The 262,881-nt window shown below is 34.2% G+C and overlaps 9 protein-coding genes across 16 annotated transcripts; 6 read left to right on the top strand and 3 right to left on the bottom strand.

Annotated features, from left to right (window-relative positions):
* Window positions 1-76,990: 76,990 nt before the first annotated feature.
* LOC123533724 (uncharacterized) lies at window positions 76,991-81,919 on the bottom strand. The gene is made up of 2 exons (XM_045315527.2): window positions 81,809-81,919; window positions 76,991-81,350 (listed from the first exon to the last, which is right to left on the bottom strand). Exon 2 carries the CDS (start codon window positions 80,998-81,000, stop codon window positions 78,118-78,120), a length of 2,883 nt encoding a protein of 960 aa, XP_045171462.2. The 5' UTR covers window positions 81,001-81,350; window positions 81,809-81,919; the 3' UTR covers window positions 76,991-78,117.
* A 26,690-nt stretch (window positions 81,920-108,609) lies between these two features.
* On the top strand, window positions 108,610-135,578 carry LOC123533616 (uncharacterized). 4 transcript variants are annotated; one of them, XM_045315332.2, is made up of 4 exons: window positions 108,610-108,752; window positions 112,666-112,772; window positions 113,307-114,950; window positions 135,034-135,578. In XM_045315332.2, the coding sequence occupies exons 3-4, from the start codon at window positions 113,453-113,455 to the stop codon at window positions 135,378-135,380; spliced, it is 1,845 nt and encodes a 614-aa protein (XP_045171267.2). In that variant the 5' UTR covers window positions 108,610-108,752; window positions 112,666-112,772; window positions 113,307-113,452; the 3' UTR covers window positions 135,381-135,578. The 4 variants fall into 4 exon arrangements, with proteins under 4 accessions (XP_045171267.2, XP_045171266.2, XP_045171268.2 ...); XM_045315331.2 differs by having other exon boundaries at window positions 108,620-108,768; XM_045315333.2 differs by lacking the exon at window positions 108,610-108,752 and adding an exon at window positions 108,850-108,945.
* Window positions 135,579-142,873: 7,295 nt separating this feature from the next.
* Window positions 142,874-156,594, bottom strand: LOC123534006 (ubiquitin recognition factor in ER-associated degradation protein 1-like). Its single transcript, XM_045316029.2, has 12 exons — window positions 156,463-156,594; window positions 155,307-155,424; window positions 154,367-154,399; window positions 153,424-153,545; window positions 152,515-152,645; window positions 151,804-151,876; window positions 150,895-150,963; window positions 146,794-146,868; window positions 146,143-146,178; window positions 145,122-145,210; window positions 144,732-144,816; window positions 142,874-143,253 (listed from the first exon to the last, which is right to left on the bottom strand). The coding sequence occupies exons 1-12, from the start codon at window positions 156,463-156,465 to the stop codon at window positions 143,176-143,178; spliced, it is 912 nt and encodes a 303-aa protein (XP_045171964.2). The 5' UTR covers window positions 156,466-156,594; the 3' UTR covers window positions 142,874-143,175.
* Window positions 156,595-156,629: 35 nt separating this feature from the next.
* LOC123534005 (cell division control protein 45 homolog) lies at window positions 156,630-184,995 on the top strand. The gene is made up of 17 exons (XM_045316028.2): window positions 156,630-156,768; window positions 158,331-158,390; window positions 160,335-160,427; window positions 161,240-161,334; window positions 162,188-162,305; window positions 162,839-162,960; window positions 163,230-163,278; window positions 165,669-165,841; window positions 170,644-170,829; window positions 171,666-171,764; window positions 172,647-172,758; window positions 173,412-173,467; window positions 176,174-176,312; window positions 178,477-178,560; window positions 179,006-179,124; window positions 179,514-179,590; window positions 182,500-184,995. The coding sequence occupies exons 1-17, from the start codon at window positions 156,718-156,720 to the stop codon at window positions 182,562-182,564; spliced, it is 1,698 nt and encodes a 565-aa protein (XP_045171963.2). The 5' UTR covers window positions 156,630-156,717; the 3' UTR covers window positions 182,565-184,995.
* Window positions 184,996-186,589: 1,594 nt separating this feature from the next.
* LOC123533973 (uncharacterized) lies at window positions 186,590-195,737 on the top strand. Its single transcript, XM_045315983.2, has 8 exons — window positions 186,590-186,735; window positions 188,479-188,622; window positions 188,995-189,123; window positions 189,402-189,741; window positions 191,336-191,368; window positions 192,841-192,912; window positions 193,077-193,145; window positions 193,721-195,737. Exons 2-8 carry the CDS (start codon window positions 188,485-188,487, stop codon window positions 194,065-194,067), a joined length of 1,128 nt encoding a protein of 375 aa, XP_045171918.2. The 5' UTR covers window positions 186,590-186,735; window positions 188,479-188,484; the 3' UTR covers window positions 194,068-195,737.
* Window positions 195,738-196,050: 313 nt separating this feature from the next.
* Window positions 196,051-206,045, bottom strand: LOC123535357 (uncharacterized). The gene is made up of 6 exons (XM_045317988.2): window positions 205,688-206,045; window positions 204,812-205,019; window positions 201,312-201,448; window positions 200,750-200,909; window positions 199,807-199,949; window positions 196,051-196,544 (listed from the first exon to the last, which is right to left on the bottom strand). Exons 1-6 carry the CDS (start codon window positions 205,689-205,691, stop codon window positions 196,267-196,269), a joined length of 930 nt encoding a protein of 309 aa, XP_045173923.2. The 5' UTR covers window positions 205,692-206,045; the 3' UTR covers window positions 196,051-196,266.
* A 3,164-nt stretch (window positions 206,046-209,209) lies between these two features.
* LOC128547601 (uncharacterized) lies at window positions 209,210-217,656 on the top strand. Its single transcript, XM_053520637.1, has 4 exons — window positions 209,210-209,337; window positions 214,524-214,657; window positions 216,431-216,501; window positions 217,592-217,656. The coding sequence occupies exons 1-4, from the start codon at window positions 209,284-209,286 to the stop codon at window positions 217,654-217,656; spliced, it is 324 nt and encodes a 107-aa protein (XP_053376612.1). The 5' UTR covers window positions 209,210-209,283.
* Window positions 217,657-218,416: 760 nt separating this feature from the next.
* LOC123534010 (kinesin-related protein 4-like) lies at window positions 218,417-262,257 on the top strand. 5 transcript variants are annotated; one of them, XM_053520297.1, is made up of 8 exons: window positions 218,417-218,522; window positions 219,303-219,585; window positions 220,027-220,126; window positions 222,710-222,938; window positions 223,609-225,346; window positions 228,270-228,362; window positions 235,061-235,198; window positions 261,758-262,257. In XM_053520297.1, exons 2-8 carry the CDS (start codon window positions 219,505-219,507, stop codon window positions 262,106-262,108), a joined length of 2,730 nt encoding a protein of 909 aa, XP_053376272.1. In that variant the 5' UTR covers window positions 218,417-218,522; window positions 219,303-219,504; the 3' UTR covers window positions 262,109-262,257. The 5 variants fall into 5 exon arrangements, with proteins under 5 accessions (XP_053376272.1, XP_053376269.1, XP_053376268.1 ...); XM_053520294.1 differs by having other exon boundaries at window positions 218,423-218,522; window positions 219,064-219,585; window positions 228,273-228,362; XM_053520293.1 differs by having other exon boundaries at window positions 218,423-218,522; window positions 219,064-219,585.
* On the top strand, window positions 247,633-255,903 carry LOC123534011 (uncharacterized). Its single transcript, XM_045316042.2, has 2 exons — window positions 247,633-248,655; window positions 249,429-255,903. The coding sequence occupies exon 2, from the start codon at window positions 249,430-249,432 to the stop codon at window positions 251,533-251,535; it is 2,106 nt and encodes a 701-aa protein (XP_045171977.2). The 5' UTR covers window positions 247,633-248,655; window position 249,429; the 3' UTR covers window positions 251,536-255,903.
* Window positions 262,258-262,881: the final 624 nt, after the last annotated feature.

Genomic DNA, 262,881 nt, shown 5'->3' with positions numbered 1-262,881 from the left:
ATTTCCTTATCAATGGTTGGCCGCCTTTTCGGCAAAAGATTAATCTTTCAGAAAAACCTTACTTCAAAACCCAGTTCCAAACCGTTTACGCATCACGAGCGAGCAACGGCATACGAAACGATAGTGATTTCTCCACCCGAATAAATCCCACACATTTTAGTTTTGGACTTAATGATAGTCGCACAACAAAACTGAAAGACTGATAAAAAGTCCTACTCTTATTAAACAAACACTATGAGTTTCAATGTAGAGGCTACAATTATGTTTTTAATCATCTAAAGCGTACCACAACAAAAACGTGGATATTGACGGTAACAGTCGTCAAGCTACCACAAGATTTCCACAAACTGTCAGTTTCCCAGGATCAACATGCAAGCTGATAATTTATCAATACATATATAAATATTAAAATATGTTCAAAGACAGCATTGCATTTCTGACAAGAATGCCATGCGCAACTCCAAATGTTCCTTAGCTGCTTGGCGACTGTTCACCGTGTTAACAAACATGGCACAACAGATATAATCTATGAACAATCATTCAAATACAGTGTTATACATTAAAAAGTATTCCAGTTACTCAGCAAATTTACATTAAGACGTCACTACACCATATTAATTTGAATCTAACAGCAGGAAATTGAAATGAAGGAATAAAGAATTGCCGACACAAAAATCAGATATACATACAACCTTTGACAAAGTTCTATCATGGAAAACGGCTTCAAATGTGAAGGATGAATCAAAATGTAGGCAAAATACGTAATGTTTGGTTGTTGCATTGTAAAGACAACAGCCAATTACTTCTAGTAAAAGTTGTAAAATTAAACTAAGAAACACGAGTGACTGAACGAATGCGTTGTCAACAGTAAAAGCTGTAAAACTAAAGTATGTAACACATATGATTGATTGAAGTAAAAATTCAAGAGCATTCCATAATTGGTATTCTAGTGCCACGTTAGGTTATACGATTAAAATTTCTACAGTTTGAACCCTCGGACCATTATTGTAATACAAGTGAACAACAAACAAGTGACCTACATGTCCGCGTTTACACATATGTAAAAGCAGGTTTAGATGTAACCTTTCGCGTAAGAAAATAACCCGATTTCATTATCAGTAACCCTTAAGCTATGACACAGAATAATTACATAAATACAAATCCATGTTGTGATGTACCGTAAATGTGATGCTTTGCTAAAACAACAACGTACAATGTTAAAAATTTCCAAAGTTAAATGGTAAAAAGGCACCCCCCAAAATTTTTAAAAATAAAACTTTTTGTGTTAAGGAGGAGTAAAACCTTAACATCCCGACCAAAGCAAAATTTGACGTTTTACGAAAAACTTTAAACAAAAAACAAAATTCGTTTACTGGTATATTTTTTTTTTTCTGAAAAGTCTCTTAACCCTGAATTGGGCCTAATGGGAAAGGGTTTTTGTGTAAAGTGTTTGGTTTCTGCTGGGAAATTTTAACCTAATTTTTTCCCTGTTGGCAATTAACATTATCTTCCCATATTTTTTTTAAAAATGGGAAAAATTTTTGCTTTTACCAGGGGAAACCCGTCCCCCGCGACATAAACATTTTAAGTTATATTAGAAAGCTAACGCTCAACTATTAAATTACCCGCATGCAAATTAAAACCCGACATACATTGAAAGTTTTAAAATTTTTCTCCTTTCAATAAAAAAACCCCTTTTGGGGGCCCTTTTTATTTAAAGGGGGACAAAGAAAAACGAACCCGATTTTTGTTCAGCTAAAATTTTAAAATTTTAACATGAAAAACAAAAAATTTGGCTACGTTTAAAAAATTTTAAATTTTAACCCTGGAAAACAAGGTATACTACCCCCCCTTACCCCTATGCTTTATATTTAAGGTTTGGGCCCGGACAAACCCTGACATTTTAAAGCAAACTGGGGCCCTTGTGATTTTTTCGTTAAAGCCCCCGGGCCGCAATATTGCTAAATATACTTTTGACGGGTTTGCTAAAAAACTAAAACGAAAACTTTCCCACATTACCAAACTAACCCCATATGGCCATTTTTTTTTTGGAAAAAAGAAGGTATAGGAAATACTTTTGGAAAGGCAAAAACCATTCAACCCTTTACGTTTTAAAAGATACAGCTCAATACAAGGCGGTCATAAAACAAAAAAGAAACAGTTATCACCCCCAAATTATTTGACTCCTAATTGGTTAATTCTATAAAAAAAAACGATTGAAAAATTCCATTGCTTTCAAAAAAGAAAATAAAAAAAAAATATAGAAAAATATTTTGCAACCCGATTAATATTTAAAAGAAGGGCCCATTTCTTTTTTGCTTTATGATTAATCATTTTAAAAACCCCCTGTCTAAAATTTAAACTTTGTTTTTGTATTGTTTCATTTTTGGGTTTTTTATGTCTTTTGGGCCCCAAATAAACAAAATTTAGGTTTTAATTTAAATTTTTTGGGCTTTCAGGGTATTTTTTATTTTCAAAGGGGATAAAACAAAATAATCCTAAGAAAGTAGTCAGCAAAAAAGGGGGGGGAGTGTCTTTCCCTTTTTTTATGACAATTTCGATTTTAAAAGCACGAAATTTTTTCCTCAAAATAGAAAAAAAAAAACAATTCTTCTCTCTTAAAACTGTTTAATCATTTTATTCTCTTTTTTTTTTAAAAAAAATTCGGTAAATATTTTTTAGCCTTTTTTTTTCAGCTTGGAAAATTACCGAGTTTTTCAGCTCAGTAGGAGCAGATTCCAGGGGGTTTTAAACCTTTTCTTTGTTTGCTGTCTGCGTTCTCAACAAAAAATTAAAATGTTCTTATTTAAAAATTTTTTTTTGGTTTCGTAGAAGTGCCCAAATTTTTTTTAAAAAACCCCTTTGTTCATTTCTTTTTTCCATTTGTTTTTTCTGTTGCATCGAAAAAAGGTTTTTCTGCCGGGTTTTTGATTTGGCTTCTGCACGGGTTTTTGATTTTTGCTTCTTCATTTTTTGGGATTTGGGCTTTTTCACGGGTTTTTGATTTGCTTTTTTAATTTTCCCCAGGGTTTGGGGGATTTGTTTTTACTGAGGTTTGACTTCCCGTTTTTTTTTGGGCCCCACAGGTCTGACTTGCTTCTCATGTCCAAAAATCTTTTGTGTGCCAACTTTGATTAATTTCTTCAAACCAAAAACCCATACATTTTATTTCAATGTCCCACCCCCCTCTGAGTACATCTGACGGCATTTCAACATATACGCCACTGTGATCCGTGCTGTCTACATCTGGGGGTCATGAGAAGGGAAAGAGGAATCTCCCGCAAAAAAAAGGAAAAAGCCCGTTCCCTTTAAGGGAAAGAATTGTTTGCCCTCCAGGGGGAAACATCTTGTACTTGCCCAAAAGGGAAAATTGACAAAACACAAATACCAAGAATCCCTTTTTAATCAAAAAAAAGTCTTTGTTTTTGCCTGGGGGAAAAGCAAATAAAAGGGCCCCAAGCGAAAAAAATGTGGTAGTTTTGCTTTCTAAATAGAAACGATTTTGGAATGCCCCCCAAATGTCGTTTTTTCCCGGGAAAAAAAAAACAAGATTTTTAGCCCCCCTTTTTAAAAAATCCTCAAACCGTTAAATTACCCTTTCCTTTTCTTTTGAATTTGGAAATCTTTTCTTTTCCCCTTAAATTTTTTGAAAGGGGGAAATTTATTGTTTTGTCTTCCTTTTTTTTTGGCATTTTCGTTTAAAAAGGGGGAAATTTCCTTTCCTTCCTGAATGATTTTTTTTTGGTAGGTACTCTAAAAACTTTTATTTCCTTTTTCCCTCCTCAACGCGATGTTTCCCCCTTTTTTATTTTTTTTACAAACCCCCCCCTACAATTTGGGGAGTTAATACCATTTTTAATAGGCTAAAATCCCGTTATGAAAACCACAAAAGCTCATCCCCATATAAAAGTGATCGGGAACTATCAGGGAAGCTTCCCTCAACGACACGCGGGGAAAAAAGGGTATAAACCCAAATAAGAACATATATGAACCATTCAAACAAAAAAATTGAAAAAACCCCATTTTCAGAACAAAAAGAAAAAAACCTTGCCCAAAATTTCCCAAACCCCCGGGAAGAGGGCCCATGAAAATTCTTAAACTTGTTCATTTTAAAATTCGCCCCTTTTGGCACGGGTTTTTTTTTAAAAAGACGTCCAATAAATTTTTTCAAACGGGAAAAAAACCTTAAATAAAAAAAAGGTCCCACCAAAAAAAGGAAATAAAAGTAAATATGGGAATGCCAAAATACCACATTTTTTGCAATGGTCTTATTAAAGCCCCCCAAATAGCAGCTACAAAAGTTCACTTTTTTTGGGTTTAATGGGCATGTCCCGAACGTTTTTTGCGAAATGTGACTTCATTTTTCCCGCTTCAAATCTATGGAAAACGCAGTTTGAAAATTTAAAGTTCAGTTGGTTAAAAGAGAAAAACTATTATAGAAATACAAATATTTAAAGGGGAAACAGAAAGTTAGTAAAGGGTATTCTGTAATTTCAGATTTATCTATTATAGACTGAGATTGCTTTCCTTTTATTCTATTTGATCCCAAAGGGAACCCGGCCGCTATAAGGGCTAGTTATTAGCCTTATCAAAAATGGACCAAAAAAAGGAAAAAAAGCTACCAAAACTATTTCCCTTTTGGATATTTTAAAATTTACCAAGTACTTTTCCCTTTTTTTGGGCAAGGGTTTCCATTCTTAAACTTTTTGAATTTTTTTTGCATTCAAAAGCTTTCATTTCCTAAGGAATCACGTGAGAAATTTACCCCTAACGAAAAAACTGTTCAAGAATTTAAAACACTTAGGGGGTTTTTCCTTCCTTTGCAATAATTTTATTTATTTCTTTCTTCCCCCCCCCGAATACCCCTTTTAAATGACTTTTAAAATTTTAGTATCCAATTTTTTTTAAAACTTGCTTTCGATGGGTTTTTTAAAAAATGTGTCTATGGTATATGATTGCAGCTTAGCCTTTTTAAAAACTTTTAGAATCCGTTTCCAGACAATTTAGATACTTACGCATGGTTAAATTTCCTTACATCATTTGTTCGTTTCAAATATTTTACGAAATCATTTCTAGCTTTATAACGGAATATGGAATAAATAAGGAACGCTTGGCAGCTCCTTTTTTAAGAACCGTAAAAAATTTTTGAAAAAAAAAAACCTTCTTTTGGTTTGCTGTTATTTACTTCCAAAAACACTAAAGTTTTTCCAGTTTTTCTTGGAAAACTTATGTAAAAAAAGGGGGACCTTTTTCTATTATTTTTTTGCAGGGCCGTTGCTTTTTTGGGGCCCCTTTTAAAGGCGAAATGTTCCTCGGATAAAAGTTTTTAAAAAATAAACGTCGTATAGTATTTTCTTTCTCTTCCTGCGTTTTTTTTTCGACAATCGCTTGGGTTTAAACCCAACGTCAGTCCGTTTTTAACCACACCTTTCCGAATGTTTAAATTTTGAAAATTTTAAACAAAGTATTTTTTTAAAACATTACCCTGCTTTTGCTTTAAGCTAAAACTATAACCCGTTATACGGGCGAAATATTTGTCCTGCGTAATCCCCCTAATGGCCCTTTTGTCGCCATCGTTCTCTTTTTTGAAATTTTAAACGTGTGGTTTCCGTCATTTCTATTTTAGCTTTTTCCCCTTTCCTTCTTTAAAATTTTGGAAAAAAACGTAAAATTTTTGAAACATTTTCAACATTTCTTTCCCTATTTCTTTATGTTTTTGAAATTTTCCCATTGAAAAGGGGACTTGAGCCTTTTTATAACGGGTAAAGAAGCACCACTGCCAACAAACAAAGGGTTTTAAAATTGTTCCCCCGCCATTTAAGGAAAATAAACAAATAAAGTCCCCTCATTTTTTGTTTGGTTTTTAGAATGATCTTATTTCCGTTTTTTTTCGTTTTTCTTAATAGGGGGGCTTTCCCTTTGGGTTTTCTATTTCAGGTTCCCTGGGGTTTTTTTTGATAAAGAACGGTGAAAAATTTATGTTTAAATTTCCCAAACCAATTATATTTTGTCATTTTCTTTATTTAAGATTGTTGAAGATTTAAATAAAAAATAGTCGGTGAAACAGAAAAGTATGTCTCCCATAAAGTGATTTTTATGGTTTTTTTTCATTTTGGGGAACTAAAATTTGTAATTACGGAAACAAAAAGACCATGAAATAATACCGTTTAAAAACCGCAAAATCTAAATGCAAATTGCTACCGAAACAGGATGAAAAAGAGTTTCCTTTTCAGCTCAATTTACACACTTAAACACTTACATCTAAAAGAACTAGATGTACGCTGAACAACTATAATGTATAATCCTATAATATGGCATGACTCAAGATTAAATATTTTTAAGATTTGTCGACAAAAAAGCCAAAAGGGGGTTTTTAAAGGGCCATTTTTTTGGGGACTTTCGCCACTTCCCTTCCCGACTTTAAAACCCATCGTGGTTTGGACTATCGCCCATCGTTTTTTTCGACTTGTTACGCATGGAAATTTGTCAAAAACCAAATATCTTTTGTTACTTTAAACCATTAAACCATGATTTCTTTTTTAAAGTTGCCACTTTAAAAATTTTTTGAAATACTCTACCCCTAAATCACTTGTTTTGAGTTTTCCCATTGCATATAACCCAAAGGAAAGAAAATTTAACGACAGAAAGGGCATTTACGATGTAAAAATCAAAATTTCAAATGGTGAAAGGCCGGAAACCCCACGAGGTTAAAAATCGAACTCACGTGGGCATATAAAAACTTGATCCCAAAGGTCGAAAACTCGACGATCGAATTTAAAAATTTCCCGATGAAAATTTTCTTTTTCCCGATATCTGAAATTATAAATTCCTATATACACCAATTTTTTTACTTTCCTTCTTACGGTGCATTAAGAGAATGTTGTTTTTAAAAAAATTAAATGATGGCCGGTATCAATATTTACTTTAAAAGTATTGCTAACACTCATGTTTTTGTTTTAAATTTTTAAAGTTTTTAAAATAAATTAAACCCAGATCGGGGGTTATATATAAAGATTTTAACAGTAAAAGTTTTTGCCCCGGCTATACGGGAAAAACTGTTTTCCCATAAAAGTTTCCCCAAATTTTTTCCCGATTTTTCTTTCTTTAAAATTGTCCCTTTTACGCTTTTAATCAGTATTGTTAAATTTTTTTAGAGTTTTGAAATCAGGGGAGCCCTTTCCCAAATGTATTTGTAAACAGAAACCCGCTTACCCCCTTTTGACAGCTTGAAGATTTTGGGCCTTTCCCTTTAAATTTTCCAAACGACCCGACTAAATCAAACCCAAGTCGGGTTATTTTTTGTTGGTTGCCTCTAGGGTGCAAAACAAATCTTTTAAAAGCATACTTTAAACCTGTATTTGGGCAATCTTTGTTTAAAAAACTATTAACTTGGTCCTTGTTTTATTAGATTTCCCTTTCTGAAAATGAAATAAAGTTTCAAAATTTTTAGGTTTAAAGCTTTCAATTTAAAACCAGAAAAATTTTTGTGTTACCATGCCCTCGGGGTTTGGGGGATTTATTTTACGTCCCAAACTTTCCACCCATTCTGTTTTCTTGATTTGAATTGCTCATGTCTTTTGAAAAACTCTTAAAAAGGTCGGGATTTTTATTTTTCAAACACCTATTTTTTGCAGGGACTTTCAGTCCTTTTTCTGTAATATTAGTGCCCTTTCTTAGAGGCTTTCCTTCCGGGGTTTTCTGTCTCTTCAATTGGGCCTAGAAGCAAACCCTCGGGAATTTCCCAAATTAAAAGTCCTGGTATTTTTGGGTATGGTTTTTTATTTTAAACCTGGTAATACTTTTTCAAGTGAAAAAAACTAAAAAAAAAATTTTCCTATTCTGTTAAAAAGTTTTTGCAAAAACCCTTTTTCCCCTTCATTAATTTTTTAAAGGCCCCAAAATTAGAGCGGGGGACGGGAAAACCACTTCCATTCTAAAAATTTAAATTTTTACTTGTCCTCTTTTGACTGCTAAACCCAAAAGAACACAGTCAAGTTTATTTCGGCCAATTTCCCTTAAATTTTTGTTTCTACTGACGTTTTTAACATAATATTATGAGGGGACTGTACCCTTATCTTTGGACTGTTTAATTCAAAGGTTTCCCAATATATATGAAACAATTTTTGAGCATTTCACATTCTGCAAATCATTTCACCTTTTTTAATTTATTTATTTATTTATTTTTTTTTTATTTATTTCTTTTTCTTTCCACTCAATAAAATCAGTTTCTTTTTCACGGGAAAAAATGATTTTTGCAATTTTGATTGTAAATTCAGTTTGAAAAAAAAAAAAACTATATTTAATTTATGAAATCAGAATTTTCTTTAAACTAGTTTTATAATTTCTGAATATTTTTATTTTTTAAAAAAAAATATAATACATTTTTATGGAATTGACAGTTACATATCTTTTTAAAAACAAAATATTTCCCCTTTATCCCCAAATTTTTTTTCGACTTTTTAAAAAAATATTATTTTTTAAATTTAAAACTCAATGGTAAAACATTATATTATTTTTTTTCTTTACTATACTTTAAATCGCTTTTTTTTTCGTAAAAAATTAGAAATTTTTTACAACCGTTAAAATTATGCCCAAGCTCTTTCTTTTTATAACCCCCACCTTTTTTTATAACCTTTTGACACTTCAAATAAAAATAAAAAAAAATTTCACATTTTTTATATTTCTTTTTTTTTCTTTAAAAATTTTTTGGGGAAATTTACTTTTGGGAAAACGTAAACACATACCTAAAAAATTTTCCCTTTTTAAAAACCAGAAAAAATATAAATTTTTTATTCCGTCTTTTTACTTGAATTTGTTTGTAGAAACCCCCTTTTATGGCTTACGGGTGGGCCAGTGGGGTATTTCTAGAAATTTTTAAATGGTAAACGTATAAAGTGGCTGAAAGGGGAAAAAAACCCCCGACTGCCAATAAAATGCTTTTTAATCTAAACTTTGTTTTACTTTCTTAGTTTTCCGGGTTTTTGTTTGCCTTTCGTGAAAATTAATACCCTCTTGAGCTTTTTCCCTTTATATATGAATATATGCCTATTTGTGGAAAGTGATCAGGGGTTTCCCTAGGGGCACAAAAATTCTGGCAAATGCTCCCTGCCCGCTTTCCCCTTTGGGGTTTGGGGGTTTTTTTAAAGGGGTTTAAATGACCCAAATTTTTTTGAGACACCCAGCTTTTTGGTCCCTAGCCCTTTTCCCGTTGGACCTAGGGCTTTCCCCCTTTGTGCTGACGGACAGGTGGGGAAACTCTATGAAATGGTTTTTAAAATCCCCCCCAAAGCTGAGCTTTTTTGATTCCCGTCTTTTGGCCATTTCGTCGGGTTTTCCTTAATGGTTTTTTCCTTTGGTTCCCTTGTTTTCTGAAAAGGGCTGAGTACATGCGTTTTGGTTTTTAAAGGATTGCATATATTATATTTTAAAAGAGAAATTTTTTTTATTTACTTTACAAAATTTTGGGCATGCCTTTAGTTGCCTTTGTGTATGTTAGTGTTTCACCCGGGGGGGATAACTTTTATTTAAAAATGTTCTGTGACTTTGAGCTTAGGGGGGTAAAATGGGTTTTAGGGTGCCCATTAACCGGTTTTAGCTCCCCAGTGGGGTTGCCACTGCCCCTTCCCAAAGGGCGGTGTAAACTGTTTTTCCTTTTTTTTGTTTTTTTTTCCCTTTGTCTGAGTGTGATGGACATCTGCCCCCGTTAATGTAAACGGGTTCCCCTTGAAAATTTGGGCTCAACGTGGATAACCCACTAGACTTCTCAACGTGACAGGAACACTGCAGACTGCTCAACGTGACAGGACCACTACAGACTGCTCAACGTAACAGGACCACTGCACACTGCTAAACGTGACTGAACCACTGCAGAATGCTTAACGTGACAGGACCACTGCATTTTTTTTTAACGGTTTGGGACATGTTTTGTTTTGTTATGTGACGGGAAACCCAATTGAAAATGCTCTACTTTACTTCATTTGCGACTGGCCAAACGGGGGTCCCTTGTTTTAAAGTACAGGCGACAAAGGAAAGGGGTCAAGGGATACTCTGGGAAACATTTAAATTTTTTTCCCACAAAAAAACACAAAAGGGTGAAAAAAAGTTTTCCATTTTTAAATATAATTTGATTTCCCCAATGTAGCGGCTATTTTAACCTCAAAAAAAATATAAATTTGAGGGTAACGTCGTCAAGTTTCCCCAAAGTTTTCCCCCCAAAAAATGTCGTTTCCCAAGATAAACATGAGGTTTGAAAATTTTACATTGAATATATAAAAAAAATTTATGTTCAAAGATTTGAAAAACTTTTTTGACAAGAAGGGCCCCCTGCGAAAGGGGCCATAGGGTTCCTTAGTGCTTTACGACTGTTCCCCTTTTTTAAAAACGTGGTAGTCAATTTAGGCAACAGATAAACTCAAATGAAAAATCTTTTAAAATACAGCATTACAAAATTAAAGGTATTCCGTTACTCAGCGGGTTTTATATTAAAAACGTTTTTGGAATTTAAACGTCGGGAAATTTTAAGGTTGGGGCCGCAAATTTTGGGGATCGGGGGTTCGACCCCCAAATTTTGGGTCACGGACATGACTTTTTATATTACAAAGTACTTTTTTTTTCCGGGGAAAACGAACCCGGGATTTATTCAAATACGTTTTAAAAAATTTTCTCGAAATCGAGCAAAAATTTAATAAGTATAATCAAAAATGTAGGAATAAAAAAACCCGGACAAAAGCCCTTGAAAGTCAGATCCCCCTAAAATCTTTACCAAATTTTCTGTCATGGGGGGAAAGGGCTTCAAAGGTGGGGGGTTTAATTTAAAAATTTTTTAAAAATACGCATGTGGGGCCCCACTGTGTTTTTTTTTTTTTTTTTATTTTCATTTGTTCTTTTTTGGGTTCTTAAATTTGTTTTTTTTTGTATGTGAGTGTGTGTATTTGGGGGTTGAACGTCTGCGTGCTGTGAGTTTCGTTTTGGGAGGCGGGGTTTTTGGGAAATTTACATTCCCCGTTTGATATTTATCTTTTTTGTAACAACATTCCCAAATATATAAAGCGCTGGGCCCAGCAAAACAAAACCCGTAAAAAATTTTTTTAAATAAACCCCATTGATTGAATGAATGGATGGGAAAGAAAGGGAAAGAATGAATAAAAGCGTTCTCGCCCGTAAAAGCTGTAAACATGGAATGAATAAACCCCAGCTAAAGAACCCAAAGTGTTTGGCCCCCAGTAAAAAAACCCGGAATTCAATGCAGTAACTCCCAATAATGGGTGAATGAAATGAAGGGAAAAATGAATGAAAAAAATTAATGTGGTTTTCGCTATTTAAAAACTTAAAACTATAGTTGTAAAACCCGGGGGGAGTGAATAAAGAATGCTTGGGCCCCCAATAAAAAACTTAAAAAAAGGGAAATAAAAACCCCGTGGATGAAGGAAAGCGTTTTTCGCCAGTAAAAGTGTAAAAATAAAATAAGGGAAACCCCAGTGGTGAATGAATGCTTTTTGCCTGTAAAAAACTGTAAAAAATAAAGTAAATTTTCCCTTTGAATAAAACAATGCGTTGCCGCTAGTTAAAAAATGTAGAAAAGAAGTAAGTAATCCGAGGGAAAAAATGAATCAATGTTTGCTGTAAAAGCTGCAAAAAAAAAAATAAGTTTAATTTCCCTTGAAGCAAGGAAAAGCTGTTAAAAAAAAAAAGCACCCGAGTGAATTAATGATGCGTTGTCGCCCGTAAAACTGAAAAACCCAAAATTGTAACCCGAAGAATTTATTGAAGAACGAATGGAATTTGGGAAAGGGTTTAAAAAATTTAAAAACAAATTTCAAATTGTAAACTTTGTCCCCGCGATTTTGAAATAAAAGTGAAATTTTTAAAAATAGGTTTTAAACCAAATCCCCCCCGGGGTTTTTGGGAAAAATATGGCGAGTTGTGGGATGTAACCCCTTTTGCGTGAGGAAAAAGGGCCAGAGTACAAGAAAGAATTTTTTAAAAATAGGGTCGAAAAATTTTAAAAAATCAAACCAATCTTTGTGTTACTGTAATGTGATACTAAAACAACAACTATAAGTTTCAAAAAGGGTTTGGGACAAAGCACACCAAAAATTTTAATTTAACAAAAAAAAACATTTGTGTTTTTGTTTGTACAAAAATATTCTTAATATAAAAAAAAAATAAGGCCCCAACAAAATAGTGGCATATTTTTAAAACCAAACTGGGCCCTTGGGGACCTTTTTTTGGTTTTCAGAAAACAACCCCAGGCCGGTATCTTGTAACAGGTTTCCCAAAAAAACCCGAAAAAATTTTTTATAATAAATCCCCAAAATGCACAAACCCAGCACTCTTTTTCCCCTACCAAAATAACACACATTGCCGAAATTTCAAATTTTAAATGCGGTATCAAAATTTAAAAAGAAAAAAACACAACCTTCAACATAACAAAAATAAAATTTTAAAAGTTTAACATAAAAAAAATTGTTTTTTAATATGGAAAAACTTTCCCTTCAAATTGGTTTCCTTTAGGTTTATTTTTAAACTTTTTTGTATTATTTCAGTCTCGAATTTTATCATTTTGGCACAAAAATCGATTTTAAATTTTGCATTTCACGATTGGGTTTTTTTTTTAAAAACACCCGAATTCTTTTTACCTCTTTAAACACTAGTCAGCAGAAATGGCGAATGGGCCTTTTTTTGTAGCCCTGGAAACCAAAATCGATATAACATCACGTTTAAACCCTTTTTCCCCAAAACGTAAAACAAAACCCAATTTATTCTTTTTTTTTGGGCTAAACTTTTTCAGCTTCTTTTTTTTTTATCTTAAAAAAAAAAGCGGTAAATATTTAGCACTTTGTTTCATCTCGGCCCCTCGGTTCATCACTGTCCCAAGGGAAATTTGGATCTCCGGGACATACCATTTCATTTACTTTCATGTTCCCGTTTTTGAGTTGTTTTTCCCAAAAATAATTAAATGTAACCCGGGGTTTTCCAAATTTTTGGTTTGGGAACATTATCCCTTTTTGTTTAACATCTAAATTTTTCAGATTGAATTTTTCCCCTTTGTAATTTTCCCTTTTTCAAAACCCTCAAAAGGGTTCTGCAAATAACGGGGCTTTCCCTTTAGAATTTTTCCAAAGTATTTTTTTTTTGCAAATTTTGGCTTGTGTTCTTTAAAACAGAAACAAACATTCTTCTTTTTTCCACCCCTTTTTGAGTAACCTTCCTGAACGGGATTTTTCCCAAAAAATAAAAGCCCTGTAAATCCGAGCTGCTAAAATCTGGAGAAACATGGAAAAAAAAAAGGAATCTACGCCAAAAAAAACGGCAAAAGACCCCGTCCCAAGGGAGCATTTGGGTTTTCCCTCCGTTGAAATTTCTTGTACTTGACCCAAAAGCCCAAAAATGGGCAAAAAACACAAATTTCCAAGAATATTAAACAAAAAAGTCTCTGACAAACCTTTAAAGGTAAAGCAAAAAAAACAACCCAGGAAAAGAAAAATGTGGTAGTTTTGCCCTTTTTTAAAAAGAAAAAAATTTTTGGGAAATTTCACCATTTTTCCCGATTTATCCAAAAAAAAAAAACAAGACGTGGGGCCCTCCATTTTAAAAAAATCGGGGAAACCCCCTTTTAAATTCCCTTTCCTTTTTTTTTTGAAATTGGGGTTTTTTTTTCCCTTTAATTTAAATTTTTTAAGGGGAATAGTGTTTTGTCTTTCTCTTTTTCGTTCTTTTTTGAAGGGAAAAATTTTCCCTTTTTTTGGGATGATTTTGTTTGAGTAGGTCCTTCCCAAAAAAAGTAAATTTTCTTTTTCCTCCTCAGCAGCGATCCTACCCCTTTTAAATTTTTTCCCAAAATTCCCCCACAACTTCTTTGGGGTTTTGCATTGTTTAAAAGGCTACATCCCCATTATGTAACACCACTGAAGCATTTATGCCCATTTACGTGATCAAACTATTATGGAAACATACCTCAACGACAAAGCGGGGGATTAATATTAAAAAACCCAATTTAAAAAAAAAAAAAAAAAAAAAAAAAAAAATCAAAGAAACATTCTAAATAAAAAGAAATAGATTTCCCTTTTTTAACCAAGAAACAAAAAAAAATTGTTTTCCCCAAATAAACCCAAAAACCGAGTGATTTCATGAATTTTTTTGGGTTCACCTTGTTCATTTTTTTTTCGTCCCTTTTCCCTAAAATTTTTAAAAGACCCAAATTTAATTAAAAAAAAATGGAATAACTTCAATAGTAAAAGGACACACAGTAAAAGGAAATTAAAAAAGAAAATGGGAAAGCCAATTTTAACCCCACTTTTGCAAAGGTTTTTATTTAAACGCCCCATTTGCACTACCAAAAAGTTTTTCCCTTTTTTTGGGTTTAATTTGCATGTCGCGAACGCTTTTCGAAAAATAAACTTAAAAATCTTCGGCTTATTTTTGTAAAAAAAAAGGTTTTTAAATTAAAAAACCAAATTTTGGGACAAAGAGTAAACTATCATATGACATCCGTCGTAAATGTACGAAAATAAGTCAAAGGGGATTTTTGTAATTTTTTAGATGTTTTATATATAGGGTGAATTTTCTCTTTCCATTTAAATTTTATTTTATCCCAAATGAATGGCCGCTCATATAGGGATAGTAAAATTTTTGTTAAAAATAAAGGGAAAAAAAAAAAAAACTACCAAAAATTGTTCCCTTGGAGACTTTTTAAAAAGTTGTTCCAAGTTTCATTTGGGAGTTGGGACAAATAAAAAAATTGCTTTTTGTGCAAAAGGATTCTTTTAAACATGTGAATATTTCTGCCATAAAAAAACATTTCTTTTCCCAAAGGGGAAACCGGGCGTAATTTTTCACCCGACGAAGAAACTGGAAAAACTAAAAATTTGGGGGGCTCTTCCTTTCGCAAATAATATTTATTTTTTTTACGTTCAGCAAAAACTCCTTTAACGTACATTTATATTATATCCAATTTCTTCACTTTCTCTATGATGGTTTTTTTTTAAAAAATTTCATATAGGGAAATGTTTCATGAGCGTCTTCAAAAAGTTTTTTTAACCTTTTCAGATATCTTACTATGTTTTAAAATTCCAAAAAATTTTTTCGGTTCAGTTTCAAAATATAAAATTTTGGGAAAACATTTCTACTTTTTAAACGGAAATGGAATTAAAAAATTTAAAAGGGTTTAGGCAAACGAGCCATTTTAGAAACCCTGATAAATTGAAAAACCCTTCATTTAGGTACTTTTAAGTTTCTTCCGAACCCCACAAGAACCTTCTCAGCATTTTTTGGCAAAATATAAAACAACCCCGCCCTTCACCCATCCATTTCTTGAACTGTCGTTGGGTATTTTGGGGGTCCTTCAAGCAGTAATGTTCCTTCGGGGTTTAAATTGTAAGAATTAAAATTTGACCCGGATTTTCAAACTCTTTTTTTCGTATTGTTTTTCGACAATCGCTTGGGGCTTAACCAATTTCCAATCCGCTTTTAAACCCCCCCCCTTGTCCCAATGTTTTTAATTGACATTTTCCCAAAAGTATTTCCTTTCCAACTTTAGCTGCCTTTGCCAGTTAAGCTTGTAAAATTAATCCAAAATAGGGGGAAAATGTGTCCCGCGTTTCCCTCACTAAATGGGCCCTTGTCGCCATCGATCTTAAATGAAAAAATTTAAAAATGTGTGTTTTTCCCCCACAAAAGTTTAGCTATATGCTCCTTTCCTTCGTCGAAATTTTGGGAAAACGTACAATTTTTTCAAACACTTTCCCAAAATTTTTTTTACTTGTTTTTTTTTTGAATTTTGTAAATTTTCCCTTGTAAATTTTACCCTTAGCCCCTTTTAACAGGGGGGGGAAAGAGCACCATTGTCAACCCAACAACAACCGGTTAAAATTGTTTACCGCCCTGGAATATTTTAAAAAAAAAAATTAAGTCCCCCCATTTTTGGGGTTTTTAAAATGATCTTATTCCGTTGTTTTCGTTTTCTTTAAAAATTTTGCTGTACATTGTATCATAAATTTTAGCAGTCTAGTCAAATTTGATTTGATCAAGAAAGAACGGTGCACATTAAAGCTTAAATTTAAACCCAAATTTTTTTGTCAGTAAACTATTGAACAATCACTTTTGCAATAAATTTTAGAATAAACAAAAACTAAAAGCCATGCGTGTTAAGTTTTTCCCTTATATTAACATTTTCTGAAAAATATATAAGAAAAAAATCGGTGCAAAAGTAAATATGTCTCCACCTAAAATTTATTTACGGGATTTTTTTTTTATTTTTTGTACTACATTTGTAAAAATTTCGGGGAAAAAAAGACTTTTAAAAAAATTTTTGAGATATGTGCGACACAAAGCCACAAGGCCATTAATGCACAGATTTGACAAAGCCAAAGGCCATACCTGTTCTCTTACAAGGAGAAATTCCGAGTAAAACCCAGCTGAATAATATTCAAATACTTTTTTTAGATAAATGCGAAACCATATTTCAACCCAATTGTGCATTTTTTCTCTGTTAAAGACAATACCTCTGGTCTACTGAGTGAAATCCAAAAAATCTAAAGTCTATGTTAAATTATTTTTGAAGCACTTGCAACAGAAACTGTAAGGCTCTTCATACATATTTATTACTAAGTCAAAGGCCATAACTAAACCGTGCTAATTGAAAAATTTAAAAAAAAATTTCGGGGGGTCTAACTCACTTTTTTGAATAAAAACCTATATGTTCGGTTATTTTTACGTCAAATTTTCTGAGAATGCACGGGTTAATTTCGAAAGTTTTGGGCGGATTTTTAAAAGGGCATAATGGTCTTCAACCCAAAACCCCCTGTGGCATAAAATTTACTGCCGAATAGCAATTTAAATATTGGTTTTTAAAGCTTGGGCAAATACTTTTTAAAAATTAAGCCCTATAATTTATTTGTTTGAAAGTCAAAGTCCATTAAAAGTTTGGTCTTACTGAGTAAAATTCCAAAAAAATAACGGTCCCCCAATTTTTTTAAAGCTAAAAAAAATTTTTTAAACGAGTATCTAAGAACGGGAAAAATTTGTTTTTTTTTTGGGTTTTGGGGCCCTCGTTATATCGTCTTTTGGGCCCTCGGGGGTATTTGCTTCGCCATTGTGATCCCGCACTCGTACGACGTGATAACCCCTGGGCGATAATTTCAGGCGAAAGCTTAAAAAACACAATTTTCGCTTCGCCACGTGATCCCGCACTTTTGCCTTCTTTGGGGTTGTGCTTTCGGGGCTTTGCCTTTAATTTCGGTGGCGATAAACCAAGTGCGAGATTTAGAAGGGAATGCCCAAATTAAAATATTCTCCGCCATCGAGATCCCAAAATCCCAAAGTTTGTTTGTGCGGAAAGACCGTTTTAACCCCCTTGACCTATGCCTTGGGCAGGGGTTTGGGCAAAAGCCGGACAATTTTAAAAACCCCCAGGTTTTAAAAAACCCCTAAAAAACCCCGGGTTTAACTAAAGATGATTTAAAAAAAAGGAAAAAAAATTTTTGTCTTTTTTTTAAAAATTTTCCCCCTTTTTAAAAATTTTAAAAAACTACCCGGAGCAAAATTTTAGAATAAATTTTGGCCAATATAACATACAGGAAGTAAAAAATAATTTTGGTTGAAATTTGACCACATTTATTTTCTGTTTAAATCACTTTTTTTTATTCCTTTTTTTTGTAATTCTTCTACATAGATAAAAAAAACCGTTTTAAGGGGCATCCGAAATGACACAAAAAGTAACCAAAACCCCAAAAAATACAAATTTAAAAATTTCCATGAACAAAAAAAATTTAAAAATATAAATAAAAAGACCCCCCAAAAACCAAATGCTAAAAATAAAAAAATATAACCCGGTCCGGTTATTTAAAAATCTATCCCTCTTTAATAAATTTAAATTAAAAAAAAAAAAAGTATTTTCTCCCCTTTTATAACTAAATTCAAACAAATTATTTTTTTTAATATGGAAGAATAAAAAATTTCTTTAGGAGTTGTTTTTATTTAAAAAAACAAAAGTAATTGAATAAAATTTTAAAAAAATTTAAAATAAAAATTTTGATAATTTTAAAAAAACCTAACCTATTTTAATAAAGAAAATACATATATAAAACCGGTTTCAACTTTTTATCATTGAGTCGATTTTTGTTACGCTTTGTTCCCAAATTGATCTGACGTTTCCCCTTTTCTGTTTAAAGGTAGCTTGCAGTTGGTTTGGGGTCCCGGGGCGCCTTGTCTGTTAACGGTTTTCGCCCGCTGTTATACATTGAAAGGTTTTGCACATAAAGAATTTTTTTCCCTCAAAGTTGTAATGCACTGTGGGCCCTTTCCCTTTGTTTTGTCTCTATTTTTGAAGGTTTCGGGAGGGAAAGAAATGGGGTTGAAGGGGATTCTGGCTGCAAAAACCGGGGGTTTTGATGATTTTGAAAAACCGCTGGGAAAGGTGAGCCTTCAGATGAGGTTTCTTAGGGAAAAAACTAATGGTTTACCCCCGGCCCCCCCGGGGGTGCACGTTTAAAAAATTCTCCGGCGCCCCCCGGGGGGAAAATAAATTTTCACAAAACGGCTTTTTCATTTTTTTTTTAAAAAACTATTTTAAAAAAGTATTACAAGATTTAATACAAATTATATTAATTATTCCAGTTAAAAAAAAACAAAAGTAATTTTAAAACAAATTTTAAATTAAATTGTAAACCAAAAATTTTCTTTCTTTATAATTTTTTATTCCCCCAAAAATTGCTTTCTTTAAAAATTTTATTTCCCCCCCCAATTTTGGGAGAATTTGCATAAATACCCACATAAAACAAATGGTATTTTTGTGATGAGGAAACGGGCCCTAAGGGGAAAGTCAAAAATTGTCCTTTTTTGTTAAATAATTTTTTTTTTTTTTGATACATACATACCTGCCCCCTTTGGGCCCACTTTCTTTGATCTTGGATGTTTTATTTACACTCCCCCCAGGGAAAAGTACCTGTTAAAAAAACCCCCTTTTCCACCACCTTTTAAAAAAAAATTTTATAATTTTTTCATTTTGTCGACTGGTGGGGCGCCACTATTTAAAAAAACCCCGATTTCTTTTATATAAATTCCCCCGGGTTTTTTTTTCTGAGGACCTTTTTTAATGTTACTTTAACCCCGGTTGGGGTTTAAATTTTTTGGGGGTGTTTTATAAACAAAAATCCTTTCGGAATATTTCCCCGGTCCCCTTAAAGAAAAAAGGGGCCCGGGCCCCCCCATTAAAAATAAATGCCCTAATAAAATTCCGCCCAAAACCCAACAAAAAAAAAATTTTTTCATTTTTTAAAAGAATTTGGTCCTTTTTTAAATTTTGGATTTTTTAAATTTATAACCAACCGCCTTTAATTCCCAAAAAACCCCCCACTTTTATTTCTGTTTTCTAATTCCTTCCCAAATTTTTCCTTCCCTTTTTACCCCCCCTTCCCTTTTAATTTAAATTACACAAATCCCCAAACCTTTTTTTTAAAAAAACCCCCCCCAATAAACCAAAAAAAAAAAAAATTCACAAAAAACCCTTTGTTTCCCCCACAAAATTTTTTTTTTTTTTAGAAAAAAATTTTAAAATTTTTTTTCTGGGGGTTTTGGGAAAAAAAATTTTTTAATAAACAAAAAAAAAATTTTCTTTTTAAAAAAATTAAAAAAATTTTAACCCCACAAAAAAAAACCCCAAAAAACCCCAAATTAATTAAAAACCCAAAAAACCTTTTTTAAACCCCTTTCTAAATTTTTTAATTTTCCCCAAAAACATTTCCTTTCCCCCCCAAAAACCCAAACCCCCCAAAATTTTCCCAAAAATTTTCAATCAAAATTAAATTTTTTAAATTTCCCCCAACAACCCCCGTTTCCCCCCCCTTTTAACCCCAAAACTTTTTCCCCCAAAACCAAAGTTCCCAACCCCCCCTTTTTATTTTTCCCCAACCCCCCCCCAATTAAACCCCCCAAAACCTTTTTAAATTTTTAAAACCCCCCTTTAATCTCAAACCTTTTAAATTTTTTTTCAACCCCCCCTAACCACCCCCCAAAAAAAATTTTTTTAATTCCCCTATTTAATCTTTTTTTTTAAATTCCCTTCTTTCCAAGGGGCATCACCCCTTGGAACGCCTTTTTCCTTCAATTTTTAAAACTGCCCCAATTTATTTGAAAATGTATCGAGTAAAACCCTTTATTCCCTTTTTGGGGCATTTCAGTATTTAGTTTATTTAAATTTTTGTTTTTATTTCTAACTGATACATATTTTGTAACTTTTTTTTAAACTTCAAAATCTTGTTTTTTAGTTTTTCATGTTTAATATATGTCCTTTAGTTCTTTTTTTTTGCCATGACTAAAAAAATTTTTCCAAAAACTTCATTAAAATTTTTCCTCCATAAAACTCCTAAAAATTAAAACCCCAAAAAATTTTTTTTATAAAAAACCTTTTTTCAAAAAAACCAAAACAAACCCCCCTTTTATCTTTTAAAACCAAAAATACAATCCAACACCTTTAAAAATACCCTAAAAAAAACCTCTAAACCCAAAAAATTTTTAAAAAATTTCCTAGTTTAAAAAGGTTTTAAAAAACCCCCTCCCATAAATAAAAAGCCTTTCCCTTTTTTACTTCCGGGGAAATATTTCCCCTTTCCTTTTAAAAATTTTTTTAATTTTTTTTTTGTACAAATCATTAAATTTAATAAAAAATTTAACTTTAAAAAAAACTGGGCGGTTTTATTATTTTTTAATTTTTTAAAAACCCCCCTTATATAATTATTAAAATTTTTACCAGTAAAGTTTTTTTAAAAAAATTCCTTTGGTTTGTCATATATAAAAATAAAATTTTTTATTTGTTGCATTTGCAAGGGGAGTTTGGGTTAATATTTTGTTCATTACAAAAATTTTTTTTTTCCCGTTTCCCGGGGCTTTTAAAAAATTAATTGAAAAAGTTAAATTCGGATATCTTTTGGTGGGTTTTTTAAGGGCCCGACTTAAAAAAATAACAACCCCCTTTTTGTACGCCTTTAATAAGTATTTTGGTTTTTTTTCATTTTGAACCCTTTTAAAAATTAAATCAAAAAATCAAAATTTACTTTTTTGTTTTTTTTTAAATTAAGAAAATTTTCCCAAAGGGGGTTTTTATTTGGGGTTTGGGAAACACCCGAAATTTTTCAAGTTTTTCCCTTTTGGGTCTCTTTATTTTTTTTGCAAATTTTACTTAATTTTGGGTTTAAATTAAAACTTGATATTTGAATTTTTTTAGGTTTTTAAACATATAAAATTAAACTTATCATAATATTTAAGAGGTTTTTGAAATTTGCATTAAAGTATTTGTTTTTTTTTCCCAAACCAAAGATCCACATATTAAAATTTTAAAAAATGAATCTTCAAATTTCAAAATTTTTAAAAATTTTTAAAATTTTTTCAAATTTTAACCAAAAATAAAAAAATCAACAAAACAAACCCCCAAAACAAACCCAAACAAAAAAAACCAACAAAATTTAAAAATAAAATAAGAAAAAACCCCAACCCCAAATAAAATTAAACCCCCCCCAAACAAAATAATTTTAAAAAATTTTAAAACTACCCCAAATTCCCATTTTTACCCTAAATTTTTAAAACCCAAATTTAAATAAAATAAAATCCAAAAAAAATTTTAATTCATTTAAAAAAATTAACCCAAAAAAAACCCCAAAAATTAAAATTTTATATAAAAAACCCCCCAACCCCAAAAAAAATTTTCCCACCTTAAAAAAATAACCCTTCCACCCTTTTTCCTACCACAACTTTACAAAACTTTAAAAAAAAATTTCAATATAAAAAAAATTAAAAAAAAACCCCCCCAACTTTAAAATTTTCATAATAATTTTTCTAACCTTTATTTTCCCTTCCCCCCAAAAAAAATTTAACAAAATTTAAATATTTAATTTAAAAAAAAAAAAATAACCCCCCAAAAAAACTAATTAAACCCCCCCCCCCAAAAACCAAATGAAAATTTTGAAAAAAAAAATTTTTGACCCCCCCCCCCAAAAAATTTAAAGTTTAAATTTTTAAAATTTTAAAACCCTTGACCCCCTTTTAATCCTTTTTGGGGGGAAAAAAATAAAAGAAAGGAAGGGTTTTTTTTTTTAAAGATTAAACTGGAAAAAAAAAAATTTAAAGGGAAGAAAAAAAGAAAAGGGGGTTTTCATAGGAAAAAGGGATCAAAGAAAAAAAAAAAATTGGGGAATGAACTGGGCAATAACCAGAATGAAAAATCCCCCAATCTTGATTTAAAAGCAACAAAGGGAAAACCAATTTTTAACCCCCAAGTCGGAAATTTTTAAAAAAAAAAAATAGAGACGTAATCATTTATATTTTTAAACAAAGGAAAAAAGTATATGGGAAAGAATAAGATATCATACCCATATAAAGTTTCAACAAATGGACAATATTGTATTTAATTATTAACTTAAATAAACTTTATGTCAAAACAATTAATTCTTAGTATCAAGAACCGAAAAAGAGTAATTAATACTGAAGTAGATATGATTTGATTGATTTGATTAATAAAGATATAACAATAATAAAAAACATTCAATTCATTTCTAGAAAAATATTCAAAAAATTAACCGAAAAGTCGGATGCCTCTCAATAAAGATCTATTAATTTAAAAAAGTAATTAGATGGCAAGGTTATGATGTTTGTCCATGTAATCCGAATGAATTGGTTAAGGAGTTTGAGTTAATTTGTGGTCTTAATGCCTGGAATTAATAATGAAGGAACATAAAAAATGAAGGTATAAGCATAAATCGATGAACTATTAAAAATGGAATTCACTCTTCCAAAAGAACATGGGAAATGTTAATATAAAAATTATTTTTCTTTCTTGAATTTAGATTTTAATTATATATAAATGGTACAAAAATAGTATTAAGTTTTCGAAACAGTTTTAAAGATAATAACAAAAATACTCCGAGTGATTTTACAATCAGAGTTAGGTCGTTCTTTAATTTGTAGATAAAAATAAACGTATGCTGTTGGTTTGGATAGTTATTAACCCTATGACCACTCTTGGCATACTATTAGTGATGAATATGAATAATAAAGAATTCGTTTATAAATATGGTAAGGAATGGAAAATATCATATTACACATGTTCTTCCTACAGTTTACCAATATTAATAATTATCTCGGGAACTTATAAGTAATTGGTGATTATAATTTGATAAATCATACCTTGCTGCCCGCAGGCGACAGGGGACCAAGTGTCCACTCCATAAGTTATGAACTTGATTTAAGTAGTTTTAAGATTTTATTCAATTAAAGATAATTTATGTTGGATTTGATAAATATCAAATTTTCATCATTGCTTGGATTTGAGAAAAAAACTTTAAACAACGGAATGGGGGAACTACACCCCAAATATAACTAACTCTGTGGATACAATTTACATTCATTGTATTTACTGTGATAATTCACTTGTTGATGGTATTCAGTGATATTATCTATGTTCTTTAAGTACTGCATTATTTTACAAGATCTTATCCATTAATTACAAAAGAACCCAAAAGTTTGGATATCTGAAATAATACATCTATTATAAATTCAATTAGAATATATATTTACAGATGTGTATTTGGTAGAATAATTATTTACTGAGGGTGAAACAAGTTTACACTAATTTTAAAAGAAATTACTTAAAACTAAAGTTTTTCAAACTTAATTGTGAAATTTTAAATTTTAGTTTTTATATAAATGTACAAACAAGTTTAATGATAAAAATAAAGGAATATTTATTTATGGTGCTGCTCCCCAGCAGGAAAAGAAATTATACGTGGAACAGGTATCCTTTGACCCTATAACGAAATTGCTTTCAAGTTCATCCGCATCTTCAATTACAACAGCCTGGAAAAAAGTCCTGGAAACAGCAGTCGAAAGCAACACTTTGAAAGTGGAACAAAAAAGTAAGGTTGGAACAGAAGTTGGAAATTTAGCTGCTAATTACGCAATTGTTGAAAATTTAAAAAGAAACCTCTCCGGCAATTGGTAATTGAATTGCTAAGATTACAAGAAAGAAAACAGTAAAATAATAAGGAGGGAGATGATATTCATATGAGATTAAAATAGAATATTGGCAGGATCTGGACACGTAAATCCGAATTAACAGATTAATTTATTAAAAATAAAAATATATAATATATACATGTTTAGAACAAACAATATTGTGAAGATATGAATTAACTCCTATTCAATATATGATACAGCCTTAATATCTGGTCTTGGAAATATTAAGCCACAAAAGACGGATCTCACTTTACAATAATGATAGAAGCTCATATTTTGGATTGGTTTAATAAATGCTTATTTTGAAGTAAGTTTAAAGTAATAAGCTTGCTAACGGTAATATTATGCTGATGGAATACCAATTGCTCTACTTAATAATGCAACGCTTCATTAATTGGATCAGTTAGTGTTTAAACATATGGAAAAAAAATGTATATGATGTAAATTATACAAAGGAATAAATGTAAAGGATTTAGTTTGAATTGTGTGAAGATGATGCAAAAAACCTTAACAAATGAATATATTTATTTAAACTAATGGAATACTGCTGAGAGCAGGCTGGTCCAGTTGGGATATAATAGTTTGTTTTGCTTCTAGGAAGTTATCATCCAGGGTGTAAAGAGGTAATCTAGAAAATCCCCATTAAATAATTTATCATTTTTTTCAGGGTTTAGAAACTATATTATACTCCAAGTCCAATTCAAATAACACGAACTGCAGCTGAAAGGATAGTGATTAATTTTTAGAGCTAATGCTGCTGACCTGCTGGTAAGGGTAATTGTACAAAATTAATTCTATGGGTTCCACGTTTAATTTCAATGAATTTGGACTTAATCTATTTCTGAAAGATTTACAAAAGCAAGATGGTCATCCTAACGGACATGGAGACGCAATCACCTGATACACAACAAACTAATTTAAAACCTTATAATAACGGCTGGTGTAACAAACCACAACATTATTTGTTTATTTACAGCGACAGAATAAAGTATTCACAAGAACATAATCCACATTTATTAGATACAGTTATATTAATGAATCACTGAAAATTGCACTTTGAGCTCTTGTCGTCTTTGACGTTTGTAATGGTTTTTTTTATATCCGACACAGGATACACAATATATCAAGAATATACTATGATGTAATTAATTATTATTAATGAAACAAAATAAGAAGACTACTGGAAGTCTTTTAAATATATCCAAAGATGTTTATCTTTATTTGGGGATTTTCTCATTTTCAACTTAGAATAAAAAGGAAGTAACTACATAATATCCTCAGCATATTACATTAACAGCTAAATAAATATTCCCCGGCAAACCAATATTCGTGTTACCAATTGTATTGTATGAAAACAATTGACAATAAATACTGTTGTGAAATGAACTTGTTTATTGTTTTTATAATAACAAAATATAAATTATATATAATGACATCAAATTATATTGAATATAAATTAACCTACGATTGACAAAAGAAAAATTTAAGCACAAGCTTCTAATAATAAAGTCACATAATTTAGACTAAACATGAACAATTACAGGGAAACTTCCCTTTACTAGTAACAAAACACAAATTAATCAAATTAACAAGCTTTGTGCAAATAAGAATGATTTGAAATTAAACATTACAAAAAAAACAACTGTCAGCAATGTCATAATGGTGGAGTTTTTAGGAGCTTTGGCTGGTTGTTAGGAAAAACAGTCTTCCAATGGCAGCGAAATAGTGTCCAACATACTAGCCCCTCTAGGCATGGCGCTTTGTCGGCTGGCCAGTACTGGTGTTATTAAATACTTGGAATGGATATTTTCTAGCTAATTCTAAGAGAAATATATATCACCATATCTTATACACAATCAAGAAAGCAACTCGTCTGCTCTGGATTGATTAAATTAACACAAAACAAAAGATCGGCGGTTTTTTAGGCATGTGGCTGCTAGTCTAGACTCCTTTGATTCATCTTTTGTTACGTGGTAGGGACTGGTCAGGGTTAACAGATTTGATTCTCACAACGAGACCGCACAGACGAATTCCCCATAGTAAAAAAAAAAAACTAAAATTTATAAACAAACCTATTTCTAACCTTGAATAGACCGGGTAAACAACTGAAAATTAAAAACTTAGGGGTTTATTTAGTAGAAATAATTTATTAAATTTATAAAAGCAAAGTAAAGGACGATGGTGGGAATAATCAATTTAGATGCACTCGGTTGGGTCCTGGAACAACATTGGTTTTTTACTTAAATAATAGTGGGGGTTTTAAACTTTGATTCCTTTGGACGTCCTCCTCCACAAGAGGGGGGGGAGTAAAATTATATACCAAATGTAAAACACCATGTTCAATACAAGACAAACCAAGTACACTTGTGGTTATTATTGTTATTTTTCATAAAAATGCTTTACAATAAATAAAATACCGTTTTTGTATGATTTTTGTATAAAATACTAAAAGTAAACAATCAAAGATTAAATGAACAAATAATTAATAACTTATTTTAATAAAAGGTTAAACCTATGTTTTTATTTAACTGGAATATTAATATAATGGAATATTCATAATATAAACGAAAACGTAAATAAATAGAAAAACAAAGAGAAAAACAAATAGAAGGCAATTAATAAGAAAACCTCGCACTGTTTCTAACATTTCTACTCAAGTACCCGTGTGGAGTAGTTCAATGGAAACTGTAAATGCTAGTCCTGGTTTAGTTCAAATGGTAATAATGTAAGAATTAATATTAATTGCATTTAATTATTCTTGTTGATGCCGAATTAAATTAGATAAGCGAAGCTAATTACAACTAAAAAATAAAGAAAATGTAATTCTGCAATTTATAATGTAAAAAATAACAGAAAAAATATCTATTTCTATAATTATGCTAAGAAATTTAAAATAAATGATGTTATTTATTATTAATGTTTTTTAAACGTTATTACTATTCAATTAAAACAATTTATGGTTCTACCAATTTAAGAGTTATTTAAGAGTTAAATTTAAGACTTATTTAAAAAGTTATTTAAAAGAATACGCTATGTAGAATACCCATTTATCAAAATAATATCTTTTTCGTCCCATAACATGATAAAGATGTTTTATTTATAACATAACTGGGAAAGATTATGCTTATCAGAAACGAAGAACTTAATAACTTTTAAAGTGTGATTAGTCGGGTTGAATTCACAAAGTATCTTGGTAATTTTATGAACTATTGTTTTCTTTAACACCAGTTTTTTAATTCCTTTAACATTTTTTAACATTACTAACGTCATTTTCTAATAAATATGAATACATTTTGACTTCTTAATCCGACAATCAACAATGGGAATGCGGCAGCTTCATCTTTAAATTTTCATTACTTTTTTATTATTATCAAAATAAATTTTGAGTTGTTACGTCATCACAATTCCAAATAAATATTTGTCCTTAGAAAATCATCATTATGGCATCTTTGGTTTTTATTTCATAACATAATCATCTGTGTCCAGTGAATAGTTAATTTTAACATTAAAATACCCTCGTACTTTTATTTTCCATAATTCTTATAATTAAATCTACATTAAATATTTTGATAATCTAGAATGCACATTCAACATACAGTCTGTTTAATAACAAACTTTCTTTTGCTATGAAAAACCAAACAAATTCTGTTTAAACAGCGTTAACTAACCAATAAGGTTTGGCTATGGATTTTAATAAATATTTTTCATCATGGTTAATGTTATATTACCCTCTTGCGTAAATTCTCCATCGTCTTAACCGAATACAGAGTTGTTTTCTTCATTAACAAATTCCTTTTCAAAATGAATTTTTTGCTTAGATCTTTTTTTTGAGTATTAAAATTCAATATATTTTGTTAACCAAGGAGATGAATCAAAAGTTAATATTTATGTATTTTGTGGTATTTTAACCCTAATTGTGTATATTGTGAATTGTGCAAGATTTTATAATACACACATATTTTTGTTTTTTTCACATTAAATTGAACTAATTTTGTACATTACTTTTTTCCTATTTCAAATTTGTTTAATATTTTACAATAATGGAAAGCCATTCCTTCTGGTATTTTGAATTTTTTCAGGAGCCAAAGTATAATCGTTGTGGGTTTTATGGGAATTATTCTTTGATATTCAGATCACACATTCACTATCAAGTTAGTTTTAACCTTTGCATTAATTTCTTGAATTGTTTTGCAGATATAAATTTAAGTTCAGAGGGTAACGGTTGACCACATGGCCCAACCGTAAGGTTATTACGCCTAGGTACATAAATGTATTTGCTTCAAGTGTTTAGATCATAATCTTCATATATTTATTGTTTGCTTCACTTACGGTTGAAATCTAACTATTTCTCCTCTCATTCCTTTTCAATAAAAAATACATATCAATATCATTATTAATCTAACTAATTCCAGTCCATTTTAAACATTGCTCCCTAACTAACCAGGCTACAAAATATGACAAGGATCTAATTTGTATACTCTATACAAATGTTCCTAAAATTTTCGAATACATCGCTAAGTAATACGTATTTTTAATATAGATCATGATATTCGCCCCATTGTTTTAATTTAAATTTATTCCAAAGAAGCTTTGCTCTTCATATTCGTTGTGTCAGATAGGTGTTTCATTTAAAATTGAATAAAATCTTCTTTAGAAGGTAATTTATTTCTTTGAATTTTTTAAATTATCCATGTAATCATTGATAACCGCCTTTTGTCTTATAATTCAATATTTTTTTTTCAATTCAGTTGATGTGTATTTAAATTCTGGAATATTTTTTACTAGGTTATCCAATGAATTGATACATAAATTGGAATGAATCAATAAAACCCAAGTCGGAAATCATAAATGCATATACTTTCCATATTGTTAGGAATACACATTAATTGCTTTTTGAATTTTCCTATTGTGCATAATAAAATGCCTTCATAACCGTCTAATTATGAAAAACAACCGGAATTTTGTGTGTTAGTCCTAAATGAATATTACATCTGAGTGAGCACTTCTCTGAATTTTTCCTGTTATCTGACAAATGATCGCGTACTGGCATTTTTTCTTCACCCTTCTATATATTCTTGTTCCAGATTGACAACACTTTTGTTTTTTTAAATTCCTTTTCAATCGTTTTTAGACATTCTTAGTTTCTGGTTAAAATGTTCTTTTAAAATATTTCCTTTACAATATTCTTCCTCTTCCTCAAGCATTTTTCAATAAACGTATAACTCACTTTAGGACTCTATAAATCTGGGTTGTTTTTTTAGTATAGGCCTGTTATCATAACACAAACCAACTTTATAGCCGTACCACAAGCTATATGATTTTGATATGGTTCCTTAAATGAAATTGGCAGTGATGGTAAAGCAGTTTAAAACTTTTTTAGTTATTGATTCCAAATCAGCAATCAATTTACAAATAGGTACTGCTAAACCTTTATAATCATTTTAAATTGTACTTTACTTCGCCGCTTTTGCATTTACAACCTGGATACCATTATAGCTAAACATTTGGGTATGTGTTTTTATTTATAATATTCTTTCTTGGGTAAAGTTTTTTGTTGCAGGCACGATCTACAAAAATGTTTCTTGTTTGGATTTTTGTTTTGTTATTCATTAATCTATTAAAGTCTTTTACCAAACCTTAAGTTTTGACTACAGCGGCTTTACCCTCTCTACGTCATCATCGTTATTTTATCATTATACTTAGCACATGTCACAGTGTCTTCGTATTGATATTTTGATATGTACAAGGATAAATTTCCCGTAGGTTCTTCATCACCAATATATGAAATGATATGCATTTACAACTTCAATTTTAGGTATTTGATTTAATGTAACGGAACGTATTCCAGTATAATCTTTCGTTTATATGTTTTAATATTTGAAAACTTTTTCAGCATTTTTGTTACAGGAAATTTATAAGCTAATGGCATCCACTTAAAACTTCATTATCATCGATCTTATATTTAATATCCTTTCATTGAATTTTGTAAAGGGGGGGCTTGGTAATTCTAATAACTTGAAGGAAGCGCCAATGGACTATACTTATATCTATTTAGATAGGAGCAATCAAGCTACTCTCTTCTCCCAGCCACTTCCTTCAAAATCCAAAGACCAATTCCTATGATTATTTCATCAAAGGCGTATGTAAAGGTGGTTTTTAGTCGTTTGTATTAATATTTCAAAGCCTTTTTTGATTGAAATAAGCTGATTTAAATATTGTATCAGTTTAATCCATTTTTGCAAAGTTTGTTTTAAAACAACGTTTATTTTTTCTCCTTTCAAGTTTTAAGTTCAGATTTAAGATTTCATAAGAGTCGTTTATAGTTGAATATATTATTCTTTGGATCTGTCTATATGTACTTTTTAATTTCAATTCTATAATATGTTTTGTAGATTCTCTCAATTTCGCATCTATATATTATATTAAAAAAAAATCACTAGGAAAAAAGGATTAAAAAAATAATAAAACAAATAAAGTTTAAGATGATTAAAATATTTAAATTTAATCTTTTTCCGCTGGTTTTGATATTCCAATTTTAAACATTGGTTTTTTTTCCGTTGCAGCACATGGTTTATTCACTCTACTTAATATTAAGGTCTTTGGATGCTGCGGTAAGTGCTTCTATATATTTTTTCTTTATTAGTATCCAATTGGTTGCCATACCTTTTTAGGTTGTTCGAATATTATTTGGTCTGGGACAGTCAATAATCTTCAGCATTTTTCTTCTTCCAGTTAATAGACAACACAGTCCCAGTCAAAGAAATTATTTTTTAAAAGATAAGATCCATAACATTTTGTAATTTCTCAATAACGTGATTTTTATATTCATCGCTAACTATTTGATTAAGTTTTGTTTTAATAACATTTCTTTTTTAAAAACTTTTTTATAAAATTTTTTTTGGGTTTCATTATTTCTCCTAAAGGCTAGAAAATTTGGCAAAAATCATTTATCACCTTCTTTTAAACCATTATATAAATATACTTATAGAAAAAAATCTTTAAAAAGCACCTAAAGAAATTAATTGTTTGAGAAATTTTTTTTTATTGTCTATATCTTTTGAAAAAGTTTTTTAAAAGTCATTTTTTCTAATTGTTATCAACTGAAAAAATTTTAAATCCCTTTCTAAACTTCTTTTTAACCATTTTTTCATGAATTTGTGTATTTTTTTCTAAAAAAACTAACCCAACTCTGTTTTCTTCCGTTCTGTTTTTTTTTTTAAAGTCTTTTAAAAATTTTTTCGGACGGTTTTTAACTAAAAAAATCCTCAATTGGGTTTTTTCCGTAGGGTTTTTAAAATATGATCTTAAAAAAGTTTGTATACGCCCACCGAGTCATTTTAACACCGTTGTCGTGATGTTTTTTTGGGAAAAAAATTTTTCTGTTATTTTAAAAACTTCAGGACAGAAACACCTCAAACTGTTTACGAAGTAACGTTTTTATTGACTTTTAAAGTTTTAGTAAAAAAAAATATTTGGAAGGTTCTTGAGGAAAATTTAAAAAAGGTTATTAATTATAATCAAGCCCTAACTTTTTGCCTTTCGTGAATTGGTTCGGGAATTTATATTAAATTTGGTTTTTCTTTAATAATATCAAAAAACGTCCTTTTCCTGAGCAATTTTACCTTCAACGTTAATTTTTCTCATTTTAAAATATTATAGAAAAAATTTTTAAAATTAAAGTTAAAGTTAATACAACTCTTCTTCTTTTTTTCGGCACCCCGTCAAATTCTTTTGGTTCCCTATCCCACGGGGCTTCTTTTTGCGAATCAAACTATTGATAAGCTTTATAGATAATTTATCAAAGGGAAGATTTTGCAACCTCTGCCTGTTGAGAGGGGTTCAATTTCTTTACTCTGTTGAATGTGCTACGCTGAGTAAAATGTAACAAAGCTTTTTATCCTAAACGACGCTGTTCCAGTTTTAAAGCTAACTTTGGTCAGTATTTTAGCAAAAAATATGATTTTCAAAATAAAGTAAGTTTAATAAATATGATAAAACCTTTTAAAAATACCAACAAATCAAATTAAAAAAAGAGCTGAAACGTCTCTATCACAGAATAAGGGTTGAGAGATCTTTTTTGGTATGCAAAAATTGAACTCTTTGAAATCTGTTTTATTATAATTGCTATTAATGACTGAATCTCATTTCCTAAAAATGAAGGTCCCCGGCATACAGTTTATCTTTGATAGATACGAAAAAACTTTACTTATGAAACAAATATTGAAATAATTAAATGTATTTTTTGCTTGACCTTCCTTTTTTTTGGGTGTGATCTTTGCCCAAAATTTATAAATAGCGAATATGCTTTTTGCAAAAAGCGGGATCAGTTGGCCTTTTTTAGAAATAAAAAAAAATTAAAAAAAAAAAAATCCTTTAATTGATTTTTTCCATGTTTCAATCAAACTTGTTTTGTAGCATTTTATTAGGCCCGCACCAACTTTTTTCAGCGGGGACATTTGCCCTTTTTTTGGGGCTGCTAGAGCTAAAACTAAATGCCTTTATACAGCGTCTCATGAACAGCTTGGTGGATCTTTTTTCTACTTGGTCTGGACATCATTAAAGGTCCTCTCCAAATTTATTTATATAAAATTTGGGGGGCCCTATTAGGGACCACAATAGTAAAAGCAGAAGCCTTTTTCGCATTAACCACTAAAATGTAATTTTAGGGATTTTTATCAAACTCGTGTGTAAAATATCGAAAGGTTCCGATTTTTTTACAAAAGGGGATGGGGCCCAAATTTAGCAAAAATTTTAAAACACTTTTAATCCCCCTTTTCTCATCCCCCTTTCATGAATCTTCATCAAACATTTTGAAATTTATTCGTAAAAGGAAAACAAACAAAATTGCAACCCTACGAACCTTTTTGCAAAAAAAAATAAAAAGAACCATTTAAATTTGTTAAATGCGGTGTTTAGTTTTAAATTTAAAAAAGTTAGAAAAGGAATGTTAGATGAAAAATTCATAAACTTTTTCCTTATTACAATTCGCGCTACATTTTTAAAGATTTCTTTTACTTTATATCCGTTAATTTTTAAATTTCGTTCATTGATTTAAGGGGTGTTAATATTTTTTTTTTTACTTTTCATTTATTTTTTAAAAATATCCTGAAAAAAATTTTTTCTCTTTTTCTTTATTTTTTTTCCCCAGGTCATTGGGTCTTGAACAGCTAAAGCGCGATCCGTGTTTTTTTTTTAAGTTGTTTTTTTTTGTGGAGTGTTTTTAAAAAAAATTTTTGTCTTCAAGTTTTAGTCTATGTAAATTTTGGTATTTATTGTTGGGACAGCGCCCGCAACTGTACAAATATAGGGAAAATGGGAAAAAGTGTAATAGCTGAGCAAAAAAGACCTGCTGTAATATAAACCCAGTACTTACTCTCCCCCCAAAAATTTTTAACTTTTCTGTAAGCACAGCTAGTTTTTTTAAATGAAAATTAAATTTACTATTGTTTCTGTTCCATTATTTTAGAAATTGATTTTTATTACTATTTTTACAATTAATATTAATATTTTTTATTTTAAATTTTTTTCCCAATTCACTAAAAAGGAACCCATATTAAATTTTTATTGTCCCTTCCCCTTTTACTAAAATTGTTTTTTCTTAAGTCCGTCTAAAAACTTTTTCTATTCAAAAAAACCTCTTGTGTATAGGGAAAATTCTTGTTCTAAAATGAAACCTTTTTTATTTCATCATTTTTTAAACTTTAAAAGTGTTGTTCTGGTTTTTTTTTATTAATTCCATAAATTTTTTAAAAAAATTTCCTCGTCCATTTTTGGGGTATTCCTTTTTCAAAATGTCTTTTAAATTTGCTTAAACGAACACGTCACCAATTTTAAAATTTTGCTTTATTTTGGAAACTTTAAAAACCAATAAAATTAAAATAAACAGTACCTTTATTAAGTTTTTACTAGCTTTGGGTTTTGGGGTCATTTTTTTACTGAAATTTTTTTTTTTTAATTTATAAAAAATCCTGCAAATTTTTTTTAAAAAAGTTAAAAAATTTTTTTGCGTAAAATATTTCCAATTTTTTCTTTTTAAACTCTATTAAATCTTCAAAAATAAAAACCTTTCCTTTATTAATGTATGGTACTGTTAATTTTTTTTTTTTTTAAAAAAAAGATTCAAACTTTTTTTTTATAAAATTCTTTTCCTTTTTAACCATAAAATTTTTTGGAATCCTTGCATCTTTGAGGGCTTTCGTCCCGAATTCTTCTTCAGAAATTTTTTTTCAATGCTTCTTAACAATTCTCCGTTTATTCTTTAAAGGGAAAAAACCCCAAACATATTTACTAAATTCATAACGGTTAACAAGTACTTTACTCCTTTATTGTATTTTGAAAAACTTCATGTCAAAAAAACAGCTGCCCCCTATATCAAAGCCCTTAACTATACCTTCGTTTCCTAAATTTCTTTAAATTGGGTTTTTGTAATTCTTGCTAATTTATCGCTCCAGCGGGAGCTTTGGGACAGTTTCCGGGGGATACTCTCCCCCCCTTTTCCCCTTTTTTTTACTTTGTCCCCAGCCCCAAATTTGTATTTCGTTTTAATTTAGGGTTTACAACAAAAGTTTTGCAATCTTTTTCCCCCAAATTTTTTGATTTAGTTTTATTTAAGTTTGGGGAAACATTTTTTTTTTCGCAGTACCCTTTTTTACACCGCTGTCATGCAAAATCTGGTCCCTACATAAATGATCCAGTTTGTTGAAGGGGTCCTTATCTAAAGGTTTTCCCGGGCCATAATAATTATATCCTGGAGTGTTTTTTCCCTTTCTTTGGTAAAAAAGGTAAAATTGCTTTATGAATATCTAAATTGCCCGCTGTGATGTACTTTTAACAAAAATTTTTTTTCATTTTTCACAAAAACGAACAGGTAGCCATTATCATTCTTTTCCCCCTTTTTTGCTGTAACATAGTGAGGATTTATTTTGTAAATTTTCTTTCTTTCAAAAAAATATTTTTTTTTGAAAAACCATTTTTTAATGTGTTTTTAAAAATTTAGTTGGTTAAAACCTGTGGATTTTAAAAGTCCGGCATTGCCCCTCCGACCAAGGGGCTAGGGCAAGTGGGGTTAACTTTTCGCACAAACATTAAATTTACTACTCTTCATCTATAAAAATACCTTTTGGAATGTAAAAATTGTGTCGTGCACTTTTATTTTTCCCTTTCATTCATCCACAAAAATTCTTCAATAAAACAGAATTTAGAACTTTTGTCATTTTAAATGCTCGAAATGTTACTGTTAGACTACTATCTCATTAAGACTTTTAGTCCATTTCAAAACCTTTATTACAAGCAAATTTGGTTTTGTATCAAAAACCCGTTAAGGCAGAAACTAAATTTCTTTTTTTTATTTACAGTTAATCTACCCAAAACACAAGTGTGCCTTCTTTTTGATAAGGTAAAAAGGTGCAGCAGGAAAAGCCAAATGCAAAGAAGAAAAAATTCCGCATAGAATTTATACAATACGCTAAATAAATGTGTACATGTTCCACAAATACAGTTGAAAGAATGATAAAAACTTGGGTTTTTAAACAGTTTTAACCCTGCTGCAACACCCGACATCAAAATGCGAAAATGTGGGATGTGCAAAAAACCCTCATTTCGGACTTTAAATCGATTTACTGGCGTCAGACATCGCTCTTCATATATTCCTGAATTTTAAGACTGTAAATGATGTAAGAACCTCTTATGTACGTGACGTTAACTAAGCACAAGATACTCATGTAATGATATTAAATCAAAACCTACTGAAGCGCAATGCCTTCTAAGTTTCCGATCTTCCTCGTCATTGGAGGAAATCTTAGTGGCAAACTTTAAAAGGGATGAACACTAAAAATACAGAAACAAAGTGCATAACAGTGTATTCAATTATGGCCGAAAAGTACTATGCCCAAGAATCTGAAGACGTTTCCAAATTAATAAGGTTCTGGTATTCCAGATACAAAACCTTTTGCAGAATAACGATGAAAAAAGATAGCGAAACTCGTACAAAGTTTTTTTTATAATGAAGCATATTGCTTATTGTTACGTGACGAAGGGTAACAAAAAGGAAAAGAAATGGATACTCGTAAATATATATATATACACGTTTTTACTAGCTGCGTACATGTATATATAAACACAAATGAATTGAATGCAATGAGAAAAAGCATAGACATAGCTAAAAGACACAATTAAACATGAAGAATGTACGATTGGAACGGACAGCGGCAAAAAAGGCAAGTGGTTAAGGTTCTCAACATGACTACATGCTCCAGCAAGTCTTACAAGCTATGCTATCCATATGGAGTTGAGGCATAGTGAAAAAGCGCTATTAACAGAAAAGATGCAGTGGTTTATGCCATATCTTAAAATTTTAATTTTAAAACAAGGACAAATGGCCAGTGTGAAAAGCCACATATAAAGAACACATCCGTCCATACAGCTGCCTACAATATGTTTTAACAACTTTCGGAGAAAATACGGTTATGCGTATTTGATAAATTGTCAAAACATATCTTTAACATGTTTTAAAGACGGCTAATCTGTATTGTTTTCGTCCCTGGTTTGTCGCGTGGAACTTTTGTTCCTATTTTGTAAATTGCATTGCAAAATAAATATTTTATAGTTATAAAACTGAAAAAAAAACCAATCTATTCATTACAAATGAGACATGACAGCCACGGCAATATGACAGCACTGTTTACACGTCATTAGGCATGGTAAAAATTAAGGAGATGTCAAAACAGATTGTGACCAGTCTCAAAACATTTTTTATTTTGTATTTTGCTAAGCTAGCAACATAGAATATTTCATTACACAAACAGTTTTCTTATCTTAAACATAATCCATTAAAAATAGCATCACTGTAGATTTATTGAGAAGCCATTACTAAACCTGTAATTACAAGTATGTGTATTCAGACAAGACATACAGCATCAGTTTTTATCTCTGACAAATTGTGTTGAATAGAGCTTTAGAAACTTGCATTGGCATGTGGATTTAAGTGATTTTCTTATTTGTGTATACGTATTCCTTAAAGCATTATTGAGATGTTGACGTTAGAGTAAAAGGAATCCGAAAAATGAAAACAGACAGCCACCTCTTTGTCTGTTGATTCATATCACTTTTGCAACCTATCATCTGTTTTCACTGCATGTATGTATCGTTGACCTTTATTTTCCAGAGTGGTTATGTTGAAAGAAAAAAGAACCATACGGTATAATCACCTACGGTATAACAAACGAAACAGTGTTTCCAAAAGCCCCTTAGGCCTCACCAAGTTAAAAAGTTGTTCATCGGATTTGCCGCTCGTATTTTTTCAGAAACACAATTTTTTTTTTATTTTGGCTTGCGCTCGCCCCATTGAAAAAACATCAAGCCACATGTTTTGGTGCGCTATGTTCTACGGACGTAACAGTGTACAAATGCATATAATTCCAGTCCTAGATTGTTCTAAAATGGACTTTAATCACAATAAATGCAAACTACGTACACATCGTCTATAATATATCATAATGTTTATATTTAGTTGCATTAAAGTTATTTTCCTTTGATGCAATTACGCCATTTTCTTCAAATGTTTACCAAATTGTGTTGCTACAAAATAACGGATTTATTTCATTGAAAATCGGATGAAAAAAAAAACATACTAATTTATTTGATAACATCAATCTACATTATATTGGTAAGAGTAACTACGTATTGATGCATGCCACTTTTCTGTTTTCTGTTTTTCCTGTCCAATTGATCAGCATTTGTATACGAAAGTGGATGGGGTAAGGAATTTACATTATGAGTTGTGTTCAGACCAGTTTAAATTTTCAAATTTTCCAATTATCGAGTGGAATAATGTTAATCCACGTTAATATCCATTTCAACCTTTAACTGAGACTTTGTTTCAATAAATTTAATGACAAATCTGTTAAGAAAGTTTAAAGTTAGAACAAGAGCTGTCTGTAAGACAGCACACTCAACTTTTCTAAGTGTTTTTACCTTTGTTTGTCGGGAAATAGCTTTAAGCTAATGTTTTTTAGTTAGGTAATATCCGACATTAAATAAAGTTTCTTGTATCTTGTTTGACTCTGAATTAGAGCTTGGCCAGTAAAAGGGGCATAATAGTCAAAAGCTTTGAAAGTAGCAGAGCTATTGGACGTTATATAAAACTTAAACAAAACTATTCTTAAGTAAAAAGGGGCACAACTCTGTCAAAATTCAGAGTTATGAGGATTGTTTCTCCTGGTGTAGGCTTTGATAGTAAATAACTATTTTAACTTTCAAGTCAAAAGCTTTAATAGTTATAGATATATTTGATATAAAAACTGCGAAAGGTCGAGCTAAAATGCTACATTTTCACAGCAGTAAATATTCAAGTCACATATCTATGTCATGATTATGGTTTTATGTTATGCATTGTTGTATATTACATAATTTCTAACAGCATTTTCAGAAGCATGCATTATTTGATTACACTGTACTGTATGCCAATGTTATTATATGTATACCTTTTGAGTTTGCTTTGTTATGCATCTGCAGGTCAAATTTTCTCAATCCCAGGTGAATTATGTTTTAATGTACATTCTATTTTAAGGTTTTTGTTAGTCAATCGAGAGCCAAATCAAGACAAATATATTTCTTCGCTCTTCGCTCGCTCCAGATATTCTTCTGCATATTCCTACAGCACCGACTATATTCCAGGTGCGCCGTCTATTACCCACTGCGTCGTCTATATTTCCAGAGCGCCGTTTATATTGAATTTCCCAGAGCGCCGTCTTTGCTCCTACGGCGCAGTCTATAACCCCACAGCGGCGTCTATGATTTAACAGCATACAGCGAATTCTATTTAGTATGTTAGTATGGGCATCCGACCAGTCACTGGTATTAAAGCATGATACACAAGGGTCCCGTACCCAGTTTGTGGAGTCTGAGCGATTTCGTTATCACGCCAGATCTTTTTGATTGGGTCATGGTTTTAAATATTTTATCTACATATATATCTGTGAGGTATTTACTATGTCAATAAATTGTGTTTTTATGAAACCCGCGCTTATAGCTTCGGTTATTTTCCTATATAAGTGTAGAAAAAACATCTTAAGAATATTTTATAAAAAATCCTATCTCAATTTCTGACGACCGTTTAGTTCTGTAGTTCTTACCGTTTGGCTATGTAAAACACTATTTATTGAATAATATTTATTTGACAAAATCAAAAAAATTCTTTCTTGTATTATGTTGTATATATGTATATCTAAGTTTCTCTAATAGATAAACTTTTAATTCAATGGTTATATGTTTCAGTTAAGTTTATTTATTACGTGCATTTTGTAAATTGTCGCACTGATTTAATTTCTCTTCCGCAAAAAGCGGTTACTGAAAGAGCAACGTTGACCTTTAAATATATGGTATTATATAAATATTGCATTCCTGAGAATGGCGCCTCGGTCAATATTCATATATCTCGCGGTGAACATTTTTCATATCACCCTCTCAGGAATGCAATATTTATTTTATTATACCGAACGATTATAAGGGTCAAAGCATTTACTGGAAAATCAACATAGTAATTTATTTAACATTAAAAAGTAATTACTAACCTAATAATGAAGACAGAATTAACTTGTTGGCACTTATAATTTGTGGCGACTTTGCCGTGTGATAAAACTTTTTTGATAGATTTAATCGAGACGTTTATAGCTGACCCCTATATTTATTCTAATATTTTAATATTACGTCAATCAGTAGCGTTCGAAAAACGGCGATAACTTTCTTTTTTTTCTAAACGAAACATATAAGTGTGAGCACTCATTTTCTTAGTTAGATCATTTCCAAACTTATTGTGGTAGTTTCGATTCAATATTTGATGAAAAATTGTTTTCGAAATATTTTGCACGTAGCATAAGAAAGAAAATTCGGCCGTGTTCGCACATGCAAGAGCAGCAGAAAAGGTAATTTAATCCTAAAGTATAATTATATAAGCGCATCGTCTGAAAATTATTCGACTCACTCTTTTAATCAATGCAAGAGTATCAATCTCTCAACGGGTGATATGAAAAAATAATATCACATGCGCAGAAAAACAAAATAACGCTGTTGCGCATGTGATATGGCATTATGGATCATATCACCTGCGCAGAAATTGAAAATAACGATTTTGCGCATTTGATATAAAATCACTGGGGAATATGATATATTATTCAAATTAAACTAATGGGAAATTTGCATTGGACATTTATGTGAGGTATAATAAAAAGGAATATGGTGCTTTATTTCAATAACTTTATAAAGTTTAACATATCAAAGAATGTCCCTGGTGTATTGTTCTTCAACAAAGGTAAGTGCTTGTTCTGTTAAAATTTGTCAAAATCTGCATTTCTCTCGAGGATTCTTTTCGGTTAACGGTAAAGAATACCTTGCACAAGTCCAGCTAATCTAAACAGGCTCCATTTCAACCGTTTTGCTATAAAATATGTTTTTAACTAAATTTTGAATACAGACGCTTATTAAACTGCTAATCGCGACAATCAGCTTGTCGAAGGAAAATAGCGGATGCGTGTGTGTTAAAAATCGATATCTGATTGTATCATAGATAAGATTGCTTGACAGGTGGCAACTTGTCAATTGTCTCTAAATTACTATTAAAATAATTAAAATCAAATCTGAATTACGATTATCAAAATTAAATTTAGCAAAAATATTTACGTAGTTTACTATAACCCTGTTGAAGACGTTTATATGTAATATATAGAAAATTTACCTAGGAAATATCTGACTTAAATGAATATTCAATAGTCTAAAATAAAGAAATTCTTTCTGGTGCTGAAGTACTTTTCAGTGAAAATGAGTTGTTTAGAATTTTATATAAATTAATTTCAATGTTGTGTAACATTTTTCGATACAGACTGTTTTACAATGTTACATGCCATAATATTGTAAACGCATGTACTGATAATACATGTGGTTCTTCCTCTAAGACGATTTCATTTCTTGTTACCACACCTACTAAATACATTATTACGATGACAAAGTGCTATATAACTATTCTGATTTAATTTTCTTGATGCGGAATATGCTAGTGTTAGCGGTGTTTGTATTGATACATTATTTAAAAAGTTTGGATGTTTAGTGTGCAGATTGACAGTAACTATAAACAAACTCTCAACTTATCGGCAAATTAAGTTATTAAACCTGGATAAATTAATACGACGTCTAGCAATTCAATGTCAAATGACCAAATGTCCGTAACCCTCAGAAATAAAACTGACCATTTACCTATCCATGTAAATACAAGAAATAGTTTTCATGTAGAGAAAGGCACAATTGTCCTCCTCAGTGTTTTTATATGCCCTTAATAAAACAGTAAAAAGTTACATGGCATTTTTCGCATTTCAGTAGCAGATACAAATTAATAAGTCGACGTTGTTCGGACAACGCTTGAAACATGCAAAAGAAATCTCGAAAAAGGAACACCAGGCATGTAAGCCAACCTTGACTTTGGTCTGAGAGGTGATACCTCATTAGGTTGACAAATCATTATATGTGTAATTAAAAATGTAAGTATTTGTCAGTGTAGTTAATTCTTACACAGCGGTATTTCAAAATTCTACTGACTGCGGTATCACCAGAAAAGGTAGAAAGGCTGTACTTTTTACAGCACCGATATGAGATGGATATTAGCAGCAAAACTATTAACGTTGAATGGAAATAAATCATACATTATCCCCATTCGTCATTACAATGCTTGTTGGTTTGTTGCCATATATACTGGTTTTATGATTAAATATTATCAAGTGGGGTAAAATGAACTACATACGTTTTCTTTTATCTTCAATAAATGGGCCGGATTCTACATACTATCTGCCGTACATGTATCATATAAATGTAAATACCAAATATTTCCCGCCCTGAGAACATCGATTCGTAGTCAATATTCATAGTCAATCTAAACTATGTTTTCATATATCCCGAGAGAAATAATATGCCGTGCGGGATTCGATACGTCGCATAATCACACATCCTGGAACTAACATCATGAGTAATTCTGAGCATTTCATAGAATTGGAAATAATGGAATAACGTTGTTTTATTACAAAATGTTCGTAAGATAGTATTTTATGAAAGCACTGTTCATTGTATTGTGTCATTATCTGTCAAATGCAATAAGATATATCTTCAGTGTTGTCTGTATTTGTACAGCTGTATTCGCAGATACAAACCACAGTTGACAACTTTGTCTGATTTGAACCAGATGACGTGAAATGCTCCTCACGCTAATGTATGGTTTATTTTATTCTTACAGATAAAAATTTATTTCAACTTGAAAAAAGTTTACTCCTATGAATAATATATTTCTTGTATGTTGATAATACAAGTAATTGTATTGTTCAGTGTAATTCGTGTACGTTAAATCTAAACGCGTCATTTTCAAATTTTGCGCCTTCTCTGTTGATTTTGATACTGATATGGTAACATGAAAGTATTGGGAAAATATTCCACAAACTTAAATAATCTTCAGCCAAAACGTGGTTCGTTATATACCAGTATAAGTATAAACAATTTAAAAAAGTTCCATACGTATAGAAGAACATACAGTGTATAACAAGCCTTAGACGAGCTAGGTCCGTGCTTGTGTTGTTTGTTCAGCATGTTACCAGTCGCAAATTTCTGCTGATAACGATATGTTTCTTGACTAGACTATAGTTCTTTTCTGTGTTTTCTGAAAAACTAAGAAAGAAAACTGTTAGACAGAGTAATCTAGAAGTATTCGCATGCATTAGCAAATAATTGGTATCTTATTTGCTGTGTCTATCGGAGACTTTAAGGCAGACATCACAAAGATAAGTCAATTCAATAGGTGCCATCTGCTGTCTACATATTTATTGTAAATCATAGACTTTATTATGTTCCTTAACTGTAACAAGATAACATAACACCACTTTTAATGCTGCAACGACTAATAAGAAAATGCATTTGAGGAAATGAATTAATTTTCTTAATAGTACATGAATTTTCAAACTGAAGACATAATCTTATATATTTGAAGAAACAGGTTCAAATTTCAGAATAACATTGTATAACGTACATTCAACATTACTGTATCTTGTGCAATAAGATATTTGATATCTGATGACAAAATCTACAACTGAATCTTAGGTAGGAACTATGTTAGTTTTCTTTTGTTCCAATTCCTTTCGTATTTGTGTAATATATAAAATATATGTGTAAAATTCTGATTGGTGTAGATTTCGAAATAAATATGTTTTGACTAACTGCATCTGACGTAAATCAAGAGCGGTAGATGAAAGGGTCAGGTGTTGGGGGAAAGTGGAAAAAGCAAGGATGAATGTTCCACAGGCAAAGTCACATTCCTAAAACGCAGTTTTCCTACGCCATAAACCAAAACAACGCATATACGCACGAACACAAGACAAACAAACGCACACATTACTCACATACACAGATAAACAAACTGACAAGTAAGAAGACACAACACAGTGGGGCACGAAATCTCACCCACGAATATAAAAATGTAATATTTTACAAAAAAGAATGCGACTCGTAAGCTGAAAGACAGACATGGAAGTAGCATTGTGTGTTTCCATCCCATTTAGTAAGCTCGATCAATTTATTCTTTTCCGCGCCATTGAACGCTTCTTGTTCATTGCTATTATGGATAAAAATGTATGCTTTAAAAGCTCAGTTTTACATCACAAAGTTGTACTTACGACGCTTGGCATTGAGTACTCAAAGTCGGCCGAGCAAAGGTAGAGACTACTACGGATTCCTGTTAGGGGCATCGCGTTCTCGACCCTCGCCTTTCAAAGATGCACTAGAAATAAAAGAGATTTGCTTGTTACATTATCGCACCTTTTTCCCCAAAAAATGAATGGATATACTACTAAATTTCTATTAGAAAAACTTAAAAAGAAATGCGTGATTCAACTTTTTTATTTCGAGCACTTTTTTCACAAACGTTGGTGGTGGAAAAATACACTACATTTTATAGTAGAATCTTGCGTGTTTTTTTTTTTCAACCGACTCAATGATTCCGGTCTAACAAAAGTGTTTAGAAATAAGTCCGGGAACGCGAGATTCTAACATAAAATGTCGTGATTTATTTCAACCACCAAGGTTTATGAAACAAAAGGTTAAACCTCGCGTTTTCTTTAACGATTTTCCAATAGAAATTTAGTAGTATATCCATTCATTTTTGAAAAAGAAAAGATGCGAGAATGTAACGAGCAAAACCTATTGTTTTTCTAGTGCATCTGTGAAAGGCGATGGGCGAGAATGCGATGTCCCTAACAGGAATCCGTAGACTACCAATATAATTGGACGCAACGTGTTCTAGAATGCGTTACATCAGTACACACATAACGTCTTACGGTATTACTGACAAGCTGATGCTTATATAAAACTCAACTAGATTACCTGAACACCCAATGTTTGTCGTGAGCAATGCGACCATTCACTTTTCCTCCATACGTTATATTGTTCTTTAAAATGCATCCTCGGGTAAAACTCCTTTCTACACAGGTTTTTATTCACATGACCGAAACTGTTAAAAAACAGGAGTTGTTCACAAAGCTTTCAGTCGAATTTCTTCAATAGCTGTTATATCCATTACATGTTTATCATCATTTGGGTTTTGGTTGGCGGATTGACAGGATGCGAAGAAGACAAAACATTTAGAGAACAAAATACGACGGAATATCTTGTTGTGTGTACACGGACTTAAATTTGTAGTGTTGGTGCCTTCTGTTGCCCGTGCTTTTAAAGTTTAGTTACCAACATTGCAATATTACAAAGCAATTTCAAAATCCACATTGTAAGCGCAAATATTGCCTATGTTAAGAAATTATCTTCGTCGAGAACTGGTATTTATAACAAAAATTACAATAATCTCTGGGGAAATTTAAATTTTCATCATTAGTTGTATTTGTTTGTTCCACATTTTTCCGGCTGTAAGGGAAAATACAAAGTTAAAAAAAGGGTTAATCGTAGTTTTGAACTACGATAAACCCTTTTGTTAACTTTGTATTTTCCCTTTTGGAATATAGAAAAAATCCAAACAATGTCAAATTTAAGGTTACACATCATCATTGAGCAACCTACAATAAAAATGTTCATGAAATAGTTGTGTTTGTGCTAGCTAGCTTTGTGTTTTTTCGAATAAATCAAACATAATCTATAAATGGAAAAAGTAAATTTCCTGATCGTGAATATGCACTATGAGTAAAGCTAAGACAAGAATAAGTAAAAATGGAAATAAATTTTCGTTCACACCGAAAATAAATGGATCTGATACGACAAAACTTTCTCTGTTAAAAATCGCAACATCTTTATTTAAAAGCATATCTAGTGGCCAATAATATAGGAAATCCGAATAAAAGATCTATATCGCGGATACACGGTAAAAAGTAGTTTTTCTTCCAAAATGAGCACCAATATTTATCACTATTCTAATAGATTTTTAAAAGATTAGAATGTTTTGAATCAAGGAATTTATTTAAATATAATTTTAATGTGAAATTGGTGCATTTTCACTATAGAATTGCACGAATTATTTTCACCTTATTGTTTGATCCTCTAAATGTTTCAAATTCTTGTCAAATCTGCTTTAGTACTGAAATAAATTCTTTTAGCAACTTACGGAAAGTTGAAATAAATCAAAACAAAATTGAATTCTAATGGTACTTTATACTGTACTTTATTATATATATCATACTTTATATATTTGTGGTTTGGCGTTTGTAAAATAATTTGAGAATGCAATAAATTTAAAACGAACACTGTATTCGTCGAAGTCAAGAAATGTGTAAAATTTCAGAAAAGTCAGTCTTTGTGTCAGGCGTGCATTTAATTGTTACCCTCATAGCGTAAGGGTCAGGTTTCACTCAATGGATAGTAAATGCAATTTCTAAAAATAAGCTCATGCGTTATACTAAACATTCTGAAGCGCTGAAATGATTGCATGTTGCCGACAAGTGTTTCTCGAACTAATATTAAGGCTTTGATTACATTATATCACTTTCTGTCATTTATAGCGAATTAATAATCATTATTTACTTAGTCTATACGTCAGTTACGCCATTATTCTCGCGGTGTCATTCTCAGATATCAAATATTATAATTTAAGCCATAAAGAGATTGTAAGAAAAAACGTGGAGACTGAAGTTGACGAGTAAAGCCAATGTTCTAAAATGTATACTAAAGGTAAATTAGATTTATGACTTGTTCAAGATATTTTCAGTTTCAATTTCTTTCATTTGGAATCCCTAACAAATATAACAGAACATAAATAAAACTGGTAGGGGAAAAACATCAAACAATTCTTTCGTAGTTTTTCACCTAATTTTATGTTGATGTATTGGAGTAATGAGTATAATGTTATATTTACATTCATTATTTGCGCTTAAAAGGAATGTTTGAAAAGTGAAGTATTATTGGCAGAAAATCTTAAATTTTTCAGTTATATTAAGCAACAGCACCGTATATCAAAGGTCCATTTGTTTTCAATTTGTGTAAGATATTATCAGCCCAATTCCTGTGAATATAGCAGCCCACCATGTGTCTACAGTGTCATATATTACGGTTTTGTTTTCTTTCAAACAATTCTTACCAATGATTTAATAACTACATAATAAGAAAAAAGAAGGACGGGTTCTATTCTCCACCAAAGCAATGATCTCTTTATATGTCATTATATATATGACAAAAATCATCCAATGTTGGTGTCCACACCATCAAAATCGATGAACAAAGTATACATCTAGCTTATCTTCAGAGAACATTCGACAACATTTCTTGTTATTATTTATTTTAACTTTTTTTCCTAGCACTGATGTAGCGGTTTATTCTCACGGCTTAAGAAACGGTCATTTACCGCTATAGTATTTCAACAGAAATAATTGTAAATATTTGCAATTTAAAGATTTTTAACAGTTTGTTTTCACAAGTAAGTTTAAATGAAGGTCTAAAACATATGCAATATTACACTAGTGCTTTTATCTGGGCATTCTTCCGAGGTGGTGGGACGAGGATGATAAGAAATCGTGCTAGAAAAGAGGCGTGATACGACATGTCCCGATTTACACCCTATTAATGTCAGAGACCTTCGGCAAATGTCGTTTTTAGGGAACTTGCGAGGCTATTACGTGTTTTACCTGCAGTTTGGTTAATTAATTGAATAGTAAAATCATTTTAAATAATAAATAAGATAGATAATCAGAGAATTTAAGACACATGGTGAAAAACAGCCGGCTTTAACAATTCATGAAATAACAGATGGTTAAATATGATGGCTGTTTTACAGAATTCACAGGTATATCACACAGAGCAAACGGTAAAGCCATTTAACCACCAAACGGGTGACAGAGCAAACGGTAAAGCCATTTAACCACCAAACGGGTGACAGAGCAAACGGTGACAGAGCAAACGGTAAAGCCATTTAACCACCAAACGGGTGACAGAGCAAACGGTAAAGCCATTTAACCACCAAATGGGTGACAGACAACACATAGACTTGATTTAGATTGTTCATGACTTTAAGTGTATCTTTTCTGTTCTGCAAAATGAATTAAGACAATCACACTGAAATTAAGTACATGTAAATATGTAAAAAGGTCTGTAACCACAAGAGTAATTTATCTACCTACAAAAAGAAGTCCGTCAACACGAACGACTAGGAAAAACAGAGTCAGAAATTACTGAGAGTACGAGTGTTTGTATCAACTTCTGTGTCGTTGCGGTGGAAATTCCGCGAAACGAAAAAAGAGCAAAAAAGTACATCAAACCTAGTAGGGTGATATAGGTTTATTGAAATATGTTTTATCAATTTGTTTGAAAAAGCCTGTATTTTGACCAGGAATTTGGTATGTAGATAATAACTAGATTTACTTCGTTTGCAATAAGTTTCTTTTCTTATCCGAATTTTGGCACTGACCCCGATAATGCTCAAAACATTAACTATTCAACCGCTCATATATTTCAGAGAAATTATCTGTTTGTTTGAAATCTCTCCGTTTGAAACTTTTCTGAACACGTCTGCTTCATTTGACAAATACTTTCACATATTCTGAAACAATCAGGAATCCAAATGTCGTCAAATTGATTGCTGGTGCCTTTAAATTATAACCAAACCGGAGGAAATGCAATTTGGATTTCCCAATATAAAATGTTGTGCTGGTGTTTCGCAATTTAACTGTTGAATATTTCACTTTCTTGTCATTTATTTCTGACAGAAGAAATTGTTTACTTCCTGCAATTTTACATTACTATTTTGTTCTTTTGATCTTTGTCAAGTTTCAGAGTAAAGTTAAATTATCAGTCAATTAGGATGGTCATTCATTTGATGATAGCCGTATTTGCTGACTAAGAAATGTTCACAGTGGCGACCTCATTCGCTAGGAAAATACTAATTTCAGTGTACGTACAATGAAAAAGATTATATGTTGTGTTAATATCTGTCTAGTCCATGCCTTAATAAGAACACAGTAGATTGTTATAATGCATTATTGTGCAGGATATGTAGTATATTCGGCAACCTGATTTCTTATTCACTGACCATCTACCTTACACTGTAACTACTGCAGCTCTACCTGTTTTGCTCGTCTTTTGAGATTACCATTATTTGCATAAGCCAGGTCAAATAAAACGCACTTTAGGTATAATAAATCACCAAAAGACACTTAAGTGTGGTAATACTTTAGTCGTAAAATGCCACACCTTTAATACATTGAGAATCAAATGGTATCGATGATTGAAAGCAATTAGTTATTCACAAAAACTGTAATTGTCTTTTTTGTATTACATTACTAAACTGTTATATAATCGTTCTCTGTTTTGAATCAGTTATATGAGTTGTACTTACCAAATTGAAAAGGTCGTTAATTGTGTTATAGCATTTTATATTTTCGTTTTTTAACATTCTTTTTCAAGAAGTACTAAAATGTCTTAGTCACTTTATTAATCCAGGTTGCAACCAACAAATTAAATCAGTACAACACTTCAGACAAAATGATTGGGCACTTTAAAAAAATATTTTTGAGCCGAAGTAAACTGTTTTCTTCGTTTAACATAAATATAAAGATTCAGGAAATCCGTTCCATAGCTGCCAAAACGGGTGGAATCAACTTTATTCATAAGGCCCTGTACTTTAAAAAGAAACTTCTATAGACAATAATTATATTTTCTTTATTTGTAATACCTATATTTCTTTTATTTAATTTTCAACATTTTATAGCAATGAACACGGTAAAATTCAAAGAAAAAATTACTCTTTTTAACCGCTCATATATTTTAGGGAAATTTTCTTTTGGATTGTTTGAATTGTATTTCGTTTGAAAAATTTCTGAAAACTTCTGCTGCATTTGACAAATGCTATCACACATTCTCTAACAAACAAGATAACAAAAGTCATTAAACTGATTTCTGGTGCCTTCAGTTATATCCAAAGAGGCAGAAATGCTATCAGGATTTCCCAATAATAAAATGTTGTGATAGCGTTTCGCAGTTTAATTGAAGAATATTTCACTTTCTTGCCATTTATATCAGACAGACGATGTTGTTTTTTTTTCTTCTTCAGTTTTACATTGGAAGAGAACTGAATCCAAAACGCGTATGTACATTTCTGTTTTATCTTTTATCTTTGTAATAATACCGTAGAGAAAACGATAACGCAAATTACAAGATCTTGGAATTGTCCATAAATATTACGCTATGAATCTCACAAATTCTTCCAACTGCAGTATCAGTTTATCAGTGGTTACTGTCTTATCATGCTAAATCAATTTCTATTTTATTGCCCTGAATGTGTTTCTGTCTTATATTATTCAAAGTATTTCTATCTTATATCGGGGTCAATGTGTCTCTATCTTATTAAATACTCCTTGTGTTTCTATCTTATTGCACTCAGTGTTACCATCTTTTTCATTTGTCAGTGTATTTCTATCTTATTAAGTGATCAAAGTGTTTCTTTCTTATTTACTGCCACTGTACTTCTATTTTATTGAATGTTGAATGTGTTTCTGTCTAAAATTATTTGTTCAGTGTGTTTTTCTGTCTTTTTAATTGTTAAATATGTTTCTGTCTTATTATTTGTAATGATCGATTTTTCCATGGAAACAATATCATCTAAGATTTCTTTGCAGTAGAAAGTAATACTATACATCGAAATTAAACAGCTTAGAAAATAGCAACTCGATCTGAGAAACAAAATAAACAACTATATGTATGCATGTGCACTCGACGCAATATCGGGAGCTGGTGATGTCTATTCTGAACACTGGCACCAGACCAGAAAGAAAATGCCTCTGTACATGTTATACCCTACCCCTAGGTATTCTATAAGAACCATGATCATGAACGGGAAACTATACTTACCCATTTCAATCGCGCATTACGTATCTAAAACGCGCAGTTCGGTAAATGTGTACTGTAGATATTGAACAAGCGGTAACTTGTCTTCCAATGTGAACAGGTCACTTTTCTTCAATATTTCCTATATGAGAGAAACAACGCGTTGTTCATAGCTTTTTTTTTTCAATATACACAAAAAACTTCGTTGAACTTCCCTAGTGAAATTCCGGTCTAGATTACAGACACACCCTGATTGGCTGATGTGAAAATGTATGTCAGTCGTGGTTTAACTACACGTGCTCGCTAATATGTGTATTTGCAGCATAAATGTGCAATATGAATTTATTCAACAGTACAGATGTAGACCAATGTATGACTTCAAATTCAAAATCATATATAAGATGAATTTCATTCATCATTTCGAGTTTTATTGTTAAACTGTGAATATTTTGCATTCTGTTTTTGTTTGTTTACATTTCGCCTAACATGTGCACACTGCTGTGACCTCTAGACCGGATGTTCATTAGGGGAGTTCACGCAAGTTTTACTGTAACGTTAACGAAAGCATAAAATATGTGGTGTATCTCTGCAATATAAAATATTGAGACAATGTTACTGGTGCACGATAGAAGATAAATGATCCCTTGTTCAATATGCTGGGTACCCATTCACCGAACTGCACGTTTTAGGTGAGAAATTTACGGTTGAAATGGATAAGTGCACTTTCCTGTTCACGACCATGGTTCTTATAGAATATCTAGGTGTTGGGTATAACATGTAGAGAGGCATTTTCTTTCTGGTCTGGTGCCAGTGTACATGAATAATTATAACAGTCCGTAATTCAAGAACTACTCCATTACGAGGATTGTTCAAATATGAATGCATCTAGAACGTTATCTGGCTCAATAATGCGAAAATCACGAGGAAATTAAGATTATTTGGTAGATAAACATGTTAGCTTTACATTGATACCAACTCATTCAAATCCGTTCACTTTAGCTGTGTCTATCGCTCGCTAAACATTGCATACTTGTGTATACTAATACAAAAATGGTTGGAAGAAGGTCAGCGTACGCCGTTGAAATACGGTCCGATATTAAGAATCGTTGTATTCTTGGCATAGGGTGTAAAGACATTTTTGATGAAATATGTTCTGTTAATGGGCACAATGAAATGTCTTTTTCGAAAGTTGTTCGTTGGTTTAAGAAATTCAAATGTGGGTTAGTTTCAACAAAAGATGCACCACATGGCCGTCGGCCGAAAACAGCAACGTCTGCCAAGATGATTGCTAGTGTGAAAGAAATAGTTGCTACTGATGCAAGATACACCGCTAGGTAAATAGCTAGTATGGTTGGCATCTCATTAGGAGCAGCTAATACAATTCTGAAACGTAATTTGAAAATGAGAAAGATCTGTGCTAGATGGATTCCCCATATGTTGACAGATAAGCAGAAAAAGGCACGCGTGCAATGCGCAAAATTGTAGCTTAAACAGTTTCCAAATTACAATCCACGGTCCTTCGCAAATGTCGTCACTGGTGACGAGACATGGGTTCACTTTTTTGAGCCCAAACGAAAGATTCAGAACAAAATATGGGCAACAAAGTCTGGCAAAAGACCATGCATTGCAAAGCGGACCATGAGTGTCAAGAAGGGAATGTATGCCATATTCTTCACAACTCAGGGTCCTGCCATTCAGGTTGCAGTACCTAAAGGCAAATCCGTAAATGCGAAGTTTTACAAGACTAAAGTTCTTCGAAAACTGAAGAAATATTCCAAAAATCGAAGACCCGCAACTGGTTTGGCCAGTGTCAAATTGCTACATGACAATGCGTCATCTCGAAAGGCGTCTATTGTACAAGACTTCCTAAAGCAGGAAAATGTTGTTGTGCTCCCTCACCCTCCTTATTCGCCTGACCTTGCCCCGTGTGACTTCTTATTGTTCCCAAGGCTCAAAAAATACCTTTCTGGTCGAAAATTTGTGCAGCGCAAACACCTCGGTTCTGCAATATTCCAGTGTCTTCATAGTATACCTAGAAAAGACTATGAAAATGCTTTCAAGGATTGGATTAGAAGACTGAAACTTTGCATATCTGTTGGAGGTGAATACTTCGAGCGGACCATTTTACTTAATTACTTTTTGAACAATATCCTTTTTGTTATTGCAATATGCAATTTGTTGTAAAATCTGGTATATGCTAATCGATTGAATATTATCAGACACAATTTTATCATTTGTTTTCCAGAAAAAATATCAGAATCATTCGCTCATATGATTTAGCCAATATGTTATAAAACAGTAACAATGTATTGTATATTAATGTAATGCTGTTTATAGAACATTCAAATATTACACAAAAGATAACAAATTAGTAGAATATAAAAAAGCGGGCCTACATAGCGATAAAAGTGTACATGTAAAAATAATGACGATGAACATATTAATAGTGAATGTTGAAAGTGCTTAAAATTTAAAAATATTTTGTGTCCGGAATATCTAACCATACAAACATTGTTAGTGTAGTGGACAAATTACATAAGCATGGACAAAATGTGTCTCTTAGAAAATAACTTTATGGGACTGTTATCGGGTTTTAACATGTAATTCTTGTGTAATGCTATATCTTGCTAGAGCTTATATCCGATCTGTCTTGCCACCGATTGGGTAACATTTCTTCGCAGACAGCACACGCGAGAATTAACTGATAGTCCTCTTCGATACATTACCCTCTCAGGTCGACAACAGAATACTACTACGTTGCCGATAAGAACTTGAATTTCAGCCTACTGACCCATTTTGTTTCTTGTAAATGCACACGAAGAAGAAAAAATGAATTTATGAAACATTTCTTTTCTTCGTGTAATGCGTAATCAATAAAAAGTGAGTAATAATGACTTGTGGTATGAACTTATTGACAAGATTTATTCAAGATATACTTATAAATAAACAAAAATATTATGCAGAAGTTAGTAAACCTTGGCAAACGATTTTGAAATATACAGACAATTTACATTCTTCTTGTATTTGACAAATATTTAAGTTTTATATTCAATAAATTTATCAATGTTCAATATCATATATATATATTCTATGCCAAACTTGGTGGAAATGAACATATTGAAAAATTACAACAAACCTGTGTGCAAGTAGCTATAATGCTCTAAGCTGTTACAGTATTGTATGTCTTGGACTGTCATTATGAAACATCTGGCGGATTGGAAAGTAAATTTGCACACACGTGCGACATGAAGATTTTCTCACAAAATAATTGACATAAATAAATGTTTTTGAATATTTCATGAGTTAAATTCTGCGAAATTTTATTTAGGAAAGACTCACTGGTGCTGACGTTATTTCCACTGAAAGACGGAAGGGTCATCGTGAAAAAGGTGTTGTTTTACTTTCAGAATAATGGAGTCCATTCAATTTTAAAGCCCCGATCTAACATTCCCGGTGACGGCCCCGGTTCCTCCCGGTAAACATTAACCGGTATACCTGGATAAACCTTGACATTCTTTTTTGCAAAAGTATTAGTCTCATATTCCCGAAGGTGTCCCGGTAAACCCCCGATAATGAAGCAGAATCTACACTTTGACCCCGGTTTAGTCCCTGTCTAACCGGATATCCACGGTGATTGTCCGGCATGATCCAGATTGATCCCGGTGTAACCTCGAGTGATCCGGGTCGAAGCCGGTAGTGCACCGATGACCGCCTGTAGCACCCCGTCATAGCACGGCTGTGATCCGGTGACACACCGGCGCCTACCGGTTCTTACTCGCTGGCATATAAAACATACCGTGCTTCGCCTGCGCTATGCCGTCACAGGACCGGAGTTCGCCGCAGCTCTACCGTGTATAAAGTGATTGCCAGTGAACCCGGAATACTACGGAATATCACGGTAGACATACGGTGGATATCCGGTGTTTACACCGGAAATTGCCGGCATTGCACCAATATTGCACGGAATATGCCGGTTTTAGCCATCGTTTCTCGGTGATTCCCGGTTGTATTAAACATTTTAAAACAACCGGGGCCATTTGCCGGTTCGACAAGGCTCATCAAGGATCTTCCCGGACGTTCACGGAATCGTCAAGGTTATACGCAGGTTCAACAAGGTTGAACAAGGTTTATCCCGGATCACTGAACCGGGATAAACCGGGAGATCAAACCGTGACAGTGAGATTGGGGCTTAATTACTTTATTTGAATTCAATTTGTGCCGGTGGAGCTACGGCACGTGGGGAATGCCGCAAATTTCATTGTCTCCCATTAACTGGCTCAGTCAATTTATATAAATCAAAACATAACTAATATCAAATCATGTAATCCAATAATTACTTTTAATTATTTTTTTAACCATACCCATTAAAATCCACCAGATTTCTTCGAGAATGCAGCAGGTTAAGTCAGACGTTTTATTTCTTTTTTTATTACGTTTTGGCTTGATGTAACGTTAGAGAGTGTTGTAGAATTACCTAAATTGGCGACTTATCGACGAATAATTGGCGAATTATCTTGTAAATAGATTCACAGGCCATTGGTGGATGACCAATACAAATTTTCTTATAAGACAAACGTTATCTGTCAGACTATATTAAGAGTCAGAAAAAATATTGCTTATTAATAAAATGACATACGTTTTTATATTTTCTTGCTTTGCAGAGTGCTATATAGCACGTGATTCCACTTTACGTTTTGATTTTCCTTTTTTCGCTACAATCTCCAAAATAAGATTATGAGACTAAAACAGCAAAATATTTGATTGACACGATTCACAAATGTCCGTGTCTTCTTAAAGATGACTTAAATGTACTATTTTCTTGCTTTGCAAATTACAATATAGAACGTGATTCCATTTTACGTATATGAAATAGCTAAATGTTTGTTTGACATTTTTCACAAATGTCCATGTCCTTTTAAAGATTTAATTTTAACATACTGTCAGATTGAGGAGACTTTTATAATGATATAATGACTAAAGCACCAGTCTTCGATAATGAATAACAGGAAGTCAGATTTCAACTGCAGGCCAACTGTTGCAAAACATTTAAAATTATCCTAGAATGCACTTTACTGGTACGCACTTCTTGCTAGGATTGTAATAGGCAGGGTGTACTCGTTACAATCATTCAAATAAATTGTAAGAATAATTTATTCATAAAGAAAAAAGAAAAAACGGGAATAAATGTGGAGTATTTATTGAATGTGCGTACCGGTAAAGTGCAGGTGTCCCTAAAATTATTCTATCTGTATAACATCATTTAGTGACCGGTGTATTTGTGTCTAATACAATACATATATTTTATTTCGTATTTATGAATTTAACATAAAATGACTCAAACGATAGCGACCTCTGCAAAATTTCCTCACTTTCAAACAAATGATATATCTTTGAATCAAAAAATAGCTTTTCAGCAACAGTTGTTGTACAAAGTATTATTTTTTACTGAAATAATGATGAATATTGAGTACAGATGTATGTCTTAAAGAGCATATAGTATATCATGATTATGTCAAATGTCTTAAAATTTCAGGCCAGAACAATATTGTATTGTAGGAAGCGCCTAGAAATATAAGAAATGCATTGCTATCGGTTTACCTTTAACTTTTATCCTAGTAATACCGCGATATATGATCATTTTGTGTCGATTCGCCGTAAAACCCAACTCACTCACATACCGCAAACCGTTCACACAGTCATTCAAAATGCTAACTTAGCTTTGTAAAAAAAACTAGTATGCTGCCCGTTGTCGATTTAATTTCGTGAAAGTAGTACTTTAATATGTTTCAAACATTTAGAAAATTCGTTCAGATGTAATTTTATGACATGAGGATTTGCCTGATTTTACCAGAAATATATATCGACGCATATCAGACGGTTGCTCCACTTCACATGTACTTCCAGCACAAAAATAACTATATCGGATCCTATATCCGGTATTTTTACACTAATTAATTTAGGTGAATCATCAAAACAATTCAACCATTCTACATCTCATTCATGCGAGATTACGAGTTGAGAGAAGAGTTTGTTCTATCGGCATAATGCTGAGCAAATGACGGTATCATTTGCTTCATATCCTTGGTAAACGACTGGCGATCAAAGTCGCGACCTTCCGGACAAGAGAGACAGAAACGGATAGACAAAGAGACTGAGACAGTGATGGCAGAGACGCTAGTCCAGCGGAGAGACTTTATTCCTGAAAGATAGATCTTCAGACGACGTTAAAGTATTGCAGCTGGTCAGACAACTCACTCACATACCGCAAACCGTTCACACAGTCATTCAAAATGCTAACTTAGCTTTGTAAAAAAAACTAGAATGCTGCCCGTTGTCGATTTAATTTCGTGAAAGTAGTACTTTAATATGTTTTCAAACATTTAGAAAATTCGTTCAGATGTAATTTTATGACATGAGGATTTGCCTGATTTTACCAGAAATATATATCGACGCATATCAGACGGTTGCTCCACTTCACATGTACTTCCAGCACAAAAATAACTATATCGGATCCTATATCCGGTATTTTTACACTAATTAATTTAGGTGAATCATCAAAACAATTCAACCATTCTACATCTCATTCATGCGAGATTACGAGTTGAGAGAAGAGTTTGTTCTATCGGCATAATGCTGAGCAAATGACGGTATCATTTGCTTCATATCCTTGGTAAACGACTGGCGATCAAAGTCGCGACCTTCCGGACAAGAGAGACAGAAACGGATAGACAAAGAGACTGAGACAGTGATGGCAGAGACGCTAGTCCAGCGGAGAGACTTTATTCCTGAAAGATAGATCTTCAGACGACGTTAAAGTATTGCAGCTGGTCAGACGCACAGGATTTGTTCTTGAGACAATGTCTTTTTATAACAATTAAGCACAGCTGCAGGTCCGATGTAAAGAATTTATTTCTTGGCAGGAACCTTATAATCAAGCGCAGTAACAAACTCTTAATAAAATAGTAAATACTTGAAAATATGTTATAAAACCTTCACCTTCACCAGTTGCAGCTTTCAGATTTACGGAGTACGGAAATTTAGTAAAAATCAAATCTGTTTCTCCGGATGCCCTGGATGCTGAAATTGTAGTTTCGTGTTCACATTCTGAACACTTAAATTCAACCAATGAACACAGTCCAAAAGTTTTTCTTTCGATAATATCCTTAGATACGAAATATCGTTTTCATGATTACACTCCCTTTATCAAATATCTCACCAAGATATTTCACTTTTTCTTCGACACTTTCTTAGAAAATTCCCCTTATGTCACTTAATACTTTCACGTCGATTCATTTCATATTTTCATTCCCGATTTACCATTAATACATGCAGCTCCGCATATGACTAAGATTATTTTGTTGAATAAAACACGATTTAGCGTGTCATTTCTTAATGGGGTAGGGCTAAAATATCGTCAAATGTTGAAAAATAAAAGTCGGTGACCACTAAATATATATGTGTCTACTTCACGTACGCATACTGTGAAACAACATACCAAAGTTATACGTTTTTTTATCGAGCCGATTTTTTATAAACTGGATTTTAAGGCAAAACTTGTAGCAAAAGTTGATGTGGAATTTTCCGTTCTGACGTCACAATATCGTCTCTGACGTCTTTAGCGTCAATGTTATTTCACTGAATTTTGTACCATTGAGTAGCATTTTCTGAATGTAAAGTGACAATTATTTTGTATTTTTCATTGATATGACATTCAGAGCGCAGGAAAGGAAAAATGCCTAGAGCACTCGGAACTGGGCGTTGCACGAAAAGTGACGTCAGGGGTCATGTTTCTAACACAATAACAAAAATCTCGAACAATTTGGCGACAAAGTAAAATCGGAACTCAATCGCATATATCCTGAATTTTGTACAGTATAAATTTCAGGACGTAATTCAGCAAAAATGCCCTGAAGAAGACGAGATCAAAGTGATATTAAATAGAACCATTGCGCCAGTAATATTTCTGTCACCTACATGTTTAAAAGAATCCTGACACCTGTATTTTATTCAGCAAACAACGCCAGTGCTCAAGTGGAAGATAATTTTGAATATCGAACAGGTAAAGTCACGTCCAAAAAACGTAATCGAGCGCATAATTATTTTAGTTTCATACCGGCACATTTCAAGTCATCATTTTTACAGCTTTAAACACTAGAAGATATCAGATGCCAGTCCAGTTATTGACAGTCATAAGCGGTCACGAGAAAACCATCCACTATCCTTAATCCAGCTGAATGACTTTCTTCAATGAAGACATCTTTACCCTAAGCGAGGCTTCGAGTCCACATTGATAATAGGCAAGTGATTCGAAGTCAGCAACCTTAACCACTCAGTCAAAAAGGCCCATATTATTGAAGTTTAATACAACGAGCAATGAAAACAACTAAAGAGAACTTTTACTGATAAGCATATTATATAATTTATTTTTATTGCGGACATTAATTAAAATGAGACTTCATGTTTTCTGTACGTGGCAAGTTGTTGTAAACTTTTTTTTTTGCAGCTAGAATATTCCTTATAAATCACAGTTATAAGGAAATAACGGATCTAAAAATACTTGTTCTGTGTAAATCAGCTGTTTCAGTCACGTAACCATGGCTTTCTTGAATTACGAATGACATGTCATTTTCGCATGTTTTCCTTGCGGATAGATAGATCTTTAAAACAAGCGTAGTCTCATCAGACGTGAAAAACATTGCGGCATAGACATTTCACCTTGCCATTCAAACACTTACCACATTTTCTAATTTCGGACAAAACATTTTCATTTCCTTTTGGATTCCCTTCATAATAACAGATCTACAGTCAAGATTTTCAAGCGTTAACTCTTACAAAATTAATACATAACTTATTCTCCAACAACACTGCGCCAATCATCTTCTTGCTTCTCTAATGATCAGAAAGAAAATGTACGTGATACAACAAACATCTGTAATTAGACTGCGATACCTTCATTCAACCGTTAATCTTGAAAATATCTCTAGGTTAAAACATGTTTCACATTACTCCTTCTTCGCTCATTACAACTCTTGAGGTGTTTCTCCACGCGTAAATTGGACCATTTTATAGAACTGACGACATTTGATATAGCTATTCTTAAAGATGGTTTTCGAAGTAATGTTGATAAATACGACATTGATTGTATTTTGCTATTATCAGTCAAACAAAGTGAATTAGGACCATTATTTTCTTTGACAACGCCGTAACGCCGCCGAAAATCCCGCAGCGATATTCTCAGAAACAAATAAATAATCTTGTATCCATTTAGGGTTTAGACATAAAGAGATTTCGTCTGTTCCTTATAAGACAAAATTTCGGAGACATCAACACACGAAAGCTATTAGAGATAGTATTTTAGCAACATGTCACATTATGCTTGGGGGTTTATACACTTTATTAGATGCAATGTATTTACCTTTCCTTTAAGAATTATGCAACTATTACAAAGAATTTTATCATTAAAATTGAAACAATATACGTTAGAACCAAAACAAAAGTGATATAATGTAGTAAGAGCGAGTAAAAGGCAAACAAATATTTAGAAAAAGTACACATTTTATAGCAGCTTAATGAAGACCTTAGACTTGTTTATTCACGTTTTAATAAGTATTCGTCCACTTATATATTGACTAAATTTAATCAATGCTCTATTACAATAACAGTTTCCTTATTGTGGGTGATAGGGGGCGTGAGGTGTGCTGCACACTTCAATACATCTCATGAACAGACTCTAGTATTATTTTGCTTTTTGCTTGCCGGCTAAAATCGACAGCTTTGCTCTAAACATTTCATAACGTAAACCGAACGCAGAACCCTTGGAATATACATGTATGTTTAGAAAAATAGAGTTAGTAAGTAAAACGTTCATACGGAAAATTAGATTTGGAAGAAAAATTCATTATTTCTTCTCTACATTTATCGTTTATAAAGAAATATCAAAGTTTCTTAGCGTCAAACCATGTGTAATGTTCGTTGATTTTAGGTAAAGGAAGAGACACAGACTTCCTGGTGGCAATTTATGCTTGTTTTTTAGATTTCTTCTAAGTTATTAAGATGCATAGAAAGTCGGTATTACATTCGTTTACGGCAATGGGGTGAATAGTCTGAAGAAGGACTTATATACGACCAGGACACATTTAAATTGCTTCGTATTGAGATCGAAGGCATCTTGTGTTCATCCTATTCAGTAAACCGGTTGACCTTACTAGGGTTCAGTTGCTTGACGAGTGACATGAATAATACATTCTTGACCACAATGAATGACACTCGCGTGTATTTTACATTAATTTCTATATTAGTGTTTACTATTCTGTTGGGGATCACTTGCAGATACGTTTGAGATGAAGTAAACCTAACTATAGCGACTGGTTTCTGTATTTCTGTACCATAATTATACCAACTGATTTCTTTAAAAAGGCAACAATATAGGGCGTACTTATATTTTATTTTCAGTCGTTAATTTCATTGCATCTTGATTTGCTGGCAAATTAGCTGTATCTTGAACTTACAGACCCATTGATGTTTGCAAAATTCCTGTTGTAAGATCATTAGCATTCTACAAGTGTACATGTTGATTTCCTATTGAGATATTTATTGCGACATGACGCTATAATGTCGTGGTGTCACGATATCTATCCTGAAAAACTATTTAAAAGTTGTTGTGTGATTTCTTTTACATTTTGATATATTATAGAGTATATTTGTATGTTCTTGATTATAATGTATTTCGCAAACAAATTTCCGATTATATATACAAGTCATATTCTTTTGCATCCAAGTATAGTTCCGCAGCAGTAAAAAATAAAAATGATATTTTCACTGCTTTGAGACAGTGAAAATAGATCTTACCATTTTGTTTCACTGAGGTATTCCAGTATTTCGCCGAGAAATATAAAATGAAAGTATCAAACCAGGTTGTTACATTTTTATATTTCTCAAAACTAAGTTTCATATAAATTAGGGATTCCAATCGTTCGGTTTAACTCAGGCATATGTCGTAGTACAGCCGATAAAATGAATTTGGTATTCAGATTTATGTGAAAACAATGGAAACTGATCAAGATAAATTGCTTGGACGGTGAATGTGATATAGTCCCTACAAAGTATAATTGGTCAATTGATACTAGACTTAAAGCAATTGAAAGAGCGTGGTTCTTGTAAATCAATTTGATTTGACAAGACAGAATGATCGACAGCTGTTTTACAAACGGATAAAATGATCATTTGGTAATTTTATGGGGATGATAGGTAATAAATCAAAACAAAAATGTTACTAGAATGAGTAAATGCTTTCTAAATGATGTTTTATTATTTAGACTATACATTATATAAAGAAAGAAACAATGCCTACGAAACGTATATAAAGATATGAAAGTTTAGTCCGTAATATTTCGAATGAAAAGCAGAACGCTATTTTCTTGCATACCAGACGGGGGTTTCCGATATTTTAACATGACTCTCGTGCTGAAAATGACGTATTACGAACTACATATATATTTAATATTTATGTAGTAATTTACATTTTATTTCATAAAACGGAATAAAAATCCGATACCTTGACAGTTCCTCTTTGTTCCCGATAGTATATTCAAAAAACGTTATTTTATCAGAAAAAAATCACAACGTTACGCTGCAACTGATAAAATCGGAACTAAACATTGTTATTTGTCTTTCAAACCTCATGACGTCTTTCCTGTTTACGGACGTTGATTTCCCGCGCTTTGTTTAAATACGCTGCTATAAGAAAAAGCTCTAAAAAAGCCCTTCGATTGATTTTTATTTTTATTTTTATTTCTTGAATATGGTATGCAAGAAAAAAGATTCTGTCACTGGTTTTATGTGCAGATGGGAATATCCGGCTCTCGGGTAACTTTTTCGGCAGGAGCCTCGTTACCACCTAAACAGTTAACCTCGAGGCAGGAAATTCCCATCTGCACCTGCAACCAGTTAAAGAATCTTATACTCTTACATTGGATTCCTTTATAATAGTAAAAGTACAATTAAATAACTATAGATTCATTTCAGTAACCGTGCTTTCGGAAATTCTGAATATATCTGTTAATAGGAAATACTTGCTAAACTAGTAACAAAGAAAACAAATTTGAAATTTATAGGCGACATCGCAGAATTGATTTACGGCACTGTAAATATTCAAGTCAATGTTTTTATGAAGAAGCAGGGATTCCCCCCCCCCCCCCCCCCCCAACAAAAAATAAATAAATAAATAAATAAAAATAAGGAAGTAAAATATGCAGCTACGATTAAATTTTTTTTTTTGCTTTTGTGGAAGTAGCAAAATACTCAAAAGATGTAAGTATTTCCATTTCATGAGTAAATTAAAAATTTGAATTAAGCCTAATCAGTATTCGTAGATGCAATCAGCGTAATAAATATACAAAATTCAACAGAAGAAACAACTACATGTAGCAAAGTAACAACAATAAAATGGATATGTAAATACAACCGACATTGTATTAAGAGACCGCTCAAAGGACGGCTAAAAAGTTGTCTCTTAATGGAATGGTCTCTGAATGAATTTCAGTCAGGTGAAGAAAAAAGTTATTTTACTGTTAATGTAACTGTATCTATTATGAACATAAATGTAATTATATTTCAAAATGTATACATGTACGTTGTGTATTGTCTCTGTTCTATACAACCAAATCATCACCATCATCATCATCAATCATCATCAATCATCATCAGCATCTAAACGTACTCGCTTATTACACAGGTGATCAATGCTTGGCAGGAATTTGGTACCCGGTTGCTTCATAGATACTTTTGTCGAATATTTTACCTGTCGGGACTACATTAATGTTGTCGCTAGTCCGTTTAATAAAAATGCCGTTTAATGGAATGAATTTATGTACTGAAAACGTTCGGGAGGGATTTTGACCGGTAGTTTAATAAAAGATAATCGCTTAATAGAGGTGTCCGCATTGAGGTACATTCTCTGAGACAATTGCTGAAGAAGATTAAGAGTAGTGTCTTTATTATAGCCTGTAGTAATAAAAAAAATTTATTTTGACGGCAAAAGGTTATAATGTTTAATCTTTCTTATCCAGATGACAATAAATATCCCTTAAAATTGCCATGAAGATGAGTTTGCCAGAGAGCTTTGCAGCATGTGTGTTTAGAACACTCCCTGTAGACACAATTAGCAGTAATTTTTCTTGTACGTTTTTGACGAATAACTAAACTTGAAGCAGCCATGGACTATACTTATATCTATTTATATAATGAGCATCAACTGACTCTATTCTCTAGCCGCTTCCTTCTAAAATCCAATTACCAATTCTATTTATAATTTCATCAAAGGCTTGTGTAAAGAGTTTTTTATTTCGTTTGTATTAAATTTTTTTCTAAAGCCTTGATTGAAAATAAGCTGATTTATATTGTATCAGTTTTATCCTTTTTTGCAAAAGTTGTTTTTAAAACAACGTTATTTTTATCCCTTTTAAAGTTTTAAGTTCAGATTTAAGTATTCATAAGAGTCGTTTATAGTTAAACTATAATTGATTCTTTGGGGATCTTGTCTATATAGAAATTTTAATTTCAAATTTCTTATAATATCTTTTTGTAGATCTCTCAATTTTCCATCTATATATTATATTAGAAAAAAAATCACAAAGGGAAAAAAAGGGAAATAAAAAAAATAATAGAATAAATAAGTTTAAGATGAATTAAAATATCTTAAATTTTATATCTTTTTCGCTGGTTTTTGATATTCCACTTTTAATTTGGGTTTTTTCCTTTGCAGCACATTTTTATTAACCCTGAATTAATTTTAAGGTCTTTGGATGCTGCATAAGTGCTTTATATGTTTTTTCTTCATTAGTATCATAATTGGTTGCAATAACTTTTTTAGGATTTTTTTCGAATATTATTTGGTCTGGGACAATCACATAATTTTCAGCATTTTCTTCTTCATTTAATAGAAAACCGCAGTTCCATTCAAATAAATTATTTTTTAAAAGATAAGGATCTATAACATTTTGTAATTTATCAATGACAGGGATTTTTATATCATCGCTAACTATTTGATTAAGTTTTAATTAAATAACATTTCTTTTTTTTAAGAACTTTTTTTTTATGAATTTTTGTCTGGATTATTATTTCTCCTAAAGTGCTAGATAATTTTGCCATAATCATTCTATCTATCTTTCTATTTAAACCCTCTATATATAATATACTTATAGAAAAAAATCTTTAAAAACGCAACCTAATGAAATTATATTGATTTGAGAAATTTGTTTATATTATCTATATCTTTTGAATAAGATTTTAAAGTCATTTTTTCTAAATTGTTATCAACTGTTAAAATTTTAATACCTTCTTGAGACATTCTGTTTAACCATTCTTCGTGTAATTTTGTGTAGTTTTTCTAAATAATCTTAACCAACTTTGTTTCTGCCGTTCGTTCTTTTTTGAAGTCTTTTAAAACATTAGTTCTGGGGTCGGTTTAACATAATCAAATCCATAAATTGGGGTTTTTTCCGTATTGTTTTATAATATGTCAGTTAAGAAAAAGATTGTATACTGCCATCGGGAGTCATTTATATAACAACCGTTGTCGTGATGTTGTTTTGTAAAAAAACGGTTACTGTTAGTTAAATGAACAACGTTCAGGACAGAAACACATCAACATGTTTAGCAGAAGATAACGTTTTTTGGACCTGTTTTAAGTTGTTTAGCTGAAAAGGAAATATAATTTTTGGAAGGTTCTTGAGCAGCATGTTCAATTTAAAGGTTTATTTGAATTTTAACTTGCGAAGCTGGACCTTCGGTGGCACGTGGATCCATAATATTTTGCCATTCGTGAATTGGTTCTGGAATTATATTAAAATTTGGATTTTATTCTGTTAATAATAGCTAAAAACGTACTTTTTCCTGATGCAATATTACCTTCAGCTGAAAATTTTTCTCTTTATAAAAAAAACTTATAGAAAAAATCTTTATAAATTTTTAAATAATCTTTTTTAACCTTTAATACATTTCTTTTTTTTTTTATTTTATATCGTTAATTTTAAAATTTTTTCATGTGCATTTCAAGGGGGTTTTAAAAAAAAAATTTTTCTTCCTGAAATTTCAATAGTATTGAAAAAAAATATCCGAAAAACCTTTTTTCTCTTCTTTATTTACTTTTCCAGGATCATTAGGGTAGAACAGCAAAAGCGCGATCGTGCTTTTGTTAAAGTTTTTTATTTTGTGATGAGTGTTTTTAAAATAAATTTTTGCGTAAAATTTTTTAGTCTATTAGTAAATTGGTATTATTGTTGAACAGCGCCGCAATGCACAAATATAGGAAATTAGTTCCCCTGCTCTAATATAAAACCAGTACTTATTTCCCCCCACAAAATTTATAATTTTTCTGTAAGCAGCAGCTAGTTTTTTAAATGAAAAATTAATTGTCTTTGTTTCTTTTCCATTATTTTTAAAAATTTAATTTTTATTACTCATTTATATAATTAATTTAATATTTTTCAACTTAAATTTTTCCCAATTCACAAAAAGGGACCCAACTATTAAATTTTTCATTGAAACCCCTTTCCTTTTTACTAAAGCTTGTTTTTTTTTATAGTCCGTCTAAAAAACTTTTTCTTTCAAAAAACCCTCTTGTGTAGTGGTTTTAAAATTTCTTGTCAAAAAATGACCCTTGAATTTATTTCATCTTTTAAATTTTTTTAAATGGTTGTTCTGGGATTTGTATTTTTAAAATTTTTTAAATTAAAATATTTCCTCTGTCCATTTTGGGTGATTTTTTTTTCAAAATTTTTTTAAAGTTTGCTTAAACAAACAGGGTCCCCAATTTTTTAAATTTTGTTTTACTCTTTGGTATCTTTAAACGACCATATAAATTAAAAAACAGTCCTTTTTTTAATTTTTTACTGCTTGGGTGGTTCATTTTTATACTAGAATGTTTTTTTTTGTTTTTTTTATCACCATATCCTGCAAATTACAAAATAATTTAAGTATTATTTGCTGTAAAATATTTCCACATTTTTTTTTTAAAAATTCTATTAAATTTTTCAATAACACACCTTTCCTTCTTAAAGGTATGGAAATTTTAATTTTTATTTTTTTTCAAAATGATTTCAAACTTTTTATTTTAAAATTCTTTTCCTTCATCTACCCAAAATTTTTGTTGGAACCCTTGAGTCTTGGGGGATTTTCGTCCCGAATTTATCTTCTAAAAACTTTTTTTAAACCGTAACAGATTCCTTTTTTTCTTTAATGGAAAAACCCCAAGCTATTTTATAAATAATCAAAAACGGTTAACAAGTACTTTACTCCTTATTGTTTTTGAAAAAGCTTGCAGTAAACTAAATCGGGCTGACCAAGATCACAATATCTTTAACTATCACTTGTTTCCTAAATTTTCTTTTAATTGGTTGTGTAATTTTCGCTAATTCATCGTCCATGAAATTTCCCGGGGGATACTCTACCCCTTTTTCCCGTTTTTTGACTTTTTTTGGGGGTTTTAAACCCATAGGGAACTGTTGTTCCTGTCCAACCCCAAGTTTTTTATTCGTTTTAATTATAGGTTTTAAACTAATTTTTGCAATCTTTTCCCCAAAATGTTTTTTTTTAGTTTTTTTTAAGTTGGAAAGCATTTTTTTTGCGCATGTCCCCTTTTTTACCCCGTTTGTCATGAAAAAAGTTGGTCCATACATACTGCATCCAGTTCGTTGACAGGGGTCCGTTATTAAAATTTCCTGGCCACAAAAATTATATCTGGGGTGTACACCCTTAGGGAATAAAAGGGAACATTGTTTTGAATATCTAAATTTTCCTGCTGTGATGTATTTTTAACAACCCTTTATTTATTTTCCACAAGACAAAAAGGTAGCCCTTATCATTTTCTCCCGTTTTTTTTTGAAAAATAATGAGGATTTTATTATCAGTAAAATTTTTTTTCTTTCAAACAATATATTTTTTTTTGAAACTCATTATATTTAGTGTTTTTAAAATTTTTAGTTGGTTTTTTCTGGGTTTTTAACCCGTGGTTTTTGAATTTTCCGGCATTGACCCGTCCCGACCCAAAGGGGCAGGTCAAATGGGTATACTGTCTTTTCCAAACAATTACTTTTCTACTTCCAAAATTTGCGTGTTGCTAGAGCAAGCATTTGGGGCGCGAGATCATAATAGCAAAGCGCCCGAGAACGTGTAAATTTTCTTCACACACACCCCCAACCCCCCCCCACACCACCCGACCCATACACCGCACAACACACCTTCATAAAATCGTTACCCTAGGATGAAACGACTCATTAGACCCATCTAAATTGCTGCCGTCGTTTAGAAAGAAAGGAACACTTTCAAAAGCTGTTGTCGTGAATTTTCAAATATGTGTCCTTTTAATTCGGTGATAGAGTTGTCGCTAGAATAAATCGAGATAAAGGGAAATGGCATTTTTTTCCCTCCGAACAATAAAATGAATGTTCCCCGGGTTTGCCAAAAGTTACCTTTTTTTTTATTTTGCGAGCTGTAACGGAAGTTGCTGAAAGTGTTTTTTCATTGCAAGATATCCAGTAGTTTTCTAACCTTCGAAGATGTTAGAAACAGTCTGTCAATAGTCAAAGTGTATTAATTTCACCATATTTCTAACTTACGGCGCTCTGGTTCAATTGAAATTGATAAATAACTATGGTATGCCAATAATATTTATGTGAAAAATGATTGAATTTGGACAAACTGGATTTGTTTCCAATGTATGAAACAGAAAAATCCCCTTTAAAACAGCAAAGAAAAGTTCCTTTTAGGTTTTTTTCAAAAGGTTTTAAAAATTACACGGCAAAAAGTTAAAGGGGAAAAATTATTTTTTCGTTTTAAATTTCGGAAAAAGGTGCGTTTTTAATGTATTTTTTTTTTAAATTATCACAAATTTTTTTGACAAAGTTTCAGTTTGGGTTTTACAAAACAAAATTAGGACAAACAAACAGCAATATCTAATGAAAATCACACATATTTCGGGAAACATTTAAGGGATGAAAACCCTGTAGGAAATTTTAAAATCATATTGTAAAAAATTATTTAATAAATTCAAAGTTTTTCGGGCAAAATCAGAATTTTCCCCAAAGACATATTTCGTTTTTGGAAATTGTAAAATGTCACACAACCTGAAAGTTTTTAAAAAAGAAAAGATTTACGTAATAGTCCTGTGATGAAGATCTGTTTCTTCTTTTTTTCAAATCTACTAAATATCAAAATAAACGATGGTTTGTATCAATAAATTCATGCAGTAATATCCGTGTAAAACCCGGAAGAAAATACCCTGATAATATACACTGGTATGAAAGAATTATTTTCAAGAGCAGTGAAAGCAAAGGAAACTCCTGTCCGTTGTTAAAGAGACAGAATCATTATTTTGCAACCCCGTTTATTCAGTTGCAAAGACTCTACGCCCATGCAAAAAGTTATTCCATTTTATAAAAAAAAAAAGTAAACTTATCAATAAGTACAAAACCAGTAAAAATCTTTACCTTTCAAACGATACCGGAAAGAACACACTTAACGTACTTAAATTGCACGTGATATTAGAAACTGAAACTGCTGCAGACGACATAGTGTGTGCGCGACAGGTTCCGGTGATTTTTAATTCAGTTATAGCCGGACTGCGATGCATTTCACCGACATACTGGTTTATCATTTCATGTTTTTACCCATTGTGATATAATTTCACACCGGGTTTCTCGAGATAAAAATCTATTTGTATTACGTGATGATCATTTGAGCCGTGCCATGAGAAAACCAACATAGTGGCTTTGCGACCAGCATGGATCCAGACAAGCCTGCGCATCCGCGCAGTCTGGTCAGGATCCATGCTGTTCGCTAACAGTTTCTCCAGTTCCAATAGGCTTTAAAAGCGAACAGCATGGAACCTGACCAGACTGCGCGGATGCGCAGGCTGGTCTGGATCCATGCTGGTCGCAAACCCACAATGTTGGTTTTCTCATGGCACGGCTCATTTATTACCTGGTATTATACTGCATTTGCATTACATTTTATGGAGAAGGAGTGTTGCTCAAAACCAAAATAAAATATTTACAAGATTTGTGAAAATGTTCGGCAGAGAATTATCAAAATTGATAAAAAAAAAATAGTAGAAACCTGTATTGTTTATGTATTTCGTATTAATTGCTCAGATTATATTATAATGTTATTAATCAAGCAATTTCATATTGGCCTTGTTATTTGTCCAAGGGTAGTCGTATTGGCCCGAGGCCGTAGGCCGAGGGCCAATACGACTGCCCGAGGACAAATAACTAGGCCAATATGAAATCGCTTGATTAATGATAATATTATTATTCAACTTTCAACTGTTGGCGGTAACAGTATAAGAACTCTGTGAGTTACCTTATGACAGCTATGCACGTTCAGGTGAAAAATCGTGTCATTCTTTGACAAGTTGTTTACAGTTTAGACGTATTTTAGAAATCATGATCATTTTCGCCAGTAAAACAGAATGAGTTGTATGTAGGTACTTGAGAATAATTTTGAAAGATACTTTTAATGCGACAAAATCAAGAGTAACTAGAACATACCTTATTTTTTTGGAAGGAAGTGTCTAGGGGTACGGATCCGTACCTCTAGAATCTGATTCTAGAGGTACGGATCCGTACCTCTAGACAAGCCTGTGAGGGGTTTTCTAGGGGTACGGACCTCCGTTTTTCTAGAGATTAAGGGTCATTTACATTTCAAATTTTGTTGAAAATGAAATAACAAATAACATTTCATCAGAATTCACCTTAAACTTGGATCTAAATGGTTTACAGATAGCAACATTCATCCGATTTGTTACATTTTCTTTCGGAACGTAGGCCCTAAATAACCGAGGAACACCAAATAAATCACGAGGATTCGAACTGGCAGAAAAAAAGATATAAAGATTAAACAAAATGATATTAAATATGTTGGGGAAAACTATTTTTAATTGATAATTAACCCTTAGTGTATCTATGTTTTCACACATTTGGAAGCCGTTACGAGATACATGGGACGTTTTCACAAACAGTTTCTTTTACTTAATGTCGCTAAATTGATTATTAAACAATCAGTTCCGTGCCAGTTATCATTATACCTTGTTAAATAACAAAATAAACTGGTGCATATTATTATGCCTAATTTATTTATTTGCTGATCGAATTTCAAATAGAATTCATTTAAGGGATAGATTCATTCATTAATCTAGCTGTTATTAACAGTTTATTTGACAACAAACTAATCGGCATGGAACAGTGTATTCATTTGGAGTTCCTCGGTTATGTAGGTTTTGAAAGAGAAGGTAAACAATCGGGTGAACGTTGGTATCTGTAAACCAATTAGATCCAAGTTTAAAGTGAAGACTGGTTAAGACTTATTTGTTATTTCATTTTCAACACAATTTAAGATATACATAACCCTAAATCTCTAGAAAAAGGAGGTCCGTACCCCTAGAAAACCCCTAACAGGCTTGTCTAGAGGTACGGATCCGTACCTCTAGAATCAGATTCTAGAGGTACGGATCCGTACCCCTAGACACTTCCTTTTTGGAATTCCTATTTATTTTCTTTAGCGAGTACCATACCATTTGAACTGTGATAAAAACTGCTTTAAAAGTCGTTTCCTTTTAGGCTGCAAGCAACGAGACACAAAATTATACACATATGTGTTGATCAAGATAATACAACCAATCAAGCACATATTATATAGTCCCATGCCTCGTTTAATTCTTATCCGAAATTGTTTGCAGTTCACAACTGACACTCTTGTTCGCCAATTTATTCATCCACTTTCCAGCACTTGAATCGCTATTTATCATTGCACAAATAGTCCACACTATCAAAATGTCTGTTAAAGATAAGTCTCATCCTTTTAATTAATCTGAGTTTCCATATTTTCTTATTATTTTCCTTGACAACTGCTAGAATTTCTGACAGGAAACACTTGCATTTTACACAATACCGAATAAGCGAAAGTACCGTTGTAATCTCCGAAGACGTACATCCCGCTCAGTCATACTTGGTTATTAAATTCAAACATGTTGGATGACTTTTTTTTATCAAAATGTGAAAAAAAAATGTAATCTATAACTCTGATGTAAAACAAAATGGCGTCATTTAAAAATCAAACGGAAGTGGCTTCTCCGTATTGCAAACACTGAAATAGAACTGCAGAGTATGCTTAACATCGTTGATTTTCAAACTAAGAGAGATTGTGTCATAATAAACCCGGAAAAGTCTGAAATTATTAAATATGGATTAACAGACTCAATTAATGTTACTTTGAACTCCAGTGCAATTAATGAAGTAGATACAGCAAAACATTTAGGAATAATGCGTAATAATAAAAACAGTGTAGACATAGATAAACGCGTGCAAACTGGAATACAGACAATGTACGCACTGTTAGGACCTAGCCTTAGCGCTAGAAAGAATTTCTCACCACTTGTCTCCCTACATATATGGAAAACATATGCAATCCCAAGATGTCTTTACGGTATAGAGGTCCTTCACACAACAAACAAAGACCTACAGAAATTAGAATTAATGCAAAAAAGGATTTTAAAGCATATTCAAGCTCTACCGGATAGAACAGCAAATATTGCGGTATATGCATTAATTGGAGCGGAACCAATAGAGACTGTTATAGACAAAAACATAATCTCTCTCTTCACAAACCTCATAAGACTGCCAGGATCCTGTGAATACAATATTATAGAGCGACAACTTACATTTGGGGACCAACCAAAACAAAGTCTTCTGAACAAGGTGAGACAGTCACTAAGTAAACTAGACTTACCAACACCGGAAGAACTTTTTATAAATCTACCCAAAAAGAATACATGGTCAAACATGGTCAAACAAGCAGTTAACATATATTGGAAAACTCTATGGGAAACAGAAAAAACAGAGAAATCAACTCTTAAATATTTGTATCTGCAAGAAAACCCAACTGGATCACCGCATAATATATGGAGAGCAGTAGAGTCTAAACACCATGAAATTCGTAAAGCAGAGATAAAGGCAAGACTCCTTACTGGGACATATATTCTGCAGACTAATGCAGCACGTTATAATAGTGTAAAAACATCTCCAATTTGTCTTTTGTGCAAACAAGAAAATGAAAATTTAGAACATTTTATATTAAGATGCACCGAGTTACACTCATACCGATCAGAACCTTTAAATACTATTGAAGTGATATGTAATAACATTAAGTCAGGAAGCTACAATGAAATCTTGAAAGAAGGACTACTACTACAACTTATATTAGACTGTACCTACAGTAAAGTACAAAATGTCATAGTTCCAAAGACAGCAGATCTTATAAACATAGAGAGACTCTCCCAAAATATGGTATATAAATTGCATCTTAAAAGGACTGCAATTATTAAAGAAAGGCACTTAAAAGCAGACAGTATAAAATAAGGGAATTATTAATAGCACTGTTAAAAATAAATACCAGTGCTAAAAATAGAACAGTTTAAGCATGAACCATAAAAAGTTATTTATAGCGAGCATCTAAGCGTGTAGATATTGATTTAACATAGTGTGTGTGTATATAGAGTGACCTGCTATTCATGAATATATTGGATTTTAAAGTGTACTGGATTTATACAAATATCCTTTGTTGGAGTGCCTCGATACGGACGGGGGAATTTACAAGAACAGAACAGAACATTGGCCCTCTCTTTTGAACCAATCAAAATGCTTGAATTCCGTATTGGCCCTGTTTTTTCGTATTGGCCCTGTTTTTCTCATATTGGCTCAGTTATGTTTTGTATTAGCTCTGTCTGTTTCATATGATGTTTGCAATTGATCTAATACAGTGTGTAATATTGTAAAGTTGAATAATAATTCCTGTTATAATGCCATGTTTCACTTGTTTTGCTTCCTTCTTTCCTGCACTAATCTGTTTCATGATCACTTCAGCTAAATCTACGATACTGTCCCTTGGATAGCAGGTGCAGAATGTCTTTACCAATTATTTATAATTTTTTCATTTAGATTCTCTTTTATGTGAACGGACATGGAAAACATTATTTTGTAATTTAATTTACTGATGCGCACCCTGTTGCAAAATTGAAAGCTTTTGTTTTCCAGTTTTAAAACCCTTTGTGATAAAATAAAAATCTAGATATTAAATAAAGCTAGGCTTTATTTTGGATGGTATTCATGCAAAACATAAAAAGTTGAACGGAAGTGATTACTTTTATCCATTTCAAAATTTTTAACTTCCATATAATTATATTGATACCGCTCGTGAAATGGCGCAGTATGGTGTGTACAATATATGTATAAAAATACAACTTTTTTCATATTCACAAAATTTCTAATGGAATATAAATCAATTTAAAAACTATAGATTAGATAATATAGTCAATTTGCAAAAGTTTATAGAAAACAGTCAGTTTTCCAGTTTTAAACTTCTTCGAAATTAATATGCGAAATTGTGCGACATAAATACATTATCAAGTACTATTTTGCATAAATATTTAAAGTTTAAAAGGAGATATTGAACAGATTTAAATTAAGCCGGTGAAGGCCAATATCAGGTAAGAATTTAGCCTTGACAAAGCCATAAAAAGTGGGTAATAGTACACACAATATTAAAGGGATTTTAAAATTAAGTGCATAATTATACAGTCGTTATTTGATTTCAATTAAATCGAATGTATGATTTACAGATTATTACACGTGATTCTACCTTATTCACGACATACTTTCGGGCGTACAAAGGGATGTGTATGTAAATGTGTTAAAACTTGTTTACGAATTTTTCCGAAGTCCATGTTTGAATGACAATTCCTTATTAAAATCTCGTATATGGAATCGTGGTATCTTATTCATGGAGTGGGATGAAGTTTTAAAGACAAAGTACCACTAATGATCACACCGTATACTATGGTGTTCTATTTTGACCATCGCCTTTTTTGAACCCAATACAGCGAAAGGCGAAATCATAAACTACGATGATGAATCGAAACCACGATGGCAAAAGTCGAAATTACGATGGTAAAAACTTGAAAGTTCGACGATGAAAGTCGAAATCACGAAATTACGACAATGAAAACGCGGTATAATGTCACGTTTTCGCTATCGTAGTTCCGTCTTTTCATCAGAGTGGTTCCGTCTTCCGACTTTTATAACCATAGTGTCAAATTTCATCATCATAGTTTCTGGTTTCGACTTTCGCCATCTTACCTTCGACTTTCACCATCGTGGTTTCGACTATCGTCATCGTGGTTTCGACTTGTTACGCATGGCATTTATCTAAAACCACTACATGTACTTGTTGTTATATTAACCATCACCATGATTTCTTTGTAGAAGTTGCCACTTTCAAAATATCTTGAAATACTCTACTCTCATCACTTGTATTGAGATTGCATTGCATATAAGCAGCAGGAAAGCAAAATAACGACATGTAAGCATAATACGATAGTGAAAGTCGAAATCAAGATGGTGCAAGTCGAAACCACGATGATGAAAATCGAAATCACGATGGGCAAAGTCATGGTGCTAAAGGTCGAAAACTCGACGATCGAAGTTTAAATCACGATGAAAATTTTCTCTCGATATCTGAAATATGATAAAGTCCCTATATACAGCACAATTTTATGACTTTCCTTCGTACGGTGCATGTAAGAGATATGATATGTTTTATAAAAAGTTAAATGATGGACGGTATCAATATTTTACATAGAGCTATTGCTAACACTCATGCTTTGCTTACATTTTTCAAGTTATTTTAACCACAGATCTGGTTATATTTGAAGATGTTAACAGTGAGAATATTTGCTCGGCTATACAGGATAAACATGCTTTCATAAACAGCTTCCCAAAGTTTTTCCACGATTATACGTTCATTAAATGTCCCATTTACGCATTTTAATCAGTATTGATAAATGTTTTAGAGCTTTGTAATCATGGAGTCCTTTCAATGTATTTGTAGAACAGAAATCCGCTTACGCCCATGTTGACAGCTTGAGAGATATTGCACATTTCCTTACTTCCCACGATCAGACTCAATCAAACCCAAGTCTGTTATTGTTTTGTTTGGTTGCCTTCTATGCTGCAGAACGATCTTTTTCATAGCATACATTAACTGAATGACTTGCCAGTCATTAGTCAAAACTATTAACTTAGGTCCGTGTTTTATTACATGAAAACTAATATGAAATAAATTTTCATAATTATATTTTTCAAGCTTTTTAGACTGGCAAAATTTAATTTAGACCGGTCAGTAGCAAAAACTATGGACCGCTGATTGATATAAGTATGTATGAGGAAAGCCTATAAATTTACGCATTCGGTAGAATAGTTCTCTATCTGTAAATGAACGAAAACAACAGACAGAAAATGCATTTTTCTTTATTTTTTCATCATGAAAGGTAAATACACTGCAAATGTGATAAAATACGAAAGCAATAGAAAACGCAAAATCTTGTATTAAACTCTATTCACTTACAGAGCTGAAGAATCAATAAGAAATTATTTTTTAGTAAAGTATTATGCAACGTGTCCCAAATGTACCTAAAATGTCATAATTTTAACAGTATGAAACGCCTTAGTAAAAATCTTATCGAATATTTTATTGGGATATTTGTTGTCTATTAAATCACATTTCGTTATCTTAGCTTCTAGAGTTTTTACTATTGTTCAAACAAATACTTATTCCTCTAGTCTGTCACTTTGCGTTTCAAGGAGAGTCGACTAGTGAAAAAGGAGTAGCCCCTACAGAAAACGTAGACAGCTGAAGACAGGTAATCGCTGCTTTCTAGCAAACTACAGCATCGTGCATTATCACCGTGAAATACCAAAATATTGATTTTAAAGAAATAATTACATTTAATACTCACAAAAACATGTAAATCGCCATTTTCATAAACATTATGAGAGACTATATTAAAACACAAAGTACTACAACTATACATATCAGTTTCTTATCTATCATCACATCTGGAAGTATAGTGTGTATGTGTGGGGGTTTTATGGGGTTTTGTTCAGCATTTTTTCATATAAACGACGGTGTGTGTTTGTAGCAGTGAACACAACGCCCAACCTTATAGTGTTGCCTCATTGGAATATCACACCACAGCCACGTGACATGATGCCCCACCCAGTCATATTATACTGACACCGGGCTGACCAGTCCTAGAACTATCATCTCGGTGCTGAGCGGCAGGCGAAAAAGCTACTTGAACCATTTTTATTTTTCACTTTTTTATATGAGCCGCCCAAGGAGTGAACCCAAGACCTTCTGCACTCGAAGCGGAAACTCTACCACTAGGTTACCGATACAGTGTTGTGGAAGTGTAATACGTAGTGGCGTACATGTACTGCTGTATGGCTGCTAGTTTTTCAGTACCATGTAGTAGTTAGTAATGTATGTTCCGGCAAAGCATGTGTTCGTGAAAGTGTATTGCAAGATATATACAAACGAAAATACTCTATTAGCTAAAATGTCTACCGATTAAAAACACTTTCGTTATTGCCATATCGATGCAACTTGAAAAGATGACACCTTGAACAGTAAAATTAACAAATAGCAAAATTACATCAATTACTGTGTGATACTTAGACATTATGGAAAAAAAATGTTTTATTATTTACACAAGTCTCTGCTTGGCTTAATATTGAATAATTGATGATTGTCTTATATGGCAGAATATTACATGTTTTAACGGCGACGTCAAGCCTACCTACTTTAAGAGGCTACCATATTTTATCTACAATTGTAGATAAAAACATATCAGACATATCAAAATCGAAATAATATATAGCAGTGTTTTTTATCAACTTAAGGGTATACACCGCACGTAAGTATTCCCTCTCGCTAGACCCTCTTTTAAATAATTCCGCGTGATATATAACCCCTTCGTTATGGTTCTGCCATAAAATATTCAAACATGTTAAGAGTAAAACATTGCACTACTGCATACTGGTATGATTTATTTGAGCTGTTACAAGGATCGGTGCACACTTTGTTTACCAAACGTTTTATTGGTAGTCTTTCAAATATAAAAAAAAAACAAAAAAAAAGCTTCTTTTTATCTTTTCCCCACATCTTGATATGCAAGTGCATTCAAGATATTGATTCAGGGTTATGCGCTGTGCACACTGGTAGTCTTTCACAAACAGAACAAAGAAGCACCGCTCATTCAGAACCTAATCAAAACACGAAACAGGTTTAAATTCTGATCTCAGTGAGCAGATAAAAAAGAACTTTCTTTATAAAATATCTTGGTACAACAAAAACAACATAGCTACGACATAACAGAACAAATATAAACATATTTTCATGCGTGTTTCTAGGGGCTTTTTTAGAAAATAAATAACACTATTTCGTTCTTAGTTTCTTTTCAATACTGGAAGCTTAAAATACATGAAATAGTTACACTTATATTAAATAAAAGCGGTCGAAGAAACGTTTTAAATTTTCATATCATATTGATAAAGTTTTTCATTTTACCGCTTTACCTATGTTATATTCAAAAGGGTTTTTTTCACATTTGTAAATGTTCTTTTTTTTTCTTCTCTCTTAATCTTAATGCTTTACACTAAAATGAGATTACAAGCTACACTATCATGACCGAAACTGCAATTTTAAAATCATTCCTGGCTAAAATTAACTGAATGATGTAGATAAGCCTCATTTGCAATTAGTTAATTAATAGTTAAGTATAAAGCCGCTTGAAATTCCAAAATCTGTCAGAAATTCTTACCACTCTTAAGAATATCAAATTAAGAATGTAAACAGAAATATACGACACACGACAGATTAACAATGTAACAATCATATAATTGATTCATCGACTGGAGCAGTTTCGTTAACAGTTATGGTGACATCGGTTATTGCATCGTCCACTGAATTGCCAGGTACATAAAATGTCATAATTTCTTTTCCTTCGTTATCCATCGTGCTTTTCACAATAAGATCTAAACTGCCTCGAATGTTTTCATCAGTAATGGCATGCGTTTTCTCAATTAATTTTACTGTCGTTTCATTTCCACTAATACCTTCTGTTACAGTAGCAATATCAAATTGTTTTCCAGTATTATCTGCGTTAGAAGCATCAGCTGCGAGTTTGAGATCAGTTTCTTCCATATGAGTTACATGAATGTCAGTGAAATTCCATCTGGTCGAAAACGTTTGAACGGCATTTACAAACATATACTTCCATTTCAGATTTGACTTATCAACACCAGTACCAGCATGTGTTTGGAAAAGGAATTTCCGAAGGACTAATGGCAAAAAGCCGCTTCCCAAAGCGGCAATAGTTTGGCCACCTGAAGATATATCTTGGGCTTGACCAAAAGCAAATATGACAATGAAAACAAACATGAGAAACCCAAGAATTAGTGAAAAGTCAAGGAGAGCCTTAAGGTATAGTAAATGAATTACACCTGGACAAAAATGATGGTTCAAAGTTCCCATTTCGAACAAAAATATCTTCGGTATGTAAGGAATATCAGACTTATCCAAAAACAGGACAAGACGCCGGGCCCGCCACTTAAGATAACCTTCTGAACCTGCCTCCAAATTCATTCTTTCAGCAACAATATCTGAATTAGGAATTCTAAAAGCAACGTTCTCTTGTTCGCTCTCCGATTTTGATGCCTCTTCAGCAATCTTTTCACCTATCATTGACTGCACTTCGGTATTGATTGCTTTGCTGTAAGCAGCATATTTACTATGAACGCCACTGAAACACTCGTTCCCATAAACCGCAATGAGCAATATCAGAGAGACGTATTTCATTGTATCACGAGGGTTAAGTATAAACCCAACTAAGGCGTAGATTGCACATTCGACATAAAAAGCAATGCAGTCGATAACTATAAACAGAAATACCCACATCGTTGCAAAGCTAAGTATGAGAGACACTGCTTGGATAATTTGGTTTCGCCTCTTATTTGTTTCTTTATAATTAACTACCAAAATAGAATCTAGCCTTTTTCGGACCCAATTTTTTAATTTTCCTTCAGCTGGTTTGGCACACATATTGAACATATCGGGCTTTACAGTCCTTACAGAATAGTAAAGTGCGTTTACAAGTAGTCTGACTGAGAGATTTGCAATGGGTAAAACTTCAAGGGAAAGAAGCAATAAACAAAGAGGTAGCACTAAAAGCCAAAGAGGAAGAACAACACAACCGAACACTCCAAACTTTTCCAAAGGCCAAAGCATGTGTGCAGCGAAAAAAGCACAAGCCTCCAATTTTGGTGTGTTATGCATATCACGTATGCATGTGCGAACTGTCCATTTCAACTTCCGCTTAACCGAATCAGGCATAATCATATAAAGTGCAAATTCTATTAAAATGAATAGATACATAACAAGGTACAATGTGTGAGAAGGGGACAGGTAAGATAGCATGTTACCTGTATAAGGAAAAGTCAGATTTCTACTCTGTAAAACATGCATTTGATGCTGAATAGCTTCTTCTTCGTATGCATAATAAAACCAAACTCTGAGTATCCAAGGGGAAGTAATAACAGTGCCCATTACAATCATCATTACGAAACCTAAACACCGATACCATGGAAATACAAACTTACAAGGCAAAAGTACACACATATTTTGGTTACAACAACCAGCCACTGACGACACATCATATCTAAGATTACATCGAACGAAAAAGTTCCTGATGAAGCTCATGACACTCACTGGAGCTTTTCCTTCGGCAATGATTTTACTACTACGAACGGCCATATCAACACCTTTAACATAGATTGTATATGCTTTCCCAGGTACCATATTTTTGAGATGCATTTTGAAATTGCTGAGGTGTGAAAAAGAATGTTGTATTGTTTTTACAAATCCGCTACTAATACTGTCTGTTTCCGCTATTTTCTTTACATTTAGTTTAAGTACTTTCCCCGTTTCAGTCTCGAATAAAAATTTCTGGAACACATTTTTAGCTGTAGATACAGAAGCTGGCACAAAATACGGACTGTATAAAACAATAAGAACTTGCAGGACAGAGATCAATACAAAAAGTAACTTGAACCAGGTGCTCTCTTTCAGAACTGAGCACTGGAGCATATTATTTAAAGTTCGGCTGCAGCAGACGTAAACTATTTTTCCATCTGTCTCTTTTACTCGTTGGACATGCGCATTACATATTATTGCATTCTCCGGTAAATCGTTCTCGTTTGCGTCAAAATTGGTTAAAAAATGAAGTCTTAAACTGTTTTCAATTTCTTCTACGTGTGCATCTTTTAAACAATGATCTGGTTTCTGAATCAGTGTCAAAGGAGCGCTTGCAACACCATGGCCCAATGTCATAAGCGACATGGCGTCAAAATACTCTTTGAGCATGAGCATCGAGTTTCCAGTCAGACTGGTTGATATAACCCACTGGTGCGGTTTATACACAGACCCCGGATATGTGTCGTTCAAAGGTCCATTTTCACCAATAATAACCACTTTGATCTTGACAAGTTTATTCTCAGATGCTAATGTTGAAATTAAGTGTCTGACATCTGGGAATTTTGGTACGAGCGAACAGTTTTTCAGTGTTCTTATTCCTGGTGTTTGAACTGCAGAAACAGTCGGCTGGTACAGTGCAGGGTCGACCTCCTGTGTGTTGTTCACTATTACGGGTATTTCCGTCTCACAAAGAGAGTTGAAAATGCAAAAGGTCAGAAGGAAATATCCAAGTTTGTGCATCATATTGAACTGATTATTCCATTTATATTTTATCTTGTTTCTTAATATCCTCAACACACACAGAATTCAATCTTTATAAAAATATTTGAAATGTAATCCTTCCTTGTATCAGCGCTTATATCATAATGCGTGTTGTTTTCAAAAAGGAAACTATATGCACGATAGCGTTATTTGTGTGATAACAAAATTACACCTATTCAGTTTAAAATAAGTTTTGTAATTGTGCATGTACAGCTAACATGATCTTAACATTGATCGTAATGCGTTTCATTGTTTAATGTTACAAAGCCATATAATAGGTTCGTCTACCTTAAGTTTCGGCACTGCTGCATTCTTATACATAAATTTGTGTTCTGAAATATGATACAATGCAAACTTTCTTAAATTGAACTTGAATGATCTGTGTCATATCTATTGTGCATAAGGTCGGGTTAAATTTTATAAATTGGCATTACTTTGCGTAAATAAAGTAAATTATGAATACCGTTTTTAAATCTCGGACAGATTAATGGTGTATTTGGAGCTTATGGTTTTAATTTAATTAACATTAACAAAAGCTTGCTTTTTTTCTTCTAACCCAACAGATAAATACCGTATGGTCGAAAAGTACTTGACGGTGAATAAATCCGTCTCTTGCTAGTTAAACAGTCAAATCTTCACATTACCATCTTCCTTGTAAGTATTACTACAATTTACTACACCTTAATAGTTGCAGCAATAAAAGTTGTGTTTTAAAAACGATTTTTACACTACCGTAAAACAAATAATTAATAGTAGTAATTTTATTTCTAAATAAATGAAAGTTACTTACCATGCTCATATCATAAGATAAATACACGACAATCAGGAGGCTGAACAAAATAAATATTTAACTCGAAATTACGACATGAATAGATGATATGTTTTTTATACAAACGCTTTCGTCGTTAAGATACAAAGAGATTATATAAAATGCCTCTGTGTAATAAATCGTGAAGATTAAAGAAATTTATAAAGTGTATTAAAAGGAAGTACAATCCCTAAATTCTGTTGATATAGTCTAAATCCTGTAAAAAGGGAGATAACCGAGATTAAGTTTGAATACTGAAGTATTTTTCAGTTATTTACCTTATGTCACGTCCCTTTGTTGAAGGTATGCATCCTTTTACTAAATAATTCCATTCGCTATTTTTAATAAGTTTCTTACTAAAGTTAAATCTTCACATTTAAGATTTACAAGTACAGTTCTTGAATGTTTAAGACATCTCATACGCTTATCGCAATAAAGAACGGAGGCTTACTTTTCAAGTAATGTAAACACAATCAGAGACGCGCATTGGTACGCCTATATGGCACGTGAACTGCACAATTGATCCAAGAACCTATGCTCTCAAGTGAGAACCTAGGTTCTCGGCCAAGTACTTTAAAAATGTGTATTTTTCACTAAGCCAACGACCATAACTCCAGTCTGACTGAATGAAACTACAAGCAGAACGACAGATGTGCAAATTCACATTCTGTACAATAATCCTTTTAAGTGTTATTAAGTCAAATACTTTTTAAGATACATGCGACGCAAAATTGTATGCCCTTTATGCATTATTTTTGACGACCAAGAGTCATATAAAGTCTGACACAGGTGCACAACTTCACATGCTAAATAATATTCCTGTAATGTTTTAAAATACTTTTTGAGATACATGCAATACAAACTTTTAGGCCTTTTTACGCATTCTTGTCAAGGGCCATAACTCTTGTCTGACTCTGAATAGGGGTATAGGCCTTTTATTCCAACCGACATTCAGGTTACTGCTTTTTAAAGTTAATTTATGCTTATTTTAAACCCTTTTTCGGCGATGCCGTCTAAATTCGTTTTCGTTACCTATGCCACGTGACTTCAGTTTGCAAATCAAACTACTTGATAACGCATTAGAGATAATTTATCAAAATGGAAGATTTATGCAGCGCTCTGTCTGATTGGACGAGAGTGTCAATTTCTTTCACTCTGTTGATTGTGCTACGCTGAGTGAAATGTAGCCGAAGCGTTTATCCTAAACGACGCTGTTCACAGTTTTAAAGCTATCTTTGGCTCAGTATATTTAGCAAGAATATAGATATATCTCAAAATGATAAGTAAGTTTAATAAATATGATAAAAACCTGTTCAAATACCAACATATATCAAATTAAAGAAAGAGCTGAATACGGTCTGCGTATCACATGAATAAGGGTGTGATAAGAGTCTTTTATGTAGAGAAGTGCTTTTTAAAAGATTTTCCTTGTTACAATTGTCGTCTGTATATGAAAAGGTTTCTTGCTTTTGTGACTTATTCAGATTGCATATTAAAATGAGTACTTGTTTGCTTTGATATATTTGTTATAAATTATTTAACTGATTAATTATATACGAATATTTTTCTTTAGTATGGTATGCAAATATTGAACTCAGTTGAAATCTGTTTTATTATATATATGCTATATAATGACTGAATCTCATTACATTGAAATGAAGGTACGCTGCATACAGTTTATCTATGTGATATGACTACGGTCAAACTTTGCTTATGAAACAGAAATATTGAAATAATAACAATTGTATGTTTTGCTTGACCTTCACATTTTTATAGGTGTGACGTCATTGTCCAAAGATTCATGAATAGCGGATATGCATTTGTTAAAGCGGGATCAGTTGGCCTATTTTAGAAATAAATAAAAATAATAAATAAAAAAATCCTTTAATTGATTTTTTCTCATGTATTCTAATCAAACTTGATTTGTAGCATTTTTATTAGGCCCGCAGCCAACTTTGTTCAGCTAGGACATTTAACCCCTTTTAGGGGCTGCTAGAGCTAAAACAAGAAATGCCTTTATACAGCGTCTCATGAACAGCTTGGTGGATCTTTGTCATACTTGGTCTGGAGCATCATTATAAGGTCCTCTTCCAAATTTATTTATATAGGAACTTGGGCCCTATTAGGGACCACTATAGCTAAAAGTAGATATGCCTTTCTTCGCATTAACCACTAAAATGTAATGGATTTTTATCAAACTCGATGTGTAACAATATCGTAAGGTCTCCTGCTATTTTGTTACAAATTGGGATAGGGACCAATTTAGCTAAAAATATAAACACGTTTAATGACCTCTTCTCATGAACCGCTTCATGAATCTTCATCAAACTACTGCTGTAATTATTCGTCTAAGGATAAACGAAACAAAATTGCAACCCTACGAAACCTTTGCGAAAAATTAAAAGAGAACCATTTAAATAGTTAAAGTGCGATGTTTAGTTTTGCAATTTGAAAAATGTTTGATGAAAGATGAATGTTAGATGAAAAATTCATAAACTTCTTTCCTTATTACAATTCGCCGACCATCATTTTTAAAGATATTTCTTGTATTGCGTTACTTTTATTACAGTATATAAGTAAGTTTTTATACAATTACTTCTGTATAAGCATTTGTTAAGGATTGTTGTGCATCTGTTAAGGATTGCTGTATGTTGTGTATCGAGTTGTTTCTATGCTGTTGTTTCTATGTATTAAGTTTGTAACTCACTCTGCAACTCTTTAAATGTACAAGGTACATAGCTATGTCCATTCCTCTTTCGGTATTCAACAGTAAACTTATTACACAGTACGTACGTCTGGAACAAACATCCCTAAACTGTGTCTTATATTTTTAGTTTTATACTTTGATTTTTTATTTATTTATTTTTTTTTTTAGTTAAGTATTTATGTGTTTATTGTTTGATATGTATAATCATAGTCAAACTTTTTACTGTCACCTAACAATAAGGCAAAAATTGGCCTTTGAACCAAGATGACTTGCATTTTGCTCTATTATCTCAATGTAGGTTTCTTACAGGCTGACCTTTAGCAATATCAGAACAATGGTCTTTCTTCAGAGGTGGCTGATTGCACAACATTGATCGTCTGTCCTTCCAAAATACCAGTTGATCAGTATATGACAGTATATAGTGGTAAAGGTGTTTATAGTAGTGAACTGTTTAGTCAATATTCATTGCTGCGTATTAAGAGCTGTTCTTCTAAGGAGGAGGTGAAGAAAACAACAACAACAACAACAATACCCCCTCTAAGTAAATACAACAACGTAATCGTCAACATATAACGCTTTGGTTATAATTTTCTTGTTCATTTTAAACTGTGAGTTTCACGCTGGATAAAATGATGTTTGTTGTGTTTCATTCATTGTACATCTTAGCCCACCTTGAACCTACATTCCTGATTAGACATTTATCAGAATAATGGTCTTGATAACATTTAAGTTTAAAACTCGATCATTTCGGATGAATAACTACGTAAGTCTGAATTTAAGCAAAACCTTGTGTATACAATACATTTCATTCCATATACCGAAACTTAGAGGTCAATTTCGCATATGATTCATGATCAGTCAATAATTAGGTCACTAAATACAACAATTAAAATCCTGCTCACACTACAAAGGCAATGTTTTTTCTCCAACATTCATGAAACCATATCACACTGCTTGTTTGCCTAGAGTCTGTATACAACAAAGACACCAGTATCGTTATATCATCTCCTGTTCTATCAGTACTACGTTCACTGCTTTGTTTGGCGCGTTGTTTCCTTTTGCTGCATCTTGCAGCCACTTTCGTACTTGTAAGATAAAAAGACGACAACGAGGTTTTAAACGAGCAGAGGCTGAACCAAATAAACATTTAACTCCGATATTTTTTGTAAAAATGTTTACGTCGTCAAGATAAAGAGAGATAATATAAAATGCATGTTAAATAAATCATGAAGATTAAATAAAGATTTGTAAAAATTCTGTTGATATAGTCAAGCCCAAATCTTGCAAAGCCAGCGTTTGAAGAAGGACGGCTCGCTACATTTTTTGCACTAAAGGGAAATGACACGGATTAAGTTTGAATATCGCAGTGCTTTTCAGTTGTTTACCTTCTGTCGCGTCACATTAACAATCATGATGGTGAAGGCACGTAAAGTAATGATAACATCTACTAAAATTATCTGATAATGTAATGAATTTCCTGCTAAGGTTAAATCTTCAGAATTAAAATTTACAAGCACAATTTTATCTAAATAAAGAATGGAGGTTTACTCGTACACATCCAGAGGCCTACACTTAGAACACATCTGTACGTTTAAGATCAACGTGTAATTCAGCACCATCTAGTGGAATTGACAAAGTCGCGCATTTCTTGACGCACTTTGTTCAAGAAGAGCTTATTTCAAAATATTCCATTTTCGGCACATTTTAACGTAAATTTATTAATTGTCCCCCGCCATAGATTGGGCAGCGTCCTTCTGTTCGTCCGTCCAAACTTATATTTGCACACTTAGGTGGCTATAGGAACAATAGGTAACACTGTACTTTTTCTGTGATGTCACCCAGACCATGGTTTAGCGTTGACTTACTTCAACTTGCTTAAACATAGCATAATAATTACAGTTTGAATCAAAATTCAATCAGACATCACTAAAACCTAAGCTATCTAACAAAGAGTTAATTTTATGTGACCATGATTCACCATTTAGGCTATTGCATTGCTCATTTAAAATTCTATACATTGGCATTTCCTGTTCTTTCATGATTTTTATCCAATATTTTAAGGCTCTCTTTTTCATAATAACTAAAATAATGGAAAGCGACCAAGCTTGCCGAAGACAACTAAGGTAGGAGTTTGATTTCGTACCCCCTATGATATGTTTACAAAATCTTAAATGTAATTTGTCGATTTCTTTAAATTCATATATTCCCCAAATTTCAGCAGCAAACAGACGAATAGGCGCAACCATTGAATCAAAAAGTGATAATTTTGTTCTAATATCCATATTTACCCTACTGAAAGTAGATACTAAATTATCATACGCCCTTAAGGCTTGATCAGCGAGGGTCTTTACAGCAAGTTTCATATTTCCGGTATAAGTGGATAAGTGAAGTTAACACCAAGATAACAAAAAATGATCAACAATATCCAACTTCTCGCCATTAGAATACCATTCAAAAGTACGGTTTTGTTTTCTTTTTTCAAAGATACAAATTTTGGTCTTACTGACATTTATCTTAAGACCCCGATTAGCAAAATATTGATAAATACAATCAAGTTGTGCTTGTAAGCTTTCAGCATTTGTAGTGAATTAACTCCTCATAATTATAAAAAAGACTTCTAATATTATAGATTTTAATGATGGCAGCACGTCTCACAAAAACGAATTAAATTACACAATGATTATAAGCGTAAACGCATTTCAAACACAGCAATAAGTCAATACTATGAGTGATTTCGGTCAAAGTCAACTTAAAATTTCAACACCCGCCAATCAACAGCCCAATAAAGCAAAATAACAGCGAGTTAAGCAATATTAAACAAAAAGGCAAATAAATAGCGGTATAAACAAAGTGAACAGAAGAATACATTAAACTGAACTAGCTAAGGCAACACAATCTTATTGCATAAACTCACTGAGGTATGGATATAGTTTTTTGAAATGTAAGGCCTAAATGTCAACATTACAAGCATTCTATTGAACTGAGAACCTAACAAAGAGTTTATACAAAGTCTTGCTAAGCATTATTAACAATTACAAGCATTGCCTTACCTTAAACTTTTTCGATAATTTAACAGTTGCTGTAAAATATGATAAGGCTAATAAACAAGTAAACGAGACTGCTGCTATGGTTATGATATTGAGATATAAATGGCTGCTGAACTTAGCAAATTACAATTAGAACTACTTTAAAAAAGGGTTGAAATGACTCTCAAAAAATGTCGAAGACGATTTGAATCTTTTGTATTTAAGTGCAAACCGCCGTCCAATTGGCAAACAGGTAGCGTTTTACTTATCCTTTGTAACTAAATGGGCGATATGACCGTATGAATTTGATGTTCAGATCAGCCGCCAAAATATCTTCAAGATAATGATTAATTTCTTTAACAACTTTTTCAGTGCAAGAATGATCCACCGGCCGAGGGAGAATTGAAGACACAACAATTTTGATGAAAGCAAGGGTTACATACCTCTCCTGAAGGAATGCGTTGATTTCTAAACCCATATCTCTCATAACTGCAGGTAACTTTGAAAGATATATTTGTTACGTCACTACTGATTTGCCTGAGTTTAATACAAATAACGGAGACTATTCTGGAGCCGGAGTATGTTTAACCATATGTTTGAAAGCTCTGGCCGTACATAACTTTGAACCCTTTATGTTAGTTAAAGGAGTGTAAAGCATTCTTTCTCCTGCTTGTATGGTTTTTGTCTATTTCATCGAAACTCATAGATCAACTCCCGAAACACTTATATCTTTCTGTAACAAGAATTTTGAGTCTAACAAATCTTTTTTCGAAGTAGGCACAAAATTTGATTTTCTTGACATGAGAAAAAAAGGCAAAAAGAAAAAAGCACCAAGAGGTATAACTGTCCGATACTGAAAAATCTAAATTATCGTGGAACTAAATAAACCTAAGCTTTTGAATTCTTTTTCTGCTCTTGTTTTAAGAGTCTTTGATTTTCTCAGATCTTCTATCGTGATTTAAGGGGAAGCTATTTCTGTAAGAATGTCAGATTTAACTGATTATGAATTTGATTTTGAAATTATTTTTTTACCTTTTAGAGCACTGACCTTCGCCCGTTTCTCCTTCAGTTGCTTCGCAATTCTTCCTTTTCTCGAAGTTTGAGTAGCCTGGCTTCCTCGTGGTCTAATTGTTCAATTTCTACCTTCATCGCCTTTAAATCATCTTTGCTTTCTGTCGGAATTTCTTCTGTTAAGGACACGTCACGGCTGAGATAGTTTAGCATTATTGCAATACACAATCGGTATAAAAATTGTGTTTCCAATAAATGTGCTCATTAGGTAAATCCTCAATATCTATGTGAAGATAAGGGATGTGTTTTGTATGATTGCAACACTGTGAGTTGCTCTAATAAATAACAAATGATTGAAACAATAGGAATTCTTACGTGATTTGGAAAAATAAAACGACAGTAAGCTAACAATGTATTTTTATTGTTTTAATTTATGAGTTGTAAACTACAATATAGAAGACCCGTTTTTAAGAAAATCAAACTTGAAGTTAGAAATAACAGAAAATTTTTTATTAGGGCAGGAGTCATCATACACCTGTCAAAATTAGTTTTCACGAGCTGTCAAAATTATTTTACCTCTCCATTCTGCAAACGCATTGTTTTTTTTGTTGTTTTCTTTTTAGGGGGGGCCGGGGTTGTAAGTATCTTGGTAGGACATTGCTGTGTGTAACTTACTTTACATTCCACATTAATATTTGTGCTTGAAATTGCTTTGTTAAGCTCACCGAAGTCACGTAAGAATTTCTATTGTTTTAGTTTTTGTCTGTAATAAAGGTACCAAACCTCAATATTAAGATATAAGAATTGTTCCTTTCTAGTAGACAAAGGAAACTATTTGGTTGAATCATAACATAACGGTTTTTGGAAAGAACTGAATATTCTTTGTTTTTTATCATTCACCGGGAAGTCAAAACGTGATACCACCTTAAACTCAACGACCTTTTGCGGTGGTGCGATGCCTGTTGTACTCGACGAATCCCCCTCAGATTTCTCCTCCTTCGTGCATTTTTCTGTAGTCTTTCTTGGTGCCTCGTCGTAACTTCGGCATAACAAATTGTTATATTACACAACAATTTTGATGAAAGGAATTTCTTTATAATTTCTTAATTTGGCTATAGTCTCGGAAAAATACATCAACTGTTTAGTCTCAGATGGGTAAAACGTATCTGTTCCTGTGCCCTGTAAATATCTCTTCACTTCAGCTCTCACTGAATAGCATGCGAAAGATTGTTTTTCGCTTCAAAAATAGTTTAATGTTCAACATTTTAGAAACGGGCACACTAAAACACTGTTATTTACTTCAAACAAAGTTTAATGTTCAAAATTTTAGAAGCAAGCCCGATGGGCCTGCCTAAAAGAATTTACCTTCTGCTCTCTCTACATCTATGTCACTGAATTACAATTCCAATCCAAATAAAAATTTTCCTTTGTACTTTTCAAACTACTACTATTAACTTTTGTCTTGTAGACTTGTGACACGTATCTACCAAATTCAACAAGTGGCGCCAAAATTGTATGAGCGTCGTTATATAAACAACTCAACCAATAATAATTTTATAACCAACAACCAATCAGCGTTCGAGATTCATGATGTTCGATAAAAACTTAATGACTTAAAAGAAGAGACGCGATCGTCGTTAACTAATTATTTTAAGTAGAATTAAAATACACCAATAAAACAATGTCGTCTGCAAAAATCAGCATATGCATTGACAATTGAGTTAAGTCATTTTCAGTTAGGTTATTAAAATCGATACAATTTTTAATATCGTTTAGAAATAGTATAAACAATAGGGGCGCGAGTGGTTCCCTTTGTTTTAATCCGATAGTGACATCAAAACGTCTGACAGTTTTATATTTGGAGTTAATTTTACACATGACTTGACATTTGAGTATATATACTCAGTTCCAAAAGAAAGTGTGCACTTTTTTAAGTTTAAATATTTCAAAAAATTCCCCGACGTTTTTGTTTCATTTTTTCATACACTAACTCTCAGGTATAACTCAAAATCTAAAATGCACACCAATTTGTTTACGAACTGATATAAATTCTGGTACCAAACATTATAAGTTTTCATGAAAATAACCGAGAAAAAATAACAGAAAACTAAGTGCACACTTTCTTTTGGAACTGAGTGTAGACTTCAACATGGTTATCACTTTACAACTAATGCCTGAATTACAGTATTTGAGCGATAAGGCTGCACGTATTACCGTGCCGAATGCCTTTTCATAGTCTATACTGAAAGCACAAAATAATTTAGATTTATTAAACAAGGTATTCTGAATAATTGTGTGCAATAAATATAGACAGTCACTAGTACAATGATTATCTCTGAAACGAAATTGAGAATCATTAAAGATATCATTACATTCACGCCGCTTATTGATTCTGTTTCTAAGAGTTAACGAAAATATATTTGCAATTATATTGACAAGAGTTATTCCCCTGTAATTACAAAGGTTTGATTCATCCCTTTTTTTAAAATATGTATTATAACACCTTTACACCATGACTCAGGGTATCTCCCCGAGTCATAAATTTTGTTGAATATAGAAACAAGATAAGGGGTCATAAAATGATTAGAGTCTATCAAAATGTCGGCCACATTATTTTCATAGCCACAGCTTTTATGTCTATTTAAAAAAGAATTCATCCAAAGTAAATGGACAATATAGTTCATCTATACGTAAAGTTTCAGTTCGACTACTCTCCTCTTCCGCTGATACAAAGTCAGTTTTATTTGAGCTAGATAATGTACTAAAATACTCGGCAAATTCACTTACGCTAATATCAGCAGATTTCGGCATGCTTTTATTTTTAAAATTTTTAATATATTTCCAAAATTGTCTTGGATTCCGTTTACTTAAATCAGATAATTTGGACTTTTCAATGTAATAATATTCCTTCTCAACTTTGCTTTTAATCTGGGTAAATCTCGTCCTACTTGACAAAAACTTAAGTCGATTTGTATCTGACGGATTAGTTTTCAATGCCGTTTTGTCCCTCCAAAAAGCCTTTTTTTTAACAAGAACTGCGCTTATTTCAACGTAATATAATTCTGATCACCCATTCATGTTTGTCATTATTTATGCAATTCATTTGCAAGGAAAGTAACTATTTTAGTTAATTCTTACGTTCCTGTCCTATTCCTTTTGTATCTTTGTTTGTCAATAATTTCCTAAAAATGTATGTTACGTAATAAATAATGTTTAAACTAAGACCGACACAAGATATCCCGCCAATAGAAGCAATTTGAGTTGTTGGTTTAAACAGTATTTTACTGACATAATTACATCTGTTACACTTAATTGTTAAATGTACAAACATATAGGATTGAGTAGGAAGCTATAAGCTTTTTTTAAAACTCTCTCCCTATAACTAATACAATTTCAATGGTAACAATATAAACAATCCATCATAAATGTTCTGCTTGCAGTTTCTTCGTTTATGTATGGTATCTGACAAAATGTGTCAACTGTATTTTTAAAATAGATTGACAAAAAGGATTTTTGGATAAGAAAATTAAAATGTTTATATGAAATTAACTCTAAATTATAAATGCTTTATCCTACAATAATATCTAAGGAGATAGGGATAGGAAGGAAGAAAGAAAAATAGAGGGAATGGGGTCAATAGGTCAGAAATGTCACTTAAGACACATGGAGTTTTAGGACTTTCGTCAAGGCTATAAAGAAGGGCTAAACTGACAAAGAACCTGGAATACAAAGCTATTATTACAGCTATTAGTGTTCAAGAAAAAAGGTAATAAAGGAATTACATATCGAATCTCTTTGTCTTCTGTATATATTTATGTACATGAAGAAATATGGAGTTGTTAAGTCTGCTTGTAATTGAGGAATCGCCATGTAACAGTGTTTTTAGTTTAACAGTGGTAATTGGCCTAATACAGTTAAGTAGTTCTGTGCGCTCCCTCTGATAATTAGGACAGCTGCAAAAGAATTGGTGTGTACTTTCCACCTCGCCACATACACACAGTGGACTGTCTACGATATTTTTAGAGAATAGATGTTCATTAAGAGAACTACAATGTGTCCTAAGTCTGCCATGAAGAATTTGGAATTTACGTTCACCTATAATAATAAGTTGGAACTTTCGTTACATCAGAATAAAGTCGTCTTGTGAAGATGCCCAATGTTGGAGAATCTCTGTGGTCTAGCGGAAGTTGGTTCCAGTCACTAACAGTTGATGGAAGAAAGGAGTATGCAAAGAGCTGTGTGTGACAAAGCAGGTTTCTGGAATCACCGGCATTTCTAAGATTGTATACGGATGTTTGTGAAACAGTGTCAGGTACCAATGAAGAAAGATACTGTGGAGTTAAATGATTTTTCATTTTGTAGAAAAGAGTGAGTTTATGTTTTTGCCTTCTAACTTTAAGGGGTTGGAAGCCAGTCTCTTTATAAAGATTGGCAAAAGAAACAAGTTTGGTGGCTCCTGTAATAATTCTGCATGCTTCAAGTTGGATTTTCTCACGTTCAAATTCATCGTGCTGGGTTATATTATCCCAGACGACATCAGAATACTCCAGGAGAGGCCGAATAAAAGACAAATAGATAGTTTCAAGAGACTTGAATTGTTGTCAGCATAATATTGAAAGGAAGGTAACATCGGCTGCTGATAAGCAAAGATAATGAAAGTTCTACTCAGAGACAGTAGGCACGAAATAGATCTAAGCCAGACAAAGATAAAACAGTAAAAGCGACAGTTGGAAAGTACATTTCCTTGCATCCTTGCATGCCGATCGGGCATTTCTTCTGTTTTCACCAGTACTAGAAAAGCTCGTCTTACATCAGGGATGTAAAATGTTTCGTACTGATAAGCGTTTGTTTTTCATTTCATCTTTTATTTGAAGAATACAGCAAGAGAAAAATGTCTATCATGTGTTGTATGTGTTGAAGGAAATATCCGGCTCTTAGGTAACTGCTTATGTGGTAACTCGGCAAAACCATTTTATGGCCTACATATTTCGAGTAGGATATTCTCATCTGCACCAGTGAAATATTCTTATATATAGTCTTCTAGCTGAAGTTAAGAGATCAGGCACTTGGAACTTATCAGTAAACTCATAAGGACCGTTTCCAATTGTATTGTATACAATTGGACGTATGTTTATTTTTGAATGGAATGACTGAAATTTTCAGTTCATTAAAACTTTTACAGGCAAATATTTAATAATAAAGATTATACATTTGTAATAAAGATGTTCAAAGAATGGACACGGAAGTGGTTGGCATACAAAAGATCCAAGACGAAAATACTGAACTGGCATAAAGTATAAAAAAAAGTACTCCCGGGGTAGAACCGGCTTCGATTTCATGCAAAGCACATATGCTTTTAGATATATAAGATTAAAAACTGAGGTATTATTACTTTAAAGGTTCTCGATTCTACATAAAGTTACGTTTTTTGGCCCGACAGTGACGAAGCTCATCATAAATAATTAAACACGTACGTGTTCAATCTCTACCAAAACAAACAAATACTTTCTTTTACATTTCCAAAATCAACTAAACGTGAAAATTTAAAAACTCTTTTGCCAATGAAATATCAACGTAGTTGAGGGAGATAATTGGAAAAGGCCGAAAATATAGGTGTGCATGAGTGACCTACCTTTCATAATGAGTTTTAAAAGAAATAAAAACATCTATTATATATCATTATATATAGTATTATAAAAGAAGTCAATTGACATCATTCAGGTATGAACTTTTGCAGACACCCATTCAACAATATGAAAAAATGGATGTTCGCGGTGGTATTACAATGTCCAAAGCTACATTTTCGATGCAAATTATTAAGTAACTTATATGATAAAAAGGGAACATTCGAATGACTAGATAACTTAATTTATACATTTTGATAGTAATACAAAAGTGTTGGGTTAAAAATGCGCTCACCTTAAATATTGATGTATTCGGAATGGATTTGATAATATAGCTGCCTAAATGATTAAAGAAATAGTTTGGAACCTTTCGGACGAACAAAGCCCTGAAGTATTTTTAAACACGATGAGATAATTTCGCCCTGTTTCTCCAGTTACTTGAAATACTATTGTCCTGCTAAATGCACCATTTAACGTTAAGCTCAATGTTTTGCGTCGAAACACGAGAAACTGTCTCAAAAATGGGAATTAAGACAAAATATCGACGGTAATTTCAATGTCAATTGGCTACCACGAATTGCTCACGGATGAGTTATTGACAGCGTCCTTCATTCATCTTCGTTCGTCGGTCGACACCAACAACTGAAGCACTACACTACCACTAGACTTATAATTAAGAATTTGTCTTGAAATTTAAAGATTTTTCTGATAATTTTTATGTAATAGTGACAAATACTAGTCTTTCTTACCTTGACAGACTGGCTATACTCACAGCTTTAAATGTAAGAATTAAAAAAAAAATCATAGTATAGGGCCTACTCAAGCACCAGTTTAAGTGTCCGGTGATACAGGGCAGTGTTAGCTACTTATTACTTTTATCTTTCATTACACCAGATTTTTCCCTCGACGATTCTAGGAAAACGTCCATACAATCATTTATATTTATCTTCTCAATTATGGAGAATTGTATAAAACTTCAAATTATATATTGACATAAGAAATTATAGATTGTCAATATATTATCTACACACAATTAAACTAATGATTTTATTATGCAAGAAAACGCATACTTTGATGACAACACCGATTGCTTTTAACCTGCTAAAGCATAAAAAATATGATATCTTTTCATATGGCAGTATAACAAAAGCTTATCAAATCCTTCTTGTCTTAATAAATAAAGCATCGATTGGACTCCATGTTTGATCGATTAATTCGCCTTTAAAGCTATCGTCTCGGACAAAACATTCTGTAGATTGTAAAGACGAAATTCATTTCAGCTTTTTCAAAAAAAAAACTAAAGCTTTTCAGCATTTTCATATACTGTACTACAACATGGTATAAATGGAAGCTTTTTTATCAAGTTCTAATTAGACATTTTCGGCGTAATTGAGAATGTACACGACTACATAAATCAATACATATTTCGATCAGTTTCGAGAGGTTTTCTCAAAATACAGGACAGAACGTATTTTGAATAGCAATAACTTTAACGAATAATTCAGCCAGTTTACATACAATGTCAAAACGGGAACGCACGTAATTTGTAAGAAATCTGGCACAAATCAACCATGTCATAAGCAAGATCAGTTCTTCCTTGGGTTGTCTAACTCAGCTGTGCCACGACTCTGAGACTTGGTATTAATACTAACTAATATAATAATATGTTATTCGTCGTTGTCTAGAGAAAGAAGGCAAGCCCCCTTGATGTTGGTCACTTATATTAAGATTCATTTGAATTGAATTAGAACTGTATAAAAAAGCTAAAAACGAAAGTTATTGCGAAGGACGGATGGACGAATGGGCGACGGATATCGTATGCCTCTCGGGTCTTCGACACCTAGGAATAAACCTGCTGGCTGTAGATCTATTCAACAACAAGGAACGACCATCACAAAGTTGGAGGAGTTTGGGCTGGCAGATTTTGCTTACACTCGTTTCGCCTTAATTTATGTACATACAAAAGCATAGTCCCAATCATCCATTAACACAGAATAAAGTTTATAACTTTATTCCTTCTGTAAACAGTCTCATAAAAAATAAACAAATATAAATGAATGAAAGGCATATATGAAACAACAGTTTAATGCAGAATAAGAACCTATCTGTAGATGGTTAGGCACAAAGGTAACATTTTGAGACACCATTTTAAATACATTTGTACAGTTTTAATGGTCAGCGTTTTTAGACTACATTACATCATGCAAGTCCGCTATTTTACCTAACATCATATGAATTCATAAGACTCCATTACATCATGCAAGTCCGCTACTCTACCTAACATCGTATGAATTCATAAGACTCCATTACATCATGCGAGTCCGCACACTACCTAACATCACATGAATTCATTAGACTCCATTACGTCATATGCGAGTCCGCTACTCTACCTAACATTATATGAATTCATAAGACTCCATTACATCATGTGAGTTCGCTACTCTACCTAACATCATATGAATTCGTAAGACTCCATTACATCATGCGAGTCCGCTACTCTACCTAACATCATATGAATTCATTAGACTCCATTACATCATATCCGAGTCCGATACTCTATCTAACATTATATGAATTCATTAGACTCCATTACATCATGCGAGTCCGCTACTCTGTCTAACATCACATGAATTCATTAGACTCCATTACACCATGCGATTCCGCTACTCTATCTAAATCATATGAATTCATTAGACTCCATTACCGCATATGCGAGTCCGCTACTCTATCTAACGCTACTGTATGATGATATCATTACTTGATTAAAATATTATGGTCATTCCATTACATACTCCATTATATGAGTACATTATTTGACAGTTCTGTAATGACCAGATGCCAGGGGTAGACTCGTATTGCCTTGTACATGACATGTATTGATTCTATTACAAGGCCAGCCATCGAAAACAATTGTTTAAAAGCATGTCACATATTAGTGAAACAATAAGAATTTGATGCCACCTGATAGAAATTATTTTTCTGTCCGTTTGTTTCCTAACCATGTAATGGAGTGCTTGCTAATTGAACATGTTTCAGCAGACATAATTACAAATTGCTTATTGATGATCATCGTTTATGGTCTGTCGTCGTTAAAACAGAAATTCATGGATTTTCTAGTGTGTAGCAAAACAATATAGAGCCACAATTTAACTTTAAAGGAAAAGCTACACTTCCGCAGGATGTATGATTGTATAACATTAACAGCAACGGTAAACATTTAATTTCGATGCTGATTCACTTTGAAAAAAAAATATAGCATTTGGTCCAAACAATAATTTGTTATTTTATTCTCAACTATGAAGAATCATAAAAAAAATCAACCTATATATTGACAGAAAATTATTTATTATCGATAGTCTATCATCCCTTTACAAAATGTATGTTATTATGCAAGGATACGCATAATCATAATGTAAACGTAAACTATATTTCATGATTTACATACTGAAGGATAAATATATGATGGCAGTATAATAAAAGCCTATCGATTTCACCATGTCTTTATAGGATTCAGTGTTTTATCATCTCGGACATAATATTGTAAACTGTATTGATGAAATTAGCTTAGACAAGATTCAAGGTTTTAATAAAAATTCGGTTGGATAGTACAGTAAAAAATTAAAAACGTAAAAACGCCTGATCAAAATTGATTTCACTTCAGCTATACTGGTATATACGGAAGTGTAATGTGAACTTGAAATTTGTTCATCAAAGTGGACCCTTACGAGACTTCAAAAACTACTGTACAGTTCCGATTATGAAACTATACTCCATAACTGCAATGGGCTTTAGCGTTGTTCACTTTTGTTATAGTACTTTTTAGCGTTTCAAATCTCATAAAACCATTACAAAGCTAGCTATAAAGCGAAAAGAGCCTTGTGCTAAATACGAGTGTGTAGATTTTTCAACCTTCACGATAAGAAACAATTCAGTTGTATATGACGCATGAGACTTGAGCTTTATAAAAGGAGATTTTCTCTAGAGTTCATTTAAGGTCAATGATTTTGCAATAAAATAGATTGAAGAAATTACTGATATAATGACTTGTTAATTGATTAATATTTCGAAATACTTAAAGAAAGACAACGTTTGAAATTGAGTGACCATTTTCCGTGTCTTAAGTCTAAAAATGGAACCTTCCGGGAAACATCCAGGAAGGAAATTAGTTTACATTACGTGATGACAACCATACCTGAACAATTTGTTTTCTGGCAAAAAAAATCTTATTTCAAAATACTGATGTCGACTGTGCCAAAACACAGACATACTACAATTTGAAACCAGGTCTAATAGATGTAACCCGTATACAATGAAGCAGTTTCTTTTCTATTTAACATACATGTATTGAGCAAAGAAACAGACCGCCTCGGTAGCCTAGTAGTAGGGTGCCCGCTTCGAGTGCTGGAGGTCATGAGTTCCATCCCTGGTTGCGTCATGCTTAGAAAAATATGGTACTAGTAGCTTTCTCGCTTGACGCTCAGCATTAAGAGGATAGTGCTACGACTGGTCAGCCCGGTGTCAGTATGAAGTGACAATGTGCTCACTGCTACTAAGTAGACTGAAAAGACGATAAACCCGAGCACTCACACACACACACGCATAGTACATCCAAGACAAAATTGTCCGAAAACCATGCATTCAAAAGAGAGATAGAAATGAAAAAATGAAATTTCATTCGTTGTAATAGTTTTCTCATTTTCTTCTCTGCCAGTATCTACAGTCATTTTACCAGAAAATAGGATTTGTGATGCAAAACAGGACAGAAAATAACGCCGTATAATTTAGCTGCAAAGTGGCTATGCACAATATTTATGACCTTCGACAGTTTTTCGATTGGGCAACATTTTATACAAACGCAACAATAAAATGCAAAATTATACAAGAAATGGAACAACTTGGAGAATCAGGAAAACGCCTATTATCATTGAGCACATATATAAACTAAATCGAATGGGCCGCTGCTAAATCCACAACTCCACCAATAAAGTAAGGTTGGTTTCAATCCTGCTTTATATACGAACTGCACTACACATTGGAACTGATTCAACATTTCCATATATACTCAAATCTGTTTCCATGTCTTACATATTAGTCTTTTTAAGTGACTAGGACAGAGCTAGTGTATTCTTAGACTGAAAATTAACTGGATAACGAATAAAGATCTGCATTATGGGAAATGTTTAAATCCATTACAGCTCGATTTCCAAAAGATCCGCGGGGATACAAGTTCGTAGGTATTACAAATAGAGAATGAATACGAACAAATCACCACCACATTACACCAGTCTAATTACGACAAAATGCTGATTAACACAGGCCAGGCGTGCATATTCCGCTACAAATCCACCAACTCAATACAGATGGTTTCAATCCTGCTAAATATACACGGTCGAAATGCACTACACAATGCAGCTGGTACATTTTTTGCACATATATTCAAAGCTCTGTTACCATGCCTTTCTACTTCGTTTAAATTACTCCAGGCAGCAGAATATCAAAAGAGACCGCTGTTCCTCACAGTAATGCATGCCTTTGGTTCTCTGCATTTAGGTGGCAGGGGAGCGTAATTTTGAAGAACATCCCGGATAACAAAGATTTCCATTTGTATTTAATCAGATAAAAAGGAGCAGCATTTGTGCTTTATTCTGTAATATGGCTATAATATTTGCTTAAAAATGATATTATTAATTTAGACGTTTGTGATCACTTCCAGATTAAGTAGGCATTTAAACCTGCCGCCATCCCCTCTTAAAATCAATTATTCCACCTGCAGCAAGCCAGCTAGATGAATTATTCATATGACCACTCAAGCGAGGTTCCATTTAAGTCAGTGACATTTAAAACTGCCCCATCACAAAGACCCCTTCAGGCATTACGTGTCTTCAAAGAAAGGCAATTTCTCACCTTGGCTTTAAGACAGAAACGTCTAACTAAGACAGTCACTACAAAGTGCGTGTCAGTTCTTTAAATTTTTCCGTCTAAGAATCTTGGTGGGTGGGTGTGCTTAGACGGAGACTGTAGTTATTTTATTTGACATAAATATAAGCCTAGAAACGAGTGAATCTGGGATTGCTCTCGGCATCCTAGGAACGGTTATAGGAACGGGTCGAATCAATATCTACTGTTTACGTCTCAGTTATGAATGGTTATAGAAAAAGTCCAATATATAAGAACTTATATATTGTCAATAGAATTTTACCTATATACATTTATAATGTCAATAGTATTTTACCTGTATACAGTTACATTATTATGCAAGAATACAAATCATCTGCTGACTTACTGAAAGCGCCGATTCAGTTTAAGCATATTTCATACTGCAGTTATGACCAAAAACAGACTATCAAATCCACTTTGTATGCGTAAAACAATGATCGGATTCAATGAATGTTTGGTTGATTAATCGCATTTAAAGCTGCCATGTCGGATATGAAATGCTGTAGATTTTCGGGATACACTTCATTAGAAAAAGACTATAGATTTTCAAAATGCTGTTAAAGAAAGTACGTATTTCTGAGTAATTTCTATAAAAACCGTTTCGTTGGATTCGGGTGGATTTTAGCGTTGTTCCGTATTGCTACGGAAACTTTTAACTTTAATAAAACTTAAGGTATTAAAAATATTATTTAAAAGATAACTGTCGATCCATTAAGGCTAATGCGTGCTCCCTCATGGGATACACTGTTAAAATCTTCGTGTTCCACCATGGTAACTCCCAAGTTTCGCACTTAACGTGTCCTTTTATAAATGTACGATGACGCAGTGCAAAGATGCAATGACGAATAAGTGAAGTTACAATAACGAAGTCAGTACCGTCGTAGGTTCGTCCTTCCGCCATCTTCGCGTTTCTAATTTAGTTTATCATGAAGTTAAAATGGTGAAGCGCAAAGCTACGAAGAAGAAAACACCATTTTCACTTTGCGATAGGTTACTGTTAGCCTTGCGATTATGCAGGGAGCACGCGCTGGCCCGTTCCACCCAGGTAGCTTTCGTTTGTATCTAAGCTCCGATCACCTTTATAAACGAATCCTTCTTAAGATCGTAAGTAATTTCAGTTGGAGGATAGTGCAAGATACTGGAGACGCTCCAATTCCAGAAACGTCCAATGTTCCTTAGCGTGCGATGTGGAAAGCATACACAAATAGGACTGTCAAACGAGTGTTGGTCATAATAGTCGGATGAGCGGATGATCTTACCCGCGACACCTATTTTCGTAGCTATCGTAACTGGAACAAACGCTGGTCTTAGTGGGAAAACTGAAAAAACGAGCTTGTACGAAATAAGAATTGTTATAACTTTTAGATCTGTTGGTAAGAAACCTTTTATTTGAGTATGACTTGCGAGACATAAGCTTTTTTACTGCAAGATGGATAATTTAATAAGAGTTCATCTAAGGTCAATGATTCTTTGTCAAATACTTACGACACAGGTAAAATAGATTTATAGTATCATAAAGTATAATTGTCTTAGACGGTGAGAATATGAAGGAATTTCGGGGATAATGACTCGATAATTGAGCAAAAATTCGAAATACTTTAAGCAAGACAATGGTTGATAAACAAATGAGATGACCATTTTCCAAATCTAAGTGCTTCACTAATATGGGACCACTTGACAAACACGCACTTGAACACAGGAAATTGCTATTGCAGCTAGTGATGGTAAACTAAAATGAACAGTTATTTCTGAAATCAAAGTTAAACGCAATTCAATATCTCAATGATATTGACAATATCAAAATTATTTCCTGGCTCAATATATCAGTTGAAGTATAGACAGGTTTACATTGGTTAAGTGGTTAATGCCGCAATATTACTGGCTCCTCACCGCTGTGGGTTCGATTCCTCGCTTGGGGTGTAAAATTCTCACATGTTAGAAAGCGACCAACTCTGCTTGCGAAAGGTCGGCAGTTCCACCGGGGCGACTGCTCATCCCTGAAGGATCAACTGGGGAAATCCTTAACCATTAAAAGTTTGGAAGTGTCATCTTGCATATATCTGTGTCGCTAAGACGTTAAAACAAAACAATCACCACCTGAATGCACTTCTCTGCATACCGTTACATCCCATGAATCCGTTACTCTCCATAAATATCATCACCTGTCTTATTACTTTCCATATACTTATATGAGCCGTGTCATGAGAAAACCAACATAGTGACTTTGCGACCAGCATGGATCCAGACCAGCCTGCGCATCCGCGCAGTCTGGTCAGGATCCATGCTGTTCGCTATTAGTTTCTCTAATTCCATTAGGCTTTGAAAGCGAACAGCATGGATCCTGACCAGACTGCGCGGATGCGCAGGCTGGTCTGGATCCATGCTGGTCGCAAACCCACTATGTTGGTTTTCTCATGGCACGGCTCATATTATACTAATATATAGATATATATGTTCCCTCTTTATGATAAACACGTTCAAAGGTGCTTGACAAACGAAGGCAGCCACTCAGAGTGCCAAATTTATCCTAAACCAGTACGGCACATGGCAATCTGACCAAAGGGACAGAGCGAGATAAAGCCCTCGGTTTAGATACATGCATGACCAGCTTACTTAACCTATCTCATAGACAGCCTGGCTCTTTAATGTGCCTGTTAAACCCATCTTTTCCTTAGGATAACCAGCACCGCATTCTTAGTAGGGTTGGGGTCATTTAGAGGAGCATCTCAGAAATGTTTAGTGCCTGAACCGGGATTCGAATACCTAAATCTGCTACTATATATTACATCACCTGAATCCGCTATCTACATTGCATTATCTGAATGCCTTACTCTGTATTACATCACCTGACTATACTACTATACATTACATCACCTGACTATGCTACTCCACGGTGTGTATGCACATCGGATCCCTCTCTGTGGTAAATGAGAAGACGGATCCACAGGACCTTCTATGTGGTAAACAATGAACTCCAACGTCACCGCTTTGTCAGGGAACTCGAAAAATCGAAAATTTCGACCTGAACACAGGTTTGTGCATAAAAAGCATATGAACTAGGGGAAGACGTAGCTATATACCCTTGCTTTTTTATCGTTACATTTGTTTTATCAGTTGAAACAAGTCGAAACGAAGGGTACTGGCACGGATGAACATCGTGCCATGTTTATGAAATTTAAATACGACTTTCCTTGAATAAAGCAAGTATCTAGTACTTTGGATGTGAAGCTGTCGATCCCATCTGATTATGTGGTTAAATTCATCAAGTTTCCTTAAAAACGCTCTACTTTCGATTTAGTTAATGCACGGGATCCTTCTCAGTCGGCGCAATTTTGCCTCACAGGATCCCTGTTGACTCTCTGCACCGGCACGGGAACCCTCTCGGACAAGATTTTCTATCGGCACTGGCGCCCTCTCAATTTTAACTTCAGTGTTAAAATTATGTTAGGAGATGGTATTCGTATTTTATGCACAAACCTGTGTTCAGGACGAAATTTTCGATTTTTCGAGCTCCCTGACAAAGCGGCGAAGGGCCTGTGCGCGAACAGAGAGGGGTCCGTTTTCTCATTTACCGCAGAGAGGGATCTGATATGCATACACGCCGTGTACTCTATATGATATCACCTGAAACTGTTATTTTACATAGCATCAGCTGATCCGTTACTGTACATTATATCACTTGAACCTGCTACATTCACCTTATCCTGTCGTATTAAACGCAAGTAGCTAAAGTTTACAGCCTGCAAAAACGAAATCCACGTATTAGTTCAGCTGTTCAATACAGACACCTTTATTATTGAATATTCCATTTACTTACCAAGAAAATGCTAACATTTTATTATTAAACTGACAGATCTGTGTGGGAATGATAGACGTGTTCATCAATTATGAATAATAAACTTATACATATCTGCTGAACTGTCACGTTTTTCTAAATGTACTTTTTGTAATCTTTATAATTCTTTAGTTCATCTAGTAAAAACCGGGAGTTACAAATTAAACATGCACAATTATATAATCTTGACAACATTATTGCCACAATAATTGGCAGAAAGATTCGCTTTGAAATGGGTTGGTCCTTAAATATCAGGTGACAATACTACATAAGGGACAAAGATACAAATTGTCCCTGCACGGATAAAAAAAGAACCGCGTCCAAACAATAATCTATTATTTTGTTCTTAAGTACGAAAAAAAAATAAGTATCGACATAAGAAATTATAATATTGTCAATAATCTTTTACAGATATACAATTACATTTTTATGCTAGGATACACATGCTCTGATGACTTTAATTAAATTGCCGCTTACCATAACGGATAAATATAATCATAAATATAATATATCTTTTCATTTGGCGGTATGCAGTTCACCTTGTCTTTATGATAAATAAAGCATTGATATGATTCAATGTTTGGTTGATTAATCACAATTAAAGCAGCCGTTTCAGGTGTATGATATGTTGTAGATTTTACGTATGAAATTCTGACACAAGATTGAAGAAGTTCTAAAAATGGGTTTAACCATTGGATAAAATTCAAAAATCATAGCATAAATACAAAAATCCGTGATCAGCAGTCTTAACTAGAACCAGAATGATAAAAATGTAAGTGTAATATGAAACTGAAACTTATGAAAGGAAAAAATGTTGTTGTTTTTTCTGAGTAATATCTGTAAAACCGTTGTATTGTTTCGATAAAAAGTCTTTCCCATCGTACCATCATGTTCGCCATTGTACCTTCGCGGTACGAACAAGTTAAATTAGAAGTGCGGGGTGCGAAGATAATCTTCGCGTTTATATAGGTAGATCGTGTCGACACCTACTATGGAGAAAGGCAGTAAGAGAAGCATGCGCTTAGAACTGACACGAAGATTCGCTTTGAAATGGGTTGATCCTTAAATATCAGGTGACAATACTACATATGGGAACAAGATATAAATTGTACCTATTTGGATAATGAAGAACCACGCCCAAAAATAGTTTATTATTTTGTTCTCAAGTACGAAAAAAATGTTTTAAAAATGTAGTTCATGTATTGACGTAGGAAATCATATACTGCCAATAATCCTTTATCGTTATACAATTACATTATTATACAAGGATACACATAATCTGATGACTTTAATGAAACTGCCGCTTATATAATTATAATCTTTTCATTTGACAGATCGATCGTATTCAATGTTTGGTCGATTAACCGAATTTAAAGCATTCGTCTCAGGTATATAATATGTTGTAGATTTTACATACCAAATTCATTTACACAAGATTGAATATTTTTTCAAACAACATTTTATAAAACTGTTAAAGAAAAAAACGAATGCAAAAAGCCGTGATCAGCATCTTTAACAACAATCATGTGTAACTGTAAAAAAAAAGTTTAAAGTTAAGAAAGGAAATGCGTTTTTCTGTGTACTTACATATGCTGTAAAACTGTTGCATTCTTATATAGGAAAACTATCCGGTCGTTGCAATGTGTCTTATGTTAAAGAAACTTTAAACAACGGAATCTCCATGCGGCTTTAAATTTTATATACTGAACCTCATAAAACGAATATCAAGAGACCTGAAGAGCACAAAGTCCGGAGTTTCATTAGGAACGGTGCGTACTCCTGTATATATACCAAGCGCGAAGCTATGACGCTTCGCCACCTTCGCGTTTCCCCTTGCATCCATGTATATATATGATAGAGAAACGCGAAGTCTTTATCACCGTTCCTTCTCGTTCGTCATTGTACCTTCCCGCCTTGAACATAGGTCAATGCTAAGGCACAATGTTGAAACGCGAAGATACTATAATAGAAACTTCATTCCTTTGCATTTATATAGACAGCACGTGCTGATCCTAACGAAACTTGCTGATTTTTCAAGCTTCACAATAAATACATTTGAAATGAGAATAATTATTGAGATATACTAGTAAGTTTTTATATAAGATGTGGATTTAATAATGAGTTCATCTACAGTCAGCGATTCTTTGCCAAATAGTACTGGTCCAATTTACAGTACCATAGAGTGTAAGTGTCTTTTGAAATGAAAATGGTTTCGATGGCTTGATAATTAATAGAAAGTTCAAAATAATAGTTCATGCTTAAGTGTTTGAATAAAATGGAACCTTTTGACTAAACTGTACAAAAACTCATGAAATGAAAGCTGTTAATGAATATAGTGTCACAGTGATTGACACCTTAAAACACCTATTGACTGCAACTTAACATTACTAGATGTATCATTAAGATTACTAAATGTTAACAGGTCTGTAAACCAGTGCCCATGTTCCCCTTTTAAGCATCTGCGTTTTTAATTCAAAACATTGAGCAAACAGACAACATACTAATAGTACACCCACAACAAATTGTCTGACGATGAAAAGGAGAAATTTTCACTTCCATATTACTACATTTTTCTCGCTATGTCAACATGCAGTTCCATAATGCTGGGAAAAATCAGGATTTTGTATGGTACTGAAGACAGACAATAAACAGGCATTATTTAGCTGCAAAGTGGCCATGCACAATTTATAACTTTGACAGATTTTCAATAGTGCAATTATTTTATGCAAAAGAGTTAATAGCGCGCGAGAATGGACCAACATTCGAGAAACATAACGCATTTTACCAATGATCATAAATATCAGCAATACGTCAGCCTTTCGTCAGAACAGTACTAAAGACGGCACGTGACACAGGCATAACATCACATGTGTCCGCAGTCCTACATAGCATCACATGAAAACTCTTTCTATTATGTTAATCCATTATTCTACATAATATCGCCTGAATAGTCAACATCTGCTACTCTATATAATGTCCTCCGAATACTCAACGTAGAATTATACATTTGTATTATGCTTATCGGCTACTCTATATAATGTCGCCCAAATACTCCACGTAGAATTATACATTTGTATTATGCTTATCGGCTACTCTGCATAATGTCGCCCGAATACTCCACGCAGAATTATACATTTGTATTATGTTTATCGGCTACTCTGCATAATGTCGCCCGAATACTCTACGCAGAATTATACATTTGTATTATGTTTATCGGCTACTCTGCATAATGTCGCCCGAATACTCCACGCAGAATTATACATTTGTATTATGCTTATCGGCTACTCTACATAATGTCGCCCGAATACTCCACGCAGAATTATACATTTGTATTATGTTTATCGGCAACTCTACATAATGTGGCCTGAATAATCCACGCAGTATTATGTTAATCTGCTACTCTACGTGAAATCTATCGAGTTCGGTACTATACATGGTATCATTTGAATTCTTCTATTCTACAAAGCAACGGCTGAGACCAATGGTCTACATAATATTACTTGAGTCACGTTAGGCCATTCAATAATATCACGTAAGCCCGTTCTTATCAGTAAGTTTCTCGTGCGTCTGTTGAACATCACGTTGAGTCCGCTAAGCAACTTTACATAAAATCATGTGAGTCCGCTACTTTGCAACACATTACGTGAGTCCGCTATTGTACATAACACCTGTGAGGCTAAAACTCGACTAGCTAATGAAAAGTCCAGTGTCATTTGTCCTTCTCAAGGGGTTATCAGGTACGTTTTTGCACTGGTGGAAACTAGATATATTGACTGTCTGCAGTATGTCTAAACATTAGTACATGCTGAATAATGATATACATTTGAAGACATTTTAAATGTGTGTCAAATAAATAAAGTATCTGACATATAAGATACATTCCAGCAATCAAATAGCAAGTCTACCAATTCAAATTAGTACGACGTTTGTAAGATCATGTCATTTCATCTTACAATTTCAGAAATTTTAGCTGTTTGTTTATTTCGTTTGATTTTAAAGCAGATCGGTAATGTTTACGTCATACGGCAAGTTTCCAACTTTTAATTGTGGAGAGAACTACGGGTGTCTCTCTATAGGCAGTTTTCAGACACCTGGGTACCACCGACTTTCCGCTCGCAATCATTGGGCTATGGAGGTCCCGTCCGCAGTTAAATGTTTCAGAGAGAATTGACTTTTTGACAAACAACTTAAAGTGATTTTAAAACGTGCTCGTATATACATTTTACGATCTCTTAATTTGTAAACAGTATTAACTTCAAAAGAATATTTTGCGATGATGAAAATGTTTTCATCCGTTAAAAACAATTTAGATCACTTTAACATAATGTTTACCCCACGCCTTTTATGAGGTTTGTTCTTTGCCGCAATATTATCCTATTAGCTCGGTTGCAGATCCATCAGGTCATCAAACGCTTACGTCGAAATCCTGTTAACTCGTAATTTTACGTTCGCCCGAATTACATTAGTGCTTTTCAAATGTATACTGTCGGGTGTTGACAGGGTAAATAGCCATTTCGACCATTTCCACTACGTAAAACTTATACAAATAACTGCGATTGGTAAATATTGAACGAAAATTTTAAATTCATGAAGCTTTATCTATATGCTGTATTGATTAGCTGAACTTTTTGAAATTCATTCAGTGTTCTGTACGGGAAACGCTGGAATGAGATCGAGTCAATATGATCACAGAGAGAAAAAACAATTAACTTTAAAATAAATGCCAGCGTACAAAACTTAGTGAAACGGTAAATTAACAGGGATAGTAGTTAGCTTCGTTGGAAAGGTACGGATTTTAGCAGGTAGCTATATACGTAGATAGTGCTTCTTTCTTATTTTGTGAGAACTAAATGGAATATATTGATTTAACAGGATGTGGTTTAACAGCAGTTAAAATTTCAGGTTACCAAATATATCATTGAATAAAATATATCTATTATAAATAATGAAACGCTTTAGATGTCAGTTTCATGTTTACGGTATGGAATTTATATAATTAAAGAAAATTACCATATTATATATTTAATAGAAGCCTTGTGAAAGTGTTTACATCAAAAGGAAAATACTTACGAAAAGTAGGACCAGGAATTCAATAATGGGCAAATTGTGAATCATCGCTTAAGTTAAATATAATATATGTGTGAGAGAAAAAGGGATGTTTATGAAGAATAAATTATGTTTAGTAGATTTATGACTTTATGGCTGTCTTTACAGATTGTATTTACATTTCACCGTTAACAACGGATATAAAGACATATCAATCTTATTTACGTAAAATTAACAAACACACAAGGACAGATCATATATCTGTCAAACAAAATGTATATTATTTCATTGGACTCGTGCAGGGTAAAACAAACTCTCTTCCTGACAATTCCCTGCTCACATAAGCACAGACAGCTCCAACCCCTTACTCCCAGCTCATCTCCACACATAGACAACACCAAGCCTTAACTCCCAGCTCATCTCCACACATAGACAACACCAAGCCTTAACTCCTTAACTCCCAGCTCATCTCCACACATAGACAACACCAAGCCTTAACTCCCAGCTCATCTCAATACATAGACAACGCGAAGCCCTAACTCCCAGCTCATCTCGACACATAGACAACACCAAGCCCTAACTCCCAGCTCATCTCGACACATAGACAACACCAAGCCTTAACTCCCAGCTCATCTCCATACATAGACAACACCAAGCCTTAACTCCCAGCTCATCTCGACACATAGACAACACCAAGCCTTAACTCCCAGCTCATCTCCACACATAGACAACACCAAGCCTTAACTGCCAGCTCATCTCCACACATAGACAACACCAAGCCTGAACTCCCAGCTCATCTCGACACATTGATAAGTCCAACCCCTTACTCCCTGCTTTTCCCGACACATAGACAACTCTAACACCTTGCCTCTTGATCATCTCGACACATAAACAGCTCCAACCCTGTACTACCCGCTAATTACAACAAATAGACGAACGACTCACTTCATCATCACGAACGGTCATCTCCAACCTCCTTACGCCCCCGCTCATCTCAACATAGAGATACAGACCATTCCCTAACCCTCTTCCGCTCATTACAACATTTAGGGGTAACCTCATCGTAACTCACTCGCTAGACCCAAAATTGAGAGACAGACACACCTCTTTCCCAACCTAGTCCGTTTAAACATTGACAGACAACCACGTCTTCAATCCGCACTCATCTGAACATGGACAGACAGCCATACCCCTTACTCGGCCATCTCAATGAATATTGATGGACAACCCCATTTTTACTTTCATTTCAACATTGACGGACAAAACTACCACTTACCCATCCCCTTAATCCTCCAGTCAACACAACACATTTACGGACAGCTCCACTTTTACTCCCTGCTCCTTTCAACAATTCTGTATAACCCCACCCCTTCCTTTCCACTCATCTCAACACATAGACAGACAACCCCGCCTTCTCACCCTCCGCATCTCAACACATAGAAAGACAACCCCACCTTCTTACTCTTCGAACCTCAACACATAGAAAGACAACCCCACATTCTTACTCTCCGCATCTCAACACATAGAAAGACAACCCCACATTCTTACTCTCCGCATCTCAACACATAGAAAGACAACCCCACATTCTTACTCTCCGAACCTCAACACATAGAAAGACAACCCCACATTCTTACTCTTCGAACCTCAACACATAGAAAGACAACCCCACATTCTTACTCTTCGAACCTCAACACATAGAAAGACAACCCCACATTCTTACTCTTCGAACCTCAACACATAGAAAGACAACCCCACATTCTTACTCTCCGAACCTCAACACATAGAAAGACAACCCCACATTCTTACTCTCCGCATCTCAACACATAGAAAGACAACCCCACCTTCATACTCTCCGCATCTCAACACATAGAAAGACAACCCCACATTCTTACTCTTCGCATCTCAACACATAGAAAGACAACCCCACATTCTTACTCTTCGCATCTCAACACATAGAAAGACAACCCCACATTCTTACTCTTCGCATCTCAACACATAGAAAGACAACTCCACCTTCGTATTCTCCGCACCTCAACACATAGGAAGACAATCCTACCTTTTTACTTCCCGCATCTCTTATTTTCCTCATCTCAACATAGATGGACAACTTCCTTAATCTCCGCGTCTCAACACATAGTCAGACAACCCCACCTCTTTACCCTCCGCATCTCAACATAAAGACAGACAACCCCACCTCCTTACTATAGATACGTACCTCATCATAGACTTACAACTGCTCCCAACTACTTTCCACGACAGACAATCCCATCTCCTGCACACAGACAGACAACCCAACCTCCTTACTCTCCGCGTCTCAACACATAGACAGACAACACCACCTCCTTACTCCCTGCATCTCAACATAGAAGGACAACAACACGCCATAACTTTCCGCATCTCAACATATAGACAGACAACCCCACCATCTCAACACCCAGGTAGAGAACCCCATCCCTTTACTTTCCATATCTCAACATAGACGGACAATAGCACTCAATTACTCTCCAAAACATAGACGGACAACCGCTTCCCTTTATTTTCCCTCCCGTTTCAACATAGACATACAGCCAAACGCAATCCACCGCTCAGCTCAACCCGCTAACTACGTACTTCCTATCTCAGCAAAGAGGAACATTATTCCTGTGCACATTTTGAAAATATTCTCTACGAATTACGTGTTCGATTAGTGCGCTCAATTGCCTAATATTTAGCTTAAGTTGGAAACAGTGACGACTGAAATCGGAAATAATCATCTACTTTTTTAATATCAATTGAAAGAGAATAATAACTCCCCGTCCCAGGGTCGCGAGAACGACCCCTCCCCAGCCTTGATGTTTGCTCAAGATTGAATATTATTTCAACTAAATTTACTTCTATTAAAACCAGACTAGGGCTTTTAAAACCTTAAATATTTTAAAATGGGAGACACTAAACACGTTTATATGCAAATGAGGTATCATGAAATAAAACTCTCGACAAACTGCGTTTTAAATATATTTGATGGCAAAATTGCTTCCAATTTCAAAATGTTAACCGCGCATGAACGCTTTTCAATTTAAAGGAACATTAAATTTTTGGCCAGTTAGCAAAAAAATCTTATATTTTTAAATCCGTATCAATAAATATATCGGAAGTTATTGATGTATTTTGATCGCAAATACAAAACCAATAAATGTTTTTTTGAAAACTCGGGTAGTCAAAATTATTTGACACGGTGCCAAACCGCTGGTTGTAATTCATGCCCAAAAGATTACAATATGATGTGGCGTTAAATATTAATAATTTAAACTTATTAGGACATTCAAAGCTAGTTTGTAATATTGCAGTTCATACATTGTCATATTTTGGCCTTTAGACTTATTTTGGCGAGGGTAGCTGATTTTTAAATGATTAGTCTCGATTTAATCCCATATTCATTTTATTGGCCGCAACTTAACAGTTGTAAATCTTCATAGAAGTTTTAATGTTAAAGATTTTAAATTGTTAAGCATTTACAGTGTAGTGTTAGCCGCATGATAGTTCGGATAGATAATGAAAACAATATGGATACAAATATATTTAAATAAATTATGAAGTTTCTCTTCATGTGTAACTAATTGCTTTTTAATTAAAGCAAGTGATAAGTTTCTTAATAATTACCTTTATCACTTAAGGATTCATCACCTTTGAACGATTGTGTAACAGGGAGATACCCAGCAGGTTAAGAGAAACTCGCAAAATGAAATAGAGATCATTTCACTGGATAATTCGGGCAAACAAGGTTGGTTGATATTTATAGTAACTATTGAATTTAAAAAGTCCCCCAAGGAAAACTATAATAAGATAAAATTTGGCAATACCAGATGTATGAATCAATATAGATCTAATTACGCTTACGAGGAAAAAGCAGTATTCATATAATTTCAATAATTTGCACTTTCAAGGGTATAGAAGCTGTAAAGAGGTATATAAAAGTTTTTTTCTCTCTGATTTATACATTCTTAAATTGCATACCAATTGATAATATTATATATCATTTAAATGTTTACCATAACCCCTTTGGCAGATTTCAATTTGAACAGAAACCGATTTGACTGAACAGTGTGGATCGATTTACCTTAATGTCACTTAATATGCTGTTATTACATTTTACGCTGTAATCAATTATTTACAAGTAGTTTCAAACAATTTTCTATGGTTAAATTAATTTTTCATTCAGCTATATTGAAGAAAATGGTGGTTTCATGTCGGCTGTATGCCATAAACGCTGCGTGTACTGCGCAATTTAATTCAGCTTATTTTCTTTTCACTGTAGAAACTATCGGTGCTTTTATGTGTGATGGAAGTTTTCAAGACGGCCTAAATAATATAAATAACGTCGGCTGGATCATGACATATAATTTATAATCTTCACATAACATTTCACAAATTATCGTGACCTTCTTTTTGAAGAGCTCGATCATGGGTGATAGCCCTATGTCAACATCCGCTTCGCCACAACGCAAGCTTCCGATACCTGCAAGCGGTGCCAATACAAACTCCACATTGAAAGGAATACTGATAAAGCCAAAAAGAATACTCCCGGCTCAACCCGATAACCAAAAATTGAAAAGAAACGTTCAGCAGACGACAAGTTGTGAATATAAAGCAGACGACACTACCAATGAAACCTCACGGGCGGATTTTAATCCATCTTGTAAAAGTGAAAATGCAAATAAGAATTCTTTAAACAAAGTTACAATACCAAAACTTCTAATCGACGTAGATAAGTTAAAGACGCACTTTCAGTTACAGGGTAAAGCGACAGGACGAGCGGAAAGCCGTAAAAAGGATTTAAACGAAAACGAAATAGAGAAAAATCTTGAAAACGACATATGTACTCCGGTACGATCACAAAGTGAGTGTGGCAATGTGACGCGTGAATTTATTTCAAAAGAAAATAAATTTTATGATTCTGATGGATTAACCAAAGTTAAGGAATGGTGCTCAGTTAGTGAAATTGGTAATATGACAACAAAAATGTCAACAGATTCGCCAGCTACCAAGTCAATAGAAAGAAGCATTCGTTCTCCATCCCCAAAAAGCAACACGACTTGGGATCGGTCTAGCTCCGGATACAGCAGTGACGAACGAGCCGATCCTAGGTCTCCCCCGCCAAGTCTTAGTGCTAGTGTAAGTGTCAGTTCTAAAACAGAAACTGAAATTACAAATGACGATGACGCGTTAGCATCTAATACAGAAGAAGCCAGTGAAAATCAGACAGATATTGAAAATGAAAATGAAACTGACGAGTTGCCATCACACGACAAAGACAACAGTGACGACCAAACTATAAAAGCAGAAAACAGCGCAAGTTCAGATTCTTTAGGTACCACTCAATCAAGTGACAACGAAATACCAGTAACTGAAAATGATAACACAGTTGCACAATGTAATTCTTGTGAAGCAAACAACAATGGTGCCGATAAAAATGATACAACGAACTCTTGTCTTAGTTTACCGTTTGATAATTCAGTCGGTTCTAAACAAACTTCTAAACGATCGGCTTGGACTGCACATTCACCTTTACCAGGAAATGGCAGAATTCAGTACCGGAAGTCCGGAAGTGAATCTGTGATAAGTTTACGACACACAAGTCGGCAGGGTATTGTTGAAAATCACTTTGATGGACTAGAAGTATGTGGTAAATCTTTCCCGCAATCAGCAAGTAATAGTTCCGCCAAAAATGACTCTCTGCCATCTGATGGCGCTACCTATGACGCCAGTGGTCGGCAAGACATTCTAAGTCCGACGTCAGCGTTTGTTCAAATTCCAAAACTAGCTACTTCAATTGCAAACGAATCACAACAAAATGACAGCAGTGGTCAGGAGATGACACCTAGGTCGAGGTTTTTACGACAGTCTCTACCACAATTTCGGACTCCAAAGGATATAAAAAGTCTTGGATTTGGATCAAATGGTAAGTTAATCATAGTTGAACATTTGGTTAGGAGAAATGTACATTGTATATGATAAATAATTACACACAGAGGTCTGAATAAGCATACAGTTTATATCTTAGAAAAATATTTCTTAAGCATTTCCAAAAAGTTGTAAGACTTAGGTTAGGTAGATCCGCCAAAAGTTAAATTACACCACCATGCCAGTGAATGAACGAAACTTGACTTCGCTGTGGCAATCCAAATATAAACACTAATTGATTGAGACCAATAGAAAAGACTTTGGATTTTAATTCTTTATATCAACAATGCTCTATCCTAACAAAACAAATCATTTGGAAACCAAGGTCACATTTGGAGTTTAATATTAACCTATATTTCATTATGTACATACTTCGTCCAATATAAAAACACTGTGAAAGTACAAATGGTGGGGTTTGGTCAAAGTTTTAGCCTTAATTCAAACATCATGATGATCAGGGTTACCAACTTGGGAGTGAATGTTTATTTTGAAGGACAGATTAATTGTGAAAGGAAGACACTTATCAAGAGCAGAATTTAACAGTTTAGTTATTCCACATAGTTTATTCATCAATTAGTTAATTAAGGTTTGTCATTTAATACTAGATGCGTTTACATAGTTTTAATATAACAAAAATAAATCGCTCAATGAAAAAAAATAAGATGAAATTCTGCAAATCTTCAACTTCTTTTATATTTGATTCTGTTTATTAAGAATATCTTAAAATTAGAACCGTGTAAGTTCGTTGTGCACTTAACTCTGGTTTCTGTTGAAAACTGAAGTTGTAACGTTGAACTAAAGGTTGTGTGCATTGCTTGTCTTATTCTATTTGGGAGAGATAAGCAAATGCTGGTTCAGCCCAACTGTTCACAACCGTTGAACTGTTCTCCATATATAACGGTAAGGAAATTTAAACCTATTTAGGCAGAATGATAAAGGCATTACTGAGAAGAATTCAAAAATAGTTTTTGTTTGCCCCTATAGTGGTTAACATCACTTGTCCCTCGCCGACGTGGCTTGGAGCCTCGCACAGGGCGTCGATTTCTTCGTCTGAGGAAGCCATCCAGCTCGCTTACGAAAGGCCGATGACAGGAAATTAGCCATATCACATATAATTGTGTGGGAGTGACGTTAAACGGTACAACAACGAAAGAAAAAAATCCCCAAACAAACCAAGCTGTTCCTTCACTGTTGGTTATACTGTCAAATGGGTGTATGCAAAAAAAAATTGTAAATGAATTAATTTCTGACCGGTATGCTGAAAAATAACACTGGACTTGTACTGTTTAGGAAAAGCATATTATGGGGCAAATTGACGCCTATTTTTTAGCGGTCATTTATACAGTAACACACCGTTTAATGAGTCTGTAATCTCTTCCAAAGTACAGAACAAAGATTTTCTTATATACAAAATATTCCTACTGTTGATTTTTCGCTCAGTAAGAACATGTCATTGTGATATCAGATGGTAGAAGAATAAAAACGGCAAATGTCTCAGTTACAATAGGACTTCACAGGAACAAAATTGTTTAAATGTACCTGCAGTATGAACCTACTTAAACGTTATTTCTTTTTTTATTTAAAATGCGCAAAAAAAAGGTTTTATACTAGTATTTTTCATATTTTTTTATCTCAAAGGGGAGTATTAAATGCCTTTTATTTATTTGTTGATCACATATTTTCATGAAGTTTGAAGGTCTTTTTTGTTTGTATATGAACTATAATTTAAAGAATGTATAGGTTAGTACATAGAGTATAGATTAAAATCATTATCACGTGGATCTATATATCTATTGATTTAACCTGGTTCGATTTTACCTCAAAGCAAACTATCCGCGGCATTTTATCCAAGCTTATTGAAAAGCATTATAAATTACAAACTCTGTGATTTATTACAACGGGGTATTAGCAAGGTCATTTTAAGCATTGTTTTTCATTACTAAGCTAAAATATTTATCACTGGTTTGGCATTTATTGGTACAAAACACTATTTTACAATACTTCGACAAGATAAGTGTTTCAAGTGGTTTTAACTTTGTAAAAACGACAATAAATCGGGTGTGCTGTAATCATTTTCAGGGTTAGATTTTTCAATAGGAATAAGTAAATTATATATAATTTGACTATTTAATATTAAATGTCATTCCTTTCTTATTTACTTAAAATTATGTGGATTTTTCTAACACGTCATAATCATAAAACCATGCAGTGACAGATTTAGTCTATAAGTTAGTCATAACATTTCGTCATTTTTTAGAACCATAGTTTACAAATGGCGTTAAATTACAGATAAAACAAAAAGTCAAAACTACAGAAAAAAAAACTATACTGGAACATCTTCCATTCATTAAATGACATGTAACTCACGGTTACCTCGGCTTCAAAACACATAACCTTGATGGCAGTTACTTGCGGAGAACAGGTTTGTACTGGTACAGAATCCAGGAACACTGGTTAGGTTAAACTGCCCGCCGTTACATGACTGAAATACTGTTGAAAAACGGCGTTAAACCCAAAACAAACCCAACAAACATAACCTTGATCTCAAAATGCATGTGCTGTAGCCAAAACCATAAATGACATAGGTCCCAAGTTATCTCGAAGATCCTCTTACATCATTCGTTTCTGATGTGCATTTTTTCAGCATTAAGGGTATCCTCTAATCTCAAACTTAATTAGTGAAATTCTTAGAACCTCGGTTTAAGAATTTAGTATAACTTTCCTCGGTACAGAATATATGTTTTAAATTAATATTATATTCATCTACCCGCTTATGCTTTTGGTTATATATCTATTTGTAAAAGTATGTGACTTGTCAAGAGCCCAAAAGAAGATCGACTTGCCAACATGTATTCCCTCAGTAAAATGATTATTATTATTATTATTATTATTATTATTATTATTATTATTGTTATTATTATTCTGAAGCATATATTTAGAACACTTAATGTGCTTTTTGAACTAGAGCTGGCAATATGTACAATGAAAATTGCTTCTGTTTGTGTCGAGTTTAACGTTCCATGCAGACACAGGTCATATGACGACTGTCTAGCTTGTCATGGTGGAGGAAGAGTCCAAGTGATGTTCCGGGCATTATTTAGGGCACTTTAGGGCACTTGGGTAGAACCTCCGACCACCCCCGTAAGCCAGCTTTAGGGCTTGTACAAGAAGAAGTAGTATAAAACTACATAAGTCTGGTCAGTATTTCAAATGTGTTCGAAGTTGTATAATGCATTCCCTATAACCTTACGAACTTTGGTTTAAATTGTTTAAAATAATATTTGTATAAAACATACTCGTTTTGTCCCCGTGTTGTAAATAAAACACTTTCCAGTTTGAATTTGTGAGATATGCGTTTCTTTGAAAATTATAAAGTCAAAAATAGATTTAAGTTGTATTATGATTTTAAGAAGAGGGTGTTGTAACATAGAGGAACTTTTCTGAAGTTCAATTTCAGCTGTGAACGCCTTTCTTTAATCCTGTTGACAAAAATAATTATGTTCTCAAAAGCGTTTACAAAAGAGATTTTCTGTTTGTTCTGTAAAGTATACACGTGACACAGTTAAAATCTCTTGCAATATGAAATTGCAAATAAGAAACAAAATGACCATTAGAACTTGATACTCTTGTTTTGGTTCTTTAAAAAAAGACAGTCATTGAATTTCTTTTATAAGTAGCTTTGTAACTTATAGATCAACGACTTTTATAAATTAAACAATTTATATCAACACCGGAGTTATTTCATGCACAACCGGGGTTCTTCCAGTAAGCAATTCCTCGTGAAGAATTGAAAAATAAAGACGCTCCGTTCCAACCACCCAGTGTCATTAAGACACTAATAATAATCAATCAATCGATCGATCGATTAATCAATTAATCAATCAACGTATAAAGCTATATCAGCTTGACTGTAGTTGCTATCAGTTACTAAACAATAGGAGGGGTATGATGATAATAACTATAATTAAAGAGGATAACATATTTTGCCAGTCTGATATGTGATTCTCAAAACTTAGACGTACGAATTTACAAGATTATAGTTAATTTCCTTGATGACATGTAGATTTTGTTAAAGTTTTACAGGCAAACTGGCCATATTTATGTTATGAATTTGCTGTAAAAAACAAACAAACAAAAACAACAAGAAAAACATTGTCTTAATAAGAAAAATCATATCAGTGGTTACTTTTTGGTCAGTAAATGAATTTCAAGAACATACCCGGTTCTTTTCTATAGCGGCAGGCTACAGGCTAGGTCATTGCGTCAACGTCATTGTAATAGCTGATCACACACATTACTGATGGGAAAGCATTGCATTTGGCACAAAATTCAGTTCATGGTTTGCAGTTTTGCATAAAACATTGATGACAATTAGTCTGTCTGTTTGTTCCAAGTTAAATGCTTATCAATATAGGTTCCCAGAAACACATGCATATCATTTCTGGTGTGGCATTACAATAAAATGAAATACTATAGTGTCTGCCTTCATTGTTATTTTTGTAAAGAATGTTAAATATTCTGCATTAACAACCATATTATTTTCGATCTAAAATTTATGGAATTCATTTGCAAAATATTGAAGATTTGTTCCGCCAGTTATTATGAACGCATATTGCTAAGGTATCAGCAACGGTAAGTGATTGGTAAAATAATACGAAAAGTACGGGTCCTAAAACAGAGCCTTAATCATTTGCACCGTTCTTCGAAAACGGTGATCTAAAAAACGTTTTAAGACTTAATTGGTAATATTTTTTTTATCAACTAGCTCAAACGCAGTTCTTGATATTACATTTAAAGATAGTCATCTAGGAGTTTAATTAAAGCATTTTTATGACACGTGCATCTGCCTGTAAAATATATTTGAAATTGCAGGCAGCGTAGAAATAGGTCTTTAATAATGGTATGCGCTTAGTTCCAGGCACAAAATAGCCAAAGAGGCATTTCATAAGCATTGTAGTACCGATTACGTATGTTTTGACCTGGCTGTGCCGTTTAACACTATCAAGGTATTGAATCAAGAAAAAAATAGTATATCAAGATTAAAAACTTCATCTAAAGTTTGACGTTAGAAAACACTTTATCTTTTTACAAATTGAGAAAGTTTTGTTTGTATTATTAAAGACTTCATTCAATGTGTTGGATAGTACTTTGAAGATCTCCCAATGTCAAGTTATTTTGCCCCTTTTACCACTGATTCATTCCATACATATGGATATTCGGTTTCGTTATCTATGGCACTTGAAAAGATTTCATTTTCTTATTTTTCCTAAGTAGTGCTGTTTTCTCATCTTTTCACGGTACGCAGGAGTGTCGTAGTTTCGGTTTTGTTTTATTTTTACTCTTTTATGTTTAAAGGGTGCATGTGTATCAATATTTAGTAACAGTTACTGTTTACTGTTAGATAATTCAGTATATAAATCATTAAAAAAGTAAAATTCAAGAGACAAGAAATTACATGGTATATATATCTTTTTGATGTGTTGATTTCTCTTTGTGTTCGTTTTGTATAGCATAACAAAAGACGCTCTTGTATGACTTGTGTGTTAGTACGAATAGTGTCAATCAATGAAACTGTGTGCGCTGTTGCTCTTATGAAATTCTTATGCAGCTAATGAGTGTCAGTCCATATTTTTTTTATTATTGGAATGCATCGTGTCTGTTGCAAAATGTATGTTCATGACACCAAAAATGTAAAATCCATCGACTGTTATCAGAGCTTTATCAGTCTGTATATACTGAAAAGGTCGGTCACTTTATTTAAGCTGAGGAATTTCACATGACATTCCGTTATTTTAAAAGCGCCCTTGATTGTATTTTCGTTTAAAAGCAATATTTTAGACTGCGTCTTTGAAAAAAGAACACAGTCATACTGAAACTTTCTCAGTGATTTGTTTCAATGATTAGCCACCAGCTGACCTTTGGATCTCTGGGTGTTTACTGACATACTTTTTGAATACCAGACCGAAGCGCATGACATAAATAAGTACGGACTTCTTATCCCTGTGTTTAAACAGCATTAACTTTTGAGATATTTAATGTTTATCAACCAGACTGACTTTTGATACCCCGAGTGCTCTATATAAAACTATAATAAATTATACATATCACGTTCGAAACCTACTGGGTATTTGTAGGTCTAAGAATTTAGTCAATCTAATTGAAGAAGAGAGTATTTATTTTGAGTAATACAACACGAAATGTTGACGTTCTAGACGCAAATTAAGCACACAAAAAAGATTTGGCATAAACCGGGACAATAGAGTAACTTATGCACAGATAGATGTATATTTGTTTGTTGGGAGTGTCGGGAATAAGAATACACCTAAAATATCGACAGTTTATATAATTACAAGGGCCATATATATATAGTGGTAAATACAAACCAACTAAGCAAACATTACGAAAGGGTGTACATGTTGCCGCATGTGTAATAAGATCATTTATTAAAAAACGCTGTAGAAATTCATCTACGATTTACCTAACTTGGTTTTTATTATCTACTAAATAATCGGAAGGATTAACTGACTTAATTTCCGAAATGATTTTGTTAGGCTTTATGTGATGTCGTTATGAGTAATAATCATCGGACAATAATAGTGCAGACGATTAAAACGTTCTTTATAGCCACTTAAAATTTCATACAATTATAATCTCTTAAATAAACCCTTTGAACAAATGTGTTTTGCAATTCATCCCAACAGCAGTTTCTGGCATAGAATATTCCGGACACAACCTACGTAAAATGTCTGTTTGAAAAGATTTTTCTTGTATAAGTTAAATAGTCGGAAGTAAAATCTTTTATTTCTTGCAAAGAAGCTCGTTTTTAACACGTTTTAGGTCTTATATAGAACAAGAACTTTTTTCAACTTTGCCAAACTAATCACTTCTTTTCACCTACGACCTTTTAATTATACACCAATGATATGTCATACTTCAGTCAGGCTAGACCGTTTTTATTTTGACTTTAAAAATAATTTATTCATCAGATTTAAGTAAATATTTGAAACACTAACAAATATCCTGGAAACATGTTTGGCGCTAAACAAACTTCTGTGTAGGGAACCATCTCAATGACTACTGTCGAATACCTTAAAGTCTTGTATAAACTGGATGTCGAGAAGAGGAAGAAAATGGCCAATACTTTGGATCGCAGTCATAGATAAATGCCAGTTTAGACTTCAAAGAAAACAAAATATTTCCTAGAGTGTTGACTTTGGAATTTGTTAAAATAGTTCTTTGTTGAAAAATAAAAAGTACGAATTTTTCTTGTCCATAACTGAATCTAGTTCTAACTTTTTTTCGAAATCTCAAAAGTGTGTCCCATACAATACGAAAATGTGTTCTTATTAATAGCTCGTCATGAGGAGACAGCAGTTTATTTAACATTCATATATATGTACACCTAACACAATACGCTTGGTGCAATTAAATTTATCGGTATGGCGCGGGGAGCATCGTCGGATTTAAGCTAAAATTAAGACTTTTGCATCTTGCTTTTGTTTTTGTTTTGAGATGTATTTGCGACGAAACAAAATGTTACTTTGAGGTTTCCTTATGAAGTGATGGGGGATAACGGGACGCCAATTTCTGCTTTCTATGTAACGACAATTTAGCCTTTTTAAACAGATATTTTAGGTAAGAACTTTTCTACAGAATGTATTGGTGAAAAAGCCTTATAAAAAGTAATACCATAAATATTTTTGAATATTTTAGAAGACAAATGATGAATTCTATTGTGTTTTAAGTTAAAATTGTTAGCATTGTCTCAACAATAACAGATATTTGAATAATTGTCTTTAAAAGAGGGAATGGATGTACCGCCGGCTCCCTCTCCGAAGGGCTGCTCCTACTGCTTTCCTTGCTCCTACTGCTTATGCGGCACGTTTATCAAAAGTATGAGAATGTGAAGGAAAAAAATAAACTTCTCCCAAACTTAATACTGAAGAATGAAAAGGCAGGTCCAGATATAACATTGTAACTACAAATAATATGAACGTGTTCTTTCAAAAAGTAAAACAAAAAAGACTAAATAAAGGTTAACAACTTGAAAACAAGACAAACAACTTGAAATCAGAATATAGTAATGAACTAACATTGTGAAATAACTCGTTCACTGTGGTCTTCGCGCGTACAGTGTTTGATATGAAATGTACACCTGACAATGAGAAGTAGCAAAGGAAATGGAATATTTGAGAGAGAGAGGAAACATGATGTTGACTGCGTTCATCATTAAATGATTAAAAAAAATTGAAAAAAAAAGATTTAAACACATTGTGAGAGGACCTTTTGTATTAACCGTTAGCCTGCTAAATTTCTAAAATGGACTGGTTCATCTTTCAATTTCAGCAATACCATTTATTATTAGAGGGAATGTTCACTGAAAATTAACTGACTGAATAGCGAACAGTGCAGACCATGATCATCCTGTGCTGGTCTTGGTTTGCACTGGTCGCAAAGGCAGAATAACTTGCCGCAGCAGACTAAAGGTTCATGGATCAATCCAGACTTACGGTTAAAGCGAAAAAAAAAAGACTCTCTATGTACGCGTGGGAGTTTTCTGTATCTATTTCGCTAGCTTTCAAAAGTAAAACGATTTTATTCGAACAAATAAGGACAAGGTTTGCGCTATTTCAGAATACTTCATGAATAACGTGTCCTTAAAAAACTTTCTACGACATGTAACTGAAATCGGTTCCCGCCCACCAACTGTTAGCTATGTACATGGTTTTCAGTTTAAGACACTTAATATATTTTATATATTAATTATTTGATTAGAATTTTAAGCACTATTTCATATTTAAAATTGTTCATAGTAAATAGTGTACATGTGATATATCTGAGCGATAAATTACTTCAAATGATAGACCGGTTTGGAGATTAACTATAGATCTTTATTTACAGAATTTTAAAATTTACTTCTTAAAAATACACTTTTGTATTTGTAAAACGGCAAACAAACATATCTATATAGCTGAGCCTAGATACGTCTTTATCGTTTCATTCGTTGAAATGCTGTTATCAAATATTTAAAATGCCTTGAATTGAAAATAAGGTGTGTTTATTTATGGACTAAATATACATGTATAACAACGTTCATTGAAGCAACTAGATTTCCTCAAACGGTTTTATACGTCCGTTTATATCAATTTGAAATGTTAAAAAAGTTTGTTTTTTAAATTAATGAGTCATATTTAAGCAGCGGTATGGTGACCATTCTTTACGACAGTCACATGTCCCATATTCGACCATTACCTCTGAAAAGGGCTGATATGTTGCCTAGTTTTAAGATACTGGGCTACGAAACCGGATGGAACACAAGTTCAATCTCCCTGTGCTCCAAATAAAGGAACATACAACCGAGGTCTCAGATAGAAGCTTATGCTCATTGCATGGAAGATTCTGAATGGAGCGTGTTTAATATATCGTATGACCCCCCAGAGACCATAAATGACTAACAAATTTAGTCTAGAATCGGCTATATGTGTAAACGATGACTATCAAAAATGGATTTAGATTAACACACACCGCACGTTTGAAAGTAGAAAATCATTTCATTTTCTCTGTTGAATGGTTCTTACCGATAGTTTTGTTTAAGTGATACTTGACCTTCACCTATATCTTTGCGTTTTACACTCAAAATTGGTCCATATTTTATGGATGTCAACACATTCTTTCATACTGCTTAAAATGCTATGCTTTTCATAAGATTCACAGAACTTTTTATGTACGTTTTGACAGCTTTTTATCACGAAACTCTTGGTGTTTAACACTTAAAATTAATCTTCTAAAGCCAGCAGGCGATGGTTATAAGGGCCCTTAGATTAGTCCCTTCTTACATTAAGGGTGTACGCGAGCATTTTTGTCACAAATCGTGCGACAAGATTTCATCTCTGCGAAATTCAATTCATATACATTTGTATCTTAAGGTCAAATGAGTGTAAATTATCAAACTGCACTCAGAAGACTGCTTGTTTACCTCTTAAGATGTTTTCAAAATGAGTAAATACATGTATGAATGGAAGATAAATTGATATGAATACCGTCGATTAGTGGCAAAACAATGTAGTAGCTGAGACTAATTGTAATTTAGGTGGTCCGTAAACAGTTGTTGAATCAGTTGTCTGAAATACCAAACAAACTTTGTCACGAAACAAGTTTCAAGTGCTGATTAAGAAACGTACCTTTTGTAAGTCAGAATAGTAGAAACAACAAAAATCAAGAATAAACTATACATATAAACAAGGGGGGTATTCGATCTACTCCTTACCACCAAAACAAAATGGCGGCCAAGACTGAAAATGTGAGTTTTTCTGACTTTTTACCTTTTTTAAGGATTTCTAGACCATGGCACATGCCTATCAACCTGCTCCACTGTTTTTTCTATCTATCGGTACCTTTAACATTGGAAACAGTGCTGTAGTTTGTCTGGAATGCTGGTCATGGGATTTGAATCGATGGAAAATCCTCCGGAAAACACGGGATAAGGAATAGTGCGATTAGCAAAAATGGTCTTTTGTCCTTATAATTCAAATAATTGTGAGCTGTTTTTCTGATTAGAAGAAAAGAATCAATATATATTTCCATCATGGTTAGTCTTGAGCCGATTAAAAGTCGTTATCTTAAATTACACAGTTTTTTGTCTGATGGTAAGGAACAGTGTACGATAATAAGAGGATAAGGTGCAGTTCACTTCTTCAAACAACTTTTTACTTCGGTCTTTTCAGAGACAATCAAGTAAAATTCTGTTACAATAATATTTTGGTGATCATTTATAACTATCTCTTGCTAAATGTAATAAGATTTAAAAGGTGTCCGCCTGTCTATCAGACACGTGATGTACTGAAAGCCAAAAGTTTAGCAAGTATTTAATATAGTATCCCTCGCCAACATTTAACTTAAAGTATTTATAACTTTCTATTTGGTATAGCGCCCAGTCATTAATAACAAGCAATTGCCTTACAAAAATGTTGAAATATTATTTTTTTTGTCTTAAAAAACATTGAAAGTTAAACCTACTTAACATACAATTTGTTTTACGAATTTAAGAACATTTAATTATCAAGCCTTTCTTGGAAACATTTATGTCAATCATCAATAACACATATTAAACTTGTCAAAACATAAAACATGCAACTTTACAATAATACTTTTTAACAACAAATACTGTGGTTATACTTTTGTAGTAAAACCGTTGACATATAATCAGCCTAATCTTATGCATAATATGACTATACAATCTTGGTTACAATCTGATTCGAAATATGCTGATGGTAACGTATGTATCCCAAATTAACGAATAAATTCATTTTCGGGCATCAAAATTTGTGTTCAAGATTGCCATCAAATTGAAGCCGGACATTGTAAATCAAAAGCACAAATACTTATTTATTCAAATTAATTATTTCTTACGATTGTCAAATTAATTATTCGTATTTTCAAAGGCGGCTTTGATAATCTCGTTCTCTTGTATATTTGTAAGGTGGCAGTCCTTATAACAAGTGCTTTTGTCATTGAATCCATGAATCACACAACATTAAGCTGTATATAATGACATGCACAAAGAAAAAGTACTTATTCTAATATTAAAAATTAAATGTAACCACAAGTCACCGTGTCAGAACTTTTCCAAATAATGAAGAAAAGATAATTTTATTTGAGTACAACCACATTCATGAACCAAGCACCAACAAAAACCAACAATTCTACATATAAAATTTCGTTCAGGGTTAACAGTTCTATTAAGTCTGTCTTTACTGTAAAGACTTTTTCAAATATATTAACAGTCTTGTAAAAATACTTCAAGATATATCACGGTTGGAACAAAACTTTATGCCCTTTTACTTGCAGATTTTTACCTTAACAGTAATTAAAGCTAGCTCTTTTACCATTTAGCTATAGAAACGAAAATAAAGTAATATAAGGTGGCATACGTTCTTAGTAAAAACAGTTAAGCCTGCGCCCGAACAACCAAAGCCTATTCAACAAACCAAGAAACAGACTCTCGATACTCCGAAAGAAACATGGTACATTTTCACAGGGAATGTATAATGTCATATTATACATTTCTTGTGAAAAAGTACTTTATTTTCGAAGTCTCGAAGTCCGTTTCTCGTTTTGTTTTTCTTATTTTCTCTCCCCACTTTTCTGTTTGCCCAAGGATTTAATTAGCAGGGAGGTAATAGTTTCACTGTCTGATTCTCTCTTTGTAAAGTAGCGCACTGTCTTTAGCCTTCTCACATTCTCGATACACCTTTCAGATTTTAGCCCTTGATGTTACAATAATGTTAACCTGATGTGCAACCCACCACAAGTCAACAGTGAGTTATTATTACTGATATACGCACACATACACCAATAACCTATGTATTGATACATATGTTACCGATCACTGTTCTATGGGTACCACGGGGTATGCTGTTTCGATTCATTTTGTATTCAAAAAAATGTTAAACATGTATCTTTATGATAAAAACACAATGACATACGACCAATTCTGTAAACAAAACCTTTTTAACAAGAAATTAATATTAAAGCATATATTATCAGATTTTAAAAATAGAATTTGCATGACGTGTTTTAAACAAAAATAGTGATAAAAACAATTTTTTTTAGCAAATTAAAACGCCTGAGCGTATTATCTTGGAACCTTGACTTCAAAAAATAAAAGAAGCCTCATGTTGTATAAAAAGGACTGTCAGTAATATATCAGGCATGAAAGGATACATACGTTACCATACGTAACGTATGTATCAATAATTTGTACTGTGTTTATGGCGTACTCAATATGTACACAACATAAATTTAATTGAAACAAAAAAAGATATAATTGTCATAATCCCAAATAGGTTTTACTTTAAGCTTCCTATTTAAACCGAACATTACCAGCGGAGCCCATTGAACAGAAAAGAAAAACACATCTTCAAGGACAAATGTGCGACTTTACCTGTGTGAAATCTGCATCTAACGACGTAGACGATACAAACTGGTGACACTGTCAATTAAAACTGAGTGACACTTTCTTGTTTATGTTATTTTAAATAAGATTGGTAACGTTTGTATCGATCATGTATCATTTTGCCATTTCTTATACTATTAAATTAAGAAGGACCTCTGCTTCATAATAGACAAAAGATAGATGTATTGAAAATGCATACACTGTTTTAGCATAAAAAACTACTCTTAGTTCAACATGAACTGCTGTGATTTTCAGTGTCTTAGAATAAAGGTAACGTTTGTATCATAGAAAGTGGAATTTTTACATAAGGAAAGTTTAAGAGAAAAATATATCACTACTAAGTATATCTTGTATCAAATGTTATAACATGTAGTTGAAACAAAACTAGAAATAACCTTTAAAGACATAAAAACGCTTCTTTATATGTCAAGCTCATATATTCATAGTAGGATAGATCCATAACCTAAGTATTCCTTCATCGGCGTCATATCTGTTTTATTGTTTAGGAATCGTAATAACACAAACATACATATTATGTTGCAGTTATTAATAATTAGGGAACATGTATTCTTTGCATTTACTAAAAAATCCGTCATTAACTATAAAAGCGGTCAAGCGTTGTGAATTTTTGTATAAAACTTGCGCATGGCGTCAGTAACGTATGTATCATTTTAAATTGTCTTTTGTACATTTTTTGGATTATGGATATGATAAATCCAATCGACATTAGGTAACAAGTATAAACACATATTCATTGGAATTATAGTATGTTTAATTTGCTTCTGGAGCCTATTTTTAAACAACCACGATAAGGAACACTTGATTGTTCGTCATTTACGATTTTTAATGATAGGAGGGTTTACACTATGGTTCATCTACAATATTAGTGTAGTTTAACAGCCTGGGTCACGATTCAGACCTTTTTAATTATTACATGGTAGAGAAATGTCAATTGGTTATCTCAGAAACGATGAATGAAAACTGTAAAATCCGTTTGAAAAAAATGCACTGCACCTTATCTTCTAATTTTCGCACACTGTTCCTTACCATCGGACAAAAATTGTGTTTCCTTGAAAATCCGAACTGTGATCTGCTCAAAACCAACAGTATTAGATAAGTATGTGGAAATATTCCTTCAAATCAGAAAAATAGCTAACAACCTGCGGTATATTAGGTAAAAAGACCATTTTTGCAAGTCGCACTATTCCTTATCCCGTGTTTACCTGAGAATTTTCCATCGATTCGAATTTCATGACCAGCATTCCAGACAAATTAAAGTGCTGTTTCCAAAGTGAAAGGTACCGGTAGATGGAGAAAACAGTGGAGCAGGTTGATAAACATGTGGTATTGTCTAGACATCCTTGAAAAAGCAAAAAAGTAAGAAAAACTCACATTTTCAGTTTTGGCCGCCATTTTTTTTCCATGGTAAGGAGTAGATCGAATAACCCCCTTGTATAAAGGAATGCAGTAGAATATAAGACACTTATATATGTTCACAAAAAGTAATATTGGATATGCCTGCTAGCAAGGAGTAACAAATTATAGTCCCTAGCCACTAGAGAAATAATTTATACAAAAACCGCATACAACATGTAGGTTAGTGCCTCTCTGTATAGCATACACAGTTACAACAAGTCAGATTATAGTGAACTATTCAAATAACTAATACAGAGTTGTCAGTCTTCCTTTTCTGCTATGTAAGGAATGACAACACAGTGACAGTCCGGTTATTCCATGTTGTTTTCGTTGGTTCGTTGGCTTTAGTTTAAAAATGGTAATCTCACGAACAGCTTAAAATCTTTCGATATTGTTAATACAGAAAGCCTCACCAGGGAGGTCAGTGGTGAGTGCGAATGTTCTTCTTGATGCTTTATGACAGACAACATAACAGAAGTCTCTTATATTCTCCGCCTATAGTTCGTGTTGGAAATAAGGGAAGTCTTCACTGACTTACACAACCAGTTTTGTACTGAAGAAACGTTTTACACTTTATATAATGTTTTTCATCGTATTAAATTTTTTGTGCGCACTTCGATGTTGAGGACAGACACAGATAAAATATGGCAAGTGATCAAATTTACAAAAAAAGGAGGTTATAAGATGTTTAAGAATTTGTGCCAAGTTTTCCCAATCTTTTAACGATCGAGACCTGTACAGGTGAAACAGCATTCAATCCATGCGTGGTTCAAGTTTAATTGTGTGGATTAAATCCTAGTATTTGATATTCTATAATTTTACGATTGACTTAAAGTTTGTTGACTCACGTGATATTTTCGTGAAGCTTTAACCAGGTCTAAATTAGATCATGATAGGTAAATGAACATTGACTTTATTATAGAAAGGATCGGTAAATTGTGATTCAGACTAATATGTAATAAGGCAGTGTCTCACACACCATTAGCTTGCCCAGAAATATGCGTTTGTTTCAATTTAAAGGTAGATTACAATACTGCATATATTTTACTGATGTGTAAGACGTTGCGGTTCGGACAAGTTATGTGGACGCTTACTATGCACAAGGAAAATGCGTATTCTTAAAAAAATCCGAGGTCAGACGCTCTGTGCACGTGACAGAAACCACATTTTTTTTTAATTTGATAGTATATCTCATTCGGTATATATCGCATAATATCGTTAGAGGGATCGATCCCGATCCCGATTCCCTATAAAATATTGAACTTGTTACTGCATCTACAAGAGTACCCGCTGGTAGGAAGTCGTCAATCATCGCCGACAACCATCTCTGAATTCTGTTGGAAAGTTATGAGTTACCTGCGCAGACCATGTCAGTAATAATATAAACTCTACAAATACTAGTTGGGTAAATTAACTGCAAATGAAATATTAAGAACGGATAAGACCTTTGCTGAGCCGTAATTTTCACAGAAACGAAGTCCTCTCAGAGCTCGTACGCATTCGGGTTACAAACCGTCATTAGGACTTGTCATTTAAACGTTTTTCAAGGCTGTTTGTTGCTGTAAGCCCTGTATTCAAAATGGGTTTCCATTTAATGTGAGGTCTAAAACTTAAATATCCAGTACATTTTGCTACAAATTTAGAGTAAGAAAAGCTCAGAAATTGGCGAAATTAAATTTCCGCATAGGAATAAAACACTTTTTGAAGAGTTCCAAACATGCTTCTTTAATATTTCTTAATTCAGATTTATTGACATATAGGCATATAAAACATACCTTTGGCCATTTACAGATATAAAAAGGATGTCCAAGAGTGTATGCGTTAATCTACAATTTGCAACTTTGTGCTCCAAAGTTTAAAGGGTATCTCTGAAGATCATTAAGTTTAAGAAGTTTTGGATTTTTATGAATATTAAACCAGCAAGTAAAGTTGTTGAGGGAGAAGGGAAGGGGTCAAGGGGATGTAGAATATGAATTTGTCAGATTTGTTACTGAACTATAGTTTGAGTCCATTTTTTATTAATAACTGAATACGGTAATTGTCATTTAAAAACGGGAAAAGTTGAGTCTATAAAATGCTATATGAAATGCTATACTTATATATTAAAAGCGACCCAATTTTTCCTCTTCATCGTACAGCTATCGACAACATTGTTCTGAAAGGTGTGTTGTCACCGTGACAATCGCGATTAGAATATGAGCCGCGCCATGAGAAAACTAACATAGTGCGTTTGCGACCATCATGGATCCAGACCAGCCTGCGCATCCACGCAGTCTGTTCAGGATCCATGCTGTTCGCTTTCAACGCCTATGCAATTAGAGAAACCATTAGTGAACAGCATGAATCCTGACCAGACTGTGCGGATGCGTAGGCTGAACTGGATCCATGCTGGTCGCAAACGCATTATATTGGGTTTCTCATTGTGCGGCTCATATGTGAATGTTTTAGAATTGATAAGTATGCAATAAGTATTTTGACACCATTTTCACTTGATGAAACTACAATAATATTGCAAAATAAAACTTTCACAATTATCTGTGTAAAACATTAAACCTTCACATTAAAACGGAATCTGTGCTAGAATCCAGAAATTAAAAAGAAAAGCAAGAACTTCTTTAAACCAGTGAAACTAAACTAGACAATCTAAAAGATCAACAGGGAAGCTCACACTTAGTATCACGTTATCATTGAGACACTGAAATAGAAAGAAATTCTTAAAAAGCAAAAAAAAAGTACATTTTAGCTATATTTACAGACCTATAAATGGTACACTGAAATTTGGACAGTTTAGTAATTTGAACGGACCGTGAAAGCTCACGGATTATCGTGGTCTATTTTAAATATACACAGCTGTATACTGGCATGTGTTGTATCCTAAAGTTCAATCTATTCAAAGTTCTTCTTTATTAATATTTAACTTTAGAACTTCAAAAAGTTCAACCGCGGACGTAGCCTATATTAGACCTTACAGCCGGTAATCACAATATCGTTAATCTCAAGGATTGTATATTGGCGGAGATTATTGAATCAGGATACATGTGGTTAGATTAGCGCCGTTTGTTATATCGATCAGTCGGGGATTAAATATTGGGCATCCCAAAAAAGGAACTGGGGTGGGGTATAACAACCAAAAGAGTCTTATGAAATTATCTACTTGTGTATTTAGATAGAAAGTGAAAGTGAGATAAATATTGTTCAGAAATCTGGCACTCATCAATTTGCCGAGAAGTACGGACAGCTACAACTTTATTACTTCTTTATTTATTTCTTGAGTTGAACGTCACACAGACATGTTTATGGGTCAAACGGCGACTTTCCTTACGGTGGTGGAAGACCCTTAGTGCTGTATGAGCATCTCTCAAACACAGATAGACACCTGAGTAGAACAATCGGCTTTCCGGAGGCCACCTGGATGGATTCCTCACATAAAGATAATTCTTAACTTCGAGCGAGACTTCGAACACAGCGGTGAAGGTCAAGTGATTCGGCGACCCTAACCACTCGTTCACAGACGTCCTTTGGGGTAACTTTAAGGTCTTGCTTAGTCCCACTACAATCGAACACTTGAACAATTACTTCATTCATTGTTCATAAAAGATACATTTAATATCAGATTCTTAAAAATATACGTGAACTATAAACGGAAGTACTAAAATTTTAACTAAACTACTTTTGTGCGTTTCCTACCCCAATGGAATCTTGTAAACATTTCATTGAATGTCAGACATGATCCTGTATTGTAAAAACAAACACCCATAACATAACTAAAGGTAGTATTTCGGTGAATAATACGGACCTTTTTAATACTCACTAAAAATATACATGTGCATGCGTGTACATACGAAAGGACTGAACTTTCTTCATATACATTTACCCAGTCCAGGAACTACAAATGTCAATTTCATCAATAAATATTAAACATAAAGAAGGCAGTGTTGGATCATATTTTTCGTAAATCATTTTCTTCACTGTTCATCCCTTGATGGAATACGATCCTATTCTCTACGTATTGGACATGGGAGGAATATGAATGGCCAAAATAGTGGCTTACACCAAACCACATTAAAACATCTGCGGTAATAACTCCTATTATTTCCTGTCGACATTCAAACGTAGCTGAGGTGACTGAACAAGAATTGTGCACACAGTTTGAAAAAGCTTCTTGTAAAGTTCGGGCGCTATAAAATCCACTCTTATTGGTCACAAAGTACACTGAACATAGGAAGAGTTTGTTCGGTCTGTGTGAAAAATTAAAATCGTTAAGTGAAGAATAGGATAGTGAGATGTGAAGAATTTGATTTATGAATAATATGGCCAAATATAGTGTGTCACATTGAAGTGAAAAATATCACAGATAAATGAGGAAAGCACTGTAACGCAGCATACTAAGTATCAGATAAGACACGGGCAAGTAAGAATAGAAGATGTATTTTCAATTTTCAATTTGTCTAAGTTCTAAGTTGTCAGATAGTGATATAGGTTAGTTTCAACTTTGCAATCACCCGTCTATGTCTGATGACGTGGAAATGATAGCCCCTTTGGCCTCGGGAACACTCGCTTTTTCTTTTAATTCTTTCATCAATTTCACAATATTTAAATGATTGTGCATATTTTATTGAAATTACCAAAATACAGTATACACCTGTTGGAATACAATTTACAATTAAAATGCTGTGTCAAAATCAATTTTCATCTGTATTGGTTCAATATCCCTGCATTACGTCAGTGATTTTTACTTATTCAGTCAAAAAATGGGAATGAATCCAAAATACTGATCAGAATATATTAAAGGTAGATTATACCGAAACGGTTTACGCAATCAGACATTATTTATTTTAATGTTGATATCTAAAGCATTTATTTGCCAACTTTTTGGCCACTGATATTTGTGATTTGGCAAGGAACCATGTATTTGCTGTTTACGTAGTACCGGTATTCTGTCACGTTTATGATGTACTAGATCTAGTATTACTTTTATATCTTACAAGTGATTTATTAGTAATAAATGAAACTGAAAATATTAACAGTCACCTTATAAAAAATATTTGGGCAAGACTATGTGGTTTTTGTTTAGGTTTTATTCCTTACAAAGTTTGTTGCAGTCAAATTTTTAAGTATAACTCGGGATAAAAAAATTTTGTCCGTACATTTACCTCGAATGATTCCTAACTCGAAGTAACTTACCCAAACGAATTGCAATTCCTTTCGATGAAGGGTTTGGGAACTTGCGTAAGGAGTTTGACAATGACTGACTTAAAAGTTTCACATGTACTTTTAGTACGCGCTAAAACATACAATAATATCTTGACCTAGGCACGCGAATGATTCATCGACAGTTACAAATCTATTTTATGAGCACTTATACCAAAGGCGTATATAGTTTGTAGATGTTAAATTGCACGTTAAGAGAGCAGTTAAACATAAAACTAAATGTTTAAGCCAGGTGACGGCGGCCCGTATTCATCGATTCAATGGGCCAGAAAAAAATGGGCATTCCAGTTGATGATCCTTTATCTATTTATGCAAGTAGGCTAAGAACAAGACTAAATAATTTAAAAGACCGTGGATCCCATCAACATAATATTAATATTTCCTACTTTATCCTACGCTGGGACAATTGTTATGTTTTCCTGAAAAAATGGTCTATATTCGTACAGTAGCTTCAGTGTAATTAATTTCAAGATAACTATATGTCTTTCTGTATTTTCAGTAAAACTCACGCCTCCAAAGGATGACAAAGATATCAGGAAAACACTCCAGGACCTAAATTCACCAAGGAAACAACCTTTTGGCGGGAAGTCGCTACCAATTAGGGCGCGGCATCCGATTCAACCAATCCATAATTTTGACACTAAAACAAACCAACCAAATGACCAGCGCGGTGCGGTTTCGGATTCAGGAAAGTTTGGAATACATTTCAGTAAGAAAATGTGGCGAGCCCCGTCTGGCCAACCTGAAAATGCACAAACAAGACCCTTTTCGCCGTTTGGGGGAACTTTACCTCCAGCTAAAATAAAAGAGCATGAGAAAAAGAGACATGATGTTGAGGGTGATTAGATTAGTGGATTGAGCGGTCAGAATAAGTGCTAAAATGTTATCTACATGGTGTCCAAACAGGAAGTGATGTCAGATAGCAACTGACTGACCATGTATGTACTTCCGGGTCAGTATTTTCAAGTAAAGAAAGACCATAGCAAATCGTTTGTTGATGAGGGGTGTTTATGTTTCAATGTTTGGAGCTAAAAGCCACCAGTTCATTAACGAAATTCTCCAAACAAAACGCGTTTTAATCTGCGTCACGGAAGTGAACGTTATTAGATTTTACGGCTATTTGGAATTCAAAAACCAAAAGCCAGCATTACGTGCGTTTGTAACCTGCCATTTTCGAACTTTAATCGGCTGTTAACTACCGCTGTAATTTATCAAATATTAGCTGATTATTTTGATTTTACTGTAAAGACTTTTAGTGATGATGATTCAAAATATATACTTAAACAGCTCTAAAAGTCGTATGTACCAAATCATCGACGTAGCTTACGTCTGTTAAAGTTTCGAACAACTGCCTGATGTTGTTGATATATGCTACACCAGTCAGCAGTGAATCTTTGTTGTCATATATACCAGGTTACAAATATTGCACACTGTGGGAAATATGTCGTTTTTGGCCATATGTGATTTGATTAAAAGTACAATTGTTAGCTTTTCATCAAATATGTATCTCATTGTAGATCTACCACAATGTCGTATTTGAAGAAGTGAAAATATCAGGATTTTTTTTTTACATAGATGTATGGATTATTTCAACTCCCTTCATTGAAATATGTATCTGGAGTATAACTTAAGTAGTAGAGCATTTTAGAATTTAGAATTAGTACATTTTATAAAGCACTTTTACGCACCAACCAGAGATACAGATGTTTACCCTGCTAAATTTCTACATCATTCAATTTGTGAATATTATTCAAAGGGGTGCTCATTGAAAAATTTCTGACTGAAAAATGATCCGTCTGACTCACGTGCAGAATAGTCTTGGTCTGCACTGGTCACATAGGCAGAATCAAATGCCGCTAGCAGGCTAAAGATAACAACCATCTATAAATAGTCTAGCATTCTGTTGAAACGTTTGATTTTACTTATGTTAATGTTTTTTCGAAATTACTTTCAGAAACAAATTTGCAAAAGACTGCTCAATTACGTTTTCTTTCTTCATAAAACATTGTCCTGTTGTTGTCGTAATTTGGTGAACTGCAAAGTTTTTGTTTTCTAATCGTCATTTCAACTGGTTTTTTTTTCATTTAACTTACTTTGAGTTTACAAAAGGAATTTCTTATTGTTAAAATTCTGAAACATTTCAATACGCAAAATTGAGCCTCGGAATAGCAGAAAGGATCTTACAGTTCTAGAAATCCAGTCTTTTTAGTGAGATTTTTAATAAATGTAAACTCAACATGTGTGACTGCAAAAGCCGTACATCACAAGAAAGTCAGGTATTACTGCCTATGGAAAAAGATGTGATGTCACATGATAGGAGATCAATTTACTGCAAGATCCCTTTTGTTGTGGCGGTTTTCATGTTTTATTGAAAGTATAAATCATACCAGTTCCATTCAATGCATACTTGTCAAACCAGCATTAGAAATCAATTCATTCTTTCATTATAAATTCATGATGGATATAAAATATAATTTACTGTTTTCTCCCAACTAGTTTCAACAAGTGATGCAAATTTATGTTTATAGATTTCATAAACCAACTTTTTTCCATTGTCAGAAGTTTTAGGTCGTGTAAAATTATAAAATTGGTTCAGAAAAAAGTTAAATAATATTGTATGTGGATCTAAATTTTTCTAGTAAATTAAGCATATTAATTTTTCTAGTAAAAATTTAGACAACTTCATTTTTAAAATTAAATATTTGGAAATATAAACAGTTATTTCACACTATCTGTGCTAACATAAAATGATCATGATCGTGTATAAATACAGTACTTTGTGTTAGTTTTGGAGCAGTGCACATATAATACATGTACAGCTAAATGCAGTATAAAAAACTGGAAGTTTTTTTAACAAGTTTCTGTTTCACATTACATTTAATAGTGAATGTAAAACAACAAACACAGTTAACTTATATATTCAGTCCAGATATCTAAATTTAAAATAAGTTTTTAAGTATAAACTAATTTAGTGAAAGATATACATTGGATATCTTTAATGAATCATGCAAACACTGTACTTGATTGTATTTATACTATAGTAATTTGATATAACTACATAACATATTTCACAATCTACTGTAGTAGATTTTCTATATATGACATAAAATGTGTCATAATTCATGTAATATTATGTTATCTCCATTACATAGTGATATTTCTCTGTGAAGTGATATTTTGTAATTTATTAGTTGCCAACTATGATATATACTTGTAAATAAGAAATAATTTATTATGTTTTCACATTTTTCTCTACTGTAAATTATATGTTTGACTGTTATTCCGTCCTTATTTGTTACATTCCTATCTAAAGTGCCAAATACAGAACTTCAATCGTTTTGTGTGATAAATATATTATATGTACACTCAATGAAGTGTCTACACAAAAAATCTTATGTGTACTGGGAGTTCTGCTGACTCAGATTTTTAAGAATTTATTGAAAGTTTTCATGTTAAGTCAGATCTATAAGGATTTTTTGCCATTTGAATTTTGTTCATGTGAGTTTGTTTAAACAACTTCGTACTAGTGAAGATCTTAGGAACTTGACAATTATGATATAATTGGAATACTGGTGTAAAATGGCCATAAAAACAGGGAAGTACCACTTTCTATGGTTTTGTCGGCCATAGTCCAGGCTTTGCAACACTAAATTATGATTTAATATACCGACTAAAGGTTAACCTTAGGTGTTAAACCTATAGTGGTTTTATACCTTACCTATGGCCACAGTGACTATGTAGCCTATGGTAAAAAGTTGCTCCCAAAAACTTATTAGACCTTTTCTAGTGTATCTTGGCTCCTATACTTAAATGTAGGTAATTATGTGTTTTCACAATGATCCAGAACTGGACCGGAGGTCTACAGTATTGGCCCGAGACAGCAGGACCCATTATCATGCCATTGTGAAAAAAATCTTGAAAAAATTATGAACATGATCACTTTTAAATGAAATACATGTCAATTGAATTATCTCACTTGCTTAGCAAAAAATTTCAGCCTTACTATTCTTAATGAAATTAAGCGATGTTGTAAAAGTCACGTCATGAAAAATAAAAAAGTTTGTGACAACCGCAGAAAAAAAATCTTGTTTTGCTTAGCTACTACAGACATGTCAAATAATGTTACATTTTGGTACACAAATGCACATATTGGAAATGACCATAATTGGGCATATCTAATTTAGCATGTAAAAAACATCTGTATGACATGGACTTTCTGCAATAAAATGATTTTCAAATTGTAGAATAAAGGGAAAACAGGTGTGATGTCACACTCTCAGCTGTATGATTAAAACATTAAAGATATCTTAAAAATTTAAATAATTTCTATAACCAACCCTTGAGACCTTTTAGATGATTTAGCAAATCTCCAAACAATATATAACAGAAATAAGAGAGAAAGAAAATGTTTGTTTTAAAACATGTCAATCATGTTATCAAAATTGGCCATTTTATGTCAGTTTTACCAAAACACATAAAATATTATCAACACAATTTATGTAACAATATTCCGCACCGTTCAAAAGGTCATTGGTGTGAATGTTGTAATATCTAAATGTTTTAATATACTATTTTTTATAACAGGTTCTGATTAAAACCAAGTTGTGCTTTAATAATGGTAAAATGTTAAGTGGCAGTAGGCAAAAAAAATGTCCAAAACATTTTAATATACAGTTACTTGAAGTTTTGAAAGTTTTTTAAATTTCATTTAAACAGCAATTGAGAGTTTATGTCTACGTTGGTAGATTCATGCGGTTCAAGCCTTCTCTAATTATAATAATTCAAAATGACTCACATTTTATTTCTCGAGAAGTAATTGTTTTTCATGGACTAAAAAATAACTTCTTGACAAAAAATTTCATGTTGAACACAATTAATTTTCAATGCGACTTTAGTTTCATTTCAGGAATTTTTGCCACCTGTATGCCATGCATTCTGTTTGTATTCAAATTATTCATTAAATGTCTAAGCAATTTTATCATTAAACATATATGGTTGCAGCCATACAACTCAGTACATTTATCTTAATTTCTGAATGTCATTGATAATCCTTTCAGCTTTATATAGACTTTATCTGTGTATTTTTGAATTTACAAACAATGACCCCCTTGGAGTTTAGCACTGTTTTCATGTTAGAATTTATATAACATTGCTATTCAGAATATGTACATGTACATCGGATTTTCCAAAGAACAAGTAAATAGTAGCCCTTTACCTTAACAGAAGCATCCAAAGTCCTCTTCTTTTCTCTTTACTTGTGGTGAACTTAATTTAAAACATTTGAAATTATGTGTAAAACACTTTATATTTAAAAAAAATTAAAACCAGCTTTTAAGAGGTTATATTACATGAATCCACAATTATCTCTATTAAAGAATGAGTTATACAAAGTCTTTCCAAGTTTAAATGAAGTGCCAAAATTATTTTCTAGCATTTTTAAAATATCATATGCACACGAGTATGTACTTATTTGTCTGTCGAGATCTCTGCTATATAAGTTAGGCCCGCCTGCTTAGCTCAATAGGGAGAGCGCAGATCTACGGATCACAGTATCTTGAGTTTGATCCAGTGAGCAAAGGGTATGTTTTCCATGACGATTTGATAAAAGATATTGTGTCTAAAATCATTTGTCCTCCAGCTTTGATTCATATGAAATTTTCAGTTACTTACAGAGAACAGGTTAGTAGTGATACAGAATCTAGGAGCACTAGTTAACTGCCTGCCAGTACATAACTGAAATACTGTTGAAAAATGGCATTAAACCTAAAACAAACGAAACCTGTTATAAATTGAGAGGCTACCTATGTATACACTCCATAGAGCTCACACTTTCAGAAACAGGGACGTAACTCAGTTCAATGTCTCACTAACTGTAACAATTTCAACACCTTTAAATCAAGTTTATCATTTGGTAGCTTCATTAAGAAACATCATTCATAAGTCTTGATCACTAGTGTTTATATACCAAGTTAAAAGGTCAATTTTCAATGCATTTTTCAACATACATTTTGTATTGTCATGTTTTACTGTAAAATGTTTAAAATGTCCACCTGTTATTGTTTCTACTTCATTGTCTGTTTCTTATTACTGTTTCACCTCATGGACAAATGCATTTAGGAACAAAATGTTATCATTTTATATTAAAAGTGTAACTGTTACTGGTCATTTGTTGTCTTTTATATTCAAAAACAATGTGTTGGTGTACAGGATATGCTGTGGTCTCTTAACCTGGACATTCTGAGATCAAGCAGCAGAAAGGTCAAAGCCACGGACCTTCATTAGAAAGTAGAACAGACTTTTAGGAATTTTTAAGGTGTGTTATACACAGCAGGATTGGTATTTACCCAGGAGCCAGTCAATGTCAGAGATAATACCGGAAAGTGTATACTGAAGACTGAATGGACACGGAATCGGTAAAACTGGACGATGCTCCCTTATGTGCTTGTCCCACTATGGGAAATAACGTATTAGAAACCAAACACAAATTTGTAACAGAGTTACCAATGTCCCCCGCCTAAGGAAATTTTTCACTAAACATACTGCATGCCAATACAGCATCTTGGCATGAACAAAAAATAACAAGAGTGCCAGGATGTCACAATATACACCCGTCATGTAGATGTTACAGTAAAACATATTCTGTATAAGTTTAGTAGACAGGAAGCCAAAACAATGACATATCCAATTCCAACAACCTGATTAAAAAGCTATTTATAGCAACAAAGGGAAGTAAGTTTTGTTTTTCTAAGTCCACAAAAAACTCTTTACCAGGAAGAGATACCTTAAAATACACCTAAATTTGAAAGTAATATCCATGTTGTACCACAGAAAAGTGGTCTTGATTTTTTTCCCTATGGTCAATTATAAAAAAGTTACAATATAAGTTATTTATAGAAACAACTAGGGGAATTAAAATTTATAATCTTAAAAAAAAAAATTCAAAGTCCACACAAAAATCCTTACCAGACAGAAATAGGTCATAATACACCTAAATATTGGATGTAACATGCATGTTGTACTACAGAAAAGTGGTCTCGATTTTTCCCTACGGCCAGTAATATAAGTTACAATATAAGCTATTTATAGTTAGAACAAAGGGAAGTAATTCTAACTTAGGGATCTGGTTCTTGCACATGACACTCCGTCTCATGATGGTGAACATTTGTGCCAAGTTACATCAAAACTCCTCCATGCAAGAAGAAAAAATGCTCCGGAAAAAGTCATTCTTGTATCTGACCTTTGGCCTCTAAGCGTGATATTGAACTTAGAGCTAGGAGCCTGGATCTTGCATAGGACATCATCTCATTATGAGAAACATTTGTACCAAGTTATTTCACAATCCCTTGATGAATGACAGATTTAGGAACCTGACACAATACAGATCCTGTTAAGCTTTGACCTCTAAGTGTTAACTTGACCTTGGAGCTAGGGGTCTGAGTGTTGCACAAGACAAATCGTCTCAATATGGTGAACATTTATGCCAAGTTATTTCAAAATCCCTTCATTGATGGCAGAGTTATGGACCGGACACGAAACAGACCCTATTAACCTTTGACCTCTATATCTGACCCTGACCTTGGAGGTAGGGGTTTAAGTGTCGTCTTATCATGGGGAACATATATAAATCAAATGCCATTAATACTTTTCAAGTTATACTCCGGACAAAAGTGTGATGGACAGACAGACGGATGGATGAATTGGCAACTATATGCTCGCCCTTCGGGGAGCATAAAAATTACTATAAAACTTCTAGTTGTTTTCAAATAAGTGCTTGATACAGTCTACCTGGAAAAGCTCCATATGACACAGTGCTGTACTGTAATATTATACAACCCGAAGAGAAAAAATGTTAAGTGATTCAGTGCATGTACCCCCCTCACAATTGCAGCTTATCTCTCTTATCAAACAAAGAATATAATGGCAAAAAAACAAAATAATATATTACACACATGGCAATAGAGTATTACACACAGGGCAATAGAGAAGTTTTGGAGTAATGTTTTCAAGATCTTTCATAATGCAACAGAATTAATATAACATAAGCTGGATGTAACAATATCTTAATCATTGGAAGAATTAGTTGAAAAATTAGCCCGAAAATAAAAGCTCTTTTGCATTTACAAAATTCTGACAGCACATTATGTATATTTTATGTAAATGAGATAAAGTTCAACACTGACAATGCTTGGACCAAAATAAGAGAGTTGTAGTGTTAGGGAGTGACAAGCTAAAACCATTACTACTTGGCAATGTGGGAGAACAAAACAAATTCACCTGTATAAAAAAAATCCCGTTACTTAAAACAATTATCACTTGAAAGGCATAAAACTAAATCAATACAAATTTCCAATATGTTTACTGGTCAAACATAACAAATGAAAAACATTTTTAATTCTTTTAAAACACTTTTAATCTTTTGTCAATGTCCGACACACAAAATACCAATTGCACTATACAGACCATAATAAATTCATAAACATTTAACTGAACATTCTCTCACTAGACTTGCAAACCAAAATATCTGTCTTCCTTTCTCCTCTTTGTAACAGTTTGGAATAAACTTCACAGCTTATTTAAAGTTTAAGGTGTGATTTTATAATAAATAACTTGGTGGCAATAATATATAAATCTGCTGAGTCTATCACCTTCGACCTTTACTTTTTCCTTTGTTTCGCAAACTTTGACCTGATCCAGAGAATGCTTCAAATGCATCTTTGTCCTAGAAAGAAGAAATTATTCTATGAAGATATGCAGTTGAAACTCGATATCTCAAATTACAAGGGACTGGGCATTTTACTTTAAGCTAATCGAAATTCGACTTTAAATGATATTTTGTGCGTGTGTTTTCCGGATGGAACTTGAAAATGTCAGTGAGATAGCTGGAAGTTTGAGATATCAAGTTTCAATCGTTTAGTGTATACTATATAAATTTGGTATAATAATAATAACTATAAGATACTTATTGAAAGGCTTGACAGTCAAAATTCCTAGCTATTGCATGTGGTCCAATGGACCAAATTAAACAGTTTTCACCATAAATTTCAAATTTATTTTTTGCTGTGCTGAACTTTATTACAGTTCAATATCACAAATAATGGACCAGCTTTTTATGTAAGGGGTCATGTAAAAATATACACTTACTTAATGGCTTGCCAGCCAATAGTCAAGTAGTTTTGATTTTCTATAATCTTTAAACTTTTCAAACTATCAAAAACGTTTGTAATTATTTGGTTTAAGCAAAGTTTTACCAATACAGTTGAACTTCATTCGTTTGAAATCGACTTGACCTGCAAAATTTGTTAATTTTATTGGTAGTTCAAGCCATCAAAAAATATACAACATTGGTATTTTGGCGGGACCTCAAGAGAAGTTTAAGTGAAAGATGGTGTTCAAATTATCCGAGATGAAGTGAACAAAGTTCGACTGTAATCAAAAACGAAAGCTGTCACTATTGGTGACAAAGCCCCCGAAGTGTGCCCAAGAATGCTACAGTTGTATGCGCAAAATATGCCAGAATAGTTTAGGTATGAATCATTGTGTGACCTTGACCTTGATCTGAGAGAACCATGTTGTAAGTGCAACACACCATCTCAATCTGGTTAACATCTGTATCAAATTGTTTTCAAATCCTTTGATAAATGGCAGTGGCAGAGTTATGGACCAGACAAGAAACAGACCATGTTAACATTTGACTTCTAAGTGTGACCTTGACCTTGGAGCTAGAGGTCTGGGTCTTGTGCAAGAGACCTCATCTCATTATTGGGAACATCTATGCCAAGTAATTTTAAAATCCCTTCACTGATGGCAAAGTTATGGACCGGACAAGAAACAGACCCTGTTAACCTTTAACATCTAAGTATGACCTTGACCTCTGAGCAAGAAGTCTGGATCATGCGTAGGACACGTCTTCTCATTATGGAGAACACAGACCCTGTTAACCTTTGACCTCTAAGTGTGACCATGACCTTGGAGCTAGGGGTCTGGGTCTTGTGCATGACATGTCGTCTCATAATGGTGAACATTTATGCCAAGTTATTTCAAAATCACTTTATGGATGACAGAGTTACAGCCCGGACAAGAATTTACATGGATTTACAGGCACGGACAGTGGGATTTTAATATGCCCACCTTTGGGGGCATAATAAAAATAATGTTAGTGTAAATCAGATGGTAACAGCAATAAAACAATATTTATACCTCAGGAGATGTACCATTCTCTGCTCTTTTAGGATTTCTGATAAATGTGATTGAATGTTTCTTGTAGTTGTAGTTCGGTATTCCTCTGAAATGATCAAATAAAATACATTCCTTAATACAAGTATCAAACAAAAGCTGAAACTTCTATGAATATATCTTAAGCAATTTTCATTTGTACAGTAATGACAAACTCCCACTTTGAACACTAACACCCTAATGCATATAACTTTAACCTTAATAATAACCTAAGTATAACACCTTTTATGACCTTGACCGTGGGTATAATGGGCCCAGCCCCTGCACATACTTGGTACTAAGGGATGTAAGGGGTCTCACACATGCCTATATGTCCCATGAATTGACTCAGTCAAATTGAGTCACTGGCCTTACCTTTTTGGTGGTCCTGTGCTTGTCTGACTCTGTGAAACTTCTAAGCCTTTATTTTTGCCATCCAATCGGTTGCCTTTTCCCTGGAACACCTGCATACACAAATCATGAAAACAGGATCACACTCAGTATATATATTTCTGATTGTCTTTAATGAATTGGAGTCTTTAATTTAAAGATCTTCTGGAAATTATCAACTATTTGAACAAAACCATCTCAGCAACTTTCTGATATAAAGTGCAATTATCTTCAAACACAAAACACTGACAACACCCATTTGTAAAACTTATATGCCCCATACACCCTGCTAAAAGTAGGTGGGTATGTAATTTTGTATTCTGTGACCTTAGATCAAAAGACCTCAGAAACAACAGATACTTTTTACTGAGTACAACCATCCAAAAAAGTCTGACAAAGCAATCTTTAATTACAATGTGGAAATTATTTTCAGTCAAGGCCAATGCCACCCTGACTTCTGCCCTACTAACCCACAGAACCCTAGAGATGATCTATTGACAATGGGCAATCATCCTATGAAGTTTGAACATTGTGACACCAATCATTCTCTAGTTATTGATTGGTAACCAAACAGTTTACAAATGGATGGACCAATAGAAAGACTGGCATGAACAGAACAGCACACTGCCTCTTCGAAGTTTGAGCCATAAAAACCATAAATCTGTACAATGGATTTAATTTCCATAGACAGCTAAGCCATATCATTTGGTGCTAGTATTAATGGCTTAAGAAAACCCAGATGACCTAACGTGCATTAGTTTTGACAACGGATAGCAAATGGTTCCAGGGCAGAACTATCAACATCCAGTTAGCCAGCTAGACAGTTTCCACACACAAATGAACTAAACAAAGACTCAAAACTATCTGTCTCTGAGTGCATGTAATTCTATGTCAGTGACCTAAGCAGCCACTGAAGAACTCGATTAAAACCTGATAAACATATCATGCTTGTTATCTAGAACAATACACATAATAAAGCAGACATCAAACAAGGTGAAAAAATTACCTTAAAAGAGTTATCCTCCTCATCTATATCATCATGCTGAAATTGGAAATGGCGCTTCATTTTACTTTAATATATAGATATTGCTTGATTCTATTAGACCAATAAGTGATTTTTATTTTTTTTTTACATTAAATATTTCCACTTTTGTTTTAAGTCATATTGAGTCCAACAGTCATTCTGAAGATTTTAGTTCTAGTGCTGTAATAATATGGCATAGACCAACCCCAGATCTAGGCACAAACAGGCATCCATGTAAAACCATCAACCTTCTACTTGTACAATTGGTGGCATCCCCAAATGACAAAATTCAAACTGGCAAGACTGGAACTAGTAAACATATGTAAGGAGTCAAATCTGCCCTCTAACAATGGTGCCTTTTTCTACAAATTAAAGTCTCTCCAAACTTTTTCATGTGGCTCTTAAAATCATTCTATTTTCTTGCAGAATATATGTAAATTTTAATGCTGCTTCGTACTGAAATATGTTCAAAAAATGTTTTGAGCAAGTCAGACCCCTGGGTCTGTAAGCTAGAAATTAATAAGATTAGATTTTTTAGCTTATAGGCTCTCACAAATTTCTCTGAACGCAACATGTTTTTACTATGATATTCTTGGCAGCAATATAACATATACATTGTACTGTTTAACATACTTCCATCTTTTCTTCTGACTCCTGTGGCTTCACTCTCTCTGGTTCCTTATACCCTAATGGAGGTGCAAAATCCACCTAAAAATGAATGAAAACAGGTGAATGAAGTATGGTCATACAGTACGGAGTCCCTTCCTGGTAGGTAACTAACTGTCTCAACTTCAACATAACCTAATGATCTCAAATCTGTCAATGACATATATACAATTATAATAAGCTATATACATTTTTTTTTTGTTTTGTTTTTTATTTCTTTTTTGGTTTAGTGCCCCTTTTCAAGAGTAATTCAGTTATGTAATGGCAAACAGTTAACCTAACCAGTGTTCCTGGATTCTGTACCAGTACAAACCTGTTCTTCTTAAGTAACTGCCAACTTCCCCACATGAATCAGCGAGGGAGAACAAATGATTTCAGACAGAGTGTCTTTTATGAAATCGTCACAGAGTAAATACCCCTCACCCGGGAATCAAATTCACAACCATGCCAGATGTATTAGTACATCTTCGCCACCAATATCAATATCAAAACTTCACCATATTAAAAGGAAGTAGTCCTGAAGAAAAAAAAACACCATCAACATTTTTTAATCAGTTCCACATGACACAAAACCTTGTGATGTTGAGCGCATGGATTAAAAAGTTACAAAGTGGACAAAAAAATGACCTAAGCTATTTCACCTTCAATGTGACCTTGACCTTTCAGCTCGGAGTCTGGGTGTTACACATGACACAATTCATTACAAGGAACATTTGAGTCAAGTAATATACTGGAGTTATTTAGCAGACACAGAACAGATCCTGTTAACCTTTAACCATGAGTGACACTGACCTTTGACCCCCGGGGTCTGTTATCTGCCTATGTTACATCACCTCATTACTGGCAACATTTGTGCGAAGTAATATATGAATCCCTTAATGATTTGCATAGCTATTGAGCAGACACAAAAAAAAGAAACTGTTAAAACTTTGACAGCTAGTGATCTGGAAGTGGTTATGACTAATCATCTTCATAAAGGGAATTTTTGTGTAAAGTAATACTAAAATCCCTGGATAGATGGTAGAGTTATAAAGCAGGCCTGAAAAAGAAAGTCTGTACATATTTGGCCTCAAAGTGTGAACATGCCATTTAAGTCAGAGGTCTGGAAATTGCACTAGACACATGGGAAATATTTGTGCTAAATATTTTTAAAATCCTTTGATGGACTGTATAGTTACAGACTACACCTCCAAGTATGACCTTGACCTCTAAAGTAGGTATGGATCTGTTTATGAAGCAAGGTTGTCTCATTATGGGGAAGAGTTCTGCCTTGTAAAATCAAAATCCCTTTATAGATTAATGAGTTATTGATCAAACAGATAAAAAAAACCTGTTCACCTTTCACCTCCAGGTCTGACCTTGACCTTTGAGCTAGAATCTGGGTATTGCCCATGACATGTCATCTCAGTTAGGGGACCACTTATGCATTGGAATATCATAATCTTTAGATGGATGACAGAGTTACAAAGCAGACACAACATAGACCGTGTTAGCACCATGTTAACTTCTGAAACTTAAGTGTGATCTTGACCTACAAATCTGGGGTCTGGAAGCTGCACATGACATATCCTATGGGAAACATTTGTGCCCAGTAAGATTTAAATCTCTTGATGGACTGTTGATTTGCATACCAGTGAGTAACAAGTGAATGAAGTATTGCCATGCAATACAAAGTCCCCTACTGGAAGGCACCTAATTTTCTCTACTGCAGTATAGCATAATGAACTGATATCTGTCAATGATGTATATAGAATCTTACTTTTGTGAGTTTGAATTCCAACGGAGATAATACTTTTTTTCATTTTATATTTTGCTAAAATACATTTTAAAATGATAATAATGTTAAATATGTATTTGAATTGCATTACTTGTATCATTTTGCTATTTTCGCATATAACATAGGTTTTGTCAAATATCTTCTTGATTGTGAGGATGCTCCACTGGACGCGTGTGTTTGAAATGTATTGAATGTATTGAAATTGTATGAATGAAATTAATAATGAAACTGAAATGATGAAATAAAATGAAATAAAAATAAACATGAAAAATATAAATAAAACAAATTCAATCATAAAACAAATCGCCCTGTGTGTGATTCGAGCCTCCTAATTGCAAAAGCTAACTCACTAGCAAGACCCCTCAATTCTACCAACTAAGCTACTGAGGCAATTTCGATCTGTATATTTATAGTTTTAAATAAGTCAAATATATTTCAAACCCTTATTTAATAAATAGAACAGTCTGGAAAATCCAAATCTAAAAATAAAACCGACAGGTCACTCCTAAATGCTAATACTATATATACAGTATGTTATAAACAAAAAAAAATCCTATAGTTGTTTTCATATAGCATTTTTGGACGATTATCATAAAGGTAACGTTATTTATAGTAACCAGGTAGAGATAGGTCAAAATACACCTAAAAATTGGATGTAACATGCATGTTGTACCACAGAAAACTGTTCTCGATTTTTCCCTACGACCTGTAATAAGTAAGTTACAATATAAGCTATTTATAGTAATAACAAAGGGACATAATTCTAAAAAAACAAGAGTGCCTCATGGTGGTGAACATTTGTGCCAAGTTACATCAAAATCCCTCCATGCATAAAGAAGAAATGCTCCAGACAAAGTTATTCTTTAATTTGGCATTTGACCTCTAAGCATGACCTTGACCTTAGACCTAGGGACCTGGTTCTTGTGCACAATAATCCGTCTCATGATAGTGAACATTTATGCCAAGTTACATCAAAATCCCTCCATGCATGAAGAAGAAGTGTTCCAGACAAAGTCATTCTTGTGTCTGACCTTTGGCATCTGTGTGTGACCTTGACCTTCGACCTAGGGACCAGGTTCTTGTGCATGACACTCCCTCTCATAGTGGTGAACATGTGTGCCAAATAATATTCAAATCCTGTTTTGCATGACAAAGTTATACACCAGACAGGAAAAATGTCCCATTAACCTTTGATCTCCAAGTGTGACCTTGACCTTTAAGCTAGGGTTCTGGGTGTTGCGCATTACATGTCATTTCATCATGGGGAACATTTATGCCAAGTAATATTAAAATCCCTTGATGGATGTCAGAGTTCTGGACCAGACAGGAAAAAAACCCTATTGAGCTTTGACCTCCAATTGTGACCTTGACCTCTGAGCTAGGGGTCTGGGTTTTGCGCAAGACAAGTCATCTCATCATGGGGAACATTTGTGCCAGGTAATATTAAAATACCTTCATGGATGGCAGAGTTATGGACCGGACACGAAACAGGCCCTGTTCATGCCATGTTAAAATTTGACTGCCAAGTGTGACCTTGACCTTTGAGCTAGGGGTCTGAAAGTTAGACATAACACATCGTCTTATTATGAGGTACATTTGTGCCAAGTAATATTAAAATCCCTTCATGGATGACAGAGTTATGGACCGGACAGGAAAAAAGCTCTGTTGACCTTTGACCTCAAATTGTGACCATGACATTTTAGCTAGGGATCCGGGTTTTGCGCACGACATGTCGTCTCATCATGGGGAACATTTGTGCCAGGTAATATTAAAATCCCTTCATGGATGACAAAGTTATGGACCGGACACGAAACAGACCCTGTTCATGCCATGTTAACATATGACTGCCAAGTGTGGTCTTGACCTTTGAGGTAGGCGTCTGAAGGTTAGGCATAACACATCGTCTTATTATGAGGTACATTTGTGCCAAGTAATATTAAAATCCCTTCATGGAGTTATGGACCGGACAGGAAAAAAGCCCTGTTGACCTTTGACCTCAAATTGTGACCGTGACCTTTAAGCCAGGGGTCCGGGTTTTGCGCATGACACGTCGTCTCATCATGGGGAACATCTATGCCAAGTAATATTAAAATCCCTTCATGGATGACAGAGTTATGAACCGGACACGAAACTGCGGACGGACAGACAAACGAACGGACGGACAGGTCAATCACTATATGCCTCCCGCATCAGTAGATGCTGGGGGCATAAAAATGTTATGTGAGAAAATCTTTATATGTAATTGTAATAAAGAATAAATGTAGGTGATTTGTTGTGCATTTTATACATACATTCATATCACATTCAATGATAGACACTGCTCTGCCTGGTTTTGTTTCCAACACTCGAAGCTCATATATCTGCAAAAGGGAAGTAATTCTCATTTACAACACAAAAATATGATTATAAGATTCTATCATTGGTTAAAGGTGCAGATGCAAATATCTGAATTGAGTCTACCGGTAACTGTTTCTGTGGTAACAAGGCTTTTGCTAAGTTACCAAAAGTAGTTACACAAGAGCCAGATATTTCCATCTGCACCTTCAACTAGTGACAGATTCTTTTTCTTGCATGCCATATTATTTAATTAATAGAAGAAATAAAGTTAAAGAAATGCTTTTTTTTAAAGCACTATTTTATTACAGTAGCATACAAATTTACGCATTCATTCATAACTCACAGAACACTAGTCTGGGGTGTAAGACGAGTTTGTTCCAGCATAGGCAAAAACATGGGGAAATCCTATCTGCCATGCAAGAATATTTATTATACATTATATGACCAACAAAGTTCATGCACTCTATATTAAGATGAATAGCTTAAAAAAATTTATACAAATTAAAAAGGTTTTACAAATGGTACATAATTATAATCTTAAATCCAAGCAATTGACTTTCGGGTCAAATTTTAGAATCTTAATCGTAAAAAAAGGAATATATTTTCTGTATAAGATTTCTGTAAATACATTTAATTTTGTTGGAAAGAAATTTCACAGATTGGGCTAAAGTGATTATTTCGTGGCGATATGTTTACCTGGATTTTGACATAATATGAACATGAAACAAATGGGACCTTAACAACTTTGTTGGGATTAAACTTCATGGGCTGACTCAACCATGATCTCTATGAAAAGTCCCCAATGAATTATATAAATGATTTTACAGTATTCTTAAACTATGAACAAAAAGTTAAGTTTGTACCTTGTCATTATATTTGAATTCAACCAAGTCTTCCACTGTGAGGCACGCAAAACTTCTCAATGCATTTTCCAATCTAGTTATTCTGTCAAGGTTTTAAAACATTCAACAAACACCGCATAAATCAATCCTAATATTGGAGAGATGAACCAGCCTCAAAAATAAAAATTGCTTTTTTTTTGTCGTTGGGTTATACTGACAAAGAGCAGGAAGATAGTTTATCTGGTATTTGCTTATTTTTGAGTTACATTGCATACATCTACTTTTGACAAGCTTACTGGTAGAGGAAGACACAGGTTCCCCTTCTGACATTATATCAGGTATGGGTAAGCACCTCGGTAGAACTGCCAAACTTCTGCAAGCCAGCTTGATGCCTACCATACTCACATCAAAGAATTCTACATCCAGATTCCAGAGTGAGGTTTCAAACATACAGCAGTAAGGGTAAGTGGTTTTATGTTTGACGATGAAACAAAACGCTCCTTCTTATGTACTGCTAAAAAGATGAAGACAACTTGGTAGAACCACTCATTTTCCACAACTTAGACTGGACAAATGGCTTTATCAATGACATAATCTGACCTCTAGCAACAACAACAGAAGAGTCAAGTCTTGTCCATTGTCAAATCAGCGCATCTAAACCACAGAAACAGGGGCCTACATGAAAGAATCAAGCAAAACCAGTTCTCAAGTGGTTGAAATTTGAAAGGATACACAGCCTTAGGGTTTGAGATGTCAAGAAAGTCTGTATGCTGTGGCTGAAACTTGGCAAATGTGGCTATAGGCAGTGAGACATTGTCTATCTGTATGAGATCTCCCTCTTGCAGCAGTAAATTCTTCATCATCTGAAATAGTTTAACATTGGAATGATAATGATGACAGTGATGATGACGGTTATGATGATGACTCTGATGATGATGGTAGGGATGACACTGATGACAGTGCCTTTGATGATGATATTGATGATGTTTTTCATGATGAAATATGACAAAGCAGTCATGTATTACAGTCATACGCTCAGAGCACAAAAACTGACTTTGAGCCTCTGCTCCTCCAATTAAAATTCTGAACATTAGGGTATGAATCCTGTATATGGGAACTTTACATGTGCCATGTTTAAGAGCCAGGGAAGTTTCTGAAATTGGAGCTTCCTCTATATCTTGAATTATGCTCCAATTAAAAGGAGTCAGCCATATATGAGTTACCAGTGGCGACTATAAATAAGCTTACATACAAACAAACTAAAACTGAGTATGCTATACAGCAAACTGAGTATCGGAACAACACATTATCGTGCTCCGGGCAAAATCTGAGATCTCCAAACAATAAGGTGGTGGAGAGTCAGAGTAGCTTTCTAGTAACCACGTAATTAAGTGATTTAATACAGATATTCCTTTTATTTGTGATCCCCTGACTGCAACTGAGCCTTCATTCTTTTTCATAACAAATTTGCACATGATATAATAAAGTTTGTGATTTCCATCAAACTGTTAATCAAGGTAATACAAATGGCTGCTATATTATTAATTCGGCTGTGTCATCACTCCCAGTCTAAACCTTTAGAACTTTAAAAATCAATATTTAATGAGTGAAATGAATGTATTGTGTAAACATTACACCTACCCAGTAAGGTATGTAGATTCTGCCCTCATCAGCCACAAACTCTAAAACACCACAGTGGGTCTCTCTGCTCATTTTCTTATTGGTCAGTTTAAATAACATTGGGTACTGAATGTGCAATCGTGCTGAAACATTCAATATATTATGGAACAATGATATTTCAAAATCATAATCTGCATTATACTTTACAAATTTGGTGAATTCATCTACAAAGCAGTTTTTTGTTGAGTTTAACATCACTTGGTCATATGGCGACTTTCCAGCTTTTGATGGTGGAGGAAGACCTCAGGCGCCCCTCTGGGCATCATTTCATCACTGGCAAGCACATGGGTAGAACCACCAACCTTCCATAAGCGAGCTGGATGGCTTCCTCACATGAAGAATTCTACACCCCCAGCAAGGCCTGAACCTACATCCTTTAGGGGCAAGTGATTTGAAGTCAGCGACCTTAACCACTCAGCCACGCAGGCCCCTTACAAAGCAGTAAACAAAGCCTATCCTCTAAGGAATCAAAGTGAGGTCTGCTCTAGACTAAAACATTAAATATAAGCCTGGTATTTTGACTGAAAATATACATCCGAAGTGTTTCACAACATATGTTTTAATGTGTATACATGAAATTAGCATAGAATGCAACAAATCAGTTTTAGCAAAGTCTGTCAAAATGCATAATTAATTAAACAGTCAAGCATGATACCTGTTCTTTCCTACTGCTCAGTTTTTCTTGTAGGTGATGTAACATTGACAAAGTACCTTCGAAATCCTTGCCAACCAGACTGTGTCATTAATTTACTGAACATACATACCGGAATTTTATAAACTCCAGAGAAATTTCAGAATTATTCTTGCTGAAACAACCTTATCATTTATTTACAATAGCTTATCATGCATCAAAGTGAGGTATAACCAAAAAGAACAAAGGGAAAAATTGTTATTTTTTACTTACTTAGTTTGTCCAAAGCTGATGGTGGCATAATAACTGAAAAGAAAAATCTGCATTACTTTTAATATCAAGCAAATTAATTAAGCAAAAGTTACCATGCTATAAATTTTGGCAAGTAATTTGAAAATGTATTTGTTAAATAAGATTTTCTACAAATGGGCCCAGCTACCATTCTCCAAAACAGAACATTTAATACACCTGTCTTCAGAAGGCAACCAGAATACCAGGAAAAAGATTATTATAGCATAAACCCTACTACAGCAGCTGCTGCTGAATGACTGTCCTTCCTTATGAAATTTCGTTACTAAGCCGCTCTGTTTCAGCACAATCTTAAAATCCAGGGACAGATCCAAGGGTAGGGGGTGCACACCCATCATACAAACCCCCTAAAATATGGCAAGAAAGCATTTCTAATATCCTAAAGCTGAGATGTCGGTCATTTTTATCAAAATTTTTGGCTTGTTTCACTGACCAAACTGTTTCTCAATAGTATTTATAAATACTGAAGTGATTGGACTATTTGGAGCAGACAATAGCCAGATCAACTTTGTCAAATTGTTTTGAAAATTTACAAATTTTAAAAGATGACACTGTCTCAAATATTCATGCTCAAATAATTATGTCAAATATATGCAAGATTGTACCATTTGAGGTATACTTGCCAACTTTTTGAAAGGACTTGTCCCCAGACCTTGCTAGAAACTCTGTGCACCTCCCCCTCCGCCCCCATCCTCCTCCCCTGGTAACTAAACCTAAACTCAAATCCTGCCCTCGACCTCTGGACCTTTAGACTGCTAAATTTCAAAAATGGACAGGTCCATTATTCAATGTGGGCAATACCATTTATTAATCGAAGAAGTGTTCACTGTGAAAACTGACTGACTGAATAGCGAACAGTGCAAACCATTGAACATATTTTTATCAAATGGTATCATATATATACTTTTCCCTCCCCTCTCCACATCTTCTCTGTCCCCTAACATTGAGACTGAGTAACAGCGGTAGGTTTCGTTGAAGTTCCTGCCCCCTGGCATCTCCGGGAACATTCTTCCGAACTGAAACTGAAGTAAACAAAAAGTGAAAGGAATCTCCGGCTAAGACATATCAACTATTGAAAGCATAATAGGCTACTAGCTGACAAAAGGGACCTTATGAAGTTAAACATTGAATCAGCAATAATACTCTTAGAGTGTATAAAAAATGAAGAAAACTTGTAAGAGTTGTTTGATGGTAAATGCATTTTCCATTGTCCAAAACATATTAAATGTCTTGTAAAAATATTTTCTTAATATTGTAACAGGCTGAAAATACTTCAGCACTGACCGGGAATCGAACCCGGGACCTCTCACACCTAAGGCGGACACTCTACCATGTTGCTATAAAAGCTAGTTCAATAGCAAGGAAGTATAAGTGCACCCTTATACTCTACCCTACTACATACACCCCCTCTATTTTAGAATTTGTCCTCGAATTCCAGGAGTATGAACCTCTGTGGGATGTTTCAAGGTGTCCATTTATACTACTCGTGAGTTATGTACATTGGGCGCCAAATGTAACCGGCTGAAAATACTTCAGCACTGACCGGGAATCAAACCCGGGACCTCGAACACCTAAGGCGGACACTACCACGTTGCTATAAAAGTACCTTTTGACCATGTGTGGACACATTGGTTGAGAGGGCTAAGACACTTTCCTATGAAGGCCCAAGGTTTGATTCTTTGCTACTCACAGTCTGTCCTTGGGCAAGACATTTTATCACCACTGCCTCATGGACCCAGCTGTAAATGGGTACCAGCAAATTGCCGGTTGGAGGGATGGAGGGGGTTAACTCTTTTTAATAGGGTCACTCAAAGCTCTACAGAGCACATGTTCATTGTTTCACACAGCGACGGTATATAAAATTCACCTTTACAATACAAATTATTCAACTGGACTTAAAATCCGAAATCTGGTTTAGATGGATATTATGCTGGTTTAGACAGAACATCTATTTTGACATTTAAAGGCAAACATTTCTTCTATTTAAATGCCCCATTTCATTTTAAACTGAAAATAACAATCAAATATAATATAAAACTGATCGAAATAGTAAAATTTACCATTGTTTCATAAGAAAAATTAGTGACAAAGCAAAAACAGTCTTCTCACAGGAAGTTGACATTTGTGTTGCTATAAATAAGTTTGACGGATTCTCCCTGATTCTCAAAGTCGTGTTTTGATTGGACAATTTTCTGGAAAACCCAAAATATTACCCAATCAAAGGGTAGTTTGTATTATCTCTTTGGCAATTTGACTAATTTCCGGGTTTTCACCGCGCCATAATCAAAACAAGGAAAAAAGCCTGTGATGAAAAAATGATTATCAAAGATTTTCGCAAAGAATTCTACGATGCCATTCAACATCAGGTTAATTCTCATTGTCATTTTACACTTCACTGAGATTCTAAAGATGAATATGTGTTCAGGCCGAGATTTATGACTGGTCATGATTTCAGTCTTGGCTATATTTTGCTGTGCAACTGTGCAAATTATTCTATTGAAAAAGGACATTTCAGATTTTAAATTTTTTATACAGCAGAGGCTAGAGAATCGGAATCTGTTCCCTAGACAGCAAACTTATTCGTCCGGGACAGGTTCTCTAACCAAAATACTGGGCATTGACCATATCGACATTATTCACGATATCGACATTATGGATAAAATCCCGTTTTCCGGTATAAACCACTAATAAACGCCCGTTCCCGTTTTCACGGTGAGGGGGGTATCGGCCATTACGCTACATGGCGGTAGTGTTTAGATTATCCTTTTTTAAAGTTTTAAACAAAGAAAATGAATAAAAAAAAGTATTGCAGATTATCATTAAACATTGTTGTAATTAAAATATAGCAAAAATATCCTCAAAGCTTACTTTATTTTTGAAATTTTATCTTTTATTCTACACTGCCGCTTCCGTGGCTCGATACCGAAGGTGTGAAATTTTTTGCATTGTTCAAGATAAACAGATTATTTTTGCAAAAAACAATGTTGCCGAAGTCGTAGAATAGTATTTCCATTGTGAGAAAGTAAGATCTTTCATAAATTCTTATCTTCTGGCAAAAATAATCGCTCATAGCGTACACGGTCTTTATATCGGTTAATCTCGCCGACCCCCCTGACCCTATGTACGGAAATACCGGAAAACGGGATTTATCAATAATGTCGATATGGTCAATAGGATAAATCCCTAGACAAGCTAGATAAATCCCGTCCTCCAGTATTTCCGTTAGTAGGGTCAGGGGGGCTGGTGAGATTAACCAATATAAAGGCTGTGTACAATAATAGCTATTATTTTTGCCAGAAGATAAGGATTTAGGAAAATTCTTACTTTCTCACAATGAAAATATGACCTCATCAACAAAAAATTAGTGTTTGGCACAAGATAATGGTGAGATTTGCTCTAGACTATATGCGTTTCAAGTTGTTTTTTGTTTCAAATCTCTGGTATATACATGGCTGCCTTGTGATTCACTTTGAATAATATATATGTATTGTGGACACAGCAGCCATCCCTGCTTCATTATTCACACGGCAGCAATGTCCCTTAGAGAATATTTGTACTGCAGCAATTGTAAGGGACCACTGGAAACACCTACGGAAACAATTTTTCTGCTGAAAGTACGGATTTTGCAATCTTATTTTTATTTTTAGGTACATTTTTGATCTTTGATGTATTTTAAAGCCCAAAATTTTGAATAAGGTAAATGTGTTGTGCATTTTCCAAAGGGTGCTATATTTAATACTTTCTGAGCGGTTCAGTATGTACATGTGCCAAACAAAAGGTCAGTTTCATAATTTCTCATAATGTCCTTAGTGATACTGATAATTGAACATTTAAAGCAAAATGAGAGCGTTTTTTTTTTTTGAAAAAGGGCCATCATTCGTTTTAAGCATCAATAATAAGTTAAAATTATCATTTATTTTTATTGCAGCGAGTGCTGGTACTGGTGGCTTTTGACGTAGATGCAATATGTGCTTGCAAGATTCTACAGGTATAAAGAAATTTCCTTTTAGTTTATCCCCCCACCAAAGGTGAAGGGGATATTAGAAATGCTCTCCGTCCGTGCGTCCGTGTGTCCGCAACGATATTTGTCCGGAGCATAACTCCAAAAGTACTTGAGGGATTTTCTTCAAACTGCATACACTGATAGAACACATTGGGAGGAAGTGCAGTGTGCAAGAACAATAACTCTACCTTGCCTATTTTTTGAGTTATTCCCCTTTATCTTATTTTCTTAAAAAAAATTGTCCGGAGCATAACTCCAAAAGTACTGGAGGGATTTTCTTCAAACTTCATACACTGATAGAACACATTGGGAGGAAGTGCAGTGTGCAAGAACAATAACTCTACCTTGCCTATTTTTTGAGTTATTCCCCTTTATCATATTTTCTTAAAGAAATTTGTCCGGAGCATATCTTCTTCATGCATGGAGGGATTTTGATATATCTTGGCACAAATGTTTACCACCACGATGCGGAGTGTCATACGCAAGAACTAGGTCCCTAGGTCTAAGGTCAAGGTCACACTTAGAGGTCAAAGGATACAAGAATAAAAACCTTGTCCGGAGCATTTCTTCTTCATGCATTGAGGGATTTTGATATAACTTGGCACAAATGTTTACCACCACGAGACGGAGTGTCATGCGCATGATCCAGGTCACTAGGCCTAAGGTCAAGGTCACACTTAGAGGCCAAAGGTCAGATACAAGAATGACTTTGTCCGAAGCATTTCTTCTTCATGCATGGAGGGATTTTGATGTAACTTGGCACAATTATACACCATCATGAGACGAAGTGTCATGCGCAGTTCCCTTCTTTAGAATTACTCCCTTTGTTGTTACTTTAAATAGCTTTTATTGTAACTTTTTCATTACTAGTTGTAGGGAAAAATCGAGACCACTTTTCTGTAGTACAACAAACATGCTAAATCCAATTTTGAGGTGTATTTTGACCAGTCTCTTCCTGATAAAGATTTTTGTGTGGACTTGCAATTTTTTTTTTTTTTTTTTTTTTTTTTTTTTAAGATTAACTTCCCTTAGTTGTTACTATAAATAACTTATATTGTAACATTTTTATAATTGACCCTAGGGAAAAAACAAGACCACTTTTCTGTGGTACAGCATAGATGTTACTCTCCAGTTTTAGGTGTATTTTATTAATTTTATTATATATAAGGTATCTCTACCTAGTAAGGATTTTTTTTGTGGACTTTAAAAAACAAAAGACTTACAATGATTACTAAACAACCACAAAATTAACATTCCATTTGCAAATACAGCTGCTAGAGTAAAGAAATTTGCTTTGACGGGCATATATTGTGACATTCTGGCACTCTTGTTCCCTGTTAGCTTTCCATTCCTTCTTTTTACAGTAGCCATATAGAAAAACATCATAGTTATACTCTTCATGAAAATTAATAAAATTTAGCAGTAAACCACCTCACTACTGACTTATTCTTTCTTCCACATCTTAAAACCCCTGATGCGGACCACATCCTTCAATTATGATATGCCCGGTGGGGGGATTAGCCATGTCTGACATGGCTCTTGTTTTGATTGAAAAGAAATTTGTGAAAAGCTTAAGGTAGTTGACCTGTAATGACACTTGGCAATTTATGTGTGATTACATGTACATGTTCCTGTAAATATTCTCGTTATGCAATTAGGCATTCTTCGGGGACGTGTACAAGTTCAACACACACAGCTTTCTGTATAATCTGGAGAATGCTGACATTGCATACAAAAAAAATGAAAACATTTTGAAATTGCAGATAATAATTACAAATCCACTACCTTAATACAAAAATTGTAGTATTCACAAATCATAAAAATTGTCATAACAGGAAATTAGACTAAAGTATCATCTTATAAGTATAGTATGTTAGACAAAATAGATAAAAATTATTTAGAGTACAGTTTGTTCCCTTTTTATTTCAGGGTTTGTTTCAATGTGATCAGATATTGTACACAATTGTTCCTGTGTCAGGGAGAGAGGACTTGGAGAGAGCCTTCATTGAGAATTCGGAAGGGGTAACCATATTCATATTTTGACTACCTGTATCCATATTTGTATGCAATTATGTGACATCCCAAATGCTAAATTAAACTTTACAAAAATGCTGCACAACTTTCTACCAGATTTGATAAGTTTTATTAAACTGCAGTGCTCCTTGACATATAACCGGGGAAAAGTATAAATGGTAAAACACTTGAACTGCCAATTCCAAGGACCTTGGTTTGATTCCCAGTCTTGGCACTAGAATTTCTGAAATGTTGTTCATAGTATTTCTTGCTTGTACAGTGTTGGTTATAATTTCTCAAGGGGCCTGGAAGTTTTGTATCATTGCTCAAACATTGAGCATGTTAAAGAACATGACTGTTTAAAAAGAGCTAGGCAATGTAAGCTGGACATGTCTGTATCCAAAAACTTTACTCTTTGTTCTAGGGACTTTCTCTGGCTCTGTCCCACTGGTTTTATCACTCATTATTCATTCTTATTTGTACTTTCTTTTCCGGAGTAGCTCTGATTCCTTTGGACATGTTTATCATTAAAAGACGATGTATATAAATGTGGTACATGTATATATTTATAAGCAATATATGATCATACATCATATTTTGTAAAACTACATTTTAAATGGCATTTGCAGGTACTTTTAACAAACATGAATGTGCAAAGCTCTATTCATTGTACCGTAGTGTATATATACAGTTTAAAGAACTAAAAACAGTTCATTTTATGCAGTTTTTAATCGGGCATTATTAATGTATCGTTTTTGTGTTATTTTGTCTTTTGTCAAACACGTCCGAACTTGTCTGTGACTTACTATTCTGGTTTACAGATTAAACATGTGATAATGATCAACTGTGGTGCTAATATAGATGTTGTTGAGGAGCTACAGCCTGAAGAATACATAAAATTTTATATCTGTGATAGGTGAGTATAAAAATATAACAAAAATTCATCTTTTGTCTTTTAGTGTTTCAAGAGTAGTTAGAGCTATCCTACTGGCCCAGGTATTATCCTTCTCATTGCAGCTTGGTTAAAATTTTGCTTGAACTGTCATATCTCAGTTACCATTGCATTCATTGGAATTTGGATTGAAACTTCACACAAGACTTCCTAGTTACAGTTAAGTTAGGTAACACTTGGTTGTATTTTATTCAAATTTTGGCCCTTTTTCGGCATTAAAATTTGGTTAAAATGTAGAGTGCAACTTTCAAGCAGTATCCCATTAACAACTATATATATATTGGACTGGAAATATCACACAAGACATCCGTCACATCCAGTGTCAATTCATAACCAAGTTGAGGGAACTCTTGTTTGAAATTAATTCAGAATATGGCTCTTTTTTGACTTAGAAAATTTGGTTGAAGTTTTACCTGCCAGTTGTTATCTTTGTTTTATTAAATTCTAATTTATTATAAATTGTAATAAAATAATTCAGTCACATAAGTCATGCCAAGTTGCGGCCCTTGTTTTGTTTGTGGAATAGTAGAGCATACTGTCTTCTGGGCAGCTCTTTTATATCCTAAGAGGTACATTTTTTTCTGTGCTTTATGACAACCTTATACTTAAGTTACATTTGTTCAGTGGCAAGGTTTGAATGTTACATTGTGTTCGAGCGTGCTGTGGATCAGCCATTCAACTGACTTGGAATCTTCTTTTGCCTTAACAGTTAAATTTCTGTAACCTTGATTTTATTAATGTGATTTTAAACCAAGTGCTGAAAATTCTCAATGTCGAAAGAGATATTCTGTTTTAATTTATAGCATGTTCATTTCAGCCATCGGCCTGTTGATGTACATAATGTATTTAATGCTGTACAGATCAAATTACTGATGAAGTCTGCTGAGTTATCTGTCCCTGAATATGATGATGTCTTCAGAGATGATGAAGAGGAGGTAATTCACATCCCCGCTTTGCTTATTTCAGGGTTACCTTTCCTTTCTTATTTAATTGCAGTTGCTTTGGCATGCTGTGCAAACTTTGAAAGTGTTCTTATAGTTTATCACTAACCTGATAGTTTGTTGATTCACTTAAGTTAATTCTGCACTTTGATTAATTGGATGTCGCTGCAAAAGATTGTTTATCTTGAAAACCTAGAATATGCAAGGAAGCCCTATATGGGTAACATAAATGTTACTGGGAATTTATTATATCCAGTGTGTTAAGTGTTAAACAGTCAGTGCTACTGTCTTTTTTCAGGTTTTATGTTAAATAACTCAAAATAATAACATATAATAAGCAGCATTGTTTTTCCTGATAAATGATGTTACCTTGTCACTCAGGTTAATCAAACCTGCAGAATGACCTATAAATAGTTACTCTTCAGTTTTGAAAAAATATAAATGCGGATGAATTATTTGGTTCAAAATTGAAATCTTGAACTATTTTCTCATGTATTTTATTAAGATGTTTAAGTATTCCCATTCAGTCGGACATGGATTCTGGAAATGACAGCGATGAATCTGAAACCCAGTCATCACGAAAACGGAAAAGATTTGATGATGCTGCAATAGAACGGAGAATGGAAAAGAGAAAATGGGAAGAAAATAGGTAAATAAGAAAATTATTAGTAGACATTTGATATGCTTTAACAAGACTGTTCTGTAATCATTGCAAATAATTCTATTACTTCTGATAAGAAACATGTGTTAAAGTTAAACTATATTACATAACAACAAGCCTTTAATATTTTCAAACTGCTAACAATAGAGTCCATGATAGAGATTAACCCTTTTACAATACATATGAATATAGTATATTTACTTAATCAAGGGAGATAACTATTTGCTTTAATGGTTACATATTATGTTTATTTACAGAAATAAAGTGCTATTTGAATACATGCAGTTTTCAACATATGGAACTTCAGTAAGTATAATAAAAGTATAAAGGTAAAATCTTCTTGATGTCCATGATTGGCTCAGAGATACTACAGTGGAATTTTTCAGCTTGGGCCTCGTTATATGGTTTTTTACTTCACTTACTGCTGTTTCATGGAAAGACCTTTTCAAAATTTGATTTTTGAATGTGTGATGAAGTTGTCCTGCTTCTAACATGGTGCTGATATTTGATGGTCCTATTGTTGTGCAAGACTACTTTTTAGCTCACCTGTCACATAGTGACAAGGTGAGCTTTTGTGATCACGCAGCGTCCCTCGTCCGTCCATGCATGCGTGCGTCCGTAAACTTTTGCTTGTGACCACTCTAGAGGTCACATTTTTTGTGGGAACTTTATGAAAGTTGGTCAGAATGTTCATCTTGATGATATCTAGGTCAAGTTCGAAACTGGGTCACGTGCCTTAAAAAACTAGGTCAGTAGGTCTAAAAATAGAAAAACCTTGTGACCTCTCTAGAGGCCATATATTTCACAAGATCTTCATGAAAATTGGTCAGAATGTTTACCTTGATGATATTTAGGTCAAGTTCGAAACTGGGTTACATGCCATCAAAAACTAGGTCAGTAGGTCTAAAAATAGAAAAACCTTGTGACCTCTCTAGAGGCCATATATTTCATAAGATCTTCATGAAAATTGGTCAGAACTTTCACCTTGATGATATCTAGGTCAAGTTTGAAACTGGGTCAAGTGCCATCAAAAACTAGGTCAGTAGGTCAAATAATAGAAAAACCTTGTGACCTCTCTAAAGGCCATATTTTTCATGGGATCTGTATGAAAGTTGGTCTGAATTTTCATCTTGATGATATCTAGGTCAAGTTCGAACCTTGGTCACGTGCGGTCAAAAACTAGGTCAGTAGGTTTAAAAATAGAAAAACCTTGTGACCTCTCTAGAGGCCATATATTTTATGAGATCTTCATGAAAATTGGTCTGAATTTTCATCTTGATGATATCTAGGTCAAGTTCTAAAATGGGTCACGTGCCATCAAAAACTAGGTCAGTAGGTCAAATAATAGAAAAACCTTGTGACCTCTCTAAAGGCCATATTTTTCATGGGATTTGTATGAAAGTTGGTCTGAATGTTTATCTTGATGATATTTAGGTCAAGTTCGAAACAGGGTCATGTGCGGACAAAAACTAGGTCAGTAGGTCTAAAAATAGAAAAACCTTGTGACCTTTCTAGAGGCCATACTTGTGAATGGAATTCCATAAAAATTGGTCAGAATGTTCATCTTGATGATATCTAGGTCAAGTTTGAAAATGGGTCACGTGCCTTCAAAAAGTAGGTCAGTAGGTCAAATAATGAAAAAACCTTGTGACCTCTCTAGAGGCCATACTTTTCATGGGATCTGTATGAAAGTTGGTCTGAATGTTCATCTTGATGATATCTAGGTCAAGTTTGAAACTGGGTCAACTGCGGTCAAAAACTAGGTCAGTAGGTCTAAAAATAGAAAAATCTTTTGACCTCTCTAGAGACCATATTTTTCAATGGATCTTCATGAAAATTGATCTGAATGTTCACCTAGATGATATCTAAATCAGTTTCAAAACTGGGTCACGTGCGATCAAAAACTAGGCCAGTAGGTATAAAAATAGAAAAACCTTGTGACCTCTCTAGAGGCCATATTTTTCATGAGATCTTCATGAAAATTAGTGAGAATGTTCACCTTGATGATATCTAGATAAAATTCAAAACAGGGTCACGTACCTTCGAAAACTAGGTCAATAGGTCAAATAATAGAAAAAAAACCTTGTGACCTCTCTACAGACCATATTTTTCAATGGATCTTCATGAAAATTGGTCAGAAATTTTAACTTGATAATATCTAGGTCAAGTTCAAAACTGGGTCACATGAGCTCAAAAACTACGTCACTATGTCAGATAATAGAAAAAACGACGTCATACTCGAAACTGGGTCATGTGGGAGGAGGTGAGCGATTCAGGACCATCATGGTCCTCTTGTTAAAATAATGCTAAGTGTTAAAAACTTTCTCTACCATTAAAGCTTTAGTATTGCCTCTTAACAGATATTAAAGGGGCCTCGGTGGTTCAGTGGTTAAGGTCGTTGATACTTCAAATCACTTGTCCCTCACTGATGTGGGTTCGAGCCTCACTCAGGCTTAGGATTCTTCATTTGAGGAAGCCATCCAACTGGCTGACAGAAGGTAGGTGCTTCTACCTAGGTGCCTGCCCCTGATAAAATAATGCACAGGGAGGCATCTAGGGGTCTTCCTCCACCATCAAAGCTGGAAAGTTACCATATGGCCTATGATTGTGTCGGTACGACGTTAAACCCAACAAAAGAAATAAAACCCATAGAGTAAAATTCATTTGAATTTATATATCTTTGTCTTTCCATTCAGTCAGCATTATTGATGTTTGAGTTGGCTTGGAAGATCTCGAAAGATTCGAATGATCTGTTATGGCTGGCAATTGTTGGTGTTACAGACCAGTATATACACTATAAAACACCAAGAGAAAAATACATAGAAGATGTGATGGCACTGCAGTCACATGTTTCAAGACTAAACCACAAGTAAGTTGTCTTTTGAGAAGTGTCAAACTGAACTTAGAAAATATGATGCTGAAGTTTAATGCTAGTAAGTTTAATTTTCTTTATGGTATGGTTTTGAGTGGTAGGACTGCAGCTGTTTGGAATGACAACTTTTGAGATACAACTCTCTGTATAGAAAACACTTTTTGTACCCCCGGACAACAAAGTTGTAAAGGGGGGTATACTGGTTTCAGGTTGTCTGTCTGTCCGTCCGTCTGTCTGTAGACACAATCTTATGTGCACCATCTCTCCTCATCCCCTTGACACAATTTAATGAAACTTCACACAAGTGATCAGTAACAACAGTAGTTGTGCATGGGGCATGTTAGGTTCTTTCAGAAAAAAAACTTGCAGAGTTATGGGACTTTGTTTTTTGTTACTATACTATATACATAGACACAATCTTATGCGCACCATCTCTCCTCATCCACTTGACACAATTTAATGAAACTTCACACAAGTGATCAGTAACAACAGTAGTTGTGCATGGGGCATGTTAGGTTATTTCAGAAAAAAAAATTGCAGAGTTTTGGGACTTTGTTTTTTGTTACTATACTATATACATAGACACAATCTTGTGCGCACCATCTCTCCGCATCCACTTGACACAATTCAATGAAACTTCACACAAGTGATCAGTAACAACAGTAGTTGTGCATGGGGCATGTTAGGTTCTTTCAGAAAAAAAAATTTGCAGAGTTACGGGACTTTGTTTTTTGTTACAAAACTATAAACATAGACACAATCTTGTGCGCACCATCTCTCCTCGTCCCCTTGACACAATTTAATGAAACTTCACACAAGTGATCAGTGTGACAGGAAAGGCCGTACCGGCGACAGCAACCATCAGAACAAATCAACACCCTTTACAATATTTACAAATTTATTTACATAAGATGATTATTTACAATGAATAGATATGAAAAGAAAAAAAAACTGATTATAAGAAAGAAAAAAAAAAGAAAGTTCAGTATCTCTAGATACAAAAGTTCTTAAATTCCATTCTAATCTGACGTGACACAGTTCTTTAATTCAATTGTGAACTTTAAATAGCACAAACAAAATGTAGCTTCTAAATTCAAAATACAGTCCCTTTAAACCGTGAATACGTTGATTCCGTGTTGGCTCCCTATGGTGGTAGGTGATTGCATCCCTGAGCTGACTTCAGAGGATAACAAAAATCATCGTCTTTGCGGTTTACGGCACAACCATGGGACGAAAGCTCTGCGCTGGGAATATCACATCCAGGCGAGTGAAGACAAGTGAACCTCGGGCATTGTACTTCCGGGTTATGACATCACCAGGTAAAATCGTCTGGCGGAAGAAGCTAAAATATATAACATATGGTAAGCACCATAGCAAAACAAATAAGTCAGGGCATAAAACTGCTCCTTTGGGTACACCATACCTCCGTAGGCTCCCATAAATAATACGTGCTACTTATACAAAATATATGTGCTACTAAGTTCAGACGTCACATGATTAAAATACGTCACTTATTACTTCCATTATTACAAAAATTACTTACTTAAAAGACTAAAGTTAAAGTATGAGAAAAATATGAAAAGTATATGATGAAACATTATAGATACGGACATGATAAACTGCAGCCATTATTTACAACTACAAATTAACAAAATTCAATGTAAATCAAACGTTATATCATAGTTGGCATCCATATAATATCTAATGCCATATACTAAAACGGACATTAATTAGATGTGCTATAGACTGGCATACAATTACAAATTACAATAATATATTACAAACATGGCACTAGACTTGCCATATAGATTTATACATAACAATACAATGCAGTAATGGCGTTCCATAATAACGAAATGTTTGACATAAGTTTTTGAAACAAAGTACTTTATAAATATCATGTTACAAATTTCAGTCCAAATTTTACATCTTATATAAATGAAACATTTTAGATTCCTCTTTCGAAATAATTTACAAAAGTCTGAAAAATTTAATAAATCATCCTAACATACCGAAACTAGCAAAAATCACATGCCGAAAAGTAAATGTTACAGAATTCTGTAGAATAAACAAAAATTTACCCAAAAAAAAATCGTAATGCAAAAATCATACAAAAATTTAACAAATAAATTTCTTACCTCGATCGAGCATAAATTTCTAGCAAGAAAATAATTCAGACATAGATTCGTCTATAAAGTCGTAAGGTGGTGTGCGCAAGGCATATCTAGTCCAGTCTATTTAAAGGATAATGTCCCGCCAAATACTAAATTTCATGGGATTCACGGTTAAGCCGTGAGCTCCGACTATTGTCATTTTCACGGGATTCACGATATAGCCGGGAAATCTAACTACTTTGGCGCGAATTTAAATTGACAATTTGAGGCCCATTATAGTGGTTTTGGGGATAAAAACATAAATTACTGAAGTTTATAAAATATCAACTTTCTTATTACTGAACAGAATTTAATGAAATTTACATGGAAATTTAAGTTATGAAATACAGAAAAACATGAGAGGTATTTCATGCGTGAAATCTGACATTTACCTCAATAACTCAAAAATTTACAAAAAGATGATGCAATACCTGCATTTACACTACAGATAAAATAAGGCCCGTATGTCAATTTGTGACAATCAGTAACAACAGTAGTTGTGCATGGGGCATGCTAGGTTCTTTCAACGACAAAAATTGCAGACTTATGGGACTTTGTTTCTTGTTAACATACTATGTACATACAGTCTGCATATGCAGTCTTGTGCGCACTTAATCTTCCGAACCCTTGCACACAATTTAATGAAACTTCACACAAGTGATCAGTACTAACCCTAGTTGTGCATGGTGCATGTTACGTTCTTTTAGATAAATATTCTGTATAGTTATGGGACTTTGTTTTTTGTTACTATACTGTATACATACAGTCTATATACCACACCTGGGGTCAATTACTTTAAAATGTAATTAATTAAATTACAATTACATTGAGAGATTTACAATTAAATTACAATTACCATTACATGAAATTTAACAATGTAATTAATTAAATTACAATTACATTGGAAATTGTAATTAATTACCTTCAATTACAATACCAAATGTGGTGCTTCTTACACAAACACTGTAGCAAAGTTCTTTACTTTGTACTACACAAACATGATAATCCACATGTAAACTGATTTCAGTTATTTCAAAATTGAATTTAAGCTCAAAGTAAAATCTGTGTTTGCAGGAGAACATTACTCTGTCTTTAATATTATTGCAAAAGGAGCTACAAGTCAGCCCTAATTAATAGTTAATACATCATTTAGCAGAATTCCGTTAGAGAAGATGCATGTAAAGTCAGGTATTTCTCTGAGGTCTGAATTTCTCTAAGTTTATAGGATCATGGTTCTGCAATATGTTTCAAATTTAACTAGTCTAGTTCAGTATTTAATCATTTACATTTTAAACATATATCTTAAGTTTTTATCCTTGACACTACAAGTTATCCAAAGGACCACATCGAAAATAAGTTGTAAAACATTCATGAGTCATCCTAGAATAACTATGTCACTAAAACTGTAGAATACTCATAATGTCAACAATAATAATTAAATCTTTTATCTTGTTAGAACTGTTGTTTATATCATCTAATACAACAAATTTTATCACAGATAAAAAATGATTAAACTAAATGCTAAGCATTTCAATTTTTGCTCCGATAAAAATCTAAATAATAATTATGCAAATAACAATTTCAAATCCTAATTTGATCATTTTCTCCAAAAACATAATGACAAACATCATCAAAGATTACCAGTAGGTTCTAATGAAACAAATATCAGAACAAAGGAGCTATGTCCAAGGGGTTAACACCTACCATAATATTCTATTGTTATTTTTCACAGCTATGAAATGCATATTAGCATGTTAAAGTGAAGTGTCACTGGTAATAAACATAAAATAATAATCCAGTTTGTTGAACAAATTATATATACTCTTTGTTCAACAAACTGGATTAGCATGCCATGTAATTGGAAAGTAATTAAAATGTAATTGCCAATTACACCCTAGAATTGTTCTGTAATTAGTTAAATTACAATTACATGTAATTGATAAATGACCCAATTACAAATTACATTCAATTACTTGGAAAATGTAATTTGATTGCAATTAATTACAATTACATTTTTAATTACCCCAGGTCTGCTATATACATACAGTCCACATAATTATGCAATCTTGTGTGCGTCAAATTGCAATGTGCTCTGTCAGTGCATGTGGGGGTACATTCATCACCTTTAGTGATAGTTCTAGTTTATTTTATTTTTCGAACATATATCTTTTTCAAGATCATGATAAGTATCACACTAAGTTACATCCTAGACTAGACAGATATGGAACTGAATGGCATTTTTGCAGAACAAGATTATCAGTGTGTTTTGAATTTGTATCTACACATTTTTGTAAGCAGTTTATAAGCTTTAAAGTTTGCTACTTAAAGATATATTTTTGTTGTTGATAAATATTGTTTTTGATGGAGTCTTATTGCATTAAGTACCTGCACATTTCCCTCATAAGAAAGTAAACTATTTGCAATGCAAAATTAACGCTTGTCTTTTTCATGTTTTTGCAGTACTTATAAAAATTTTATGTGAAAAATAAAAATGAAATGTCTTGCTTTTTTGCCTAGTTTATGGACGATAAGGCAAAATGTAAAATTTCAAAGTTTTATTTGGTATTTTAAAGTATAAAGATACCATGGCATTATTACGATTTGTTATGTCTTAAAATGCAAAATGACTTCCTGTTTATATTTCAGAGATGATGAAGATATTATATCAATTAACTGCCTCAAGATTATGTATGATGATGAGTTACAATTAACGATGTACAGACATTGGTCCTTGTTTGATAGTATATGTCATTCAATTAATATGGCATGTAAATTTAAGATATGGACACTTAAAGGACAGAAGAGATTGCACGAGTTTCTTGCTGAAATGGGGTTAGTGTTAAGAAGAATTAATAGAAATTACAATTTTGTTCCTGCCCCAGTGTATAAATCTTTTAGAATCATAGAGTCCATTTAGTATGTGTAATAGAATTGTGCTAGGGGTGTGAGAGTATTTCACTTTCTGTTATCTCTCATGAACAGACTTAATAAAACAAAGTCTGGGACCTCCGTGGCCGAGTGGTTAAGGTCGCTGACTTCAAATCACTTGCCCCTCATCGATGTGGGTTCGAGTGTCACTTGGGGCGTTGAATTCTTCATGTGAGGAAGCCATCCAGCTGGCTTACGGAAGGTCGGTGGTTCTACCCAGGTGCCTGCTCAGGATGAAAAAATGCACGGATGGGCACCTGGGGTCTTCCTCCACCATTAAAGCTTGAAATTCACCATATGACCTATCGTGTCAGTGCGGCGTTGAATCCAAAAAAAACAAAAAAAACAAAGTCTGCTATTACCATGATTACTTTGCTTGGTTGCATTCTATGTTTCCAAAGGAACTTCTTATAGATTTATTATCATTTTAGTGTCTATCTTATTTACTGAACCTCAAAACCTGATAAAAAAATCAAAACCATTTCAGTCCGGGGGAATATCTTTGATCTTTTTTTGTCAGATTACATATTGATTTACAGTCAAACCTTTGTTCAAGACCACCTCTGAATAGAGACCACCTGGCTCTAAAGACCATATGTTTTGTTTCCTATTTTAACTTTTAAAGTGTATTTTTTAAGTGAATAAAGACCAACTCCCAATAAAGACCCCATTTTGACTCTCCCAAGGATGGTCTTTATAGACAGGTTTGACTGTATTGTTATATTATTTAAACATTACAGGTTGCCATTAACGCAGTGTAAACAGAAATTTGCTTCCATGGACTCCAGCCTGAAAACCAACATTAGAACTATGATACAGGAAAACATGAACAAATATGGGTAAGCTTTCATGTGAGACTTGAAAGTTCCAAAACTGTTTTACCATCTAAGTTCAAGCTGGTGTTGCATGTTAGAAATATCATAGATATGTTCAGTATTAAAGTAGTGGACCGGTAATGACACTTGGCATTGACATGTGATTATGTATTCTTAGTAGGCAGTTCAGAATCCTTAGCTCGACTATGCGTCGGCGTCTGCATCCCGGTTTGGTTAAATTTTTGTATGTAAGCTGGTATCTCAGTAACCACTTTTGGGAATGGATTGAAACTTGACACACTTGTTCACTGTGATGAATTGACTAACAAACATTGTACTTGTTCCATAACCCTGTTTTGCTTTTTCACAAAATTATGCGCCATTTTCGACATATTTATTCAGTTGACAAAGCTGTTGAATAGTCCAGCATTGCTGTCAGCTGACAGCTCTTGTTCAGTTGTAAATTATCTCAATGCATACCTGGCTTTCCTTGACAATAAAAGAAACCCCGAATATATGGAAGTCACATAGGTAAAATGTGAAGAAATGTAGATATAAAAATTAGCAAGGAAGGTTGTGTAGACAGTTGCTGATTTAGGTAGAGAGGGAAAACAGTCCTGCAGTATGGACTTATGTCTTACTATTTATGCTATAAACAGTTGGATATAAAGATGACATTCTTGATTTAATGCCAGTGTTTCTTTTGATTCTCAGTAGCAAACACTTGTATGTATCTGAATCCTAAAATACCATGGCATGTAGTGTTTGCTGCAACAGGTTTTGCTACATTATTGTTATACATTCCCATTCTAATTGATAACTTCGTCTAATTCTTCATGTGCTTACACAAGTGTAAATAAATTTGTAGGGTACAAACAAATAATGAAAACATTACTCTTGTTGCAGTTTGGTAGATGAAGATGTGATACTGCCATCATTTTTTGCCCAGTATGGTTTTAAGAACAAGTTGTGTGCCACTGACGTAGCTCATGTTACAGCAGCTATCTTAGAAAACACAGTGAGTATATGAGCCGTGCCACGGGAAAACCAACATAGTGGCTTTGCGACCAGCATGGATCCAGACCAGCCTGTGCATCCGCGCAGTCTGGTCAGGATCCATGCTGTTCGCTAACAGTTTCTCCAATTCCAATAGGCTTTAAAAGCGAACAGCATGGAGCCTGACCAGACTGCACGGACGCGCAGGCTGGTCTGGATCCATGCTGGTCGCAAACCCACTATGTTGGTTTTCTCATGGCACGGCTCATATCTATTTTAGTTCTACCCAGTCGTCGAGTTAGGAAGCCATCCAAATAATCAGTTTTAGGTCAGAGGTCATGTGGTTTTCTTGCTTCTACAATGTAATTTATACAAATTGAATGGTAACATAACCTGTATGTGACAATACTATAATGCCGAGATAGATGAATGTTAAAGTTTTCTTTAATGTGGTTAGTCGAAGCCTAGTCTAAATAAATGAAAAATACTACAATTTTATGCTTCGGGCTTACTTTGCAATACATGGCTGTCTGGCTATGTTTGGGGTGCTCTGTGCTTCTGGGAAATCTACCCTTACTTTTTATTTTTTCTAAACAATTCTGATGCCAATATTAGCACTGTAGTAACTATAATTCATTGAAAAATTCTGTTTATCAGTAAACTTTTGCTTTACAGGAAAAAGGAAAGACACCTACAGATAGTTTCCTAAAGGCGATGGATGTTTTATCAAGGTATATGCCAAGATTGATTTTCATAGATGTTTTTATAGTTTTATATCTTCCACTTTAACCTGGAGTTTCTTGCTTAAAATGTTTGTTTAGGTCACCTTTTCTTTAAAACTATAGGTTGCATTCTACCAATTAATTTCCTTCTTTATTTCATATAAACAATAAAATACTCAGACCTCATTTTCAGCACTTCAATGATATGAAAACCATATCTGGTTATTTAGTATGACATGTTTATTTATCAAAAATAGAAAAATATTTACATGTTATGTTAAATATTAGAAAAATAATTTGTTCTGAGAAACATCACCCTCAAAAAATGCTCTCATGAAAATAGCCGTTTAGCAATTACGCGTATGTAGACATTTTCTCAAAGAATAAAACTTATCCCTGGAAATTCACGATGAAAATGGTTTACATCTTTTCTCAATACAATAAGCAATAAAACTAAGTCAAAAGTATAACTGTCGCATCCTCATATGACACATTATAACAGATTTCATCAACAGCATGGAACTACATTTTGGACTACTTCACATGTAACACTGAGTGGTCACTTCCTGTTTAGTATAATCAGTCCTATAAGAGCTACAACTTTGAAACTTTGCACACTTTTTTATCATCATTGGGGAACTATTTAGGCCAAGAACCATAACTCTAACCTGCGTTTTGTGAGAATTATGGCCCGTTTTGTACTTAGAAAATCTGAACTATTACTCTTTTCTTACATATTGTCCAGCACTTGCAGACTAGAGATTGCAGGTGGTGCTCTGGTCATGAATACTTAAAGAGCTATAGCTTGGAAACTTTGTACACTAGTTTATTATCAAAAGGTTTAAATGTGGGGCAATACCATAATTCTCTACCGCTATTTGTACGAATTATGGCCTTTCTGACTTAGAAAGTTGGTACTTCTTAGTTATTTTTTTGTTTAGGTTCACATTTCTTGAATACTATAGCTTTGAAACATTTTTTCAGTCAACAATAGATTAGTAAGAAGGTCAAGAAGGTGGGCCGGTGGTCTAGTGGTAACACGCTTGACTGTCATTCCAGAGGTCCGGGGTTCGAATCCCGGTCCAGACACTGGAAATTTCTCAGATGCTCTCGAGTGTCTCCCACCTAACTTAGAGGCCTGTACTGGTTCTTCCCAGGAAAGATGGCTTCACGTGTATTGGTGCTATACACTGGGCACGTTAATGGACCTGACTGTCTATTCGCAAAGAACTAGGCTAAGTTAGCCAGACAAGACTGTATCTAAAAAGAATTTCTCTCTATCTGTCTAAGGGCTTTATCTCACTCTGTCCCTCTGGTCAGATCGCTCTGTGTCTTTACTAGTAGAGGATGAATTTCGTGCCCTGTGTGACTGCATTTGCTATATGTAAAGCGCCTTTAAATGTGTTTGTCATGAAAAGGGCGCTATATAAATCTGGTATAATAATGATAATAATAATAAGAAGAATAATACCTCTTTTCTCGTATATTACCTAACGCCAAAGCACTAACAGATGAGTGTTGGCACGTGTAGGCAGTGCTCATATTTTCTTTTTTAAGTTAAGCTCATGTAAAGTTGATGACATTCTTGTTTTTTTAGCTCACCTGAGCACAGAGTGCTCATGGTGAGGTATTGTGATCACGCTGTGTCCGTCGTCCGTCCGTGCGTCAAGTCGTCCGTTGTTAACATTTGTATTTAAACAACATCTCCTCCAAAACCACTAAATGGATTTTGATGATACTTGGCCATGATGTTCCTTGGGTGGTCCTTTATCAAAGTTTTTCAAACAGTTCCGCTTGGTTGCACATAGGGGCTGCCGGAGCTAAATATAGAAAAAACTTCAAACGACATCTCCTCCTAAACCGATGGTCTGATTTTGAAATAAATTCACACAAATGGTCCTTATGCTACCGTCTACCAACGTTTTTCAAATTCTTTTTGATTCGTCAAAAAACATGGCCACCAGAGGGCGTGGTCACTTTTCCCTATATGTATATAGTGGAAACTTTAAAAATTTCTTGTATGAAACTGATTGTACGATTTTAGAATAATTTTACATAAATGGTCCTTATGCTACCCTCTACCAAGATTGTTCAAATTATTTTGATTCGTCAAAAAACATGGCCACCAGAGGGCGTGGCCACTTTTCCCTATATGTATATAGTTGAAACTTTAAAAATCTTCTTTTGTGGATCTGCTGGCTCGATTTTAAAATAATTTTACATAAATGGTCCTTGTGTGACCCTCTACCAAGATTGTTCAAATTATTTTGATTCGTCAAAAAACATGGCCGTCAGAGGGCGTGGTCACTTTTCCCTATATGTATATACTGGAAACTTTAAAAATCTTTTTTGTGTGAAACTGCTGGCCTGATTTTAAAAGAATTTTGCACAAATGTTTCTTGTGTGACCCTCTACCAAGATTGTTCAAATTTTTTCTGATTCGTCAAAAAACATGGCTGCCAGGGGGTGTGGTCACTTTTCTTCCCTGAATCAATAATAGCTAGAGCCTTGATATTTGGCTTGTGATATCAGATTTGTAATGTCTACCATAATTGTTCAAATTATTGCCCTAGATTCAAAAGTGTGTGTGTGACATGTATATAATACAGCTAACATAGAAGAAACCTAACTCTGTACATATACAAACACATTTGAAGCCTTGTACACAGGTGAGCACTTTAGGGTCAATGACACTCTTGTTTCTAAAACTTGCAGGTCAAATACAGCAGCAATGGAGAAAGGTCTTGAGTTAGCCAAAAGACAGTTACAGGCCATTATAACCCAGGTGCAGACATTTCTAGATATGCATCAAGTCATCTCTGCTGGTCCATTTCTCTATGCATTTATGCAAGAGGTAGGTCAATTTTCTTTTCCATAAAGATAAACAAGTGGTTTCAGCCAAGCTTTGCAGATACTAGGTCTGTGTCATTGACCTCATTTTTTTTCTCAAAATTGGTAATGGGTGCGGTACCAGAAAAATTGTGAAAATTAGCATGGTTTTTCTCAAAATTGTGATTTTTTTCCACCTTAATTGTGATTTTTTTTTAATACTTTGTGAATCAAAATGTTTAATGTTGAATGTGAATATATGGATGTAAAAACTTAAATTCATATGTTTATTCCGAACAAATGAAGACACCATTTAGATGATTTGTAACCGATTCGTACCTAAACGTACTATGACTTAACGTTTCGTACCCAAACGCACTATGAATTAATGTCAAAGGGTTGATAATATAGGGTGACAAACGTAACAAATCTTAATTTCCTCACAAAAGTTGATAACAAACTTCTTCAGCTCTTACCGTGCTATAGACAGATCAATCCGCCTTCCAGATTTTAGCCCTATCTCGCAAGCGGCAGAAAATTTCGCTCTCTTGGGTACCCCATTACATCATACTCTAATCAGTAACGGTGTTTCACAATGCACATGCGTGATACAATTACTACCAATAGGGAATGTAAACTTGGCAGCCTTCATGAAATTATGCTTTTTTAAGTCCTTCTGAATTAACTTAAAACTTGCTTTGTTTACATTTTTATGCCCCCGGCATCTACTGATGCGGGAGGCATATAGTGATCGTCCTGTCCGTCTGTCCGTCCGTACGAGCTTAACCAAATGGGACCGTTTCGTCTAGCATCAATACCCCTTACTAGAATGACTTGACACTAATGCAGATGTAACCTGTGACCATTCCTCATCTTCAGACATCACCTGACCTCAGTTTGACCTTGACCTTGACCTCATTTTGGACTTAGGTTGCTTTATATGGGCCATCTCTATGTTAACCAAATGGGACCGTTTCGTCTAGCATCAATACCCCTTACTATAATGACTTGATACTAATGCAGATATAACCTGTGACCATTCCTCATCTTCAGACATCACCTGACCTCAGTTTGACCTTGACCTCATTTTGGACTTAGGTTGCTTTATATGGGCCATCTCTTGGTTAACCAAATGGGACTGTTTCGTCTAGCATCAATACCCCTTACTAGAATGACTTGATACTAATGCAGATATAACCTGTGACCATTCCTCATCTTCAGACATCACCTGACCTCAGTTTGACCTTGACCTCATTTTGGACTTAGGTTGCTTTATATGGGCCATCTCTTGGTTAACCAAATGGGACCGTTTCGTCTAGCATCAGTACCCCTTACTAGAATGACTTGATACTAATGCAGATGTAACCTCTGACCATTCCTCATCTTCAGACATCACCAGACCTCAGTTTGACCTTGAACTTGACCTCGTTTTGGACTTAGGTTGCTTTGTACTGACAAGGATGCCACCAGGGGCATCAAGCGTTTATTGAATGCAGCTTCTTGTTCTACTATTTTTAGAGGTTTAACACCAATTATGAATGGGTCCAGCAGACCCAGTTTGAAAATTGTGAAAACCGTGAGCAGTTGTGAATGGGTCTGATATTCAGTACCACTTATATAAGGAAAAAAGTCACTGCATTGTCTCACATGGCTTGTCTCACTTCACGTCTCTTTCCACAGACCTATATTATACTACATCTATATAGTTTGACTTCCTTAGTTTCCCCTTATCATACACAGTATCAGACAGGCACAGTAGTTTACACTTGATGTTGTCATTGTTATATGACATCACTGTTACGATCTGGAATACATTTCCAATAATTAAAATGAACAGGAAGTCGGTGAAGCAGTGACAAGCAGGTTGGACTATAATGACAGCCATTCAGGTTTCAGTGCTGGGTGATTAACTTAATATGGTACTGTTTCCAGTAGTATCGGCCTATACTGGATGCTGTTGAGGTAAATATGGCACACGCTATGGGCTGGACTGGAAATAAGTTGATCCTTCAATTTCAGGTGAGGGCATTCCTTGTCTACCCATACTAAACAAGAAACCTCTACAATGGTCACTTACATAAATACAGTGCATTGAATGGTGACAAAATAAATCTCAAGACTAAAGAGTATAGTATTTTGACTTGTAGACCATTTTGATTGTCATAGTATATATGTATTTTCTGTTGCAGGGAGCGGCTGATGTTAAACTGTTTGCACACCAGCAATGTGTAATGAGACTAGCAAGATTTACACTGGAAGCACACTGTTCTGTGGTATGTGTCATTTTGTTTGGGGGTATACATTTACTTTTAATGGCTACTTTAGAACAATATTTTACAAGGGATGTCAATGTAAAATCACATCCTGAAGACTGTCATTTAAATTTACATTTAGTTAGCCAAGTAGACTAGCTACTGTACACCTGTTTTTGTTGTCAGACATCTTTGCACTGGACAACTTTGTCTGCTCTTGTCAATTTAAATGTTGTCTTTGTATAAAATTGTGTTTAAAGACCAATCTTAGAACTATAGCATCATTATCACAACCATCATTGTAGCAGATTGGTTGTTTCTGAAAAAATATACATGTATCTTTAAACTTGTGTAATAAGAATTCATTTCTGCAATTACTATGACTAATATTTCCATTTGATCCACCTAGTGTATTATTTTACTGTCATTTAATATACAATAAAAAGTTACTGTTGTTGTGTTTCAGAGTCGTAATAAGAAGGCGCGTAACTTACCTCTGGTGTTAGGTGTTCCTTTAGATAGTGAAAAGGGTACAATACTTGTGATAGGTATACCACCACTCTCTATGGATGATGAGAGAAAAAAGTAAGAATATTCATTGTGTTATAAGCAGTAACTATTATATAGTTACAACCTAAATTCAGCATAAGGAGTAATTATCCACCTACCTGATTACAACTTTTAAAAAAATGACTAGAAAACTTTATTAAATCAAACTGGCTTCTATATATTCATATATAACAGTTCTTATAGGGTTTTAGAATTTGTCATAGCCAAGTAAAAACTAACTGATAACTAAAATATCTGGAGTTTCGACCATTACAGGCATTTTGACTCCTATCTGAATCTGTGTTTAATGCCTTTAGTTGATTGAAAATTATGTTATATGACAATATTTGAAATTCATAGAAAAAAGTGTCATAGATTTTTAAATTTCAGTTTGAAGAGACATTGCTTAAGTTTTATCGTTTCAGTTTTTTCGGGAAAGCTTTTGAACAGGCAGCTGCCAGCACAAACTGTAGAACATCTCATGACACATTCGATACATTCAGTAAGTATTTGAAGAGAAAGTTAAAACACTGAATTACCAGCTTTACTACACAGAAGTCAAGATCGGTTTGGAATTTTTTCAAAAGGAAAGCTGCTTTTAAAGTGTACAGACAAGCAGAACATGGAACAAATCTGAAGTTGAAATCTTCAATATTTACCCCCTAAAAAGTTCAGGAAGTATCTTGTTTTGTGCTGAAATATATTGTTTAGTTGGACTTCCTCAGTAAATTTTTGAGTGACTTCGTTTATTAAATAAGTGCAACAATTACATTTTTTATTTATTTTTTTCCTTAGAATTAGGTTTGATAACAGTTTTTTACTGTTTATTTGTTGAAGGTTTATCTTATGGACAGAGTAGAAATTATTTTTGAATCAAGGTTTTTATTACTGTAAACCTAGAAATTGTTTCACCCTATTTAAGTTAGCGACTTTCGCGGTTGATGTGTATCCGCGAAGTTTTGTAGCCGCGAACCAACCAGCTACCATGAAAACGCGAAAGTTTGTAGTTTTCATTATACATGACAACAATGCTATGATTTGCCATTTATAGTTATTCTAAGCCGGTAATGGAAACCTGCTTGGCATCTGAAAAGTTTGACATGATAGTTTTATTAATTGAGATGTTTTATAATGTAGAAATCTTTTATTATAGTATATTTATATTATATACTTTAATAGCAGAGCTACCTGCGACGCCGACAGCGTCGCATTACGGTTAGACGTATGAAAAAGAAAATGAATAGAGAGACCTAACTGTGTATACTATGGAGTTGAAAATCCTTGGTACTTTTTGGAATCGGTGTTGTTCGGATTTTTTCATGTGCACTATACACAGAGTAATTAATCAGTAAAAACGTCAGTAGACGCTTACTGTTTACAGTTAACAAAAGCGTCTCGCTTACTGCTTTGAATATTGAATAAAAATGTAAATGAGCATTTGATAATAAGAAATTAGTGCTAAATACATTTTCTACGAAGAAAAAAAGAAATAAAATAAAATATTTTCATTTTCAAACAACTTTCGTCACGCTGCCATTACTGAACTTTATTATATACTTATGTTTGCCCTGATGACGTCATAACTCCACAGTGGTGTAGTGGTTAGCGAGTTCGCGTTGAAATCCAGAGATCGTGAGTTCGAACCTCACCTGGACCAGATCTTTTTTTTTAATTCCTTTTTTATTTCAGGATTTTTTTGTATTATTATGAGTTTTGAAAATACTGTATAACTAAAGTGATTCATGTGAAATTTAACAAGTGTTTATAGTTATAGTTTGGTGTCAGGTTCCAATGTAGTGCCTGTGCAGTAGTCAGGAGACATGACCTTTTTAAAAAAAAAAAAAAAAAAAAACTTTAGGATCAAAATATACAGGCATTGAACTGTGAAAAGCAAATAATGCTCTTCTCCCCGTTCACATATATTTCATCCGTTAGCTTTAAAATCACTGACCAGAGTTTATAAAAAGAACCTAAAACTATTGGGGATGAATTATCAATAAACAACAAAAAGGTTCTTACTGCCATTCCTATTCTCTAGTGCTAAAAGATTAACCATACAAAAGCCATAGATTGTTAACTTAGAAGTTTAGTAAATAAACGAGTTTTCGTGAATTTCGGCAAACACTGTTTTTCTCTAGGTAAAATTCTGATCATTAACTTTTAAAAATTGCTAGTCTTTTGGGTTGAAAACAAGCTTTGTACAGTCATGTAAATGATTGTAATTTACCTATACCAGGCGTCTATCATAGCAGTATTTTTGACTGAAACTTGGACACATTCTTCCTTCCAAAAAGAACCAAAATTTGACAATAATGACATTTAAGGGAATTGGAACATTAACTTTTTACATTAAGTCCTCATTGCCAAACATTCACACGCAAAGAGACAAAATTCCTTTGGCTATTGGCCTAATGAGATTCTGTTAGGTTTGAAATTTTCAAGGTTCAAGCTTTTCAATTTGAAGGAGTTATCATGTGTGACTGGTTTCCAGTATGATAATAATATATGTAAAATTTTTGATGCAGTACGTTTTAATAAGAATAACAAAAATTATTCAAATACGTTTTTTTCTTTATCTTGGTGCCGATTTTAATCTAAATCGAACTTTCTTTAGATTATATACAGAATATCTTTCGAGTTTTCACATGTCAAGAATTAATCTTGATGCAGTCTAAAACATGCATTCAGAAATCATGAATTATCATTAATACTTATAATTTTAATAGATCTAATAGAACATAAACTTCCAAAACGAATCCATAATTCCAGATAATTCCAACAACACTTCTTTAATTTTTAAAGGCACTGGTGATTTTTCAAGGGAGCTCTGCCTTTTAGGTAGCACCTAATTTCATATTACTTATATCATGGAGAAAGCAATTTAAGCAAAAATGTGATATAAACAAATACATTGAATATGAGACAATATGCAAACATTTTATTTTAGTGGAAATATATAATTACGTGAAATAATGACAATAGTAAAGTTGAGCCTATCATTTTAATCCCCATGGCTATGTTACCATATCAAACAATAAATTTTATTGTTAAAACACGGTCAGCGTGCTCAGCCATTGTCCAGTTATCACAGGGAATAATGCTTTTGTTTGTTGTGTTAAGTTTAGCGTATTTCACAACAGGCGTATTCCGCCAGTCTTTGTAGCTGCTAAATCGTCTGTCGTGAAATATAGTGTTCGCGAATGTTTCTAGGTTGACATTATCTCCCTTTATGACTTATTACAATTTCATGTGCAATATTGAAAGTGGACTGATGTTTAATTTGTTTTTAACATAAAGTTCAAAATCTGGAACTTCAAACCATTAAAATAATATAAGCAGTTAAATTTCATATTTCTTGCCAAATTATCAGTAAGAGTTTTAATAATAGTTTTGAAATATTTTTATTTGTAGTTATGGAAATGAAGAGTGAAGATAGAAGTAAATTCTTCGATGCTCTGATCAGTTTGCTGAATTAAGGTCCAGGATGTAGTATATAGAGAGGGAATGTGTTACATATGGAATCTGAAACAGTATGGAGGATGGAAGATTAGAAACATTAGGTTCTGGACATTATATATAATATATAGATATACAAGAAAGTGAAAATGATTTAATAAGATATACAATAAGTGCCTATGTAATGAACTTTTGAGCTTGGCATTTAGATTGAAAGAGGTGTGAACAAAGTGACCAAACAAAACAACAGGAATGTAATAGATGGTGCTGATGTAACAGTGGAAGAGAATATAATTCTGAGAACGTAATAGTGAGAGAGATTGTAGCAAGATGGAAATCATTATAAGATCTTTTAGACTGAAGTGCTTGGAAAGCATAAAACGTTGGAGCCAGTATAAAGCAGTTAAATCACAGTGGAAGTACAAAGCAATGTAGTTTGTGGAAAAACTGTAAGATGAAGACATATGAGCCGTGCCATGGGAAAACCAACATAGTGGGTTTGCGACCAGCATGGATCCAGACCAGCCTGCGCATCCGCGCAGTCTGGTCAGGCTCCATGCTGTTCGCCTTTAAAGCCCATTGGAATTGGAGAAACTGTTAGCGAACAGCATGGATCCTGACCAGACTGCGCGGATGCGCAGGCTGGTCTGGATCCATGCTGGTCGCATACCCACTATGTTGGTTTTCCCATGGCATGGCTCATATGACAAGGCAAGCAATTGGATAATTAAAAAAATAGCTGTTTTTAAAGCAAAGGGAAGCATTTTGTTTTGGACCAACTAGATGCTGTGTTGTTTCTTTATTAATATCAAACATTTTTGATGTACTTTTTGAAGAATGGAATTAAAATTCTATATATATTCTTAAGTTATTAGATTTGTATCAAGAAATATGTGCATGTCCTTGCAGTAGAAATATTTTATGACTAAGAAAGCTCTCCATAAGAGAGTGCACATATCTTGATGCAGAGGTAATATGCCTTTTAGTATATATGCATTTACACCTGTAAATATAATTCATTTGTTCTTTAGTTTCAGCAAATTCAAAATTTTCATATTTTTTTCATGAATGTTACAACACAAATTAAGGTAATTCTGCACATTTGATAAACAGGAAGTTTTAGTTTTATGTTATTTACCAGGAAAAGGTAGTATAAAGCCTTTACCTGGCATGCATACATGGAAATCAGTGACAACACGTGTTAATTTGTAAAAGTGGCAACTTTACAAACTTTCTAAACAAAATATAATTTAAAAAATGTTTATAGGTGATCAAATTCCAAATTATGTCATAAAATCGGTTTGAAATTTTTGTGCATCCTTTGATGTTAAGCATATATCACAGAAATAAACACAAACCTGTATGTTTTATTTGACTATATAATAGAAAATATATTTATTTACAACAGTGATAAGTTTCAGTATACCTCGAAAAAAAGGAGCTAAGGAGTGGGTATACTGGAGTCGCTATGCAGGTCCGTCCATGCACCTGAGATAACTCTTGAAAGGGTGTGTGACCATTAGACTCAATTTTTTGGTACACATGTATATAATCATAAGATACAGGTGAAGGATAATTTCTTTACAATCAACTGCTTTTGCCAGAGATATGACCCTTTTTTTTCTGACTTAAAATTCAGTAAAATATTGATACTCGTGTGATAACATATGAAAGGATAAGTGAATTGAATTCATTTTTGGTACACTTTTATGTAATTGTGATGTACAAATCTTGATCGATTTCTGTTATAGTCCACCATTTTTGGGAGGGGGTATTGCTCGTTTTTGACTAAAAATTTTGTTGTCTGTTGAATTACACCTGAATGGATGAATGGTAATATAGGTATATCATCAGAAAATACAGGCTAAGTTTAGTTCTTGTTCTTGTTACAATCCACCAGTTTTGGCAGAATTATAGTACCTTTTCTGACTAAAAATTTTGCAAAATATTGATGTCTGTTTGATAACTTTTGTAACGATGAATAGACTGATTTTATTTTTGATACAGATTATATGATTATAAAATTCAGGTTAGATTTCAGTAACAATCCACTAAGTTTTGGTGGAGCGATGGCTTCTTTTTGACTCGAACTTTTTAAATCAGGTCTTTTTTTTCATACAGGAATGTTATGTTATAGCGGTATTATTTTTGAAAACTTACACGAGGTTTCAAATTTCCATTGCAGTCTAGCAAACAAATACGCGACCCTGTCTTTTTTATTTGCTAGACTCAATTCATTTACCTTGATGTTTTGAAAGAAGTAAGATATTTAGCCAAATTCTACATTGTACAGAAAAAAATAATGCAAACACAATTTCTTTTAGTTTTATGATAAAAGTGCTACAAAAAAAAATGTAGTGCATCAAATATACTGGATTTGTATTTATAAATTGTAAATATTTTATTACTGTACCAAACTGCAGATCTATTAAATTAAATGATTTAACCATCTGCTTGTTCATTGTATTTATATAGTAGCATAAGACTGTTGTGTTGTGGATATAGCAGCGCAATAGTTTTGGTCCCTCAAGGTCTCTTCTCCCTAATCTGATGGCCCAGTGGACTAAACCCTTACCCTCCTCAATTTCTGTAATGAACTTGTCCATTTTCCAATTTGGACAGTACCATTAACTGTTAAAAGGGGTGCTTACCAAAAAGATACAACAGTGCAGATCATGATCAGACTGCACGGATGTTCGTGCTGATCATGATTTACACTGGTCGCAAAGGCAGAATAATCGTGGCCAGCATGGTGAGGGTTAAAACTAAGTTAAGATAACAAAAAATACCAATTCATATGCCATGGTTTTGTGTAAAATGCAACAGAATTTGGAGGGCATTTAAACTCATTTTGTTTGTTTTTTTTAATATCCTTGGACAGATCTGATCGAAGTAGGTTATAGTAATACTTTGAGAATGGATGATAGAAACTGAACTTTTTGCAGAAATTTTTTTTAAAACTACACAGCTCTTTTAGCACACCATGAGCAAATGGTGATCTTTTGTTATCATTCGTAACTGTCTACCAAGTCTGTTCAAGTTATTTTAGTTATTAGAATAAATGGTATTTTTCCATGTATATACAGAATTGTTAATCCAATTTTGAGGAAAAAAACAATATTCCTTATGTGACCATGTACCAAAACTATTCTGATTTGTCAAAAAAGATCATGGCTACCTGAGGGGCTGGTCTTTTCGTGGAAAATCGTTTAGTCCAAAACAGCCAATTTTTACCCAACACTCTCATGGACTCTTGACCGTTGAAAATCTCTTGAGTCTACACGACTGCTTCCAAAGTCCTAAGTAATTTGGCATGATTACACTACTAAGAATGTTGCTGTTTTAGCCATGAATCTAGAGCTACCATATACATACATACATACATACATACATACATACATACGGTGACTATCTGTGAGGCATTGTAAGCAGAGGCGATGTCCCTATAGTAAGATGGACACGTTTTACTGTCAGTGCAGAAATGAATGCATCCAGCTAGCTATAACGTTCTACCCAGGTGCAAGTCACGTGAGCCACGATATTGTGATAATGTTTGTATAGGTCAATATCTTTCCCCCAAGAGAGGGATTATGACCTATCACGAAAATATCTCAGAATCAGTTTTGACGTTAAAGTATTTGGACTACCCAGGTGCCCGCACGTACCTTAAATAATCCTTGGGTCTTCCTCAACTACCAAGTGCCCTAAAATTGTGCCGGTGCGACACTAAACTCATCTAAGTGAAGCCATGGGTGATTCAAACCAATGAATAGATGCAATGCACGCTGCTGATTAAATAGGGGTGGGGGTGAACTATTATTTATAACAACAGGCGTGAAAAAAGGTTGTCATTTTACGTTTAACAGTCAATATTTTGACATCTTTTTATTTTTACAATCAATGTAAAAACGAAAGTAAAAGGTAAAATAATTTATGTCAGATTTTATATTTAGGAGTACTTTTCATGTAGTTTTTAATATTGACTGAGGATGCCTCTGTACACTTTTCACTTAAAGTATTTAATTAACGCATTATATGTATTTCGTTAAGTCTGAAATGTTACTATATTTACTTTGCAATCCGGAAGTACATTATCTAGGGGGAAATACCCCCTCACTATTTGGATAATTGGAAAAACAGAAATGTAGGACAGTGTGAAATTTAGGTAAATTAAGTCAGCAAAAAGAACAGGTAAACATTATATTATTGATTATTGTCATTTAGGCACTGGTCAAGTATTCAAATATTAGTTAATTATATTGATATATATTTGTTTCACAAAAAAGCGGGCTACTTTCGTTTTGCATTCAATATTATGTATATTTTATATTTTCGACTTCTTTTCAAATTATATGGTCGATTTATTTATTTATTTGTGTTTTACGGCGCACCAACACAGTATAGGTTATATGGCGCCAAAAGGACTACAAATATTGGTTCCACATCTCATTTACATCGAAATAAAACATGAGGTATGGAATCAAAATTTGCATACCTGCTGGAATCACAGAGTAATTCAAATTGTATGGTCAAATATCTGGGGAAAAAATATTATATAAAATTCAGTAACATGTTACAAAATTCAATAACCACAAACGTGTCTATATTTTAAGCAAAACGTGATTTGACCTAATTTATAAATATGATCATGAATTTTCATTCTATGTAATTATAAAACTATGCTAAATTGTGCATACCATATGAAACAGATTGGATCAATACCAAACATTGAGTTTTGATTTAATCTTATTTTATTACTCTTTGATATTAAGTTATTACAATAACAATTCCAACTTACATAATCAAAGGGCAAAAGGGTCGGACAACAAGTTCTGACAACATTAGAGACTGTCCGAACTTCGAGTGTCAATAATTTAAAAACAGGACCAACATAGATCATTTGGGAGTTGACTACATGTAATAAAATTATTATTGATCAAACGATTTTATATTGACAGTTTTATTTATTGACCCTTCTTAATAAAAAGGGTGATATAATTTCAAAGTTAATAATCCAGCCAAAGTTTATAAGTAAACAAATTGATTGGTTATACTCTACCAATGTAGACCTAGACTATTAAGCGATTAGTTTACACTAATACGCCGAACAGACAATGCCGTTTTATTTTTCGTTTCGGGATCGGCTAGGGCTTCACATCAAAACCTCTTGGGTGAAAATGTGTAAATCGACAGGCGTGACCGTATGCCCATTTTCGAACCAAACTTAGGTAACCCAACTAGGGTTTCATTTCATGCATTTTTTTTTTCGTCTCGGTTTTTACCTTTCGGTAAGGTTTCGGCCTTTGTTTGATTTAATATATCAAAAAAATTCTTTCTCTTTTTTTTGTTCCGGCTTCAGTTCTGAATTTTAAACCTTTCAGCAGAAGGAAGTTTATCAAAATATCCACACCCACACCCGCCCTGGATCAACTACATTTTTCACAGCACTTTTCAGTGCAATAACAACAAAAAAGTTAAGACTGGTGATTTGGCAACAAAAATAATAAGAAAACATTTGTATTGAAAATGATTGTACACAAACAATGCCAGAAACAAAGCTTAAAACAAGCAGTACGTGTTTTAAAACTAAATTCCTTGCCTTCCATACCACTGTATTTAGATTAATGTGGTCTTTATAGCGGAAACAAGTTGCGGAGGTGGTGCTGGAGTTATTCATAAAAATCTGTTTACTTTATACTATTTTCCTGGAGAGACTCCCCTCCTTGGTCGTCTTTAACCAAAGTTTGCATAGCGCATCTGCTGAAAGTAAGTAGAGTGCTTGTTGTTGTTGTTTTTGTTACCTTTTCATGTTCCCATTTGTCCAAGATTTTCTGGAGTTACAACGCTCGAACCATCCGCCATGTAATTTCACACGTATCCACCTTTCGTAGGAAATGTTTCGGACCCTGCATTTTTACTCTTTCTATGTGTTAGGTCATAATGTCGTCTGCTCAAGTGCACGTGCTGACCTTCCTATCAAAGACTCACCTTGAGAAAGGTCGTTATGCTGTAAGTGTTGAAGTTACGCAGAAAAAGAAATCCGAAAGTGTGAAAAAGAAAAGAAAATCAGAGGAACAGGTAAGTGAAGTTTATCGTGGAAATAGAGCCCTGTCTTTGTAAAGTACTAAGGTCTCATTTCAGTCAGTTATTTGAATTTTTCATTTCATAAAACTTTGTTTTCAAATGTTTTCACATTACACATTGCTTTAGAAAAATACACTTGATAAAATTAAAGAAACAAACAACAACAGTTTGTTTAAGATCTATTTAGATTCATATATGTTTACAGTATCTTGACACTACTAGAGATCGGCAGCGTCTGTGGTTTGTACTTGTGTCGTTTAAGGAGTATTCAGTTTGATTGCAAACGGAGCAGGCTGTGTATTCCAGAATGTACAATGAGGCAACCGTTCATTGTTACTCTTATTAATACACTAGGATATTTTGTAGGGATACATGGAACTAGAATGTGTGGTTGGTAGCTGTTCTCCAGAATTTGAACTGCCTTTAAAGAATAAGAAGTGTGACATCCAGTTTACAGTTTTCGGTGCTCTAAAACCACAGTCCGAACTAGAAAAGGTAGCTGTCGTCATCTAATCCACAGATTCCTACATTTTTTGCTATGTCTTAAGTAGTTTTTTTTGTAATTCTAAGTACTTCTTATATTTTCAACATTTTCCTGTATGTTTTTGGCATTTTTTTTTATTTTTCCGGAATGTCGACAATACCGCGCTCACTTTGTTCCTAGTAAATGCTTATACGTTCCAGTATATTGATAGATATCCAACATTTCTCCGGCTATTTTTGAGGAAAAGAAAATTGGTGACCTGTTTTTATATTATTCCACAATCAAACAGGGAGAAGACATCATCGAATACAACGAGTCGCTGGGTGAATGCAGACGACTACTCACGCTGGTTCCCACGTACGACGAGGCTGCTGATGGAAATGCCACTATAAAGTTCAAGGTCGATGGTAAAGTGAAACACACAGTCACCATACACGACGTGCCGGCTACCAGGAGTTTAAGCACTAGCACGTCAAGCAGTTCTAGCTCGTTTGTAGATGTTAGGGGTGCGGAAAGGCAAACAAGTGTGAGAAGTAACGCCAGCTCGAGTTTTAGGAGTAATGCAAGCTCGCAGTCTTTTAGCAGTATGGAACAGAGCTTGCCGGGCGCAAACGACACCATAAATGAAGGTGAAATTTTAATCAGCACATTCTTGGCGGGAATTGCATAATGACTTTAAGTTTTACTGATCTCAATGGTTATATAGATACCAAAGATTTTAGAGTAGACGCAGTGGCCAAGGGGTGAGACTCTGAATACAAAACCAGGGGACATGAGCTCGAGCATTTGGTGTCTAATGCTTTACACCTTGCTCACCAAAGAATATGCCTCCGAGGTATGGTTGCCCCACACCCAAACCCAGATAGACCAAATTGAAAGCGTCCAAAGGAGAGCCGCCCGTTGGATCAAGACTGACTACGGCCGTACTTCTAGTGTAACAGATATGATACACTCCCTTAACCTTCGTCGACTGGATTTAAGGTGTATAGATTCTAGGTTATCACTCTTTTATAAGATTCATCATGATCTGGTTGCTATCCCAATCGTAGATTACCTTACCCCAATGACCCGATGTGTCCGCTTTGGCCATTCCCTAAGTTATAGGTTAATTACTGCAACCACTGACTATTACAAGTTTTCTTATTTTCCGAGAACTGTGTACCATTGGAACCAACTCCCCCCCCCCCACCCCCCAGTGTCGCCTACCTCCCTACCCTAGAGCAGTTCAATGCCGCAGTTTGCAGCCTTGAACATGTCTCGCCCTAGTTATCCTGCTAACTGAAGTTTTAACCTTTTTATTTCACCAAAGTTATTTTTTTAGTTTCTTCCACTCTAAATTTTTATCACTATATTCTTTCTCTTTATGATTTTGACGCGCAAAACGTCTACGTCCCCGCAAGGGGTTTGACGGTTACGGAAGATAGATAGATAGAAAGAATCAGTGGCGTTTTCAGTATCTTGTACTATACCCCGAGTATAAGTGGCGTTAGAATTACCAAATTCATACAACATTCAATTAAACACGACCAGAAGTATCCCATGCAGTTAATGTGGCATGCTCATGTTTTAGACACTGGTATAATAATAATAATAATAATAATAATATGTTGTGATTTTTAGAGTGACCAGCATTCCTAGCAAGTAAAAGTTTTGAATTGGCTTTACGTCCCGAAATCTTGTGTGTCAAACTCCTCCCATTTGCTTCAAACTTTCACAGATGAACAAGCTTGATGTGCAGTCACTTTTGCTGTGATTATTTTTACTGCAGTTATGTCCCTTTGACAGTTTTGCTATATAGAATATAGAGAAAAACCTTGCGTGTTCAACTACTCAAACACTATTGAAAGGATATGCCTGAAAAATTCACAGATGAAAAACCTTGATGTGATTACGGACTTTTTTCTGGGACTATTTTTCACAAAATAGGCCGTAGTGAAGAAATTTGGTGTGTGTTAAAATCATACACTTTTTGAAGGAATGGATTCAAAGTTGCTCAGATGCACAACCTTATCTGTATATAATTTCCTTCAAACTTTTAGTCAACATACTTCAGGTGAAGATGGTTTATAACTAAAACCTGGAGGACTGCGCAGTATGTGGGGGCATTCGTGTACTATTGGAACAACTCTAGTTTGTTTGTATATTTAATTTCAAATGCGAATACATACCTTTTTAGCTATTTACTTAATTGCTTCGCTCAGTATGTTTCTTTTTTTGTTTTAGGATCTGCAAGGGAACATTATGCCTCGGCATCTGGTAATTATTTTCAATTTACAACAGCAACAGTGATGCATTTAGATAATAGCGAGTTCTACAACTCGCAGGACCTTGCTACAGATTCATTATGTATATTTCCCGATATTTATATTTACATTAACAATACATTTGCAAATGTTGAAAACCAGAGAAAACACATTTGTAGGGTATAAAATGCACATTTCAATCCCTGTTGAATAAATGACCAAAAATAAAATACATGTAGTAAATATTTGTGGCCGAGTGGTAAAGATCGAATCACTAGCCGCTGTGTGTTCGGAACATCGCTTTGGATATACAGTTCTTTCACGTGGGGAAGATGTCAAGCCGGCTTAGGAAGGCTGGTAATTCTACACAGGCACCCGCACGTGCTTTAAATAATGTCCAGTGGGACATCTCGGGTTTTTCTCCACGATCAAAAGCTTAGAAGCCGCTATTTAATTGTGCCGGTCCGACAAAAACAAAAACAAAGTCTATTCACTGGTAACTACCGGTATTATGAATAAGTAATATATAACATTCAATTCTACACTGACTTTCTTGTAGAAAATCATGAGTGAATTTACTTCTGCAATGGCTTATTGAAACAAGTATAGATGCGCTAATTCAGTTCTTTTGACGTTGCCACATGACTGAAGTAAAAAACGGTATTAATCATAGGCGTAGGAGCAGGGGGGGGGGGGGCCAGCGGGGGCCAGGCCCCCCCCCCCCAAGCTAGAAGAGGGGGGGGGCAACTATAGTTTCCCCCCCCCCCCCCCCCCCCAATATTTTGGAAAAGAGATATAACTTGCAGTCTAATATAACATTTACTTACTTAGTTAGCATCATATAATTCTTTTCAACCTGATTTCTGATTTGCATTTGGCCTTCCCTTGTATTCTGACTTGTCTCTTTCCGTAGTGTGAGTACTGAAATCTGTACGCGCCATGCCTAGGATTGTTTGATTTTATTTTATAAAATATTATATCATTCAGCGCAATCACTACAGTTCCGGTTTGAGCGTCTGCAAAATCTATGTAACTATTAAGCCTGTTTACGCATGTAAACGTTATGTATTTTTTTGTTTTTCATTTTCCATTCTAGGGAAATGATATTTCCACAACTTTATATCACAATTAGACAAATGCAGCAATAATTGATTGTATGTCCAGGGCTTCAACAGAACAATGTAAAAAAATAGCACACTTAATTAGAACAATACATAATATGACTGATTAAGACAGTTCAGTGCCTAGTCGTATGTGTATCATCAGAATAACTCAATGATTGCTAAAACATAGAGGCTTGAGAGGGCCTATGGCCCATTTTGCCCTGTACAAGGCTTTGTCATGAATAATGCACCGGGGGTACCTTGCCGCCCCCCACCCCCCCCCCTCGCTGCCGGTCGAAAAGGTTTGGCCCCCCCAAAGTTAAACTCGCTCCTACGCCCATGTTAATGTAGATGTTTTTATGTTATTTTTATGTTATTTAAGGTGAAGGCCATTGGAAGGACGATAATCCGGAAGCAGTACCCATGCCACCAAGGTCACTCGATCAAAGAATTGGTAAATTCATATAGAAGTAACTTTTATTCTTACCTTTAAAACTGTATAAAGCTTTTCTTCATTACTTTGAAATACTAGTGCTTCTTTGTATAAACTAGGAAATGCCTAAATGAAGACAACACATATAGGTCTATGTGTTTCACTTATTTTAATATATTTTACAGGTGACATAGCGATTAGGGATCGTGGACCGGATGTAGTTCCTGCGAACGACCCTGACCCCAATGAAACAGGTAATTTAATATCGCTCTTTATAAATTTTACATGGAAATATGGCCTGTGGATGGTTGGTAGTTCTTCACAAATACAAACGTGTGCGCGAAGAACCGACGGGTTTTCATCCTCGAGTTAAGCCGGTAAATCGTCAGACGGTTTTCTGTCGGTAATGTACAAAATTATAAAAAATGTGTTTGCCTTTCAGCTTTATCTACAGACTTCCATAATGCAAAGAAGAAGTGACATTTCTCTGAATGAACATTTTATATACATAAACTATTTGCGTGGTGCGGAGAAAGAAGGGTTACTTTTTTGACTACGGACCTGCAAGTCATTCATTAAGTGTTTTATTACATGACATCAGAAATGAATTTTTACATTTTTAGTATTAAATTTTTCACGTATCAGCCCAGTAAAATGTGTTGAATATAGCCTGGTCATATAGCACAAACTATGGACCGGTGATTTATATAAGGTGTCACGTAATATATCATAAGTTTGTATAAATCTGTCGGCTGTCATAATTATAACTCGAGTGTTTCCTCAGCTAAGAGTCTATTTAATAATACGTTATTTTATTTTTTGTTAACAGCATACGACAAGTTGCTATGCAACGAGTCATTGAGTACATTATCCTGGGCTCTATCCCCGGCCGATGCAAACAGATTACTTATCGGACTGGGCGTTCCCAATCAGGTTCATGCACATAACCAGAAGAATCACGCTGGGGACGTCGTGTCAGGGAACTACGAATCATTCCGTTACTGGAGAAGTCAGAAAAAGTCCAGACGACAGCAACACGAAGCCAGTAATCAGCAAATGTATGAGGATCTAATTTTGGAACTTGATGACATTGGCAGAAAAGACCTTAAAATTGTTGTGAAAAGAGCACTCGAGGAGAACAAAAAACTGGAAAAGAATGATTTCAAACATCTTTGATGTGTTAATTCTTCCTGACTGACCTGCTGACGAGCGGCGACTACTGAATTAGCGTTGTACGTCTTAAAAGTCTTATTTCTCAGATATTGTTGCCGCATTTTTATTGTGGATATGTATTTACTGCAATGCTTGAATAGTTTGTTCACGTTCTTTTCAGGTATTATTTTATTATATCTACATAAATTCTGTCAAAAATACGGCGTGTATTTCACAAGTAAATATGAAAAGGAAGAAAAAAATCCGTATTGTACCTTTTGTATTGTATGTTGCCGGACTACTTTCGTTTGATATGCATGACGTGACACAGTACATAAAACTTCACATAGTAACAAAACAACAAACAAAATGGTGGAGGTACATAATAAAAGGATCATTATAACAGTAGCTTGATCTAGGATTTTGAATTCGGCTCTCGTGGATTTTGCAAGGTCGGATCACACTCGGCGCTTGCGCGTCTCATGAGGTCCGATCTGGCAAGAATACAGCATCCCCTATTGTGCTACTGTTTTAATAACCCTATTATTATCCACAATACTAGGCAACGGCTTATTTTTCTATTGTTTCTATATATTCTATAGTTTCTAACTATTCTATTACTTGACAATATCATATTAACTCGCCTATGAATTAACTTTTTTATATGTCTGAAACCAAGTTCAAATCTTTTAGTATGAAAATAATAGCTTACGACCATTATTTATTTGTTTTAGTCGAGGCTTTTTTGGGACGGCATGAAATTTAAATTAACATGCAGAAATGCAAAATTACTACATATAATTAATGAAAAAAAAATGCAAATGCTTTACATATCTACGCTCCGGTGGTAAAGTAACAAAACATTAACTGTAAAGATTTATTAAACACGAATTTTTAGTTCGATGGTGTCATTAGAATCGTGGTCATTTACCATACACATTATTTTATAGACAATGTCAGGTCAAAATAATTCTAAGTTTTGTTTTCACCATTTGTTCATGTGTACAACAACGCCTAACCCTTTGGGTATACTGCGTTGGTGGTCATCCAGATTTATGACTTTTTCATGTGAGAAAAATATTATTTTCACGCCCAACGCTCTGTTAGTATAAAAATTGTATTCCACAGAGTATATGATATGAGCCGTGCCATGGGAAAACCAACATAGTGCCATTGCGACCAGCATGGATCCAGACCAGCCTGCACATCCGCGCAGTCTGGTCAGGATCCATGCTGTTCGCTTTCAAAGCCTATTGGAATTAGAGAAACTGTTAGCGAACAGCATGGATCCTGACGGTCTGATTCCATGCTGGTCGCAAACGCACTATGTTGGTTATCTCATGGCGCGGCTCATATGTACATTTATGAATATGAAATTTATTATGTACTCTAGCTTTAATATACATTTATGCTTGTAACATTTTCAAACTAACTAGTTACAAAGTAAGCACACAAAGAAATACAGTTTTCATCAAGAAAATAAACATTTACATCATTCGGTGATATATTACCCATGTACTTGCTGGAGATATGTGTATCTGAGATTATCTTAGAACTTATACAGCACTTCCTTATATAAAGACCATAAATCAAAAAGATGTTCTTTGTAAGAACAAATTGGGATTTATATATTGTATTGTTTTCTTTATGTATGTAAAAAGATATTTGTACATGTATAATAAAATATAATCATATTTTATCTTTATTAAATTAGATTAAAATATATATACTTATTTACAAAAAAACCACAATAGTATTTTTTCTCAAACGCAAATGGTAAGCAGTGCAAACAAACTCGTCTTGGAGTTTTGGACAATAATACGATTAAGTACTTACTCTATTTCCCGAACCAAACACACAGATTCTCACCAATACAGAGCAGCCATCTACCCTCAGTGAGCAGAAAACTGGCATTTTGTGGTTACAGTTACTTAAACTGAAACTCAAGACGTTCACCGAGCTGTACCAACGTCATTGTGATAGATACAAAGCATGTAATAACTATGTTACCAATTTACAATAAAGTACATCTGTTAAACAAAAGCGAACCTTTCGTTATTTACGTGAGATACTTGACAGCGTCACATTCTTTCGAAAACGGTACAATTTCTTACATTTATACAACTATATATACACATAGCACCTCTCATGTTAGAATGCGTGAACACTTTCATTTGTTACATCCCTGCTTTATGTATAAAGTTACTGCGGATATCCCATTATCTAAGACAGTCTAATCAAAGTGAGACAAGACGCTACAAGGGCCACAGTGGAAAGTAAGTCTACAGTCCGTGACGGGGAACCATTGTCAGGATAAGAAATCTTATTTGTAGACTCCGTAACCGTTGAAGAAGAGATTCCGGACGCCACGGTTGGTTTTCTTGTTTCCATGCTAGCCATCCCTGTTCCTAGGATAGACATTTCTGAAAGCAGATTTTCTGGAGCACTAGCCACTGGTTGTGGTACCCGTGCTGTTGAAGATTTCCCGGCAACAAGGGGAGCTAAAATAGAAACATGGTGAAATGAACAAAATGGACCGGTCACAGGATCAGTTCTTTTCTTTCAAAGTATCACCGGTGCAGTTTGGCACGGAAATGTTTTCTGAAAGCCACGTGATCAGCCAAATTTCCCGCGCATTTCCATCTAGTTATTGATTTCATCTCGGCGGTGAATCGCGTTATTTCAATGCAACCATGTGAAGTGGACTAAAATCCTACGTCCGTTTCACTTTCTTACATATCATGCATATGGTGCACTCAAACGGTTTAGACTTTGCGTTTGCAACAACTTGAAAAGCCGCCGTATTGTAGTTAGCATATTACAAGTGAATTGGAATCGCATTTTTGAAAGCTGACAGAAGGCATGCGAACAAAAATCCTGGAGGTGCATTTAAGAAATATAAATGTGAAGCTTTGTTGGACATAAGACACGATTTAAAACTAGTTCTAAAGACTTTTGTTCCAAAGGACGTGCCCTTGTTATAATAGAGTAATTAGTGTACGGTTTCATCGACTCTTTTTCAGTTTGGACCTACATTGACGATGTTAATGAATCAGGATGATGGAAACTGTTTGTAAATTATGTTGTTATATGTCATATATTACTACATACACCCGTGTCATAAAAACCATTAAATATCGCATCATTTTGAGTTTTTCAGTCGTACAAGTCGAAGGGCATGGTGATATAACATCATTACAGTCAATGCTTAACCGTTAAAACAATGTCATTAAGGTCGACTTTAATATCACATAAATGTACAGATACTGTGTTGGATGTCGAACAACTTTAGCAGGCACGCAGTGAAACGGCAAGAAAAACATGTAGTTTCAAAACCCAGAGTGTAAAAAGTAAAGCTTCTGTAAAACTGAAAATATAAGTTCATTCTGACCAGCTTCAGAGCCTTTCATTTACCAAATGTCTTGTGACATATATAGTAACGTTAATTGTATATTTAGTGTATATACCTCATTAATCTGTCCGTATCTTAATTATCAACATATCTAACGTACTTGACGATATGTACGACCATATAGTATGGTAACCTGGTTTCTATGAACGAAAATGTGTCCATATCACATGGCCACGCTATGTGACTGTAAGACGCAGAAGTGTGAGAAACTTTTACAACTGATTTTAAGAACTCATTAAAGGTGACTGTATATATCTATTTCATCTTTAAATAAATATTACATTGTCTTGTTGTGATGAAAGTTTGTACCTCCTTCTACGCATATGAAAGTTACAGACCAGACAAGAAAAATGACATAAAATCCCTGACCGCAAACTTTGGCATTGAACTTTAAGACTGGGTCCAAATCTTGCAACTGACACATTGTCTTCTGATGGTGGATGTTTGAACTAAGTTATTTGAGTACAAAATTACAAAGATTATAGACGAAACAAGAAAAGAAATGGATTTAATTCTTTGACCTCCAAGACTTTTGAGCTAGGTTTCTATGTCTAACACGCGACACATCATCTTTTGTGCCAAGTTATATGAAAATTTATATATTCATACAAATGTTACAGATGTAAAATATAATCCATTTATACAAAAATGTGTAGGTGTATATTTAATTTTACTTCTGCGTGTGAGGCTAATAGATGCAACGTGTCGTATCGTCTGCTAAGATTTTTGAATATACACAAGTGCATAAAAAATAACCGAGATCGTGTGACATTGACCTTTGTGGTACATATGGTATGGTCTTGAACGCGACATTTCGTCTTGTTATGGTAAATGTTTGAATATCAATGCATGCATAAGAAGTTACAGATATTTGTACCAAACTATTTCAAAATCCGACGATATACAACAAAGTTATCGGCTGGACACGATTTTGTGCACATTTTGTAACGGTTGGGGCATAAAAATGCAGTAATAATGTTACATTGTTTGCAAAAAGCAACTTATTTGGGTTTTTTGAATTATCAGTTTAAAAATATAGTGTAGCTCGTTCCGTATTAAATATCCGATTAAAAACGAGGCTTTCTTCCAGTTATAATCCTATCAAAATTTGATGTGGAAAACTTTTGACATTAAACTGCTTATATCGAATAGCTACATCATATTTTAGTCATATGACCAACTTAAATGCTATTATCACATGATCGACGTCCTGGGAGTGAAATAAATCCATTACATAAATTTGGAGGACAGCAACGCTCGACTACATGTATTCAGCAGCCTTGTGAACTGAATGAATATAAAAGTCGAAAAAGGGGCATAATTTTGTAAAAATGCCAAACAGGGTTATGGTACATGTATAATGCATATCAGCTCAGATCGTGACGGTGAACAAGTGTGTGAAGTTTCAATCCGTTCCTGTCAATGAGTACTGAGATACTAGTTTACATACAAAACATTAACCAAAAGTTTCTAAGTCGAAAAAGGGACATAATTTTGTAACAAGAGCACCGCAATGTGGAGCAGGTTTGACTTTTGACCTCTAAGTGTGGCTTTAACCTTGAAGCGAGCCATTCGAAACATGTGCTCTGCATGTCGTCTTGATGTGGTGAACATTTGTGTAAAGTTTCTTCGAAATCCTTTAAGGGGTTCAAGAGTTACAGAGCGGACACGAAACAAAGTCATATGACCTTTGGCCTAAGTGTAACCTTGACCTTGAAGCGAGTCATCCAAAACATGCGCTCTGCACGTCGTCTCGATGTGGTGAACATTTGTATTAAGTTTCTTCGAAAGAGATTCAAGAGTTACTCAGAGACGGACACCGGCGTCATAACATAATACATCCCTTCGGGTGTATAAAAAGCAAAATAAAGGTATGGAACCTGTGCAATGTAAGTCAATTTATCACAGCGAATAAGTGTGTGAAGTTTTAATCCATTCCCACAAGTGGTTACTGAGATACCAGCTGACATACAAAAATTTAACCAAATCGGAACGTTAGCTCTACCCATTCTTTGAATAGTCGAACTAAAACGAAAGAAATTTTGATGTTTCAGCGGGAAAAGCTTACATATGATAAAAAGAATATTACATTTGTGCCTTTCCAAATTCAATTTATTTAACTTGATATATTGCTCGGCAGAGCCTCGCATTTTACAACTCGTTTAATAAAGTCGATATAAAAAGACACTCGTGTAATAACATCTACGTATAAATTCTATAATGTTTATTTCGTCTGAATGTTTGATCTGAGTGCGATGTCATAAAGTAATTTAATGTTTTTATACCGGGTATTTTCAAGGGTTGAATTACGGTTAGGAGATGCTGTATACAAAGCAAAATCAAAGACTCACATATTGAGGTTGTTTGTGGAATCCCGGCAATATCTCGGCATTTTCCTGACAACATTATGTAAAAGTCGTACATCAACTTTCTTTTAGGTTCCGAACAACTCTTCAGCTCCTTATGGAAACAGCCGGCTGTAGCCACCGAAATGCTGGAAAGAAAATGTGATAAATGACACGAGTCTTGTCGTGAAACCCGAGAAGCCTGAAGTCCAAATGTTTGCATTATTATTCATCAAAGGTTCCAAGTGCCACTTACATCTGTAGGTCTTAGTAAGGCTATAAATCTGGTTAGTCCGTCTAAACGCTTGACTGAGGCCCGATAGGGGTAACTGAATTTAGGACGTGAGGGGCATTGTAATTCGTATCGCCAGTTTGCTTGGATGCGTTCATTGATTTAAAAGGTATTTTTTATAGATTTTATTAGCTCTTTACGCGCTCTGTGGGCTGTTTACAGTCTCCCTCGTGCTTGGACTCAATGGTGCCATATTCTGTTGTCCTTTAAGCTCATGTGAGTCAATTCAATGTTGTATAATCGAGTTCCGTGTAAGCCGGTGGCAAGTGCTATTATTTTACTTGGTAGAAGTCTATGAAGTAGGTCACAAAAAGCGGTTTGCAAATAGAAAATATGGCTATTCAAGCACCTGGTGACTCTTTTTATTTACTGATCATTGTTTAGAACAGACATAGAATGTTTATTCAAATTACTGAAATTGATGTCGGACGAGAATAACGAGATGACCATAGATGCCTTTTCGGGAATTAAGTTCAGCACGGTTGGTCGTTTAAAGGTAATACAACCGACTTTGTGCTGGCCATGCAGCTTAATTTTAATGGGTTCCTCGCATGAAGATGTTTTACGTTTATTGAAAGTCAAATGATGAGTTTATTTTCCAGCCAATGTTATTGTAGTTATTTTAAGATATGTTAGGTGTCTTTAGAAGTATCTTACATGCATGCGTAAATAGCGGCCATTTTCTTCTTTTGCACCGTTAGAGGTTGACGAGGCAAAAAGTGTCCATAGAAATGATCTGTAGCCGACTTTGTGGTCCACTGCATACATTGGCCAACCGCTGACATATCTTTATCAACGCAAGTCAGGTTTGAGATATCTGAAAACCGAATTTTACAGAATAATAAAACATATACTGGCAAACTGAATTTCGTGTGTGTGTGTGTGTGTGTGTGTGTGGAGGGGGGGGGGGGGGGGTGCAACCACGCAATAGAAGTGGAGACCAGTCGCAGCTTGCGACACTGTCAATGGTCAATACACTTCGGAAGAAGAGGGTGTATTTGCACACTGGTGACAAATAATTACTGTCCACGATGTCATCGGTTGCTCTAATTTCAAATTCCCATACCCATTTAATATTTTTAATGTTTATTAAACATGTAGAAATGATGCACATGGCTAATTTCCATTTTAAAGACATATCATATATGCATAAAAGTTTATTCTTTTTCAGCAATTCCTTAACGCAGAAATCTTTTTAACCCAAGAAAAACGTTCTTACATGGAAATCTCTGGCACAGACTGTTTGACATTTTCGATGCCATTGTTTGGTTATAGATGAGTTTCAGGTACCAGTCACTGGCGCTGTTTGCTGTTGGCAATGTTCTTCCGAGACACGGGAGCACGCCCTCGTACACACTGTAATCAATTATAGAATGTGTTTACTACAATGTACAGCAAAAAAGGAAAATGTATCGTTACATAATTCTCTAGCAAAGCTCTTTAAAATGCTTCAGTTTTCATATTTAATATTCTTTCCAACATACCGGTATCCATTTCATGTATAAGCGGATTATTTTAATCGCAATACATATTCAGCAATGTATATTCAGCAATGCATATTCAGAGCCAAAAAAAAAATGTCGATGTTACATGAAAACAAGCATTTATCGAGCAAACCATCGTGATTCTAAAAAAAGTGCATATGGTGATTTGGTCTTTGATACCAACAGACATACAGATATCGCAAATGAAAACACGCTTAACACTGTATATGGGCATGCATTTATATGATGAATTAATAAATAAACAAGCATTTAAAAATAATTAAATTTTGGCTTGAACTAAAAAGTATTGTTCATGTTATGCATCTTTGACAAAACACTTGATTTCACTGTGGTATTCAGCTGTAATGGAATTAAATCAAATCTTGTCTCGGTCATTCTTGATACACTTTTGTTATGAAGGCTATGTAAAATATACCAGACCTTTATTGTCAATAATTGTCACCCAGCCGTCGTATCTAAAATATTACATCTAAAATGATGTTGATTTAAGACTGTGGACCACAGAGCACGTCGAGATTAATTTCTAAGTGACGTGTAATGGGTCGAGGCTAATTAGCGAGTAATTAAAGCAACATTACAGATGACAAGGGCATACTGGGAGACACTTCGTGATTGCCTCAGAGATTCGCAAGTACAACAAGTTGCCATGTTACTGCTTTTTGCTCACTTTATATCAAACAGTTTTATCACAAATGATTTTTTTTTCCTTTTTGCTTGTCATAATTTGATGTTATGTTTTGTCCTTTGTTCATTAAATTGACTATTTTTCAAGGTACAAATATAATCATATCGGCTGAATTAAGCAGAAGCAAATTTCTCGAAATAGTTTTAGAAAGTCTAAGATGAAACCCATACCAGATTTTTTCACGTATCATTATAATGAGAAAAGATTGAGAAGTTGTTGAGGCTTTTTGTACCTTTCCTTTAAACGACAACAAATTTCTCCAGAAAGCTAAAACAACACTTGTAGAACAGACGAGAAGAGTCATATTTTCAGGTTCTCAAAAGCCTCCGAACGGTGACCTCAGTCTTTTTATTTTTATGTATACAATTGCATTCATTTGATACAATAATTGTACCATTTAACTGCATGTCAGTGAGGTCTGGGATGTTGAAAATATCAAAATTAATGAACAATTCTAACTGAACTGTCATGAATTTGTTTTGAACTTGAAAACGTCAACACCAAATTGCATGGTGTGAGGAGTATTTGGATATGTTGCCTTATAATTTAGCTAAAGTGCATTATTTCCTTTTCAAATTTAGAGCTTTGAACGATAATTTACCACAGAAAACGTGTACACTTACTGACTCAGTAAAAGACATTAGCACGTGAACTTCATTACATGTTTGAATGGGACTATTTAAGGGACAATGGAAAAACGTTCACAGTAAGGCATTTTTTATAATGGAACGCCGGTGTGCCATGCTAATTGCCAAATGCCAAATATTTAATGCTAAATGCCAATTACTAATGCTAAATGAAAAAATATTTTTTATGCTCCATGTCAATTACGTTATACTAAATGTCAAATACTTAATGTTAACTGCCACCTACAAATGATATATGCTATTTATTTAATGCTAAGTGTCGAAATTTAATGCTAAAGTTTGAAAGCTAATGCTAATTGCCGAATGATGAACGCTAAACGTCAAATTCCATCACTTTATGAGTTAGTGATCTGTATCTTTTAAACTAATACATGTAACTTTAAAAGGGGAAATGTGGTTGCCACTTTTTTTTGTAATGAACATAAAATGTATTATTTTCTTGTTAAAATTGTTTTCTCGTGTATTTGTCACAGGTTTGACAATATGATTAACATTATAGAAAGTACTATAAAATACACTGTTTTGTTTATCTCCTTTTATGCCCATGACTATATAGTTTCATGTGTAATTTTTCTAACTTTCAATTATGTGTAGTTTCTGGACAGCAGCAGTATCTGTTTTTTAACATAACATAATATTAAAAGCCTTATGGAACTTCAATTATAATACATAATGTTTTACCAGTTCTATTAGACTTGAGTAATATGCTCTACACACAATGTCGATACGTTATTTGTTATTACCGGCGACTATATTTGATACGCTTTTGGATTTTGCAGCTGGTAGGAGAAGTTATTAAAATGTGACAATGAAAAAATGATATTTTAAATATAAAAGAAAAATAAGGCAGTTAATGAAAGGCTTACATAAAGGAATTAGGAGCTGAAAATTGCATAAGATTTTTATTATTTCAAAAGATAGCTTTTTAGGAAAATAGGAAAAATGTATATAGAACTTATCCCTATACTCCGTATCAATAGCCCTATCACGTGATCTGAAACAGGTAAACATTCTCACTACACTGCAGAGAGAATGCCTTTACAATGGGTTTACAACCATGTCAGATTAATAACCACAGTTAATCTATTTCTTATCACTTGCTAATAAATAAACAATTAGACCCTCAACCTACACAGAATCCTAATTTAAACCCAGTTTTTACATTCTACAGATAATTTCAGAAATGGCCTCTAGAAGTTCTTTGAATTGGAGTAAAAATAAAATGGAATTCTAAATTATTGCTATTACATAAAAGAATGAGGAAATAAAACAGGGTTATTTATTCAAGATAATACAAGTTAATCTTTGCAATGTGTACATGTGGTATGTATATAAACACACTGGCTGGGAAACTCTTTTGGATCACATGATAAATTTTGTCGATATGGAGTATATGTATATCATTAAATTTCGTGATTTTTTTTACCTTACTGTAAATTCAGTTTTCCGGCGATTAGATGCTCTGCATCAAAATTTTACTTGTTGTAACACTGCTGTTGTACAGAGATTCTGCGTTCTAACCATGAGATGATGTGAAATAAATTTAATTGTATCAGACAGATGAACATCGACATTTGTAGAGCTATATGCCTGGAGCTGGGGCAATTTAGAACACACAAATGAGCATCCCTAGATAAATCAGCACATGGGGAAATCATTGTATGTGGTAAAGTATATTAATCTTCATTCCCATTATCTGACTCACTAAGTACCTTGTTTCGCAACATGGTGAGGTGCTGGAACCCGTCACTAGCACAGACATTTAAAGATGTGTCGAGCATTTTGACGCTACACTTGTTTATACCAGCGAGAACGGCTATCATGAATGGCAGAATCGCCTTACTGATCAGCTAAAGTGGTACGTATTTAAAACATTACTCACGTGCACCATTTATACACTGGTTCTGCGTGCTTTCCGCTTCTAGAAATATTCAGCTGTTTGGCAACAGCTTGTCTCTGGCACATGTCGAGAGCGAGATTTGGGACGGCAGGCGAGGTTCCCGGCATAAAACCGGGGAGTCTTTTCTGCCCAAGCGACAGTGCATGGCAGTAGCATAGTAACACTGGTACCAGCAAGGCACTGTTTGGTACTGAAAAGAAATCGTCACATTTAAAGATGTTCATGCATCATAGGTAGCAATGCAAGTCTAGAAGTATATGTGCGCCCGGAACAAAATCAGAAAAGCCTCAGTCAATATGTGAAATATAAATGCTCAGTGTTTGTTTGATACGTATGTAACCATTTTGTAGACGCCCCGCATGCTGTACAGATACAAGACGTTGTAAGAACATTGAAAACAGAATCTATAGCGATGCAGATATGCCGCGCGCATTACATTGGAATTTAATAAATCTATGTAAGAATATCCACGAGCATAATATCCAGATGTAGTACTTGTTGTGAAAGTGATGAAAATTATGTAATAAATTACATTTTATTTATACTTCTTTCGATTTTAAAATAATACATGAAATGCAATCCATCTGTTCAGAAAACACTGATCCACTGATTTTTTTAAACAACGGTCCAAATCCCTCTGATGTGAGCGTAAGTTAAAGCTCAAACTTCTACATTCTGCAGTTTTATTCTAATCTGTTAGCAATACCTTAATTAATAAATAAAGTATATTTTCTTAAATAGAAAAAAGGGGTACAACGGCGAAACTTAGAGAGAAAAATTGGATTAACACGACGATTCAACAACAACAAAAAATAAATATTTGTTTTCCTTTTAAGAGAAAAGTCTTAAGGTACCTACTCATTGTAACGGCGCCTGAGTTGTTAGTATTTAAAAACGATTTCAAATTCTTTTGTAACCGTAAAATCTAATATATATATTCCTCTGTTGTAATTTAAAGTAATTTCCTAAAATATTGATCTTAAATATTTAGAATACGAAAGTACCACTGTCTCCTACTAAAATACAACATGAAAACAGTGAAGACTTGTTATTTTAGGAGAACAGTAACAATACAAGTTGCGCTGCCTTGCAGCATTTTTGACAAGCCTGTGCTCTCTGACGTAGAAAAATGGCCTCTCGAGTTTACTGGATTGACAAATTAGGATGTCAGGGGATGAACTTTGCCACGAGAGGTTACACTGTCATATATAAGCTACATATCAAAATACCATATACACCGAAGCATCAAACGAACAAAATACGGATGAGTTGTCATGTAACATTATAATAAACTTCTTCAAAGAAATAACCTTTTTTTTTTCGGATTTTGCTTAATTAACTGACTGTACTTCGCTAAGTATATTGTCTTTTTATTTAGAAATTTATTCCTTTAGTCTAGAAATAAGTAGATACAACATAAAAAAATCCTCTCAGGGGTTTGTATAGACTAGCCACGAGACTGATAATAAATATATTTCTACATTTTTCCTTTTTTGACCAATTTAATTCATAGAGACAAAAGCCAGTCTATTTTAGAGGTTTCCACAGAGGAATGATGTTGAAATTATTATGATATTGGACATAAGATACAGACTGGCTCACTTCACTACATTTAATCATAAAAGTGTAAAAAAAAATAATATCATAGTCTAGGAGCTAGTCTAGGGTTTGTACTTCTTTTTTTTCGGTCGTAATTGATATTACCTACAGATCACATGCCAATTTTCCAGTATTGGTTTAGAGCGTAAATCGTTGAAAGAGCATAAAAACACAGTCGGATTGACGTTATAAAGTGAGAACTTAAACTTTGCGTCAAGAAGCCCCGTCGTTTGTTACACTTTCCCTCACGAAGATACCACTTTACACCCCCTTTCCTTTTTTCCTTTTTTTATATTCTTTTATCTATTTCTGCATATTGCCATCCCCTGGCAGGACAAGGTGCACATCGGAAATGTTAGTATAATGAGTGAGAAAAATATATATAAAGCAGAATCTAGCAATGAATATTGAGCCTGTTTAGCTCAAAAGGGAGAGCACAGATCTATGGATCGCGGGGTCATACGTTCCATCCCCGAGCGATATTCTCCGTGACGATTTGATAAAAAAACATTGTGTCTGATATCATTCGTCATCCACCTCTGATTCAAGTGGGGAAGTTGGTAGTTACTTGCGGAGAACAGATTTGTACTGGTATAGAATCCAGGAACACTGGTTAGGTTAACTGCCCGCCCTTAAATGACTGAAATACTGCTTAAAATGACGTTAAACCCAAAACAAACAAACAAAACAGTGATACTTGAATGTAGGTATTCCTGTCAGTTGTTATAATTTGTTAAGTTATAATTAAGGAAGATCAAAGTCAAAAAAGCGGATGTATATTCTTGGTTAGACTAGTAGGTCTTTGTATGTTAGATGAAAGGCTGGTTACTACAATATCGAGACAGATTTTGAAAAACATAATGAATCTGAAGTCTATTCTCCAGTGTTTTTACATAGCTGTAACACTCGATTAATCCACCCAACGTATGGCACGCCTTTGGCCAGTTTCAGTATTGTTTGTATTTGTCTTGGTGTAAGGGCTACAGATGGTAGCAGCATAATACCTTATATAGGCTAGTGTTTTATTTTCCTTTTTTTCATAACTGGTGGTAATGTTTTTTTTTTAAAATTAAACTAGCTTTGTTGTTATTCTTGGGGTGTGGATAGGATAAGATCTAGTCCAAGATATTTTGGTATGAGGGACTCGAAGACTTGGCCATAAAGATAACAGTTTATATTTTATTACATTTGCATTTTTATTTTTAGTGAAGTGTAAGACTTGACATTTCTAAGTGCTGAATTCCATATCCCACTGCTTCTCCTATATCTGCATCTTTTCGAGCTCTTGGTGCAAGGATTGGGAATCCGTGACGATTGAAAGTACATCAGAGTTCAGCTGGGATATAGGACCTACCGATACGTCTCCCAGACCACAGTATCATCAGAGTTCATCTGGGATATAGGACCTACCGATACGTCTCCCAGACCACAGTATCATCAAGAGTTTAGCTGGGATATAGGACCTACTGATACGTCTCCCAGACCACAGTATCATCATAGTTCATCTGGGATATAGGACCTACCGATACGTCTCCCAGACCACAGTATCATCAAGAGTTTAGCTGGGATATAGGACCTACTGATACGTCTCCCAGACCACAGAATCATCAGAGTCCAGCTGGGTTATAGGACCTACCGATACGTCTCCCAGACCACAGTGTCATCAGAGTTCAGCTGGGATATAGGGCCTACCGATACGTCTCCCAGACCACAGAATCATCAGAGTTCAGCTGGGTTATAGGACCTACCGATACGTCTCCCAGACCACAGTATCATCAGAGTTCAGCTGGGATATAGGGCCTACCGATACGTCTCCCAGACCACAGTATCATCGGCAAAGATTCGAACTTTGGATTATGAAACGGGGAAGATATTCTAAAAACAGAAAATTTATTTACCGTCGTTTTGTGAAACAATAAAACAATGCGCGGATCCAGCCGAGTCTCGGGGTGGGGTTCTGACCGAACCCTTACTGTTGGATAAACGTGTCTTTATCATGTGTTTATACTTTAAATAATTTGATGTGATTTTTGTGAATGTTAACCGTTTACAAGTACAGGGTTGTCAATAAGTTTTGTTGAACAGGCTGAAATAGAAAAATTAGCGCTTTATTTTCTGCATTCTGTAGTATTTTAGGAGCATTTAAGAAACACCTTTTCCACTGCAAAAATTGCAGTGGAAAAGGTGTTTCTTAAATGCTCCTAAAATGCAACATGTACAATATACCCCATATTTTCACATTTTTATGAGCTCACCTGTTAAATTTGGGAATAATAATAAAATTAAGTTTTCTTAAAGGTAAAATTCTTTGTATCTTTGAGATAATCAACATAAATATGAATTACGTGGGGGTCGTATGTAGCAGCAGCCACAAACACTTTGAATGCAGTCCTTATGTTGCCTTTTCGAAAAAAACATTTTCTTCCCTTCTTCTCTGCTTTCCTTTTTATAGGATTTTCCAGCGGGGTCTGGATCCGCGCATGAAACCTCCATAGATAACTTTGCCATCTCGACCAATGAATATAAATGAGAAAGCAGAGGGGCCCAAGAACAGAGCCTTAGGGGCCACGAACAAGCATCACTCATAGATCTACTGTACCGATGAGGGGAAGTAACACTGTACAAGATTTCAAGATTTCAAGATTTATTCAAGAACTAGGCCCATATGGGCATCAGTCTTGTAAAGGCAACATTTACATGCAAATACATGTACATAAAACAAAACGTATACATGAATTCAGTATTTATTTCGTTCAAAATAATTCTGTAAAATACGCATGTAAAGCGTTCAGTGAATCTGATGTAAACTAATTACCGCCCAATATTTTAAAATTTAGAAATCCGTGGAAAACGCAATGAAACAACTGAATGGTTGTATCCAAAATTCCATTTCTACAACTGGATCGCAGGTATGAATTAAACGAAGTCAGAAAAATGTTTTAGTAAAATGAACGGATACCACTATCATACCAGCTCATTCGTCACACTCGCAGCACCGAGCAGCCTCATAAGTTCAGTGTTCGATCTATCCAGTTCTGGCTACCATAACTTAACAGTACTGACGCTATTTTTATTTTCTGATGGTTGCGTCCATCAGAGATCCGTAGTCTGCAGCATACAAACATCTCAACAGCTGAAATTTTTAGCTAGATGCTAGGTGTGTGTCTGCTTTGACTTGATGGAGGTGTGGGGTTGGAAGTGGCTATTCTTACGGTCCGGTAGGAATAGCCTAGCAGGCTATTCTTACGGCTCTCGCATAAGAATAGTGAAAAGCCCACAGGTGGTTATTCCTACGGCAATTTTGTATTACAATACATTGTTCCAAAGAACTACAAAAACATTTATTTTTATAACTCTTTGATTGTACTAAAGTCATTCAACTGATATATTTTCAACCGATTTTGGAAATAACATGTAATCACGTTTGGTCATTGTGTTACAAATAAAATGTCAGTTCTGAATTGATGCAAACATGTCAAGCTGATGTGTGACAAACGTCAAGTATAAAACTAAATTAAAGGGCAATAAACATGTTTAGTGGTAAGAGATTTGTACTGTTGTGAAAAATTTGCATGTATATACATGAAACATAGATCAATAATTGTCTAACTGGTTTAGTTGAAAACACCTGGTAAATATTTTTTAGTGTTTCAATTTTAAAAACGTAAACTATGTATTTACATCTTCATCAGTACAACCAACAATCGTTTTCCGATTTATTTAGAAGACAAATTTCAGTTAAATATGTATTTTACACTTACGATAAATTTGTTGTATTTAATTTGTTTGTATTTGTAACAAATGGAAGTAATACTAGGGGAAATCACTTCCTTTTTGTCTTCTCTGGATTTCCTTACCGGAAAAATAAAGAAGTTGGGTGAAATTATATCAGTCAAATAAATTAAGTACGATGTGTAACACAAAACTGTCCTAGTAGGAATAACCACCTGCAAGTTATTCATAATTCGTACCTGAGAGCCGTAGGAATAGACACCTGCTTTTCACTATTCTTACGGGAGAGCCTGCGAGGCTCAGGGTTTTCCCTCGGGTTTTTTATTTGGGAGTCCATGGACTCCCATGGCTGCTAATTTAAGGGTTCCTAATAATTTTTGGGGGTCCACAAATTGTTGATCATGAAAATGGACATTATTACTATAAAAATTTACCCTAAAACCGAATGAACTTGTATCTTTTTAATTTAGATAGCAGCTGATTCAATATTTCGGAATGGTATCTTTCAAAATGGCATGAGCTTCTCAATTCAGACCGATAACAAGAGGTGTGATAGTCTTTTTGTTATGATCAAATAGCCAGTAATTACCGGCAATTAACGTGTCACCTCGTGACAATTATGTTGTTCACAGTTTGATCTCGGTTAAAGATAATACTGGATCCTTAATTAGTATCATAATTTTTGTGATTTATTAATATTTTTTCATCAAAATACTTAAAATTTATATGAAATTAATTTTTTTTAATAGAAAAATAAACCATTCGATCTTTTATGGAACGTAGCGGCAATCTTAGATTTTAGCGGAGACAGTAAGCGCGGGGAGTAGTTTCCCTTTACCAAAATGGCGAACATGGGTAACAAAACTTGTTTTGAAGTTGGAAAACGTCTATACCTGTGTATAATGAGCACCCACGATTTGGGGATGGTTCCGGTGGTAAAAAACTGCACATTTTACATGGATATCTGCACAAAGGAGGCTTCAGTGCAAAGGAGTTTCGTGACTGATTTTGCGGGTCCAGTGGACGCAGAGGCACTAAAAAATGCGAGTTCAAAGCAGTAAAAGCGCGTCAGGGATGCAGAAAACCTGCGTCCGGGAAAACCCTGGAGGCTATTCCAACGGGACCGTAAGAATAGCCACTTCCTTCGGGGTTCCCTCCCCAGCCACGCCAAACTGAATATGTGAAAATGAAGTGTCTAGCCGTCCAGTAATTGGATGCCTAGTCTGTGTTCTAGCCGGGACATGGATGTAAACATAAAAAAATTTAACCACTGCTGTCGTGCTTTTTTTGAGCTCTGGAAATAACGCAAACTGCACAACAGGTGCTAGACACATAATAAAATATTTTACTTAATCAGGCTTATATAATTATGTATATCTTATATACACAGGGCGTTCGGTTGACCCGAGGTCCCGTGTTTTGACCCGCGAAAATTGAGAAAAACTCATATTTGACCCACACAGAATATGCCTTGTGCGTCGGTTTGACTCGCGGAAATTGTCTTTGATGTGTCTCATGTTAGAAAGTTCTGTCCGGCTTGTCAGTCAAAATCCCAGTGAATTTCAATATTGTTCGCCGGCACAAGTGGAAATATGGCAGTACGCGGAGCGTCGTATGTTAATTAGCCAATAAGCTACTGACAGATGTCAGTCACGCCACGCGCCGACTGACATGTGGTCATCTCGTGGTTTGTATTTCGTACAATAATGCTCTGTCACTATCTAAAGGTGTTTATTGATCAAAGTGTAAAAGTTAATTGACAAACATTGCAGCCTTAGATTATCGTGTTTGTACCACTAGTTAATTAGTGGTATACAGCTTATGTCTTGCTGAAATAAAAATATCTTATTATTTTATGTGCTTGATACGATTACATGAGCCGGTCAACCTTTACGGTCTATAGCAAATTTATTATCATTGCCAAGGCTTTGTTTGGTCCAAAACAAATTAAATGCTTTAAATAAGCAGAAATTATAAGTATTGAATAGGTATGGTAGAAAAAAAAAAGAAATTCAAAACAGGCATCCCTTACAGAAGCAAGCCTCTGTGGCATACATGCTGCGTATTTGCTGAGTATATGCCGCGAACACAGTAGTACACCAGAGGAGTACATTTTACATACACTGCATGCCGCCTACATGCCGCTTACTATTTTGACGAGTACACAGCATGTACGCAGGAAGTCACTAGTACACTTCAAGTACGCAGCACAGACTCTGAAAATTTAAGGAGTACACTGCATGTATGCAGGAGGGACTTGTACAAGAAAACAGTACACTGCATGTACACCGCAGATACTTTGAAATTTGTGCAGTACACTTCATATACGCGGGAAAGACTTGTACAATTTCTTTTGGCATTTATACTTAGTTTTTTTTTTATAAGTTAAAGTCTGAAGTAAACTTCATATACGAGGGAGGGACTTGTTCATTTTCTTTTGGTGTTTATACTTTGAATTTTTTTAGGTAAAAGTCTGAAGTACACTTCGTGCCGGAAGGATTGGTACATTTTTTTTTTTTTTGGAAGCAAGAACTTGATTTCCGAGTAACTTTTATCTTAATAGCATAGAATAGTTCAGATTACCGGTATTCTGAACAATGAAAATTTGCCAAACTATTTGCAATGTTCATTTGTGAAGCTTCTTAGTGATTTCTGAGCTACACCTTGCATGCAGTGTAAAAATATATTTTTTTCATTTTGAATTAATCCTGGAGCTTTCTAACTTGGATAATTGAAAAGCCTTATTTGAACTTCGTTGCATTACATTTTGTAATACATGAAATAATTACCAAGATAATGCCTCAACAGCGCCCGAATGAGAAGAATTAATAGTTCTCACTGTTATTTGAATACTCTTAAGCAAAACACCATTCTATCATGTTTTATAAAGGCTTTAATGCTCATTATGTTAACTCATTAAGGCCTCACCAAATTAAAAAGTTGTTCATCGGATTTGCCGCTCGTATATTTTCAGAACGTTTTTGGCTAATTGCACTCACCCCATTGGAAAAAATCAATCCAAAATTTTTTGGTGCGCTACTTTTTACGGACGTAAAAGTGTATAAATGCTTTTATAATATAATTCCAGTCCTAGATTGTTCTCAGGTGGATTTTAATCAAAATAAATACATACTACACACACATCGTCTATAATAAATCATAACTTATATTTAGTTGCATTAAAGTTGTTTCCCCTTGATGCAGTTATGCCATTTTCTTCAAATGTTTACCAAATTACATGCTACAAAAATTGATTTATTTCATTGAAAAGTGGATGAAGAAAAGCATACTAATTTATTTGATAACATCAATCTACATTATTTTGGTAAAGGGTAAATACTTATTGATGCATGTCACTTATCTTTTTTCTGTCCAAATGATCAGCATTTGCATACGAAAGTTGGTGGGGTAAGGAATTTTCATTATCAGTGCAGTTTCGCCACAAGAGTACACAGCATGTATGCAGCAGGAGAACACAGCATGTACGCCGCAGGACTCGGGGGGTGGGGGGTGGGGGGGCCAGGAGTACACAGCATGTACGCCACAGGGGTAGTACACCGCAGGCTCATTTGCATGTGAAAAGTGTATGTGCCGCGTACATGCTGCGGACTATTTCCCGCATACTAAATTCCTCCAGCGTACATCCTGTGTACTATGTAGTCCACAGCATGTACGCAGCAAGTAGTACGCGGCAGAGCTCATTTGCATGTCAAAAGTGTACTACAAACGTACTATCGGTGTATGTGCGGTGTATATCCTGCGTACTATTTAAAGCCCTTGATTTCAGTACAAATCATGTACGCATCATATACGCTGTATGTACACAGCAAGAGTACGCAGCAGGCCTTTTTCTTCTGGTAAGGGATTTTATCAAGAATATTAAATATTACTTTTGTTTTCCAAATTTGTCACCCGTTTTCACGACCGTGAGTTTCGGCAGTTTTTATCATTTCTTACAAGATTTTTATAGTACAGTCTAAATAAAAAGCCTGCATTTAAGAAAAATATGATCACAGTTGCAAAAGCAGCTCTTATTTTTAAGTATTTTTCGAGAATAAAATGCAAAGGAACCAAACCCCACCCACTTACAGACAACTTAAATATTAATTGATTTAAAAAATCTGTAATGACTAATGTACTTGTTTTAGATAAAGTTTGTGGAAGTTACATTAATAACAGTATAGCTTGACCCCTGAAAAGCTGATCTTGACTCTTGAAAATTTAGGCTGAAAAGTCAATTACCCTTGAGTTTCAGAACCTACCGAATGCCCTGTATAATACATTTATAGGCCTGATTAAGTAAAATACTTGATTATGTGTCTAGCACCTGTGAACTGCACTATTCTTGTTCTTTACATTATAGGTGCATGGTATCACAATAGATGTGCCAGACAAATACCCTATGATGGACAATGTCAGTATTGTGTCGTGTTCTACACAGAAAAGTGATGTTACACAAAATCTGGAGGTTCCTGATCTACGCAAAAATACTGAAATGTAATGCTTAAACACTTATATTTCCCGGTGAAAATTAGAATGGACAACACTAAAAAACATATTATAGTCAGTTTTGTGTAACTTTTAATTATTTGAAAAGATATTAGCTTTGAGATACTTTTGATTGTTCTAAAACAGGACTGGTGCATTAAGTAACTTTACTCTTGTTTTACATCAACAATTTAACAGTGTTGCAAAAAGAATATAAAGATCGGCTTGGTTGATGCAATTTTATATTGACCAATGTGTTTCCAACCGTATTTGATAGTGGCCGTTTTCCCTCTGTCATGTGTGTCATTTTAGGTGATAACTGCAAACATGTGAAAGAACTTCAAGTAAGAGTCCAAGCAGTAGAAATCCTGTTCACTGATTTAACAGTCCATGCAGGACATGTAATATACTGCATTTCATGTCTTTATGTGTGATTATTATCTAATAATAACACCTGTCTTTGTACATATAAATCATTGTTTACAGTGGTGTCTGCTGCAGGGCTGTAATCTGTCATGTCAGCCAAGTTACCAGTATGTAATTATTTACTTTATAGTAAGGTTAGAATGACAGAAAACTACAAAAATAAACAGAGTTTTCATCATAACATGGCAAAAAATATTAGAAAGAAAAACTGATGAGAGCATGTATGGAAAACTTACTCTTATATCCAGGGATACTAAATATTTATCCCACATCCTCAGCTATAATAAATGTGTAAATGTAAATAAATAGTACATTCAGGTGGTAGTTGGCTGGTAGGGAAATTAGGATTAGTGGCTGACTGAAACACTTTTTAGAAAAAGGGCCATAAACCCAGCATAATTAACAGAATTAGACATAAACATGCTAAATGTAAACACCTTATTCTTGCATTGAGCATTAGCTCAGTAACATTTTATCAAATTATCATTCTTCCACTTGAGTGGTTCTGATGAATTTATGAATTCTGACATTCTTAAAGCTTGTGCTGACATTTTAAAATAACCACTAATGTATAAGGCTCCCTTTTATGCTTGTTTTTGAAGTCATATTTGACACTTGATTTGATATTTCATGACAGAAGATAAACAAGTATAACTAAGTTGTTTATAAGGAAACAAATAAAACCTCACAAAGGAATCTGGGGAATTAGGAAGTTTTGACATATTTTGAAGACATTCACCTCAAAATTGTAAACATTCATGTTTATCGTGATAAATGAAATCATGATAAAAATCTTTGAAGGAGGACTACAACATATACTTGTCATCCATTTCAAAAACAGTCATACTAATGCCGAGTTATAACTTAAACATTACCCATAGTATATGCAATTGGCCTAAAAATCTTGTTTGTATTTCTAGAAAAAATGAATTTTTTAGTTATTTGTGATGTTGAAATAATTCAAGATTAAGTACAAGAGAATCATCTGTTAAATGATAATCTAACATTTCTAGCAGTATATCTGTCCAGCCTACTCTCTAAATATGCTTAATGGCTTTACCACCGCTATATCAGCCAGGTAGGACCCGGCATTTAACATTGATGAAAACTAATATTTACAACCATGAACTACGAAATGACTTCTCTTGTAAAGTCTCAAATGTTTATGAAAAAAGACAACCCCAGCATGTAATTGGTTGCTGTGAGGCAATTATAATGGTGCAGTCTAAGGTTGGTTTTTAAACACTGTTTGGGCCTCCTACTATCAAAATTGTTTGAACTAAATGAGGTATGCTAGTTTTCAGTAACTATTGGAGAGAATAGTCTCCAAGCCTGAATGGCTTTTTTATTTTTCAGAATGCACATTCATGAAATATACAGAATTTCATCATTGGAAACTAGTAAGGAATCTGTACCCAGGGATGCTGGTATTTGATAGTTTAAATTGATGTTAAAAGTTTTTCAGACATGAGTTTTCGAAATTGCTGATTTCGAACACAGGCACTCGGGTTGTGGCCTGGACCCCGCCCCACCCCCTAAGCCCCCACAGCTACGACCCTGGAAAAAACTGCACAAGCTTGTACCACATAATTACATTTAAATAATAAAGTTATATGAGAAAAAAATCATATCCTATATACCCAAGTACTAAAAAAATATACTTGGGGTATATAGGATATGATTTTTTGCTCATATAATTTTATTATTTTATGTAACTATGTGATACAAGCTTGTTCCGTTTTTTCCAGGGTCGTAGCTGTGGGGGCTTAGGGGGTGGGGTGGGGTTCAGGCCACACATCGAGTGCCTGTGATTTTGAATACAGCAAAAATCATAATTACTATGTATGTGTCCTAAAATGTGAAGGAGTGTTGATTTTTTTCCACAAAATCCATCTTTAGTTTATTATTGTATATTTATGTATAAAGTAATGTTCACCTACCATTTTTATTTAAAGAATTCATGGCTTAATACAATACATACATTTGAAGAATTATTTGCCAGGTAAAATGTTTGATATAAAGACATTGGATATAATGTAAAGTATTAATGAAGAATATACAGATACCTGTTTTATGAAATTCATAATATACCGACAGTTTTTCTAACTATGGAGAGGTCACCCTGATGATATAAACAGTCTGTCTGTGAAACAATCTAAATAAATCAAAGAAGCTTGATAGTTGCAAGAATATGACACGTAGAATTGATATTTTTTATTCTAGTCTATGAAACAGAAGTAATATTTTTATGCTTGACAGTTTAAGTGTAAATTTAAGTGTATGAAATTTAGAAGTAATATTTTTACATTGGAAATCTTTGTTAAAGGACATAGTGGACAGTTTTCTGTATATATATAGGCAAACATTTTCCAACAGACAGAATTTCTTTAAGCTTTGTGTATTGCTTGTAAATCAAGTTTAAAATGGAAATATACATCAAAAATCATGTCTGATATGCCTTTAAGATGAATACCAACATATTTTTGATGTAAAATGTCCAATCTATATATATTGCAGATGCGAGTGAGTTGTCCCCTCTTGTTCCTGTACAGTCAACTGCTTTCACACAGGTTCTTTTATAGTTCTTTCTTGTCATATTAAGTAGCTGCATGCCAGTTGAAATTCAAGTATAAAACATTTTAGTTTACATGAATTGATTAAAACCTGAAGCAAAACCAGTGCTCCCCTCATATTTACAAAACATTTTTCAGTGTCAGCTGAGTTTGAATTAAAATTTTGATAGCAAATTTTAGTATAACTTCAAGATTAAATTCCAAGTGTGATTGACAATCAATACTGAACAGTTATTTCAGTAGTCATTAACCTTTACCCTGCTAAACTTCTAAAATGGACTGGTCCACCATTCAGTTTGCGCAAGGCCATTTATTATTCAAAGGGATGTTCACCTAAAATTTACTGACTGAATAGCAAACAGTGCAGGCTATGACTGATACTGACACGAGGCCTAGTGGTTTGTTGTTTTATAACTCTGTGTTTCTGTAAAATCAGTGCTGGTATTTTGCTAGATGTCAGATGTACACCATTAATCTCTGTATTAAGAGACCAACACTTTTAATACTCACTATGTCCAAATAATAGGACGTTCTGGGACAGCATGATAACTTTTGACTGTCGCTGTCTCCGTCACAGTTCTGGATGACAACTATGAAATATCAGATCATAAAATAAGTCATCCTGATAATCCAAATGAGTAAGGCTAATACCCACTTAGCCCCTGCTATTAATATTACAGAAATCCCAAGAGATAATGTTAGTTGAGTAATTCAATTACGACTAAATACATAGTAACATACTATTCCCTGTTTATCTGAACATCATATTACAAAAAATCACAGACATAGAAGACTCCCCTTCAGAGATGTCAGAACCTCTCATACCTGTTATCTCAACTAAATCTGTATCAATTATCAGCAGACCTGAAATACAGGTAAAATTAAATTAACAGCATTTCGTCCAGATTTTAACTTATCTGATCATTTTGCACTTGAAGTATGGCTTCTATAAAATATTCCTATAAACTTTAAAGAAAATTCAATATACAATGTAATATTGATACAAAAAGTGTTTTTTTGCCAGGCAATAGCAGTTTCTAGAGTGTGCTTGGATAAAAAATACTTCTTTACTACAATGAAACACTAATAGCTTGCTCCAGCAATGACAGCTTGAGTACCAGCATTGATAGCTTGAGTACCAGGGCCAACTCAAGTAATTCATGTGATCCCAAGCCCTTCTCCTTACATTTTCTGTTTGGATCACTCGATACCCTGTATATCTCTACCACTTTGCTCATCGTATTTGTGACTTCTATCCTGTTAGTGTTTGGTGTTTTACTGTACTTGATAAAACTGGAACTTTTGACTGATTTCCAACTTGGAGAACTTTTTGTACTCTACAATTATATTTAAATTAAAGTAAATTTTGTTAAAATGTAGGCAGCTTGAATTTACAAAGAATGAATATTTTGTTAGGAGAGTCAGGTGACAGAGGAAAGCCAGAGCCTGCTACCACAAGTACCTGCAGTGTCAATTACAACTTATCAACACCTGGAAAGTGAAAATGATAAGTGGTTGTGTAATGCTACATCAGAAAGTAGTCACAAGGGGTTGTGTCATGAAACATCAGGTAACAAAGTCAACAAAAATGATAACTGCACTACAAGTAACAATGATTCATTAAAAAGCAGTACACCTCTTGTTTTATCATCTAGCTCCAGAGATGTCAGTCTCTCACAACCAGTGGTTTCTGCAAGTCAGAAAGAGGAGGTCACTTTATCACAACCATTGTTTTCTACAATTGGGAAAGAGTTGCTCACTCTGTCACAAGTTGATCAAGATAAGCAGAAAGCAGGTAGGATAGTGTCCTCACAAGGCTCAGTGACTCTGGCCGCATACTCACAAAGTACAGTAAGCATGACGTCACCTCTGGAAAAAGATCCAGCAGACAGACTTGACAGACTTGTGTCTTCACTTGATAAAGTGCCGAGAAGACAGGTACCTATTGAAAAGTTTACTTCTTGTAATATTCATCTTTATGTTAACCTTTAGCCTGCTAAATTTGTAAAATGAACTTGTCCATCTTCCAATTTGGACAGTACCATTAACTGTTAAAAGGGATGCTTACCAAAAAGTTACTGTCTGAATAGCGAACCGTGCAGATTATGATCAGACTGCATGGATGTGCATGCTGATCATGATCTGTACTGGTTGTAAAGGCAGAGGCAGTCGTGTCCAGCATGGTAAGGGTTAATGTCCCAGAGTATAACATTCATCAATACTTTGAAGAAATACCTGTATTCTTTTGTATCTATAAAGAGTTGTTAATGGATATTAAAATCTTATTAAAGGTTATTTCAAATAGGTGTTTTACTGGTTTAACAACACAAAAGGAAACCCTGTTACTTTCATTGATTCTGATTGTTTCAATGATTACAGAAGATGGTGATGGAGGCTACTATTCTGCAGTGTATTACCAGTCTACAGGACAGTCTGAACAGTAAACTTAGGAAACAGCCTTCTATTGCTGACACTTCAGGTAAATATCCAGTGTATTACCAGTTTACAGGACAGTCTGAACAGTAAACTAAGGAAACAGCCTTCTATTGCTGACACTACAGGTAAATACCCAGTGTATTACCAGTTTACAGGTCAGTCTGAACAGTAAACTAAGGAAACAGCCTTCTATTGCTGACACTACAGGTAAATATCCAGTGTATTACCAGTTTACAGGACAGTCTGAACAGTAAACTAAGGAAACAGCTGTCTGTTGCTGACACTACAGGTAAATATCCTGTGTATTGCCAGTTTACAGGACCGTCTGAACAGTAAACTAAGGAAACAGCCATCTACTGCTGACACTAAGGTAAATATCAAGTGTAATACCAGTTTACAGGATAATTTGAACTGTAAACTAAGGAAATGGTGATGTACTGCTGACACTACAGGTAAATATCCAGTGTAATACCAGTTTACAGGATAGTCTGAACAATAAACTAAGGAAACAGCCATCTACTGCTGATACTGCAGGTAAATATCCAGTGTATTACCAGTTTACAGGATAGTCTGAACAATAAACTAAGGAAACAGCTATCTACTGTTGACAGTACAGGTAAAAATCAAGTGTGTTATACCAGTTTACAAGATAGTCTGAACAGTAAACTAAGGAAATGGTGATGTACTGCTGACACTACAGGTAAATATCCAGTGTATTACCAGTTTACAGGATAGTCTGAACAGTAAACTAAGGAAACTGCCATCTACTGCTGATACTGCAGGTAAATATCCAGTATAATACCAGTTTACAGGACAGTCTGAACAGTAAATTAAGGAAACAGCCGTCTACTGCTGACACTACAGGTAAATATCCAGTGTAATACCAGTTTACAGGACAGTCTGAACAGTAAATTAAGGAAACAGCCATGTACTGCTGATACTCCAGGTAAATATCCAGTATAATACCAGTTTACAGGCTAGTCTGAAAAGTAAACAAAGGAAACAGCCGTCTACTGCTGACACTACAGGTAAATATCCAGTGTGTATTACCAGTTTACAAGATAGTCTGAACAGTAAACTAAGGAAATGGTGATGTACTGCTGACAATACAGGTAAATATCCAGTGTAATACCAGTTTACAGGATAGTCTTAACAGTAAACTTAGGAAACAGCCATCTACTGCTGATATTGCAGGTAAATATCCAGTGTATTACCAGTTTACAGGATAGTCTGAACAATAAACTAAGGAAACAGCCATCTACTGCTGACACTACAGGTAAATATCAAGTGTGTTATACCAGTTTACAAGATAGTGTGAACAATAAACTAAGGAAATGGTGATGTACTGCTGACACTACAGGTAAATATCCAGTGTAATACCAGTTTACAGGATAGTCTTAACAGTAAACTAAGGAAACAGCCATCTACTACTGATATTGCAGGTAAATATCCAGTGTATTACCAGTTTACAGGATAGTCTGAACAATAAACTAAGGAAACAGCCATCTACTGCTGACACTACAGGTAAATATCCAGTGTAATACCAGTTTACAGGATAGTCTTAACAGTAAACTAAGGAAACAGCCATCTACTAATGATATTGCAGGTAAATATCCAGTGTATTACCAGTTTACAGGATAGTCTGAACAATAAACTAAGGAAACAGCTATCTACTGCTGACAGTACAGGTAAAAATCAAGTGTGTTATACCAGTTTACAAGATAGTCTGAACAATAAACTAAGGAAATGGTGATGTACTGCTGACACTACAGGTAAATATCCAGTGTAATACCAGTTTACAGGATAGTCTTAACAGTAAACTAAGGAAACAGCTATCTACTGCTGACAGTACAGGTAAAAATCAAGTGTGTATTACCAGTTTACAGGATAGTCTGAACAGTAAACTAAGGAAACAGCCATCTACTGCTGACATTACAGGTAAATATCTAGTGTATTACCAGTTTACAGGATAGTCTAACAGTAAACTAAGGAAACAGCCATCTACTGCTGACACTACAGGTAAATATCAAGTGTAATACCAGTTTACAGGATAGTTTGAACAATAAACTAAGAAAACAGCCATCTACTGTTGACACTACAGGTAAATATCCAGTGCAATACCAGTTTACAGTATAGTATGAACAGTAAACTAAGGAAACAGCCGTCTACTGCTGATACTGCAGGTAAATATCCAGTGTATTACTAGTTTACATGATAATTATGAATTATGTAAATATCCAGTGACTTGCCAGTTTACAAGGTAAACTTAGCAAAACACTTAGTTTCTTTTATGTAAGATGAAAAGGGTTATTAACATAGTGGTACTAAGTTGTAATTCAAAAATGGAAATTGTAGATGGTATCATATTGATGTTATAGTCACAGTTTACATTCATACAAAAACCAAACTCAGATGTGGGTTATTTTAAAAAGGGTTTTCATTCTATACATAAAGCATGACTTCTCTCCATGCTGTAAAATGCAGACATAGTATTTTGTTGCTGGTAACACAGGTTGCCACTGACGACAGCTTTCAGCCATACACAAAGGACAGTTCTCTGTTTTGCATTAGCTATATTAGAATTGTTTATTTTTCATCCCACATTTTCTCATCTATCTTACACAAGGCATTTTAAGAAAACTGCTGCAGACAACACAGACTGGTTTGATGAAGCTGACAGAACAACATAAACTTGAGAAGTTACAACTTTCTCAGACTGGTACACAGTCAACGCAGCAGACGTCATCCCAGCTGACCCAGTCTGCTATCAGTGACCTTGGAAAACGTCAGAAGAGAATGTTCAGTTTGCTCAAGAGACAAAAATATTTGGTTGATTTATACAAAACATCTAGAAGGTACTGTTTCCTTTCTAACAAAAATAGTTACACACTTCTTCCTATACATTACAACAGGATAGGTTAATTACAGTTTAAAAGCAATGGCCTCTAGATTTAAGTCAAAATATCATAATTTTCAAACATACAAAAAGTCTTTGGAAATATTTAGGATAAAGAAGAGAGCTATCTGTAGGAAAGCATGCCGGAGTATTTAGCAATATCTAAGTGAAACAATGGCCGTAACTTTTGGTATATCCAGGCAAGCCGAAGTAACTTGAGTTATTTTATTGCATTTTAAAATTTTACTATGGCAGTGATAACATTTTACATGCAAGCCATCAACCATTTTTTCTATGTAAGTAAAGTGCCATAATTTGAATAAATTTCAACCAGAAGTTATCTGACTTGGTAATGCAAGTAGAATTGACGAGTAGAATACCATGTGTAACGATTTAGTCCTGTATATGTAATTGTTCCTGAGATACAGCTTGTTTGTAAGTTATACACACAAAATTCATGCAAAATTTTAATGCAGTTTTCTAATTTAAAGAAGAGCTAATAATTCCTACCAAAATCAGTTAAGATTTATCGTAAAAAGTTCTGTTTAGAAGGTTTGGTGACTGTGCAAATCAATTGGCTGGTTATTTTAATATTTTGTTGTTTTCTATGTTTTTTTCACTTAATTTAGGCCTGGGACTGAAACTGATCACACTGCTCCAATTACCCAAGTAACCAGGAAAACAATACAGATCCCTAAATCTGAAAATATCAATCAATCTACTAATGCCAAGCAAGACAGAAATTACAGTGGCAAAGCTGAAGGAGGTACACCAAATATAATATCTGATACAAAAACTAAGAAAACATCTAAAGATAAAATTGAGAGTGACTTTGAAAGAAGACGAGACATTGACAATTCTAAGGTCACTGTAGTTCAGGATGACAAAGAACAATTTATTGGGATTGGTACTAAAGAAACAAAAGTGATAAAAGACATAGATTTTAGAGGACAATTTAAAGAGAAGGCTATTGAGAAACACACAGATTTGAGAGATAATGACGATGGTATTTTGTCACAGGATTTGACAACGGTGCCAGATACCCAGGATTTCATTACACAGGATAGTGTCAGAACAAGTGGAAAGGAATTTGAGAGTGATGATAATGTTGCAGCAGCTGCAGGATCTGATGGGGAGCTGTCAGAATGTGATGACAAAGAATTTGTTAAGAAAATAACTGAGCAAGGAGCAGAAACCAATATGAATGTTGCTTCTGAAAAGGATAAAATCAATGCTGGCAAAATGGCACACATTGAAAATGTTGTAGACAAAGCTTCATTTAAAAGGGACCTTGGTGTAAATGTTAAAACAGATGGAACCATTAAGAAGCAAAAATTGAATGACATTAAAGAGAGTATAAATACTAAAGAAAGTCAAAATAAAGCAAACACGTCTGAGATGTTATGGCTAAAAATGCTCAGAAATGATACAAACAAGGAAATAGAAAAAAGGATAGTTTCTAAGGATAGAACTGTTACCAAAGCACAATATCAAGAATTATTTACATCAAATAAGCTGGAAAGGGAACAGATGAGGTTAAACATAAATGGAACTTCAGTGGAAGATACAGAGAAGTACAAACAAGATTTTCAGTTTATAAAACCAAGTGTCACTCCCCGACAAGACCAACAAGAAGTAGAAAAGAGGACTGCAAAATCTAAAGATCAAGTGAAAGATTGGAACGTCTCTAGTGACAAAATAGACAATGGTGACCACACTGATGACACAAAAACAAGAAAACACTTTGAATCAGTGAATGAAAGAGAAGTCCTCTGTCCAGATGAGAAGGAAGGAGAGCTAGTTGATTTATCATCTCCTCCAGTTGTGACAGTACCAGGTGAAACTTGGCATAATGTGTCTCCAACTGCAACCTCTATGAGCTCAGACGTGTTCATGGTCAAAGTAAAGGATCTGCAGAAACGAATGAAAAGAAGAGAGGAGTTGTCACAGAATATTGATTCAGGCAGATATTTAGCTTCTGAACATTTGGAGTGTACTGGCATAAATGGCAAGTCATCTGGAAAAAGAACAGATTTCAAGGTTGATTTAGAGCAGAATTCAAACATGAAAACTGATAATCTCAATACTCACATTGTAAAAGAAAAAGACACTGTATCTGAAGCTATTGACTCAGTTATCAAACAGTCAAGAGAAATGTTTGGAAGGAATGTAAGTTTCAGGAAGAGGATTGAAACGTTTGCAGGGAAACCAACAAAAAAAGGAGAATTAGACACATGTGATGTGAACCAAACTGTTCTGCAAGCAACAAAGTTTAAAGACCAGACAAGATGTTCTCAAGAGCCCAGTACATCAAATGGACAAGTTCCACTGAATGATGCCAGGGATGTGAAAACAGCCACATGTAAGGTATGTTTCAGTAAGAAGAAAGACCTTTCCACATAATATGCTTAAATAAAGTCTGATGTGTCTTGGTATTGTAACAGGAGCAGAAAAATGTGCAGCCCAATACAGGACTCGAACCTGCGACCTTCTGCTTGCAAGTCAGATGCTCTACCAACTGAGCTAATCGGACAATAGATATCATAGACAAACTAATATAATGAAACTATATACATTATATACAGACTGCTACAGTATTATCCTGGAAAAGATGTACACAGTAATTGTAAGACTTATCTTGTAAAGTTGTGAAAAACAATTATATGAAAATGTTATTTAAAAGCCATATACATGTATACACATTAAGTGGGTAATTCTTGTGGGCACCCCCTCCCCACCAAAAAAAAAAAATAAAAAAAATCGGAGGACACTTAAGGTGCTGTTGTCTGTCAATCTGTCCTCTGTCAAGCTAGGTCAAAGTTATGGTGAAAAATACACAAAATTGTTTTAAAAGTTAGTGTTGCAAACAACTTAAAACATGTTTCACCTTGAGTCATAAAACCATGTACAGTGACAGGATTGGGGGCACCTGTGTCCTATGGACACACATCTAGTTTTCTATATTCAAAGCATTTGATTTTGTATGTGCAAAAGATGAAATGTTTAAAGAATAGATATCAAGAGATAAAGCATTATGGAAACGTGAGAGCTTAGTCATAACAATATTTGAAGTAATAGAGACAGTTTTACTTTAGTTTAATACTAATCAAGATTGTAAAGAAAACTTGAAGAATATTTCAATGAAAAGGTCTACTTCCTGAAAAAAAAAGCAACAATATTTTTGTTGAAGTAGGCACTGGCATGAATCAGTTGGATTCAAAGTTGACAAGCAAGCTTAACTCCTACCTTGCTGGACACGATGGGTTCTGCCTTTGCGACCAGTGCAGATCATGAACAGACTGCACGGATAGCGGTTTGCTATTCAGTCTGTATCTTTTAGGTATGCTACCCTTTTAACAGTTAATGGTTCTGTCAAAATTGGAAGATGGACAAGTTCATTATAGAAATTTAGCAAGGTAACCCTTACAGAAGCAAGCCTCTGTGGCGTACATGCTGCGTATTTGCTGTGTATATGCCACGAACACAGTAGTACGCCAGAGGAGTACATTTTACATACACCGCATGCCGCGTACTATTTCGAGGAGTACACAGCATGTACGCAGGAGGTCACTAGTACACTTCAAGTACGCAGCACAGACTGAAAATTTAAGGAGTACACTGCATGTACGCAGGAGGGACTTGTACAAGAAAATAGTACACTGCATGTACACCGCAGATACTTTGAAATTTGTGCAGTACACTTCATATATGCGGGAAAGACTTGTACAATTTCTTTTGGCATTTATACTTAGTTTTTTTTTTATAAGTTAAAGTCTGAAGTAAACTTCATATATGTGGGAGGGACTTGTTCATTTTCTTTTGGTGTTTATACTTTGAATTTTTTTAGGTAAAAGTCTGAAGTACACTTCATGCAGGAAGGATTTGTACATTTTTTTTTTTTGGAAGCAAGAACTTGATTTCCGTGTAACTTTTATCTTAATAGCATAGAATAGTTCAGATTACCGGTATTCTGAACAATGAAAATTTGCCATTTACTATTTGCAATGTTCATTTGTGAAGCTTACATCTTAGTGATTTCTGAGCTGCACCTTGCATGCAGTGTAAAAATATATTCTTTTTCATTTTGAATTAATCCTGGAGCTTTCTAACTTGGATAATTGAAAAGCCTTATTTGAACTTCGTTGCATTACATTTTGTAATACATGAAATAATTACCAAGATAATGCCTCAACAGTGCCCGAATCAGAAGAATTAATAGCTCTCACTGTTATTTGAATACTCTTAAGCAAAACACCATTCTATCATGTTTTATAAAGGCTTTAATGCTCATTATGTTAACTCATTAAGGCCTCACCAAATTAAAAAGTTGTTCATCGGATTTGCCGCTCGTATATTTTCAGAACGTTTTTGGCTAATTGCGCTCGCCCCATTGGAAAAAATCAATCCAAAATTTTTTGGTGCGCTACTTTTTATGGACGTAAAAGTGTATAAATGCTTATATAATTCCAGTCCTAGATTTTCTCAGATGGATTTTAATCAAAATAAATACATACTACGCACACATCGTCTATAATAAATCATAACACTTATGTTTAGTTGCATTAAAGTTGTTTCCCCTTGATGCAGTTACGCCATTTTCTTCAAATGTTTACCAAATTACATGCTACAAAAATTGATTTATTTCATTGAAAAGTGGATGAAGAAAAGCATACTAATTTATTTGATAACATCAATCTACATTATTTTGGTAAGGGTAAATACTTATTGATGCATGTCACTTATCTTTTTTCTGTCCAAATGATCAGCATTTGCATACGAAAGTTGGTGGGGTAAGGAATTTACATTATCACAGCAGTTTCGCCACAAGAGTACACAGCATGTATGCAGCAGGAGTACACAGCATGTACGCCACAGGAGTACACAGCATGTACGCCGCAGGAGTACACAGCATGTACGCCGCAGGAGTACACAGCATGTACGCCGCAGGGGTAGTAAAACGCAGGCTCATTTGCATGTGAAAAGTGTATGTGCCACGTACATGCTGTGTACTATTTCCCGCATACTAAATTCCTCCAGCGTACATCCTGTGTACTATGTAGTCCACAGCATGTACGCAGCAAGTAGTACGCGGCAGAGCTCATTTGCATGTCAAAAGTGTACTACAAACGTACTATCGGTGTATGTGCGGTGTATATCCTGCATACTATTGATTTCAGTACACATCATGTACGCATCATATACGCTGTATGTACACAGCAAGAGTACGCAGCAGGCCTTTTTCTTCTGTAAGGGAAGGGTTAACTTTGTATTAATTTTGCACTACTTTCAGCAGCAGTTGACTGTAGGACTACCTACACTGAAGGAGCTTTTAAATTCCGGTCAACTTTCACCTGGCAAGTTAGTCCTTTCCTGCCATGTAAAGGTATGTATATTTACTCTACAGTATATAAGAAAAGTGCCGAGTACTGCTGAGGTCATAATGTCATGTCATCATATGAGATAGGTGCATTTTACTGTATGTTGTCTCAGGAATGCATGCAATGTGATCCTCTTTACTTACATACCACTAACATACTGGTCCTGTTTTTCTTGTTTTTGGGACATCATGACATGTCACTTAAAATTAAGAATTGGAAGAAATACTGTAAAATCTGGTAAATAAGCGTATACGCTTATAATAATTTTAGTGACACTTTTATGCGCCTATTTTTGATATGCGCTTATACTTGAGCCAAAACTATGCGCTTATATTTGATATGTGTTTATTTATCTATATATACTGCATCACGCCTCTTTTCGAGTATTAAATGCAGCTGCGCGCCTGTACAAGAAATTTAAAAGTAGAATGGACAGGAGAATAAAAGTAATACATGATGTGTATTGCAAGCATGAAATACAGTTGATAGTGTTAAAAAAAAAAAGAAGGAGTTACAGATAAAAGCAGTTTAAAAACCGGTCTATTATGTTAAGCATTGTGTGCGGGTAGCTTTGGACGTGACTAAATTGATGTGTTTATTCCAGTTAAGATCTGAGGATATAGTGACCCCAAGATACTTTGCATCAGGAACTGTTTCCAAGACTTGGTCATGGAGCGTATACTTTGATCTGAAAGGGCTTTTAGACCTTGTTATGTTCATAACTGTGCATTTTGAGGGATTAAACTCCATGTCCCACTTACTTTCCCGTAACTGTAACTATTCAAGTCTTGCTGGAGGATGTTTTCTTGGGCAGAACCATTTACAGTTAAACAGACAGCAGTGTCATTGGCGAATAAACGGACCTGTGAAATCAAATTTTCAGGCAGGTCATTTATGTAGAGTAAGAATAGAAGGGGGTCTAGGATGGAGCCCTGTGGGACTTATAGATAAGCTGTGTGCGCCTATTTTTTGATATATTAGGAAAATTGACAGTGCTTACCTTGATTGAGAAAACAAATGTAAAACATGGTCATGGACGTGTACAATGGACTACTTCCTTTTATTGCATACAGTATTAATACATAAAACTTACTTTCATTTACTGAAAACATTTTCTATTCAAAAAGCATGATTATCGTAAACAATTATAGTTTTATCAGACAATAGATGTTAAAATTTTTTAACACCCATAGGCCATTCAACAGGTAAGAACACTTGTCACCTGTATTTTTGATAATCAATTATCACAGTATAATTTGAAAAACAGGACTTATTATGGGAACGCCCCTGGCATGCGGGCGAGCGGCGTCCACAGACTTTGTCCAGAGCATATCTTCTTCATGCATGAAGTGATTTTGATAAAATTTGGCACACTTGTTCACCATCATGAGACAGAGTGTCATGCGCAAGAACTAGGTCCCTAGGTCTAAGGTCAAGGTCACACTTAGAGGTCAAGGGTCAAATTCAAGAATGACTGTGTCCGGAACATATCTTCTTCATGCATGGAAGGATTTTGATGTAACTTAGCACAGTTGTTCGCCATCATGAGACGGAGTGTCATGCACAAGAACCAGGTCCCTAGGTCTAAGGTCAAGGTCACACTTAGAGGTCAAGGGTCATATTCAAGAATGACTTTGTCCGGAACATATCTTCTTCATGCATGGAGGGATTTTGATGTAACTTTGCACAATTGTTCACCATCATGAGACGGAGTGTCATGCGCAAGAACCAGGTCCCTAGGTCTAAGGTCAAGGTCACACTTAAAGGTCAAAGGATACAAGAATGGAAACTTTGTCCGGAGCATTTCTTCTTCATGCATGGAGGGATTTTGATATAACATGGCACAAAATTTGATGTTCACCAACTAGATCCCTAGGTCAAAGGTCAAAGTCACACTTAGAGGTCAAATGTCAGATACAAGAATGACTGTCCGGAGCATTTCTTCTTCATGCATGGAGGGATTTTGATGTAACTTGGCACAATTGTACACCATCATGAGACGGAGTGTCATGCGCTGGTCCCTTTTTATACGCCCGTTTGAAAAACGGGACGTATTATGGGAACGCCCCTGGCAGGTGGATGGGCGGGCGGGCGGCGTCTACAGACCTTGTCCGGAGCATATCTTCTACATGCATGGAGGGAATTTGATGAAACTTGGCACAGTTGTTCACCATCATGAGACGGAGTGTCTTGCGCAAGAACCAGGTCCCTAGGTCTAAGGTCAAGGTCACACTTAGAGGTCAAAGGTCAAATTCAAGAATGACTTTGTCCGGAGCATATCTTCTTCATGCATGGAGGGATTTTGATGAAAGTTGGCACAATTGTTCATCATCATGAGACGGAGTGTCATGCGCAAAAACCAGGTCCCTAGGTCTAAGGTCAAGGTCACACTTAGAGGCCAAAGGATACAAGAATGAAAAATTCAAGAATGACTTTGTCCGGAGCATATCTTCTTCATGCATAGAAGGATTTTGATGTAGCTTGGCACAGTTGTTCACCATAGTGAGACGGAGTGTCATGCGCAAGAACCAGGTCCAAAGGTCTAAGGTCAAGGTCACACTTAGAGGTCAAAGGATACAAGAATGAAAACTTTCTCCGGAGTATATCTTCTTCATGCATGAAAGGACTTTGATGTAGCTTGGCACAATTGTTCACCATCATGAGATGGAGTGTCATGCGCAAGAACCAGGTCCCTAGGGGTAAGGTCAAGGTCACACTTAGAGGTCAAGGATACAAGAATGAAAACTTTGTCCGGAGCATTTCTTCTTCATGCATTGAGGGATTTTGATACAACTTGGCACAAATGTTCACAAGCATGAAACGGAGTGTCATGCGCAAGAACCAGGTCACTAGGTCTAAGGTCAAGGTCACACTAAGAGGCCAAAGGTCAGATACAAGAATGACTTTGTCCGGAGCATTTCTTCTTCATGTATTGAGGGATTTTGATATAACTTGGCACAATTGTACACCATCATGAGACGGAGTGTCATGCACTGGTCCCTTCTTTAGAATTACTTCCCTTTGCTGTTACTATAAATAGCTTATATTGTAACTTTTTCATTACAAGTCGTAGGGAAAAATCGAGACCACTTTTCTGTAGTACAATATGCATGTTACATCCAATTCTGAGGTGTATTTTGAGCTATCTCTACCTGGTAAGGATTTTTGTATGGACTTGTAATTTTTTTATTTTTTACTATAAATAACTTACATTGTAACTTTTTTTATAATTGACCGTAGGGAAAAACCAAGACCACTTTTCTGTGGTACAATATTGATGTTACTTTCAAATTTTGGGTGTATTTTAAGGTATCTCTACCTGGTAAGGATTTTTTTTGTGGACTTAGAAAAATAAAAGAATTACAATAATTTCTAAAAAAAAAAAAAAACATTGTAAACAACTAGAAAATTAAACTTCCATTTGCAAATACAGGTGCTAGTGTAAAGAAATTTGCTGTGACGGGCGTATATTGTGACATTCTGGCACTCTTGTTGAGAATTACTTTTCTTTGTTGTTACTATAAATAGCTTATATTGTAAGTCGTAGGGAAAAATCGAGACCACTTTTCTGTAGTACAAAATGCATGTTACATCTGATTTTGAGGTGTATTTTGACCTATCTATACCTGGTAAGGACTTTTGACTTTTGTTTTTGTTTTAAAGATTAACTTCCCTTAGGTAGTTGTTACATAAATAAGTTATTTTGTAACTTTTTTATAATTGACCGTAGGGAGAAACCAAGACTACTTTTCTGTGGTACAACATAGATGTTACTTTAAAATTTTACGTGTATTTTAAGGTATCTCTACCTGGTAAGGAGTTTTTTTGTGGACTTAGAAAAACAGAAGCATTACAATAATTACTAAACAACCACAAAATTAAAATTCCATTTGTAAATACAGGTGCTAGTGTAAAAAAAATTTCTGTGCGTATATTGTGACACTCTGGCACTCTTGTTACAACTTAACCTTTTCGCTGCCGAGGACCCGATAACGTTATGTACACTGTATTTGCCAAGGCACTTTCCTGGAAATCACCTTAGTTTTGACAGAATAGTTTAGAGGCTTTATTGTTCACAGAAAGTATATAAAACCTATAATTTTTAGAAAGAAAAATAATAAATGCATACAGATAAACAGATCTATTCTAAAAGAAATCTTGTTTTACTTTGAAATATGCTGATGTAAATGTGAGACGGGTATACCCGTCAAACATGAAGACAGCGAAGGGCCAAAATGGGGAAGAATCACCATAAGTAGCTATAAATTTGCTTAGTTTGTAAATCTTTATTTAGAAAAAATGCAATATGAAGTACCTAATCTCCTTATCGAATCTTCGACGTTTAGAGGGAATATTGCAGTTGTTTTGTCTACTTTACCCTGCAGCTGAATCGCCGTCCACCATTTTGAAATGTGGAAATTTACCAGTCACTTAGGTCATTGTGGGCTTTCCTATGTACAGTATTCTAAAAATACTACAGCAAACACAGATGGGAAACATTCTTTTAATATGATTGGTTGCTCTGGGATGAATTCATGTGACATCATTTGAATTGTTTACATGTCGGAATGTTGGGAAATCCAAAGACGGGTAAACCTGTCTTATAGGCAAATAGGCTGACGTAGATGTGGGACGGGTATACCCGTCTTGTAGGCAGCGTAAGGGTTGATATTTTATACTATGTTTGAAGGTTTAAATACCAGAAAACCAGTTAACAAATTAATTGCTAAATATTTCTACATCGTTTCAAACAGGGTTTTAATAGCAAGTGTTGTTTGTTCAAATTCAAAATTCAGAAGTGCAACTGCATCGGCACTTCCTTGTTTTGATTGTCATTTCACAGATTTTTTGTTCAGGTAAACTGGGAATGGATAAAAATATGAAAGAAAATTTGCACCAGACATAACAAAAAGATTGCACAATTTAACACTTCAAAACTTCTTGCTGAAAGAAAGGCAACTGTTGGCATTACTGGAACATCAAGGAATTGAATACAATTTGTATCTAAGCTTTCCTTCATTTGTTTACAATCAGATATCAGAGCCCCTTTGTCATTGACTAGGGTGAAAAGTAGTTGAGCTTAACCAAAAAACGGATAGCAGTTCTACCAATCACAACAAAGCAGACAAAACTTCTAAGCTCTTTGTCTAAGCCAATCAGAATGCTTCTCTTATTTGCAATGTTCGGCGTGAAAATGTAAACAAACCAATTTCGATAGAAAATGGTATCATGTGAAAATCAGTATATAATATCATGTTTTACACATTTTCTAGTTCTTACAAAAGCCTACAGTGCTGTCCATAGTATTTACAATAAACCATACAGTGTTTGAATGATATTTCTAAGTGATACTGCTCAGTTCAAGTATTTTTATGGATGATTTTATTAGCTTATCTGATTTTTTGAAAAAAAAATCATGAGTTATTGTCATCACTTGATCGGTGTCGGCGTTGCCTGGTTAAGTTTTATGGTTAGGTCAGCTTTTCTCCTACACTATCAAAGGTATTGCTTTGAAACTTGCAACACTTGTTCACCATCAATAGCTGACCCTGTACAGCAAGAAACATAACTCCATCATGCTTTTTGCAAGAATTATGGCCCCTTTTTGACTTAGAAAATCAGATTTCTTGGTTAAGTTTTATGTTTAGTTCTGCTTTTCTCATAAACTATCAAAGCTATTGCTTTAAAACTTGCAAAGCTTGTTCACCATCATAAGCTGACTGTGTACAGCAAGAAACATAACTCTGTCCTGATTTTTGCAAGAATTATGGCCCCTTTTGGACTTAGAAAATATCAGATTTCTTGGTTAAGTTTTATGTTTAGGTCAACTTTTCTCCTAAACTATCAAAGCTATTGCTTTGAAACTTGCAACACTTGTTCACCATCATAAGCTGACCCTGTACATGAAGAAACGTAACTCCATCCTGCTTTTTTCAAGAATTATTGCCCCTTTTAGACTTAGAAAATCAGATTTCTTGGTTAAGTTTTATGTTTAGTTCAGCTTTTCTCATAAACTATCAAAGCTATTGCTTTAAAACTTGCAACGCTTGTTCACCATCATAAGCTGACCGTGTACAGCAAGAAACATAACTCTGTCCTGATTTTTGCAAGAATTATGGCCCCTTTTGGACTTAGAAAATATCAGATTTATTGGTTAAGTTTTATGTTTAGGTCATTTTTTCTCCTAAACTATTCAAGATATTGCTTTGAAACTTGCAACACTTGTTCACCATCATAAGCTGACTCTGTACATCAAGAAACATAACTTCATCCTGCTTTTTGCAAGAATTATGGCCCTTTTTGGACTTAGAAAATCATGGGTAGGACAATTTTTCTGTTATACAAAAAAAATCAGATGAGCGTCAGCACCCACAGGGGGGTGTTCTTGTTATAATCAAGTTAGCCCTCAAGTCTGGTTAATTACAAACATGGGCACCAAACATATGACTAAACTGCATTATCTTATGAACTTCTTCAAGCTGTGCTGTGTGTCCTATATTTTATTTGCTTTCAGTCTAACAGAAGGCCACTTTTACAGTTAGCATTTGTACTATTTCTACAACTTTTTGACAAACATCTTATTGATGCTGAAAGCCCATGTACAAAAGATTTACTAGAATTGAAAGTGAACAAGTCACTTTAAACATGCCTGATGATGGATAATTATCATATTAGAAGATAGTATTTTTTTCATGTTTTTCAGGGAAAAACGTACAGGGCCTCACTAACACCTCATGGTAAAGTGAGGACACTGGAGGGCCTCATGTTTGTAACAGCCTCAAAATGGGTCTCTACTCTAAAAGATGCAGCACCTGTCAATAAAAGAAAAGCATATGAAATGGTAATATGTGAAATATGTCTTCCTTTAGGATACATTTAGCAGCTGTAGAACATGTGTGTCTACCTTTATATGGGGGAGTTATATTGACCTTGTACTGTCTGTCAGTCTGTCTGTCTGTCAGCCCGTCTGTGACAAAAGTTTGTTTTGACTACTTCTCTAAACTACCTGTGGGATTTCAACCAACTTTGTAGAAACCTCTGTAACAAGGTTGGTTTTGCACATCATCAACATTTCCCAGTTAATTGATTTCTGGCAGTGTCATTTTTAGCTCACCTGAGCCAAAGGCTTGTGACCGCTCAATATCCGTGGTGCGTCATGCACTTTCCATGGAAAACCTTGCTTGTCCATGGACATTCTACAGATGGGTAGTGTTCAGATTAATTCAAGACATTAAAAGAAACAGTTGCTGCAAGAGTGCGGAGTCGCTTTTAATGAATACAGTAAAATTCAGATAAGGCGAACTTGGATATAGTGAAACCTCATATAAAGAACAATTTTTTATTCCATATAATAATCACCAGGTAAAGCAAGCTCGGTTATTTCCAAAACTTGGTTTTAAGGAACACATTTTATAATGATCTGTTTCAATAAAATAAAATACTGTGAAATCAGTATTCGTGGGGACTAATTTTCGTGGATTTTGTGGTCGATCTAGTCAATCCACAAAATATAATCCAAAAGAACAAGTAAAATTCCCATTCATTCTATGTTCAAAAAATGAAATCCACGAATTTATATCCTCATGAAATTGCCGTCTTGGCCAAAACCACAAAATTTCATGCCCACGATATTAAATGATTTTACAGTACATGTCAAATTTAAAAGAAACAAGAACATCTAAAATGGAATTTTCTTAAAGGGAAGTAGCAGACAGGTAATGTCATACCAATTATACAAGTTATCTTCTTCACTCTTGTGACTGAAGAAAATGAAAGTTCTCACTGAAAATAAATAAAAACATCAGAAATTACTTAATGGAAACAATAAATTCTCAACAGAATTTCTTTAAAACTTACCAAAAGATGAACAAAATTAGTAAGTAAGAGTTACTTAAAATGATTCAGTCATACGTATAGCAAACTAATAAGTAACAACTTTTATATACAACAAACTGTTTTTTATACGGATACAATGAACCCCAGTTATAAGGAGCAAATTTCCAATGCTACTTCTGTGTTTTACTGTATAGTTACTGTTATAATGATCAGCAGCTGATAGTCCAGCTTGAGGGGTTTTTCACATTTTGTGAACTCTCGTGAATAGACTCGATTATTCTTGGGTGACCCTTTACCAAAATTGTTAAAATTATGCCGACTCATCTTAAATTCCTCCTTAGCTGCTGGATTATACAAATAGTTCACAGAAGAGCTCCAATTGTGACCTTCAACGAAAAGTGTCCAAAATAGAAAAATTGTCAGACCCCATTTCTTACTGAACAGCTGTTGCATTTTGAAATAATTTTATGGAAATGTTCCTTTACAAAAATTGTCAAGCTACCTTTGGTTTTTAGCACACATAAGCCTAGATCAATAATAATATTGTTAAAATTGTTTGCCTTATTTTCTACTGCATCTATATGGAACCTCGTCAGAATGATTGTCTTTATAAGATTTAGATCATGTTTGATACTGGATCATCAAAGGTTAAAAACTACCAGTAGGTCACGGGGTCACACCAGAGAAAACCTCTAGAGTCCATTTCCTACTTGATCTGTATGCTTTAACCTAGCCAGAATCTTTGTCTTTACAAAAACTAGTTACCTTGTTAATACTCTAGAGGACACATTTTCCACCTGATCTACATGAAACCTGGTCAGAATGTTTGTCTATCAAGTTTAGAATTGGTTCATTTTGTTTCACAAAATAGGTCACTAGGTCAAATCATGGAAAAACTAAATTAATGCTCCAGAGGCCACATTTTCTACATCATCTACATGAAACCTGGTTGGAATATTTGTTATCATGAAATCTACATTTAGTTTGAAACTGGATCATTTTAGATGATAAAACTGTGTCAGATCCTTGAAAAAAATATCTTTTGAACACCCTAGCTAAAGGCCATATTTTTAGCGTGTTTATATGAAGTTTATGGGGAGCTGTCCTACCCAGCGTCTGCATAGGTGTCTTCCGCGTCCACACCTTTGCTAGGGTTTTGTTGCACTTTCTCTTTATCTCTGTATTACTGAATGGATTTGCTTCAAACTGAAAATAGTTATTCGTTTTCATTGCCCACACCGTATGGCACAAGGATCATCATTCTTGCACCAATATTTCATGACTTATATCCCCTTTTTACTTAGAATTGTAAGTTAAAGTTTTGGTGCTTTTTCACTGTTTCTCTGTTATTACAGAAGGGATTTGTTCAAACTTAAGATGATTATTCCACATCATTTGACACAATGACCATAACTCTAGCACCAATATTTTTTACTTATCCCCCTTTTTACTGAAGATTTCAGGTTAAAGTTTTGATGCACTTTTACTCTGTCTGTGTTATTATTAATTGAATTTGTTCAGGCTTAAAGCAGTTTTACCAAATCATCACACACATTTTATGACACAAGGGCCATAACTGTTGCACCAGCATTTCATTAATTATGCCCCCTTTTTTACTTAAAATTTTATCATCCTCAACATGACACAAGGTCCATAACTCTGGTGCAAATATGTCATGAATTATTATCAGTTTTTAGTTCCAGTTTAATGTTGATGCTTTTTCACCTTATCTTTTTAGACTTTAAATGTTTGTTCTACATCATATGACACAAGGTCCATAATGCTGGCATCTGTGTTATGAGTTATGCCCCCTTTTTACATAGAATTTTAGGTTCAGGTTATGATGATCTTTAACTCTATCTCAGTTATTAATCCTCCGCCACGAGTGGTGGAAGGTTATAGGAATGGTCTCCGTCCATCCTTCCGTAACATTTTGTGTCCACTTTGTATCTCCTAAACCCCTGGAAGGATTTTCATGAAACTTGGGGCAAAATATAACCTTATTAAGACGATGTGCAGAACCCATGAGTCAGCCATGTTGGTTCAAGGTCAAAGGTTTGAGCCTTCACTTTTGTGTCCGCTCTGTATCTCCTAAACCCCTTGAAGGATTTTCATGAAACTTGGGTCAAATGATAACCTCATCAAGACAACCTCATCAAGACAATGTGTAGAACCTATGAGTTAGCCATGTCGGCTCAGGGTCAGAGGTTTGAGCCTTCAATTTTGTGTCCACTCTGTATCTCCTAAACCCCTTAAAGGATAATCATGAAACTTGGATCAAATGATCTTCTCATCAAGATGATGTGCAGAACTCATGAGTCAGCCATGTCGGCTCAAGGTCAAGATCACAACTCGAGCTCAAAGGTTTGAGCCTTCCATTTCGTGTCCGCTCTATATCTCTTAAACCCTTTGAAGGATTTTCATGAAACTTGGGTCAAATGATAACTTCATCAAGACAATGTGTAGAACCTATGAACCAGGCATGTCGGCTCAAGGTCAAAGGTTTGAGCCTTCAATTTTGTGTCCACTCTGTATCTCCTAAACCCCTTGAAGGATTTTCATGAAACTTAGGTCAAATGATAACTTCATCAAGACAATGTATAGAACCTATGAGTCAGCCATGTCGGCTCAAGGTCAAAGGTTTGAGCCTTCAATTTTGTGTCCACTCTGTATCTCCTAAACCCATTGAAGGATAATCATGAAATTTGGATCAAATGATCTTCTCATCAAGATGATGTGCAGAACTCATGAGTCAGCCATGTTGGCTCAAGGTCAAGGTCACAACTTCGGGTCAAAGGTTTGAGTCTTCCATTTTGTGTCTGCTCTGTATCTCCTTATCCCCTTGAAGGATTTTCATCAAACTGGGTCAAATGATTACCTTATCAAGGCGATGTGCAGAATTTATGAGTCAGCCATGTTGGCTCAAGGTCAAGGTCACAACTTCGGGTCAAAGGTTTGAGTCTTCCATTTTGTGTCTGCTCTGTATCTCCTTATCCCCTTGAAGGATTCATATGAAATCTGGGTCAAATGATCACCTATCCAAGACGATGTGCAGAACTCATGAGTCAGCCATGCCTGCTCAAGATTAAGGTCACAACTTTGGGTCAAAGATTTTAGCCTTCCATTGTGTGTCCACTCTGTGTCCTAAACCTCTTGAAGGATTTTCATCAAATTTGGGTCAAATGATCACCTCTTCAAGAACTGATGAGTCAGCCATTTCAGCTCAAGGTCAAGGTCACAACTCAAGGTCAAAGGTTTAAACTGTGTATCTCCTAAATCCCTTAAAGGATTTTCATGAAACTCTGGTCAATTGATCACCTATTCAAAACGATGTGCAGAATTCATGGGTCAGCCATGCTAGTTCAAGTTCAAGGTCACAGCTCAAGGTCAAAGGTTTACCCTTTCACTATCCATAACAGTGGCAGGGGATTTAGCTGTCTTTTTAATCATATTTAAGTAATAGATTTCAAAAAGTATGTATTTCTGGAAAAATATCTGACTCAAAGCCAATAATGTCTGGTGTCCCTCAAGGCTCTGTGCTTGGCCCTCTGCTTTTTATTTTATATATTAATGATCTGCCCCAACATCTGAAAGACTGTTTCACTGATATTTTTGCAGATGATACAACCTTAACTGTTGTTGGAAACACCAAACAAGAAATATGTTCTGAATTACAATCTGTTCTCTATAAAATTGAGGACTGGTGCAAGCATAATTATATGACAGCTAATGTACAAAAAACCAAAGCAATGTTTATCTCATCAAGAGATACTAATAAAGATACTTTAAACCAATCGCCTCTTACATTCAACAATGAAACTGTCGAATATACAGAATCAGAAAAACTATTAGGTGTACATGTCAGTAATAACTTAAGCTGGAAAGATCATATTGATAACACACTAAAGAAATGCAATTCCTTACTTTATCTTTTACAACGAATTAAATGCTACCTAGATATTCCCCAGAGAAAACTTTTCTTTAATGCTTATATTTTACCCCACTTGGATTATTGCTGCACGATTTGGGGTAATTGCAACAGGGATTCAATGGAAAAAATTACAAAATTTCAAAAAAGAGCAGCTTGAATCATCCTTGATAAATGTTTTGATTTTCCATCTGAAGATTTGTTTAAAGAGCTGAACTGGATGAAATTCTATGAACGACTGCATTATAAGAAAGCAATTTTAGTCTTTAAATCAATTAACAATCTTAGTCCATCCTATCTTCAAAGTAAATTTAAATTTGTACATAATCTTTACATTAATTTAAGATCAGAATCAAATAAATTTCTTGAAGTACCTAAACCAAACTTAGAACTGTACAGAAAATCCCTTGAATACACGGGACCAAAGATCTGGAACTCATTACCTCTTGAAGTGAAAAATTCTAACAGTCTTGAGCAGTTCAAAAGATCCAATTTAACAAACTGGAAAATGAACAACATAACATATGCTTAGAATGTTGTAATCATGCTATTGTCAAATTTGTATTTGAAATCTATTTGTAAATATTGTATATAATTTTGAGGCCCACTTGGAAGATTGGGCTTGCCTAATAGTGTTGCCTCAATAAATAAAGTCATTATTATTATTATCATTATTATTATTATTATTATTACTAAATAGATTTAAATTCAAACTGTTCCAGATTATTAGCCACATGATATGACACATGGTGAATTACTTTTGCAGAAATGTTTCATGAGTAATTTTCCTTTTATACTTATTATGTCTCCCACCACACAGTGGTGTGGGAGATATATTGATTTACTCCAGTCTGTGTGTGTGTCTGTCTGTCACAAAGCTTGTCCGCGCTCTAAGTCGAACATTTCTTATCAGATTTTCACCAAACTTAAACAAAATGTGTTTGACTATAAAACCTCGGCCAAGTTCGATAACTAGCCAAATCGGTTCAGGCATATTGGAGTTATGGCCCTTGTATTACCAAAAAACGGCCTTTTTACTCTTGTCCGCACTCTTAGTTGAACATTTCTCATCCGATCTTCACCAAACATGAACAAAATGTGTTTGACCATGAGACCTCGGTCAAGTTTGATAACTAGCCAAATTGGTCCAAGCATTTTAGAGTTACGGCCCTTGAATTACCGAAAAATCCACCTTTTTACTCTTGTCCGCTCTCTAAGTCGAACATTTCTCATCCTGTCTTCACCAAACTTGAACAAAATGTGTTTGGCCATAAGACCTTAGTCAAGTTCGATAACTAGCCAAATGCGCATAGGCACTTCTGATTTATGGCCCTTGAATTACTGATTGGATCCACTCGTCTAGACCATCTAATTGGATCTACTTGTCTAAACCATCTAGGGAAACTAGACATTTTTCATAGGGGCAGTTGTGGGAGACATGGATTTTCTCAAAAGCATCTCTAGTTTAATGTTTTGATACACTTTATACATTACTATACGCCCGTTTCAAAAACTGGACGTCTTATGGGAATGCCCCTGGCGGGCAGCATCCACAGGCTTTGTACGGAGCATATCTTCTTTATGCATGGAGGGATTTTGATGAAACTTGGCACAATTGTTCACCATCATGAGGCGGAGTGTCATGTGCAAGAACCAGGTCCCTAGATCTAAGGTCAAGGTCACACAACAACAGAATTAAAATTCAATTTGCAGATACAGGTGCTAGTGTAAAGAAATTTGCTATGACGGGGGTATATTATGACATTCTGGCACTCTAGTTGCTTTATACATTTGACACAGACTTTTAAAGCAGTGTCCAATATTTTCACCCACATTGGATTCATTAAACACTCCAGTGATAGCTCCAGCTTATCCAGGTCCAGGCTGGATAGTGAACCTAGAAATAGTCATAGGCACTGTCTCCTGTGATAGGTTTTGTCTTCTTGATCTACATGAAACATTGTTAGCAGGGTTGCCAGCAGTCTTGAAAAGTCAGGGAAATTGGTTTCTTTTTCAAGGTCAGGGAATTGTCAGGGACTTTTAAAATTTGGTCAGTGAAAAATGAAAATCCTGGAAAGTCAGGGAAAAGTCAGGGAAAAATGATTTCAAAGCTCGAAGAAGTTAATCATTTTAAACTTTTGTGGCTATGGCAGTCTTCAAGCATTAAATTTAAGTAATTAAAAACAAAGTTTAATGAAGTAATACTTTATTATGCATTTAATTTGTTTAAAACCCCCATTTTTCTTTAAACACTGATTTTGCTTGAAGACTGAAAGGCTTTGCAACCCTTGCCTCCAGAGCTAACTAACATTTTTTTGTTATTTTGTAGGAAAGTGACACATGAAGAGAGCCTACAACTAACATTATTCTAATACACTTTTTTTGTTGTAGGTACTCCAGGTGTTTTCTGTTTGTTAAATATCATAACATACACATCTAAGTACATTGTTGACGGCATGTATTATAAACAAGTTACTATTTCAGGCACTTCCCTACTAGCATGACAAACTAACCAACTAACCTTGTTATTATCAATGCTTTATTGTTATGCCACTAGGAAACTATTGAGAGATCTTGGGTTTTGAGAGAGATTTTTTGCCAGTAGGATTCCAATAGTCTTGCTACTACAGTATTAGTCATGATGCTTTATTGTTTTTGCCACAGTGACTAGGACACTGTATATTAAGAGATCTTGGATTTTGAGAGTGATGCTTTGTCAATATAATTCCAATGGTCTTGCTATTAGTCATGGTGTTTTATTGTTTTTGCCTCTAGGAAACTGTATAATAACAGATCTTGGATTTTTGAGAATGATATTTTGCTAATACTAGCAGGGTTCCAATGGTCTTGTTATTAACCATACTTTATTGTTTTTACTATGAGGAAAGTGTACCTTATTAAAAGATGTTAGATTTTTGATAGTTACATGTCTTGCAAAGATGCCTTTGATATGTATCTCTTAAAATTAGGTTTCACTGACCAATAGTCATAATTATGTTTCATTGACTTGACCACCAAACAGTCATACAAGAAAGAAAACCATGTTTATTATCATTGTGTTTGATGTTTATGTTTAATATATTGGAAAATAAATACAAAACATTTGGAAAAAAAATAATGGGAGGATTGGACGGCTATAGGGGAGGTCAGGAGGCCATTTAAATGTTTGGCGGTTTTGGTCAGTGAAAAACATGAATTGGTCAGGGAAAAGTCAGGGAATTTTATTCACCCAGAGTGCTGGCAACCCTGGTTAGAATGTTTGTCTATATGAAATATTTGAATCTGGGTCATCAATGGATAAAAACCAGGTCATTAGGTCAAATCATAGGAAGATAGTTTAGAAAACTTACTATCACTTCAGTTGAATGTAGGCATTTGCAGACTGGGTCACCTTGGTGTTAAATCTATCACTCGGTCATATAGAAAAACTGGGTCACCTTGGTGTAAAATCTATCACTCGGTCATATAGAAAAACTGGGTCACCTTGGTGTAAAATCTATCACTAGGTCAAATAGAAAAACTGGGTCAACTTGGTGTAAAATCTATCACTACAGTAGGTCAAATAGAAAAATTGGGTCACCTTGGTGTAAAACCTATCACTAGGTCAAATAAAAAAACTGGGTCACCTTGGTGTAAAATCTATCACTAGGTCAAATAAAGAAACTGGGTCACCTTGGTGTAAAATCTATCATTAGGTCAAATAGAAAAACTGGGTCACCTTGGTGTAAAATCTACCACTAGGTCCAATAGAAAAACTGGGTCACCTTGGTGTAAAATCTACCACTAGGTCCAATAGAAAAACTGGGTCACCTTGGTGTAAAATCTACCACTAGGTCCAATAGAAAAACTGGGTCATCTTGGTGTAAAATCTACCACTTGGTCCAATAGAAAAAAACTGGGTCACCTTGGTGTAAAATCTATCACTAGGTCAAATAGAAAAACTGAGCCACCTTGGTGTAAAATCTACCACTAGGTCCAATAGAAAAACTGGGTCATCTTGGTGTAAAATCTACCACTAGGTCCAATAGAAAAACTGGGTCACCTTGGTGTAAAATCTATCACTAGGTCAAATAGAAAAACTGAGTCTCTTTGGTGTAAAATCTATCTCTAGGTCAAATAGAAAAAGATTCCGATTGGAAATACACATTTTTGAATGGGTCTTCATAAAAACATTTCTTGACTATCTATTTTCATACTACATTGTTTAAACAATAACTTCCATGATACAGTTTATGATGATATGATGGTCAAGGGCAAACAGTTATTGTCAGGTGAGCAACTCTGAGGGTAATCATGGAACTGCTAATATTTAGAAAACAAAACCATAACTGCTTTTGGATGCTAATTTTTCCTAAGTGGTTCTATGGAATATGGAAAATGTTCTATATTTAATCTGCATGCCATTTTTGTGACCCCCCCCCCCCCCCATGAGTGGTAGGGGCATATAGATTTATAGATTTGGTCTTGTCTGTGCGTCCGTCTGAAGTTCGTGACGCGCCCAGCTCAAAAAGTATTTGGTATAAATTGATGAAACCTTGCATGAGTCTTTATCATGATATGAACTTGTGCACCTCCTATTTTTCATCTGGCTACCCCCCTATTTCCAGAGTTATGGCCCTTGAAATAGTCAAAAATGCACATTTTCACCTTGTGACACGCCTAGCTCAAAAAGGATTCGATGAAGATTCATGAAACCTTGCATGAGTCTTTATCATGATATGAACTTGCGCACCTCTTATTTTTCATTTGGGTCTGTCCCCTATTTTCAGAGTTGTGGCCCCTGAAATAGTCAAAAATGCACATTTTTACCTTGTGTCGCTCCTAGCTCAAAAGGTATTTAATATAAATTTATTAAACCTTGCATAAATCTTTATCATGATATGAACTTGCGCACCTTCTATTTTTCATCTGGGTAAGCCCCCTACATCCAGAGTTATGGCCCCTGAAATAGTAAAAAATGCACATTTTCACCTTGTGATGTGCCTAACTCAAAAAGTATTTAATATAAATTGATTAAACCTTGCATGAGTCTTTACCATGATAAGAACTTGAGCCCCTCTTATTTTTCATCTGGGTCAGCCCCCTATATCCAGAGTTACGGCCCCTGAAATAGTAAAAAAATGCACATTTTCACCTTGTAACACGCCTAACTCAAAAAGTATATAATATAAGTTGATTAAACCTTGCACGAGTCTTTATCATGATATGAACTTGAGCACCTCCTATTTTTTGTCTGCCTCCGCCCCCTATTTTCAGAGTTATGGCCCCTGAAATAGTGAAAAATGCACATTTTCACCTTGTGATGCACCCAGCTCAAAAAGTATATGATATAAATGGATGAAAACTTGCATGAGTCTTTATCATGATATGAACTTGTACACCTCTCATTTTTTGGCTGGCTCCTTTCCCTATTTTTAAAGTCATGGCCCCTGAAATATTAAAAAAAAAATGCATATTTCATATTTTCACCTAATCTTGTGCCTAGCTGAAAAAGTATTTGATGTAAATTCATGAAACCTTGCTAGAGTCTTTATCATAATGTTATCTTACACACTTGGCATTCTTCTTGAGAATCTTAGCGCTTATTAAAGAGTTATGGCCCTTGAAATAGCCAAAATAGTGGATTTTTTGTTTGTGATGCTCATAGCTCAAAAAATATATAGCCTAGAATAATGAATCCTTTTCATAAAATGTTTGTTTAGGCTATACCCCATTAAGACTGCAAACATTTGAATTATTTCCCCTTATTTGTGACAAATATACCAGTGGGGGGCACTGTGCACCCTGTGTCCTACAGACAAATTCTAGTTCAAAGTAATTTGACAGAAGAATTTCTTCAATGGCTGTTGAACAAAAATTAGGTGATTGATATAAGGCTACTGTGGGCCTGTTGTTTTCAGGTTTTTTACATTGTTGATTTAAGATATGGCTTCACTTTGGTTTCCTTGTTGCAATTAGGCTTCAAACAATGGAGTTTCAATCCTGTATCATTGTGGTTAGGTTTTTTTAATTCAATTGATTGCCAAACCATAGATACTTTAAAGTTAATTTGTTAACAAATATTAAGTAACTGACTTCTGAAATTTGTCAAGTGAATTTTCAGTTTCAGTTAGAGTTCATTTTCCACACTGGAACATTTCCTCAATATTAATACAGTTAAGCTTGTGGAAGTTAGGACTTGTCAGATGAAAGTTACCATTTTCCTCAAATGACTTCTTCTCCAGAAATATCTGATCTTGAAACTTTCCCAAGTGGTAGGGATTGTATGCTGTGGCTTTTGTCTTTTGATCTACCAATTCATAATTAGGATGAACAATTGAATTTCTTCTGTTTAATATACAAATGTCAATATAAAATGGATATCTGGCATTTTAGAAATTAGAAAATAAGGCGTAAAAAAAAGAATTGTTTGTTTCCGGTATCCTGACCTACCCTACATTTTTGGACTGACTCTAGATATTAATGTTTTAATGGCTTCAGAGAAATTTTTTTCAACTTTTTAACAAAAATTTGCAAAACTGCACTTTTTATTCTTTAAACATGGCCAGAGATGTTAAAAATCAGCTTACTTATGCTCTAAAGGCATAAACCCTTTATTTGTATTCATTTTTGACACAAAAATAATTTCTGAAAAGTTGCACTTAATGAAAAAATCCCTCCAAAAATTTACTAACCTTAGTACCTACCCTAATGTTTTTTTAGCATGTTACCGGAATTTTTTTTTTTTTACACCGCAAAATAAAAGGCTGACTATCTTCTATATTTCAAAAACTTCCCAGACTCCTACGAAACTGGTTTTTACCATAATTACAACAAAACTATAATTATAATTCTGATGTCAGTAGGTTTGTACCAAAGACCACATATTTCACTGAATTGAAGTTTTAACAAGTTCTTGAGGACTATAACTACTGTAAGAAGATTGGCTACGTCACTTTCACTTTTAATTTCCTGTGATTTATCTATGAGGGATGTTTAAGATGTTATATGCAATTTCCAGTGTGCCACAATTTTATGAGCTATATATAATTTTAACAATTTTTTTCGTTTTAAATAATTCAAAATAATAACATTAAATGAGCATGGCTGTTAGAGTGATGGGGCCAGTTTAATGTTTTGCTGCCACCCCCACCCCTCCTAACCAACCCCCTCGACCTTTGGCAAAATACTGACCCTCACTTCAAAGAGTTCAATGAGTGATGATAATATTTCAAAGTTTACATAACCTTTTCTATGATATCAATATCTTTATTGATCAAGACACATTATTTTGGCAGAACAAAATATTCGCCTGAAAAAAGCTTAAATCCTAAGTACAAGGATCATGTGGTGGCCATAGAAAGTCCTCCAATTTTCAGTGTTGTTATAACTTCTGATCCTTTAGGATCATGGAGTTCATTCAATATCTATGTAATAGAATTCCCAAGAAGCTGGTGCTGGGGGGTGCGGGGCTGTTGCACTTTCCATTACCTCTCTCTAACACACTCATTCAACTTGCATTCTGTGCTTCAAAAGGGTCTTATTACAGATTTATTAACTACCACCACAGCAATTCTTTTGTGCTGTGTGATGGCCATGAAAAGTCTTCTAGGGCCTTGATAGCCAAGTGGTTAGGGTCGCTGACTTCAAATCACTTGCACCTCACCAATGTGAGTTTGAGCTTTACTTAACATGTTGAATTCTTCATGTGAGGAAGCCATCCAGCTGGCTTACAGGTAGGTGGTTCAAACCAGGTGCTTAGCCATGATGAAATAATGCCCAGAGGTGCACATGAGGTCTTCCTTAAGCATTTTAAGCTTGAAAGTTGCCATTTGACTCATATTTATGTCAGTGTGATGTTAAACCAAAAGCAAGTAAAAAATCTCTCAGTACTTTGATTCAGTGTTGTTATATTTTCTGGTTCTTTGGGACCATGGAGTTCTTTCAATATCCATGTAATAGAATTCTGTATAACCTGTTGCTAGGGGCGTTAAACATGTTGCACTTTCCGTTACCTCTTACAAACAGACTCACACAAACCGGAATACAATGCTATTATTTTGCTTGTTTGCATTCTCATGCTGCCAAAGGACCTTACTACAGATTTTATTGACATCCCAGTGATGGTATCTATAGAGACAAAGTGTTGGGTATTAGATCATCCAAAATATTCACCAGACTATAAAGCTTCATGTGAATGTTTCTTGTCCAAAAAACAAAAATCTATCCTTGCCAGAAAAGTTTAGTCTTCTGAAAGCATGACTTCATCTATAAACACACTTGATTCAGCAGTAGGCAAGACACCCAGTCCAGAAAGTAGAAAATACTTTCAAAACTGTATGTACAGGCAAAAGGAGGCTTACTCAAACACTTACTATGAATTTAAAATGAATTTTTACAATTTGAAACACCCCTTGTATGACTTGCCTGTAACATAGTTTCATAAGGTTAAGGTAATTGTTCAGCCTTATTTATTCTGCACATTTTGTAGAACTTGACGGAAACTTTTACAGCCCGGTATTGGAATATCAGGTTTCTTCTTGTCAATCTCAAAAGTAAGTGTACACACTGAATTAAAGTTGTATTTTGTTTTTTTCAAATGTGTAATAATCACATTTTTTGTTAACATTATCTGTAGTTATAAACATTACTTTATTGAAAATACTACAATCCTGGGTGTTAAAATGTTTTATTTATATTTATATTGGCGCTCGGGTATACAGTTAGATTACTAGGTCATACGTGTTTACACGTTTTCAAACCAAAATTTCTCTACATACAAAATGACCTTTCTACTTTTTGATTGTTGTGTTTTAGCGTAAGTTCACGTTTTTCTTATACAAGACGCACTAAAAGATGGAACCCTGAGTTAAGGCTACAAAATGTAATCTTTAATGTTTACAATCATGATGTTTACAAAAACGAACTGTACATGCATATTTCTTTATGAAGAACATATTCTGTTGTTAAATACAAATGAATGTAATTAACCTTTACCATGCTAAAAATGGACTGGTCCATCATTCAATTTTGGCAGTACCATTGCTATTATTTAATGGGGTGTTCACTGAAAATTTACTGACTGAATATAGTGAACAGTGCAGACCGTAATCAGCCTGCAGAGCAGGCTGATCTTGGTCTGCACTGATCGCAAAGGCAGAATCACTTGCCGCCAGCAAGCTAAGGTTAAATGATTTTTTTATGTTATATCTGCTTTCCACAAACACATGTCCAAAGTCTAGCATCATAAAATTAATGTGTTAAATGTTTACTAAAGATTTATATGTATAACATGTTGGTTATTGAGCTTTATTTTAAATGATTTCAGAATGTCTCAAGCTCCTGGTCATTCCGAAAGTTTATCATTGAAATTATCAGAAGTACTCAGTGATATTGGTGTGGATGAGAAAACAGTACTGAAGAGGAGAAGGATGTTGTTGTTGAAGGAATCTACATATAAGATTAAGAAGATACTAACAGGAGTCAACCACTCCACATATTACTTTGGAAGTCAGGTGGAAGGTTCAACAACTCCAGGACTAAAGTCAGACTTGGATATACTCTTAAGCCGAGATGACATGAACGTGATACAGGACTGGAGTATGTGGCAACCAGGCGTGAAGAATCTTTTAATGGTCAATGATGAAACTACTTCACCTGGCTACTGTCTTCTCCAGTTGCTGAAAGCTGATGAACCTTCTCCTTGCACCTGTAATTACCATAGGACACATGAAGATCTTCTTGCTGATGGAAGAGGAAGAACACTTATGAAAAACATTGTTAAGCCTAAAAATGGTTCAGTTGTAAATGGTCCAGCAACAACATATCCAGGAAAAAATAATTCCTCAGCTTTTGATAAAGTTGTAGCCTGTCAATGTAAATCGTGGCCTAAAGAAGCCCAACTCTGGTTATCACAGCAAGGCATAGGAGGGTGGCCTACGGACGAAGTGAGGAGATACTGTGAGACTACAGGGTGTTTTGTTGTACCAGTAGGCAGTAAGCAGGGTAGGAATAAACAACTTGAATGGAGAATATCTACTTCAAGAGCTGAAAGATGTCTCATGTTCAGTTTAAACATCACACAAATAAGATGTTACATCTTGATGAAGATGATTCTTAAAACATTCATCAGTCCGCAGTGTGAAGCTGCCATTTCTAGTTTCATGTGTAAAACTGTTTTATTTCATTGTATACACACTACACATTTAAATCAATGGCAGGAGCACAATTTACTTGCATGTTTAAAATATTGCTTGCTGTCTTTGCAGGACTGTGTTAGACAACTAAATTGTCCACATTTCATAATACCTGAAAACAACTTGATGGCTGGAAGAATTTCTTATCCAGTCCAGCAACAGCTTCTTGCAATTCTCAAATCTATCATACAATGTGAAATTTGGGCATTAATAGATATTCCTATTGATGACCTTGGCATGAGACTTCAGCAGAAGATGAACAGGTTACCAGTGTACCCATGTGGTTGTTATTACCATTCCTCAGCTGATATGTCATCTAAGGCTTTAGGATTTTTTATATATGATTTTTTCTATTCGGTACGGTTAACATATTCCATAATAATCAGACTTGCGAGAACATGTAGAATGGTACCTTTTCTGCTTTTAAACTCAATATCCATTTTGGTTAAAATATATAGCTCATCAGAATGTGATACACCGCAGAAATCAGTGTGCAAACTTTTGACTCGGCAGGTTTGCTCTTCCCTTGGATCTGTGATGGCATCTACAGACATTGATGCCAGTAGTTCCATATCCCACATGGCACTTGCTTGGTTTTCAGCAGGATTGAACTCTGATGTGTCATCTAGCAGGCTGAAACTTGCATCTGCATTATACTGTGCAGGAGAAACAGAAAAAACAGAGTATGTTCTTGGTATTGTTGAAGAAAAGTTTGACTTGGATGTTGTTACCCCTGTGTGTGCGTGCTGTGACAGTTTAAAGACCATAAAACCACGATTTGTCAGTAAATGTAAAACAGGCAATGAAGAACTTATAAAAGATATTGCAGCTTTTTGTGTTGTGTTTATGCGTTGTGAAATCAACTCTGTCCCCAAAGAATTACGATATGAAATGTTTAGATCTACACAAGAAGACTTGCTAGAGAGGAATGAAAAAGATAACTGGATGGACTGTGCTGTGGTTGATTCACTCCCTTACCTTTACTTCCTACAGTACAAGACTTACAAACATCTTCAGAGAGGAGCAGATCAACAGCGAGCTCTTTTAAACCTTGCCACTACCATTGATACCGATAAAAACCTCAATCACAGAGAAACAGCGCTGAATTTACTGGGACAATGCTTGGAACAGGAGAACAGATATGATGCTGCTCTCTGCTGCTATACAAAGTCTCGCAATATACGTACAAGAAACAATGCTGCAAACTATCATATATGTAAACTGTTGAGTACATTTTAATTCAGCAGAAGGATGACATGAGAAAACAGACAAAGCATGATATTGCAACAACAGACAAAGCATGATATTGCAACAACAGACAAAGCTTGATATTGCAACAACAGACAAAGCATGATATTGCAACAACAGACAAAGCATGATATTGCAACAACAGACAGACTGGGAAACGTTAAGCTTCTTGACGAACTACCTTCACATTTACTGACACAGAGCATACAAATATATTTTACAGTAAAATTATTAATAACAGTGTTTTAACAGTAAATACAAATATATTTTACAGTAAAATTATTAATAACAGTGTTTTAACAGTAAATACAAATATATTTTACAGTAAAATTATTACAAACAGTATTTTAACCCTTCATTGAAATGTACATTTATGTATTGACTAAGATCTTTTAAATCACAAAGTGATAATTGAAAAAGTTAATGAATAGTTGTAAAATAAGAAGTGAACAATGGCAGTGATTATTTATGAAAATACTGTAACAGTTGTAGCCTGTGAAAGATGTAGAAAAGCTATTTTGTTTGTCATACAGTACATATTGTAAGAAATTTATCTGTACATTATACTTGTAAAATGTAAACCTAATAGTTGCAGTTACTATAATTGTCTTTTGTTGATTTTTTCTTCCACAATTCTATCCTTCATAAACTACCAAGCCAATTTCAACCAGATTTCACAGAAATGTTTCTTGAGTGAACCTCTTGCCAATTCTTTCAAATCTAGGTGACCTGTGCAAGTGTAGTTTTCATGGCCTGAGAAATTGCTTGATCAGTTTTAAAATAAATAAAAGAAATATTTCTAGATTTACTGCTATCAAATTCCTTTCATCAGATGTAAAAAAAAATAGTTTCCGGTAACATGCTCAAAAAAATTAGGGTAGGTTACTAAGGTTTTTTTTTTTTTTAAATACGACTTTTTGGAAATTATTTTTGTGTCAAAAAATGAATACAAATAAGGGAGTTATGTCTTTAGAGTATCAGTAAGTTGATTTGTGACCATGTTTAAAGCATACAAAGTGCAGTTTTGCAACTTTTTGTTAAAAAGGTGAAAAAAATTCTCCAAGGCCATAAAAACATTTAGGGTCGGGTCAGAAATTTAGAGTCACACTGGCACAATTTAGGTCATACAGCAACCTTTCAAGCTTTTTAGCTCACCTAGCTCAAAGTGCTCAAGGTGAGCTATTGTGATCGCTCACCATCCGTCTTCTGTCCACACTTTCCTTTAAACAACATCTAAACCATCTGGCCAATTTTGATGAAACTTCACAGGGATGTTTCTTGGATAGTCTTCTTTAAAAAAATTTCAAAGAACTGAATTCCATACAGAACTCTGGTTGCCATGGCAACCGAAAGAAAAAACTTTAGAAATCTTCTTTTCCAAAACCGCAAGGCGTAGAGCTTTGATATTTGGCCTGTGACATCTCTAATAGTCCTCTATGAAGATTGTTCAAATTATGCCCCTGGGGTGAAAAGAGGCCCCACCCCGGGGGTCCTAAGTTTTACATAGACATATAGGAAAAAACTTTAAAAGTCTTCTTGTCTGAAACCACAAGACCTAAGCCTTTGATATTTGGTATGTAGCATTGCCTTGTGGTCCTCTACCAAGATTGTTCAAATTATTACCCTGGGATGAAAAGAGGCCCCACCCCGGGGGTCCCAAGTTTTACATAGACTTATATAGGAAAAAACTTCTTGTCTGAAACTGCAAGGCCTATGCTGTTGATATTTGGTATGTTGCATTGCCTAGTGGCTCTCTAACAAGATTGTTCAAATTATGCCCCTGGGGTGGAAAGAGGCCCCACCCCGGGGATAAGGTGTTATATGACTGATATAAGAAAAAATACTTAAAAATTATCTGATTATATTTCCTAGACTTTTTAGCTCACCTGAGTAATGCTTATGGTGAGCTATTGTGATCATGCTGTGTCCATTGTGCATCCGTCCGTCGTCAACAGTTGTTTAAAAGACATCTCCTCCAAAACCACTGAATGGATTTTGATGGAACTTGGCATGGATGTTCCTTGGATGGTCCTCTACCAGAGTTGTTCAAACGGTTCCGCTTTGTTGCACATAGGGGACGCCAGAGCTAAAAATAGAAAAATCTTCAAATGACATCTCTTCTTAAACTGATGATACAGTCTTGAAATAATTTTTCATAAATGGTCCTTATGTGACCCTCTACCAAGATTGTACTGAATTGTCAAAAAACATGGCTGCCAGGGGGTGTAGTCACTTTTCTCTATATGTATATAGTGGAAATTTAAAAAATGTTCTTGTGTGAAATTGCTAGCCCGATTTAAGAATAATTTTACACAAATGATCCTTGTGTGACCCTCTACAAAGAATATTCAGATTATTTTGATTTGTCAAAAAACATGGCCACCAGAGGGCGTGGTCACTTTTCCCTATATGTATATAGTTGAAATTAAAAAATTTTATGTGAAACTGCTAGCCTGATTTTAAAACAATTTTATTCAAATGGTTCTTGTGTAACCCTCTACCAAGATTGTTCAAATTATTCCGATTCATCAAAAAACATGGCTGCCAGGGGGCGTGGTCACTTTTCCCTTTATGTTTTAGTAGAAACTTAAAAATTCTTATTGTATAAAACTGCTAGCCTAATTTTAAAATAATTTCACATAAATGGTTCTTGTGTGACTCTCTACCAAGATTGTTCAAATTATTCTGATTCATCAAAAAACATGGCTGCCTGAGGGCATGGTCACTTTTCATCAACAATTTCTTTAAACAACATCTCCAAAACCACTGAATGCATTTTGATGAAACTTTACAGAAATGATCTCTGGGTAACCCTCTTTCAAATTTGTTCAAATGGTTCCAATTCTTGTTCATTGAACATACGGGTCTTTTTTATTGAAAATAGGTTTTCAGCTATCAGACTTTAAAAATTCTTTTCTCTAGAGCTTTGATATTTGGCATGTGAAATAAGGTTTGACTCTGTAACATACTTGTCCAAATTATTGCCCTAAGGTTAAAAAAAAAATGGCTATGCCCCTGTGTCTGAAATGTACTTACTATAGGTTTATATATAAGAAACTTTGAAAATCTTCTCTAAATCAAAAAAAGCTAGAGCCTTGATATTTGGAGTGTGATATCAGATTTGTAAGGTCTACCAGAATTGTTCAAATTATTGCCCTAGGTTAAACAATGTGTGTAACATGTATATAATATAGGCTAACATAGAAGAAACCTAACTCTTTACTTATACATACTCACTTGAAGCCTTGTACACAGGTGAGCGCTTTAGGATCAATGACCCTCTTGTTAATTATAATTACCTGATGACCCAAAGTAGGGGTCACTTGACTGTGACCTTGACCTACTGACCTACTTTCTTGATATTTTAGCATCAGTTTGACATTTGAAACATGTAGCTCATATTACTCGGGTGAGCGATCCAGGGTCATCATGACCCTCTTGTCATCAACAATTTCTTTAAACAACATCTCTTCCAAAACCACTTAATTGATTTTGATGGAACTTTACACAAATGATCTCTGGGTAGCCCTCTTTCAAATTTGTTCAAATGGTTCCGGTTCATTGAACATATGGGTCTTTTTGGTTTAAAATAGGTTTTCAGCTATCAGACTCTCTAGAACTTCGATATTTGGCAGGTGATATAAGGGTTTGACTGTTTACCATACTTGTCCAAATTATTGCCCTCAGGTCAAAAATGGCCAACCCGCTTTGTGTGACATGTACGTACTATAGGCTTATACATAAGAGACTTTGAAAATCTTCTTGTCTGAATCAATAATAGCTAGAGCCTTGACATTTGGCATGTGATATCAGAGTTGTACTGTCTGCTGTCTACTCTTAATTGTTCAAATTATTGCCGTAGGTTCCAAAATGTGTGTGACATGTATATAATATATAGTAAAGGCCATTTATGAAAAAAGGGGGAAAAACTCGCAAAGAATTGATTTTTGGTGAAGGCATTATACAATATGTATGTAACAGCATACTAAAAGTATAGAATGTTATCATGGTGCAAAATGCATTTTTTGGGGTAAAAAGTTTAAAAATATAATTGAAACTGTGAATTTCTGGAATCGGCCCATAATGATGTCAATATTTTTATTAAGAAATCGTAATTTTGCATGGTAGTAGGCAGTTATAACACAAAAAAAATAAGTTCATGACTACTTTAAAAAAAATCCAAGATGGCCACCAAAATCCAAGATGACCGCCATTAAATTCTCATTACACAGGAAACCCGTTTAAGTATTTCACAAAGTTCAAATAGTGTGGAAAATGACCAGCATCATAGAAGATACACACATTTTATTTCAAAACACACGAACTTCAGTCTTAAACAAATTCAAGATGGCTTTTCAATTCCAAAATGGCCGCCATAGGGTCATTTAGACAATACAGACCCCGAATAAGAAAATGGCGCTAAAAATGGTTTGATTGAAAATATTTTTCTTGCATCAAACATGACCCCCATTTTTTCTGATTTTTATTCAGCACTGACAAAATTCGTCAGGAGAATGTAAGATACAGACATTTAAAGAAGGTCCCGATGTGTGCTGCAGCCATTGGAAATACGACAATTTTATATAGAATAACAGCTATTTAGTGTGCTGTAACATACAAGGGTACATTGGTAAAAATTGAAATCTGGCCAGATGAGGATGGGAAAGGTTTACTTTGGCTAGAATTTGGTAGAAGATGACAAATTTATTGCAATTTTGCTTTAAATATTGATAAACACAAAAAGGCCACATTTTGAATGTATTTGTGTGTATGCACAGTATTTTTTCTCAAAATTGCACTTTGGTATCCTAACGATTGCTAATTTGTAGTAGTTAGAGGTACAGTTGAACATATTTTACAGTTTAAATGTGTAATTTGCCCTGACAGTGTAGCAGATCACAGTAGAAAATGACAAAACAGGGCAAAAGTAGGCTACAGTTATGATAACTGATTGAAAATTATGTTGTGACAGCTATTTTGCCAAAATTTGACGAGTTGTCACATGTTACTGAAATTGCCATAAAACCTTAGAAATTGTTGGTATAAACTAAAACCTTGTATTTAAGTTGTTTGTACATTTCAAATGAAACTGGCACAATCTTAGAAAAAAAGTTTTTCTTATAGCATACAGACACTTGATAGGAAAATGGTCAAAAATCGTAGTCGCATAATGGCGGATTCACATAGTCATCATTTTTTGCTCTTTAAGAACTATTTTCCTTATTTTATTTGCAAATTTTGCTGAAATCAAATGACAGATCTATGCTTGACATGTAGGTAGCATTTTCATAATAAAATAATAACACTACAGAATGTGTCATGTTGACTTAGATCATACACTACCACTATAGGGATCTCATTGTGTAGCTAATTTTGCAGTTTGTGTGTTTGACTGAAAATATTTTTTCTGCATCAGGCATGACCCCTGCTTTCCTTCTTCATTTTATTCAGTATTGACAATATTCTGCAAGAAAATATAAGTTACAGACATTTAAAATAGGTCCTGATGTGCGCTGCCATCATTGGGAATATGTGAATTTTATAAAGAATAAAAAAAGAACAGCTATTAAGTGTGTCATAACCTTTAACAAAACATTAACTGAATACATTTTACTAAAGTACGGTTCACAATAGCATAGAAATCTATATCATAACAACACTTCCACATACCATATGTAAATATCAGGATACGAGTTATATTACACATGAAAATGCTTACGCCTTTAGAATCTTGAACAAGTAACGGGCCTAATGGCTATGGTGGCTGTTCTATGTTGTAACGTAGAGCTGGTGAGACCATATACAGTACCTTATAAATATTTTTTCTCTGGCTACCTCGCCTAAATGATTCATGACTATAATGATTTCAGGGATCAGGCGAATCACTCAATGTTTCAAACTAATAATCTTCAACTAATGATAATCAGCTCAAACTCCTATAGGCTGGCAATACTGTGTTTGACTTTTTTTTGAAGTTCCTGTCAGCCAATGTCTTTGAATCGACTACATATGAGTGTCCTTTCGCATAGATGTTCAGCCGGTGTTCTCTTACATGAAGCTGCAACTCAGTATAATTGCCCTAACTCCTTGATGCTCAGCACTTATATGCTATAAAATATAGCATTAAAATGACCCTAAGGCTTCGGCTGTACTTCGCCGATAACGTTGAACCTCGTTCTCTTACTGACTCAGAAGATTACCAAGCCAAACGTCTCCGTCTCAGATTTCTGATGATCAGCCTGTATTTGCTATCATCTATCCCGTAAAGGTTTAATTTCTATGCGCTGGCCTTTACGCTCGAAACTTAGTTACAATACTGCAACTATTCTTTAGTCTCAAACGTCTATTTTATATAATTTATCTGCCCTGACAGTGTAGCTGCAACAACTCTTTTTTCAAGCTACCGAGATATATTATAAGTTGATTCCTTGATGTGTGGCTACAAAACGATTTCATTGTAATTCATCTTCTTATCTATACCCTAGCACAGGTGTGCTTTGACTGGTGCTATTAATGAAACTTGTTTCTGGTTGGTCCAAATTCGAACATATTTTACATTGAATACACAAGTACTTGATCTAACAAATGTTTAGTTCTCTTTTACTATATGATTGTATTTAACATAATGTGTGATGCTGAGATCAAGCTATGACTGTTATTAACCCAAGTCGTTCAAAGGTTATAACAAACTAAATAGCTGTTCGTCTTTATACTATACAAGATTGACATATTTCCAATGGCTGCAGCACACATCCGGACGAATTTAGAATGTCTGTAACTTACATTTTCTTGAAGAAAATTATCAGTGCGGAATAAATATCAAAAGAAAAGTGGGGGTTATGTTTGATGCAAGAAAAATATTTTTAGTCAAACACACAAATTGCAAAATCAGCTGAAAATGAGACCCCAGATTGCAGTGGTGGTGTATGATATAAGTTTCCATGGCAAATTCTGTCATGTTATTATTTCTTTGTGAAAATGCTACCTACATGTCAAGCATAGATCTTTCATGTCATTTCAGAAAAATAAATGCAAAATCTAAGGAAAATAGCTCTACAGAGCAAAAAAAAGGGGGGCAGAAAAAGGCTGAGGACTTTTTGAATCTACCATATTTTTCGTGCCCCATTTTCCTTTTTAATGAAAAAGAAAATTAACTGAAAACACCTTTTCCTTAAAACCATGATTATCAGATTGGAAATGATCTTACTAAGAAAGAAAAGTACCCATCCTCATATATTTTGTTAATAAATAAGGAAGTTATCGCTGCTTTACGACAATTTCTACTGCCGAATGACTCGGCAGTTTTATCTGTATACTTCACTATTGCCCCGTATTGAATCTGCTGGCAGTATGTTATTCATCTTAGGTCAACTGCATACGGTTACTAACAATAACTAGCTTATTATATGTAAAACCAATGATATGAGACAATTTCACATAAAATCAACGAAAATTCTGGTTTAAATGTCGTTTTATGGCGGCCATATTGGATTTAGGACGCCATTTTGTTTTCTTCTAAATTTCTAATTAGTTTACATTTTGCACAATATAGTATTATAATGTAGTGCCAAAGTTGGACCTCCTTAGATGCATAAATCTGTTGTTATGAGCCGATTCCAGAAATCCACAGTTTCATTAATATTTTAAACATTTTAACCCCAAAAATAGACATTTTGCATCATGATACTTTTCTAAACTTTTTATATGTTGTTGCATACATCTTGTATAATACTTACATAAAAAATCAATTCTTTGCGAGTTTTTTCCTTTATTTGGCATTTTGGTCATAAATGGCCTTTACTAATAGGCTAACATAGAAGAAACCTAACTATGTACTTGTACCATTACGTTAAACAAACACACTTGAAGCCTTGTACACAGGTGAGCACTTTAGGGTCAAGGACCCTCTTGTTTGATAAATACTACTGACTGCATTGGAATGAAACTAATAGGATTGATAAGTATCAAGTCAAGTTGGACATATTACATTTAGCATGTTTTTCATCAACTGGTTTTGGAAGAGTTATGGTTCTTTGAAAAAAAAGCTTACTATCATTTCTTCCCAAATGCTATTACATTTACACAGAATGTGTATGTCTATAAAATCTTGTACAAGATTATTAGAAAAGTAACTCCAGAATTGTGTGCCCTTGATTTATCAGAATCACCACTTTTCACTATGTTTATGCTTTAGTACCTTCATATTTACAAGAATGTGTTCTTTCTTGTTCTGATTTTGTTCAGAATAGACAGTTATGTTCAGTTACATCCTTGAATTATAAAACAAGAGCACCACAATGCAGAGCAATATATACGCCCAAAGGTATGACCTTTGACCCCCAAGTTTAACCTTGACCTTGAAGAGAGCCATCCGAAACATGCGCTATGCACGTTGTCTCGATGTGGTGAACATTTGTGCCAAGTTTCTTTAAAATCCTTCAAGCAGTTCGAGAGTTACAGAGCGGACACGAAACAACGTCATATGACCTTTGACCTCTAAGTGTGACCTTGACCTTGAAATGAGACATCCGTAACATGCGCTCTGCATGTCGTCTCGATATGGTGAATATTTGTGTCAAATTTCTTTGAAATGCTTCAAGGGGTTCAAGAGTTATAGAGTGGACATGAAATTGCTAACGAACGGACAGACAAACAGACAGACGGACACCGGCATCATAACATAATACGTCCCTTCAGGCATATAAAAATGCCATATTAAACTCAAGTCTCTAGCACCATGATTTCTCAAAAAATCCTTATCATGTTTATGGTCAAGAGGGCCAATCTAATGATTAACAACTTGTGTTCTTTTGATTTTGCAATTATTTCTAAGAAACATTTATGTGCAGTGTAAACTCTTGTATTACTACACAACTTGGTATGTGTATTCACATTCTAGTGTGTTTTACGTAGGTTGGGTCTTTGTGAACTTGACCAGTATTAAGAGCAAATTAAGGCTTGGCGCAAAACTATTGTATCTTGTTCTTTATTTATATACACTTAACAATAGTTTTGCACCAAGCCCTCGCTGAATGTTACCCAGATGAGTGATAAAGGGTCACAATGGCCCTTCCTTTTTGCTTTTCTTGACTAGTTATGGTTGCACACAACATTCTATTATCTTTTAAACCCCAAGTTGGAAAATTCCTAGGAAATCTTTCCCCAACACAACTTTGAAAATTAGCTCTCCTCCCAGTAGTAATTGACAGTGCATTTGTCTTTGACCTGGTGTGACCAGGGACCAGTTTTGTGTGCGACACGCTATCTCACTGAAGAAAATATTTGTAAAGTAAAAAAAAAATGTTACAGGAAGGATGCACACATGTATTATAGCATCAGTGCATATGCACTCACGTCTAATAACTGTGAATCTGAGTGCAAGTGGACTCCACTAAAAGTAGAGGGAGGATATTTCCTATTTCTAGGAGGGGAGGAGAAAATTTCCTGTTAAACCTGGTATTTTTTTCATTTACCTAAGGTCACAAATATGGCTTCCTATTTGTATTATACAGAATTTCAGTTACAGTGGTAGAAATGCAGGTATGCCAACTTGTCCCTGAAAGTTTAAAATGAGTAGAAAGTCTATATGCTATGCGTCTAATATCTCCATGAATTGAAATTGATACGTAGCATTATATATCAAGTATAAACTTCAGAGTCTTAAGCCCTGACAGGTCTTTTAAGAGTTAGGTCCATGTCTCGGAGTAGAAAGTTCGAACATCACCAAATCATAGAAAGAAAGAATTGTTTTACATGAAAATTAAACAGCATATAAAACATTTATATTATTCTACAAAACCATTGTCAATTTACTCATATATATATTGAATTTCGGAAAGGGACTGCATGAAGGGGCCACACTTCTGGACAGTTCGCCTTTAAAAACTCACCGTTTTTAAAAAGCTGTTACATGTCTTTGTTTTGATGCATTTGCAACAATGTACGAGTGCTTAAACTTTACATAACTTGGTTAAACATCGTTTTTTTGACAATTGTTTACTTTTATTTCTTTACAAATGGCATTCTTTTTTAAAGGGGGACAACTCTTTTAGAATATTTCAAGTATCCAATTCTATGGGACAGAACAGTAAAGATGTATTGGACAGTTAGTTTGTTTATAAAGATGTTGTTAATGTTTACTAAATATTTCTGTGGTTTTGTGACATACTGCTAAACCTTAAAATACTTTTACTGTTGCTCTATTTTATTACAGGTTCTGTACAAGGGTAGACAACTTCTGTCATTCTGTTTCCACAATCCTGGATTGTCAAGACCAAATGAACAGTCAGCCAGTATAATTCAAAATGTATCTATAAAACCCAGTCCAGTTAAACAGTTCACTGAACAAGGCACTCAAGTCATGGATTCTGAACTTCCAAAGTTATCATCTCAGATGACAGAAGTTGACAACAGGCTGAGCTCTTTGCTGTCAAATTGTGTAGTGCAGCTGTTGACAGAACAAGATTTTGTATCTTGTAATGATCTGCCAGATAATTTCTGGACTGAGGATTTCTCAAAAGTGAGATTACAGAAGGACATCTGGGATACTGTTGATGCCTGGTAATCTCTTGCGAACTATTCAAAAGTGTAAAACGTAACACGTTTTTTTCAGTTCTCATTAATTTTCATATCATGTAGGAAATACACGGGACTGCTTTTTACAATCATTTTATGATTTAATTCCCTGAATGCATTAAAAAACTTTTAAAAGTATTCAGGTGAAGTTTTAAACATTCCTTACCAGAAAGGCTTTCAACTGGTTTTATGTATTCCCTTAAAACTGAATAAAAAGAAGTATTTGACAATCATGAGAGGAAACATTCATTCTAGATTACTTTAGCTTTCATTTGAATCTGCTTGATCACAGTATGGATGTCTGCTGTTTTTATCCCACGGAGACACTGATTTGACGGGTAATGATTTCAGGAAGTTGTCTGTTACTGATTATGTTAAAGGGTAAAAGTGCTAGATAAATAAAAGGTAGAGGTGCTAGATAAATAAAATACTGGTTAAAGTGCCTCAGAATATACCTCAAAGTTATAAAAGACATTTGTCCTCCAGCTGGGATTCATGTAAGGAAGTTGTCAGTTACTTGTATATTTTTTTTTTGCAGATTTTATCTTTATATAATGGTTTCAGTTTTGTTTGTATGTGTTTTACACTATCTTTTAACAGTATTTCATTACAAAAATGAATAGCAGTGTGTTATCATAAGCGGTGCTTTTTGATTCTGTACCAGTAACTGACAACTTCACTACATGAATCAGAGGTGGATGATGAACTGCTTAAGACATGTTCTTCTGTCAGGTCATCATAGAAAATATTCATTTCACAGTT

The sequence above is a fragment of the Mercenaria mercenaria genome, chromosome 12 (assembly GCF_021730395.1).
Source record: "Mercenaria mercenaria strain notata chromosome 12, MADL_Memer_1, whole genome shotgun sequence".
Taxonomy (NCBI): domain Eukaryota; kingdom Metazoa; phylum Mollusca; class Bivalvia; order Venerida; family Veneridae; genus Mercenaria; species Mercenaria mercenaria.
Note: the sequence above shows the minus strand (reverse complement) of the source record. Positions and strands in the feature narration are given on the sequence as shown.

Bases quoted from the DNA above. Each gene is read 5' to 3' on its own strand.
- LOC123533973 (XM_045315983.2), top strand. From the start codon at position 188,485: ATGTCGTCTGCTCAAGTGCACGTGCTGACCTTCCTATCAAAGACTCAC. The intron at 189,124-189,401 runs GTAGCTGTCGTC...ACAATCAAACAG, and splicing joins CACAGTCCGAACTAGAAAAG to GGAGAAGACATCATCGAATA. The intron at 193,146-193,720 runs GTAATTTAATAT...TTTTGTTAACAG, and splicing joins CCCTGACCCCAATGAAACAG to CATACGACAAGTTGCTATGC.
- LOC128547601 (XM_053520637.1), top strand. From the start codon at position 209,284: ATGAAACAACTGAATGGTTGTATCCAAAATTCCATTTCTACAACTGGA. The intron at 209,338-214,523 runs GTATGAATTAAA...TTTACATTATAG, and splicing joins TTTCTACAACTGGATCGCAG to GTGCATGGTATCACAATAGA. The intron at 214,658-216,430 runs GTAATGCTTAAA...TTTATTTTTCAG, and splicing joins CTACGCAAAAATACTGAAAT to AATGCACATTCATGAAATAT.
- LOC123534005 (XM_045316028.2), top strand. From the start codon at position 156,718: ATGATTATCAAAGATTTTCGCAAAGAATTCTACGATGCCATTCAACAT. The intron at 156,769-158,330 runs GTTAATTCTCAT...TTTTTATTGCAG, and splicing joins ACGATGCCATTCAACATCAG to CGAGTGCTGGTACTGGTGGC. The intron at 179,125-179,513 runs GTAAGAATATTC...TTATCGTTTCAG, and splicing joins ATGGATGATGAGAGAAAAAA to TTTTTTCGGGAAAGCTTTTG.
- LOC123534010 (XM_053520293.1), top strand. From the start codon at position 218,454: ATGTCAGAACCTCTCATACCTGTTATCTCAACTAAATCTGTATCAATT. The intron at 218,523-219,063 runs GTAAAATTAAAT...ATATTTTGTTAG, and splicing joins TCAGCAGACCTGAAATACAG to GAGAGTCAGGTGACAGAGGA. The intron at 235,199-261,757 runs GTAATATGTGAA...ATTTTATTACAG, and splicing joins AAAGAAAAGCATATGAAATG to GTTCTGTACAAGGGTAGACA.
- LOC123535357 (XM_045317988.2), bottom strand. The intron at 201,449-204,811 runs GTGAGTAATGTT...AATTGATTACAG, and splicing joins CCAGTGTATAAATGGTGCAC to TGTGTACGAGGGCGTGCTCC. The intron at 200,910-201,311 runs GTAAGAACGTTT...TTCGGTTTTCAG, and splicing joins TCTGTGCCAGAGATTTCCAT to ATATCTCAAACCTGACTTGC.
- LOC123533724 (XM_045315527.2), bottom strand. From the start codon at position 81,000: ATGATGCACAAACTTGGATATTTCCTTCTGACCTTTTGCATTTTCAAC.
- LOC123534011 (XM_045316042.2), top strand. From the start codon at position 249,430: ATGTCTCAAGCTCCTGGTCATTCCGAAAGTTTATCATTGAAATTATCA.
- LOC123533616 (XM_045315332.2), top strand. From the start codon at position 113,453: ATGGGTGATAGCCCTATGTCAACATCCGCTTCGCCACAACGCAAGCTT. The intron at 114,951-135,033 runs GTAAGTTAATCA...CTGTATTTTCAG, and splicing joins TCTTGGATTTGGATCAAATG to TAAAACTCACGCCTCCAAAG.
- LOC123534006 (XM_045316029.2), bottom strand. The intron at 154,400-155,306 runs GTATATATATGA...TTTTCTTTTCAG, and splicing joins TGTGGAGAGGGGAGGGAAAA to TTATTATGCCACCATCAGCT. The intron at 153,546-154,366 runs GTAAGTAAAAAA...TGAATGTTTCAG, and splicing joins ATCAGCTTTGGACAAACTAA to CACGATTGCACATTCAGTAC.